Source organism: Aplidium turbinatum, chromosome 15 (genome assembly GCF_918807975.1).
Source record: "Aplidium turbinatum chromosome 15, kaAplTurb1.1, whole genome shotgun sequence".
Lineage (NCBI taxonomy): Eukaryota > Metazoa > Chordata > Ascidiacea > Aplousobranchia > Polyclinidae > Aplidium > Aplidium turbinatum.
Window position 1 is genome coordinate 11,886,990 of NC_137486.1, and position 288,358 is coordinate 12,175,347.

At 37.7% G+C, this 288,358-nt stretch overlaps 9 protein-coding genes, 1 long non-coding RNA gene and 1 pseudogene across 14 annotated transcripts; 8 read left to right on the forward strand and 3 right to left on the reverse strand.

The window, feature by feature from the left end:
- The first annotated feature begins 7,686 nt into the window (after nt 1–7,686).
- On the forward strand, nt 7,687–17,014 carry LOC145783974 (kelch repeat and BTB domain-containing protein 3-like). The gene is made up of 6 exons (XM_082595734.1): nt 7,687–7,765; nt 9,396–9,481; nt 10,102–10,225; nt 16,424–16,577; nt 16,865–16,952; nt 16,996–17,014. Exons 2-6 carry the CDS (start codon nt 9,423–9,425, stop codon nt 17,012–17,014), a joined length of 444 nt encoding a protein of 147 aa, XP_082451860.1. The 5' UTR covers nt 7,687–7,765; nt 9,396–9,422.
- Nucleotides 16,969–41,798, forward strand: LOC145784161 (uncharacterized). Its single transcript, XM_082595925.1, has 11 exons — nt 16,969–17,082; nt 17,287–17,622; nt 20,309–20,432; nt 20,505–20,635; nt 29,171–29,308; nt 29,805–29,942; nt 30,251–30,451; nt 33,813–34,046; nt 35,354–35,458; nt 36,313–36,447; nt 37,775–41,798. The coding sequence occupies exons 1-11, from the start codon at nt 17,050–17,052 to the stop codon at nt 37,811–37,813; spliced, it is 1,614 nt and encodes a 537-aa protein (XP_082452051.1). The 5' UTR covers nt 16,969–17,049; the 3' UTR covers nt 37,814–41,798.
- A 27-nt stretch (nt 41,799–41,825) lies between these two features.
- LOC145784160 (uncharacterized) lies at nt 41,826–70,545 on the forward strand. The gene is made up of 15 exons (XM_082595924.1): nt 41,826–41,954; nt 42,384–42,507; nt 45,854–46,007; nt 46,294–46,511; nt 46,648–46,983; nt 49,346–49,462; nt 49,699–49,831; nt 50,798–50,919; nt 57,178–57,300; nt 60,257–60,394; nt 62,524–62,724; nt 63,236–63,469; nt 66,439–66,543; nt 67,925–68,062; nt 68,727–70,545. Exons 1-15 carry the CDS (start codon nt 41,896–41,898, stop codon nt 68,763–68,765), a joined length of 2,241 nt encoding a protein of 746 aa, XP_082452050.1. The 5' UTR covers nt 41,826–41,895; the 3' UTR covers nt 68,766–70,545.
- Nucleotides 70,546–70,552: 7 nt separating this feature from the next.
- On the forward strand, nt 70,553–106,714 carry LOC145784158 (uncharacterized). Of its 3 annotated transcripts, none has more exons than XR_014290987.1 (18): nt 70,553–70,702; nt 71,132–71,255; nt 72,844–72,997; nt 73,299–73,516; nt 73,659–73,994; nt 92,106–92,229; nt 92,302–92,429; nt 93,624–93,740; nt 93,887–94,075; nt 95,118–95,240; nt 95,676–95,813; nt 96,624–96,743; nt 97,041–97,216; nt 97,543–97,753; nt 102,327–102,431; nt 103,021–103,255; nt 103,572–103,674; nt 104,896–105,036. XR_014290987.1 is itself a non-coding variant. In XM_082595922.1 (18 exons), the coding sequence occupies exons 1-18, from the start codon at nt 70,644–70,646 to the stop codon at nt 105,069–105,071; spliced, it is 2,886 nt and encodes a 961-aa protein (XP_082452048.1). In that variant the 5' UTR covers nt 70,553–70,643; the 3' UTR covers nt 105,072–106,714. The 3 variants fall into 3 exon arrangements, 2 of the variants coding, with proteins under 2 accessions (XP_082452048.1, XP_082452049.1); XM_082595922.1 differs by having other exon boundaries at nt 103,522–103,674; nt 104,896–106,714; XM_082595923.1 differs by having other exon boundaries at nt 103,534–103,674; nt 104,896–106,714.
- A 4,134-nt stretch (nt 106,715–110,848) lies between these two features.
- LOC145784484 (uncharacterized) lies at nt 110,849–126,952 on the reverse strand. The gene is made up of 13 exons (XM_082596310.1): nt 126,068–126,952; nt 125,132–125,229; nt 124,685–124,754; nt 124,375–124,479; nt 122,858–122,950; nt 122,492–122,623; nt 120,135–120,164; nt 119,398–119,553; nt 117,454–117,712; nt 116,385–116,567; nt 115,759–116,095; nt 113,303–115,264; nt 110,849–113,101 (listed from the first exon to the last, which is right to left on the reverse strand). The coding sequence occupies exons 1-13, from the start codon at nt 126,908–126,910 to the stop codon at nt 112,429–112,431; spliced, it is 4,941 nt and encodes a 1,646-aa protein (XP_082452436.1). The 5' UTR covers nt 126,911–126,952; the 3' UTR covers nt 110,849–112,428.
- A 26,239-nt stretch (nt 126,953–153,191) lies between these two features.
- On the reverse strand, nt 153,192–157,035 carry LOC145784518 (sphingosine-1-phosphate lyase 1 pseudogene; annotated as a pseudogene). Its single transcript, XR_014291016.1, has 2 exons — nt 156,922–157,035; nt 153,192–156,417 (listed from the first exon to the last, which is right to left on the reverse strand). The product of XR_014291016.1 is annotated as a sphingosine-1-phosphate lyase 1 pseudogene (transcript).
- An 8,372-nt stretch (nt 157,036–165,407) lies between these two features.
- On the forward strand, nt 165,408–170,242 carry LOC145784520 (coiled-coil domain-containing protein 42 homolog). The gene is made up of 7 exons (XM_082596355.1): nt 165,408–165,579; nt 165,848–165,953; nt 166,151–166,341; nt 167,843–168,014; nt 168,606–168,794; nt 169,272–169,406; nt 170,064–170,242. The coding sequence occupies exons 1-7, from the start codon at nt 165,524–165,526 to the stop codon at nt 170,142–170,144; spliced, it is 930 nt and encodes a 309-aa protein (XP_082452481.1). The 5' UTR covers nt 165,408–165,523; the 3' UTR covers nt 170,145–170,242.
- Nucleotides 170,243–200,206: 29,964 nt separating this feature from the next.
- LOC145784632 (uncharacterized) lies at nt 200,207–203,838 on the forward strand. The gene is made up of 3 exons (XR_014291025.1): nt 200,207–200,307; nt 202,563–202,645; nt 203,085–203,838. It is a non-coding gene; the product is annotated as an uncharacterized LOC145784632 (long non-coding RNA).
- A 7,637-nt stretch (nt 203,839–211,475) lies between these two features.
- On the forward strand, nt 211,476–250,008 carry LOC145783911 (poly [ADP-ribose] polymerase tankyrase-like). Of its 2 annotated transcripts, none has more exons than XM_082595671.1 (52): nt 211,476–211,923; nt 212,788–213,004; nt 213,569–213,659; nt 223,408–223,625; nt 223,797–223,990; nt 224,220–224,367; nt 224,597–224,685; nt 225,224–225,379; nt 225,547–225,606; nt 226,076–226,242; nt 226,433–226,541; nt 229,315–229,490; nt 229,696–229,774; nt 229,929–230,066; nt 230,443–230,661; nt 231,418–231,623; nt 231,736–231,931; nt 232,250–232,381; nt 232,525–232,627; nt 232,808–232,938; nt 233,046–233,270; nt 233,371–233,538; nt 233,673–233,822; nt 234,187–234,273; nt 234,454–234,507; nt 234,592–234,756; nt 234,995–235,209; nt 235,401–235,528; nt 235,877–236,093; nt 236,372–236,617; nt 236,952–237,123; nt 237,388–237,477; nt 239,692–239,844; nt 239,914–240,031; nt 240,446–240,566; nt 241,298–241,478; nt 241,917–242,009; nt 242,288–242,430; nt 242,678–242,816; nt 243,338–243,516; nt 244,588–244,693; nt 245,095–245,264; nt 245,375–245,516; nt 245,660–245,784; nt 245,994–246,072; nt 246,287–246,464; nt 246,825–246,932; nt 247,010–247,203; nt 247,277–247,363; nt 248,015–248,141; nt 248,345–248,439; nt 248,868–250,008. In XM_082595671.1, exons 1-52 carry the CDS (start codon nt 211,510–211,512, stop codon nt 248,934–248,936), a joined length of 7,767 nt encoding a protein of 2,588 aa, XP_082451797.1. In that variant the 5' UTR covers nt 211,476–211,509; the 3' UTR covers nt 248,937–250,008. The 2 variants fall into 2 exon arrangements, with proteins under 2 accessions (XP_082451797.1, XP_082451798.1); XM_082595672.1 differs by having other exon boundaries at nt 224,603–224,685.
- Nucleotides 250,009–265,330: 15,322 nt separating this feature from the next.
- LOC145784813 (uncharacterized) lies at nt 265,331–267,779 on the forward strand. Its single transcript, XM_082596656.1, has 3 exons — nt 265,331–266,278; nt 266,645–266,855; nt 267,028–267,779. The coding sequence occupies exons 1-3, from the start codon at nt 265,645–265,647 to the stop codon at nt 267,341–267,343; spliced, it is 1,161 nt and encodes a 386-aa protein (XP_082452782.1). The 5' UTR covers nt 265,331–265,644; the 3' UTR covers nt 267,344–267,779.
- A 1,910-nt stretch (nt 267,780–269,689) lies between these two features.
- LOC145784659 (uncharacterized) lies at nt 269,690–271,446 on the reverse strand. Its single transcript, XM_082596524.1, has 2 exons — nt 271,362–271,446; nt 269,690–270,934 (listed from the first exon to the last, which is right to left on the reverse strand). The coding sequence occupies exons 1-2, from the start codon at nt 271,368–271,370 to the stop codon at nt 270,035–270,037; spliced, it is 909 nt and encodes a 302-aa protein (XP_082452650.1). The 5' UTR covers nt 271,371–271,446; the 3' UTR covers nt 269,690–270,034.
- Between the last annotated feature and the right edge of the window lie 16,912 nt (nt 271,447–288,358).

Genomic DNA, 288,358 nt, shown 5'->3' on the forward strand with positions numbered 1-288,358 from the left:
TAGCCTAACTTCGTCAGTTGGGGCTCCGATACAATTATGAGGCCTCCATAGGCTCCATTTGCTTCTGTGCTTATTATAAAAACGTAGAAATGACATATGTAGGCTAAAGCTTGCAGGAGCTACAGACCACAAAACACCGGTATCTATTGCTGTCAATTCTTGCTACAATCAGCTGCTGACAAACATATATTGTTACTATAGGCTAAGCTTATACCTTGTTTTAGCCACTTTTGGCTCAATTGCCCAACGAGTCAACCCAGGGATATCTAGAGAAGGGGATATGAAGGCTCGCAGCGATTGCCTTATTCTCATGACACTACCAGGGCGGTAGTTGGCAGTGCTTTAAACATGTGGTTCTTTTTAAAATCGTAGTAAGTTTTGTAGTGCAGCTGGTACAATGAGCTACAGAAGACAGTTAGCAAATGTTACATAGAGCATATTTAAAGAATACTTGTTTACAATAGCAGTGGGCTATAAATGGGCAATTTTTAGTTTTGCTTTAGGGACAGTTTTTTTGTGTTCCATTTAACCTATCTCAACATGAAATGACAAAATTTTTCGTCTGAGTTCCAAGAAAAAAGTGTGCAGGGCGAAAATTCAAAATGGCCGCCATTTTCCCTGAAAATCACGAATTTAGCCATAATTTGGTCATTTTGGGGTATTTTTACCTGGTTGTGGTGTCTTACCCCATGTTTGTGGGGTCTGGCAATCTGTTTAAGCAATAATAAGTAGGGTTTAAGTTTCACTTGTAGAGTTATAATATAGTTTGACAAAATTACCCACTTTTTTAAATCTATATTGTGGTTTTTGTTTTGAGCATCAGCAGACTACAAACTATGAAATTGCCTTGCCTTCAGCTAAATCAATAAAAAACTTCAAACACAAAAAGGCACTCTGTCAGGAAGTAGCATCTGCAAATGCCCTTGTAAATAAGAAGCCCACAACAACAGTAACTCTGTACAGAGAAGTAGGATAATAGACGGTGATTGGCATCTATCCTACTTTGGTGATTCTCATCTTAAATTTTTTTAATGATGATTGCCCTGAATATACGATGATCTCTCTATGTCCTCTCTTCACTGCCTTTGAAGATAGAGACCAAATAGTTGCCTTTATTGTTGAGACGATGAAGAGACTACAGGTAGCTGCCAATGACCCTCGCTGGACTGCAGTACGTCTTTGGGAGCAGATTGATGCCCTCACGACAGCAGCCGCAAGCAAAAATCTCAAGATTGAGATATGTGTTGCAGAACAACTGGCATTAAAGCATGTGCCATATCATTTGCTTTGTAAGTCCCATACATGTGAACGGTTTGATACAGACAATCTCACAGCTATGGCTGCTCTTGAAAACAAAACTGGTCTTCGTAAACTCATTGTCAAGAGAGAGCCAGCATTGCAGGCCTAAATCTGGAAAAAAATCTGTGGTTGAAACTACTTTGGTAGCTCTTACAAAGCTCTTAGCCCATGAGGGAGATAGCAAAACAGCATATTTAGCAGAACAGTTTAGAGGAAGCTGGAGTATATAAGTCGTTTAGCCTCTACAAAGAGCGACGTTTTACCCGACTTGAATATCAGGCAGGTGCAGTCTATGATTGCATTCCGTACATGAAGCAGTTTCTTGTCAAGAAACTGCTTAATAATCTTGTTAGAGCTTGTAAAATTTACCTTGAGAATGATTTCATCATAGCAGGATTCAAAGCACTTGCAAATTTTACATACCAAGTGACAATGCCCTTCCTTGAATGTGTGGAACGAGCAAACCAGGATTTGTTAATTGACATCCTTCTTCAGCTCTGCGGTGACCTTGCTGAAAAAAAGATACACACCCTCCGGGACTACTATGTAGAATGGACACATCTGAAAATGGAAGACAATGCTCCACAAAGCGATCTTGATCATCTTCTTCTTGGAGAGACGTGCAATTGTGCATCCAGACTGGAAAAGTAGAACTGCAGTGCAAGCGTAAGTATTGGGATGTTTATCTTAATGCTGCTCGAGCTACTCCTCTCCATACACTGGTATCCGATCAACAAAAAAACCTGCTGACACACAACTTGAATGCAGAGAGGTACTTGGTCAAATTTGGTTATCTTGCTTCACAATCGGCTTAACACTCAAACATGATGTTCAAGGCAAAGAGGATCAAAGATGACCTTATGCTAGCCTGTAAGAAAGACAAATCAATGAAGTTAAGCGGTCAACCACTACTATTCTCAAACAACTAGATTTAATGGAAGTGACCTGGAGCAACAAGCAGAAAGAGAAGAAAAAGCAAAAGTTGAAAGAGAATTTACAAAAGAAAGTGAGAGCCAGTGATTGTATTTACCAACTCCTTGTGAAATGAAAAAAAAACATGAGGGGGGGGCCTTTTACATCTGTCCATGAAGTAAAAACTCTTGTTTCTAAAACGCCACCTTAGCTAAAGACATTCTTAAGGCAAGAAATCCAATATCAGAGAGAGTCACCCATCAACATGATGCAGAATGCAGATGTCTGCAGAGATCTTTACCAGGTCAACAAGGTATCCCAAAATGAGATGATAGAGAACCTCACTGTACTCCTTGGAAATGATTTCCAAGTTGAGGAAGCAGTAGTCTTCCCTTGTGAAGAGGTAAAGAGGCAGAGGGTCAGGATAAGGAAGGCCTGGTGTTCCAGCCAAACCAGTCACTTACCGTCATATGGGATGTGGGAGAAAACAAAAGATGGTACACTGGGTTTTACCTCAACGATAATGGGGATGGAACATTTCGAGTGGACCATCTGATGCGTGCTGGCACAGGAGATGAAACTTGGCAGCGACCACCCTGCACTGATGACATTCAGGACACTACGGAGCAACAGATTATCCCTATGACAATTTCAGAAACTTGGGTCTTTTCTCGGAGAAAACCATGTTACATTTTAAACAATTCCCTTGAAATTGAAACTGTGTTTAAAGAAATAACACAATATAAAGGTGAAAAAAAAAACGATGATTTGGTAGAAATTAGTATTAAGTCAACCTCCAATCGTCAGTGACTTTTCTGATATGCACTAACAGATTGCCTGACCTCACAAACACAGGGTTGAACACCAGAGCCAGTGAAAACAAGCCCAAAATAACAAAGTTATGGCTAAAAATGTGATTTTTATGGAAAATAGCGGCCATTTTGGATTTTTGCTCTGCACACTTTTTTCTTGGATACAAGATCAAAAATTTTGTCATTTTATGTTGAGATAGGTTAAATGGAATAGAAAAAAACTGTCCCGAGTGAAAAATAACAAAAAAAGTATTTTTGACCTATGTATAGCCCACTCCTATTTACAAAGACAGTTGAAAAGTTACCAGTAAGCTGTTTTTTTTAACAAAGCCTTTGCAGTAGGCTAGATGTAAAGCAAGTATATGGGTAGTTGAATTAACAAGCAACCATGAGCATGCTGTGAATATCCAGGCCTGATGCTAATAGCGCAATGCAAGTTATAACAAAATTTAGTAAACTACTATCGGTGCCAATTGTCATTTTACGATAAACACAAATTATTTACGATAAACAAAAGCCCTTCTATTGTCAGACGTAATAAAAGCCTTCGTGTCAACCTATTGATGAAGACGTAGCCTATGGCCAGAGGTGGGCAGTAGCGCGCTACTTTTGTAGCGCCGCTACTAGCGGCGCTACGTTTTTGATGAAAGTAGCGGTAGCGGCGCTACTTTTTAGTTGGAGTAGCGGCTGCCGTAGCGGCGCTATTTTTTTCCCAAGGTAGCGGGAGAGGCGCTACTTTTTTTCAGTCACACTCCCGCTACCCGCTACTTTTTAATGAAAAGTGAAAAAAATACCCGTTTTTTTCGCAACACTGGTGTGGTCAAGCAGCTATATTATATAGCTATTAGCCTATATGTATAATCGGTTTGGTTGCAAAGTTTCGGTCTTTTGGGGATCTCGTTTTCTGGTGTGAAGCTGCGATCCTGCGATCAAGGTATGAAATCGATAATGTTCATTTTAATTTTAATAATAGCCTAAGTAAAGTTGTATATGGTTTATATAGACTACATGCAGTGAGCATTGCCTCATCAGTCATCACTTATGCTAAGATGTCCAAAAATAAGGTTTTATCGTATTGGTTAAAGTAAAACTGTTGACAAATGGTTAGCTAAGACATTTGTTGCTGATAAAATTTTCCTACACGATGGTTTTTGTTAAAAGAAATCATTACCGGGCAATTTTGTGTGATTTGTTTTGCTTACAACTCAGAAGTTACAACATAGTTTATCCAATTTCTAAACAGCTGATTTATTTCTAGCTGACGTCAACTTCTTCGGCGAATATCTTCGTGCGATGAAGCCTATATCTGCCAGGCTTTATTAGACATTCTCCAGGGCGAGTCCAAGGCGTATTACGGAGTCTTGCTTCCAACCATTACAATTTGCGCGAAGAAGTTGACTGAGATCAGTGATCTTGTAACCTGTGAGGAGTTGAGAGTGAAAGTCCTTGAAGGGGTGAAGAAACGATTCAACAAGTGCTTCAACGACATGAAATGCGTTATGGCATCATGTCTTCATCCCTTCTTCAAGAGGTCATGACTACAATTTCTGCACTACGTTTCCAAGGATGATGCTGACGCACACGCAGTGCGAGAAAAAGTCAAGACAGATGTAATTTGACTGTTGCGGGAGACATCCAGCCAGGTTGATACCGAGAAGAGTGACACCAACACTAGTCACGACTCTGAGGATGCATTTTTAGTGTGTTGGCGCCATCCCGTGAAACGTCGGTGCAGAAGGAAACAGCAATTGCGGATGCTTTTTTTTCGCACAGGAGCAAGTCCTTGAGATTTTCGAACAACGAGTTAAAACAGCTGTTCATTAAATACAATACCCCCGTTCCTTCCAGTGCTGCAGCGGTGGAGAGACTTTTCTCTGTTGGAAAAGATGTGCTTAAGCCAAAGCGGGCAGGACTTTATAGTGACTCACATTTTGAAATGCTCGTGTTTTTGAAAGATACGTAGGCTACCGGTAACAATAAATTTCCCTTAGAATTTGTTTTCTATAACGACGTTAAAATGACAGTGTAAACGAATGATAAAATTCGTTTTCAAGGTCATTTTTGCGTCACTAGGGACTTGAAATGTGTTTCCTAGTGTCAGTTTAGACAAAAGTAGTGGAAGAAGTAGCGGGTAGCACGCTACTTTTGTAAATTGGTAGCGGGTAGCGGTAGCGTGCGCTATTTTGGTCCAAGTAGCGGGTAGCGCGCTACTTTAAATGTAGCGGGTGCCCACCTCTGCCTATGGCACACACTTCGCATTTGCCCAAACTCATCCAATAAAAACTGGATTTCCGCAGAAGTTTGATGATTACTTTAGATATGAAATCGAAGCTACGTTTTAATCTTTGTTTTCGGCCACAGAAGGATTTCAATTATTTGTTTGTTTAACCTACTCGGTTTCATATAAGCCACCCAGTAAAGTTGACATGAAGTCCAGTAATAGGCTAGCCTAATCAAGTTTTTTTGCTCCCATTGCAACAGCATATGGAGTACGTAGCCTTCATTTCGATCACAAATGCAACACAATAAGAAGCAACGAAGAGATATAGGCTATATAGCCTAGTTGTCGAGTCAGCTGCTATCCTTATTTTAGCATGACATTAAGTGTCTTTGCCGAGACCCAGCCGCAAACTCTGGAGCGGTGTCGAACAGACGACAGACGTCCTTTGCGAACGTCGCGCAAACGTTTTCACCACTCAACCATGCAGTTGCTACATTTGCCTACTATAAATTGTTTGTACGGTACTTAATTAGAGTTTTATAATGTTAAAAAGTTTACTAAAATTTTAGACAACAGTTAGTAGGCTAATAATTCAATAAAATTGTATTAACCTAACCAAAAAGTATGGTATTGGAGATTCCACTTGCGCTGTAGTCATGTAGTTTAAAATGAATGCGTGTGTGTTGCAAACTTGTGATGTGATTATTCCTATTTTGACAGAAAGTAATAATTGCCAAAAATACATATATAGGCCTATGCTGTCTGGGTCTGCTACTATTCGGCGAGTGCCCCATTCGGGGAGTTCCCTATTCGGCAATTTTTTTTTTAATTATCGGGTACCCTAACCTAATTTATTGCCGCGTTTACATCGTTTTAACGTCGCTAAACGTTCAAATAACCCCCTTACCCTTAACCCCCTAATCCTTAACCCCTAATCTTTAACCCCCTAGCCCTTAAACCCCTAACCCCTCCAACCCTAACCTCTAACCCCAACTCCTAACCGTAAAACGACAATGATAATTAGGCTGCGGTAGCCTACCCAATAATTTAAAAAAAAAATTTCAAAAATCGCCAAATTAGGAACTCGCCGAAAAGGGTTCTCGCCGAATCGGACTAGACGAAATGGACTCGCCGAAACGAGCCATTCTGATGCTGTCTCATTAGGTGTCAATATATTAATTCCAGAAGAATAAAAGAAGTCGAACCAAACACAAACATTAAATGGCTAGAAACTTAGAGTGACCAAAAGCATAGGGTAAGCTAGGACAAAAACATCAAGTAATAAACGGAAAAGCTGCACGAAAAAAATATAAGCTCAGATTCTAAATAAAATGATAACACGTTTAGGCTACCAACTTTAGTTGTTAACTCAAATATTTTTGAAATAAAATTAGAGTGACCAAAAGCATAGGGTAAGGGAACGTTCAAATATTACGTAACGCTTTTTTTCCGAATTTTTGACCCCCCCCTCCCCCATGTAACGCCAACGTAACGCTTTTTTCAATCCCCCCCTCCCCCATGTAACGCTTTTTCACTACAAATTCAGCACAAAAAACTACCATTCCGTACTCGAAAGCATTACGTAACGTTTTGCTTGAACCCCCTCCCCCCCGATGTGACGCTAACGTAACGCTTTGCATAAACCCCCCCCCTCCCCCTCGAAGGCGTTACGTAATATTTGAACGTTCCCTAAGCTAGGACAAAAACATCAAGTAATAAACGGAAAAGCTGCACGAAAAAAATATAAGTTCAGATTCTAAATAAAATGATAACACGTTTAGGCTACCAACTTTAGTTGTTAACTCAAATATTTTTGAAATAAAATTTATCAATGCGAGGTCCTTTCGTTCAGTGGTCTCGTGCAGTAGGCTATAGCGCTGTGCCGGCGGACGGCGGTAGTTAGACCCATGGGCTAAGGCCCTGTAGTAAATTCAAATTTGTTCTAAAAATAAATAACTTAATTGTAATACTCAGTCAAGAAAGTACTTTTAGTTAAAATGTGCGATTGTTCGACCAAAACGTTCAAAAACTGTGCTTCACTACTACGGTTCTTGAAGTGGTTTGTTTTTAACGTCACGCTTCATTGGTTGGCTGCTGAAAGGTCTATTGTGTTTCATGAGCAGTGTTTCCTTTATGCAAGTTTTTGTTGGCAAAATAGGTCGGTGTGCCAACTCAATTTATAATAAATTGGCAAAACATTATAAATTTAAAGACTTTTACTGGTTGTAATACGAAAATATTTAGCTTAGTACCGGTACTGCAAAATGTTGTTAATCAACAATTCTTGCCATGCTGATCAGCACCGCAAGTGACAGTTGTCTGATAATCAAAGAAAGACGGTTTTATAGATTCTCACAAAAAGGATGAAAAACCAATTCATTGCTTTTTTAGAGGGAACGGAACACTGTTCATGATTTACCATAGAAATGTTTTCTTGGTGATTTCCACAAGCGTTTGTTTCTTGGTGCCTGGTTTCTTTCTCCCTGTTATTGGAGCCTATTCTTCACTGATATGTTTGCAGGTCACTATTGTTGCCTATATTGCGATGTGTCAAACATTTACATGTTTACTGAAACTGTTAATTGCAAATATCTTTTGTGAAGCGAAGTGATGACACCACTCTTGCTTGGCGATGAATATTCTGATGAAACTGCTCGCCTCGCCATAAGTGCAAAAAACGAGTGGCCTCGTTTATTAGGCATTGTTAGAGAAGTCAAAAGTGTTGTTAAAGGAGCTTGGCCTGGCAGTAGCGTTGTTCGACTAATTTGGTTGCTGCGGTATTCTAAGATAAATATTAACAACATATAACGCTGGATACTGGGTACGAAATGCGATCTTTTCTAGCATAAGAGTCAGCCTACCTAAAATTTTATTAGTGCGGCCCGCCACAGCTCTCCTTAATGCTAAAGTGGCCCGCATGCAAAAAGGTTGGTGACCCCTGGCCTAGATATGAAAATGAAAAGATTGCAAGCAACTGTTCACGGTAGCAGAGAGGCTGTGTGGAGAACTATCTGCAATGAGTGAACGAAACATAGTAGGCTAATATATATAGGCCTAAAGATTATTAAAATAAATATCAACACAGCCGAAACAACAACGGTTTGACCCTCAAGAAGCGCATTAGGCCTAGAGAAAGCAATTGGAGATAATATTGCCAATTAAAATTTTTCTTTATTGCCTGCCACTATGCGCTTATCACAATCTTGGTGCTGCTGGTAGCCTGCCCTGTATAATGCAGTAGCTTGCTTTTGTTTGTACTGTCAGTCTTGTCAGATGTAGAGCTTTTTATATATTCTGTGCTCGATCAAACCCGATATGCCAAAAGCATGGCCGTTTAACAAATCTTGCACAATCTTAAAATTTCCCTAACCACAGAACTTACTGTCTCCATCTAGCGGTTGCTTTTTTGAACTTTTATTTGTCACATGGCGCTGGAGTATTACTTCCCAATTCCATTGATGTTTCACTGGTCTTTCTCATTCTAGGATCACCATGAAGAGAATTTACAGCAAAGTTAGTGCAGACGGTCAGAAAGTTTACAATTTGATTTGGGAAAGGTTTTTATGAATTATGATTGGTTTAACATATCAGGAAAATAAATTCTGAATGGATTAGAAATCAAACAAAATTGTGGGATATTGTGATAAGTATCAAAAAACTAAAATGGATTGTGGGCACTGAGCAGGCCATATAGCAAGACATCAGAACAGGGATCTCTGTAGTCCCTGCATTAGAACAGCAGATGGACTAAAAAATTAACAACTTGAACATGCGGGAAAGCAAATTATACAAACGAGGAAAAGCCGTAAATGAGATGGAGAGACGAGATTGGCAAAGAATGTGGAACAACAAACTGGTACGGTACCTAAAAACACACAATCGACTGGATTGGCAAGAAAAGGGAAAGGTGCTTGCTCAGCAGTGGGCTACCACAGGCTGAAAGATGAATAAGGCATAAACCAAATCCTGTTATTCGGTTTGATGGATTCGAATTAGTTTGGTACTTTACATTGCCTATCCTTGTGGCAAACTTGTATGGACTGGGATTTGATAAGGAAACTATTATTGGAGAAACATATCATGGCCCAATTTATATATATATATATGCGTTTAATCTTAAATGTCATTTGGATCTTTTTCTTTTCTTGCAGAACAATTTTACTGATTAAACCACAGACATGTCAACTAAAACGTTTTATGGAGAACATAACGTCTCTCTCTTACCTCTTTTGGATAAGTAAGTTCAGACCCATAACAACAATTCAAATATCAATTTGTTTAATCAAAACTATTTTTTACAAACAAGTTTTAATGTGCACAGTACACACTGGTGACAACCATGTTTGTGTTTGTTGGTTGTAACAACACATAGCTGCTTAACATAAGTATATATACATATTTTTAATGAATAGGCTAGCCTATACTATCTGTAATGGTTTGAGAAAAGTTGGAAAATCGCTGAGATTATGAAAGCAAATCAATAGTTTTCTATTCTACAGTCTAAACCTTAAATCTTTTGGTTAGGCTAACACTCACAACAGTATGTCAATAAAAGTATTATGTATATAATTTAATTTTTTACATTTTGTTATTGAAATCTTGTTGTGAGTATTAGTCTAGCCAAATGATTTAAGGTTTAGACTGTGGATAAGAAACTATTGATTTGTTTTGTTAGTGTTTGCTTTTGTATTAGGTTGGTCGCCCAAGCCCATTTGAGGAAGTGTCTTAGTACCAGACCGCCTTTTCCAGTTTTTTTTTCACTTTTGATCGCTTAGAGTATTTTTTTACTACAAACATCACTTCAAATTTCAAAATGCTTAAAATATTAAAAAAACAATGCTCTGTTATTGTTTACAGAGATAGAAATGAAAAAGACTCCTACTGTGATGCTGTGTTGCAAGTCAAAGGAGAAAAGCTCAATGTGCATCGTTGTCTTCTTGGAAGTCTTTCTTCTTATTTCAATAAAATGTTCAAGTGTGAGGTAACATTATTTGTTCATGTTTTAAGATTCATTCATTTTCAAACTGATAAAACCTTTTTATTGAGGTTAGGCTAGTCCTGACAGTTTTGTGTACATTATAAGTACACCCTTGTGCATAGGCGTCGATTTTTTCTTACAAGAGGGGAATTCTGGGTTGGCGAGAGTTTTCAAACAGATTTTAGTGAATGTGTATATATGTTCACAAATTCGCAATAGTTACTCTTTTTCACAAAGACTGCGTTTAGCGTCGCTGCAGCAATTAAGCTTTGATAAGTTTGATGTTTTCTTTCTTGTGCCTTTGACTTTGCTTCATGTTTAACTTTTCAATAGTGAAATAAGATCACGCGGTGCGCCGGTGCCCCAATTTATACCCAGCAATAAGTTTGTGAGGAAAGATTTGTAAAAAGCGATTGTTTCAGTACCGTACGTCTTTAGTTCGTATCGGTTATTTTATTGTCATGTTCATTATGGTGTCATATTCACATTCCCTTACGCCGACCCGGAACCGAGGTTTGATTGTGACGTAACAAAAGTGAGACCATTCGGAGAAAAGATCAAATGTGGCTTTCTCTCACCAGGAATTGCCAGCGTGTGACAGTTGCCGTAGCAACAACAATGCAGTGAGTACCGCCTTTTTTTCAACGCTGCGTTGTTGTGGAATTGCTTTATTCTGTCGGATACCTAGCGAGACACATAGCGTAAAACAAGAAGTTGCGCTGCAGTTGGTTGGATAATTCAGCGTTTAACAAAAACGGAAATAGCCTAATTGTAACGAACACTTCATAAGTGTAATGAAAACAGGGTGGGTGAAACGTATTTTGCCCACCCTTGTTTCACGGCAGGGTGGGCGCCGCCCACCCGGCCCACCCTATTTCGACGCCTTTGCCCTTGTGTATTAGGGTGGAGTGAACAATTTTTTTTCTCTTAAATCAAAAAAGAGGGGCTCTAAAAACTTGTCATTTGACCCAAAATCACCATTAAAATTGATTTTGGGGTGTGGCACTTTTAATTGGCCGTGCCACCCGACCCTAGGGGTCGCGACAAGGTCAAACTTCATGAAATCCGCATAACTTTACAACTGTACATGCTAGAAACTTGAAATTGGTCTTAAAAGATTCAGAAGCTACATGTTTCTATCTGCTCTAAGAGCAATTTTTACCCTAAGTGCAACAGAAAACGTTTTATCAAAAGAAAACTGATATTTGTATTAAACAAGCATCAAGCATTGTGAGTCGATGAAATGCATGCAAAAAAGAAGCACTTTTAGAAATATGAGAGTGGGAATTAAACAAATTTCTTGACCTAACGTTGTAAATGAATGTATAGCCCAGTCAAGAATATAGAACACAGCCATTTGACAGATGACACTTCAGGCATGTTGATGAACTCAAATTCATCTTTTCGCTTTTTGTTTTTTATAATGTTAAATGTAATGTTGTTGCTGAGTTAGGTCTATTTATGGTTTAAAAGAGTTACCTCTCTACCCAAATTGTATGAAACTCAAAGGTACAGCAACAATAAGTAACTCTGTATGGTCACTCCTCAGTATTCTATGCCTGTTCAATGTTCGTTCATGAAGCAATTGTTTCTCTGTGTCAAAGCGTTTCATCAGACGTCTTGATTTAATTTTCTATCTGATCAAACTGTCATTGCTACAGAGGATGATGCATCTGTCACCAACTTTATGTGCCGTTCAACTCTTTGATTGTGGCAAGGATGCTGAAGGCGCAATGGACTATCTCAAATCTTCTCAAGTGTAGATCGACTTAGAGCTTTGATGAGTGGAGGTTCACAAATCCCAGGGTCATTTAGATTGATAAGCTTGTAATACTCCTTCGCCTTGATGTTGATTTTAGGAACAAGAAACCAACGCACACTGGAACTAACATTTGTACCAGTCTTTTCATCTGATTGTTCCAGGTCACCTCCTTCAAAGTTGTCATTCGGTGAAATGTTGACTCCATGTTGCTGTAAACATGCTCTCATCGCCAGTATTTTGTTCACAGCAATTCTGCAAATTTCTTCACTGCCGTCCCACCAGAATATTCTCCGGATGTGCAAAGAATGCATTTCTTTGCACAACCTTTAACAAAATTCCCCTCACTTTTTTGGACGGGAACTGGACGATTCAACTCTAGACAAGATCAAACAGAGTCTTTGGCCCATCAGATATTTTATCTCTGTGCTTGATTTGACACCATGTGGAAGCATATATACCTCTAAGCAAAATTCAGCCAAAGTATGCCGGTTTGCGGACGGCTTTGATATTGAAGTATAATACCGCAGGATTCTGCATGCAAGTGTGAGCCACCTCGAGTGGAAAATTGGCCCTGTCTCCAACATTGCTAAATCATCATCCACATGACCATTGACCAAGGAGAGTTTCCCTACAAATCCTGTAAGCATAATGCTGGTCTATGCTGAGGTTAGCGACAACCTTATTGGGAAGTAATGGAAAGTTCTGGTTTGAAATTGGTTTCATCATAATCATCATACTCCATCGTCGGTTTGTTCCCCAGTCCCCACTCGTGGGGGTGGCTGATTGTTTCCGAGCAGCAATTGTTTTAATCCCTTTTCTCCATTTCACCCTGTCCCTTGCATCTTCCTCCTTCAGTCCGACTTTTTTAAATTCATCTTTCACTTGTTGTTTCCACGCTCTTCTTGGACGACCGCATTTCCTCTTCCCATCCACCTTTAGATCTAGTGCCTTTCTAAGAAAACTTCCTTCCTCCCACCTTATCACATGTCCATACCATCTTACTCCATTTGCCCTTGCCAGTTGGTCTATGGTCTCTCTCATCTCCAGCATATCCAACAATTCTTCAGTCCTTTTTTCCCTTCTCGTTTTCACCCCACACATTGCTCTCACCATTGACCTTTCCGTTCTTCTCAGGATTGCCAGGTTTGAATTTGCTGCAGTGCTATCAGTTCCTACAACTGCAAGTTTGTCGCCCAGTTCAGTGTAGGCTACTTTATGGCATCATTGACGGTATTTGCAGTTGTTCTTCCTTTCCCATCCTCAGGTGTGACATGGGTCAAATAATACTCGCCTGGTACTCCAACAATGACATAGTGCTCTTCCAGGATTGATTGTGATTGTGAATGGATTTTGAAATATAGTCTATTATGTTGTTCCTCTATGTAATAGATTCTAAAATGGACGATTCCACAATGCACACAGTACAATGAGTACATACTTATTATGGTTGAGAGCGAAATGATAAAATATCATTTTTTTTCATTTAAATCATTTTCTGTTGCATTTATGGTTAAAATTGCTTTTAGAGCAGATAGAAACATGTAGCTTCTGAATCTTTTAAGACCAATTTTAAGTTTCTAGCATGTACGGTTGTAAAGTTATGCGGATTTCATGAAATTTGACCTCGTTGCGACCCCTAGGGTCGGGTGGCACGGCCAATTAAAAGTGCCACACCCCAAAATCAATTTTAATGGTGATTTTGGGTCAAATGACATGTTTTTAGAACCCCTCTTTTTTGATTTAAGAGAAAAAAAAATTTCACTCCACCCTATTGTGTATATTACATTTTAAACAATAACATAACAATATCATTTTCATCAAAATAATTGTTTATTTGCATAAATTTTCATTATCTTTTTGCATTTTAATACGAAGTGTGACCACCTTTATTGTCTATCACCTGTAAAACTCGCTTGGGCATGGAGTCGATTAAATTTTCACAGTTTTCCTGCATTGTTCATTGTGGTACTACACCTGAATTATGCCCTGTATCAGCTTGGTTTCGGTTGTATAATCCTTTTTGCAGAGACGAGTCTATACAATTGGCTTTAAATTTTTAATAGGACTTAAATGTGATGAGTTTCCAGGTCAATTCAAAACTTTTATCTTGTTTAATTTGAAAAATTGGTCTCAATTTTCGAATTATGCCTATGGTAAGGAGCAAGATCGTGCTAAAACACCCCTGAACCATGTGGATTGTGGAAATGTTTTCTGCATGTCTTTAATAGCCTTTTTCTTTATCACGTCGATGTATCGGGCAGAACTCATCATTCCTTTGATCGGACAAAGTGATCCCACACCATGGAAACAAACGACCCCAGAACATTTTTTTTCAAGGTGTTTTACTGTTTAGTCGATGTAATATTCATGGGGTTTCTCATCAGAGCAATGGCGGACGTGTTGTGTTTAAACAAAAAAATGGCCTTTGTCTGAAAACATCACCTTCTGTCATTCTTCCTTTGTCCAGTGCTGATACTTCTTTGCCCATATCAATTATTTAGCCTTTATTTTCTGTGCCAGAAGTTGTTTTTTGACTGGTCTGTGGGCTAGTGTACGACCCACCTTCAGAAGCCTCCTTTAACCAGTCCTCGAACTCGCATTGACTCCAGCTCTGGCTAAATGTGTTTGCAAATCATCACTAGCCTTTCGTGGTGCAAGTTTGCTTTGACAAATCAACTACAAATCATCTCTTGGTGTTGTTTTAGGTTTTCTTCTACAATTTCCTTCTTGCTTTGGTGTCAAAGATCTAGTTGTAAATCCTTGTTTGATAATAATCAGTTAGACTGAGCACTGACTGACACCAACAATTGTACTGATCTCAATATGTGACCTTACAGTATGCTTGAATAGCGTATGAATCTTCGTTCGTTTCCTAGGAGTGATGTCCATTGCCTGACAGAGCTGTGTGATGAATGTTAAGTGAAATAATGAGGCTGACACAATACAGTGCACTGTATTGCATGGTCAGCTGACGCATTAATGTGTAATGTGATGTAATAATGTGTAATCTTTTTTAAATGTTTTTATAAAGCCAATGAACTAACATTATTAAACAACATGACTACCATAATAAGAAATCGGTTTAGGATTGAATAAATAAACAATATCTTGAAAAATCATGAATAAATTGTCCCAAGTCAATCAGCATGCGCCCAGGGTGTAGATGTTTTAACCTATTGAATCCAGTCTGGTTAGGATAATTAGCCTACCAGATTGTAATCAATTCTTTTTTTGCGCATATTTTCAGACACATCCTTAACCCATGTGCTTCAATCTTTCTCAAAGTCAGATAAACAATTTCTACATTTGGTCAATTCTATGGTTATTAATTCTTGCTACAATCGGTTGCCGAGAAACTTATGTTGTTGCATTGGTAGCATTGATTAAATGATTTGTAGTACCTAGACAGTATTGTTTTTGTTTATTTTCTGTTCATCATGTTTTTCAATTTATAACAATTTGGTTTTAATTGTTTGGTCATTTGCTGTTTCGATAATTACTATGTAGTAAGTTTATACCAGGGGTGACGAAACTTTTTGCGGTCGCGGGCCACTTTGTCAATTACACATGAGTTATCGGGCCACACAACTTTTTAATTGTAACCTACTATGAAATCTTTTAGAAGCGACTCAAGATATTATTCATGAAAAGTAACAAATGACAGATGAAAGTAATAAAACCCACACAGTTGAAATTATCTTACGCAAAATCGAAAGCTACAATCTACTACAACAGTAAAAAATAAAAACAAATCAACTTGAGCAAAAAAGAATAGAGCAACAGTACTTGCACTGATAATGAAGACAGTTTAATTTTCAAAGCGTTTGCTTTCATATGAGTATGATTTCTTCTTTTTTTGGCTATATCCTTTTTGCTCAAGTTGACTAAATGTTTCGACCATTATGCTCCGAAATAACAAATCAGTTAATGAAATTTCTTTTACAAACAACAAAAAAAGCCCATGCGGATCATACAGCTGAAGCTATCTATTGCAGCATTGAAGCATTGAATTGAGCAAAGGAAAGGTGTACCAGTGAAGGCATAAAACAGCTTTGATATGTCTTTTGTCTTTAATGCATGCGCAATTGTCAAATTGTTTTGTGGGCCGCACAAAATTCTGTGACGGGCCGCATGCGGCCTGCGAGCCGCAGGTTCGTCACCTCTGGTTTAGACAAACATAGCTGAGCAACACCACAGCATTACAACAAACAAAAATAAAATAGCAAACATTTTCGGCTTTGCATTTATATAGTCCTTTTCAAGCTTTTAAAAGAAATATTATATAATTTTACATTGCATAAGAAATATTAGAGAAACATACAATATAACAACAAATATATATATACATTTGTTTAATGCAAACGAAAATTTTGACAAGTTTACTATTTGATTGTCCAGTTTCATTTGTAGATTCATTATACCATGTTGCTCTTTCTCAGATGAAAGAAAAATATGACCGGACAGTTGATCTCACAAAGTTCAGTGCAGAGACAATCAAAACAATTCTTGATTTTTTCTACACTACAAAAGTTACTATAACAGAAGAGAATGCTCTTCCTTTGCTTGAAGCAGCTGATTATTTTTTTCTGCATGGTAAGTTTATCTGAAAGAAATCAATCATGTTTGTTTCTGAAAACTTTCTAATTAGCCTAATTAGTTACCACTTACCAGTCTAATTGTATTGTTATTTACTGATATCTTTTTCTCATATTCATTTTTCTCTTATTTTAGTTTGAAAACTTGGAGGGCTACTTAAACATTGTTTAAACTGCAAAAAATATGTGCACATAATAGCAAGGTTTCAAACAAAAGATTGAGTTCAACTGCTGTATAGATTTGCAAGTACGCATTGGTGCTTTAATTCATCATTTTATGTTTAGAGTTGAAAAAATTCTGTGCCAAATTTTTAATTTCAACTCTCACTATAATCAATTGTCTTGATCTGCGTTCGAGTGGCAAAGTCTTTCAGTGCGAATTATTGCGAACCAGTTGTGAGAGTGTTGTGTTAAAGAATTTTAAGAAAGTTTTGAAACAACCAAGTTTTAAAACTCTTTCCTGTGATGACATGGAAGCAATTATACAAGCATTGGACCAAAAGGTTGGTAAAACTAATTATAAATGTTGTTAACTGTTTCCCTGATTTGACTTGTCTAAAGCATAAACATTATTTGACCTGGTGATAGATATTGCCATTATATATTAGCCTATGCAATTGATTTCAGATCAACTTGTCGTATTGGCCACTAGTTATACTGATCTGTTTTTATAATACGTTTATGCTATGTAATGATCATTTTTTTAGACTGTGGGAAGTAAACCTGTTTACGAAGGAATAGTGATCTGGGTCCATCATGATTATTGTGAAAGAAAAAGTTTTTTTGATGATTTGTTTAAGTATGTGAAGCTTCATTTGTTATCAACCGAATACCTTCAAGAAATAGTTGCTCAGCAAGAACTAGTGAAAAGTTCTCATGTTTGCAAAGATCACTTGCTGAACGAGACCTTGTATGCCATGAAACATCAAAATCGCAAAGCACCCGTTTTTGAAAGTAGCAGTTCCAGTGAAAATGAAGACAATGATGAATCTGAAAATTGTTCCATAAAGAAGTTGGACCAGGAACTGGAGACATTTCAACTGGTAAAAGCATCAAGTTTTGTGTCAATTAAAACGGGTCCACGTCTTTTAGGTGCTGACAGTTACTTTCCTGCCAAATAGGTGCGCGCACAGTGACATCAGGATATTTAGGTGCTATTTGGTGTGTCAAATTACACTCATAATCATTTTACACTCATAATCATTTTGTCAAACTATATCAAATGCATCCTCCCCCAGCAGTGGCGTAGCTAGGGGGGCGGACCGCCATGGAAGTTTCACACTCTTTGCAAAATGTTGCCAATTCTATGTTGGAAACATACCTCATACCCAATCGGAATGGCCCGTTTCGGTGAGTCCGATTTGGTGAGTCCGATCCCTTAACGGGGGATTATTTCAATTTTTTTTTTAAATTATCGGGTACTGTAGCCTAATTATCATTGCCGTTTTAGGGTTAGGGCTTAGAGGTTAGGAACTCACCGAATCGGACTCACCGAATCGGACTCACCGAATAGTAGCAGACCCAACACATTACACTTCTGACACACGTCTAGTATATATAACTTTCCTTTTAATTTGCAAGGAACTGTTCTGCCACAAAGTGTGCCCCTGCCAATCTTTAAACTTTTTTCAACCTGCACTTATCCTTGCCGTCACTGTTCTACTGGTGCAATTATTTTATCGTATTATATACATTCTAATTTTACATACCGGTACGGTACTTTATGTACTTTTCATCAGCTACAATGCTCTTACGTCTTCTACATTCATAACGCATCCCACTCATCAATCTTCTGTAACTACCAAAACACCTCTTGTGTATCCAGTACTTGCATTTAATACACTTAACAGAATTACTCATTACTTTCTTGCCCATGTTATGCATAGATCCATAACATTGACTGCCAATATATTATACCTAATTTGGTGATTTTGTTCTAGTTCTAATTGCTTTCGTTTGATTTACTTTCTCTTTACACCTTTGTTTTGCAATGCATTTTCCAGCAAACATACTTTTCTTTTATCTCTTTCCAACTGTTTCCCATAAACACTGAATCATCGGGTACAAAAATTCTTTCATTGCTTTTTTTTCAATTTATTTATTAAAGCATCCTACCAAAAGACAACAGACTGAGTAGCTACTGAACCTTGATGAACACCCACTTTCACTTCAAACCAGTCTGACATTTTATTTTCCAATTACACTGCTGTCTTAGCTTTCCTGTATAATGTACATCTCCATTACCGTGATTATTTCCTTTCTTGGGAAAAGGGAACAGGACACCCTGTCGCGGCCGACCTGTAACAGGACAACTGACCATGGCTGACTCGTCGCAAGGACATCTCACCACAAGGTATATCTCACTACTAGACAACTTGACACGAATTTCTGATTAATCCGATTAATGCTTTCATTCAGCATGTCTGTAGCTTGTTTGACTCGAACCTTAGGTACCTGTTGATTTTAGAAAACAGCAACAGAGTAATCTTGAAAGTTCTAACTCCAATACTGGTTGATTGCTGATGTTTTAATATTGTACTACTGATGAAAAATATTTAATAGGCCTATTGATCAAAAATATATGCCACCTCCGAATCTATACCACACAATTGATGAGAAATACTAACGTTTGTTTTTTTCACAATAGTCTACTTTTTTACCGGAATAGCTTATTATAAAAGCCTAAGCTAAGCAGAGGTATGCCAAAAAATGTCAGTTTACATTGTGCGAGTAAAATTGTGAACATAGCTGTTGACGAAAACTTAAATCATGCAATTTTGTGTACCAAAGAGTTAGTGGGGAAAAATTTTGCCAATGAAACTAACCTCAGCAACTAACACCAATGTTAGTGTATGTTTGATTACATACCATATTTACTCGATTGTAAATCTAGATTTTTAAGCTTTTTATTTTTCATTCATGCGGTTTAGATTCAGAGGCGGCTTGTATTTTTGATCGGTAATACAATATCAATCAAAAGCATCAGCAATCCACCAGTCTTCTTCTTCGTCATGTGGGCCCCTGGAGCTGAGGGTCTATTGTTTTATCACCCCAGATTCACAGTGTTCCCGAACTACACTAAAAAGATGCTAGAGATCAGCCAGTCTTAGGTTTCATCGTCTGATTGTGTATATCAGAAGTGGCCAACCAGTCAGAGGCCAAGAGCCACATTTTTTACTTTGTACACGGCAAAGAGCCACATCGCATCATACACATGGGCACGCCACACATCAATACGTCCTTTAATTCAAGAGTTTTATCCCACTGCTCTTCTTTATTCCACAACTCTTCACAGTATTCTTTCCCTAACCTGAACTCATTTACCAAGTGCATCTTTAACTGTCCATCTTTGCTTCTCATGCAGGGGCTGTAAACAAAACTTCTTTTGCTTTGTTCTTCCTACGATGGATATTTTTCATTCTTTCTTGTACTTTGATCTTCTCAATGTTTTTTGCCACTACATTTATCTCTTTATGCATTGCATTTGAAATCCCACGTTTAGCCTTATTACTGTATTCTAAGTTTTTGTACCATGCACTTTGTTTATTTGTTACATCTAAATTTTTTCAGTGTGGTTTTACCACTATGTTTAGTAGTAGGAACAGATATGACTGTGAGCTCAAAATGGTTGAGAAGCAACTACCGGTACTGTATGTCTTTTGTAAACTGTGCTTTCTTCCCAATGTAAATAAGTATAAAATTTACTATTATCCTGTATATTTCTAACAGGATACACCCTCAAGTGAAGTCACCTCTGGTCAACCCAGTAAAGGAGGTATCGCATCAAGAACTGGTGAATCAAAGGAGCTTGCAATAGAAAAACAAGAATTATTGAAAAAAGTTTCTCAAGAAGGTTTAGTGATGGAAGCTATGTTTTAACAATTCTACTTTTGTTTCTGTTCACAACTAAATGTAAAATTTTTAGAAATGGACTCAACAAAACCTCACCAGAAGAAAATCTATGATCGCACTTTTCTCATGCAATTTGGTTTCAACAATAGTTCTCTTGAAAAGCATCTAGACCTTCCCATCATTGAAGACATTATCATGGATGAGGTACGTCCATCTGCTTTCAAAATCGTTAGACGCCCAATTTTAATGCTCCCTCACCTGACCCATTAGGGTGGAGTGAAAAAGTTGTTTTTTCAAATAAAACAATCAGATTAATCAAAAGTGGCGTGTGGACTTGAAACCAACTTCTGAAATGGTTTGGGGCTCGTGCCACCTACCCATTAACTATCGTGCTAAAACTGGGTCTTTAAAACCATACGTATTTAAAAATATGTGCTGAAAATGGTAACATCTTTGGCACAGTGGAAATTCCAGTCTAACAGAATCAGCAATGACATATATATAGGTGGCTTGAGGGTTTTGGGGGTGAAAGCTACCAGTGCAGATGTTGAGCATGTTTTTCTACTTTCAGCCTGATTGAATCTGAATTTTGAAATCGACTGGGGCTGGCAAAAGCTGGCAAGCTTGTAGTTATGTACAAATTTTTCTATGTAAAATAAACTGCTAATTTCGTTCATCTGAACTTTTATTGTTTTGATCTGTATTACATACGGTATATAATATGGAACTTTTGTTACAAAAGATCTGATTGTATATGTTAAGCAAAAAAAAAAAATGCAGTGTGTAGTGTGTACTTAAGGAAAAGTCTGAGTTGGGCTGTACGTCTGATGAGATGAGCTCTGACCTCAATGCCAATAAATGGCAAACGACACAATTAGTAAATAGCTTATTGTCAAAGTATTTAATGTTCAAAAATTAACTTATTAGGCTACTAAAATAATCTCCCCCATTAATAGACAATAAAAATCTTTTGAACATGCATAACGACATGTGCAGGTCTGGAGTTACTAATAAACAATACGCCTAGTAGTTATTGTTAAATGGTGGTCAAATCTGATTGCACTTAACATTGCACGTGTCCAAAATACAACAGGCAGGGTGTTACAACCAAACTCCCACAGCATCATAGCTTTATAGAGATTTAATCTGACAGGCACCTCAACATATCTGCAGGGTTCCCACGCAGTCGGGAAAGTAGGGAAAAAGTAGGGAATTTGAAAACCCGTTTTCCAGACCGGGAAAAGGTCGGGAATTTTGTGAAACCTCTTCGTGGTATTGAAAAAGTATGGAAAACCTTGATGACTAAATTGTAGATAAAAAATCATGCGATATGGACTGGATTAAACCGGATACAATACCGTCCTTGGCAGCTGGATCAGCTGTTAAAATAAATCACTACTGCACCAAGCGGTTTTTCTGCGTTTGTGTTTGGGTTCAAAGGTCAATCCATCCAGCATGATTTTACTGATTTGATTGATCACAATTACAGAAGTGCCTGCCGTTGTTCAGACGTGGAGTGCTGGTAAGCTAGGCCTGGGTTAATAACTGATGTTCAGTGACTATGTGGTCAGATTGTAGGAGAACTAACCCAACTACGCGTAGACTAGTTCAGGGCTTCCCAAAGTTTTTTCTCGGGACCCCTTCTAATCTCCTAAAATTTTCCACGACCCTTTACGGTTAAAAGGATGAACAATGCAAAATAAACGTTTTTGATAGGATTTATTGAAAGGCTTAATTTAAACGAAAACTAACAACAAGCTATCCGTAATCGAAGTCACTACTTGTAGCCTGCTGGAAACAAAACCAAACGTAAACACATTTATTCAGTGTGATGGGTGCGACTGCTCTCTGCTACAAAGCAAGCCCAGCCTTGGCTCGATGTTTGTCAATGCTGGTCTCAAGGCGGTTCCAATGTTACTTACGCTGTCGAGCAGTATTTTATCAACATTGAAAACACTGACACGCACATATACGTGTAGACAAACGGCAGCAGCGTGGTTACTGCTAAGCCATGTAATGGTGAATATTCCGCTCTAACGTTAGGCTAAGCCAAAATGTGTGAAACTTTTTTCCAGAAAATTCAAACCACAACTTAGAATCAAAAGATAGATCTGCAAATTTTTCTAGAGATTTAAAAGAGAGGTGTTCGGTAGTTTGTTTTTGCATTGCAAATGAGTTTTGGAACCAATCTAAATTGGTATATTGTCCAATTCTAAAAAAACACACTTTTTAAACTTCTTCAACAGTCTTGACAATAACCAGAGGAGTAGCCTAATAACGTTTGATTCCACGCCATTGCTTGCCAAAAACGTGATTCATTGTTCAGTAGCTTTTTACTTATTTCATTTTTGCCAGTAGTGTGATTTTTAATTGTATTGATTTGGCTTATGGCAGGTTGCCATGTCCTATGTAATGAAGCTTTGAATTGTAATTTCAGTATAAATGTGACAGTTTATCCGGACTGGTTTCAGTTTAGGTCTTTTGAAAAAAAGCAGTTTTTTGTTTTTGAAGGCTCACAGCAATTGCCTTATTCTTATGACACTACCAGGGCGGTAGTTTGTAGCGCATGAAACATGCCATTCTTTTCAAAATTGCAGAAAGTTTTGCAGTGCAGCTGGTACAGTCAACTACCAAAGACAGTTAGTAAACGTTAGATAGAGCATATTTAAAGAATACTTGTCGACAGTTGAAAAGTTACCAGTAAGCTGTTTTTCTTAACAAAGCCTTTGCAGTAGGCGCGATGTGAAGCAACTGCACGGTAGTTGAATTAACAAGTAACCATGAGCATGCAGTGAGCATCCAGGCTTGATGGTAATAGCGCAATGCAGGTTATCATAACAAGATTTATTAAACTGCTATCGGTGCCAATTGTCATGTTATGATAAACACAGATTATTTACCATAAACAAAAGCCCTTCTGTTGTCAGACGTATTAAAAGCCTTCGTATCCTCTTCTCTAGATATCCCTGTTTTGTTCAAACAGGAATCTTCTAACATTATTATTTTTTCATACTGATTCGGATATAATAGAGTCCGAATATACAATTTTAAATTTATGCATGATCGTGTTTAGAAATAATACAGCACAGAAATTTTCATTGATTTAGCACTGCTAATGCGCAATTTAGATCGAAATTAGGTAGGGAATTTTTAAAATTTAGATTTGAATTGGTATTGAAAAAGTAGGGAATTTGTTTATAAAAAATGTGTGGGAACCCTGTATCTGTCAATGCCGGCATTAAGTTACAATACAAGCATTACCTTTTACATTCTTCGGTTTTCTAACAGACCCAATACATTACAGAATATGGGCCATTAATCTCATTACAACAAGTTTAGGCCATTTCAACTGTAGTAGGTGTATAACTGTATATGACTAGTTCATTAGCTAGTAGGCTAAAACTCACCATTGACTCCTACATTATGATATAGTAGATTACTGTACACTGCACATGGACACCTATCAAAGTGTCATGACATGAGTGACTTAGTACTACCAATGAGCAAGGTAGTTTCGTAAAAATTGCATGGTGCAAAGGAAAGGGAAGATGATCAGTGGTCGTTACAATTAAAGTATTCTATTGGTAAAGGTTCCATTTCGAAATCAAACACGATAGATGCTACATTTTATTATGAAAATAAGGCAAAAACTTAATTTTGGCAATTTTTGGTTTATTTAGTTGAAATGAAAGCAAAAGAATCAAAATTAGTTTATTTGTCATATAACAACAACATAAGAATAACACTGGTCTACACAAAATTTCAGGTTTAGGTTTTGACAACTCATTTTAGCTAATTTTGGGGCGCTGAATCCGAAAATGAACTCAGATTTTCTCTATCACATCACGTTTTTGAGATATAAAATATCCCTAATTTTTGAAAAAAATCAATTTTTGCCCCCCTCTGTTGTCAAAACAAGGAATTCTGATGCAATGAACACTGTTTTACCTGCAATAATCTAGCTTTAATTAGCAAACAAGCATTCCATATTATATTCACACAAATTTGCGTTGTATTTATTGAAATTTCATACTTTTTAATAAAAAATAGGCATGCAAAAGAGCAACCATAATAACATCAAACGCTACATTATGCTGACGAACATGTCGATAGAACAGTGACAAGGTATTATCTGAATTATAGCCTACAGTTCACACAATATGCACATAATCTATAGACATTCCAATGGAGTGCAGAAATTCTGAAGACACACACAGAAATAGCAAAGTGCCAAAATAAAGATTGACTCAAAGGGACTTGGGCAGGGCGAGTTCAGAAACAGTCAAAAAATAGCTTTCATAAAATATGAACTCTTCACTTATAAGCTTAAAAATGCTCTTTTGAGGGACTTTCTTTTATGAGCAGCATCTGGAATTTCTCTTTTAAAACTCCAGCAATAGTCGGCCATCATATGACAATCCCACCGACCTTGATAACGTTCCTCCATAATTTTAATATCCTGGTGTAAACGTTCACCCTGTTCTTCACTAACTTTCCCAAGATTTCCTGGAAACTCATCCGCATGGCTCTTCAAATAGTGAACTTTGATGCTTATCCTGCATCCCAAATCTTCAAAACTAAGCAGTATATCCCTTAAGAGATCTTTATAATTTTCTGCTTTTCTGTTTCCCAAAAAATTGTTCACAACAGCACCGAAAGCATTCCAAGCTCTAGCCTCGAATGGCAACATTGATTTTACAAAATTTTCATCCTTTAACAATTGCCTGATTTGTGATCCATTGAAAATCCCAGCTCTTTTTTCCTCTTCACTGAGACCAGGAAAAGCATAACATATATACTTAAAACACTATCCTTCATGATCTAAAGCTTTTACATATTGTTTCATGAGACCAAGTTTGATGTGAAGAGGAGGCAAGAGGATCTTTTTGATATCAACTAACTGATCACGTATGATATTTTTGTCTCCAGGTGTCAAGGTGAGCCTTGGAGGCCACTCTTCTTTGTTCCAGTGCTGATCCTTGGCCCTGCTGTCCCAGCAGCATAGGAAACATGGGTATTTGGTGTAGCCACTTTGTTGCCCCAGCAAGCCAGCATGGAAAAACTCAACGCTACCAACCTCCACTATGTCCTATTACGATTATCATAACAGGAATTTTTTTTATTTTAGAGGAAATCTGAACCAATTTATGAATTTAGTGTAAAAATATCTCCATGTTTGAAAGTTTATAGCTGTCAGAAAATAATTATATTTGACATTTTACTGCACTAAAAAGGGTAAAAATTGGTCAATTTCACAAAAAAATGGCAACGATAGAAAGAAAACGTGATGTGATAGAGAAAATCTGAGTTCATTTTCGGATTCAGCGCCCCAAAATTAGCCAAAATCAGTTGTCAAAACCCAAACCTGAAAAAAAAAGTTGAAATTTGTAGACCAGTGTAATAAGAGATATCCCATAAACTGTTATGTGCCATATGACGAGGAGACAGCGAAAAGACCAATTGGTCATTGAGTCAGCTGCCATCTCATGATAAATGATGAAAATAACATTCGCATTAAATATGGTTTAGAAACACGCATTCTCAGAAGGATGTTGAGGATATCTTGGACTGAAAAGAAGAGTAATGACAAAGTTATGAAATTGGCAAAAACAGAAAGGAGATTAATAACAACAGTTAGAAGGCGCCAGATGCAATTTGTAGGTCATATTCATTGACATGGAGATTTTGAAAAATTAGCACTATTGGGGATGATACAGGGAAAAAGAAGCAGAGGTCGACAAAGATTAACTTATTTAAATAACTTGAACCAATGGGCCACAAACACAACAGTCAAAACGAACGATTTTATACGAATGGCAAATGACAGAGAAGTTTGGAAGACCATGATCGCCAACGTCTGTATCAGATCAGGCACATAGTCATCATCAGAAACACACAAAAAAAGAGAAAAAATCACGATATCATTTGACGATTAGAACACGTAAAAATAATGCATGTTAACGGGATGAAGCAAATAGTATAATGTCAGGCCTCGAAATTCACGGCGGACACCGCGGACATATCCGCCGTCACAGCATGTGATGTCCGCGGGAAGTACCATCTAGATCGGTCATGTTTGTCCGCCGAGAAATACCGTAACACAGGAACTAGCGATACAAATCGTCATTGCATAGCACGAACAATTGTTGCGACTTGCGAGAATATTATTTCCTGCTCATTCTAGTGCGCATCTGGAAAATGTAAATACTGTATCCCTTAGCTTCCATTCAAGCAGGTAAACTTTAGATTTTTACGTTGCTTCAACGATTGATGACATTTAATCATCATAACAAAGGTGAATTCTTTGCTAAGAATCGATGGGAACACCGTACTTCTACACTGATCACGAGCAACTTAGTTCAAGTCTTACGTCACAATGTTTGGCTTTGATCTCCGAGTAATATTGATAAGGCAAGGTTGGTTACAAAATTAAATTATACGAGTAGGCTATTACACCAAGATGCAGCAAAATTTGTTAACTTTTGGTATTACAGTAAGAAAGAAAGGGCCCAGGGAAAATTCACACGCAAAAATAAACCTAAAGAAAAAAGCCTAGTGAAACTTTGTAGGCCTACAGCAGAAAATAGTAGCGTAGTGTTTGTGTAACAGTTTTCCAACTCGTGCCCAGAGCATTATGATGCAAGAAGCCACACGACCTCGTTCGGTGGAAGTTAATCAGTTATGCGGAGTATTGAGCAGCTACACGGCGCTTTGACTCTTCAAGCGCAGGTCGTTGGTCTGATGAAAGCTCTTCAGAGTGACTTCGCTGAAATTTTAAAAAGCCTTCTAAACCGTAGCTATAGTTCTCAAATGACGAAGAATCATCAAGATAAAGTGATTAAGTATGACGATTGACGCAAAAACTGGTGTGTCCGCCGTGACATTTAATTTGTCCGCCGAGACAGCTGCTCAGACCGGACACGTTTGTCCGCCGTCAACAAAACCGAATTTCGAGGCCTGTAATGTAATTATATACACAAAACAGTTCATATTTATTCAGCTTGATTTAAATCCGTGACGCGACAATTTATCGAAAGACAATTTATCGAAAGACAATTTATCGAACGACAGTTCATCGAACGACAGTTTATCGAAAGACTGTTTATCGAAACGACAGTTTATCGAACGACGAAACACATATGCAATGGAATACTTAGGGGTTAGAGGCTAGGGGTTAATGGTTAGGGGTTAGGAGCTAGGGGTTAAGGGCTAGGGGTTAGAGGTTAGGATTATGGTTAGGGTTAGGAGTTAAGGGTTTAGGTTTGGAGTTATGGGTTTAGGTTTGGGGTTATGGGTTAGGGTTTTAGGTTAGGGGTTAGGTTTTCGATTAACTGTCGTCCGATAAATTGTCGTTTGATAAACTGTCGTTCGATAAACTGTCGTTTCGATAAACTGTCGTTCGATTATCTGTCGTTCGATAAACTGTCGTTTCGATAAACTGTCGTTCGATAAACTGTCGTAGTACCATTTAAATCAAGAATATACTTCGAAGTTTCCCACGCCTTGCTGTCTTGTTCGTTTGAGCCATGAATCAGAATATTAAATCTTTTGCTGTAAAGATCCTTCATGATCAGTTCCTCTTTTATTTAAATCATAACGGGTCACGGAATTGGTTAGATTTGTAATCTTTTCTTGTAAGAGTGCATTTGTTGCTTTGTCTTTATCCATAAAAAATACTAACGTTTCGATTTAAATTCCAGTACTAAATTTTTATCAGCTTTGTTTTTGATACTCGTCTTCAGGTGACTGTGTTTTCTTTTCAATCATTTCCTCAATTTTATTTAGTTTTTTGTTTAGGTATTGAAACTTTTCATTCATCTTCTTAAACTTAGATGCTAAATTGTTCAAGCTGTTTAGTATTGTATCAAGCTTTGCTCCAACTTCTGACATGCTGCTTTGCCTCGAGTTGGTTGCGTATTTAGCTACGAAAAACTAACTGACATGGGTTAATGGCACAGTCGCGTGAGCGCTACCGCTGTATACTAGAAACGTCCGCACACCAGCTTGCTTGTTCCAGAATGAAAATATTGACATGGAGCAGATATTAACATTGACCTTCTGAGCATTTTAAACCAAGAACAAACATTCTAGCTTAACCGGTTTCGAAGTTATGGCATTTTTATGAAATTTGATCTCCGGATGACCTTTGGAAATTATGGGCCACATGGGTGTAGTACACGGGTCGGCAACCTTTAGCATTGAAAGAGCAATTTGGTCTCGTCTCCATTAAACTTAAATTTGCTCGGAGCCGCACCATCTAACTGACCGCTCACAGCAAAAACCCTAACGCTTACAAGAAAGCCTTTTGTTCGAGTTATTCGGCCACACCCTGTAGAACTGATTTGTAGTTACCATTCCAACAGCTGTCAACTTTTAACATGACTGGGAAACACAACTAATCGGTTCATGGTCAGATATAAACATACATATATTCTTTTAATGATTTATTTCTCGCAGTTAATGTGATTTCTGTTCCTGAACTTCATTGCATAGCGCATCCGCGTTAGCCAGAGCGCAGAGATAAAAGAGCCGCATGCGGCTCCGGAGCCGCAGGTTGCCGACCGCTGGTGTAGTAGGACCGTAGGTGGTACAATCCACTTCTTTTCAAATAAACTTCTTTTTCAAACTGTCATATTTGTCAACATGCAGATTGCTTGACATCTATAAATAATGGTGCTCGTAAACTGCTTTAACTATTTGACTTTTAAAATTGAAGAGTCCTTTTTGTGTGTTGTTTAGAATCAGCAGAGTAGTTCTACATCTAAAAAAAGAAGAAAAAAGAAAACACAACCAAAGAAAGCTGAAACTCCGGGAACCTCTAGCCACCAAGACCCCACGCCGTCCACTGCTTCTACTAAAAACGAACAAAGCAACAAGGTTGGTGGCATTCGTTTTTCTTCAACGTTTATTCGCGTCGTTGACGTGTTCGTAACCTTCATTCATTACCTCATTCAGCACTTTGCGATGACTTGGTCCGGATACGGTATCACTATTGTCTCGAAAGAGGAGTGTCCAATCACTGTTGCTTTGGCTACCCTTTAGCTTCGGGTCACTTGCGGTCTACTTACATAGCCATGGTATTCAGGCTACCTAGGATTTGTTTGATGCATTCATCAAGTTCAATTTTAGTTTACTTTGATATTGGTCTGCTGCTAGCTAAAATACGCCAACGTTTTGCCTGAATGTTTTGTGTTTTTACCATTTCCAAAAATAATTCCTCATATTTAAACTTCTTTCTTGACAAACAAATGATTTAATATTAATATATTTATTACTTTTGTATATCGTTTAACGCACAATGTATATATATATATACACTATAGTATACAGGTAATACTCTTTTAGACCATTATATTTTAAACCAATTTCAAAGGTACTTCGCCAAAACGTGCAATCAATCCTGTACAAAATGACGCCATCGAATCTCTTAGATTCGATCGAAAGCTTGAAACTTATTTCGCTCAACACAGAAGCACGACTGTGTGTGGTCGTTAAGCTTGTTTTTAGAACAGTAAGTTTTATGTTAAAGTATTTTTTTTTTAATTTGCATGAAATGCTATCTTCGTCAACGTGTGTTTCATATTGACTTAAATGTAATGTTAATGAAATTTCACAGCCATGGTGAAAGTAGAGCTTAACTGACGGATATTGTTTGACGGATATTTTAGCTTAACTGACGGATATTTTAGAAGCTGTATAGTATTGAAAGTTACTGAATGCGTGTAAGCTTTCAATGCCTTAATATTACGTTTCATTTTATCTGAAGCAGGCGACAGCTACTGTACGTTTGTGCGCAAGCCTACAAATATATATTTGTAGGCGGTAAAAGAACCAGACAAGAGTGCTCTTTGCGCCAGCGTGTGCCAAACTATGTCGTCCATTTGTGTACCTTCTTGTCAACCCGGAAAAACTACAAGTTTCATAAAAACTATGGTTTCAATGTGTCAACGTGAACTTGAAAAGGATCGAGAAATATTGCTTTCAAAATATCCCATAGAAGTGGAAAAGGCGAAAACCTTGGTTCGTTTACAAGTTACTGTTTGCTGTAGTTTGCACATAATTCTTTGGCAACGTTTTTGCTCTTTTGTAGGCTACCGTATTCTAAATCTGGGCTTGTGCCTTGTAGTACAAATTGAAATTAATAAACGGGTGACAAAGAGTCGAAATATTTGTGAACCTTAAGCATGACATGACAGTGATATGTGTCTATCCGCTTGGCCATGCATCTAGAATCTAGATTCTCACTGTTTATCTAACATCTTGCTAAATTTGGAACATAGAAACATGGCCTTTGAGGCGCATTCTTGCGCGTCGTGTTAAGTCAAATTAGTGATCAATTGAAGGGGTCTGCTACTATTCGGCTAGTTCCTTATTCGGCTACAGTCTTTTTCTGCCATGATAAAGTAATATCAACTGAGAGTCTAACGAAGGAAGTAACCAAATGAATTCCAGGTCATGTAACGCCGAAACCCAGGTTTATTCTAAACTGCTACTTAGGTTTTAACTTCATCTTTTATGTGAAACGCTATTTGGCAACTGTCTTTTTTTCGTTGACACGTTTTCGCTGAGACTTTATCTCATTAACCTCTATCGTTAATCATGAAAAATGTTGTTTTGATGTAAAACACTTATTTTGAACCAACCCAGACAACAAAATTCGTCATTTTTACATTGATTCAACGTCTGCAGACGATGAATCAATGTAAAAATGACATATTTTGCCGTCTGGGAAGGCACTCAAAGGTAAACACTGGATAAAATGCAAGAATGCAAAAGAAACGATATTGTGGAATAAAATACAAAATTCTCTAAATAAACAGAAGAATCGGACATACATCTCTCTGTTATCATTTTTAATGTAAAAATTCCTTTTGTGGTCCCTTTGTCTAGAACAAATCCAAACTGTGCTGTTGAAATTTCCGATTTTAGTTTTGGTCTCAATCTCATCATCATGATTCGGAGTAAGATCTTTGTTGGATGATTCACAAGGCTAATTGTTCTGTGGAGTGTGCATTCTGTTGCTCCGGTTTTCTTTGGTAAAGTTATGAATATGGAACGTACCATATCACTAGGGATGTTTTCGGTGTCATAAATAAGATTTTAGATCTCAGTGGTTAGGTCTAAACCCCACTCATGATAATTTCAACTATACTGTAAAAGAAACGATTTTGTGGAATAAAATACAAAATTCTCTAAATAAACAGAAGGCGTCGTTGGATTTATAATTTTGTAATAGTTGAGGATTCTAATATATTCTAAGTTTGCATGCAGACGGCGACGCAGGATACATGTCAATTTTATCTGAGCAAACATTAATAGTTCAAAAATAAATTATTTAATTCGCTTTTTAGTTTTAAGATCTCAGTGGTTAGGTCTAAACCCCACTCATCTAAAGCTTCGATAATTTCAACTATAAAAGAAATAATATTGTGGAATAAAATACAACATTCTCTAAACAAACAGAAGGCGTCGTTGGATTTGGAATTTTGTAATACATTTTTTTTTATTTATTGGATTTTGAATTTTGTAGTTGAGGTTTGTCACGATTTCTTTCTATATCTTACCAGGAAAAAGACTTGGAAAGGTTCAATGACGTAGTTTAATGGGTCAAACCGAAAAGTAGTCAATTAAATGTCGAATAATTCTACTAGTGAAATGATAATCTTGACTTCTTGAAGAACTTTAACGAACGGCTTCTCAAATAACTCTAATATTCGAATACAATTTATATCAGCACCAATTCTCATCTACTTGTATTTAATTACTTCAAGTCTCAATCACCAATAATTTCTGCATCAACTACCAATCCACAACTCATAGCACAACTCCCATAATAATAATAATACACAAACTACACCACTATTTATAGTTGGATGTTCAGTCCAGTAACTTCGAGAAGGTTACGTAAGGTTACATCATAAAGAACCATTGTTCTATCAAGCAGCATTTAAATGTAAACAACAGAAGTCTCTAGAACAGTGGTTCTCAACCGGGGGTCCGCGGACCCCAAGGGGTCCGTGGAACGATTTCCGGGGGTCCGCGAAAGTTTCCGAGTTTTCAACATGACGGATAAATTAAGAAATTTAAAAATTGTTTGTGCTTTGTTTATGTATTAGCCTAAAGTGATTCTTAAACTGTAAGTCGCAACGCACTGGTGCGTCGTTTGAAATTGCAAAGGACATTGCACAAAGGTTTGGTTTCTTAACTAAAATATCATATAAGCTTAAATTACTTAAACCTTTTAATAAGGCTATGTTGGCTATGTTCAACTAAATTCTTTTAAGACAACAGATTATTGATCAATGATTAAGTTAGAAATACAAACGTCAGTCAGCAGTCTATCACCACTCACAGTTTTGCAATGACTGTGATTATAACGAATTAATATTGATTTCAAATGAAAAAAGGGAGAAATTCTTTGTAACAGACGCAAGTATTCTATTAACTTTTGATAAAAGTTATAGAAAAACATCAAATGAGCATATAGCTTACCGATGTTTGATCCTGTGTGCCAACATATAGCTCATAAGTCACAACATAATTTCGTCAATCTCATCAATCGTCAAGTGCGTTGCGAATTCAACAAATTCTTTTAAGTGTGTTGCTTTGAAACTTATGTAACATATGATTCCATAAGGAAACGCGATATACGAAAATTTCAAATTGTAATTTTTAGGGGTCCGCGACCGCTTCGAAGACACCAAAAGGGGTCCACCAAGACAAAAAGGTTGAGAACCACTGCTCTAGAAGGTCACGTAGGGAAAATGATTCCAGAAAACACGTTTTACATAATACAGATTTCGTAATCAGAGGTTACTTCAGGTCATAACCGATAATAATACATCGCACCAGAATTCTACAATCAAAACAACACGCTCGTTGAAGATACAAAGCAAGCCATCTCGAGGCATTGCACCTTGATTGTGACAAGGATTCTAATATATTCTAAGTTAGCATACAGACGGTGACGTAGGATACATGTCGATTTTATGTGAGCAAACATTTCAATTTAATAGTTCAAACATTTTGCGCTAAATTACATTTCAATTTATTTTTCTTTGTCGAAATGCAAAAGAAACGATATTGTGGAATAAAATACAATTCAAAACTGTAGCCAAATAGGGAACTAGCCGAATCGGACTCGCCGAAACGGGCCATTCCGCAATTGAAGTGTCTTGTTTCAAAACAAATTAAGCACCACCAAGTGTTTTAGTGCACAAACGTGCAACCTCTTGTCCTTCCTCATCCTTGCATTATTTTTGTGTTAAAAATTATAATGTTTTATCCGTGGTGTCATAATTATACATGTTAATTTATTGATATTTGGCATCAAGCTAAAATAGAAACCACTACTGCTTGTAATCCAAAAAACTTGCCACAGGAAGAAATGCAAAACGCCGAAGAGGGACTAGATAAAGCTGAAACCAAAGAGCGCGGAAGGATGCTTGGAAATATTCGATTCATGGGAGAATTGTTCAAGTTGGGGATACTATCACAATCCCTCATGCATAATTGCATTTTGACATTGCTTAAACTTGTCTTTGAGGAGTCACTTGAATTATTTTGTCACTTACTAACAGCAATTGCAAAAGATTTTAAATCCAAAAAACGCAAAGTGAGTAAACTTTAACAGAGACTCAGTTTTTCTGTCCAGTTGTTGATATATCCCTGAGTACTATCTGGGCCAAAGATGGATTGAATCCAGTACAATGGTGATGTGATCGATTTCTTATTCCGTTTACTATCATAATTATTGTTAATCACTGAAAATTTCAAAGCAATTGCTTACTTTCTTAGTCATTTCCATTTACGATTACTCCAAGTTTCACAACACTTGGTTATAAGTATATTTGGAATGAACAGCGAACTGCATGATTGACATATTAAGCTAAGTTGCAGCAATAGCTGAAACAACTTTTTATTTATATCGAATTGGGAGCAAATAAAGTCGCCACTCTTCTAAAAACCTTAACAGCTTGTTTTACCCTTGATAGAATCCTCAAAAAACTCTTATTCAAATAAAACAGATTCTATTTGAATAAGAACCCTTTGAGAATTGCACTAACGGTGAAACACGTTGTAAAGGCTCTTAAGAGAGTAGAGAATATTTTCGCTTTTCTTGGCATTGAGTACTCTTTTTCAGTGCTAATAAGCTAATGTTTATTGTGGATCAGTTTGGGATGCAGAGTAATTAACTGTCTTTTTGATATTTTATCGGCAAGCCTAATTTTTTTAAAGTGGTGAGTGCTTACGATTACTCTAGTAATGCATTCGATTACGATTTATGAATATATATGCTATTTTTGCATGAAATCAATTTCGATGACGTAAGTATGACCCTCATTTAGCTGCCATGCCTCAGCTCAATGATATTAGTGTAAGCATTAGTGACTTTTGTCTGACTACGCAACAATGAATAATACAGTATATATAATTGTTTTATTTGCGACTGTAAGTAAGACCCTAATTTTACTGGCATGCGTCGGATTTAATCATACTCTACAGTAGTACAGGCATTGTTTAGCTTCAGGATTAGCCTAATTTTTGCTATACAGCAATGAATAAATATTGTTCTTTTTGTGCCCTGTGGAGGTGGATAAACGCATGATCAATTGATCATATTATGAGCAAGTGATGCAACATCCGCTTTTACCAGATGGAATGCTAGGAAAAATTACGTAGTCTATTTTTTGATTACATTGATTTTTCTTTTGTTACTACACGACATGTATCTGTGGAGTTTGAATACCACGAGAAGCTATAAGATGGCTTGCATGACTGCGTCATGCGGTCCCTGAGGTTATCATGCGGAAAATTAGATTTACATGTTTGCTAACGATAAACCCATTCTGAGTGATTTTGTATCTTGATAGGCTGGACAAACATCTAGTTTTAATATCATTTTGTTATCACTGCGCACAGAACTATATGGATCAATATTTCACCCAAATCAATAAAATCATTCAAGAAGGAAAAATTTCAGATCGTGTCAAGTTCATGCTTATGAATCTTGTAGAGTTGAGACAGGTAACTTTTTCTTGCTGATACTATGTTTTCATAGTTTTTAAGTTGAACCATTGCCTAATTGCTGATCCTTTTGTCTTAAATTTAAGAACAATGCAAGCACATTTTTAGGTAAGTGACTCACAGTAACACGCCTTATAGCAACTCCTTACAGCAACTCTTGTGATGTCACCAAACATTTTCAAGCAAAAGAAGTATGGTCCGCACTGAGCAACTGAGCAGTCCTGGACATGTCGATTATTTGTCGTCAACACTTAAGAGTCACTAAAAGATCTCAACACTCACAGCTTTGCTAAGGCGACTAGCCGGCTCTGGCTGGGAAGGCCGGAGTTGACACCCTGTGCATCGATACCATTGCACTAGTTCATGCTCAAGCAGAATACTGTGCGCGTTTTGAATCGCAGTGTCCATTGCCTATTGACACTGCCATAGATGACGCCTTGCATATCATGACTCGATGCCTGCGACCTGCACCATCGGACAATCTCCCTGTCCTTACAGGCATCCAACCAGCTGAGATTCATTGTGCAGAAGCCATCCTGTCTCTTTCTCGAACCCCAACCACTTGCTCCACTCAAATCTTTATGACTTCATAAGCGAGCAACCCCGACAACTGAAATCGAGACACCCATTTGTACAGGCGTATAATTCTTGATGAAAACTGCTGATGACCAATCCATCAATGCAGCTACCTGAGCTGACCACCAATGGAGCTCGGAGTGGAAGAAAAACGTCTCAAGACTTCGAAGTTTTATCTCCGACACCGGCCCCCACCCAACCAGAATACTTTAATTTAACACAGTATGCAACAAAGTTGAAAATTTGTTGCAGAGTAATAATTCGCCATATTTGTTCAGAACAATTGGGTACAGAGAGCCGACAAAGTTCAAGATCCGACAACCATCGATCAGATCCATGCTGATACCATGGAAGAGAATAAACAACTCGCTTTTCAGGTGGCTGAAGCCGCAACACCTCCTTTGAAGCCGCAGGTGATCATGTCTTTACTATTCTAACCTTTTCTTCTTCTTTTTGTCGTATCCCGGCTTACGCCAGGTGGTTGAAAATTCTTCATGAAAATTCTCAAGGAAACCAACCTTCATGTCCACCTTTAAGTGCCCTGCCAAAGACAGTCACATGCTCATGAACGGTGTCGAACCAGCGCCATGTTGAATGTCTTTTTGTTGTAATGTGGTAAGTCGTAAAGTCAACCTCATCTGGAGAATATTCTCAATCTATTCGTCATATTGCGACTTTTTCACAATTTTGTGTGGTCTATTAATTCCTATCTAGATAACAAGCAGTAACGTACGCAAAGTTTTGCAAAAGATGTGTGCTTATTAATTCGTTTAAAAAATGTGTTCATAATATTTTGGCTTGAGGAGCTTGCAATTTCAATTAAACAATTTTAATCCAAAGTTTGTTACCCCATTAAAAAAGCTGTGATAGCTTTGTTATGGATTTTAAGATTTGTTGAAAGAAAACGTCAATTTTTCTGTGGACTTTTTAATTAGAAGCTTCTTAATGCTGAGTCAACAAACTGATTTAGCTAGATGTTTCCCGTTAATATTGGTTATTGTTTGTAGCACTAGTTGCAACGTTCATCTCATGAAATTGAAAGTAAAAGCAACAATAAACAGGATGGTTTATTGCTTCACTGACGATCATTGATCACTGACAATAATATTATGATCATTGACCAGATTTTAAAGATTGGCCGTTTTATTTTTTCTTGCCTTTAATTGCACAGTACCGGTAGTATATAACCTTGTGAAATTTTATTTTGTATGTTATTCGCTCTGCCTCCGAGGATGCGTATTGTCATGGTGCGCGAAACGTCAGTGAAGCAATAAACCATCCTGTTTATTGTTGCTTTTACTTTCAATTTCATCAGATGAACGTTGCAACTAGTGCTAGAAACGATAATTGTCCTGACGAACACCCAAACTTTTCAGTATTCAATATTGGTTGTGTTGATCATTTGAACCATTTTCTTTGAAATTATTGTCACCAAGTTTCTATTTGGGAAAGGTTGTTCTTCTTAATTTCTTGGCGCCTCTTTGAAGGTTTTCACCGTTTGAACAAAACTCGCTGTGCAAACAGTAGATAACTAAAATAGGCTGCGAATGATCCATATCCGTACCAGCAAAGGTAATCACTTCTTAGTTCTACCGGTATAAACTGAAAAAAAATTGTTTAAACCTATTTGTTCATTTGTTCAATGTTCATGCTACTTATTACACATTGCACAGCGATTAAAACGTAAATTAATAATCTCACCATTACTTCAGCAGTCAACTTGCTTTCTTCTCATTCCAGACTGCGATTCCTTTCGAACCGGATCCAACTGCGCATTGAAGATTCTTCCTCAGACAACGCTATCGCTCTTGCTTCAACAAAGGTCCTGTTTCAACACTTCAGTTACTAGTGGACAAAATTCTGTATGAATCGAACCTTTCGCATTTGACTGAGTTTTCTGCATTATAAAGATTAAATGTTTACTTAGCCTTCCAATTCCCAGCTTTGTGTGATTCCAATTCTCCATCATGACTTCAACGTATTTGCTGCGTTTTAAAGGTGGTATGACAGGGGTGTGCAAAGTCTGGCCCGCGATACGTTTTTGTATGGCCCTCGTTTGTTGTTGCACAATGCGGTGTTATTTTTGGCTGGCGGCCGCACAGAAATCATGCCAATTCAACTTTGCATTTTAAAAAAGATTAGTGAAGACGATATTTCTTACAGACAAAGGCCAGGCGAGAAAAGTTAGAATCATTGTTGCGTCATACAACTATCATTGCCTGGAGAGTAGTACAGTGCAGTAAAGAGTGATTACACAATCGAGCATTTATTGATTCATTTTCTTGCTGGCAATTTTAACGACCGCTTTTGAGATTTTGCCGCCATTGTAAAAGACTTATTGCTATTCACTTCTTCTTGAACCCTGATGAGGCTCCAGCTCACCTGCAGCTAAGTGAGCTTCTTTGCGACGCTGTTATCGACAGGAACATCTTTCTCTCGTACCTTTTTACCAGCAACGGGTTAAAAATAAATTTCCAGAAATGCCAAAGCTTGCAAAGAAAATGTTGAGCTCATTCGGTTCAACATATTTGTGTGAGCAGGCGTTCTCGGTTATAAACTTGAACAAGGACCGTCTGAGATCAAAGCTGAGCGACTACTTGGTATTTTACGCTTGCCTATCATTAACCTCAAACCAGACTTGACCTAGGTATAGAAATCCAGACGTCACTTTCATCCTTCACATTAACACAGCTGTGCTTTACAAAGTTTCTGGATGTGCTAATTTCTGATGGAAAAGAAGATAACTTATACAACGCATTTTTGTTCAAAGTATTGTGTTATGTGTGTGTATGTTGAAAGGAAATTACAACGAATATCATCTTGTAACAATAGGACACGTACCGGTAACAGCTTTGATTTCAATGACGCGTAAGATTTTGATTAGCTCCTATTCAGATACTTGTGGTTTATTGCCAATAATTTATTGGTGTGCCGTTTGTGTTCAAAGCTGTGTTTATTTTTTCATCGTGGAAACTTAGAATTTCTAAATTATGTTTCTGATTTACAACCAAGTGTTCGTTATAATTTATACTGTGACTAACTAACAAGTGTAACTTTCTTTGTTTCATTCAACAAAACTGCAAATTTAAATCAAACGTACTATGCTTCGATGTACCCACCAGCGGATTCAGGTGGTCACTTGGTCATGTATTGTTTCAATAACGGTTATTGGAATGATTCAACTGCAACATCACTAGCTGGTTGTGTTGAAATCAAAATTTTGATGTTTTATAGACTGATAGTGAGTAATCAATTTTACTATACGGTGATGGCTATCCCTCGTCTTCGAGGATGATGGCCTTCGCAATAAAATAAAAGCTAACGGTGAGTTCTTAAATGGCTAATGAGTCCAATCCTGGCTTTAAAAGTTCGGTTACATTTGATACATTTAAGATCCTTTGGGAGAGTTGGTTGTGGGTGTGATTGTCGTTCTTTTCGTTGCATTCTTTTTTCTTTTGACCTTTGAGATCTGCTTTTCTCAAACGTGACAACACTTTCATGAGTGGCATATCTCCAAAGCAGCCTATCCACTGCGGTTTCCTTCCAGTTTGTGTAATTGATGTTACACATTTTAAGATTACTCTTCAGTGAGTCTTTATACAGCTTCTTTTGTCCACCTACTGAACGCTTACCTTTAGCCAATTCTGAGTAAAATATTTGCTTAGAGAGATGCTGATCTGGCATTCGCACTACATGCCCGCACCATCTGAGTTGATTTTAAATAATGCGGGACTCAATGCTTGTTGTTTCAGCCTTTTCTAGCATGCTCAAATTTGTTCTTTTCTCTTCCCAGCTGATATTCAGAATTTTGCGCAGGCAGCGTTGTTGATATCTTTCAAGAGTTGCAATGTGGTTTCGGTAGGTGGTTCAGGTTTCGGAAGCATATAGTAGTGTTGTGATAAATACTGCATTGTAGACGGCGAGCTTTGTACTTTTTCTTATGTTATGGTTGTCAAATATTCGTGAGCGAAGTTTTCCAAAAGCGGTGCTAGCACAATTTAAACGATGTCGTATTTCATCCTGAAGGTCAACGCTGTCTGAAATTTCACTTCCGAGGTAGCAGAAGTGTTTCACTTTCTTTAGAGGTGTACTATCGAGAAGGATTTCTGGCAGAGCACTGGTACGATCTTTAAGAAGTGGTTGAAAGAGGACCTGAGTCTTGTTAATATTGAATCTAAGTCCAAACCTCTTGTATGCTTGATTGAAATCATTCAGAATCTGCTGTAGGTGGTTTTCACTCAGTGCTGCTACACAGTTATCATCGGCATATTGAAATTCCACGATACCGCGTGTTGTAGTCTTTGATTTACTTTTAAGGCGGGTGAGGTTAAAAAGCTTTTCATCCATGCGGTAAGATATGTCAATGCCAGATGGAAGGTCATGGTGGACTATTTCCAAGATAGATGCAATAAAAATTACAAAAAGAGTTGGTGCTATTACGCAGCCCTGTTTCACTCCAGAGTTAACCAGGAAAGATTCAGAGCTGTTGTTGCTGGTCTGGACTCTGGCAAACATACCATCATTTCGCTCTTAAGTATCGTTTCTCCATCCTTACTTCTCAGAGGGGATTGTCCATGCGTGGATGGTCCGTAGACTTCTCTCATTGCATTAAAAAAGCCATGTGTGTTATTGGCATCTGCCAGCTGTTGCATTTCGTGGGCTTTCTTTTCCCACCACTGATCCTTGAGAATACGAGTAGTTCTTTAAACTTCAGTTCAGCCTTACATTTTTTGTACAGGTCACGTTTTATATCAGATTGAGAGTCGTTCTGGAGCGTGATAAAGGCTTCTCGATAGTCTGTAATCAATTTTACTATACAGTAGTACCAAGTAGTGTATGAAAATTCAAAATTTAGATGGAGCTATCTCTACACAAGCAATCTACTGATAGCAATTACGCTACTTTAGTAAATACTGTTTATAGAGACTCAGTACCAGTATTCAATATACTGCTTGACATTGTAGTTTGTTACTGCTTGTATGAAAGAAAGATGGCGTTTGTGTCAGGAGTTTTCATTGTTGTTTATATATCACCCAATGGCAGTTCCTCGTAGAGATTTTTTAATTCTGATACTAAATTCCTCAGCGATATTAGCTTACTAGAATAACTAACTGCTGTACTGTTTTGAATTATCGTTTTCCAACCAACAACCATAAATGTACCCTGTACTGGATTTCCATGATGCAGCGTATGTTGCTCGTAGGCAATCTTTTTTTTTAAACCTTCAACGCTATAACTTTTGCACCATTCTTGATTTGAAATTATTGATTTGTCATTTCTACTGGGCTAGGATTCATCATCTTCAGCCTGTGGTGGCCCACTGCTTAGCGAAGGCCTTCCCCTTTTCTTGCCAATCCTGTCGACCGTGTGTTTTTGTATACCAGGCTAGGATTACCATATTTTAATGCCCAAAAGTAGAAATCATTTTGTGACAACCTCTTCGTTTGCTTCTACTACCAGTTAAATGTTCAGGCTGTTGTAATTTTTTAGTATCGGTACGTATCCTTATCCACATCGTATCGGCCTATCCCTAGCCCCTGTGATTAATCATAGTTGAATCTCGTGCACTGAAAACTATGCAAAACTTGATCTTCAGGAAAAATTACTTGGTGTAGTATTTTAAAGATTTGGTGAAATCATAATGCAATCTCGCACTGTAGTTTCGTATCGTCATGCTGTAGTTACGTAGCCTACGTAACGTAGTATGCACGAAACTGCAATATAGCACCGATTTGTCTTTTTGACTACTCATGCATGCTAACAGGTGACCGACTGACCGTGTATACTCTAGTTTTTTGTTTACTGTGTCAGCTAACTTTCCACATTCTGTTAGTGGTTGTTCTGATACTGTTCAAAAGAAGATGAAAGCGGAAACTTTTCAAGGAGAACATAACACAACCATATTGAAGCTTTTAGATAAGTATGTTCAAATAATGATTCTATGTTCAATTTGTATTACCGGAATGTTCTGCACAATTGGCTGAAGACTGTTAAAAACTCTATTAAACTAAGGACTGAGTTGTTGTTAAATTTTTGAGCCGAAGTTCTCTGTACATCAACTTAAATCCTTGTGTTGGTTTTAGTCCTGCATGATATGACTTTTTTTTTTTTTTTTTTGTGCAATCCGATAAAAATAAACATTGAATGGTTGAGGCAAAAAAATTAAGTTTTTTTTATGCGGTGATTTGGCTACATAGCCAAGTTGATACGACAACGTGTTTCTCCGGCAAAGTTTACTTATTTTTATCTTTAAACTTCATTATCTTCAAATAAATGAATTTTACCAGATATTATAGCATGAATGAAATAGTCAACAAGCCAATGTTCTTGTTTGTGTCAATGTTTACAGAGATAGAAATGAAGAAGACTCTTACTGTGATGCTGTGTTGCAAGTCAAAGGAGAGAAGTTCAATGTGCATCGTTGTCTTCTCGGAAGTCTTTCTTCCTATTTCAATAAAATTTTCAAGTGCGAGGTAGGTTGATCATTAGGGTGTTTCATTTTTTCACCATTTTTGAAATTCAAAATGCCTGGGGTCCCATCTGGTGGTATTTGGGGAAAAAAGTTTACACCCCAATTTTTTTTCAATTATGACGTCATATTGAGGTGGTCCACGCGGTTTGAAATTTTTGGGCCTCAAAATCTCGAAATTTTGCCGTATCTCCGGAACCACTCATCATAGATCGACAAAATTAGTATCAAAATGCGCAGAAGGGTCGGTTTCCTATATCTGATGTAAAGAATATTAAGGTCTATCTGCTTCAAAAAAAAAGTTATTTTAAAAAATCTGATTTTTGGTCTATTTTCTCATGATGAACAAAGATCAGGTGATCAAGATAATAAGTTTTTCTGTATTTTTCCATCTTGGAAGCTGCTATTGCGTAGTAATAGTCCTTGTTCGTTTTGCAAGAGATGAAATGGTAATTTGAAAGTATTACTACAGTATTATAATATTAATGTAACCGTTGAGGAAGAGGTATGCTGCTCACCTGCTTTAGATTAAGTGTCATTATGACATTAAGGTCAGGTATTAGTAAGTCGATGCAAAACTTCAAGGATTGAAGAGAAATGTACTTCCCCTTAATTCAGATATAGTCAGTCACTATTTTTACTTGAGGAAGAAAGTAGCCGAAACTAATCCTAAGTTTTTGAAGAATATACCCCATTTCAAAGATGAACTGCTGAAAGATGTTATTGGCATATGGAACAAAGCTGGTCTTCCAGTGCTTAGCAAACAGAGAAACCTAGCACTTCTGGCATACAATCTGCCAAAGCATCGGCACTACTATGTTTGAAACAGAGAAAAAGAAATGAAGTAGTTAGATGTCTACACAGTAGCGAAAACGACTCTGATGGTGATATGAATTGGGAAGATGATAAGGAATACGAGCCTCTGAAACCAGCTGTTTGGGGAAAAGTGTACAAGAAAGTACATTCTTTTTTCCATAAATGATAGAAGTTGTGTACTTGCTGATCGTAGGATGACTTCGGTACGCCAGCAGTCAGATCTTATGAGGTCGGTTCTTGGAAAAGATCAAGTAGCTGCAATGCTGCATCACCTTCGACAGTATACCGCAAACGACAAAAAATCTCTGAGAGAAAAATCTCTGATGGAAAGTGAGAACCCTCTCAACTCAGCTTCTGCCATGCAGTTATGTTATGATGGGCGCATTGTCGATGAAATAGATCGATACGTTTTCTTGGGTCAACTTGTTGATGATGATAATGGCATAAAGCACGAAAGTGTGCTTGCTGTTAAATCTTTTCCCAAAAGTGTGTTGGTCACTGCAGAACTGATTTTTGGCACCATCATCCAGGAGGCTTGCAGAGTTCACCTTTCCCAAGTATATTCAGTCATGGCTGATACGACTGCTCTCAACACAGGAAAAAAGTCCGGAGTCAATACTCGACTGGTCAATTATTTTAATGATGAAGTTGGTCATGATATTCATACCCTCAAATGCATGTTCCACATAAACGAAATATATCTTTTCCATGTCATTTCTTTTGTGGACGGCGCCAAGAAGGGTCCCGGAGCAATGCAAGATGGGGCTTTGCTTAACCAGATAGCAATACTAGACAGGCCCAGTACTGAAACCTTAACACCAACTATTATTATGCAATAACAGCTTCCAAGATGGAAAAATACAGAAAAACTTTTATCTTAATCACCTGATCTTTGTTCTTCAGGAGAAAATAGACCGAAAATCAGATTTTTTGAAATAACTTTTTTTCTGAAGCAAATAGACCTTAATATTCTCTACATCAGGTATAGGAAACCGACCCTTCTGCGCATTTTGATACTAATTTTGTCGATCTATGATGAGCGGTTCCGGAGATACGGCCAAATTTCGAGATTTTGAGGCCCAAAAATTTCAAACCGCGTGGACCACCTCAATATGACGTCATAATTGAAAAAAAATTGGGGTGTAAACTTTTTACCCCAAATACCACCAGATGGGACCCCAGGCATTTTGAATTTCAAAAATGGTGAAAAAATGAAACACCCTATTGATCATACTTGTTCGCAATTGTCAAAAGGTTCATTCCTGAATACAGCAAACGTTTATAAATTCTGGCATTCTCATTTTGGTGAACGTCATAAATTGTGACAGAGGCCTGAGCATGAACTGATAGATCGAAGTGTTCATATGTAGTAAAATTACAAGTTTTGTTGCTCATACACAACTTACGGACTGTTAATAAAAAACTATTTTTGATGCTCAACTGCTGAAAATCGATTAGGTTGCATGATGTCATCATTAATTATATTTTTTAAATAGTAGCATATACCTTGAATTTGTAATCAAGTTAAATTCCACGTTTTCCCTTTAAATTGAAATCTACTTATATTAAATAATTAACACCTGTGCAGCGTCTGTATTAAAGCAGCATAATAGTAAGCACTGACTGGGGTTAATTAGGTTAGTACTATTTCTGGTTTGATGCAATGAGCGTGTAAAAAAAACTTGATAACTTCTTTATTTTAACATTTAGTTTAATAAGCTTCAGTAATAACATCAATATCCACTTCTGTTTATGTAGGTCAGCTGCAATTTTCAAGTGAACCCTAGAACTGTTTTCTCAGCAGCGTGTTTTATTTGAAATTAAAGTCTGCATGGAACCCATTTAGCGTCTTTGTCTAGAAAAAACATAGCAATCAGCAATGCTTGGAGTTAATTTGTTGCTTGTTATGAATTGGTCAGTGCCATCTGCAGACAGTGTGAGGCTGACACATGTTAAATGGCATAAATGCCCATTAATTACCTAACTTATATTCGAGCTCCGCGCCGATAGCTCAGTTAGTTAAGCGTCTGACCTTGTGCACAAAAAATGCAAGATCAAACGACGCTGGTTCAGTTCTCGGGGTGTGCGCTGAACATAGGAATCTCCTTCATAAATGATCTCCACAGTTTCTCTAAATAAACAGAAGCATCACTGAAACGGTATTTTCGAATTGGCCTCAACCAATTGCCATAGATCGTTAGTAAGCCCACAAAAAATTACTGAAGTTTATTTTTGAATGTGTTATCTCCAACAATACTGCACTCAGCTACGCCTAACTATAGCAGCATTGAAACTGTTCGTTTTACAAAAACGGGAGCAACGCATATTTGCAATAAAAACAGTACTTCTTGTATAAGTGTATATGAAAACGCACTTTATTATATTTGTACTGTAGTTAGCTATCATGACTCGCAGCATCAATAAGTAGCAGTATTCATATTCAAAAGTGATTTTAAGCTACCAATACTAACCTTATAGAAATTTTTATTTGGAACCAATCACATGTGTGTAATGGCAATCTTATTCTTTCTCAGATGAAAGAGAAATATGAACGGACGGTTGATCTTACAAAGTTCAGTGCAGAGACAATCAAAACAATTCTTGACTTTTTTTATACTTCAAAAGTTACTGTTACAGAAGAGAATGCATTTCCCTTGCTTGAGGCAGCTGATTATTTACTTGTATATGGTAAGTTTATCTGAAATTTATGGAAGCTGTATCGGTTGTGCTTCATGATTATCAAAATGTGTTGTAGACCAGGGGGCGCGCAAGCCGCTACTGTTTTCTTCTGAAGATTAAATATGCTGTACTAGATTAGACCACGTTGAGGACAGGAGTTAATTCGACAAGCATACAACATTCTGGCATAATGCTTTTTTAAGCAACAGCCTATGTGTGGAAGTAAAATTGAAATGCACATTATCATAACGTCAAACATGGATATCTTCATTATTTTGTTATACTGTATGTTTAGAATTAAAGGGGATTTGTTCGAAATTTTTAATCTCAACACTCACTGTAATCAATTGTCTTCATCTGTGCTCTATTGGAAAAGTCTTCAACTGCGAATTATTGCAATCTAGTTCTGAAGAAGTTGTTGTGAAAAAATTCAGAAAAGTTGTAAAACAACCAAAATTTAAAGAGCTTTCAACCAATGACGTGGAAGCAATTGTACAGGCATTGGATCAAAAGGTTTGTACAAAATAGAGTTAATTGTTTACGCTATCGAATTCAACACTGTAGGCTATTACATTTTTTTTGCACTAACTTAAAAATCTTATACATGAAAGTACGTGATAGCTACTGTAGTATCACTTTTTTGTTGCAGACGATTGGAAGCAAACCTGTCTATGAAGGAATATTGATTTGGGTCCATCATAATTATGGTGAAAGAAAAAAGTTTTTTGCTGATTTGTTTGCGCATGTGAAGCTTCATTTGTTACCAACCGAGTATCTTCAAGGAGTAGTTGCTCAACAAGAACTAGTAACAAGTTCTCATGCGTGCAAAGATCACTTGTTGAACGAGACTTTGTACGCAATGAAACATCAAAATCGCAACGAACCGATTTTTGAAAGCAGCAGTTCCAGTGAAAATGAAGACAATGGTGAATCTGAAAAATTTTCTATTGATACGTTGGACCAAACATCCAAGACAGCTCGACAAGTAAGGACTAAGGACTAAGGATATGAAGATTTTCTATTGTATAATTGTAAAATTTATAATCTTATTTTTAATTCTGAAATATATTTGTAACTACTGGATGAAGCCATACTTTTGTATTCTTCACTGGAACTACGGTACGGTATTAGTTTTAGCCTTTGGTTTTCTCTACCGCTGAATACTGCTCACCTGCCTAGTGCCGTGATGCTCATATCGCCTCATTACTGGTTAATTAACGACGCCTTGCATATTGTGACTGGATGCCTGCGTTCAAGTTCAACAGACTATACTTAGTACTTACCAATCCTTGCAGACATCCACCTTTTGGGCTTTGCCGAAAGAGACCATTACACACTGGCTTGTTGGGCAAAAGACGAACTCCACATGCTACATCAAGAATCTTCCCAGCGACAAAGTCAAGGCACTTAATCACTTATTCATGCCAGCTGCCTTTGAACTGATACAATCATTCAGTTGCCCCAATACCCACGCAATACATTAATGAAAGATACTTGAAATGCAGCATAACTTATCACCACCAGACTTCATGGTTTTATCCTTTACCCGGTGGCTTGTTCTCCTGGAATGCACATGCCTCTGCGTACTTGGGTCAAAGTAAATAGAACTTAACAGGAGTTTACCACTTCCATTCCAATATGCACAAGTGGGGTTATCTTTATTGGCCTGCAAATGTGGCACGGAAGAACAAACTGTTGACCATGTCACTCTTCAATGTCCATCTACGAAGCACCAAATGCCTTACATAGTGTAGCAGCACTGACTATACCAATCAGGCTTTCCACAACCTGCCCTAAAATTTGAACAATCTGTCTTATACGAAAGAAGACCGTTTGCTTGTCACTTCACTTTTAATGTAAATTTTATCTATGATTTTCAAACACAACTCTGGTAAACAGGTTGTTTTGTTGAAAATAAGAAAACCAAACAGAAACAAGTAGTTATCGGATAACAAAACGAAAAAATATGCAAACGTTTTTGGCTATACATTTAGCCCTTGTCAAGCATCTGAAAACATATGAACTATGATTTTGAGCAGGTAGTACGTCCAAGTGATCCTCTTGCAGTTCCATCCGGTGGAGATTGTTTCTCATCAAGAAGTATAATAAATAATAAAACAAACAAATGTGAAACAGAGAAGAAAAAATTGTTGCAGGCTAAAACTGCTGCAACATTTTCTGCAACGGTTGATGGCCTTCATGAAAAGGTTACTTTCTTATTCTTTTATCGATAATTAATTAATCAATTTTCTACGTGTATTGAAAGAGACATGATCAGCCAAGAATATTTGCGTTGTATTTGGTACCACTAACGTTAGTGACAATATTACAGCAAGTAGTTTTTGGAAAGAGCTATATACCAAAAATACGCTTTATTGACATTACCTTTTGTGTAGGTTGTCATGTTTGTGCAATTCTCTTTAACAGAAGGTTTGTTTTAAAATTGCACAATACTTCCCTCGTTGGTGACCAGCAACGAGGACCTTGCGGCAACGTCATGCCAAAAATAATCAAGAAGACCGTTTTAATCCAGCGGGAATCAGAGTAGCATGTTCAGAGTAATCATTGTAGCATGCGCAACGCAAGTGTTAAAATGCTATTGTTGTCCATGGTTCAGACCTAGTTATCAACTATATTTAGGTGTTTTTCCCGAACATGAATATTAAAGCATAATTTTATTATGACAGAGTTTTGCTTGTTTTCTGTGACGAACGGTGAAACTGGAGCTGATCTCCATCTTTGAGCCTAGTTAAGCCACAGCCACTAGGGGCTAAGTTTAGTTAGCGATCAAGCCCTTTGCTTACTTAGCACTTGTGGTTTCGAGATCTCCAACTTGCTTAAAAGAAAGCTAGGTTTGATATCAGTCTTTAGCGTAGTTAAATAACAGCATACCGTACTATTCTTATAATAAGCTTTTTTTCTGAATTCTATAAATTTCTCACATGTCAACAGCAAAATACTGGAATTAGTGCCACTGTTTAGTTGCAATTCTTGTAGCCTATATATGTTATCTTGTATGCTTTCTTTGTATGTTTTCCAACATGCCCATTGCCCAGCAATGGGGTAGTTTTCTTTCTGATATTGCATTACTACAACTCGCCATTGGATAGCTGTCATGCATCTGGAAAGTTACAATATATACTATGTCGAATTTAGTATTTCTAATTATTGAATGAATTGAAAGTAAACTTACTTTAATTTGTTCCACAACGTAAAATTTAATAATTGTGAGCAAGCAGTATATAACTTAAAAATTAACTTAAAAAATGGTGAAGTCGACACTGCCAGAGTCGCAGTGTTAAGTGTATGGTGTATTTTCTACAATTCTTCTTTAAAAATTTGTTTAGGAAAAATATGTACAACAACTCACCCAAACTAAATATCCAGGGACGATCCATTCGGATGTGAATGAAGAGAAAGAACAACTTGTTTTTCAAGTTGCAGCATTTGCGATGAAACCACAGGTACTTTTCGCCCACCTCTTAATTTGTAATGTGTTTCACCACTGCGTGTTATAGGAATTGAACAGTTATTATAAAATATTGTCAATTGTATGCTTGAAGCGCAAGCCTCTTCAACTATTTGAGCGGTGCAACTTTTTATTGCATTTTTCTTCTGTTTTTAAAACTTTTTAATTTGAATTGTCGTTTTTTTTTTTTTGAAATTTTACATTTAAAAATTTCAATTTTTTTTTTATTAGAACTCTTCAACTACTTTTCCCACTGATCACTCTAGTGACGATGATTCTGCATCAAATCCATCGACTGAGAACACGTCAGAAAAGACCGAAGAGGATGAAAAATCATTTGAGAAACATGTCTATGACAAAACAGGTTAATTTTTCACAAGTTGTCTTTGTAGAATTACACGTACCGGTAGTGAATTTTTAATCTACTTTGTTTGTCATATTGCCTGCTTTTCAAAAATTCAATCATATTCACTGACGAAGTATGTATAATACAGACATAACTCAGCAACAACACTTCATTTAACATTATAAAAACAAAAAAAGAATAAGCAAACGTTTTCGGCTAGTCAATAGTCATACAGCTCTTTTCAAGCCTATAAGAAAAATATTTTTTTAAAAGAAATACTAAAGAATCAAACAGTATCACAGCAAAAATATGATCAAATCTAAATATTTGAGAAACTGCTTAACTAGCTCACGCAAAATGATAACTGAAAAATTACGCAGCACAACGGTACAAGCAAAGCAAAAATACGAGAAGCACAAGACGTGACAATTCAATCAAAAACTGTTAAAAGATAGGAGGCTCCGTCAGCAAATAATTGCCCGTTGAGCCCTATTTTTGCTTTGTTTGTGCCTCTATCTCGTGTTGTGCTTCTGTCTATCTTGCGAAATCTGCTTGAGTCCTTTTCTAAACAATTGATTAATTTTACCTCTCATATACTATGACCCGTTGTGCTGCGTAATTTTTCAGTTATCATTTTGTATGAGCTAGTTAAGCAGTTTCTCAAATATTTAGATTTACTATATTTTTGCTGTGATTTTGTATGATTCTTTAGTATTTTTTTTTAATATATAGATTTTTTATAGGCTTTAACAGGGCTGTATGACTAGCCGAAAACGTCGCTTATTGTTTTGTTTTTTTATAATGCTAAATGTAGTGTTTTTGATGAGTTATGTCTGTTTATGGTTTAAAAAAGTTACGTCTCTACCCAAATTGTATATATATATTGGTAATAAAAGTGGCTTGGCTTTCAATATTTTATGGTAGGTCACAGTCATTAAATACATCTTTCGATTTGTAGTAGACATGTTTTTTTCATTAATTTAGGAAAAGTTGTCGGCAGGAAAATGTATGATCGATCTTTTCTCGTGCACTTTCGCTATTTCGACATTTGTCTTGAAAAGCCAAGCTACCTTTCAGATTTTGAAGATTTTGCAGGCAACTTCTTGGTATGTTTTTTTAGTAATTCATAACTGACAAATCACTTTATGTTTTGTTTTTCATAATGAAATTGTTTTGATTGACTTGCATGCTTAGTAGCTTGCCTTAACTCGTTTTATGTTGGAAAAGCTATAAATTTCAATACACCATTAAGTCAGGTGTTGCGCAAAGTTACTTTCACACGACACTAGTGTGAGGCCAAGCACACAGCACTAGGCACACACAATTTTTGACCCCTTGGTAGGTTTATCTCCGTTTTCTCCAAGAATATTGTTTAAGTACTTCTTAATCCTTTGCATGCCTGACGTACATATATTTTATTTTTGACTTGCAGCTAATTTAACGGAAACTTGCGGTTAGTCGGAAGGATTTTGACGTGTTCGGAGTTATTAAAAAAAGGCTGACTCCTACTCCGGCTTGATACAAAACGATTAACAATATTTTTTTGTATATATGCAATCTATTTTCAAAATACTGTTTCTTGTTCTCTGTATTGCGTTCTAAAACTTCAGCAGAAAATAGAAGTGTTTGTTCTTGTCAGTTTTTGTGAAAGTCGCTTTTTCACTGTCGATTGCAACTTGAGTGAAATTGTATTTTTAAAAAAAATGATAAAAGAAAAAAACTTGAAAAATCTGGAAACTTTCAACATCTGGCAACACTGAAGTCGGAGTCGGCCAGTTATAAATCGAGGAGTCGGAGTCGTATGTTTTCGCTCGACTCCACAGCCCTGGTTTTTATACTTTGTTTAATTTTTGTCTAAAGTTAGATTGGATGATATTTCAATAAGCAGTTTTTGCATTATAGTGTAGTCATCTAAGCTCAAAAAAAGGGCCAACCCGGAAAAAATTCGTAACTTAACAAATTTGATATCAAACGAAGCAAAATTTTATGTAGATCATCATATCCAAAATCCTCTTCAATCGGCTTTGAGCAAATGGAATGGGGGGCAGTTGAAATTTGCGTCTAGCGCCCCCTAACGGAAATGAACTATAATCATCTTTTCTAATACTTCCATACTGATTTCTGATTTGTTTTTCAAATATCGCAATCTGTAGCTTTGTGAGAACATTTTGGTAAAAAATTCTGGATGTGACGTCATGATGACGTCACAAGAATAATTGGAATATCGTAATTACTCTTCAATGCTAGGGGATGAATGGAATGCAAGAATACTCCCAGTACAGCTACTTTTTTTTTTCGTTTTTTACTTTGTTGAATACAATAAGTTTAATGGGGAGTGATGGGCTACTTAAAACACATGTTGCGCCATCTAGTGCAGAAAATGTAAATGTTGACAATCGTGAATTTCCAGTGAATGCAATCGTTGGTTTGTGCATATTGTTTTGTGTTCACTTACTTGAGTAAACCTTTTAGAGCATTTAGAAAATCAATGAAAAATGTTAATACTTGCAGTAGCAATGGCGTCATAATGCACTGGTTAAAAGGAATGTTTTATGGACGATCACGAATATCACTGTTATGAGGTAAACAGTAAAATTCAATATCAATCTTTGCAAATACTTATGAACAATAATCTACATGTCAAATCAAACATATATTAGTAGAAGGCGTTTGAAATTAATTAAAGTTGTTTCAAAAGTTTTGTTTTCATGATTTTTTTTCCTGACTTGTAAATCGCTTTTTTTTTGCAACCAACACTTCAAAAAAGCTAGATTTTGAATAATTTTGACCAAATTTGAATCTGATATTTATTTTTCAACATCAAATATGTTTCTATCCGCTTCCTCGTCACTTCCAACGCTGTCTTCGTCTGATGAAACTTCGTCTTTGTCATAATTTTCACAATCCACTCCATTGCAATTACCACACGCAGAAACACATGGTAGCCCGTGCCGCCTGCAGCTGCAAACGTTGGTACTGCAAGGACTTTTCTTAGTGACGTTACAGTTACATCGTACAAAGCGAAGAATGTTATCAGGAGCCGCACTCAAATCTGTCAGAATAGGATCGTAACTCCCATTGGATAATTTCCAGCCCCAATCGAGCGGATTTAGTTCAACGCTCATCAGTGTTTTCTATTCAATCACCTGCAGAAGAATTCGAAGAAAATGATACTTTGCAGCATTTTTGGTTGGTGCGAGAGACTGTGGCTTGATTGTGGTTTTAGATGCTGCTGCTGCCTTCATAAACTGATGGTAGCGCAAATCTTCCATCGCCCAGTTTTCTTTCCCACCATAGCTAAAAAGATAAAAATTGTATATTAAAACTGAACACACTTCTTAAACTTTTATTGATGATTTGGTGGTAGGAACTTGACATTATCGTTATAATACTAATGTAACTTTTTAAGTTACCTAAACATTAACAATTTGTCCTTTTTGTTCTACTTCCTCTGCAGTGGCTGTTTCGTCTTCGAATACTTTAGCAGTTTCTTGGAACACCTCCCTGGTCTCAAACTTCTTCAGGGTACTAGTTTTTCCTGTTTTTACTAGTTTTTTTCATGGTCCCTACGTAAAAGATCATGAACACAAACGAAGAACAAGGAAAATGAGTGCCTTTGTAAGTTTGGATAACTTAGAAATGATCTCAACATTCAACCAAGAAGTATTTTTGAAGAACGAGCAGAATAAATCACAGTTCATATCTTTCCTATCAGACGAGCTGGGAAAGAGAAGGTCATGATGTTCGAAACAGTTTGGGAGATGGAGTATGCAGAAGATAACAACAAAGATGTGGTTGTAGTAGCGGCTGACACTGATATTCTAGCGTTGTTGATGTTTCACTGGAAAAATGGTATGCATCTCTACAATCTACATGCTTTCTGATGCTAGCAACAAAGGTGACAAAGAAATCTGGAAAATTGAAGATTTGGTCAAATCTACTAGAGAAGTCATTACAAGTCATATTTTATTCATCCATGCTTGGTCGGGTTGCGAAATATTGTATTTAGATGAGCCTTGTCGTATTCTTTTTAATATAATTGTACACGATGAACATATTCGGAATTGCCTTCGTTCTTTACTAATTTTTCGGTTAAGCTATGCACAGGCTACTTATATCTATAATGTTTTAAGTCAGAAAAAACTAGTACCCTGAAGAAGTTTGGGACCAGGGAGGTGTTCCAAGAAACTGCTAAAGTATTCGAATACGAAACAGCCATTGCAGAGGAAGTAGAACAAAAAGGACAAATTGTTAATGTTTAGGTAACTTAAAAAGTGACATTAGTATTATAACGATAATGTCAATGTCAAGTTCCTACCACCAAATCATCAATAAAGTTTAAGAAGTGTGTTCAGTTTTAATATACAATTTTTATCTTTTTAGCTATGGTGGTACTGCTAATTTGCATTCATCAAATGCTGGCATTTGCACAACAATCTAACCTCTTAGTGTAATTTATTAAGTTAAGAATCGATTTCGCTATAGTAATAGCATCTTCAGCTAGCACATGTAAAAAAAGAAGAAAATTTGAAAAATACGTAAAACGAACAAATAAAGCAAACTCCGATGTTATCAACACGCATAAAAATTATATTTTAAATAAATAGATTTTAAAAGATATTTTAAATAGATAGTTGTATTTTAAATAGATGGATGGGAAAGAAAACTGGGCGATGGAAGATTTGCGCTACCATCAGTTTATGAAGGCAGCAGCAACATCTAAAACGACAATCAAGCCACAGTCTCTCGCTCCAACCAAAAATGCTGCAAAGTATCATTTTCTTCGAATCCATCTGCAGGTGATTGAATAGCAAACACTGATGAGCGTTGAACTAAATCCGCTCGATCGGGGCTGGAAATTATCCAATGAGAGTTACGATCTTATTCTGACAGATTTGGGTGCGGCTCCTGATAACATTCTTCGCTTTGTACGATGTAACTGTAACGTCACTAAGAAAAGTCCTTGCAGTATCAACGTTTGCAGCTGCAGGCGGCACGGGCTATCATGTGTTTCTGCGTGTGGTAGTTGCAATGGAGTGGATTGTGAAAATTATGACAAAGACGAAGTTTCATCAGACGAAGACAGCGTTGGAAGTGACGAGGAAGCGAATAGAAAGATATTTGATGTTGAAAAATAAATATCAGATTCAAATTTGGTCAAAATCATTCAAAATCTAGCTTTTTTGAAGTGTTGGTTGCAAAAAAAAGAAGCGATTTACAAGTCAGGAAAAAAAATCATGAAAACAAAACTTTTGAAACAATTTTAATTAATTTCAAACGCCTTCTACTAATATATGTTTGGTTTGACATGTAGATTATTGTTCATAAGTATTTGCAAAGATTGATATTGAATTTTACTGTTTACCTTATAACAGTGATATTCGTGATCGTCCATAAAACATTCCTTTTAACCAGTGCATTATGACGCCATTGCTACTGCAAGTATTAACAGTTTTCATTGATTTTCTAAATGCTCTAAAAGGTTTACTCAAGTAAGTGAACACAAAACAATATGCACAAACCAACGATTGCATTCACTGGAAATTCACGATTGTCAACATTTACATTTTCTGCACTAGATGGCGCAACATGTGTTTTAAGTAGCCCATCACTCCCCATTAAACTTATTGTATTCAACAAAGTAAAAAACGAAAAAAAAAAGTAGCTGTACTGGGAGTATTCTTGCATTCCATTCATCCCCTAGCATTGAAGAGTAATTACGATATTCCAATTATTCTTGTGACGTCATCATGACGTCACATCCAGAATTTTTTACCAAAATGTTCTCACAAAGCTACAGATTGCGATATTTGAAAAAACAAATCAGAAATCAGGATGGAAGTATTAGAAAAGATGATTATAGTTCATTTCCGTTAGGGGCGCTAGACGCAAATTTCAAATGTCCCCCATTCCATTTGCTCAAAACCGATTGAAGAGGATTTTGGATATGATGATCTACATAAAATTTCGCTTCTTTTGATACCAAATTTGTTAAGTTACGAATTTTTTCCGGGTCAAACCCTAATATGACTACACTATTACTCTAATTACCACGATTTTGTTGTATACACTTGGAAGCTGGTTTGAGTTAATTTTGGTGAGCTGAATACATGCGGTAGCCTAGTCGAGAAATTAGTGCCAAGGGGAGAAAGATAGCTGAAGTATGCTAGTGAATCACAGCTTTGATGCCAATTTTTGACTCAAATTGTTAACAAAGAATAATTAGCAAGCTAAATTTAGATTAACTGAACGCCCTCTTTGCCAATGTTTTGCATAGACCATTAAACTCCAAGCAAAACTGTGACCAGTCTTATTTCAGCTATTTTTGCCTCTAAAAAAAATTTGCTTTAGTATGGTTGTAAATACATCATCATAAATCAATTTTGTAACTTTTGGTTAAAATAACATTTCTATTGTATCTAAATACCTAATATGATATTGATAAAAGAAATTCTAGCTCAAATTTAGATTCAGCACCCTAAAATTATCTAAATCAGTTCTTCAATCTAAACAGCGTGATAAAAGAGAGCACAATAAGTACCATCATAAAGTTTTAATAAGCTTTAGTACATAATAAAGTTACCGGTACTTTAAATTTAAAATACAATCAAGCTACATTGCGATATGAAAGAAATACTAAAGTTTTTTCATCTTTCTCAAACCTTCACAACTAAATAGTGAGATTTCTCACAGAGCATATTGCAAGAATTTATTTAAGCCTGCATTTATTTGATATATTGGCGTAATAATATACCATGTACTTCTAGACTAGGTAGTCTAGAAGTACATGTAATATACCCAGGCCAATATACAGCACATTAGCTATGGTGAAGATTAATTCAAAACTGTTTTAAAAGTAGCAAGTAGTCCAAAAATAATACATATTAATAAATTTCATTTCAATACAAACTTCCCTAAGTGTGATTTCGTTACAAAATCCAAACAATTTCGTTCAATCACAATGCATTGTAATTGTCGTGATATCATCATATTCCAGTTTTAAGTGAGCTTTTTTGTTTGTTTGTTGGTTGTATTTTCCTATTTTAAATATATATATATAACGGATGATTTTCTGTGCCATAACAAGTGTCCAGTAAAAAATATTGTGATGAGAATTCAACATTAGTAAACTAAACTATGTACACAAGGCAAGATATGCATGAAATAGAAATCGTACTAAGTAGTTTTGCTGTGAGATGTTCCTGCGACAGGTCGGCCATGGTAAATTGTCTTGCGCCGAGTCAGTCGCGCCAGAATGTCTGATCCCGTCTTTGCAAGATGCACGGCTGCTGTAATTGTGTATTGTACTTCTAATTATTTTATTTCAGCAATTGCAGAAACCTATTTGTGGTTTTCGTCTTTAGAATGGTCCGGTAATAAAAATAAGAAAAAATCCGCGACCAAATGAGGTTGAAGATTCGAGCACCTCCAGTCACTATTATTCCACGCCATCCACTTCTGCAACAGAAAACGAACAAACTAACGGGGTTTGTTGCATTTTTTGTTTGTTTGTGCATGGCCATGGTTTGTGTTTATCTGTATACTTTATATGGCAGGGTCTACAGCTTTCGCTTATTGGCTCATTCTGTGCATGTGAGTCGTGACACAGTGTCAAACCTACACCTTGGTGGAGAGGTGTCTGACCATGGTTGCATTGACAACGTTTGGGTCACTTGCCATGCACTTTCAGACTTGCGAAACTTTGGCTTGTTTTTAACCGAAATGCACGGAAAGTTTTAGTTCATTTTTTTAAACTTTTTTCTACCAACATCTTTGTTCTTCGTACGTCAATGTTTGCAATATTTTACCACTCTGCTACTATTTGGAGAATCCAAATCGGAGAACTCGATTCGGAGAAATCCCAGTTCGGAGACAGTTTTTTTCGAAGATTTCTACTGTAAAATCTCCCAGCTGCATCAGTATATTCAAAGAAATTAGCTTATAACAGAGATTAATCAAATAAAGTCTCAGCGAAAAAAAAAAACAGTTGTCAAACAACGTTTGATGATCATAACCAACTAAGTTAAAATACGTAATATTTTACTTGAAGTGTAATAAATTAGCTTTATTAACCTATAGGCCAACTACTTTCCGTTGTCAGATGTATGAAATCGCCCCTCCCCTCAACGTTACTAGCATGATCTACCACTGTGACATCAACAGTTATAACTTTGGTTAATTGCCTAACCTATAAAATAATTAAATAACATGATATGCGTTCTTTTGGTGCAAACTAAGCTGAACTATCACAAGATGTATGAGGTGTAATCTGCTTTAATTCCGACGTTTTGTCAACCAGACACGACTGACTTCTTCAGGGGGCTAAGTCAGGTAGTGACTACTTGTCTAGCATGGCAAAAACACAGGACTATGTTGCTGCAAACCAACCAAACATGCAAAATTAAATTCAACTTCCAAACAAAAATTATCGCGTGCTGATTTTGAAACTAGAAAAATGAGTGTAAATGTCATCAATCAGCAAGAAACTTAAATAACGACAGAGCGGAGAGAGAGTGAACCGTATGAGTCATGAAGAATCAAATTGTGTAAACGCACCACTGCACAGTTTTCAATCAGCGTGAAACCAATTTAAATATATCAGACAAGCACAATAGTTTTTTTATAAATAGTAGGAAAAGAGATGCCATCATTATGATTCATTACATGGGGCTTTTGATTGATAAACCAACTTTTAGAAAAGATTCGTTTTTGACAATCACTTAACTTTTAGAATTTTAGAATTGTTTTATGTTACTTTATGATCTGAAGATAATAACTTATAAACATAATAATATCATGTTATTTAAGTAAATGTCTGGTGAACAGCCTCATTTAATTTTTAGCTATAAAATAATAGTTGCTAGATATTACTATAGCCTATACCCGCAAGATATCAGCTAATTTACATCTACCTCACTGAAACTATAACTGACTCGTTTGCATGGGTATGGGAAGGTAAACACAAAAAACGCCTACTTAAATGACCTCTACAAATTTTGTTAATAAATACTAGCCGTGGCTGGATTTTCAAGAAATCACCTAATCGGTTTTCTTCGAAAAAGGTTCTCTCCGAATTGGGATTTCTCCGAATCGACTTCTCAGAATCGGATTCTCCAAATCGAATTTTCCGAAACTGGCCATTCCGGTATTTTACTACATAAGCTAAAAAAGTATAAATGAATTGTCAAAACTATTTTATACTTGCCTTGTCTTATCTTTTTCTGTAATATTTTGAATATACTAATCAAGTGCTTTTACTGATTGCTTTCAGCACTACGAAAAAGAAATTATATTTAAATTTGTAACTTAACAAGTAAATATATTTGATCTCATACTACCATATTTAATACTGTTGTATACCATATATTGCAAAATGTACAGTTCTATGTCCAACCCATGGGCCACATGCGACCAGGTTGAACGATTTTGCGACTATTTCTTGTGTTAGGTTTCATGTTAAACTAAAAGCAAGTTAAATTTCAATTATAGCTAGTAAATTCTTTCCAAACCAAATTCGACAAACTTTTGTGGTACAGTTTTGGTGATGTAGTCTGCTGCATGTTTCTCAGCATTACGTCCCAAAAGAGTAACACGCCACTTCCCATTGGTGCACGCCTGCACGGTTGAGAAAAAAGGCAGACAATGATGCAATGATGGTTAAAATGGACCCAAGTCTATCTCAGTGGAGACAAGCCAGTGGTGCAGATGTCAGTGAATGGAATGAAAGAATTTAAACTGATGGGATTCAGTCATTGTTCTGATTTCTATTTATGGTCCCCCAACTCATTGCTGAGATGTTTTGTTTATGATCTTCACTGAGACGTTGAGTGACAGCTACGAATGGGTGTCTTAATTTCAGTCGTTTGTTTGATGACCCCTTGAGTGGAAAAATGATTTGACTCCTCTGCTCGTCGATCGAAGGGCAGAGTGACTTCTTCGCGACAAAGCAGTTAAAATAATTGACCTACAAGCAATTTACGTTGTGCAACATCAGACCTGCTTATTGGCATAAAAAAATTGTTACATTTAAATTCAAAAGCCATTGAGTTGGATTTATTAAAGTTTAGAGCAGATATTGAAAAGCCATTTTTGCTACCAAGCGTCATATTTAGTGTTTTACAACGTCATGACTCAAGGATGACATCACGAAGAATCACATTGCGATTGTTTTAGAAATTGAATGAGGCTGTTTACCAGGTATTTATTTAAATAAGAGGATTCGTTCTACTGGTGCTTCATCAAACATTGTTTGATGAAGAAAATCAACGCCAGTTAATTTATTTGCAAAATGCGGTCTTTCAATTTTTCACACTGTATTTTTTTTAAATATGATATGTTATGATTGGGGCTTTTTCAAAAATACCAAAACAAGTTTAGGCACAGGGACCTATTTTGGTTGCACATGAATGTGACAGACCATTTTATTTTAAACCTATTTTAAAGGAACTTCGCCGAAACGTGAAATCGATACTGCACAAAATGACGCCATCGAATCTCTCAGCTTCCATCGAAAGCTTGAAACTTATTCCGGTCAACACAGAAGCACGTCGGCGTACTTTCGCAAGGGTTGTTTTTGAAACGGTAAAACCGATTCCAAAATTTATTTGTTATTTTAACTGAATTTTGCCTTCATTAATGTGTGTTTTATTGTTCAAGGTTTTACGTTGGTTTTATATCAAATACACCTGAAAGCAAGATACAGGATAACCCAGGCCTGCACAATACATGGCCTGCGGGACAGATATGGCTCGCAATGCGTTTCTTGCAGCCCACGAAAACATTTTCATATGTGTTTCGTGCAGTTCTCAAAAGTGTTTCAAACTCAATCAGCAAGTGAAGTTTGTTTGCTCTTAGTACAAAACCGACTTTAACGCACCCATACACCTCGTAATTACTTTCCAGCACAGAATCCAATTCGTCTTTGACGTTGTAAATACTGTGCATGCTATACGAACAATTTATTTAAAAATGAAAAGAAGAGAAATTACCTAGCTTCGGCCGTGCCTATTCCACGACCTGTGGGTGATAAAAGGGATGTCAATTAAACCTTATTTGCCAATTAAATTATCATTTCACTAGAGCGTGACTAGAGTAACTAGATACCGGCTGCATAGCCGAGTAGTGAGAGCCCTGGAACGGCAATCGAAAGGGCACCGGTTTGACACCGCTCAAGAGCATGCGGGTGTGTCTTTGGCAGTACACTTAAGGGCAGATGCCTGAAGGTGGACACGAAGATTGGCTTCCTTGCCTTCCCGTCCACTTAATCTAAATCAGTGTTTCTCAACCTTTTTCGGATCAACGCCCCCTTCATGAACTGGCAAAATTTTACCGCCCCCCAACAATAACGATTAATTACGAAAAGCGAATATAAAACAATAGATACTAAGAATATAAAACAATTAATGCTACAAAAAGTGCTCATTGCCAAGCTAAAAGCCAAGCAGAGCGAATTACATCAAATATAAGCTATAACCATGCTCTAAAACCCTTGCAGCCTGTTTTACTCTACTTTAAAAGGTGGATCATCAGAAGGTCCTTATTCCAATAGAATTCTATTTCTATTAGGCTATTCTATTAGAATATAAGGACCTTCTGATGATTCCCCTGCTAAGGTGAAACAGCCAAACAGTTTGTAAGGGTTGTAGAGACTAGTAACTATATTTGATGAAAAGCAAATATATATTTGCGAGCATGAAAACAGTAGCCTATAGGCCTACTGGTAGTCGGTGTGAACCTTGGGCTTGGTGAGAAAGTGCCAGTTTCTTCACATCCGGTGTAAAGCCATTGAGAAACATTCAAAGATCACCTCTTATGACAAGTGGGTTTTGCTGTTTGGTATGTAACAGAACAACACAGCTGAATCCCTTCCCCCCCAGGTATGAGGTAGGAAATGCTACTACGAAGATACGAGCTCTTTGACGAAATCATTACGCTGGGCGGTAGATGGTTTAAACCAGAATGCCCCCTAATGATCAAAACGCCCCCCTTAAGCCGAGGTAATCATACCGCCCCCCTGAAAAAACGCCCCCGTTGAGAACCACTGATCTAAATCTTCAACCACCTGGTGTAAGCCTGGATACGACAAACAAAAACTAGATTATTCTACTAATTATTTTTCTGGAATAATAATTTAATTGGCAAATAAGTTTTAATTGACATCCCTTTTATCACACACAGCTCGTAGAATATAGAGGCACAGCAGAAGCTGGGCAATTTTTCTTCGCGGTTTTGCGCTCGACTTTTGTTAACAAGTTTCATTCATCGAGTAGCATATTTCTCTCAGCACTGCGTTCACATGTAATCATCATTCGGGGTACACTGAACCCTAAAACCAAATTCTAGTAACTCAATAGTTACTTTTATTGAAAATTTTGTTATACTTTCAGTGTTAGCTTTTAATTTAGTTGTCAACATTGGTAAAACATACCGTTGAATTCAAATTTTTCCTATTTCGACAATAGTAGGGGGGAGTTATTCGGATTTTTTTAAATTCAACTATAGTCCCAATTTTAGGATACAACTGTATATTTTAAGACCCTTGGTAAAAAAAGTTTGAAAGCTTTGTCCCAACTTTTTTTTTGTCTAAAATTTTAATTTTAAGCAGTTTTATTTAAAGCAGGCGGTGGAACCACTGTACGTATAGGAGATCGCAATCCATCTTTCTGTATGTTTAAAGGCATGATAATAATAACATGTGATGACATTGGTAGGCGGTGGGAATGCCAAGCAAGAGTGCTTCTTGTGCCAGCGTGTGCCAAGCTATGTCATCATACCATTGTGTGACTTCTCAGCTGGGGAAAACTATAAGTTTCATAAGAAGTATAGCGTCAATATGTGGAGGTGAACTTCATAAAGATTGGGAAAAATCGCTTTCAAAATATCACATGAAAGTGGAAAAGTCACAGACCTTGGTTCGTTTACAAGTTATTGTTTGGTTTGTAAATAATTCTTTGACGACGTTTTTGCTCTTTTTTTAGGCTATTCAAAGTCTGGGCTTGTGCTTTGTGGTAGAGATCGAAATTGTAAAAGGGGTTGTAATGAGTTGCAAATGCAAATATTTGTGGACTTTCACCGTAGCAAGTCAGCGACAGGTGTCTTTATCCCTTGGCCATGCATCTAACTGTTTATCAACATCTTGCTGATCTGAGGGGGTCAAAACATCGTCTTTGAAGCTACTAGTAGCGCAAAGTGTCTTGCTTCAAAACAAATTAAGCACCACCAAGTGAGGTGTCAAACACCAAGTGTTTAAGTGCACCAACTTGTAGCCCCCTTTTCCCTTCTTTTCCTTGCAGTATTTTAGTATGTATTACAAATTAGAATGCTTTATATGTGGTGTTATAATTAAACATGTTAATTTATTGACTTCGACATCAGACTATAATGAAAACCACTACCGTTTGTAATCCAAAGAACTTCCCACAGGAACACATGCAAAAAGCCAAAGAGGAACTAGACGCCGCTGAAGCCAAGGAGCGCAGGAGGATGCTTGGAAATATTCGATTCATGGGAGAATTGTTCAAGTTGGGGATGCTATCACAACGCCTCATGCATAATTGCATTTTGACATTGATTAAACGTCCCTTTGAAGAGTCGCTTGAATTATTGTGTCACTTACTAACAGCAATTGGAAAGGACGTTAAATCTAAAAAAGCCAAGGTGAGTAAACTATTCAAGAAAAATGTACGACCAATCCAATTGATGTCGAGTTATCTTGTTGTGTATAGCGATTTCGAATATTAAATTCTCTTCAGCACAACTTTATAACAGGCATAGTAAAATCTTCAATAGGTCAGTTCAAGAATGCAGCAGTTAAGTTTAGAAAGAAACCAACAATAGTGATTTTAGGTTGCTAAGAAACAAATAAATTTAGTCTGCAAGCAGTATAGTGACAATACTATTACTATGTAAATTATGAAGGGAATCAAGTCATACATTAGTAAAACGGAGTGACAACGCCAGGGAGGGCGTTTGCTTTGTGTTTTTGCGTTTGCGTTTTCATTATTTTTGCATTTTAATTGATAGTGACTGTATCATTTTGATCCGTTATAGGGCAATTTTGTGTCACTTTTGTGCGAGGATGGCTTGCCTCCCCAGAATCCCTCCCTGGCGTTGTCACCCCGTTTTACTAATGTATGACTTGATTCCCTTCATAATTTACATAATATTGGAACTATTGCTCACAGACTAAATTTATTTGTTTCTTAGCAACCTAAAATCACTATTGGTTTCTTTCTAAACTTAACTGCTGCACCGTGAATTGACCTACTGAAGATTTTACAATGCCTGTTATAAAATTGTGCTGAAGAGAATTTAATATTCGAAATCGCGATACACAACAAGATAACTCGACATTAATTGGATTGGTCGTCAGGCAGTGCATCCTATGGATCCGTAATTGGGCCTCTCTCTTGCACCAGCTTGCTGGGCGTGCAGTTGTTATATTGCCTTTTTCATTATTTTTGACTAAACTATTGTCTGAAAAAGATTTTTAATTTTCTGAACGAAAGTTCTTACAGACTCCGTTATTCAGTCCAGTTGTTATATCTCTGAGTACTACCTGGGCCAAGGATGGATTGAATGCAATGGCAATTCACCAGATTTTTTATTTGTCCCTTTTACTACCATAATGATCATCACTTAAAATTTCAAAGCAATCGATTAGCTTACCCAATTACATTTGCCATTATTCCAAGTTTCACAACACTTGATCATAAATATAGTTGGAATGAATAGACAACTGCATGATTGACATATTAACTTATTAAGGTAAGTCGCGCATGCCTCTCATAAAAACCTTAACAGCTTGTTTTACCCTTGATAGAATCCTCAAAAAATTCTTATTCAAATGAAATAGATTCTGTTTGAAAAAAAAAACCTTTTGAGAATCGCACCTTGGGTAAAACTGCTGTTAAGGCTTTAAAGGACGGGGAAACCCAAATTAACTTTTTGCGAGTTTTTTTTTCAGCGTGATGTCATTGTGTACAACATGCGTTTTAGCAAAAAAAAAATCCAAATTTTGTTGCCCTCGTCTCGCTAAGGCCGCTTTTGTTTCATACCCGTTTGCGAGGTCTCGCCCGCATCAAGCTGTGATTCTGTTCGCTGTGACGTCACAAGGTACATATAGTTGTGGCCAAAAGTTTAAGACCAGGCTTGATTTATGACGATTTTTGCATTACTTCAAAATACTGCATCATATATTGTTTCAGTTGCATCATCTTTATGCATCATCTTATATCTGATGCAGTATTTTGAAGTAATGCAAAAATCGTCATAAATCAAGTCTGGTCTTAAACTTTTGGCCACAACTATATGTACCTTGTGACGTCACAGCGAACAGAATCACAGCTTGATGCGCAACGAGACCTCGCAAACGTGTATCAAACAAAAGCGGCCTTAGCGAGACGAGGGCAACAAAATTTGGATTTTTTTATTGCTAAAACGCATGTTGTACACAATGACATCACGCTGAAACAAAAAAACTCGCAAAAAGTTAATTTGGGTTTCCCCACCCTTTTAAGAAAATTGCGACTGCTTTAGCTTCAGTTTGCTTTGCTTGGCATTGAGCACTTTTTTGTAGTGCTGATAATGTTTATTGCGTATTAGTTTGAGATGCCGACTAATTTTGCCTTTTTGATATCTTTTCGGTAAACGTAATTGTGGTCAGTGCTCACGATTACTCTTGTAACGCATTCAATTACGAACATGTGTGCGTTTCTTTGCGTGAAATCAATTACGATGATATGGGTATGACATAACTATAACCCTCATTTGACTGTCATGCCTCGGCTCAATAATATCAGTATGAGACTGAGTGTTGGTTACTTCTGTTTGGCGATGCAATAATGAATAATAATTGTTCTGTTAGCGGCTGTGCGCAAGATCCCAATTTTACTGGCATGCATCAGATTCAATCATACTCTAGTAGTCTAGTACGGGCATTGGTTACTTGCATTTTCCGATGCAACAATGGGTCAATCTTGCTTTCTTTGTCCCTTGTGACAGTAGATGACGACATGGTCAAATGAGCAACGTTGTGACATCTAATTTTTAACAAGTAGAACACGTGTTATGCTGCGTAGAACCAGAACACGCAAACAAGGAAAAAACTACACGACAGTCTGGCGCGGCCAACTTGGCTCGAGACAATTGACCGCGCGCGACCCGTTGTAGAGACCCTGCAGTGAAATTTCCTGCGACAGGTCATCCGCGCTCAATTGTCTCGTACTTATGCCCTGAACCCTGATCCCATGAAAATCTCGCTTTTGAAATACCGTATTCATTTGAATATAAGTCGGACTTCTAGCTCAAGCTTGGTAAAATGATACAAAGTTTCTAAGTTGTACCTTGAAATTATTCGTGTATTAATCGCACCCCAAGTTTGTGAGTAAACATTTGGTTCAAAAATTTGCGTATTATACTTGAATAAATACGATACATTGATCTCTTTTGAACAAAATGGCTCATACGGTTTACATTTGTGCATACGGTAGCCTCATTCTGAGTGTTATGTAAGTAAATAGGTTGGGCAAACATCAATTGTTTTTTAGAAAACTCTGCTTAAAGTGTCTTGGTTCATTTTGTTTTGGAATAGTTTTTAAATATCATTTTGTTGTCACTGCGCACAGAACCATATGGATCAATACTTTACCCAAATCAATGAAATCATTCAAGAAGGAAAAACTTCAGATCGTGTTAAGTTCATGTTCATGGGTCTTGTAGACTTGAGACAGGTAACTTTTTCTTATTACTAGCCTATGTTTTCATAGTTGACCCATTGCCTAATTACCGATCGTTTTGAACTTATGTCTCATCTTGGCTTTAGAAACAATGCAAACATATTGTTAGGTAAGCGACTGAGATATTGCTTTGATGCTTTACCCAGACAGCAAAGCAATCGTTTTTTACATTGATTTAACGTCTGTTGAAGTTGAATCACTAAAAATACGGTTTCTTTGTTGTCCGGGTAGCAACTTTTGAAAAGGTACCATAAAAAAATTCCCTCTGAGCAACAAAGGAAAACGTATATTCTAGCTCAGTTTAGTCATTCGTTCCCCATCGGCTGGCTTGGCGCATTGGGTTAGGGCGGTGGTAGTAATTATCATCTACATTGACGTGGGTTTGATTCCCACCACAGCTGTTGCTCTTTTTTCTTCTGTAAATACCAAACCAAGTTGAAAGGGGATTTTATAATGGTACCTTTTCAAAAGTTGCGTCCGGGTAACATGCTTCATAGCAACGCTTTTTATGTGACATCTGGTCCCAAACTGAGCAACATAAGCGCTTCAAGCTTGAAAGCCACACTCTCTGTTCACTTGCAGTTGTTGTTCATTATACCTGTCAGTTGGCCGGTTAATGATTTATCCACTTGATTTTAAAATATTTTAACTCAAGGGCATGCAAACAAACCGATGTTTGCCACTGTGCCATATATATTAGATATATTTGAAGGTGTGATTTGAAAATACAACTCAAAACAAAATCAAAGCAGCGATGAAGCGTTTCTGGATATTTCTGGTGCGCTGAACAGTGAACACGAATATAAACTCCAAATTTTCCTATCACGCTCCATTTGTTTGTCATTGTGGTGTTTGACGCAATTTAAAGCAAAAATCTGGTATTTGTCTTATTGCAAGCTTTCCGCTTCGAAGTTGAACAATTATTTTCATATTGTTTTTCTTTTTCATTTTCTGTTCTGTATCTAAGTGATGGCTGCAATTGATTCAATATTTATTACGTTGGTTTAACCACAAAAGCATAAAGCATTTTCCAGTGTAATTACCACTATGCATTTTCCTTCCCTGGCTCCGGAAGACTTAACTAGGATAACGATTAACCAGTTGTTACTTTTGCTACTTTTACTTCGTATTGTAGTGATAAATGCATGTATGACATGTTTATCTTATAGCACTTTCAAGCATGATAAATTGATAATAGAATATTTTAATTTGCTTTTTTCTACAAAATCCTGAAATGAGAAAAAAAAATTAAGCGCAGATTCGGAACCAACTCCCCAGATTACCGAAGTACGCACCCACCAGTTCTTGAATTTTTTCAAAGTTAAAAACTTGTTCATGAATTGTTGCACAATAATAATTAGCCATATTTGTCTAGAATAATTGGGTACAAGAAGCCAGAGAAGCTCAAGAGCCGAAGACGATCGATCAGGTCCATGCTGAGGCGAATGAAGATAAAGAACAACTCGCTCTTCAGGTGGCTGCTGCAGCAACAGCTCCTCCCATGAATCCGCAGGTGATACTGTCTTCTAGTGTCTTTGTTGTGCCACAGCAGAAAAATTTAGCTTCATACAAAGAGTATTTTTTCAATTAACAACTTATTTTTCTCCCTTTCCTTGAAATAGTAGTGAGCTCCCATTAATTTTAAAACACATAAAAATATACATATAAGAAAACCTATGCTCGACGTGTGCTCACTTATTAGCATTTAAAAAAGTATGTTCATAATATTTTGGCTTGTTGAAGAACTTGTTTTTTTCAGTTTAGTATCCTATTTTCATGATTTGTCACTGCATTGCGAAAGCTGTAACAGCTTTGTATAGATTTTAGGATTTTTTTTGTTTCTTATATGTTATTTTTATGTTTTTTTGCTCATACTGCGTTTGATCAACGCTCGAAATATCGTCATTTGGTGTATGCTGAAAATGTAATTCGTCATTTTATTCCCCGACGCCTCTTTTAAGGTTTCCACCGTTTGACCAATGCCCACTGCTAACTAAAATAGGTCGCGAATGATCCCTCTGCGTACCAGCAAAGTTAATAACTTGTCAGTGCTACCGATATAAAGTGAAAATAAATTACCTAAACCTATTTGACTACATGTGCACATTGCACAGCGATTTAAACGCAAATAAATATCTCGCCATTACTTGTCACAGTCAATTTGCTTTTCATTCCAGACTGGGATTCTTGACGAACTCGGTCCAACCGCTCATTGAAGAGTCTTCCTTGAACAAGGCTATCACTCTTCTTCAACACTTCAGTTACTAGTGGAAAAGCGTTTTGTCAATTTCTTCCGAGATTTCTGTTTTTATTGCTTGAAACTTCTTTGTCACTAACTCGCCTTAGATATCAATGACTCGATAAAATTTTTATTTTATTCAGTAATTAATGCAGTTTCTGCATGAATCGAACCTATCGCATTTGACTTAGTCGTCTGCATTGTAAAGATTCATTTTTTCCTGAGCTTTCTTAGCCTTGTGTGATTACCATTATGACTTCAACGTATTTGCTGCATTTTAAAGGTGTTATGACAACACACATCCCTGTGTAACGAGATTACTTACTGATAAATAGTTTTTATCCTGATTCGCACAACGCATTTCCGAGCAAAGTATTGTGTTATGTGTGTGTAGTTACGTTGAACGGAGATTACAACGAATGTCAACTTATAACTTGGTACGTAGCCGTTTTGATTTAATTGACGCATAAGATTTGATTGGTCTCTATTCAGATACTTGTGGTTTACTTGTATGTCGCTTCTGCTCAAAGCTGTCTTTATGTTTTTTGTCATGGAAACGTAGGATTTCCTAATTATGTTTCTGGTTGATATGCAAGTGTTCGTTATAATAATATGACTAACTAACAGGGTTTTCTTTGTTTGATTCAATAAAAGCCTAAAAAATTACATTAAACATGTTCGCTTTTTATAGATAGAATAACGGATCCAGGGTGGCACTTGGTCACGTGTTGTTTTAATAACGGTCATTTTAATGATTCAACCCTGTCACTACTAGCTAGTTGTATCAAAATAAAAAATTTGACGTGGGCTATTAGTAGGAAGCCAGTTTTAGGAAAAACGTTCAAACTTCATGAGATGTAGTTATCTCTACAAACAACCTACTGAATAGTGACTGCTCTACTGTGGTGAACATTGTATGGAGAAACTCATGCTTATCGTTATATTTTGTTAAACTGCAGTATTATGGAAAGATGACGTTTGTGTGCTAGTTCTCAGAGTTATCCGTGTATCACATCAAAGCGGTACTTTGTAGGGATTTTCGAATGTTTATAGTCAATTTTCAGCGGTATTAGCTTGCTACAAATGACTAGTTGATTTGCTGAAAGTCAAACGCAAAAGTGTTGTAAAAAGTTCCTTGTGGGATTGATCTGTTTGATTTTGTGAAAACACTCACCTGATCCTAAGGGTAAAATTTAGCCCCCTAGTAGATTTCAATCATGCAGCCCATGTTTCTGATAGGTTTCATTTGATACCAACACAACAATAACAACTTTTTTACATGAATTCAATGCCAAAACTTTTATAGTACTTTTGTTATGATTTATTTTTGAAATATTTAATTTGTCATTTTCGCTGGGCAAAGATTGCCATATAGTAATGCCCAAAAAGAGGAAGCCTTTTGTGACAACTCCATTTATTTTGCATTTATTACATGTGCAATGCTACCAATTGTTGGTAATTTTCCTGTATCGATACATTACCTTACTTACTTTGTAGCGGCATATCTCTTCCCCTCGCATGTATTAAGTAATCACATTTGAGTCTCGTGCATTAAAAACTATGCAAAAGTTGATCTTCAGGAAAAATTACTTCGTGTAGTAGTTTAAAGATTTGGTGAAATGAAATGCAGTTTCGCACCACAGTTACGTGCTGTAGTTACGACCACGTAACGTAATATGCACGTTTTCACGACACTGCAGCGCGTATAGTATCGATTTGCCCTTTGAACTATGTGTAATGTATATTGTATACGTACAGGTGACCATGTAAACTATGCAGTGTATAGTTTCTGTTTACTGTGTCAGCTAACTTTCCACATTCTGTTAGTGGTTATTCTAATACTGTTCAAAAGAAGATGAAATCGGAAACTTTTCAAGGAGAACATAGCACAACCATATTAAAGCTTTTAGATAAGTATGTTCAAATAATGATTCGATGTTCAATTTGTATTGCCGTCCAGTGTTTTGCACAATTGGCTGAAGACTGATGAAAAACTCTGATAAACTAAGTACTGAGTTGTTGTTAATTTTTTTAGCCAAAGTTGTATGTACACCAACTTAAATCCTTGTGTTGGTTTTGTTCCTGCATGATATGACGTATTTTCTTTTTTTTGTGCAATCCGATAAAACAAAATTGAATAGTTGAAGCAATAAAAAAGAAGTTTTTTTTATGCGGTGATTTGGCTACATAGCCAAGTTGATATGACAACGTGTTTCTCCGGCAAAGTTTACTTATTTTTATCTTTAAACTTCATTATCTTCAAATAAATGAATTTTACCAGATATTATAGCATGACTGAAATGGTCAACAAGCTAATGTTCTTGTTTGTGTCAATGTTTACAGAGATAGAAATGAAGAAGACTCCTACTGTGATGCTGTGTTGCAAGTCAAAGGAGAGAAGTTCAATGTGCATCGTTGTCTTCTTGGAAGTCTTTCTTCCTATTTCAATAAAATTTTCAAGTGCGAGGTAGGTTGATTATAGTTGTTCGCAATTGTCATAAGGTACATTCCTGAATACAGGAAACGTTTTGTAGACTCTGGCATTCTCATTTTGGTGAACGTCATAAATTGTGACAGAGGCCTGAGCATGAACTGATAGATCGAAGTGTTCATATGTAGTAAAATTGCAAGTTTTGTTGCTCATACACAACTTACGGGCTGTTAATAAAAAACTATTTTTGATGCTCAACTGCTGAAAATCGATTAGGTTGCCTGATCTCATCACTTTTTCCTTTGGGAACTGAACGCGTTTTAATTGAGTTATTGTACATACAAATTGGGTGGGGACTGGGGAGGTTACTTTTTTCAAGGATACACAGAAAAACTCATTAACAACAACATGTCTATTGTCTATGTTTTCTTTTTTAACCGGTACAGAAAAAATAGAACTTGAGGATGATGAGATCTGAGATAACTTGTCGCTTATCGAGGATTGTCATATCTTCTGTGAGAAGAGTCCAGCATTTCCTACAAAGTTTTTGTCCAGGAATAGCTTTTAGGTTTTTATTTTTCAGAAATAAAGCGTGGGCAAGATTGATTTCATGAGACCCTTTTGGCTTTTTATGAGACCGAAGTCTTGAATGTGTGTTAAATATGTCACAAAATTTTGAAAAACGAACCGCATAGTTGTGCAATAAAATTTTTTCATGGTGAAAGCATATTATGTTCCCATGTTGCAAGACAATGTCGTCATCCAGTTCAGCACGCATTTGTGAGATTTGCAGTTGTTCTTTACCAATTTCTTCAAATGAGAGAAAGCCTTTCTGGTGAATTTGAGTTTGTTTATGACATTCATCATTTTCATTCAAGTGCACACCAATTGAACAAGGGATATTATCCATTACTAAATTATACACAGAGTATAGGCTACTGATAGATAGAATAATTGCTTAATTTCACCTGTAATGTAGAACATATGACACTTCGTTTTTGAATTACTGATAACTTTTTACTCAACCATATGCAAAACTTAAATTCACTAAATTCAAATAATATCATCTTTCAACTACCAAAAATGACTTTTCATTTTTTCATAAAGTATCATAGCGGCTCGGAATATGTGCACAAAGTGAGACACCTCAAACAGCAAAAGTCTCCATGAAGGCAACTATTTAGAATGTTCTAACCCAGTTTTTTGGATTCAGCACCCTCAAAAATGGGAAAATAGCATTTTACTCCATCGATTTACTGTAAGGGGAAAGCTGTAGAAGCTCAAATTCACTGAAGCGTGACGCAATTTGGACCTAGTGGCGAAAATTTCAAAATGCGATATCTCCAAAACTGCTCGAGCTAGGATGCTCAAATTTGGAGAAAATGATTTTTTTAGCTATTGGTATCAGTGTACCAAGTTTCGTAAAATTCGGAGAAAGTGGGTTGACAACCTTCGTTGATTAAGGATGGACTGACCCACTGTAGTTAGCTATCATGACTCACAGCATCAGTAAGTAGCAGTATTCGTATTTAAAAGTGATTTTAGGCCACCAACACTCAATTTTATAGCAATTTTTGGTTGGAACCAATCACATGTGTGTCATGGCAATCTTATTTTTTCTCAGATGAAAGAAAAATATGAACGGACAGTTGATCTTACAAAGTTCAGTGCAGAGACAATCAAAACAATTCTTGACTTTTTTTATACTTCAAAAGTTACTGTTACAGAAGAGAATACAATTCCCTTGCTTGAAGCAGCTGATTATTTACTTGTATATGGTGAGTTTATCTGAAATTTATGGCAGCTGTTTCGGTTGTGCTGCATGATTATCAATGTGTGTTGTAGACCAGAGGCTGTTTTCTTCTGAGGATTAAATATACTGTACTAGATTAGACCACGTTGACAGAAGAGTTCATTCGACAAGCATACAATATTTTGGCATAATGCTTTTTTAAGCAACAACCTATGTATGGAAGTAAAATTGATATGCACAATATCATTAACATCAAACATGGATATCTTCCTTCAAAGTGTAGATTGTAACGAATGGATATCTTCATTATTTTGTTATATGTTTAGAATTAAAGGGGATTTGTTCGAAATTTTTAATCTCAACTCTCACTGTAACCAATTGTCTTCATCTGTACTTTATTGGAAAAGTCTTCAATTGCAAATTATTGCAATCTAGTTCTGAAGAGGTTGTTGTGAAAAAATTCAGAAAAGTTGTAAAACTACCAAAATTCAAAGAGCTTTCAATCAATGACGTGGAAGCAATTGTACAGGCATTGGATCAAAAGGTTGGTACAAAATAGAGTTAATTGTTTCTGCTATCGAATTCAACACTGCAGGTTATTACATTATTTGTTGCACGAAGTTAAAAATCTTATACAGGTACATTAAATACCATAGGTGATATCTAGTATCACTTTTTTGTTGCAGATGATTGGAAGCAAACCTGTCTATGAAGGAATATTGATTTGGGTCCATCATAATTATGGTGAAAGAAAAAGTTTTTTTGCTGATTTGTTTGCGCATGTGAAGCTTCATTTGTTACCAACCGAGTATCTTCAAAGAGTAGTTGCTCAACAAGAACTAGTGAAAACTTCTCATATGTGCAAAGATCACTTGCTGAACGAAACCTTGTATGCCATGAAACATCAAAATCGCAACGAACCGATTTTTGAAAGCAGCAGTTCCAGTGAAAATGAAGACAATGGTGAATCTGAAATTTTTTCTGCTGATACATTGGACCAAACATCCAAGACAGCTCGACAAGTAAGGACTAAGGATATGAAGATTTTCTGTTGTATAATTGTAGAAATTTTTAATCTTATTTTTAATTCTAAACTATATATGTAACTACTGGATGAAGCCATACTTTTGTATTCTCCACTGGAACTACGGTATTAGTTTTATCCCTTGGTTCTTTCTACCTCTGAATACTGCTCACCTGCCTAAAATGATTGCTGAGATAACTGTTCTTAACAGCAAAAGATAGGAGCATAATCTCAACAGGTATAACTCAGCTTGGTGCAATGTGCAAGCACTGGGACAATTACAGGATGCGGACAACGGAATGGCCCGTTTCGGTGAGTCCGATTCGGTGAGTCTGATCCCTTAACTGGGGATTTTTCAAGTTTTTTTTATAAATTATCGGGTACCGTAACCTAATTATCATTGCCGTTTTAGGGTTAGGGGTTTGGGGTTAGGGTTAGGGGTTAGAGGTTAGGAACTCACCAAATCGGACTCACCGAATAGTAGCAGACCCGCGGACAAAGTCCCTTGGACTGCTTTAAAGTGTAATATTTCTGTAAATAGTGAAAAAATCGCAAAATATTTTAACGGTATATTGCCAAGACAATAACTCACAATCGTACAAAGTTTTATTCAATATGTCCCTCTCTGGCCTGAATAACACGCTCAAATCTACTTCTGAAACTCCCTACCGCTTTACGTAGGGTTTCTTGGGGTATTTTGCCCCATGCTTTTTTGAGAGCGCACTTCAACGCCTCAACTGAGTCATGGGATGAAGCACAGGCATCTGCCTCTAAAACGGACCTAACACAAAAGTCCATTGGATTCAGGTCTGGCGATGAGGGTGGCCAAACTTCCTTGCTCTAGAAATGAGGAAAATGGTTCTGGCACCATTCCTGGGTTTTCTTAGACGTGTTGGATGGCGCACCGTCTTGTTGGAATATGAATGACTTCCTTTTGAAGTGTTTTTTAGCCTCTGCAGGGGCAGGAGTCAAAATCGTCTCAATGTGCGAATTGGTGTTAACTTTAGCGCCTTGTGGAACAAAAATGAGGGGAGACTTCCAGGTTTTGGAGACAGCAGCCTACACCATGACAGAAGACGGCTTCTGGTGCCTGAAAATTTTTTTCATGGAGTCAGGGATGTCTGCGGAAGACTTAACAAGAATACGATCATTTTGTCGGTGCACACTGCTTCGACATTGAACATTTTTTCATCTGAGAAAATGATCTCTCCCGTGTCCGTACCTGACTTCATTTTGTTCAAAAGAAATTTAGCTGGATTGAGTCTCTTTTCTTTTTGGAGGTCTGTGGGGTGTTGGCAAGTTTGCATTTTGATGGGGGACAGCTTCAGATCGGTTTTAACGATCTTCTTGATCGTCTCTTCATTCATATCCATTTCGCGAGCCATTTTCCTCATGGATTTCTTTGGGTTGTGGCGGATTCTGGCTCAAACCGCATTAATGACCTTTGGGGTACGAGAAGTTTGTGGTCTCCCACTTCGAGGGCGATCTTCGGGACTGTTCAGTTCTTTAAAACTGCTAACAGTGTGATAAACCATTGATTTCGGTGCTTCAAGAAGCTTTATTATCTCTAAATTGGTCTTGCCTGCTCGATGAAGCTTAACGTTTATCACTCATACTTGAAAATAAAGCTAAATCATGATATACTGACGACACATTCTGAAAGATAAGGTTTGATACAATAAATATGCACTATCAAACATTTACTAAATCTATTTAAGGATGTCACAATCAAGGTGCAAGGTCTGGCGACGGGCTGCTTTGTATCTTGACCGAACGTGCTGTTTTGATTGTGGAATTCTTATGCGATATGTTATTTTCGTTCATTGTCCTGTAGTAACCTTTGATTGCGAAATCTGTATTATATGACGTAATTCCAGATCATTATATAGTGCAACGTGACAGAATAATGAGTTATTATGATGTAACATTGCGTAACCTTCTCGAAGTTGCTGGACCAAACAACCTGCTATAAATAAGTGGTGTAATTTGCATTATTATTATTATGAGAGTTGTGTTATGAGTTATAGATTGTTGTTGTGGCAGTGGGTAATAGAAGCAGAGATTATTGTTGATTGAGAGTCGAAGTAATTGAATACAAGTAGATGAGAATTGGTGCTGATATAAATTGTGATCGAAATTAGAGTTATTTGAGAAGCCGTTCGTTAAAGTCCTTCAAGAATTTTCATTATCATTTCACCAGTAAAACTATTCGACATTTAATTGACTGCCTTTAGGTAATATCCATGGCGATCTATACTACTGGCCTTCCCAACGTGGCAACAACCAAATAATGTGGGGGCCTATTAAGTTTTGGCAACTAACAGGTATTACGCGTAAAAAAAGTGTCTTTGCATGAATTATTACTAACAAACAAATACTTCTGGATTAGAAAACAAATTTTTTAACATACTGAGTGTTTTGAAAGTTGGGTCACTCTTGATATCGTGTACCTTGATTCTGTTGATATCTTGATTCTCATGGTATTCTTAACATGTAGATATTGTCCTGCTTTCTTGCCACTTATTTAATAATATTACATCTTAATTACGTTTTGGCACTGTATTTACAATTTTTAGGCTAAAAAACATTACTTGACCAATGAAAATTGCTGATTATATGTTGTAACACTTATCTCAGTTGGTAAACTGAATATTCGTATAGGCCCCCACATTATTTGGCTGTCGCCACGTTGGGAAGGCCAGTAGTATAGATCGCCATGGTAATATCCTATTAAACTACGTCATTGAACCTTTCCAAGTCTCTTTTCTGGTAAAAGATAGAAAGAAACTGTGACAAAGGACATAGTAAATTAAAATGTAATTTTAGTCCAAGGACTTTGTTCGCACCTTGTAGAAGATAATCTATCAAAATGTGCGATAAAATGCTTTACGTTGGCAATGTTTAATTACACAAGAACAGCAAAGGAAGCGAATTTGTTTGTCCAAAACCATGTAGAGTCCGCTTTTGCTCAACGATTATACAAAGATTGCCAACTCCTGGAAAAAAAATTGAATGCTGTTCACCAGGTATTTAGTTCAATCTCATGATACTGGTGTAAACTAAGCTAAATTATCACAAAGTGTTTCATGTGATAATCTGTTTTTATTCCGACGTTTTTTCAACCAGACACGACCGACTTCTTCACCCCTGAAGACCACGTCTTCAGCACGGAAGAAGGTGTTCACAATAAAAGATCCTACTACGTTACAAAATGTCACGAAAGACATTTTGCAGTCTGGCAAGACTCAAACAGACCTCCCTGCTCACTCTGGACATTCGGCTTCTACGTCTTCTCCTGGATTGGTACATTCATAAAACTAGTACTTTGCCCTTGATTAATGGCTCTGCTTGTTAGCTGCGTGTATTTGTTAACGACTTCTAATTCTTTATGTTATTTAATATCGATCCTTGTAGTTCAAAATCGTGCAGTGGCGCGGGAACTATTTTTCTCTAGGGGCGGCTGAAGCTGTCGTAATGCTGTCAGCTTCAGAATGAGCTTTAACTGTCAGCTGGAAATGAGCTTTAACAAGCTTCCGAAGATTGATTTTCGCTCAAGTGTTATCTCTATGAACTGTGTCATGAGTTCTTTGACATCGACAGTGTATTGGTGGACATGCATCAACGCAAGATGAGTAAGTCTGTTTTGTGCCATTGAGCTTCTCAACCACGTTTTCAGGCGTCTAGAGCAGAAAAAGAACGTTCTGATGATGCAGCTCAAAACGGGAGGCAAAGGCAGAGCTCCACGAATTTTCGCGTTTCTTTGAAAAGGTCTCGTGTTTGAGGGTGTAGTTGCGATATTATCTCAGCAACCTTTTGAACGGAGTTTGCGGATTTTCTACATAACATCGCTGAGCAAGGTAAGTTCCGTTTGTAGGCTATCTTTTCTGATGGCATCGGGTAAGCTGATCTCAGTATCAGATCTTTCCTCGCCGTTTGCACAGCTCAGAAGGGCCTTCTCTGCGTTGGCTACTGTGAGCAGATCCGCCTGGTCGATCTTCGATCAAGCTCAATTTGAACCAAATCAAGGGATTCGATGTAGGCCTTATTGCCGTTTCCACGCTCCTTTTCCCGCAGACGACAAAGCATCCATTTCCTTTGTGTTTCGAAATCGAGTTTTGCTCACTCGGGGTCTCGACATCTTTTGGCGTCTTTAGGTTATTGACAGACGCAAAAACGTTCGCTACTTCCATAAGCTTAGAAACGAATTCATCTTTTCTGAGATTTTTGACTCGTTCGCAGAGAATGGTGATTGATTCTAAAGCTGAAGAAGCAGAGATCTTCTTGTTTCGGAGCTGTCTTGCGACGGCTTCTGCAGGCTGAAAAACTTCGCCGCTGCAGGTAATCGCAAAATAAAGCCGCATTGTGCGTGCTTGTTTTACCAAGCCGAATATGTTTGCACGTGCGTCTCCTCTTATTACATTATCTTCTGTCATGTCGGTCAGATATGTCAAAGCAATATCATGTATTACTGTAATGTTCAGAAGTAAAGCATGAAATGTAGATATTGCAGAATGATGTCCAATAAACGATGGACCGTCGTGTTAGTAGTAGGGATGGTGGCTAGTACTGCTACTGCGAGGTATAGCTCCTTTTGAGTGACGACTCATTATTGCGAATGATGAGCGTGACCACACGTAAAAGGAACTCGATTCATCGTAGCAATTATTGTTCAAAATTTTTCTGAAAATATGTTATGTACCTTAAATTGTAAGAATTTTGTAGGGGGGGCTAAAGAAATTATTGAAAATTCAAGGGGGGCTGAATTTTCTCTAGGGGGGGCTGCAGCCCCTTGAGCACCCTTACTTTCCGCGCCCCTGAAATCGTGATTTGTTTTTCTCTTGTAACATGTACCAAATACGACAAATTAGACAGCCAAACCCTACGCGGGGGACTTAAGTTAGGCAGAACCCTACACTCTGATGGTTTAACTTTAACTGTTCTGTGTCTTTCACGCATACGTTCCAGAATGTTGCTGTCACTGATTCGCAGGAGCATGTCATAGCTGCCCAATTTGCTGCAAAAGTAGCCGCGGTGGCAACACAAAGCCCGACCCGACCTGTTGCTCAGCAAAACGTATGTTGTAACACTTTTTTTGCATTCATCATCATCAACCAAGCTTGATTATACAGGCCATGAATTAATCCTCACGTCGAGGGTGTGGCTTGTCTGTCTGTCGAGAACAAAGTCTTCCCCTCCACACCTCGCGAATTATTGGGTTCGAAGAGTTCATGTTCAGGGCTACAAGGTCACGTTTTACAAGTTCTTCCCAAGAAAGTTTTGGTCTACCTTCTCATGCGATGTTGACACATCTGACCTGTGAGATCCAGCTTCAGCTGCGCTCAACGTGACCGAGCCATCTCAGTCTGCCTAATTGGAGGACTTCACTGATGTCTTTTATTTTGAGCTTTATAGAAGAGTCTCAAACTGGATGTTGTCTTCAGGCTTGACTAGGCATGTCCATCTTACCATCGCTCTGCCATTACGTTGTAGGCGCTTGATGGTGCTTGCTAAAGTAGCCCACGTTTCAGAGCCATAGAGCATGACACTCCTCACACAACTGGTGTAAACTTGACCTCTGGTGCAGCAGAAAGTTGCTTGCTTGTGAAGATAGGGAGGAGTTCCCTAAACTTTTTCCAGGCTGACTTGCACCGCGTTATAGCCGCATGCTCAGTTTGCTCACACCCCCCTACACTTGCATTGTATGTTACAAATAACAAGTGCTTGTGAAAATACGAAAGAAAGCTTTCATGAATTTGTTTATTTATAAACTTAGCCTCCGCAATTAGGGAACGATTAGTGTAAAGTTCCGTGATGTTTATAGAACAACTTTTGAAATTTCTTGTCAGAATATGCGAGCAAAAGTAACGACTTTCTATATCAAACTAGTTCTTTTAATCAACTGTACAGTTTGAACGACAAAGTTGCAGAGGAACAGACAGCAGATCACATCCTCTACCACTGCCCGACGTTTACTTATCCAAAGGCAGTTGCCCTGTCAACGCTAGAGGACTCTACAATCAAGTGGCTGCTCGAAGAATGCCCGGACATTTGACCCCAATGAAATGTAGTCCAAAAAACAACCTCATACGAAAGAAGAAGACAAAGTTACTAAAACTTTGTATTGGTGGTAAATTAAACAAATCACAACACAAGTTTTTCTGCGTCAAAACGTCGCAGACATCAAACTACCTCACTGCTAGATAGTTGTTTATTGGCTGCTGCGAAAAAGATGTACAATAAATCAAAACACAATGTACAGTAAGACTGTTGAAAAAATTACAATCAGAAGAGAAAATAAAATAATGATAGCATCACAGCAGCGGGAGTCTGCAAAGTGACCATTCAAGGTCTTCAAGTCAAGCAGCCACCCCTTAACTCATCAATGATAATTGTAATTAGCTAATTGAGACAAAGAAATAATAATAAATAAATAACAGTGAAGCTGTCCAAGATGATAAATTAAATAAAAAATTCAGTTAGGCCAACGTAGCCTATGTTACAATTGCAAGTCTGATTAGTAATTTAACATAATGCCTAATATGTGTCAATAATTTTTTTTTGTACGTTCTTTTAAAAGTTGTGAAGGAGGATTTGCGAGTTTCAACTGGTATATTATTCCAAATTTTTGCGCCAGAGTATTTTATAGAGTGTTATAGTTTAGTGGTTGTGTATCGATAATAATAGTAATCTAAGTTGTTCGAGTTTCGAGTAGCGGTAGTAAAGTTGTAAATTTCGTTGCATTTTTTAAAATAGTTTTGAAAAGTGCCGGGTAATGAATTAAAACTAAACTGGTACATAAATTTAGCAATTTCAAATTTGTACAGATCCTTTAACTTTAGGATATTGAGTTGTTTATAAGAGGGTGTGACATGGTCAGCCCATTTCCCTTTCGCAACAGCATTGACTGCCTTATTTTGCAAAACACCAAGCTTTCCAATATGCGTTTTATATGACGACCCCAAATTGTCAGTCCATATATTAGGTAAGAAAGCACGAGAGAATAGTACAGCTGAAGCATAGCTTTGGTTGATAAACAATGTTTCAATTTAAAGAGTATGCCAACAGATTTGGAGAGTTTTGAAGATAGAGCATCAATATAAGGGAGAAAAGAGAGATTCCTGTCAATGAAGATACCAAGGTATTTAGCAGTGTCAACGTTTTTCAATTGGGTATTGCCGTAAAATACTTCAACATTAGTTGATGTTTGGTTGGTCTTGGGTGCAATTATTAAAAAGTTAGACTTAGAAGCATTTATCGTGAGTAACTTGGCAGTGATCCAACGTTTGATTCCTTTCAGTTCAAGATTAATTAAACTTTGAAGACTTAATAAATTATCGGCTTTCATAACAGACAAGCGTCATCAGCAAATAATCTAGGAACACAAGAAACACAGTAAGATATATCATTTATGTATAGTAAAAAGAGAAGTGGTCCGAATGTGGACCCTTAAGGGACATCAAATTTTATTTCTTTTAATGTAGAATTTTCTTGTCCTATAGACACAAATTGTTTACGGTTTTTCAAGTAGGAAGTAAGTAAGACATTGGCAACTCCTCAAATGCCATAATGATCGAGTTTATGCAAGACTTTTTCATGAGCAACTGTGTCAAAGGCTTTTTAAGATCTATTAAAACAAGTCTAGTCAATTTATTGTTTTGCATTTGTTCATATTAGGAGGTAATAATGTCTAGAGCAGCATGACTCGTTGAATGGTTGGCACGAAAGCTATATTGAGTAGGCGTTAAAATTGAATGCTTGTTTATAAACAATGTCAATCGTTTAAACATTAACTTTTCTAGAATCTTTGAAAAGCATGAGAGTAGAAAAATTGGTCTATAATTATTTGTTTCGAGTTTGCTTCCAGATTTATAAATTGGAATGACTTTAGCAATTTTGAGAACATCTGGAAATATGCCATTCGAAAATGCCTGGTCGAAAAGGATGGATAGAGGCAAGGCTATGATACTCGAAGAGATTCGAAGGAAGTAAGGCGAGATACCATCACTCCCTGTTGATTTATTTAATTTTAGATGGTGTATTTCTTCTATTATTTCGTACACTTCTGGTGGTTTAAGGAAAATAGAAGAGGAAATAAGATTGCTTAAAAAGTCTTGTTCTGTTATAATAACCAGACATTTCACTATCATAAGTTTTAATTAACTTAAAAGTAGTACATCTAAATACAGAACATAAATACATACGTAAACAGAAAAGAACATCATTACGCTGTAGTAGGGTGGTCCTTATTTGTCAACTTTTGAATTTTTAAGCGGGCGCCCTCTCAAGCTGTTCCAATTTGGTTAAAATGGAAAATCTCAAATAAAAGTTAAAAAATCATCGACGTCTAAGGTGTGCTCATTAGGGTGGGCCAAAAAAAAACGACTTTGGAATTTCATTCCAATAAATTGGAAAAAGTTGCCATTTTCTATATGATTAGCGATGGTAAAAACATTTTTTTGATTAAAAAATATTTAAGGGTCCCGCAAACGCCCTAAAGTGCGCCAGTTTTGTCAAATTTCGCAAAAAAACGACATAAAACGCCAATAAGACCTTCTAAATTACCACCAATCTTCCTCATATTTGATACGCGTATGAAGCAACTGGATGCCCAGCATATTAAAAACAATTGATGAACATGTGGAAAAGATGTTTGAATATTGAAAGTTTCAACCACATGGTGGCACTGTAGTTTTATATTTACTTTAGTAACTGGCGACACACTGAAGCTAGCGACACATTCAAGGTATCAATGGAAAGATAATTAACAGGGCTAAGCGATCATGTACTAAACTTGGCCAAACTAATATTTGATGACGTCACTATTACGTCATACTATTTAAAATTGCCTTTCTGCAATTAATCAAATAAAATGTATTCAAAAAAACTATGGCTAATTGACGAATCACCTTTGCTAAATCTCAACGCTGGTGTCCATAGACTTGGATTTATTGGAAAGTACCCTCCATGTGGGAAAGAAGTCTTGCTTCAGTTCCATGGTTATCACACAATTAAGCAAGAAGAATCTAAAGGAATTTCCCCGAAACGAGAAGCAATAATTCTAGTTGTCGAAGATATTAAACAATGGTGGAAGAAAACAGGAATCGGTCTTAAAACGACAGATGCCGCAACTTACATGGTCAAGAAGTTGACAGACCGGTATGAAAATTTGAAAAAATGCAAGCACAGAGAAGGAAAAGAAAGAGAAACAGAAAGAAATTTTTTGATGATCTGCAAGATAGGCTATGGGTTGTTAAGAAAAACGTAGAAGACGATTTGAGAACGTCTACCAACCCTAAGAAAATGGAGGACTGGAATTATTTTGAAGCAATCCAGGGTAAAAATCGAAAAGCCACTTTGGGTTGTTTAGATATTCAAGAGCAAATAAAAAGGAAAAGAAAGAAAACGAGACAAGATCAAGGTATAAAATGTAAACTTAAAGATGCTTTAGATACACCACTTCCGCAAGATTTGTTGCAATCCAGTACTTCTTCAGAAGAAAGTGGAGAAGATCTGGATCACACCTATTTGGGGGATTTGTCGGCAAAAACAAGCAAGACAACGGAAACCAAGAAAAAGCAAGTTCTTACACCCCAAGTTTGCAGCCTGGCAGCCAAATATTCTTTGTCGAACAGGCAAGTGTTTGAAATGGTAGGTGCCGCGACGGCAGAAAATAGTCTTAATAACAAAATTCTCTCTGTAAATACTGTACGCCGAAAGCGGATGAAATTTTCTACTGAAGCAGAAAGAAATCTCTTAGCTAATGAACTTGCTGCAGCTACTGATTTTTTCACACTTTACTGGGTCGGGAAAATATTCAAAGCTCTCACTCACTGTGCTGACAAGGAGGAGCGAGTGGCCGTGCTACCAACCACTTCTGAGGGAGACGAGATATTACTCGGAATAATAGCCTACCTGTGAAAAATGGATCTGCAGCTGAAGAGCACTCCAAAACTCTTAATCTGCTAATAGAAAAGGGCATAGAACTAAACGTAATAATCGTATGCGTATTTGACACTACCGCAGTTAATACTGGTGTAACATTTGGCATTGTGAAACGCTTGGAAACTTCCTTATCCCATGCACTGTTGGAATTAACCTGCCGGCATCATGTTTACGAATTGCTTTGTGGTGCAGCAAGTGAATCCGTCCTCGGAAAATTGTCTACAACTGGAGATAAGAAGACCACAGCACCTTATGAACCACTCTTTAAGAAGCTGTGTTCTGCTTGGAATGATATTAATGCAGATATACAAAATCTCGAACTCTTGGATAAGAAGAAACTTTCACGCACTTTATTCCGCCACATTGAAGAAGCTATACAATTTTTGAAAAATTGGTTGGAAAATGACACAGTGTTAAGGCATGATTATTTAGAAATGGCCCAACTTTGCTGCGTGTATCTTGGTGGTATTCTTCCACGAAAATATATGCCATTTAAGCTGCGGGCACCGTCTGCCTACCATCATGCAAGATGGATGTCTAAAGTTCTCTACGTTATGAAGTTAACAATGCTTAAGCCATATTTTGCCCATGACATAGACTCCGGAATTTGACAACATTCTACAGCGTTTACTATGCCAAAGCGTGGCTAACATGCATGTTTGCTTCCAAAGCTCCCTCAAATGACTTGGCTTTCATCAAAGCACTAGAGGAAATCTGCAGTGCTAAAGGAATATTGCTCTATGAGTTTTTAAAGATTGTCCAACCTGCTCTAGATAAGATTCAAGATCACACTTGGTACTTGAGTGAACGGCTGGTAGGTCTTGCTCTTTTCGATACATCAGTGGATAATTCAACCAAAGAAGCAATGCGCTCAGCTTTCTTGAAATACAAAGGAAAACCTCTTCAAAAAAGTCAGGAAATGCCACAATGCTCTTCATTCTCCAATAAGCAATTGAAAGATTTTGTTGGGGCCGACACATATAGACTTTTTGATCTTCTACATTTCCTTGAAGAGTTGTTAAAACTGTCAGCGTTTAAATGGCCTGAATTACCAGACTATCAATATACCGTAGCCTATCTGTTGTCAAGAATCTGTCAGTGGTAAATGATTGTGCCGAAAGAGCACTTGGCATGGCAACATCTCTTCATGGTCCTACAAAGCCAAAAAATGAAAAGCAGCTACAAGCAACATATAAAGTGATTGATGCAGTTAGTAAATTCCAACGATCTGCAGCTACTGCATCTGAACGAGTAACCAAAAGAACTTTGGCTGATTTCTTGACTTATAGTGTAGTGCATTAGTATCAATTACTGTCTGTATAAGTGTATAATTACACACCACGTACTTCCGGTTACCTGCATCCAAAAGAAAATGTTACTTTAAACTGGGAAGAAAATATCACTAATTAAAAGTTGTACTTTAAGAATTCGATATACTGTAAAAGGCAAATGAATCGTTCATATGAACTCAATTTCCAAAATATTACGTCATAATGACGTCACCAAACATTATCATGACCAAGTTCAATACACAATCGCTTAGCCGTGCTAATTACCTTTCCATTGATACCTTGTATGTGTCGGTGGCTTCAGTGTGTCATCAGTTATTAAAGAAAATATAAAATTATAGCGCCACCATGTGGTTAATTTTTTCAAAACTTTAAACATGAATATCTCACTAAGTATTTGAGCCATGTTAATCAATTTTTTTTTACATGTTGTGTATCAAGTTGCTCCATATATATGTCAAGTATAAGAACGATTGGCGATAATTTAGATGGTATAATTAAAGTTTTAATTCGTTTTTTTGCAAAATTTAACAAAATTGAGGCACTTTGGGGCGTTTGCGGGACCCTAAAAACTTTTTTATTCAGAACAATTTTTTTGCCATCGTTAACCATATAGAAAATGGCAACTTTTACCAATTTATTGAAGCGATTGAAAGATAAATTTGAAAAACGCCCAATTTTGGCCCACCCTAGTGCTCATAGAGCTTAAACTTTCTACGCATAAGTCGGTAATAGTATTGAGGCATGGGTGCACATGTGTTACTGCACTTTCATTCTACTGAGGGCTCGCATATATCGTTTTGGTATAGCCAGCAATCAATTATTGTGAGGTGGGGTTGTGCTTTTTCTGACTCATTTACTGTATCTAACGAAGTGAGACAAGGAGGTGTACTCAGTCCATACCTCTTCACTGTGTATATGGATGAACTGAGCAGTATTCTAAACAAATTCGAAATAGGTTGCTATGTTGGCAGTTCATGTCTCAATCATTTAATGTTTGCTGATGACCTGTGCTGCTTTGCACCTAGTTTGAATGGGTTGCAAACATTGGTTAATGAGTGTTATTCATATGCAGGTTCAAATGATATTTTATTTAATTCTGATAAAACTGTTGGCATGATGTTTGATACTACTTACCTAAAGCTAAACCTGCAGCCCAAAGTCAAATTGGGAACCTCTTACATCAAATTTGTTGACACTGTCAAGTATCTAGGCATTGTTATAAACAAGTTTTTGTCTGATGACGATGGCATTAAGCGCCAAGTTAGAGCTTTATACTGTACAGCGAACATGCTACGTTCACGCTTTTCTAACTGCTCTTCCGCTGTAATGAATGTACTATTTCGCACGTATTGTTTACCTATGTACTCCAGTCAACTGTGGGCCAGATACTTATCCTCAAGTATGAATAAATTGCGTGTGGCTTACAATAATGCATTTCGAACATTGCATAAATTACCGAGGCGTGTTAGCTTTAGTAGTATTCAGACGTACCATCATATTCCTACGTTTCATGCCCTATTCCGAAATCGTATATTTAATTTTGTCAACCGCTGTCAGGTCTCATCTAACAAGTGGTTAGTTGCAGTTTTTACCTCAGAGTGTTATGCTTCTTCTGACTATGCGTCTCACTATAACGCGACTATGTACGCATAAGTTTTGCTTAATGTAACCTTGTGTGTTTTGTGACTTGTGTTGTGTTTATGAATATGGGCCTGTCTCTTTAGTGCCTGATGCAAATAAATAATAATAAAATAATAATATCAAATGAGAAGTTAATAACGATAGTTATTATAGGGGGATCCTTATTTCAAATCTTTCAAATTATAAAAAATTTTGGCATTTCTTTTCCACGCCGTGATCACGAGATAGACACGCCGAACACACGTGCAGCCAACACACCTGGCAGGAGAGGGTATATGGCAGGATTGGACAAGAAGCTGAAGAAAAGAGAGAATGAAAAGGCAACAAGAGTGAAACAAATGAAGAAACGGAAAATTGCTAGTGACGAAGCCAGGAAGGAACTGTTTGATAAAGTTGTTCTATAGAGCAACTCTTCTTCAAGTGAAGAGGATTCACAAGGAGACGAAGATTTCATACGACCTTCATCATCTGACTTCAGACCTTCACCTCTTCAAAAAACGCGGCAGAAAGAAAATTTTTAAACCAGATGTCCTTGCTTCTCTTGACAGAGGTAGGATCAGCGATAGGCATGCAGTTCACACTGTAGCATCTGTGCTATCTGCAACAGGTTTGAATCTTTCAGAATTTGCTATTAACCGCTCTTCTCTTCGATGATATTGCAGAAAGTATTGTGAAGATAGGTCAAGGGACCTGAAAGCAGCGTTTCAGAGTTATGGAAAACCACTAACGATTCACTGGGATGGAAAGCTGATGCTTGATTTGACAGAAGATGAGAAAGTTGATAGACTGCCCATTATAGTTTCTTCTGATGGCGGTGATCAGCTTCTAGCAGTACCTAAACTTCCATTTGGAATAGGACAGGCCATATGTGATGCCATAATCCAGACTGTTGATGAGTGGAATATCAGGGAAGACATTAAGGCCTTCAGGTTTGACACCACAGCAGCCAACACTGGGCGACTTAATGGAGCTTGTGCACTTCTTGAAGCAAAGCTTGAACATTATGCTCTGTATCTGGCATACCGCCCTCATATTCATGAGATTATACTTGAGGAGGTGTTTTCGTCTTGCTTTGGCCCTTCATCTGCCTCAGAAATACAGCTATTCAACAGGTTTAAGCAGTTCTGGCCTAAGGTTAAGCATCATGACTACACTCCTGGAATTCGGGATGAAGTTGTACTGACTGAATTGGATACTGAAACTCAGCAGAGGGTGCTGTCCTATGCCAAGGAGCAGCTAGACAGCAAACATCCCAGAGATGATTACAGAGAACTTCTCGAAATCACGATTATCTTCTTAGGGGGATTTCCACCTGAAGGGATAAGATTCATGAAGCCTGGAGCCTTGCACCGAGCAAGATTTATGTCTCGTCTCATTTACACCATGAAGATATTCATCTTCCGAAACAGTGGATTTTGCCTGACTAAGCGTGAGCTAAAGGGTCTCAAAGACCTATGTATCTTTGCAGTGAAGTTCTATATTAAAAGCTGGTTATCTTCTCCTCTTGGAATTTCAGCTCCAAAGAATAACCTCCAACTAGCTAAAGAATTGTTGGCATCTTGTGACCAAGTATCACTCGCTGCCGTAAAGAAACTGAAACGACATTTTTGGTACCTGTCTGAAGAAACTATTGGATTTTCATTCTTTGATGCCTCCATTTCCTTAGAAGACAAGAGAAAGATGGTTCAGGCATTGGTTGAACAAGGAGCAGAACATCCAGCCAAGCAAGTCAGTTTGTCAGACCAAGACATACGAACGAAGGAGATCCCTGACTTCGTCACAAAAAACAAGAAGAATTTCTTTGAGACTTTGAGTATTTCAACTTCATTTCTAGAAGAAGATCCTAATTTATGGTCCAGTTTGCCAGCATTCATTGAGGCCCAGAAAACTGTTGGAACACTTCGTGTTACGAACGACACAGCAGAGAGAGGTGTAGCCCTCATTCAGGAACATAATGGGTTGCGGACAAAATCGGAGGAACAAACACAATTTATCCTCCAAGTAGTGGCTGAGCACCGAAAGAAACTGCCCCACATCACTAAAGCTGCTCTTGTTGAGAATCAGAAAGACAGATTATTGTAGAAGAGTAAAGAGACATTCGTCATGTTGTTTTTTTGTAGAACATTTGATAACCGCTAACATTTTGTGTTATCATATTAATTGGATTCAGCCACGTGAAATTTCGTTTGCGTTGAGCATACCTTAATTTTCGTTTAGAATATAAAATATTTTACATTAAGTGTTTTTTCATCAAGTGGAATCAATGTAAGGGGTGCCCAATGCCCATACAATTTCCTCCAACTTAAATTTTTGACTACATATAAGGACCACCCTACTCTGTAGGTTACTCAACATAAGGACCTAACACCAGCTAACAAACTCAAGACTGCAACAAGTTGAAAACATAAAACGCCGCGTGTACCAACAAAGAAAGAATGCCTGCGTCCGAAACAAATCAATCATGACGTCACACACACGAATCAGAAGAATGCAATTTCATTACAATCTCCTCCACCAAAATAGTGAGAATATTAATAACGAATACATAGCAAATATAATAACACGGTAGTTTAAAGAGAACACAATTAGTAAGACAGCCTATCGGGAGGTTTACGTTCTCTTGATGATCGCCAACCAACTTCAGTTTGTGCTTTCACAACCTTTTTGGGCGAGTTGTCAACATCGGCGAGTGGTAAATCGGTAGGCCTGTTATCTGCTGGGCTAACTTCCATGCTATCAGGTTCAAGTACGCCCTCTTGTAACTGAAGTGAAGACGGACGTCCTGTGGGGGCAAGATCTCTGGCAGATACAGTGGCTTCATGACCATTTTCGAAACGTACACGAGCATAATTCGTATTACTTCCGAGAATTTCGGCACTGTCAACAAGAGGTTCATATTTACTGTTACGCACATGCCGTCTAACATACACAGGACCATCTTCCAGCCAAGTCGGGACAGAAGTGCCAAACGATTATCGTCGTGAATACTTAAACAAGCGATCGTGAGGGGTTTCGTTTGTGGCTTTATTAAGCAATGATCGGATCAAATGCAAAGCCTTGGGTAACACAGCTTCCCAATGGGCAGTGCGCAAATTTTTCGATCTTAAACACAGTTTTATGGCAGTCCACACAATACCATTGTAACGTTCACATTGAGCGTTGCCTTGGGGGTTATACACAGAAGTGAAACTAGTCGCAACAGACAAATTTCTCAAGTACTCCTTCAACCTCTTAGAAAATTTAAACGCTTTGTCATTGTCAGAATGTATATTGCTAGGCGTACCGTACACTGAAAACAAATTGTGCAAACATGAAATCACAGTATCGCCAGTGGTATCAGCACAAGGAAATACAAACGAGAAGCGAGAATACTCATCCACAATAGTAAGAAAATACCGATTTTTAGAAACTGATGGTATTGGGCCTTTAAAATCTATGTTCAGTCTCTCAAACGGTTGGGTAGACTTTATTAAAGTAGCATTAGGCGGCTTATAAAATCGTGGCTTTACTTCACAGCATACTTCACAATTAGCAGTCAAACGTCGAACGTCTTCTGCTGAATACGCTAAATTTTTCATACGAATAAAATGAAACATTCTTGTCACACCTGGGTGGCATAATTTGTCGTGAATTTCATACAGTGTAGTGTCTGCTGTGCTGGCACAATATGCTCTTGAAATGGCATCTGGTGCTACATTCAAAGTCCCAGGCCTATATGTAATGTCGTAAGAAAATTGTGAAAGTTCAACTCTCCATCGGAGAATTTTGTCGTTTTTAATTTTGCCATGATTTTTGTTGTCAAACATAAAATTTACCGAATTTCGATCGGTGACGAGGCTAAAACGGCGGCCGTGGAGGAAATGTGGCCATTTTCTAACAGCTTCCACTATTGCTGTAGCCTCTTTCTCAACACTTGCAAGATGCTTCTCATTGCGATTCAAAGTGCGAGAGAAAAATGCAACCGGTTTACCGTTTTGTTGAAGTATTGCTGACAGTGCTACGTCCGACGCATCGGTTTCAACACAAAAAGGCAAATTTTCATCAATAGCTTGCAACGTCGCGTCCGCCAACACTTGTTTTAAGTTTTTAAACGCGTTTTCAGCATCTTGAGTCAATGGAAATGATGCTGTTTCCGTTAGAGGCTTTATTTTGTCCGAATACTTCGGTATCCAACGTGCATAGTACGCAAATAACCCGACAATTCGGCGTAGAGACTTTGCACTCTGGGGCACAGGCATTTGAAGGAGGGGCCTTACTCTTTCTGGCTCTGGGATTATAGTTCCATTTTGAACTCTATACCCTAGAAGATCAATCGTTTCACATGAGTACTTGCATTTCTTTTCATTAAAAGTAAGGTTGCAGTCTTTAGCAACATCCAGGAAATGACGCAGATATTCATCGTGCTCCTGTTTTGTTTTGCCACACACTGTTACATGATTGTCTAAGTAAGCAAAAGTACTTTTCCAAGAATGTCGATCAATAATGTCATCTATAATTCTTTAAAACCATGGAACCGCGTTAGTAAAGCCGAATGGAATGACATTATGCTCGTACAGTTCACCATTTGCTTCAAAAGCAGTGTACAAGCGATCAGCTTTGGGAATTTCAATTTGATGATAAGCACTTTTGAGATCGAGTGTGCTGAAGAACGTGTATTGCGCAATTTTATTTACTTGATCTTGCATATTGGGTAATGGGTAAGCGTCTGAATCAGTAAATTTGTTAATTGTGCGGCTATAATCCACACACATTCTTTTCCGGTGAATTCCTTCATTTTCCCCCGGCACAACAAGAACTTGGGCTCTCCGTGGGGAAGTAATTGGACGAATTATTCTATTAGCTAGTTGTGTTCGAACGGCATTCCCAATAAACTTTTCATTGGTAATTGATTGTTTTCTTGATTTTGTAGCAATAGGTTTGCAATCTGCAGTCAAATGTTCAAAAAGTTGTGGCTTGAGAGGTGTCTTAATTTTTCCTAGAGCGCCAAGCTGAAGTAATGGTTCCTTTCCACCAAAATCAATTTTTACTGACTCATGTTGTTTTAAGAAGGCTTGGCCCAAAATTACGTCAGTCCGTAAGTGTTTCAAAATCACCAGATTGACATCAACATATTTGCGTAGCCCGATCAGCACATCAGATCATGTTTATGCATAAAACCACTGTACGTCTTTTGTTAATTATGCAGTCTTTCGAATCTAAATAGTGTGAAATTTTCTATTATATGCTCCTAACAGGATACACCCTCAAGTGAAGTCACCTCTGATCAACCCAGTGAAGGAGGTGGCGCATCAAGAACTGATGAATCAAAGGAGCTTGCAATAGAAAAACAAGAATCATTGAGAGAAAATTTTCAAGAAGGTGTAGTCATAGAAGCTATGTTTTAAAATTTCTGTTCTTGTTTCTGTTCACAACTAAGTGTAAAAATTTTAGAAATGGATGCAGCGAATCATGAGAAGAAAATCTATGATCGTGCTTTCCTCATGCAATTTCGTTTCGACGATAGTTCACTCGAAAAGCCGCTGGGCCTCCCTACCATTGAAGACATTATCATGGATGTGGTATGTCACACTGCTATTGCTCCACCTACTATAAAAATCGATAGACGACCAATTTTAACGCTCTCTCATCCAACCCATGTCATTTACAATGGCTTTGGTTAATAACTCTGGGACTCGGCACTTAGTGCAAATTTTGTTGCAGGCAAAGAATTTTCTAAGGTCTTGGAATACACAGCAACATTTCGCAGAGTTTTGCAGTGTTTTGAGATTCAGTGATCACATTTTGGATTCTCAAAACTATAATTTTAAAGAGATATAAAGTAAATAAAGCTAAGACTTCAAAATTGAAATTACATCGGCCTTCAGTCAGGCCTCCAGTTCGCGCGTTGTCAAGGCCTGTGTATATATAGTTCGCTATGGTTTGAATATAGTTAGACTACATTTTAGTCTTTTACAAACTAAACAGTTCTAGTTATAAAGGGTGCACAGTGCACACTCTACAGCAGTGGTTTTCAACCTTTTTGGTAGAACGGAACCCAATGAAACATTCCAAAAGCTCGAGGAACCTCTGTTCAATAATTTAATTGCCTTATGCAAAAAACATCATTTGATTAATAAAATTAAATTAAAATACTCCTTAAAGCGAAGAAAACATGTCGACTAGTGGCAAACCTAATAAATATTTGATTATATTTAAACAATATGCATATAATAATAAAATAGACTCTCGGATTTGAATGTAAACTTTCGGAACCCCTAGATTTACTGGCGGAACCTTAGCGTTCCGCGAAACCCTGGTTGAAAACCACTGCTCTACAGTATTACACCTGGTAACACTTTTTTTTACATTGTATGTTGCAAATAACAAGTGCTTGTGAAAATGTGAAAAAAAGCTTCCATGAATTTGTTTGTGTGCAAACTTAGCCTGTGACGCAATTAGAGAACGTTGGCGTAAAGTTTCGTGATATACGGTACTGTATATTAGAACGATTTTTGAAATTTATTTTCAGAATATGCGAGTAAAAGTAACGATTTTCTGCAGTATATCAAACCAGTTGTTTTAATCAACTGTGCGGTTTGAAAGACAAAGTTACTAAAACCTTGTAGTTGTGGTAAATTAAGCAAATCACAAGCTCTTCTGCGTCGAAACGTCGCAGACGTCAAACTACCTCACTGCGATTTGTCCGCGTCAAAAATTTCTGTTCCTGATTTTTTGTATCTAACAATTATTTAATATATTTGTTGAAATTCCAGCCTATACCCAAGTCAAGCATATCAAACGCGTTGCCATCAGTAGGCGTCTTCAGAGGAGGTTCGGACTTCATTCCTAACTGGATGGGCGGTGGCGGTGGAGGCCACAGACCAGGACGGGTATCGCATTAATTTTGTTTTTTATTTAATAAATCCACCATATTTATGCGGTTCTTATTCTCTGCGTTGCTGCGTAAGGTTTTGTCGTGGGATAGAGGCCACAATGGGTATGAAATTCTTTTAATAGATTTGTTTCAAAATTGTAGAACACTTCTCGCGGGGCTCGCAGCGGTGGCCAGCAACGAGGACAAGGCGGCAACTTCATGCCAAAAATAATCAAGAAGGTTTCAATTCAGCGGGAGCCAGAACTGAGCAAGGCTGAAAACGCGTGGAAACCGAGCAAGCTCGACCAAAAGTCAACATCCACTGGCTTTGCCACAGAAAAACAGACAGAGGTTGGTCGAGTGTGATCGATTGCACGGGGTTATGCTTTAGGTGTTAACCTGCAACTAAAAGTGTTTTCATGGGATTGTTTGGTGGGCATGTTTGATATTTACATTTGAGTGGATCTGGTTCAAATTACGCTCCACCAGTGAATCTATACTTTAGTACAGGATATGATTTAATGGATGGTTTATGCCAGCGCTTTTCAACTAGTTGTATCTGAAATTTTAAACTTTTTTTTAAAATTTTCTGTATTTACTTAACATCGTATAGTTAAATCTCGTTATACCCTCCATTACTATTCGTTTTGTCATAATTTTCTTCCTTGAGTTCGTCTTATCTAAAACTATAAATTATGAGTTTCCGTCTTTGCAACGGCAACTTTAATCGTGTCAAGAACTCAGTCGTGTCTGATTAACTGTTACGCTTGTAGGCACTGTAGAAAAGCTACAGAAACCCACAAACGTAAAGAAATTGAAAAGAGGTCGTAACACGAGTAGAGCTTTGTGTACAAGTGACAAATCGCTTTGTTGTAGGTACCAAATCCTGCTGCAATAATTACAAACTATACTCACAGCCACAGGGTGGCACGACGTAATCAAGCGCACGTGACTCGGTGCAATGCACTTACACTAAGGCAATAACTATAACTCAAAACTAACGTTATTGAACTGTATTATTTAAACATCAGAATAAATTTTTAGGATTTTATTGAATAAAGACTTCCATTTATACAATCCCTGCATTGATATTCCACAAATAGATAAAACAAATAGCTTTGAACTAACTATTTTTGGTTTGTGCGGATGAAAATTTTGCGAAATGAAAAAGAGCGTACGGTTGTTTTAAAGGTTGAAAATCACTGCTCTACTGTACAACATAAAATCTAAAAAATGTTGTGCAAATTATTTGAAAGCTGCTTTTGTGCTCTCAATAGCCCACCGCACCCAGTTTGAGCTATTTGATGTAAGTTGATAAACACTTTAATTAACTGCAGCGCTAAGCATGCGCCATTCGTAACTTTTCGTTTATTTTTCACATGCTTTTATGAAGTCTCGAGGTGGCCGCATGGGCAGCCGAGGAAGCGGTGGCCACAATGTGGATGATGGTTGGACGAAGGTTGGATTGCAACAGAAGCCAATAAGATATGATCCACAGAAAATGAAGTTGTCCAAGGTTTGTGTCTTGTTAGTTGATAGTGATCCATGAATGCAGGTGAGGATGTAGTTTTCTAAACTCAACATCTATCATTTTTATAAACGTAAATCCAACATCAAAAAATAAAGAGCCCAAAATGTAGATACTGTTTAACCAAGCTCATGTTCAACAAACAAACGTTTCGAAAACTATACTGTCTTCATCTTCAGTGTTATAAAAATAATTTTTTATAATAAATATTTTTTATAATTATTAAAAAATTATTTTAAAAATAAGTATTTTTTATAATATTAATTTTTTATAACACTGAAGATGAAGACAGTATAGTTTTCGAAACGTTTGTTTGCTGAACATGAGTTTGGTATCTACATTTTGGGCTCTTTATTTTTTGATTAGATTAACCAGGCGTTCCAACCATTTTGCTCCTAAATCCAACATTATTCTTGTCTTCAGCAACAATTCGATGAGTCTAACGTCACACTCGGGCCGAGTCGAGGAAGCGGTGGCCACAATGTGGATGATGGTTGGACGAAAGTTGGATTGCAACAGAAGCCAATAAAATATGATCCACAGAAAATGAAGTTGTCAAAGGTTTATGTCTTTAACTTGTTGTTTGCTGACAGTCAATCCACGGGTGTAGATTTGGAAATATTCTCGTAACTTCAGTAACAATTAATCAATTTGTAAGCCTTTTGGAAGAATTTGATTTTTTTCAAAAATAAGGAAAAACCCGCACAACCGCATTGCCAATTTATTAATATCAAAAGTGTTTAAACAAACCTTTATCTGCAGCACTTGAAGGCAGGCGCGGATTTATGGGTGGGGCCCAGGGGGCCCGGCCCCCCCCCCAAAAAAATTTTTGAGGAATTTTTAAAATTGTATGTTTCCGCATCAAATGGTTTGATATGCTTCTAAACAGCTATCCAACCAGAAGCTTATCCATCGATCAGACTCCGTTATTTTCTTTCATACAACTTCGAATACATTTTAGTACCGGTAGCAACATTTGTTGGAGCTGACTCAGCTGAAACCAACGCTGAACCAAATGACGTCAGTTGAAACAATCTGAGACCTTGAATGGCTGTTTTATAGTTTTTAGTCTTCATTATAATTTCAATCAATTACCGTATATGCCTGCAAACATACAAATATTCAATTGGTCATGGAAACTGCATACATGGTTTTAAACCAGATTTCAAGTTTACTTTGCATTAGCATTTTTTATTCAAGCAAAATTTATTTTTTAAATATTCACAATTGATGAAGATGGCTGTTTTAACGTCTATTTTGTAGCATATTGTTGTATATTATGTCGTAGTATCATTGTTTATATCTGTTTTAACTTTTTCTTTCTTGATTTTCAAAATTTCCGCCTCCCCCCCCTCCGAAAAAAACTCCTAGATCCGCGCCTGCTTGAAGGAATATCACGTTTCCAATGCTGCCCCAGCTCTCGATGAGGCTACATTGATGAAGAAAATCAAGAGCACCATTGCCGAATTTCTTCATCTGGGAGACGTCAAGGTATGTCAGCACGCTGTAAATATGCTGTCAATATACGTTGAACCTGATGCTTTTTCTTTAATGTTTCAGTGAGAGTTGTAGCGAAAAGAAAAATTGTTGAACAGATTTAATTTAAAGGTTGCTGGTATTTCATTCTACATTATAAAACTAAAGTAACCTAACTGGAATATTTCAATAAAACTTCTGACCGCGTGATTGTAACTTTATTTTGAGGTAGAATTGCACAATGAGGATACTGACTGCAAAAACTTCATCACATTATTTGTTGTAAAAATTAATATGAAACTGATCGAACAGGAAGCGACGGAATGCTTTGATGACCTCAAAATGACGTCATCACAAGGTCACCTCATAGTTCAGACTTGTCTGGAAGCTTCGTTGGAGAAGTCATCTGCACACCGCGCCAACATTGCTCTGTTGTTGTGCCATCTTGTCAGCCATAGCAAAATCTTACCAGAACAATACGTTAAAGGGTAAGGTAGCATTGTTGTCATTTCGTGTTGCCAGAAGTTGTATTTTCTAAATCGTATTTTTTATTTTTAATCTTAACCTTGGAAACGTGACAGGAAGAGCACAGAAATTTCTTTTGCGTATAGTATTACTGTTGATTGCTCCCGCCGTATGTTACACTCTAATGTGCTGCATGTAAAAAGAAGGAGATCTTTGTTAATTAGTTCTTTTATTATTAAAAAACTTGAAACTTCAATAACTTTTCTGTGCCTTGCTAGTTTCTTCATGTGTTGTGACTCTCCTGAACACGACATTTCAATATCTTATGATGTGTTTTTCGAATTTTCAGTGTCATCAACAACATGGAACTTGCAATTGATCTCGAACTTGACTTGCCCAAGGTCTGGTCCTGTCTTGCCGAGCTTGTGGCTCCGATTTTCTCTTCTTCCGGCGGGAAAGTGAAACTTGCCTGCCTCACAGATTTAGCTGAACCTCTCTTGGAAGAAGAAAAGGCTGATATTTTCGTTGTTGAAATTTTGAAAAAGTTAACTCAGAAAATGGTAGGTTAAAAGCACGGCGAGCTATAATAGAGGCCAGCGCATCGTGCACGCACGAGATCTGACTGACGGCCTATATGCTTTGTGTAAAAAAACACGATTTTGTCACTTTCCTGGAACGTTATTAGTAGTTAGGTGATGTTTCGTCAAAATTTATTAATTATTGTAATTAATATACAAACAATATCACATGGATATAAGTTGATCGTCATATGTTTTACTGTCTTACAAATAGCATTTAGTAATAACAGCAGTTTTAGTAGTTTAGGTAAGCAAATGACAGTGGAATGGCTGCATAATGTTGATAGACCACAATTTCTACAAATCAGTTTTCTGCATTCTCCTATTGACTTTAAACAGTACGTACTGTAATTCAAAAAATTCAAGTACTGGATGCATAAAATATAAAACCATTAACAGTATAAACGCACAGAAAAATTTAAACATGGTAGAAATAAAGTACTGAGCATCATACATATCTGCAACTAATTTCCATGCAACATTAATAGCAATTTAAACAAAATCGTGCTGATCAATAGTTTTCAATTGAATCATGCCTTCACAGTATAATGCAGGTGAGCCGGACGTTGCACAAACTATACCGTTCGTTAGATCGCGCTGCAAAAGATCTTATGTGTTGGCCTTCTAGACAGATATTACATCCAACTCTCCTATACAATCAGAAAATACAGTGAGATTAGAGCAGTAGAAACTAGTAAACAAAAATATGCCTGCTGGTAATTTTATCCAAGAATAGTTTTGAGTTTAGACAATAGACATATACACAAAACAATAAGCATGTAAGCAGTTCTGGTCACATCAAAATGAGTCAGTGTTCACCCTCTGAATCGGATACATGGTTATCTCTGAGTCATCAGTTGATGGAGGGAGAGGCACCTGGTGTTGGTTGATCAGGATCGGCGTTGGTCTCTGTAGTTCATACCACTGATAGTGCGATATTCTTCTGCCATATACTCAGTACTCACTTATAAATGGTGAAATTCTGTTTTCATATTCATCTGACAGACAGAGCTATACTTCAAAACTTTAAGCTCAACTCTTCAAATATCAACAGTCAATAAATTAATCAATGAAGCCAGTCTGCCTAGCCCTAGAGTGACTGCCTAAAATGTAAAAACATTAAGGTTAAACAGAATATAAAGCTGTAATTTTACAAAATGAACGAGTAGAAGAGAAAGTCAAATGAGTCACAATTATATTGTGATTTACTACAATAGAACTATAGAAGTGGTTAATTGTAGATGGTGAATGATTACTACTGATAAATGCAGCCATATAACGAAGTAGAAAATACTTACTAAATAAACACAGTAGAAATGTTGTTTAAAAACATTAAAAGTTGCATGGAAAGTAAAAGCTTACCTGGAAAAATATACAAATAAACTACAAGGCATTTTTATAACATCAGATCAGCTGATTAAAGATTCAAAGAAACATTATGCCTTTAGCTATCAGCATGTATAGACTATATTCTATGAAAGTTTTAGCACTTTCAATGCACTTTCTTTTGAGCATCTGGGAGACTGCAACAGGGCATAGTTCTTTAAAAATACATTAGCCAATGTGCGACAATGAGACAATGTCATGAAAAAGCAATGTCGTTCAGATATGGATAGAAAGTTACAGGAAATAAATTTTCGACACATTTCGCCAACAACACTGGTAAAAAAGATGTAACAAAATACACACCACTGTACAACACTATCCTTCGGACGTGTCAGACCACCTCGATTTAATTTATCAACATATGAACCAAATCTTTCATAATAGAAGTATGTGTCTTCTGCAATAGCACATCCATTCTTCAACTCAACATACCCAGCAATATAAACCATTGCAATTAAAACCTCTTCTGAAACTTTCCCTTCCAAAGCACATAAGCTATCCAAAACTTCAAGCTCACGATTACAAGCGGCACAAGCATGACCTTCGGCAACATCAAACTTTGAATCTAATTGCAGTGAGAGCTTCGCGTGTTAAATTCTTACCTTTTCCAAAACTGACTGAGCAGTAATGAAATAGGTACCTCCAGACCCTTGTCGAAGTTTACTGAAGCACTTTTCTAATGGGTCTGTTGTAAACCAGCCAAAGATTACAAAATCCTTTCCACATGAAAGTAAATACTTTGCTAGATCTACAAAACCATGGCATATATGATACAGGAAGTTGGCAGTATCTGCCGTTAACTGACGAATTCTTTACAGGTAAACCATTTAAAACATTTTTTAAGAAAGCCAAATCAGTTATGTTATCCACTTTCGAAGTAATACGTTTCAGTGTACTAACACTCGGGAGCTTGTAATCTTCACGAAATCGGTTGTATAATGATCTTGACAATGCGAAATATTCAAATGCTCTAGTGACTGAATCTGGTGAATAAATAGCTTTCCCAACTTTCTCTTTTCCCATGGCACTCAGTTGCTCAAAAATGATTTGGGTTTTGTGGTTTTGCTCTTTATGTTTTAAAAATCGAATAATTTCATGAAGAGTAGACCAACGATTGCAAGAAGTGACTCTGTTTGCTGAAAGTGTGTTAACTGTACATGAGGATCCACAGTGAAACGATTCATAGGTTAAATCACTTTTTATTTTGATTATGAAATGTGGTACACCTTGCGTCATTTTTTTTGACTGAATAATTTTACTTTCATCATCACTGTATACAAATAATTCTGAATCATGTAACTTCTCAACCTCATTCAGTGTAAGCATATCAGCCTTTTCAAACTCTGCGATCTCATCTGGCAAAACACTTCGAACACTGACAGAAGATTGTATTGTTTTTCTGCATTTGGGAGGAGGTGAGGACCAACAGCTTCTTGGAATATTGGAAAAGACACTTGGGGGTTCACTGGGGCGCAGTTTTCCACGACAAGCAACCATCTTGCAATCATCTGGCCAATGTTTGCGACAAATCGCTGTGTGTTTCGTTACTACTAAATTTGAACGCGGTATCATTACTATCCATTTCTTTCTGTCTTCCTCATCCTGTGGTAACTTATATATGGACACAACAATCCCAGTAGACTTATAATTTGAATTGCAGTTTGGTACGCAACACTTTAAAGGCATTTTTTAAAACAGAGGAATTATCTTTCATGCAAATTAATCAGATTAGTAAATCTAAATAATATCAAACCATGCATGTTAACTACTTTCTACTGACATGCAGATCATGAATTCTCAAGATGTATGTGTTGCAAAAATCAAAACATCTCGAGAAATAAATGAAAGCATAACAAATAAAGATCCCCCATCATGCATGTATTAAATGAAGATGCTACAAAACTAAACAGTTGTTAAAACTGGGCAGTCAATCTATTAAAAATTGTTGTACTACCAGTACCAGTATAGCCTATTGAAAGTTACTATTTAAGTTAGTTAAGATTTGTTAGTTATCTTTAGGCCTACAGTAAGTAATCCACACAAATTAATAACATTACATTCTACAAAGATTAGCTTTGGTACTGGTATTTAAGAAAATAAATGTAATATCAGTGAAGTAATTTTTGTAAATATTGATATATTATCTATAAGAAAATGGTGAGTGGACAGAAGACATGTTGCTGGCAAGCAAAAAAATACGGTACATGAAGATTTGTAATATAAAGTACAGGTAAACATTTAGTATCACCATTCAAAATTGACTAAAGCTGTTAAACTAACTTACCAGTAGTGAGCAACATTGCGTACAACTGAACATATAAATGGAGATTTATTAAATAGGCCTACTCTATTTGCTAACTTTAATAAACCTGGAATACAATTTTCTGCCTACTTTACCAACAACATGCTTCAAGGAAACTGGGCAGAAACTTATTAAAGAAAACATAGATTGGTAATGGCAGTTTGTTGTGAATTTTCTGTGTAACCAATGACTTCATGAACAGATAAAAGCTCCTTGAAACGAAAACATTGTAGCTTATACCTAATTTTGTTAAACTAAGCTGCATAACTGTAACTGCTTCAGCTTTTCATAAAGTTTGTAACTAAACTTCTACTTTCTGGCAAAGATGCATAGTTAGTGAACAAGTTAAGGAAAATATAAAAAATAAGTTCAGTAAAACTAGAACCTTAGCATAAAGAATAGACTATAGATGAAACATCTTCCTCCCAACTGATTAAGTTAAGAATAGGCCGTCAGTCACGTTTGAAGTACGCGCGATGACCTGGCCTCTACTAGAGGGCGCCATGGTTAAAAGCTATAGGCGAACTGAAACTTTTTAATGAAATGATTTTCAACCAATCCTCCGCGGAACAGCAGTGTTGCGTGGAAGATCATCAGGTATTCTGCAAAAGGTTTTGACTGAAGTGTTACTCAACTGTTATCGCACTGAAGCTCTATTGCTCAACAATACAAAAGTAGACTTTTCTGACTTTCATTTGGCGTGACGTAATGTGTTTTTTTATAACAGAAAAGCGTTTAGTTGTCAAAACAAGTTGAAAAACACTGTTTTTTTATGAGTTTGTGCGGACTTGAATCTTTAATATACCACCAGAGTTCACAGGAAATGACTAAACTCAATCGCCTTTTTACACCCATCTTACTTTGCAGACTGTAGATACCGCTGTGCAATACTGGAATGATTCGAACCTGAAGATGGAACGTTTCTTTAAAAGAGCTTCTCAATCTAACATCGTTGAATTTCTACAAAGACATGTATGTTTGCTATCTTAATGTTTTGTATTAAGTATACCGGAAATGATTGTAGATGACGTTGTATCAATCGTTGTAGACTGTTAGCGGTTCCATTCATGACTCATACTTTTTTGTTTTATTGAAACAGTTTATCTATTTTTTGGAGGAAGTTATCAATTTTTTTATCATGTATATTTTTGTAAGCTTTGTGAAAGAAGTGAAAACAAAAAGATCAGCAACCTCTCAAGCCCATGTAGCTCCACACAAAGTGAAAATACATGACTATAAAAGTCTATTTTTTATGATTTGAATAAAATGCCTAATAAGGCATTACGAAATACTGACTGCTGATAGAGGCCAACTGTTTCGATCTTAGAGATTTCTTCAGAGCAGTGACGAAAAGTTGATTTTTGATTTCGATTGCTTTAGTTTTTTTTATTTTTCAGATAGATTTGGCTTTAATTTTTTATTTATCTGATTGGATATTTCTTTGGTGACATTTGTTTTCATGACAGAGTTTGGATTTTTTTCTAAAAAAAAAAAGCCCGCATAAACACATTGCCAATTCTTTTTAAATGTCAAAAGCGTTAAAATAAACCTCTATCCGCAGAACTTGGAGGAATTTTATGTTTCCAATGTCCAAACCGACACCACTGCAGCCTTGTCCAAGACCGAAGTAACTTTCAACTCTTACGTGACCAATATCACCAAGCAGTTGGACTCAAATAAATCCCAGAATGAAATCTTTGAATGGATTGAAGCAAATGTCAATAAAGAAGATAGATCACAGCCTATATTCATCCGCGCGCTTACATCTGCCATTTGCCACCATAGCATCAAACAAGGTGAGAATAAACATAATATTGTGATAAATACCTTCAATGGCGAATGTTCTTTGTCTTTGCATTAACTGTACCTTATGTTCGACAGTCGAGTGTATGATTTACTATCACCGATTGTTAGGCTGTCAAGTATATAACCTACCACTGCCAGATTGCGAAAATTCACCAAAGTTAAGGTTAATGGTGGATATGTAAGATTGTTTACATTCTGCTTTGAAATACAGGATTTAATCAACTTTTCTGTTTTCAATGCTTTTCTTGCATTTAAGTTCAAACTGCAGGTAATAGACGTTTAGAAGTCGACAAACATTTTATCCAGCGCCACTCCATACTACTGAAGAAGTACATTGATGACGACAACAAAGAACTGCAAGCTGTCTATGCACTTCAAAAATTGTTTGTTGACCTTGAGCAACCTCCAAGTAGGTGATTTGCTATCGTACTGATTATGCTTTGGCGATAGTTGTGGGGTGATATTTTCTATAATGCTCGCGCTGTTGGTATTTTGTGCAATCCTCCACATACAGTGCTCAGCCAGCAAATCAGTAGCTTTCCTTTTTACATTGAATTGATTCAACGTCGATTTTTTGTCATGTTTAAAAATGATTGACTATATCATCGGAACTCGTTGTCAAAACTGTATTTTTTTTCAATTCATGCATTTGTCATCAACTTCTTGGTGACCTTTGACCTGTTTTTTTATCATAGGAACCATTATCATGTAGTCCTCACGTTTTGGTGTGCTAGTATTTGTAAGATATGTCTTGCTAAAGGTATGCAGACGATATGTCCAACTATATAGCCTCCAGGGCAGGATTTTTTCAACTTTAACACCGCGACCCGCTCGATCCCCCCACCCCATACAAATACTTAATTAATAGCATATTTAATGTAAAACTTCACCAAATTTGATTCATGCCAACATCCAGTCAATGTCTCGTTTAGCTATTCTAATGCAAACTTTTGAAATCAAAAACGTCTTTTCGCGATGTTGTTATTGCTTTTATTACATTGCTTCCGATTATTTTCATTTCTTATCAAGCTTGGCTAGATAAAGAAGAAAAAATATAATAAAAGATAAATTTTCGGCTTTTCACCTGTTAAATTTATAGCAATCTTTTATGGATTTATCGAAATCTGTTTCTGTGAGATGGTTGGTGCTAAATCTTTTCAACAATCTTGTCAATGCGTTGAACTCCGAAACTTCATTGAAACTGTTGCTGTAAAAACTTTCAATCTAAATAGCCTAGGCCTACACACTTAAATTTGCCAATGCCCTTGGAAACGGTATTGATAAATCCATACTTGACACAGGATTCCAAATAACCTTGTTTTTTGTCATAGCTTAGTCACTGACTTTAGTCTGCACAAAGCAACGTACAAGAACTTGGTGAAAAAGGTCGAACGCTTTCTTACTGTTAAACCTTTGCAACATCTGAAAGCTTGCTCAGGTCGAGGATAGGTCAGTTGCAAAAAACAGTTGTGAATCTTATCTGGCAAAGAAAATAAACACAATACACTGGGTTTGCAGGCGTCTTGCGACCTCCCTAAAAATGGCTCGTGACTCCCAAGTTGAAAACCACTGCTCTAGAGTAAGCAAAGCCATTGTGCATTGAATTATTTAATTTGAAAACTTGTTTCAGATATCTTAAAGCTGCTTTTCGACTATTTGTATGACGAAGATGTTATTTCTGAACAAACTTTCTTCAAATGGAAAAGAGATGCAACAGAATGCGAAGGCAAAGGAGTTGCTCTTCTTTCTGTCAAACCCTTTTTTACGTGGCTGCGGGAAGCAGATGTTGAAAGTGAAAGTGATTAATATTGAATACACGTGAAGTAATGAAGACTTGAATACATTTTTGTCGCTTTCAGAATAGCGTTCGACTGCTGACAGTGAAACACTGTGACATTGTTATTGTGGCTAAAACTTATCAGTGATCATGATCAATTGTCTTGGTTTATTTTGGCCCATTGCCACAACATCAAGTACTCTGCGATTACAATGTAATTCAACAGGAAGCAGCGAAAGGACATATAGTCATCGAGTCAGCTGCTTCCATTATTTCGGCATGCCATTAAGTATCTTGTCGACACACAGCCTCGTGCTCTGGAGCGGTGTCGAACCGACGTCCTTTCCAACGTCGCGCTGACGTTCTCACCACGGCTGCTACGCAGCCGATGACGTATTTATGCATCGTCCCTTTCAATTATGTGTCAATAGAGTCTATGGGAGCTTTCTGTTTTTTAAACGCATCTCAATTCACTCCAACTTACGTCATTATTATAGCATCGTTATCCCACCAGATTTTGAATCGTTGTGGAAATGCTGTCTCAATGAAAGTTAAGTAACGTTGCATCTTCGGTGCTGCGATGCTTTTATAACGTCATCACGTAGGTTACATATTGTTATTGGTAACGTCGAAGAGCGCAATCTTGAACGGTTGTCGTTGCAACACTTCCGGTTTTGCAGTTCAAACTATGTATAATATTGTAGCAAAAAAGCGCTTCAAGATATAACGTGAAACTTTTAGTGTGATTGTAAGATTGCGACTATTAGTGTGTGAGAATTTAATTATTAAATTTATAAATATTACTTAATAATTAATTATTATACCGTTTTTAATTATTGATTTGTAGCGTTAATAATACAGTATCAATATACTTGTTGTGAAATTTTTGCACAAAACAAATTCAAAGCTTAGCACTTAGCAGTAATTGTTTTTTTAAGTTTGATGAAGTTGCGCTGCGACTTCAGGTTGACAAATGACAGACATGCTGAATCTCGTAGATGAACTAAAAAGGTTGTAAGTTTAAAGCTCATCGCCAAATGTTATCCTGTCATCAAAAACGTCTTTTGGGTGCATTGCTTTCTAAAACGTGTATGACAACTTACATTCCTTTCACTATAAGTTGAATGATGCGAAAAAAATTTCCAGTAAGCCTGTAGTGTATAGGCTATTTTTTTAATGAATGAGCTACATAGTAGGTTACCATGTTTGTATTTTTCTTGATGTTGTGTTAAAGCCAGGGCCGTCGCTACCGTCGGGGGCCTGCATTGCTAAATATTATTGTAAAATAATTAAGTTGAAAACTAAATTAAAGTTGTTATTATTTTGTTATGAATCTACACGTAGTCTATAATCTTTTCCGTGCAGAATGTTCGTGTATTATATAAGGTTTTTGTCGTAGCTTCCTTTGGCCCCCACTCTGTCAACTTAATATTTGTGTTTGGTTCGGCTCATTTTGCTATCATAGAACTTATATGTTGATACCGGATCAAACATCATTTTCATTTTTTGCAATTATTAGTCTACTTTGCTACGTAATAGTCTGAATTCTTGCAACACCCGCGCTTTTATTTCGTGTTTGATTGACTGCGTAGCAAGAACCACTCAGCGACAGTAAATATAATTAACTTTTTTGAACTGTTGTCTTAACTTTTATTAAACTTTTTAGCTTTGAGTAACAACATGGACCAGTAAAAAAGTGTCGAGTTAGACAAAACGTCGAGTTAGACAGATTCTACTGAATGATGTCTTTAAACATTCCGATAGTGTTTGTATTTAAACAAACTATTCTGATACAAAAAGTGTTGGTCAACAGTTTTATTAAATAATGATGATATTTACGCATAGCTTACGCTAAAATGTAGTAGGCCTATATTATTGCTGCAGAAAATCATTTAATTGATAAACTGTCATTGCATTATGCTTGGATGACGTTATGATGGGAGTCGAGACATGCTTTTGATGAAATGTTGTATTCCAGGTTGTTGGATATGTGGTGTGTTTTATGATTGGGATAAGCTGGAAACACCATGAATCCATGATAAATTAAACGCAACATGGGCAACTGCTTACGACAAACAACATAACGAATCACACTTTGGAAATCATGCTTCTAATAAAAAAGAACCGAATGTTTCAAAAATAGTAACAGGCATCCTTTCTTACTCGTTGTACGGTTCAAATTCTCGTTATACTGACGGGGCACTTGCAAACGCAAAATTGTACAAAGAAATATATCCTGGGTGGACAATGCGTGTATATTATGATGATAGTGTACTTAGAAGATGCAAGTGTGGAACTCATCAGCATAACAGGTTCCAAAGTAAACAAAATGTCGTGGCGCTTCCAAGCTGCCGCAAGTGCAGAGCGTCCCTGCTCTAGAGACGTTGATTTACGCTTATCGTTGCGAGAAAAAGCTGCCGTCGATGAATGGATAAAGTCAGGGGAAACAATTTCACGTTGTTATGCGTGACCATCCTGCACATGCACGTTTCGCCATGTCTGGTGAGTGGTGGCATGTGGTGTTCGAAAACTATTCCAAATATGATTGAGTTACTGAGAAATGTATCGAACCAAAAGTATTTAGAGGACATGAACTTTTTAAATAGAGTCATATGGCCAATGGCGAAGAAAAGTTTGCAACACGACTCTTTTTCATGTGATAAGTGGGCGGAGGGTTGCCATTTCCAAAAAAACGAGTGGGATGGGAGCACGTAGGAAGTGTGTTCATCAATGAACAAATGCGAGAGCCTGATGTCAAAGTTTTAAAGGCAAGAGAAGTTGTAAAATTATGTTTGAAAGATAAGTCATTATAATGTAGGCTACCATTGTCAGTGAAATGAACAACATAAACAACAAAAGACTCTGACTCTGAAAATAACGTTTCAGGTTATGTTTTTTTTTTTTTTCTGTGACAAAATGTTCTCGCGTGGACATGTCATTTTTTGAAGAAAGCCTAGTGAGAACTAACTTATTTAGCAGCAGAAACGGTTGAGAATCATATTTACAACGCATCTCCAACCAACGTGTTGACAAATTTTGCAATAAGTCCAAAGTATTGTTGAAATGGTTGGTCTATCTCAACAAAAGCATAACCCAGTGCCGGATTAAGGGGGGGGGCGGACTGGGCTGAAGCCCAGGGCCCCCACTTTTGGGGGCCCCCACCTCAAAGAAAAAATCTACTATTTTTTTTAGTTGCACAGCTGGAGATTACTGCTTTAATTCGTATCTCAAACAAGCAAGGGCGGCTCTCCCATATATGCTGCGGTGCTGCAGCACCCCTGCCCAGCCCCAGTTATTCAAATTTTCTTCTTTTTTTAACAAAAAACATATTTGATACTTTCATATCCAAAAATGGTACGGATTACGGGTCAAAGTTATGATGATGCTGTCAATATGAGTGGCAAGTTTAACGGTCTTCAAGCTCTTCTGCGCGAGAAATGTAGTGCAGCTCATTCTGTCCCTTGCACAGCACATTCACTTAATTTAATCGGTAAATGTCCTGTAGAAACATGCCGTTCTGCCGCTGAGCTTTTTGAACTGGTGCAAAGCCTTTATTCATGGCTCGTCTCGTCTACTCATCGTTGGCAAATCCATGGAAAATTCCTAGATGGTTATTGGTTTGCCTGTTTTGAAGACATTATCTGATACAAGATGGTCACTTAGATATGATGCAGTTCTTCTTCTATCGAGTCTTCTAAAGTTCGTTGATACACCACAGATTGACACATTCTTCCGCAACGGAGTGTACACTGACAGGTCCCACCTACTGCACCGGGTGGCAAGCCGAGGGAAAACAAGAAGGTGATCCGCTGCATAGGCGTAGCCAGGGGGGGCGAAAGGGACCGTGCCCCTCAAATTTTCCAAGTTTGGATTCCGAAGTTGAGCCCTTCGTTGAAAATATAATAAAGTTTGTAGAAATTTATATCGTTTTCTAAGACATCTGGTTATTAATACCCCCAAGGACTTGTTTTAGACACACAGAAAGACACCAATAAATTTTGCAAATCGTAAATCGCCCAAAATTTACGTTTCTTTGAACTAATTTGTGGAAGCAATTTCAGAATGGGTTACTCTGTTGGGTTTTTGTGTACCGTAGTTATTGAGTTTTTGTGTAGCTGAGTTTTTAGTGTTCTCTAATTTTAGCCGCAGATTTTGCCCGTTCGTGTGTAAGAGCCATCTTTAAGAAGTTAATAGCTGTTTATCTGCTAATAAATTTCATACAAATATTACCCTAAAAGTGTTTTCAGAAAGCGCTATAATCCATTATTTGAGTGTAATTTTTCAACAATTTTCCGGGGGAGCATGCCCCCGGACCCCCCTAGAATACGCGTGCTTTCGGCACGCTCTAACCCCCCTACCACTTTTATTGCTTCAACCCACCAGGATACGCCACTGCACATCAAGTGGCGATAGCTTTAAATCAAAAAATCAAACACTTTGTTGTTCTCTTCAATTCATCAAATATTTGGCTCCCCCAAAATTGTTTTCTGGTCCGCTGTTTGGGGCTCGGTGCCACAGATACATGCAACTGGGCCTGTGTCGTAGCCCCACTCCACCATTAATTTTTAGCGAAAAATTTCACTTGATAAGGGCCCCCACTTTCAGTTCAGCCCAGGGCCCCATAAACCCTTAATCCGGCCCTGGCATAACCAAATGTCTCTGGAAGCTAAAAAGTAATCCATAGCATCATGTAAAAATTTACTGAAATTAAAATCACACTTTTTAATGACTCAACAAAAGCTCGACGCAAAAGACATGACAAAACGCAAATACTGCGGCCATGGCCTCTTGTAGATGCGGCTTGATTTGTTAAATTTTTCAAAGTTTTTAAGGGTGTTGCTATTAGTCTGGTGAAATACACTGCTGAGTGCGCACATTGTATCAATGAGTTTGAAAATGGAAGTTGAAAAAAATATGGTCAGACGTAAAGTAGGCTACAGTAAATTGTGGTTTTGTCTCTTTTTTTTCTACTGAAGTTATCCTTGCCACACCATTGTTACTGCATAGTTTGTGTCATATCATAAATAGTGAGGGCCTATCATAAATAGTGAGGTAAAGTATAACCTTTGTTGGAAACTTTTTTACTTGCAACATTATTTTTTTAATATAAATCAAGAATATTTTGAACAAGCAGGTTAGACATATGAGCAAAACATTAAAAATCGACTTTGTAATCTTGAAAATGTCCAATGCGTGCCATAAATGCTGCATCTAATTTTTCAACCACTGTTTTCATATTGGATGTGCTTTATTCAAATTTTCCTTTTAAGTATTTATGTCTTAGACTAGAGTTTCGTTCGTTTCCCAAACAAGATGCGTATGGCAGAGAGTAGCTGTATCACTTTTGTCTTTAGTGCTGGTAGATCTGAGGTCGATTCCATGTCGGGTCATACCGAAGACTTTAGAAATGGTACCGGTTGTGTTCTTTCTTGCATTACGCAGCGAGGATAAATCAGGTAATAATGTGATGACCTTCGAAGTATGATACAAATTTTAAAATGAGCCCTGTCGCTAAAAGACTTTAGCAGTTATACAGCGCCAATAAATCCACCATAACATTATTATTAAGAGCAAATTAGCTTTGCCTTAACAAAGCACTTAATGACATACGGTACCGTACTTCAAAGTGGACTAAAATTAGCTTGCTTGCTTTCCCGTTCTCTTACTCTCAAATCTTCACCCAAGATGCCTTAGCTTCCACAAAACACTGTTTTAAAAAAAGCCCGCTTCAACTACATGAAAAGCAGTGAGAAGTCTACAGGCCTATCAACCTGCAAAGCTTTGAGACGATTGCCAACAATTGGTTTTAAGAGAAAGTATATTTATACATTCATGCTGAGCTTTAAAATTGACGCATGCCTGTGAGAAAACAGGTCAATTGCAAAACTGAACCTTGTTTCTGACGAATTACTCTGAAGAATGGCATCTCAACTTTCTACAAAGCGGGTCCTGCTTTACGAAAGTTGTTTCTTCTGTAAACGAATCTGTTTTTAAGTTGCCGCTGCCAAAATTAAAGTAGACTTTATCTCAAATCATTCTTTGAAAAAACTTGCAGAAAGGTTGTGGTTTGTAATTGCAGAAAATACTACAAATACAAATTTGTAGTAATTAATAGCAGCCGACTAGCCTATAATTCTATCGTAATGATTCATTTTGGCATTTTTTTCAACATTTCACGTAGGCTACGCAGTATTGAAGGAAAATTTATGGTAAAGCATTTCACACACTGCCATGAGAAGGGAGCTAAGCGTAAGGGTGGTAAACAAATGCAACGCGAGGCTCAAAATCAGCCTTATCCGAAACTGCTTGCTGAGTTATTATGAGTTTAGAATCCAATTCTTGCAAACTAATAAAATGTTCCCAATGAAAACAAGGCGATGTCGACTTGTTCGGACTTCATCAGCGAGCAAACTAAAAAATAAACGACTTTGCACTACAAAAGGATTGCACTGTAAGTAACTTAGCCTATAACAGCAAAATAAAATAATTATTTTTCAGCAGGCTAATTCAGCAGGCTGATTTTAAGCAGCAAAGACATAACAATTTGCACGTTGTCTTCATACCAGGAGACCATCAATGGCAAACACACCACAAGTAATGAAATTCGACTGGTGGTGTCATTCACCGTCATAACAATTTGTGTGTTAGAAAAGACGCAAAAATGTGCCTGATGATTTAGTGACGTCAGTTCGAAGTTGATGCTGCTATCAAATACTAGCCTGGTGGGCAAAATTCACCAAAGCGATTTCGCTAAATGTTGTAACACTAAATCGTACACTTGTTTTCGAAAATACAAATACTACAGTGGTACATTTTCGTCAACTAATGATGTAGGCTACTGGAGACCATGGCGTTGATGGATTGTTTCTCAACCTGGAGTGGCATTTCCATAATGTTTGCATCATGCCTTGAAGCGCAAGCAACACAGCAGATGAGTAAAACAAGTTGTCACACGAATCAGTAAGATTAGCGACAGTTCGTTTTCGCTCACAGCGACGTAAGCAGGGGACCTTAATTCTATTGTAAGTTGGTAGGAGGGTTTTGTCAAGTATGGATCACGGGGACCCAAGTAACACATGTCAATTAAAACAAATTTTCGCATAAAGCGCATCGCTGTTGTTTAACAAAAAAGAAATGTAAGCGACACTAAGACAAGGACAGGAAAGTATATTTTATTAAAAGCTGCTTGAGTAACGCACCTTTGATATGTAGCTATGTTACATAAGTTAGTAATGAAAATAGAACGGTGTCTTTCAAAGACGCCTGGTCATAAATGATTGATTAAATATAAATGAAAGACCGACAAAATACAAGAAAAAAATGGAAAATTTGCGTGCATGTTGATAACACAGCAACAGTGAAAGTACTATAAACGAAACTATAGGCCTACTTTGCAAAAAGCGCTACAAAATCTGAAGGCGGAACACGATTCGTAATCGAGGTTTCAGGAGTTGAACATCCGGATGACTCCTCATTTTCAGGTGACTGCGGCCTCTGCACACTGTTATCAACTGGATCACTTTCAGGCTTAGTTTTCGCACAGAAAGCACTAACCAACGACAGCGATGATGCAAAGTCGTTATCATGAACTTTATGGTGTTTAACTTCAGGAGAGTTTTTTTGATTTGTGGTTTTATTTTGAAATCTTGCATCTTCGGGTTTTTCTTCCTGTGAATTAGCCAGCTCAAGTTTATGATTTTCAAATTTATTCAACTTGGCATTGTCTTGCCACGAGTTATTTGTTTTGGAAAAAGACTCTTTCTGGTGTTTTTTTAGCTGAAAGTTTTGATCTTTTGATATACGCTTAATGCTAGAAACTCTTTTTGGTCCTGCACTTGAAGTTGAGTCTGGATCCAGTGTCACTCTTTCGCTGGTTCGGCGATGTAAGCGGTTTTTATTGGAAGCGGTGTGTACTGCTTTACGAGGTGGAGATTGACTCCTTTCCTTGCGCAATCTATCCGATGCTGAATTATGTCGCTGGAAAGAACCTTTCGTACGTGTCGTCATCTCGTTGTCATTGTCTTTATTCTTAGCTGTACATTCATTCCGAGCAGAAAATCTGCATTAAAATATTGAAGTTGTAAAAATTGGAAAAATTAAACAAACTGCGTATTCCTAATACCTTTCTCAATGAACTATGCCATCATCATTATCTCTTAATTGCGATTTGAAATACTTTACGTTGCATAAATTTAGTACATCTTAAAATGTATCCCATGCACTAAACCTCAACAACAGTTTTTAAAAAATATTTATTAACCTGAAGTCGCTTAATTGCTTCCTTGCACCAACAGATTTGCTTCTTCCGTAAGGTCTGCTATTGACTGGAGATGCAGTAATCGAAGCACTGTCAAACCTCTGTGCAAGCTTCATAACACTGCTAGCCTTTAAGTCATCAGTCTTCTTATGTACATCCTCCTTCTCTTTTTTAAGTTCTGTCGTTTGGGAAGAAGATTTGCTGATATCGAATTTTTGATCAAAATCTTTTTCAAAAGATGATGCTAATCGTAATTGACGTATCTTTGTCTTTGTGGGAACTGTTGGGCTGGTTGGGTTACTACGTAGCGATATGGATGCACTTGCTTTCTTGTTAGAAAGAACTTTAGCGTCAGGTGGTTTACAGGAGAGATTGGGAGAGGCTTCTCTTCTTTGTCTGTTATATAACAATGAGTCACTGGAAGAGCTAGAGTGAACAATTTTGCTCTCTTTCGTTTTCACGTCTTTCCAGGTACTGTCACTTTGTCGAGTCATTTTATCAGTTTTTATGTTTTGACAATGAGTTCCGCGTTGTTTCAGCAGGTGCTCATTTTTGGGTGCAGAGCAGTCGGACAAGCGAGTATTGTTATTTTGCTTGTCAATAAGATTTCGCACAGTGCATGGAGTCGGACATCCTCCGAGTTGTAGGCTTTTGCCTTTTTTGTTGTGAGATCCAATTTCTTCAGAATATTCGCTCCACAGAAGCATTTTGGGTTGAAGAAAGTTTTTAAATTTCAGCTTTGCTGGATTTCGGGCATCGTGTTGCTTTGGGCAGTCAATGTCACCGCCATTGCAACTGGTAGAATTTAATGACACAACAGCAGCAGTGATTTGTTGACTGTCACTCGTTTTTGATGCAAGATTGCGGTGACTTGTTTTTCTCGGCTGCGATGTAGGAGATCCAAACGTACTATCACTTTCTTTAGTCAATGTTTTTTTATTCTCACGCGGTTTCACAGTCGTGAGAGTTTCGTTGACTTTGTCGTATTCGCGTGGGTGAAACAGTGGTGGACTTCGTTTCTGTGACAATTCCTTTTGATGAGTTGAAATATGAGCAAGCGACTGTTCAAGTGGGTTATACTTTTGCAAGGAAGGACTAACTCCACCATGATTCTTCACTTGGGACGTCATATTTTCACGGTGGTGCTCGATCATCTCTTTCACAAGACCAGTTTGTATAGTTTTAGCATCAGGACCAAGATTGAGCTGAGAGTGACGACGATCGCGGATTTCTTTTAATCTTTCAAAGTATTTTTGTCGTTCATTTAGGGAAGACAATGCTGACAAAGATTGTTTGATTTTAGGAGCAACTGGTTGTGTGCTGCTTGGCTTGGGGGAATCAACAAAGGCGCTATCATCGGTTTGCTGCTGATTTTTAGTTGAGGAAGAGATTGTATTATCGATTCCTGTATGACTACCGTCAACAGACGTGGTATGTAGAAAGGCTTGGTCGTCATTGCTTTTAGTGAGGTCTCCAGAAACACTGTTTTCTGTAGTCAATCCATCTTCAGTATTCTGTGGTTGAATTCTTTCCATCGACTTATCTACTACATTGCCAACGTTAGGTGGAGAGCCAGGTTGCTTCTGAAATTTGCTTGTTGATGTTGATAACTCATGGTGTTGCAAAGGAAGAACGTCATCGTCAGAGCTATCCGAAAACGAGGCGTAACGTTTGCGATTGGGCATAGGTATAAGCAAAGAAGGGTCAATGCTGGCAGTACGAGGTTCAGCGGCTTCTGCTTGGTCCCGCTTAAATCTTTCGAATACAGCTTCAACAATTTGTATGTCCCAGCTGACGCTTTCTCTTGAGTTATCGATATTAAAGCTCAAAAAATCTTCTGCAGTCTCAAAATCCTCCAAAGACATGTCCAGTCTACTTTTTTCAATTTTCTTTTCTATTGAAGATTGACCATTCTTATGCATTTCTTCATCCGTGATCGGTTCGCTTATTCTTCGTTGATGTCTTCTGCAAATGCACGATTAAATACCAATTAACATTTAATTTGGCAACGTCGCAGTATCAACATTTTTCTCAGTAAAAACATGCTTACACAAATGCAAAACGCTCAGCTCTGAAGCGGACTAATGTTGTCAATGTTGGTAAGTGTATATCCGCAATACCAGGCATGAGCAACTCAGCTTATTCTGTAAGCAACGTCACGTCATTACGTCGTGTTGAATAAGACTAACTATAGTTAGGAATTTCCCTTTTATACGATGAGCTTTTGAAGCTCTGGATGAGCTTTTGGAACTAGAATTAAAAAAAGTCGTCGCATACGTTTCTTCTCTGAAATGTATAAAGTAAGTTTTGTTGAAAAGAAGATGGTAATTTCATAAAAATAAAGTGATTTCATTGCATATATTTTACGCCTGAACTATCAAGCAACTCATTAGGTTGTATTTACACCACTTGAGTTGCAACAACAGCCCGTTTCAAACCAAAAGATTAGAATAACTAACCTGTAAATGACAGATTTCTTGTATTTGTCGCTCTTTTTCGCCTTTGTTTTTTTGTTTTTCTTTGAATTATTTTTTTCTTCTGCATGGAAAGCCTCATGGATGTCATCACCTTCCACCACTTCGCCTTCTTCCGTCACGTCACGGTCATCAATCGCGACCTGGTCTTCTTCACATTCCTTTTGCTTTTCCATCTCTTGATAAAGCTTAGACGACACTGGGTGGCTAATCCTCGGAAAGGAAAAACGTCCTTTTCCGGAGTTGACGGCGTTTGGTGTGTTTGGTACAGAATCAGAACTCACTTCGTCGCTCAGTTCGGTATCATGTTTTTTTCTAAACGCTGAAATATAATATCGTCGCAATGTTAAGACGGTAATAAGAATGCGATGATGACAACTCAAGATAACCTTAAGTGAGGATATGTTTTATATGGTTTAGAGATATTGTTACAGTCTCTTAACTAAAATTTAAGAAGGCTTGTAGCGTGCACTCAGTAACTTATCTGGAATGTATGTCATTGGTACGGTAGGCATTTCCGCTGTCATTGACTTCACAATATTTTTTTTACTTATTTAGAGATGACATCAAATTTGAAGAAAAAATTTTCTTTGCATGACAAAATTTCTTACATCGCATTTGTAAGCTTTTTCTGGAACCGGAATCGGAACGTCTTCGTATCGGTCCCTTTCCGCTTAAACCAAGGGATGAGGCCGACACTGTGGTGCCAAATCGTTTTAGGGAAGGACGTTTGAAATCATCTATCGCGGTGTTGCTGTAGCGAGGCTTTCTTTGGTGGTGCTCAACCCCATCGTCTATGAGGAAAGATGTTCTTTATTTTAAATTCAAGATACAGTATTTCTAATAACCATTACGTCACTACCAACTGTTGGCATGCTTATCTTTGTAAATACGTTGCAGGCCATACTACGATCACACCTATTAGGACAATGGCGGTGGTTTTAGAAGTCAAGTTACAGTTCGAAAGAGTTTAAGTCAGTTTTTAATTTTATCCCGTGAAACTGGTTTTAAAATCTGCAAATTTCTTTATGGGATCTAAGCATTTAAGTCTATAATATCATTACCACTAGGTAGCACCTAGCGTGTACAAGTGGAAATGGAAGAGGTTGTTTAGTTATTTCATGGCAAATATATCAGATTTAACCCGACCACTTTGAAGCATAGTCTATTTATTAAATCAGAAATGTAGTAAAATCATGTTACGCTAAATACACCAATAAATGAGTCATCAGATTTTTTATAGGGTACTGAAAATAAATGAATCATCAGAGTTCTTGTACTGAAAACATGCGCTTTTTTTGACTGAAAAATACGATGCACGCACAAGGCCGTTGAGAGGATAATTTGGGCCCGGTTCCAATGAGTTCCTGGGCCCCAAATTAAGACACTTCTCAGAAAAATGCACTATAGCCTACCTAACGAATACGAAGTGGTTTCTTCAAGCTACCAGGTGGTTATGGGCCTCTAAAACCATATCGGGCCCGGGTCTAAAGGTCCCTCCTGGACCCCCTGTCAGCGCTACTGTGCATGCATTAAAACTGTGACCAGTGTGCCCATTAGGCTATGTACCTCTCTCCCTGGAACAAGCTTATCATTTGGGCCAACGCCACTGGTATTTTACTCAACTATTATTTAATTCTAAAAGTCCAAAGGAACTAAAATACAAGCTGCGGTACGTACCCAATCCTACCGTAGACATGTTCATTATCGACTGCTGGGCGTGCAGGGGAATCGCTGCATGATGGTTTTTGATGATTAACCTTTTGATATTTTGTGTCCAAAGCTTTTTTTCTTCGAGAAACTTCGCGGTCAAGGTGTATTGTTTGGTAGCTCTTGAGCTGTGGTTATGGTGATTATGGAACGAGGGGCTGTCAAAGGGTGAGATCAAGAAACTCAACTGGTTTTCTTTGATGCTATCTATCAGGATCAAGTCCGAACACTAAAAATGAAACAAATGATAAACAATGGAGGAAAACTAATTACCCAACAGCGTAGCGTGCAGAAAAGGGACGTTCTTCAAAAACAGAATATTTGTTTTAAACTTGTATTTTTCAGTTCAGGTAAAATGAAATACTTTGCAAACACTAACTTTTCGTTTAATGTGTGGTTTGCTTAAAGACAGGTGTTGTTAAATTCACGGTGAAGGTTTCTTACTGCTTTTGGTTCTAAAATCAAAATTAACCATAGGCCTACATAACAGAAACTTAAAACATTCTGTTGCATGATTGGTACTGGAGGCCCTTGAATTGTATTATGCTGACAGCCTATGAGCCAGCCTACTCGAAATATTGAAAGTTTACATGTGCTTCATTCTGTCTGAAATAGGGAGAAGCCTGTGATGACAATTTAGAGATAGCAATATTTATGGACATGTTTTTATAAATACTTTTGTAAAAAATCTTGCACTTGTGGAAAGGTGAATGGAACTACTACCTACGTTGTATACTTGCAATAGACAAATCGAACTGGCATATAAAAACAACAAGAAGCCGTTTCGTTCTTACACAAAGAACAGCTATAGACATTTAACAAATCCGACGACATAGTACATAATATTATAACGTTCATAAGCATAAATTTTCTCATATTTTAGACAAAAAAATTTATTGAATATAGGCTAAATATGTCTATAATCTGTCATAAAAAAGAAATGCATCAACGGTATATTTGAATACAGGATTCATTGAAATTTGATAAACATTGAGATTTTTGGATTTGAATATCGTTTAACAATTTTAAAATAGCGTAGCATGAAAATATTGTGGAGGCCATTTCGGCATTGACAAGCAGTTGAAATGTTGCTGGCGGGCAGCGTATCACTAAGCGCGCCCTGTGTGACACATGCACACTTGCACAGGTTATTTTCGAAGAAATTCCGAACAAAAGCCAATTTCAGTTATTTCGTGCAATTCATTTGCAAATTAAGCAAAATTTCAATTTGTTTACTGAAAGCAAAGGAGTTTCGTCTTTCGATGGAGGTTGTGGCATGACTGAAACTATTTTTCCAAGTCACGGTAGCTTGAACTCTGGGTTTGTCAAATTTAAAATCATTCAAATGCCAAACTGCTGTTTCAGCAAGACCAGTGAACAACTCCAACTGGCATTGATTTAACGTCTTCCCACGCAAAAGTGATCAAATAAAGCGATTAATTTGTAAACCAAACAAAACTATCACTTGACAGCAGCACAGGTGGTTGACCAAGAGGAACTAACCTTGAGTTCATTTTGCGACTTAGACAGGACAAAAGAGTTTTACTACCCTCCAGTCTGCGAAAGTTGCCTTTTAGGATGATTTTAACATAGCTAGACGTTAAACGATGCAATAATGATCACTTTTGTGGCTGGTATAGCGATGTTATCAGTTTAAGTGTAGGACGCAGGTTCGGACGATATTAAACGATGGATTGAAAGGAATTTATGACACAGACCTGCCTCATTATCAAACGATGGTGATTCAGCCGTTTTTACGCTGAGACAATTTTCAATAATCTGAGAAAATATGTAAAATACTATTTAATGATAGACTGCAATAACCATGAGCCTTTGGATTTCGTACAAGCTTTTAATGATTACAGTAGCCATGTATGTCTGCAATGTTCGATTTTTGCAATACCTTGCACTTACCATGATTGTGATTTTGCAAACCAGAAAGCCATCTTCTCTGCGCTTGGTGACTAAGATCATTTTATCGAAGAGAAAAACCAATCTCTCGTTCTTAGCTCCTTGTAATTTGAGATCACCTTCCATGACTATATCCCCATAGGTTGTTAAGTCATCGCCCTGTCAAGCAAGCAAATAAACATTCTTTTCACTTGAACAAAGACGTAATCTCAGATTTGCCTGACACCAATGGTGGAAGATGTTAACTACAGAAGTCATAGAATCGCTTTAAAAATTGTATCCCCATGCTTAAATTGTTTTTAGAAATTTATAATAAGGATAGTACAGTAGGCTACATTAGGTCATCGACATGTCTGCTCAGTGGTGCTAACCCCATAATCTGCCTTGGAAAAATTTTGGTCTCAGATAAACCTCATCGATCAAGAATCTAAAGTTTTAGAGTGAATACACGAAACTTGGTGCCCACTTGTTTCTTTCATTAGAATATTCAACCAACATTATTTTGCACTGCAAGTCAACGATTTATTTATTTGACAGGCCCCAAGTAAAAAATTAATAATGACAGTTCTATAACATCAACATAATCAAATTGTCTTTTCTAGAAATAAATTTTGAAAACGTTTGTTTATAAAATAATGTCACTTTACGTTCAGTAAATTAAAGTAAAAAAAATAATCAAGCTGTGTCAATCGAAAACACTATTTTGATAGTCCAGTTAATATGTATGAAGATTCACACACCTGCCAGTTTGTCAGTAAGCTTTGAATTTCCTGAAATGAAACAAGACAACTGTGAGAATGAATCAGAAACTAACCCCAAACTAACTAAGCCCTTAACATGCGTTATTCTACTAGCAAATTAATGCCTTTTTACGTTAATTCAAACATTTTAAGCGTTGAATCAATGTAAAAAGAATTAATTTGCTGAGCAAAAGATTTATCTAGCTGATTTAGTCATAGCATATAAACAACAATAGCGTGCAAAAATAAGGGGCAATAATTCAATGGAACATCTGCCTACGCAGACATAAAAAGCCCATTCTCCTAGTTTGTTATTGATATTTTAGGCCAGGTAGCAAACTCTGTATTTTTTATATTTCTTCACTTTCGCAGATGTTGAACGAACGTACCTAGGATGTACCAAAGTGTGTTCAAAGTCTAGACAACGTTGAGATATTTTCTAATTTTTAATCGAAAGACTTTGGTTGTTAACTTGTTTGCAAACAGTTGCAATGGTTGCAAAGTGGTTTGTCAACAAACGAATCTGTTATTAATTAATTAGGTAACCGTGCATAAATCAATACAAAAATTACGTATGGTTTATGTTATACCAGTGGTTCTTAACCAGGAGTGCACGCTCCCCTAGAAAGGCGTCATCCATTTTCAATGGGGAGGGGGCGAGCTTTAGAATGATATTTAATCTTTTTACATGATTTCAATGTCCTGTACTATTTTGGCCATGTATAGGCTACTGTATATTTTTGGAAATAGAAATCGCTGCCAGGGATATGTGTTGCATACAGACGGAGCTTTTGATGTGCTTGCTCTGCAATCTGACTTTGTTACAATTTACAAATAAAATCAATTAAATGCTAATAGGCCTACTCATTGCATCTTATCACGAAGCCTTAGAATCCAAAACTTGTCTTCCAGTGAAGCAAAAGACTGAAAAGAGTGCCCAGTGAACTTAATTATCAGCCAACTTTACAAAAGCTTGGGCTTTATAAAAGCCGGAGATATTTGCAGTCGTCTTTTCAATCTTTTGTGTAAGGATGTGCAATTTAATCGTAGAACCTGGCTTTTCTATACGAATGTTTGACGGTTGTCAAAAGAAATACGGTATGCTTAAAACAACATGATGATTGAAACTTCTATATTCAAACTTTACTTATGGAAGAGACGAGTTGAACAAGGAGATCCATTGAGCTTCAACAACTTGGATACTGCACTTGCAGATGGTAACTTTGAATTTGAATGGGCGAATCAAGCAACAGCTGATATAAATACCTCGGAAGCAACAATCATGAAGTAATTTTCAGATGTGGATAAAAACCTGAAAATCTATCAAAAATATTTATTTGGAAGCACACGAATATATTTGCCTTGTAGTTCCTCACAGTCAAGTAAGTTTCAAACTAGAACTCAAAATTATCTTTCTATTTATCCACTTGTCTCAAATCAAGACATTCAGATACTAATAGTGCTCAGATCCATACATCTTTGTGAAGCTACATTTCTTGCTGCAGTTGCTGTCAAGTCAAGACCAAGAACAGCCTGAGAGTTAAAGATTTAGGCCTAAGCTACGTTACGCAATTTCTAGTGTTAACCCTCGCATTGAAAATTTAGTTGCTTGAAACCAACTTCAAGTATCTCACTACTATGCTACATAGCCTACCATGATGAACAAAAAGAAAATTAGTTTTGGCTATACACTTGTTTAAAATTGAGGGGGGGGGGGGGGGCAAAAAGCATGTGATCATTGCTAAAGGGAGGCGTGTCAGAAAAAAGGTTGAGAACCACTGTATTACACTTACCAGTGCAATGTTGGTAACAGTTTTGCGATTGTAGATTAAAAATCATAAAACGTTTTCGAAGTTATAAACTTAATAGAAAAACTGTTTACCATTTAGTGTATGTACTAAATGGCAATAAACTTGAATAGTTGAACGTACATTAACTAGAAAGCATATTGAGGTTAAAACACAAAAATGTATTTGCTTATTGAACCCTGAATGCAAACATACCGTTAAACTGCTTTGAAGACAAAAATTTTGGATATTTTGGGAGTAAAATCAATAAAACCGCCAGCCCATGTACTTTCACAAGTAATGGGTTTCTTGTATTGAAAAATGGTGATTGAAAATGCAAATGCTCTTTTACACTGCTGTGACAAAATTCCGCTTTAATAAGTAAATATTTAGTAACCACCAAAAGTATTTACGAAATGGCCGGAGAGGAAAGGAAAACTCCTTCTAGAAATTTAAGTCCAAACTTGGGCTTTTTGCTTATAGTTGCGTTAAAATTCCAGCCTGTGGATTTGAATAGGCACAAATCTATAGGCTAGTTACCATACAGCTAAAAATTACTTTGTGTATTACCTGCACATGCACAGCGTCTTCGTGCCTACGCTTCATTTCATTGATGTGTTGAGCAATGTGTGTCATGGTGTGAAGTGCTTGCTCTATTATCCAATAATTTTCGATGTCTTCATCGCAGTTTTTGACCAGTTCCTGTTTTGCAAATGAGGTTTAAGTTTATCATGTAACCTAGACAGTTAAATAATCCATTTAAATTGTCGCAGTACTTTGCAATGTACATAACCTTTTATTGAGATTTCTGCCAAACATAAAGTAGTAAAAACTGTCACAGCGGAGTTACACAAATACATTTTTTATGGGAAACTTTGTTTGATACGTCGTTAAAATAAAGCAGTCACGCCATGTCAATTTGAACATTGATCTAACCTGCATAATCAAATGGTATTTCAAGATCCTTTGAACAGGCTTCAAGAGGTACGATCCTAGCGGCAAGTTATGTCTCAACACTTCTTGCTGACTCTGCATGTCGATACAAAATAATTGTGATAATTGCTTGTTTTTACGGTAGATTAATCTGACTCAAACATTGCACGTTGCAAACTAGAATTGTCAATCAAGGCCATTTCAACTTCCACGAAAGAAATGTGGCCTAAACAATTTATATAAATCGATCTGTTGTGATAGGATAATGTAAAGTCATGGTAAAAGTAATAACACAGCAACTGTTAGCGACAAAATGTAAAATTAGCGTGTCAAGCGTGGGCTATACTTTCACATTATAGACCTACTTAATTGCACGAATGTGCGTAGCTTCCACATTGCAAAAGTATTTTTGCCAAATAGTGTGGCTGTGTAGTGTGTAGTATGCAAATTTTGTTGTCAAAACCAACATTTGCAACAAGTCAAAATAAGAGCTGTCAAAAGTGATCAATCTTGAGTGTAGTGTTTCAAAATCAAGGCGGCATTACACATAATCTTACAAAATGTCATTTTAGAGTTGTTTAAAATTTTTTTTTTTTTTGAACGAAATAAAACGTTGTGCTTGCATTTAAAAAAATGGCTTGAAACGAAACGAAATTCTTAACTCAGAACTTTATTCAAAACGAAACAAAACGCAAAAGAATTTTGGGCCGAAACAAAACTCATGAATGTTCGTCAGTCTAGAACAGGGGTCACCAAACTTTTTTCTCTGAGGGCCGGATTGCTGCGAGATTAACAGCTGCGGGCCGGATGCAAATTGCCAAAAGATATACAACTATTTAGAATCCATTGACTTGAATTGAGCACAATAAATAACAAAGTCAGCGGTGGAATAGCTAAGTTGTGATGAAAATCGAAAAGTTGCTGGAAAAGTTATCCCCTGCTCACCTGCTGTGATACACTACAGGGCATCGTGCTCTTGAAAAAACATTACATCTTTCCAAATTTGGCCTAGGCTGTTCCCATTTGTGGTGGCCTAATGATAAACAGCAACGTCAGTCCAATACAAAAAGTTTGGTAACTTTTTTCCTTAACAGTTGTAGTGCAGCTGTTATTTCCGCAGCACGTGGCGGCCGGATGAAATCAGTTCGCGGGCCGGTTTCGGCCGCGGGCCGTAGTTTGGTGACCCCTGGTCTAGAATCTAGATATTTGGCAGATTTTTAAAGAACCTGGTTTATCACTGCGCATCGTTATTGCTAATAGATGTTTTTATTCAAAAATTATCGTATGTTTGGTTTTTGTTTCGAATGCATAACAAACCAAAATTGCAAACTGAGCGAATTTTTCTTCACTGAGAAACTTATTTCTTCATTGAGCAGCAACTTTTAACGAAACGATGCAAACGAATTATACGTCGAAACGAAACAAAATATTTAGGAAATTTAGTTTCAAATATTTTTGTTGCAAACAGATCTAAAACCTATCGTTAAAAGGGCTTTGTATCTTCTTTGTCGAGCTCTTACCTTAAAAAAATCGGCCAGAATCGGATTTTTCATCCAGCGAGTCAAGATACCAATGGCAATGGGATAATTAGTGCAGTATTCCGTGTACACGTTGAAGGAGACATCCTGTAGGAGTGGATGAGATATTTACCAAAACAACTTACAACATGGTAATTGCGACACGCAAAATTTCGTTTAAACTTTTTATATGCAAATCTAAAGTTTTGTACGTTGATTCTATAGTAAGATGCATAAAAATTGTGAGATTGCTTTAGTGGCTCATCACGATCAAATAGTTCGCACTATTTACAGAGAACAGCAAATAGCTTACTTTGGAAACAAAATGCTCTGCAATCAACACAGGATCGCTTTCGCAGTTCTCCAGGAAACTTAAAAACTTTCTGCAAACAAATGTAGCATTTCAATAATGTAGCAGTCTAAAAAAACGTAAAAACTCTTTAAAATACGACAAAACTTAAGCATTAGAGACTATATCTGTTATGTTACGATTTGTGTATAGCCTAGATGTGTTTTACTTTAAAAGATAAGCGTACTCTACGCCACGTTTTATAAGAAGTATTCAATTACACACTTCGTTATGAAAATTGCATTTTAACCATTGATAGATCTTTTTGATATTGTACTTTGACGTTTGTCACGTGGAAACTGTAAAAAATTATTCTCCCAAAACGATCTTTTGATTTTTCGATGTCGTAAATTGTAAATAATGTTTATGGGTACTTTTTAAAGTATATATGTTAAAAAAAAAACATTTTACCTGTTGAAGGCGTAGATGTCTTTTATGTTGAGGAACAACTTCTCGACGTCTGATAAAGTGACGGGCAAAGATGCGTTCCTCATTGGAATAATATAACCCTAAAGATATGAATCAGATGATTAAATTAAACTGGATGAATAGCTCAAAGAAAAAACAAGTTTTCCAAATCCCATGATACAGCAAATACATCAATATTTTTTTACATTGATTTAACATATAGACGCTAAATCAATGTAAAGCAAAAGTTGATTAGCTGACTGGAGTTCTTAAAAATCAATCCGCTCCTCTCGTAATTGAAAAGATGTGATTTCACAATAATCTTAAAAAGAAACTGATGTTGAAGAAGAAAAAACGTAGCAATGGTTATGGTTGCAACCACTAGAGTAACTTTAAAATCAATGTCACCAAGATCTTGTCATATTTACAAAGAAACTTTTCACTGCAAGTAACCTTTGCTCAACCATCAGGTGTTTCAACTTTCGATTTAAAATACCTGCAGTAGATTAAGTACAACATCTGATTAATGAAGTATTTTATCGTTTAATTATTTTACGTCATCACCAATTTAACGAACAAGTATGTGTACCTAGGCTAATCCTAATAACTTTCTGTAGTTAATCTATAATTATAATAACCTCATACACGAACGCCAGACTTTGCCTTGGAATTTGAATAAACTTTAGCAAAGTGGCCCTTTGTTTAGTGGAAACAACGAACTCAGCTGTGAGGTTAAAAACAAGGTGAGGCAAACTTAAGTAATGAGGACAGTAATTGGTAGTTTTTACAGGTTTCACAGATATGTGCTTTTTCATTGTGTCCAACCAGATCATACTAACGTTCTTGAAATCACAATTATTAACGTTTTCAAACGTTGTAAAAATAGACCAACACACAGAAAACCGCTTATCGCTAAACAGGTTCAAGCTTACCACTCACCGCAAGAATGTCTTCTAAAGCTCTAACATACATTCGTTCAGTTTCTAAAAGCTCAAGAATGATTCTATCCACGTATGTTAGTTGCGGATTAGCCACCATGGCCATGGTAGCAATAGGAGATAAGTGATCGACTTCACTTAATTTTTTGTTGATATCCTTCACAGATACTCCGATACGTTGTTTCGATAGTTTCGGTGGATTTATATTTTTTTCTTCAATGTTTGAACTGTTGTTGAAATGCTTTTCGCTTGCGGAAGTAAAGTTTTCACTGTCAACAAATCCCTCCTCCTCTTCTTCTTCTTCTCTCACTGATTCGACAACTTTGTTGAGCACAGTACGATCAGCGACTTCACTGTCGCTCAATTCAGAGATCAACTCGAACTCTGTCCCTGACCTATAGGACTTCATCTCATGATGGGTATCCGCCGAACTCGAACTGCTGAAGTAATCACTTCCTCGAGAAGTCCGCGATGACGCAATAGAGCTCATGCTCGTTGGTCTACCGCTGGTGGGAAGAGAACCCGGTGATCCTGGACTCATATTTTCAAAGGAAGTGATTTCACACGAAGTGTGGTTTTCTTTAATAGGAAGACCGTCCTTAGCTGCTTTTGGAGGAGAAGCGGAGTCTGGGGAGCCAGCCACTTTATTGGGATGCACAGAATTCAAGTGAACAGGAACACTGCTTTGTGAGCCTTGGTTTACGGCAGAATCGTCAGCCAAAAGAAGGTGCATGTCATAGCTTTTTGGTCCTTTGTGCAAATTAACAGAGCGGCTTTGCGTTGCTAGTGGTGGCTTGAACTGTTTATGCTTCAGTTCTGAGTCACTTCGAATTCTTCGTCGCATATTTTATTTGTTAGGCCCAACAGGCTTTGCATACTTCAACGATTTCTACTACCCTAATCTCAAAGATCTGAAAAACATTGCTGAAGTCAGCGCGCTTTCAGGTAAACGTTTTCACTGACATCACAAAATCACTCTAAAACTACATTCAGTCAGTTAAACCAAAAGTATGAAGTCATTAAACTAAGGTAAACATTGACATAATGATGTGGAAATAATTGCTCAGTGAACGATTCTTAAAGTGAGCTAACACATATCATAAAATAAAAACTGCAGCAGAATTGTGTACAGTAGCCTACACCACACTCTTAACAGTAATCCTACAATTGTACGCATTGCCCAATACAAATCATTGAATGCTGTGATGAATCAAACATATATTTTTCAAAACAATTAAATTGTTGTAAAAATTTTGTAAGCAAATCCTTTTAATGAAAACAAAAATCATTTCAACAATATTGGTTAAAATCTTCACCACCCTAAAAGTTTATATTACTCCAACTGGCAACTGATGAATTCTTTTTAGAATCCAATATAGAGAAACAATACAAACGACATAAAATTCCTCTATCACAGTCATTGTAGTTATACCATCATCATCTGTCTTTTAACAAAGTCAGCCAGCAGCCTATTTACTTTGAAAAGGATCGCGCACCCTATACACGAAAACCTTTACGAATAACAACTGTATAAAACTTTCTCGCATTAGCAATAACCTAACATTGTTTTATTGTCTATTTAAAAGCAGATTATATTATTTTAACTTGTGTGATGTAAGCTGATCTGCACTCTAAATTTGCTGTCAATCGTGAACAACATACACTTTCACTGAATTTCTTGCGGAAAATACACATTTGTTCGATCGTCATCTTAATTAGAAAACTATGAGCACACGAAACCAACCCCAGAGAATCAACATGACTTCGAGCAAATAAAAATTGAAAGGAGAAAAACTGTTATCTGAAAGCCGCACAGCGGTTGCTCATTGCTGAGGCTAATTTCATTTAAACACAGGCTGCAGTTTTCACTCACAACCCGACCAGCAAAAGTTGCTTGCTTTCACATCTTTTTAACGTCGAGAGAGGTTGTAGCGATGCAGATAACTTTTGTTATAAAATCAAAATGTTGTATGAAAAAGCAACGTTCACTGGCTTGGAAGTGCATGAAAATGTGCTCTGACTCTATCTCTTGCTGGTATTTCGCAAACAACGACATACATTTCTACTGTAACGAGTAACTCACACTATTTCTATTCTGAGTTTCTGACCTATTCTGTGCCCTTTGACCAAGAGTTCTTTGTAACGCTAAATGACGCTCTACTGTAATTGCTAATGCAACCAGCCTTGCACATGTCATGAGTGTCACGACGTAGAGAAAAATAAAATTATTGAAACATAACGACTGCAAGGAGGCAGTTAAACAATGCTTCATAGTGTGTGTAAATCAAGGTCTTGTATTCGAAAAAGTATATCTACGTTCATCAACAACTCGTTCCCTTTTAACTGAACTGTATAGTCTTTGGCTTTGAGTTGTTTACACTTCAATTTCAACAACTTATTATTTGAATATACATTTGCCTGATGTGCTGCTTCATTTGATGTGTAATTTTCACTTGAGATTTTGCTTTGTGAATATCAATTTTAAATTACGTCATCGTGCTCAGCACAGCGTCATACGTTCTCTAGTTTCAGCAAAGATTGAAGATTTAAATGCTAGCCTCAGGGATTTCAAGCCAATTAGAAGCTTCAGCTTTTTTTTCTTCTGTTCAGAAATCCAACCATGCATCACGGTTAGGAACAACCTGCTGTGGTGGATCTGACAAGTGCCACACACCAAACCTCGTTGCGATTCAAGCATAAAAAACAACAGCTGCAAGAGTTGTAAGGGCAAATGCCATTGTTGTTTCAAGTGTTTGCAAAACAGAACAACTTGCATACACGTAGATCCACCTATCAGCAAAAAATACAGCTGCTGACGATATAAGGAAAGATATCACTATTTCATCAGTGTAATGATTAGCAAGTGGTGCCATTGAGAATAAATTGGCAACTGCAAGGTCCCCCGCTCAATCAACACGACACCACGAGTGGGGTGGATTACAATACGCCAGAGAACGCTTAAGCGATACGCAGCATTACATAATCTTTAACGTGACAAATGTAGTAAAACCGACGTTTGTGAAAACACTATACTGTAACTGATGAATCAATTATACTTGTCTCTCATAAACTGTACTTCAGAGCAGAAGTTCATTTCTACGAGGTTTGGGTTATAGGGTCAACACCAGGTGCTGATTCATCAAAACAGACATCTTGATTTGTAATTATCCCTTGAAATAGCCAAGCAGCAACATTACATTCTTGCTGGAGGCATTTCAAATGGCTCAATTAATAAAGGTTTGTAATTTCAAACAATATATTTACTTGTTTTGATCCATGGACTTGTAGTGACATACAAGTCACCTAAAAACAGGTAAGATGAATTATGTAGTCTACGGATTTAAAAACTATTTGATTCTCAGCAATAACATTGCTTCTACGTTTTTCCCTGACCTCGTTGGCCACTAACTCTCGCACCATGATGAACAAGAGACTCTGCATTCTCGAATATTTATTGTCAAGGGTATGCAGTACATAACAGACAATTCTTGATGTTTTAAAAAAATTGTATCTGTACGAAAGGGTTAAATTAGCAACGTTATATAGCTTTGAGACCGAATTCCTTATGCTTCGAACGAAATGAAGTTCGATCAAGACAATGGGAGCGCGCACAAGAATTCAGCGAAGTAACCTACTGTACTTAAAAAGCATGTTGCAGCTTAAAATGTTGTTTTGTTACTTCGAGATCCCTCTCAACTGAGATAATGAACCAAACTCCACACTATAATTATTAAAAGGTTTGAAAAATACAACAAGCACTGCAAAAAGTTAAGTGATTTAATACATGGATGTTTTAATCACATCAAGTGTCATCAAATTCAAAGTGCAACATGCTTGAACAGCTTTGCTACGTTGATTGCTTCTTTGTTTGTTTTATTATGATGGTTGAGGTTGAGAGAACGCGTTCTGAAAAGTCACAGAACTGCCATTGCCATATCTTTGCACGTTTTGAAATGAGTCATGGCTTTGAAATGGATAATTTTTTTAGCAAAAAGATATCGTGTCTAAGATTACACGAAACCAGCTCCATTAGTAATTTAGACGTTAAATAATCACAAGTCGATGTAAAACAAAAAACATTCTTGACCATTCGAGACCTTACGAACAGAACATGTCGTTCCGTTCCAAGAACTTTGCGGTATGGTCGCACACAAATTTGTCTAGTCTAGCTAACTAAAAGGTAAAACCTACATAAAAAGATTGCTTTGTCTATTTATCGCAACTCCAATCGCACAGTCAGAGATGTTGCCCACTTACTATTTCACGCAGGAAAATCAAGCAATTCTTCAACAATTACTTCAACTAACTTTATTGAAGCAATAAATTCACGTAACTTTATATCAAAGTACACTGTTATAGAATTTATTTCCTCATCTGTGGCTCAGTTTCCAAAAATCAATGATGTCAACTTTTTGCAGTTTTGCGCAATGCAGCAGCTCATTTTCCCAATATGGTGAAATTTCTGCATATTGCCAAATAAAGAAATGCAGTATGTAGGCTATGCCTCGCCTTACAACAACCTACAATCTACATGGTATATTTGTAACTTAGAATTACTTAAATTAGCAAGTTTACTTTTTAACAAGATTTTAAGTTTCACGAATAACATCTTAAAAAAGCCCAAAATTAAACAATAATTGTCAGAGGCTTCCATTTGCACCTGAAAGCGAAACAAAACAAATTTTCACAGACAAAGAAATATCAAGTCTGGTAGCATTTCATGAAAAGCAGAATCTAAAGGTTAGAAAAGTACTAAAATAATTTTAATCCGAATAAACTTAATTACTGAGCCGCGTACAGAGGAGCACAATGATCATCAAGACCAAGCAAAAGAATTTCTTTTTTTCAACCATAGCATGTCAGAATGGAAACACGAAAAGCGTTGTGCAATGCATGTAGAACGCAAAGTATTTCGCAAAATAAACAAAGCTGCTGATTGTAGGCACACCTTGATATAACAACACACGAACTTGGCAAGCTTCATACTCTTTGGCTGTTGCCTTCAAATGTTGTAGGGACAAACTACTTTTGTTTTCAAGTAGATATTTTCTGCTTTGTCACTGCAGAAAATTTTCTGCTGTGGCAAACATCGCAACGCACTCGCAAACTTGTTTATTGGCGAGCTAGGAATCTGCTGTTATTTACATGTAATCCTGAGCACTTGAAATTATGTTTTTGTCAAAACTTGGCTGCATTTGCCTGAACGTGTCAAAAACACTTTTCTGAGCACTGTTGATTTCAGTTGCAAAACGTTTTAAGAATCGTTCACAGAAATGCCTTACCTTTCAGAGTTTCGTGCACGTAATTTGTGTCGCTGCGTATTTCAATATTAGCATATTATCCCTGACATCACTATAAGCTGATCACAGTCATATGTAGATCTATCTCATCATTCTCTCAAGGGCTCGTACGACCATTGCCATTTCATGTTTACATTGTGCAGCAACAAATTAGCACTGCACGGTTTCAACAATGTCTACACACTCTTTCACTGTAAGTGTAAGCTACTGGCGATAGAATAAAATGTGAATACTTTGCAGACAATAAATTTTCAGTTTTTTTGTCCAAGTTCATTTGTTATGCTGCTGTTCTGCTTATTTAAGCAATCGTTCGTTCTTGCATTCATTTATTATATCGACAAGACTTTATAAAACTACCTTGACTTTCGTAATTACAGCATAAAGTGAAACACCACCAATTTTCTTTATTGAGAAGTGTTTCATTTTATAGGGTACTGCTTTCTAAGTCTATTCAACTGCTGAAAACAACCCAGACAGCAAATCAACCGGTTTTTTACATTGATTCTGCATTGATTCTACATTGAGTTTGCAGACGTTGATTTGCTGTCTGGGGACTCACAATAAGCATCAACATTCGTTTTCAGACGCTTTCTCAAAAACTTATTCTAGCTCGATTTAACCACCGCTTTGTCGCGTCATTGCTGTACGTTTGCTGCCTTCCAACTTATCTTTAACATTTCAAATGAAACTTAATAAACAATAGTTCAACTTTAGCAGTTACTGACGTATTTTTTCGTTTCAATGACTTCACATGCTTTTCGTCTCATGGTTCTTCTTTCTCAACATGTTTTTCTAATTTCACGAAACAAGACGTCATCAAAAATGATCAGTTTTCAATTGGGCTCTTTTGTCAAAGTCAAAGCCTTTGTGGTATGGACAGTAGATAATCCACAAAGTTCCACAAAATCACGTTTATCTTTTTCCCGACGAAAAACACACTTGATCAACTCACGGTATACGCATTTGCTGTCACTCAAAAGGAGCTGCTAAAAAAAATCCGATCAACCTCGACATTAAGTAATTGTCCAATGTCCATCACTTATCCATGGCTTAACTTTTGACTGTTTACACGTTGCTGCCTGCTACTTATCTTAATTCTTGGTGAATTTCATACAGACATACAAGGTATTCACAAAAGCGACATTTTTACCGTGAATTTCCGGACTGGCTGTCTGGAGCAGTTCGGGGTTAGGTCATTGTCGGCAGTTCGCGCTCGCAAACTGGCAATAACTCTGCTCTTGGTCAAACTTACGTAAAATTATCGGTTATGTCAGATTTGAAATCACAATCGGTTCTGAAGAACCGTACCAAGACAAAAGTAAAAGTTATATCAACAGATTTTTATCTCACATTGCTGTTGGCAAAACCTTCAACATTCTCATTAGTTTGCATGAGAGGTCTAAGAGGTCGATATTAGTATAAACAATTAAAGAAAATTTTCTGTCTCGATAAAAATTGCTGATTCCTGTTTTGAAGTCTAAAAACACCTGGTCACTTCCAGCTCAAGTATAATTTCTCCCTTAAAACTGCAGATAGTTAATGTAGCCTAGTTTTCATTCAAGCGATCAGCAAAGAGCTTGCAAAGAATTTTGAAAACATATTTTTTAATATTTTCAATAAACATATGCATTAAACACTACTGAAACACATTACTTTACTTTTAAAATCATGGTTAAACACACGATTTTCTTTTGGTTTGCAGAGAAGAAAATTGAACAGGCGCAAAATCTCAGCAGTTTAAATCATAAACTAAAGTAAAGCTGATCGTCACTTCAACATATCGGGCATAAACTTACAGTGTTCATAAATCAAGTTCAATTTACAGTTTTATGAAGTCGCTATTTAATACTAACTCCACATCCATTAACATAAAATCAATAAAAAGATGCCGATTTTGTTTTATGAGCTCACATCCTATTCGTTCGATGTTTCAAGTATCGCAAAAGTACTTGAAAAGCTGCAAACAGCTCGTGTAGCACGTTACCCAGTGACTAGTGAATTGACTTTTTTTTGACCTATAATAGTAGGCTACAGTAGATATCGAAACTACGCATAAAAAGCGATAATTTTTGGTAGATAATAAATAATGACATTATTGCTAGTTTTACACAGAGTTAACTTTGTCACCACATGCCCACTAAGATTGCTGAAAAGCTGAAGATAAAACGAAAAGAAAACGATGAAGGTTTGTGGTTTGGCCAGTGGCCACTATCCAAAAGTCAAATAGCTTATATTTGCGTTTCAATATAATCTTTTGGACAAAAAACATGAAAGGCAGTAAAAATGAACTCATCATTGTTTCAACGGTTGCATGCCCTGGGCTACAACAGCTTTTACTTTGACGTGAGCGGGGAATGCTGATCGTAACCATTGAGCTTATTTCGACCCTAATGAGGTTTTGAGTCTCAAGTAGCCTACTTGTCTGTATCAACAGGTTGATTTGGTGAATCTGTCATTTTTTACATTAGTTAAGTCTTCACACTACTTTGAAGAGCTGTTTTACTCCTTTTCACTGCTAAATATAAAGCTCTCACTGTAAAGTGTTTAACTCTAAAGTACATTGGCTATGCTTTTGCTTAGTGTATAGTGTTTGTTTATCTCTGCTCCAGCTAATCGACTTTCTGTTGGCCACGGACCTTAAGGGCAGCTTTCACATTTTTTTCCTGTCATATAAAGGAGCAGTCAACATTTTTGGTAAGTTTTTCCCCTTTCAGTGGTCCAGCCATGGGCAGTCCAGGGTGTAGTCTTATTGGAGGTGATTTCAACAAAACACAATGATGTGATGGCGATCGCCGCCAATCGCCCCTCCTGGATCCACCACTGGGTCCAGTGGCAAGGTTGGGGACTTTCCAGTTGCAGTCAATATCACAAGGGCTGATACTCATTCATTTTAAAACAATAAGTCCAATGACAATCTAATAAGAATTAACAAATTGTAGCAACACGAAAGTACCAAAAGGTTTGACAAAGAATCTCAAACATTTTGCGTCAAAACACTCAGGTGAATGATTGAAATTCCTTGCGGGGTCGCCACAGCTCGCTTACAAGAAGAAAGATGTCACTTTTTTGTTTTTTTGCCAAAAATGTTCTATTTCACTTTTTAGTAGAAATCGTGTGAGACGGTATGACCATTTTGTTAAACAATTAATCCGTTTGTTTTTGTGGTTTCAGTGGTTTCAACTTGAACGAGTTTATCTACATTTCTTTTGTTATTTGATACCAGGTGGCCTCACATTTCAAGGCCAAAAAACAAGCACACAAAACAATGTTTGGATGAAAAAGACCCAAACGTCTGCCCCATCACAAATTGTTCGCTTTCTGTTAAGAAATCAAAACCAACTTCAACGTGACGTTAAAGATGGATGGAACTATTTGAAAAAAAGGCGATTGGGGTCAGCGGATTTGTTATGCCTTACCTATTTTTCGGTTTCCTATTTCAAGTGCTTGTGGATCAGTTTTAAAGAGAGTAAAATAGAAGGCAATAACTTTTCTGAAATGCTGCTAATCATCACGCAAGTTGGCTGACAACCGTTTAAAAAGTCAAATATTGTGTTTTTGCGGGAAAACGCAAGGCTGAATGTCTGTTATGCAAAGCATCTAGTCACGATCAGTGTCATTTGCCTTATTCAATGCAGCGAACTTAGCCGTCTTGACATTGCTTCACGTCTTTAGACGTTGAAAGAATGCAAATTTGATAACTTTTACTGGCTGTGACATCTGACATGTCCACATGCAATGAGAAATCCACCAATACGACCGTTTGAACCGACGATTGAACAACACGTTTTTCTGTGTCATTTATTATTTTCAGAATTTGTAACCTGTACGATTTGGTGGCTACTTGAATCTCCACTTTAAAGGTCCACCATGGCCTACTCAAAATTCTCGTATGCCACGCTCCAACTAACTGTATTAACGTGTAAACTTTTCAATATAAAACAACCTGATTAGTAACCTACAGCCTGTCATATCTGTTCCAAGCTCTCCTCAGCCCACAAAGAGCTTTTTTATATTATATTGATTCAACATTTCTAGACTCAGACGTTTTTTTTTTGAGGAATGTACAGCTTGATGTAAATTCAGTGCAGACGTTGAACCAATGTAAAAATGGGTGATTTTTTCGAGTTGTCTAACTCCACTTTTTTATTCTTTGAAAAACCTTGCTGGTCGAGGGGCTGATGTCCTTTTTCAGGTGAATGTGCTTTTTATACCGCTAGTCATTAGTCAATTCACAATAAACGTAACAATATTCTGACAGTTTGTGTGTAGGCTACTGTAGATAGACTAATGTTTGAAATTTCAACAAATGTAGTTTTTGAGCGACACCATTAAATCTATGTGGCTTAAACAAAAATGTAAACACCAAACATAGCTAGGTAACATAAAACTACTTAAGCCAAACAAAAGCCAGATCTATGTAACAAAAACCATCAGATCTAAAGGTAGGCCAGGAGTTTTCAAATTGGAGTAATCCTACGCGTTAGAAATTTCGGCGGTAAGCGAGCAAGTTTCTTCTACTGACCGTCTGGCACTGTTACAATTTTTCGCAGCAGTGATCAGTAGCCCGCAGAACGTATTTTTCTGAGTTGGACGACCTTGATTATCGCCTGATTCGGCATTCCTTTGAGGTTGTTTACAAATGGCTTACAAGTTGCAAGAAGAATTTGTGGAACATTTGAGTATCTCAACAGCCAAAGATATGTTTGAAATCTCTTCCCTGAAAACGTTTTGATCTTCCACAGTAGAATCGTTTCCAGCAGTGTCAAAAAATGGGTGGAAAGTCTTTTGCTCTTTCCGTCCACTTACATAGTTGCGAGCAAGGTTTTTCAAGCATGTGCATGAAGAACAAATTTCGTGTCAGACTTTCAGTTGAACCTCATTTAGTCTACGCGTGTATTTTTGATCTGTCTAAAACCCTTCCCAGAATAAATTTACTCGTGGAGAAACGTCAACCGCATCCATCACATTAAATATGTGAAATGTGATAAGGATTCCAAGTGTAAACAGATAGTTTGTCGTATTTTGTCTTCAATTGGTTGATTGATTGGATCTTTATCCTCGGACTGGGAAAGCTTCTTTGAGAGCCTAATTCTGGCAGTTTCTCATACTTGTAGCCTAGTAGAGGCTTTGAACCACTGACGCAGGCCAGAGTAAATTTTTCGATTGTTGAAGTGTTGTTTTCGATTGTTGAAGTGTGTTAGAAGGAACTATTCCATCCATTAGATGCTGCTAAATGGAGTCTTTAACGTGACTTGCTCAAGCGCACACACCGTGAGTCGAACCAGCGTCGCTTAATCTTAAAGCTTCTCGTTCACGAAGTCACATGCTAACCAACTGAACTATCGTGGCGAATTGCGTGCATTTTATACATAAATATTTTTAGGGTCACACCATACATGCAGATAAGTCGAAAGAGTAGGCAAAGGTAAAGGGGGTCCCATACTTGATTTAAGTGTCGGGTATAAGAAGATAAGGTTCTCATTGTACTAAGCCTTCGGCACTAGGGAGATATATGGTGGCCACTGGCCAGTTCCTTTCTCTCGGCGGCCTGTACTTCAGCAACTACGCCCACCTAATTTATTACACCCTGGGTAGGCTAGAGGTGAGCGTTGTTTTCAACAACCAGCTCAAGCCAGTAGTCGAGCCAGGTTTGCATAATATGAAGCTAACGCCTTATCCGTTGCGCCATCCCACCGATCGAGAGGGTGCGCAGCTGAAAAAAGTTTGAAAACCGTCTGTCTGTTGTGGAATCTAATTTGTCGTGGTGCTATTTGATTCGTATTGTTTATAATTGTACCGTACTATCATGCAATCCTGGTTCGACTGCCGGCTTATGCTCATCATCATTTTGTTCCTTCCTCGCATGGAGGGTTGGATACAATGCGCCATTGTTCTCGACCATGAGCTGTGCGTACTGCACATTCATAAGTTATTTTTGTCCATTTTGTGATGTTTGTTGTCCAAACCATTCTTGGTCTGCCTTTACTTCTTTTACCGTTTATCTTCCCTTCTATTAATGATCTTTGTAATGAATTTTGCCTTATTGTGTGTCCGAAATACTTCAATTTTCTTCTTTTGACTGTTTGTAAGAGCATTTTGCTTGAATTGAATTTGGAGAGTACTTCATCGTTAGTGATCTTTTGTTTCCATGAAATTTTTAACATTTGCCTGTATGTCCAGAGCTCGAAGGCATCGATCCGTTTCTCCATTTTTTGTGACATTGTCCAAGTTTCGGAATTGTATAATAGGGTCGACCAGATATAGCATTTTAATATCCTGAGACGAGTTGATAAATTTAAACGTTGATTGGTTAAAATATTTTTCATTTTTCCAAATGTAGTTCTTGCAATTTCTATCCGTCTAAGAATTTCATGGTCACACCTCCCATCTTCAGTTATTAAATGACCAAGATATGAAAAAGATTTTACTGTTTGTGTAATTTCGTTGTCAATTATAATTTGGAGTACTGAAGTGTCTGGTGATTTTGAGATTATCATTGATTTGGTCTTTTTAGCAGGTTTATGTTGGTTGTTGAATTGCCGTTGCTGGTAATATATCAGCTTATGCTGGTTGTTGATAAACACCGCTCACCTCTACCCAGGGTGTAATAAATTAGGTGGGCGTAATTGCTCAAGTAAAGGCGGCCGAGAGAAAGAAACTGGCCACCCTACTCTCGTTAGTGCCGATGGCTTAGTATAATGATAACCCTGTCTTCTCATCCCCCGATGCTTGGATTCAAGTAGGCCTATGGGACTCACCTTTACCTTTTGCCTACTATTCTCGCAACAGACGAAATGTTTTGTTTCTTTCTCTCGCTGGTCTAAACTATGTTTGGACACGTTGCGCTACCAAGCGAAACTTTAATGTTCAGCGCGCAAGACTTTTCACTGTAAAGTTTAAGAAGCTTTTTTGCATTTAGAAATTCTTCTCGGTTTTGCCGTTATTTCGTGTTGGCCATAAAATGAAATAGTTTCTATTGAGCAAGAAACGAAACTAAGACAAGCGATTTTACATTGAAACAAAACGTTTTTGTATCGAGCAGCTCCTGAGTAGTAGCCTACCTTTGTGAAAGTAGGCTACTCTGTGAAGGTACGCTACTCTGTAGATTTACATTGACGAAGAAGACTTCAATTTAACTTTATATGTCACTGTAGGTTACAATTGCATATGGTACTGTAGCGCCTGCGGTTTTTTTCGTGTTTGCTTTAGTCTAATTGCCGTTGTGAAATTTGTGCTTGATAGGAATTTGAAACGCTGGCTGAAAATTAGGGCGTTTCCTCGGAATTTGCACCACTTATCAGGGTTTGATTTACATACGTAGCTTTACGTTGTTGCAGCGTTGCGTATTTGACACATGCTGCATTGCTTGAAGCAATAAGCCTCAATCGTTCAGCGTGAAACACAGTCAGCTTGTCAGTTTTCAGTATGGCTTCTGTCGGCCAGTTGTGTGGTACCTTATTTTTTCAGTCAGTTTGCCACGGATTCCTTTCTTGGAAGTCACGGTGTTAGTTTAATTATGGCTGTAGTGTAGTTTTTTATGTTCTGAATTAGTTTAACTCGTTCTATTTGAATTCAAGGCATTATTTGGCTACAACGTTCCGACGTGGAAGTTTATTCATTTCTTTGCAATAAACTGATACTCTCAAAAAAGGAGCAAGGTATTGTCCTCAAGATCATCCCCACTACACGCTAGTACCCGGGAATCGAGATGTTGCTGTAGTAGCTACAGCATGGGCGGATGTTCAGACCACTCGACGTCCGCTACATAAAATGGTGTCCCCGAAGTGATTTGCTAACTTTGAATTATACCGATGTGATTTGCTAACTGTGAATTATAACGACGTGATTTGACTAACTGTGAACTGATCATTGGTTGCACTGGATTACTGTACATCACGGATTACAACAGCCTGTCTTTCATCGGACGCTTCCTCAACGACGACGCCGTTGGATTCAAGTTAAGTGACATTAATTCATGATGTTTGATTAGTTTGAATATTATTTTTACGTTGTCGTAGCGGCCATAAGCCTCTCAATCTCCCTCACCGTCCTGATCAAGACGTGAAACATGCATCCATTCAACCAGCCTTTCTTTAGTTAGTTTACCATCTTTCCTCTTCCGTCTTCATTGTTTTCGTGAGTTTGCTGAATCAAGTTTCATCGGATTTCAACTATACTGCTTCCCTTGGACTTAAATTAAGTGTTATAGTTATCTGTAGGTTACCATGTCTAATTGCACTCTTACCTGTGGCCTTTGTGCCCGATCATTGCGGTCACTGTAGAAATTGTTCTACCATACGTTCACGGTTCACTGACTTTGGGCTTTACCGACGTTGGTCTGATGTGTCCCTAGTCTGATGTAAGTCGACATGCAGTCTCCCCTATTGGCGCTTCGTTGCGTAATCGCCCTTTCATCCCTGCTCTGCTAATTGGTTTCCCATAATAAGTGACATGTGCCTTAAATCCCCTCACTTTTGTTATACTTGGTCTAGACTCTAGTCGATTGTACAGCCTTCAATTACAATTATCATAGTGTCCGATTTAATATCACACTTAGTAGGCTACATTCTTAGATCGTAGTCCTTGTTCATCCTGGCCCGAACATAGACTTGGTGTTAAGTAATGCAGCTTAGCCTACTTCTCCCCGTTTTGTAGAGAGAGTGCGATCTGTGCCCCCTGACATGCTTTGTCACTTTTTTTTTATGTAGACATCAAATTTCAGACATTGTATGTAGACGACAGACTGCTTTCGCAGTTTTTCACCATTGACGTACTGTTTAGGATTGTTATCGCCCTCATTAACCGCATCATTTTTTGTTGCACAGAATAGCTTTCTCGCTGGCCGGATGTCCGCCGCACGAGACCTCTGCTTCAACCAATCGAGAGCCGACCAGCCGCTCCTTGGGAACAGAGGAACTGTTAGTCTCGCGACGTGCAGAGGGGATCCGACCCCGTCTTGTTGTTCACCGTAAGTCATTTCTGTGTGATGCTGTACTACGCATTGTGTGCCTCTCCTGCTTCATGTCCTTGCTGCAGACAGCTTCATCAGAAGCCAAACGGCCACCTCGTTTGCCTTCCTGCGGGGGTGTCTTGTAGCGCCTGCCTTTTTTTTTGTGTTTGCTTTAGTCTAATTGCCGTTGTGAAATTTGCAGTGGCATCGCCCCCCCCTGCCCTCAAATTTTTTTTGGATGGGGGGCAATGGTGCCCTTTTAAGGGCATGTGAGCTACTGTACATTTTTCAATATAACAATTTCTGCTATTCGCTTTTAGCCTAATTACAATCTTTCATTTTTGCCTCAAAATAATATTCACAAACAAAATTCTGTAGGTTATCACAGAAGGTTACATGATGCCCTTCCGTGCCATTGTTCTTTGTATACTGATATGTAGGCCTAGTTGTTAGCAAAGATGGGCGTGATCTTGATCTTGATCTTCAAGATCACTTTTTTTTGGTGATCTTGATCTTGATCTAAGATCACTTTTTTTTGTGTGATCTTGATCTTGAAGAACAATAAGATCAAGTTCACTTTAAAATTGAAGTTTACTTACTAGATAGAGGCATTTTTTTAGAACTCGTACTGTACAAAATAGTTAGCAACTACTAACATTAAGCCACTGCTAATATGATATGTGTCCAACAAAAGACGATTTAACTTAGCCTCCATCTAATCTGGTCAGTGTTGCCATTTCAAAATTAAAAAAGTTTTCTGTGTTGGTCATAATAATGAAGTCAACTTCCGTGTACTTTATGTTGACACATAATGAAAAATGATTTAACTTTGTTCACAAATTCCATGGGTGAGTTTTAAAGAAATGTTTGCTTTCTTTGACCCAATTCTAGATGTTTCAAAAGTCTATAATGGCGGTGTTAAAAAATCTTGACTCTAGCCGACTTTGGTCATGTAAAGTGGTTTGATAAAACTTTGGTAGAGAGTTTGCTTTGTTGAACCATAGAGAATTGAACCAGTTTGTGCTTTGAGTCCAGAGTGTCGTTACAGTTACAGTTACAGTGCATAGTCAAATTTATCTTACGATTTTTCATTTTATGTATTGCAGATTTAATTCCTGATGAGGACACACGTACGTGTCGAAAACGTTTGAGTTTATTTTAATTATATTATATTTTGTGTGAAATAAAGTATGTTAAACCCGCTAAAGTTACTATGTTTTATTTCTCTAAAGTGGTTTATTGCAGCAAATCAACCAGACCAAGGCTTGTTTAGGGTCTGAGTATGAAGCGGTTTGTCTGACCGCAAACCTCTGAACTTTTTTGATGGCAGACTACAGTATCAATGTTGCCAGATGGGTAAATGGTGCAATAAACATTGACATAATGCAGTGAAAGTTAAAACTACTTAGTAACACGAATAAAAAGTCCCACACGGACCAGACAAAAATTTGGCAAAAAATGATGCAGCTCAAAGTTTATTTTTATTTATTCATTATAAATAATAAATGTAAAACTAATTGCAAATTTTGTTACTTTTCTGCACTGTAATTAGTTACCCTCGGCTTTGGGTGTGACGTTGCGATTCTCCACAAACTACGACAACGATTGATAGGCCTAATAGCAACAGTCACTAACTTATTACAATTCTTAGGCCAGCGATCGAGTAGTTAAAACTAAAAGTTAGCAATACCAACTATATACCTTTACCCAGGTTGCTTAGGCTATAGTAATTATTTTTTTCAACATTGATCAAAAACTTCATTTTTTTTTTCAAGTAGGCTACCGGTACACAGAGTGATCTTGAAAGTGATCTTGATCTTCAAGATCACGATCTTGATCTTGATTTTTGAGATCACATAGTTTGGTGATCTTGATCTTGATCTTCAAGATCACCTATTCTTGGTGATCTTGATCTTGATCTTCAAGATCACCAATGCTGGTGATCTTGCCCATAGGTGTAGCCAGGGGGGGGGGGGGGCGAAAGGGGCCATGGCCCCCCTAAATTTTCAAAGTTTGAATTCCGAAGTTGAGCCCTTTGTTAAAAATATAACGAAATTTGTAGAAATTTATAACGTTTTCCAAGACATCTGGCTATTAACACCCCAAGGACTTGTTTTAGACACACAGAAAGGCACCAATGCATTTTGCAAATCGTAAATCGCGCAAAATTTACTCGATTTACGTTTCTTTTAACTAATTTGTGGAAGCAATTTCAGAATCGCTTACTCTGTTGGGTTTTTGTGTAGCTGAGTTTTTGGTGTTCTCTAATTTTAGCCGCAGATTTTGCCCGTTCGTGTGTAAGAACTACCTTTAATAAGTTAATAGCTGTTTATCAGCTAATAAATTTCATACAAATATTACCCTAAAAGTGTTTCCAGAAAGCGCTATAATCCATTATTTAAGTGTAATTTTGCAAAAATTTTCCGGGGGAGCATACCCCCGGACCCCCCTAGAATACGCGTGCCTTCGGCACGCTCTAACCCCCACCAGTTTCATTGCTTCCCCTTGCTCAAGCCACCAGGATACGCCACTGCACATCAGGTAGTGATATCTTAAATCAAACACTTTGTCGTTCTCTTCAATTCATCAAATATTTGGCCCCCCCCCCAATTTTTTTCCTGGCTACGCCACTGATCTTGCCCATCTCTGGTTGTTAGTTGTCATTACTCGATAATGAGCTATTGTGTAGCTCACAAACATAATTTATTAAAGTTCTACCACTCCTAGGCTTCGAAGACAGTTTTGTCACTACTATGTTTGATGTTACCCAGTGACGATCGGTGAGGGAAAGCAAGGAAAGCAGTGCTTACCTGAGCGAAAACTATGCAAAATATAATGACTGAATTCTAGGTTTAACTTATTATTTTTATCACGTCTATTTTAACTTGAAAATTACTGTGTTTGTGACTAGAATTACTCGTAACGTTTGTGAGTAGTCTAAGTTCTCATCAAACCGCATGTCTTGCCTATAAATGCCAATTAACGCAAACGCTCCTTTCAGAAACAACCACTGAGGCTCCAGGGAAGCAACTTGCAAAGTTGCTTTCTACACGTTCAAAAACGTCAAAAAACGCCTTCGTTTTATCCAATCCTCACTCGTTTTGCAAAACGTCACCAGCTGCTTAGCCAATCAGATGTGTGATGGTTAGAGTTGCTTTCCCAGTGACGTCAATGTGTACAATCGCTAGACTATCTCGTCATACGCACAGAATGGTCTCTCGTCACGGTACACAGCATCATAAAGGCGAAAAGATTGTTGCTTTTTTTGATGTCTCCTCGCCATGTACTTTAGCCCACTAGCTTTCATAGTCATGCCTTTGCCCTTTTTACAGCGTTGATATAACGTTACTTCGCCAATGAACGTTCAGGTGCGGCTGCAATATTTAGTTCGTTAAGCTTCTATACGCAGGAGGCAAACTTATCCAGCTTTTTGTACAAATTGCTTGCGGTTGTAATGTTTAGGCCTAAGTAAAGTGTTAGTTTTTGTAGTGTAGGCCTAACTGAATATCTGAGAATGAACATTCATGACCAATTAAATATTTAGACAACTATTATTCCATGTCTAACACTGGATTTTGGTCCTGCAACGTTAAAATTAAGATTGTTCATGACTTCTAAACATTAAATGGATGTATGATCACGACATAGGCGAAGCACAATTTGACAGATTTTTATTTGTTTTGGAAATGCTCTCAGAGCGCACCAAATTGGAAATGTTTTTCAAAAATTTCTGGGGGAGGCCCCCCAGACCCACCGCTGGAAGTGTTGTCTTCGGGCTTCGCCCGACGGTTACGCCCTTCGTGCCTACTACCTTGCTGCAGCATATTTCCAAGTTGCTTTCCCAACGGTTTAAGCCACCAAACGTCACTGCTTTACACTGTTGTACGCTATCCGGTGCATGAGGAAAGAAATGACAACTCGGCTGCGTGAAAGGGAATCCGGTCTTTTGCAAAAAAAGTTAGGGGGAATAACCTAGTGCTAATAACCTCAAGAGTTTTCTGTTTTAGCCTTCAAAACATGTTTAAGTTTTTTGTCTGTATCCTACTAATGCAGCTAGGCTACTTATAAAAGTAGCTGCCTATTTAGTCGAAACTGTCCGGTGATTAACGTAACGATGGTAAGCCTACTAAAAGAACATTGACTATGGTTTCATTGTAATATTACATCAAATACGTGGTGGTCAAATAGTGCAGCCTACATCAATTAGTAGTTTTCAATTTAATTTATTTTTCATTACTGGCACAAACATGCACAAAACGATAAAGTAAACAGACGAATTTGGCACCAACTGAACCCATGGCTCTTCGTGACGGCATCTGGTTCACAGAAAGTTTTATCTTATTTAAAGCTGAAAATAAGCTCAGAATGCACCAAGTTAAATACATTTTTTCAAAATTTTCTGGGGAAGGTCTCACAGAACCGCCGCTGTTTTTCTCATCTTCAGCAAACACATGTCACCACTTTTACTACTCATCTCCTGCCACATGTCAGTTGTATTTTAAGTGTTGAAGCATTATATGGCTCTCACGGAAATACATTTCCAAAAGTATAGCTTTCATGGCTCTCTAACCTATAGGCCTATAGGCTACATAGGTGGGCAAAGTTACTTTCAAAAGTAACTGAGTTACAGTTACAGTTACTTGGCCAAAATACCGCAATGTTTGATATATAGTGTTAGAGCCATCCATGCTAACATAACAGCACAAGTACAAAACCAACAAGGTTTTATTTAAAAAAAAAATCAGTGGCTTTTAATATATGTTTATTTCCTTTAAGAAATACGAGCATTTCAAAGTGCTCGTCACTCAGGCCTGCCCTTTTGGGCTTTAAAATGTCCTTGCCCAATCGTCGTCGTCGTGTGAGCCTCTGGGCCGAGAGTCTATCCTTTTACCGCCCCAGATTCACGATGTTTCCGGACTACACTGGAAGGCTACTAGAGAGCAGCCAGTCTTTGGTTTCATCATTCATGACACGCAGACCTTCCACTCCGTTAGGTGGCTTGAAGATGTTACAGTCATTGATGATGTCCGCCCCGATAGTTCAATTGGTTAGCGCGTCACTTCTGGAACGAAGAAGCTTCAAGATCAAGCGGCACTAGTTCGACTCTCAGGTTAGTTACTTGGCTGTTGGCCTACTGTTGGCCAACTGTTGTACCAACTGTTTGGCCTCCTGTTGTCCACTGAGTTTCCAGTCCAGATGCTACTATTTAGAAGTCCATGCTTTAGTCTACAAGTATGCGAAACTGCCAGAATTAAGTTCTGCAAGAAGCTTTTCCAGTCCGAGGATAAAGATTTAATCAATCAATGATGTGGTCTGCGGTCTGTTCCTCGGCACCACATTCACAGGAGGAGGAAGAGGCCATTTCCCATTGGTGCATGGTTGAGCGGAAAAGCCCGACGCCCGTACGGAGACGGTTGAGGCGCACCCATGCCTGTCTTGGTAGTGTCAGGTCGATGGAGTGTGTGTCGGCGTCGGGGATGAACGAATAGTCTGGTGATGAACAAGTGCTGCAATGAAAACAATATTTCTACTGCATCACTTGACGGAATGGGAGTGTTATGTTTTTAAAACAGTTTTTTTATCGGTCCAATTGTGAATCTGGATCCGCTTAACTTGTCCTCAGGGTCCGCTTCCAAATACTCTTGTAACAGATTCAACGCGCATTGCTTTCTTTTCTTGGTTTTTGCGTGAAGTGGTGCAAAAAGTCTTCCGTGGCTCTACCTACCACCATCCACTTCAGTGTCGCTGCTACTCCCCTCTTCAGCAGAGCAGTTTGCTTTAATTGCTTGAAGCATGTTCTGTTTTATTTTGGTCTTCAATTCAGCAGTGTCGCTTAATGATCAGGCATTAAACACAGATAAGTCTAAATTGTGGGTGGAATGTAGTCGCAAGCTGAAAGTCGCTGTCCTCGAACCAATGACCAAATCTGGTTTGTATTGCTTCCACAAGAACGTCTTCCAACGGCAAGCAAACAGCAATGTTGTTGCTGGTTTTAATGTCAGACAATCTTTTTAGAGGCATTGCAAGCGTTACACTAAATGCAATAAATTTCAACTTCTTAAAGGTAACTAACTAACTGACTATAAGCATCAACAAATTGCTTTTAATCGCTGCGTGTTTCTTGATGCTTATAGTCAGTTAGTTAGTTACCTTCAAGAAGTTGAAATTTACTGCATTTTCATAAATATTTTCAGGTTCCTGATGAGGGCTTAAGTTAAACCGAAAACGTTTGACTGTTAAACTCATTTGTGAATATGTAAAATATATTATTATAATGCTCAACCCTGTTGTATTGTTGTGTCTTGCCTGTCTTTGGTACATATTGATTAATCGCCAAAAACAATTAGCCTAATTTAGCCAAATCAGTTATCAAAAATCGCAAAAAAAAGCCAAATCATAAATATGAAGCTAAACGTCTTAAAAAATTGCCAGATTTCTGGACTTTGGCGATAAATTCGCCAATATGGCAACCCTTCTTCACCAGACAACAAAACAAAAGTAGAACCGCGCATGCGCAGTGTTGCGCCGATATATATGCAAGAAAAATGCATTATTGCGCAAAACGCAGCAAACACGCACTAAGCAAGACACAAACACGTGCAGAGAAATGAACGGCAATTAAAAACTGAAATTTCAATACAAAAGTAACTTGTAACTGTTGAAAAAGTGCTAAAATAGGAACTAGTTACCGCGTTTCGTTACTTTCGGAAAATAGTAACGAAGTTACCGTTACAGTTACTCAAAAAGTAACTAGTTACAGTAACTAGTTACTTTTGTAACTAGTTACTGCCCACCTCTGCCTATACACCGCCTCAGGGATTGTGAGTAATGTTTGAACTTCACTTCATTTTATTAGAAAGCGAAGCACTGTACATAGTTTTTTGTATAATAAGCTCACCGTACGTTTATTCTTAAATGCTCGTGTTTTTCATTTTTTGTATTGGTTCAGACGGTTCAGACGTCCCCGCATGGCTTCACCAACTGTCAGACTGTCACAATCAATGTGCAAAGCCTCGCGTCGGGCTGCTTTGCGTCTTGACAGAATGTGCTGTTTTCATTATGGAATTCTTGAGCGGTATGTTATTATCGGTCAATGACCAGTAGTAACCTCTAATTGTGAAGTCGTTGTTCTGCAACGTAATTCTAAATCATTCTGTATCTGGAACGTTCTGTTGTTTTCACAATTGCCAATATCGTTTGTCATGATGTCACAAGGTTGTTTACGAATGGACCTCTGATTACGAAATCTGTATTATGTAACAGTCCTCTACCCCTACGTGACATTCTTTAGATTTCTTTAAACTTGCTTGTTTATGCCGCTCAATGCTACGTGACCGACGATGAGTTCGTGTGATGCAATACTACGTCACCTTCTCGAAGTTACTGGACTGAACAACCAACTATATAAATAGTGGTGTAGTTTGTGTAAATTATTATTATTATGATGAGTTGATGATTATTATGATGATTATTATTGAGTTGGTTATGAGAGTTGTGCTATGAGTTGTGGATTGGTAGTTGATGCAGAAATTAGAGTTATTTGAGGAGCCGTTCGTTAAAGTTTTTCAAGAAGTCAGATTATCATTTCACTAGTAGAATTATTCGACATTTAATTGACTGCTTTTCGGTTTGACCCATTAAACTACGTCATTGAACCTTTCCAAGTCTTTTTCCTGGTAAGAGATAGAAAGAAATCGTGACATTCTGGGGGCTCGTCCGGGAATAAACCGAAAAGAATTAACCGAAAAACCGAAGAATACCGAAGATTTATTGAAAGAATAATAAATTAATGTCAAGATGGCGGATACTGTCAAACATGAGATGATTGAAGACTTAGGGAGCATGGCTGAACGAATGGGGCTGACTGGTAATGAGAAGTCTCAGTTTGTGATGGAAGAGTATCACAAGATAATGGACCAGAAAGCTCAGCGAGAAGCTGACGAAAGAGAAGATAGAAGAGCTGCTCGTGAAATAAGGAAAGCAGAACTTGAAGCTGAAGAAAAGCGAGCACAACTTGAAGCCGAAGAGAAGCGGGCACAGCGCGAAGCAGAAGCCGAAGAGAATCGGGCGCAACGCGAAGCAGAAGCTGAAGAAAGAAGAGCGCAATATGAATTGGAAAAGTTAAAACTTGAATTAGAAAGACAAAAGCTGGACATTGGTGAGCGATCTAATTCTACTAATGATAATGCTCGAGATGTTATTGTGGCGCAAGTTAGACGTCCAGATTTGCCATCATTTGTTGAAGAAAAAGATGAGTTGGATAGTTATTTGTTAAGATTTGAAAGATATGCTACAATAGCCAAATTGGATAAGTCGACGTGGGCTACCCAGCTAAGCATGTTATTATCGGGACAAGCTCTTGATGTATATTCAAGACTTTCGCAAGAAGAGGCCATGAACTACGACAGATTGAAGTTAGCTCTGTTAAAACGATACAATTTTACCGAGCATGGATACCGTCAAAGATTCCGTGAGGCAAAGCCTGAACGGCACGAAAGCCCAGGTCAATTTATTGAACGTTTAAGAAACCTTTTGTTAAAATGGTTTGAACTTTCGGCGGCCGAACAATCATTGGACGGATTGGCAAACCTTATAGTTAAGGAACAATTCACAGATTCATGTTCAAAAGATCTGTCTGTTTATCTAATGGAGAGAAGTCCGAAAACTCTAGAAGAAATAGCCAGTGTGGCAGAACAGTACTTAGTTGCTCATGACGAGAAGTTGTCGACTGAAGAAACGTTGTCATGCGATAATGACGAAGAGCAAACAAATAATTTTAAAGGAGGTGCGGTTCCAAGAGAAGTACGTTGTTTTAATTGTAATGGCTTAGGTCATAAGTTTGTTAACTGCCGGAGGAAGACTAACAGAAATCATCAGGAATCGAGGAAGTGGTGCAATCGTTGCAATAGGCAAGGACATGAAGCGAAGGAATGCAAGGACAAGTCGTTTTCCCGATCCAATCAGTCTGGAAAAGATAAAGACACGGACGTTTATCGATGCGGTTGTGCGTTAATGATTCCTGAACCCACGCTTGGGGAGGAGAAACCGGATGAAGATGTTTGCGGAAAAATAATACCTGAAGATTACCTGCCAGTAGTAGATGGAAAAGTTGGAAACAAAAAGGTAAAAGTTTTACGTGATTCTGGTTCTACGGGTATAATGGTGAGGAGAGATTTGGTTAAAGACAGTCAATTAACGGGAAAAACTGGAATTGTGATGTCAATAAATAACACTTCAATCCAAGGACCGTTAGCGAAGATATATATCGAAACTCCATATTGTAGTGGGACTGTGAAAGCGTTATGTTTACAAAAATCTTTAGTTGATCTTATAATCGGAAATGTGATTGAGAGAGATTCTGAAGTTACTTGTTATTCTTGTGGCAAGAATGGTCACTTTGCTCGAGATTGTTCTGCAGATAATCAGCGACGATCTCACGGTCATGGATACAATGAGCGCGAAGAACCGAGGAGAAGAGGCAGGCGACGACCATTTGGAGTTTGCTATAGATGCGGTAGACGCGGACACTTCGCCAGGGAGTGCGTTGCTGACGGCGGACATTCGGAAAATAGACGTTGCCGTGACAACCATTGCTACCGATGTGGGGAGATTGGACACATAGCCAGGAGCTGCCCTTTTGATGAAAAGGCCTGCTACAACTGTCACAGAGAAGGTCATCTCGCCAAGGACTGTCCGGAGAGGAGGTGTTTCCGATGTAAGAAGATGGGTCATCTTGCTCGCCGGTGCACTGAAGTCATTGAGGACGATGGAAACTTTCGCAGAAAACGTGACTATTGTTTTGAGAAAAGCTATCGTTGGTAGATCATGCAACGATGGACTTATGAGTAATTAATTGTTTTTGTAATATGTTTTGTATTGATTGTGTTGTTATATTGTTTGCAACAATATTCTAAGGGGGGGCGTATGTCACAATCAATGTGCAAAGCCTCGCGTCGGGCTGCTTTGCGTCTTGACAGAATGTGCTGTTTTCATTATGGAATTCTTGAGCGGTATGTTATTATCGGTCAATGACCAGTAGTAACCTCTAATTGTGAAGTCGTTGTTCTGCAACGTAATTCTAAATCATTCTGTATCTGGAACGTTCTGTTGTTTTCACAATTGCCAATATCGTTTGTCATGATGTCACAAGGTTGTTTACGAATGGACCTCTGATTACGAAATCTGTATTATGTAACAGTCCTCTACCCCTACGTGACATTCTTTAGATTTCTTTAAACTTGCTTGTTTATGCCGCTCAATGCTACGTGACCGACGATGAGTTCGTGTGATGCAATACTACGTCACCTTCTCGAAGTTACTGGACTGAACAACCAACTATATAAATAGTGGTGTAGTTTGTGTAAATTATTATTATTATGATGAGTTGATGATTATTATGATGATTATTATTGAGTTGGTTATGAGAGTTGTGCTATGAGTTGTGGATTGGTAGTTGATGCAGAAATTAGAGTTATTTGAGGAGCCGTTCGTTAAAGTTTTTCAAGAAGTCAGATTATCATTTCACTAGTAGAATTATTCGACATTTAATTGACTGCTTTTCGGTTTGACCCATTAAACTACGTCATTGAACCTTTCCAAGTCTTTTTCCTGGTAAGAGATAGAAAGAAATCGTGACACAGACCTCCAGTTGCTTTAGGTATGTGGATGCAACTGATTCTTTCAACTAATTCATCTATTTTAAACTGTTAGGTTTGGTGGCCGTGCTTAAATTTACTTTCATTGACGTATCCTTTAAATTTACATCGCATGCACGTTTTAAACTTCTTTGGTTTTGCTGCATAGCATCTTTTCACAAATTGGGACTAGGTGGGCAAATTTTCAAAAAAGGTCACTTTTAGCGCGAGAGTTATGTTAAAAAGGGCACTTTTCGCGCGTAAATGATAGAAAAAAGGGCATTTTTTCCCCAGCGTAAAATATATAAGCTCAAAAATATAGATTTCTCAGGCAAATTGTGGGTAAAAAGGCATAATACCTAGACTAAACATTTGAGACACATAATTGATTCCTATATTCATCCCTGCCACAATATTTTATAAATAATAATGTAGGCCTAATAAAATTTAATCTAGCAACATTTAGTTGCAGAGGTCTCTTGTACTAAAGTAAAAAGAAACAACTATGATAATAGCTTAGCCCAGGGGTCACCAACCTTTTTTGCACGCGGGCCAGTTTGGCACTAAAAAGAGCTTTGGCGGGCCGCACTAATAAAATTTTAAGTAGGTTGATTCTTAATGCTAGAAAAGGACGCATTTCGTACCCAGTATCCAGCGTTAGGCTACATGTTGTTAATATTTATCTTAGAATACCGCAGCAACAAAATTAGTCAAACAACGCTACATACCAGGCCAAGCTCCTTTAACAACACTTTTGACTTCTTTAACAATGCCTGATAAACGAGGCCACTTGTTTTCATCGCCAAGCAAGAGTATGTTGTTGTTACTTCGCTTCACAAAAGATAGACATCTTGATTCTAAAGAGCTGGTATTTTATTTTGAAAACTTTGGTAATTCAGACATTTGGAATCTCACACAAAATTTGAGGTAGGCCTACTCACAACACAAATTGATAATTAATCTGCTTAAATGAAACATTAAGGATATTATAAGTAGGCTAAGGTCAAAGGTAGGCTCATAAGTTCTAAATGTATGCTGAAGCTTTCCTTTTAGCTGTTCATTCTTTAACTTGGATCTAACTTAAACAAAAATTAAGTCTTAAAAATTGCCCACCTAGTTTCAAACTAGGGGGGCAAAGAAAGGGCTAAGGGGGCAAGCAAAGGGACTAGGTGGGCAATTGCCCACCTAGCTTATATGTGAAAAGATGCTATGTTTTGCTGCCGTTTCCTTTTGTTGGTTTTATTCCCGTAAGCTGTTGGTACCTTTATCATAGCTGTTGTTTTCCAACAAAGAAAATAAATTGAATTGAATGTTGCGTTTTTGAAAGTATATTTGCAAAGACACAATCTGGGAAAATTTTGTTGGCCCCCCAAAATGTTTTACTTTCCTACGGCTATGGGTTCTCCGACCCGCGAGCCTTTTTTTACAGTCACTCGACCCTTTCTCAAAAAAGTTTGGTGACCTTTGAAGGTTAACTCGCAAGCCATTTCAATGCGTAGACTTTGTGCTGGCATATGTTTTCTTTCCGTGACGTGAACAAGGGAAAGAGCGGAAGTTAACTTACTCGGTCCTCACTATGCTTTAAGTCGTCGATTTAAAAATAAATTATGAGGTTTTCAAGCACATTATCGTTTGTTTGTATACGCAGACTACCGTCACGTTATCGCGTGTTTCTTAACCATCCACAGAAATATTTACAAACAATTACAAAATGACTGACATACTGTATAATTGATTGATTTGATATTTGTTCTAGGACGAGGAAAGCTTCTTTGATAGCTTAATCCTGGCATTTTCGCAATGGCTTACTTGTAGAGGCTTTGAATCATTGACGCAGGCCCGGTCACCGAGATTGACAGTGTTGTTGCCAGAGAATTATTCCATCCACTAGGTGCCGCTGAATAGAGAGCAATCCTTGAAATGCGTTGCTCAAGCGCACACTCCAAGAGTCGAACTAGCGCCATTTGATTTTGAGAAGGGCGCTTAACCACTGAGCTAACGGGGCAGACAAAGTGCTGCTATAATGTGCTTATGATAGGGACGGTGGATCGTCTACCATTCCTAACTTACTAAATATCTTAGATTAAAAATAAACAAATGATCCAAAACTACAGTTTTCAAAGGTTAAGTAGAAGATATTGAGACTCGTAGGTACTGGAAATCGCACTGGACTCCACTGTGCCACTAAAGATTCTTGCATTAATGACTCAACGAACTAACAACCAGTATATCCATCATAAGGTGATATTCTTCTGAATAAGGTGCAAAACTAAAGGAACAGATGCACAACTGACACAAACCAGGCAAATGAGTTATCGATAAAAAGGTCTGCATAAAACTATAAGGTAAAAAACAGAAGGCAAGAGATAAACACTCACTGAAAGGCTTGACAAGTTCATGTTTAATCGATTAAGGCGTTTTTAGATATTTTTTTTCTTATACTCGATCAAACAAAGATCAGCAAAGTCATTTTTTTTCTGACGTGTTTAAACTTCACAAACAATTTGCAAACTTAATCTCAAGGTGTTACGACATGTTATCAACTCGTAAAGTTTCTTTATAATGCCAATCATCTTTGAATTTGTTTTCAATAATTGCCGCAATAAAAATTAGTCTGCCGGGTGACTTGTAAAAGACACGGCGAGCGACTTTTTCAACCTTTTAAGTGTTACGACTCTCGTGCCGTGCCTATCAAGCGTTTTACTTATTATGAATGAAGCGTTCTTGCTTAACAAACCACCCGTAGCCTACCACAAAATCAAACCATTACACAGGCAGCGTAAAGCGATCAAATACCCTCGTGCAGTTTTAAACAGGCTCAGGAAATGAAGGATCTCGTGGCGATTGAAGTGGTGAGCGGTTCTTGCACGATTGACACTACCGGTACGCTAAATGTGCATATACAATGCAGCGTGTGAAACAATGCTACGGTAGTTAGTGTGTATGTTTTGTTGCGCCCATTTTGTGTTTAGGCTACACCACACTTTTTGAAAATGAGTGTTTCAGCGAAAAAACTTGGAAAAAAGTCATCCCAGCCAGCAAAAACTTTTTTGGCACAGTTTCAACTACGATGGAAAATAATGTAAAAATGGCAAACTTTTCTGATTGAGAGAGTTACACCTCATCAGTGCGTTGCAGTTCAAACTATTTCAAAGGTGAATCGATGTATGCAAATGCGCTGTTTTCTATTAGCGCAGCAGGTAATCTACTTCTCTTTAAACAACATATAGACAATATGTAGAAACAGACAATAGAGGTAAATGTGAGAATCGTGGAGGTCACACTCACACAGTACACTATTGCACATGCATGACACAAACAACGATTCAAATGAGGTACTGTACGAGTGCACTACATAAGAGAAAAATATTGCACTGCTTGCCCAAAGTTGCATAAGAAACATACAATGAACAATGCTGTGAAGAACACTAGAAATTCAATAATGCCGAGTTGAAAATTGGGCCGAGATATAAGGGTCGGGTTTGGATTATTGCAAAATAATCATATCAGATTTTGGTTTGAATTTTGTGATCTTTACATAGATCGGGTTGGCTTCGCCACTTGATTTGTGAAAAAAATTTGAGCCTACCTCGGGGTGAAGATGTTAGAATTGCCTACAACTCTGCAGCATAGTTTAAACTTAAAGTGCAAATCTCAATAAAACTATGTAAAACTTGTATGCTTGCAAAACAAAATCTAACGAATTCATTCAATAGATAAAATTGTGCAATAAAACCAATCTATACATAATATGGGTGTACTACTGCACTAATGAACTTCATTATCGTCTAATTGCTCACACTGGTATCGTAACAGGCATCTAAGATTGCACACACTACTTCAGAAACAATGGAACGATCAGGTAATGTTTGTGCCATTCCATACATGGCACAGGCACCAGTTAATTTAGCGGACGGTTCTTGCAAAATGATAGAAACACATTGTTGGACGTCATGAATGAATTTATCAGCAACACCAGTTTGGGTGTGAAGCATAGTGCAGCATAAGTGAATGCTTGGAGGAAACTGAAGATTATTGAGGTTCCAACCCCGTTTCATCAGGGCAGTTGAAAGGAGCAGTATATCAAAGTCATGACTTCCAAAGGCTACAACACTTACCTCCGGCTTCCCAAAGATAAAAATATTTTCAATACCACGAAGCCTTTCTTCAATGTACCTTGCTATATTGATTATACTCTTCGTTTTGCTGATGTATCCTTCCCGGCCAATAAAAACCATGGTGGCCCAACAGGCAGCGATCACAGCACCACTTCTGCTTCCAGCAAACATTGGGGTACCATAAATACCCCCCTGCCAATCGGGAGTTACAAAGTATTGATAATGTATCCATTTCTTTGAAGAATATAGAATGATAGACGTTCCTTTCGGAGCATAGCCATATTTATGTGTGTCAGCAGATATGCTGGTTACCCCTGGTACTGAAAAATCGAATGGAGATATGGGATATCCAGCTTCTTTCATAAACGGTAATAGAAATCCCCCAAGACATGCATCTACATGAACAGGTATACCATAATATGAACCGAGCTCAGCAATTTCTTGTATGGGATCAATAACCCCATGGGGATACTGAGGTGCAGAACCAACGAGCATACAAGTTTTTCTAGAGATTGCACTCTTCATTGCATGAAGATCAACCTTTCGTGTGATTGGATCAACACAGATGTGAATCATTTTTATATTGAAATAATGACAAGCCTTTTCAAAAGCAGCATGAGCACTGATAGGACAAATCATTTCTGGCTTTTTTACGCCATTGGCATACGCCCAATCTCTGTATACTTTGCATGCTAAAAGAATGCTTTCTGTTCCACCTGCAGTGACACAGCCACAAGACGTAATGGGATCTCCTCGAAACAGATTGCAAGACATTCTAACAACTTCAGCTTCCATTTTTCTTGCTGAAGGAAATACATCAAAATGAAGAGGATAAGACCAAGCAAACTTATGATAAACGCCAGATACAACATCTGTCAATTCTGAGTCACCACAGTATACTGTTCCAGAAACGTTTCCTTGACTCCAGTCAACAGTGTCTAACGATAAGTACTCGTTGACTTCACTCAATATTTCTGATTTCTTTTTTCCTTGATGAGGTAAATGGTGCAGATATGACATCCCAGGTTTAAGAAGAAATAATTTCTTTGCTGATACATCCTGTAGAATTGCTTTCATTTTCTTTTGCACAATTCCATGAATTACAGGCAACTTTTTCACGTAGTAAAAGAATGTAGCTTTCACTTTTTTTGAAAAATTTTGACTTGTATCATTCCACAAACTAGAATAAACCCACTGTGAAACAAAAATTGCAGAAGCTGTAGTGAAAATAATGATCCATGGTTCCACTTCATACAATGTTTGGTTGATGGCTTCTTCAATTTGACTTAAAGCTTGTAAAATTTCTTGATAAACAAATGTGATGATAGTTTCAATACCCATTGTGCTGACTAGAAATAAAACAAAAACTAGGTAAGAACATAAAATCTATAATTTAATGAATAAAATAAAACATGCTTTAATTTTCATAACTTTTGTTAGGACAAGCTGTAAAAAACTATGCTATTTCCTACTGTACTTACTGTAGGCTACAATTATCATACAGATTTCTACAAACTCAAACTAAAAAAGTATTATCAAACTAAAGATTACATTCTTTCTTTTTAAATTTCTATTCCAAAGATTTTATTCTTTCTTTATAATCAATCAATCAATTTTATTTTGACATAGCTCTGCATTCATTTGAATGTACACATAGCAGAAAATATAACATATATATTTCTTTTATTCATATGGAAGGCACCGAAAAAAACATGCAGTTGTTTAAGTTAAAGGTTAAGGTGCCCCACATGGAATATTTTACTGTGTAAAATAAATAGTAGTGCAATACTATAAGTAGGAAATCAACAGACATTCTAAACAATATTAGTGTAAGATAGAATATTTTAACATACCTTGACAAAACAAACTTCAGTGTCTAAACATCATCATAAACATTTGGCTGACAGCAGTGCACAACAAATTCATAAAACATAATAAAAGAAAACTTAATACTTGATCAAAACACCAACAAACATTTTAACATCAATATTAAACAGAAACATGATAGCAAAGGTCTTGCCAAATCTAAAAAGAATAAACATGTGATAATCAACTTGTGTACAAGTGGTTGTGGAAACATTCCAATACCTAGATAAGCCTACAAGTCTACCCATGGTATAAGCCTGCTTTGATTCCTCAGTCCGCCCCGTTAGCTCAGTGGTTAAGCACCTGACTCAAGGTCATGTGATGCTGGCTCGACTCTGGGAGTGTGCGCTTGAACAATGCATTTTAGGATTGCTCCCGATTCATCGGCACCTAGTAGATAGAATAATTTCCAGGTAACAACATTTCAACAATCGGAAACTTCACTCTGCTGATCGCGGTAACCAACCTTGTGTCAAAAGCCATTATAAGTGTACAAAACTACAATGAATAACCTATGAAAGGCTTTGTCAGTCTGAGGATAAAGATTAAAAATCAACCAAACAAACCAGTCGGTTTAGCACCTGACTGAATGAACAAAGAAACTTCAAGTATAATATTAACAATATTTATATAGTGCCACATGCACAGTGTAAACTACGCTTCTGGGCACTGTACAATGTACATGATGATGGTGATAAAAAAATACTGTCAGTCATTACAGAGAAAAACTGTTCACCAGGCAATACTATCAGTCAGAATGTTCAGTAAAACAGAATATTTTCAAGCAAGTTTTAAATTTATTTAAATTTTTGGGCTTCATTTACACAAATAAGTAAATAATTCCAGCAGCTGCGACTGGGAGCTGTAATTGCCTTATTGTGTCTTATTGGAATGCAATTGATGCTGGAATGCTATTGTTCTGGCGGGTTTATGATATGCAATTAAAGTGTCAAGATAACTCAGCGCCAGAACCTTAGAAAACATAATATAATCTACCGTATATATATAATCTATAATAATAATATAATATATATACTATAATATAATCTATAATATAATCTAAAACAATGAAAACTATTAATACTACAAAAAGTGCTCAATGCTAAGCAAAAAAGCAAAGCAGAGCAAATTAAATCAAATCTAGTTATTACTATCTGAAGCCTTTACAAATTGTTTCACCTAACGGATCATCAGAAGGTCTTATTCAAATAGAATCAAATAAAATTAATATAATCTATGTGCATATTTGCAACTATTTTTGTCAAGGAAAGCTGGTGCAATTCTCTATTACCATGCAGTGAACTCGCCGCATCAGGATAAAACAGGTTAGTGATATCTACATTGTGAAGTAAGCAACGATCCTGCTGCTAAAAGTGAAACTTAATTTATTGCATTAGACATAATAATGCAAATGTCGCATAAAATTGATCAAAAAAGTAGCCTACAACTTAATTTAAAAACTTTCCTACAGTTTTGCTATAGCTTACAAGTCTATGGCATATAGCCTACAAAAATATTCTGGGGGGGGGGGGGAGTTGGGGGTTGGTTTGGCTTTGAATCTTTATCCACAGACTGACAAAGTCTTGATAGGTTATTCCTGGTAGTTTTGCATACTTGTAAAGGCTTTTGATGCAAGGACCGTTACCGAGATTGACAAAGTGAAGTTTTCTAATTGTTAAAGTGTTGTTGGCGGGAAATTATTCCATCCACTAGTTGCCACTGAATGGAGGAGAGCAGTCCTAAAACGTGTTGCTCAAGCGCATACCCTGAGAGGCAAACCAGCGCCGCTTGATCTTGAGTCAGCACATAACCACTGAGCTAATGGGGCAGACAATTGGCTGCCCTCTAACTATGCTGATTTGTTCAAACTCGAAACTTCAAAATTAATGCACAAATATGAAAACAATTCACTACCATGTACTTTTTCTAATTATTTTAAAAAAGCAAAAAATGTTCATTCTTGCAATACCAGAAATGCAATTGACAAGGATAATTTTTATGTTCCTCAATACTCATCTTCAAAACTTCAACGTAGTTTCAAGTATACAGGAGTGGAAATTTGGAATTCAATCCCATTGGAAATAAGAAAAAACTCACCTAACTCATTTAAAAATCTTTATAAAAATTTACTATTATCATAAAGAATGATGATGGCTTCAGGCCTATGTAAAACTTTTATTAGATGATGTATTTTGTGTTCATTCAAGCAACTATACTGTAAATTTATGTTTTAGATTCCTTTTCCTCGCTTCTTTGATGTTTAATTTGTAACTTTTTCTTTTGTTGAGGGTGGCTGCTCGACTAGAAGACCTTCCAGGTCACTTCGCAGCCACCCGTTGCAGTATCCACACATTCTACGTTACCGTTTGTTTTATCTGACTTTGCTGAATATGTGTGTTTATACTCGCAACAAAATAAAATGTCAATCAATATGCCCCAGGGAATGGTTGGGAAAATAGGCAATGTGGAAGGCCCGATCTGGACATTCTGATTATTCTAAGCTTAAAACTTCAAGAATAAAACTAGGTAAAACTAAAACTTCAAGAATAAAACAAGGTAAAACTAAAACTAGGTAATTTACTGAGTTCTAAAACCACATTATTTCCTTTCATTTAAAATATTGCAACAGCAACAGCGAAGACTACCGTAACTCCGTTTCTCTACGACTTACCGGTACTGTACCGTACTGTGCAACGGCTGAATTGCGTCTGCAATTTGCGAAGCATAAAATTGTACACCGCGTTGCTATACCTACACCTAGTGGAAAAATGTTTTGTACGCATGCAACCGTTCATGCAATGATGCAACACTAGTTGGTAAACTTTGCATTTAATAATAATGCTTGTAGCCTATATAGCGCTGTCACCGCTGTGTGCATCGCAGAATATGTTGCTTCTCAGCGCTTTACAAAGCAGACAATGCCATTTATAGGTAGGCTACATTGTATGTTTAATTTATTATCATGCTCATATGAGAACAACTGCACTTTAATGCCTAAATCTTAGAATTATGTGATTATACAGTATTGTAGGGTCTCAGGTTTTACGATTTTATTTGAAGTAGGTCCGAGTTAATTGACAGATGACCCTGGTAACAGCAGGCCGCTGTTGATGTGACGGAATCTGTATCTTTATGGGTATATCTGATCAGAATGATGATTCGAATGATTAAAAATCTAAATGCTGAATTACAACAGTAAAAAATGATAATTATGCTCCTTTGTCTGAAGTATTTATAGTAGCCTATCTCTAGACTAAAAAAAGGCCATGCAGCTGGAGCAAAAATTTCCAAACATGGAAATTACAACGGAGTTCAACAAGTAGTAAAGACAATTTGTTCAAAACAAACCAAAAAAGGTGAAACATAATTACAATAAGGTCATGCAGCTATTAGTTCTCTTCCGCATTGACACAACGCGCTCAGACGGTGAATCTATGTAGCCTAAAGAGATAGCGATCCGTTCGTTGAAGCCATTTTTTTTTACCAATAGCACACTAGTCCTCTTCCACATCGATTCAACGTGGGGGTTGGTTTGGCTTTGAATCTTTATCCACAGACTGACAAAGCCTTGATAAGTTATTCCTGGTAGTTTCGCATACTTGTAGAGGCTCTTGACGCAGGCCCGGTTACCGAGATTGACAGAGTGAAGCTTTCCGATTGCTGAAGTGTTGTTACTGGGGAATTATTCCATTCAGTGGCGTAGCCAAAGGGGAGGTTTTTGGGGTTACAACCCCCCCCTTTGGCACGCGTGTGACGTCACGATATTGAGAATGATGCTTTCAGTCTAAAAAAAAATTGCCCAATTTTAACCAAAACTGCATTAAAAGAGTGAGTTTTGCCAATACAAAACATTCAAACATCTCAGCCAGGAATTAGCAACAAGAAAACATAGAGACTTAGCTTTATTTCCGAAAAATGCCGAAGAAAACATGATCTTATCCTTTTGCTATGCCACCGGACAGCACCATTTTACAGGAATATTCATACCCACATTTTTGTTGAAAATGCTCTCAGAATGCACTAAATTCAAAGTAATTTTTCAAAATTTTCTGGTGGAGGCCCCCCAGACCCCCCGCCGCTGGGTCGTCAAAACCCCCCTTTTCAAAATTCCTGGTTACGCTACTGATTCCATTCACTATGTGCCGCTGAATGGAGAGCAGTCCTGAAATGCGTTGCTCAAGCGCACACCCCGAAAGTCGAACCAGCGCCGCTTGATTGTGAGCCGGACGCGTAACGACTGAGCTAACGGGGCGGACTGTCCAAGAAGATCTGGAGGTAGGCTATCCACGCAGGGCCGCAGATAGGATAATTTAGGCCCAGTACCAATGAGATTTTTGCCTCACAAATTAAGGTACATCTTAGAAAATAATTTTTCATCCAAAGAATACGAGGTAATTTTTCAAGTTTCTGGGCCCCTAAATTCATCACGGGTCTAACAGTATTTCCTGGACCCTCTGTCAATGCTACTGTATCCACGCATATACCTAATGTTTACAAACTTCAAACTAATTAGCGATTACGATTTATCAGCCAATTTTTGCTTTTAAACGTGTGGGCTTCAATAACATTGACTTTCAATAACTTTCAATAATATTACGTAGAAAATGTGTAGAAAACAATGAAGAATAGTAGGGAGAGGTCTCTGCAACATCACTCTTAAAATTGTCTTCGCTGTAATTAAACTTCAGAATGCTCTGTCTGTAACGTCCTGTGGTTATTTAAAGTTGTTAGAAATATCATGTTTTATATGAACAATAAAGAGCCGAAGATGTAGATTGATTGATTGATTTTTTATCCTCGGACTGGGAAAGCTTCTTGCAAAGCTTAATCCTGGCAGTTTCGCATACTTGTAGAGGCTTTGAATCACTGACGCAGGCCCGGTCACCGAGATTGACAGAGTGAAGTTTCCGATTGTTGAAGTCTTGTTGCCGGGAAACTATTCCATACGTTAGATGCCGCTGAATGGAGAGCAGTCCTTAACGTGCGTTGCTCAAGCGCACACCCCGAGAGTCGAACCAGCGCCGCTTGATCTTGAAGCTTCTTCGTTCCAGAAGTGACGCGCTAACCAATTGAGCTATCGGGGCGGAACTCATGTTCATGCAAACGCTTTGAAACACCAAAACTGAAAACTACACTGTTTTCATCTTCAGTGCTTTTGTATGAAAGCAATCTCTGGTGTCATTTGGCTTTAAATTATTGTAAATTTTGGCTGACATCACAAGGTTTTATCAGTAATTAATATTGTCATACAATTTCACTGACAACATTTATCAACAAAATTTGTTTTCAATTTTCAATCTACAAATTTTATTTACTTTTACTCAGGACATTTTTGTCATATTTGGGTATTACTCAGAATTTCAATTCAATTTATTTTTTATTTGCTGGCGCGAACATATAGAAAACTTCAAAGTTAACACACGAATTCAACACCAACAAAAAATAAAAGATGGCAAAACCAAAAGGTTTAAGATATGCATAAAACAGCGCTTGAAAATCACTATCTTTAATTTGTACAGCCACCAAACCTAGAAAAGAAATATAAATTTTTTTGTGAAAACAAGCCTACAATTACAATTAACACTTGCAAGTACAACAAGGAAGATATAAACTTAACTACACACAAAAGAAATTCAAAAAGTGACAAGTTTCCTGAACTTTTCACTTTGCGAATCTTTAAAGACAAACTTAAGTTTGTTTTTAAAGTTTGCATATTGCGCTTACTAATTTTCTAGTTTTTATTTTTTTCCCATAATCTATTTTTTACTTCATTATCACTATTGTATTCCGACAAAGAAAAATAAATTGAATTGAAAGTCTTACTAATTTTCACACCCTTTTTATTTACTTAAATCTGGTTCAAGTTTTAGGTTACCACACAACTCGTTGTTAGGAGATACACAATAGGCCACTCCGTCACAGCAGGTCACAGTCAGTAAACTGAAGGCAATGTCCAAACATAATTTCCACTGAAATTCAGTATGTTTAAATCACATAATTTAATTGAAGTCAACTTTTTACCATTTTGATAATTTATTAGTTCAGCTTCACTTCAATTCTTACCTTAACAGTTAGGTAAAGAGACAGTAGGCAGACTATAGGCTACGGTATATGGTACAGTAGCCTATAATTTTGAAATTAGGCAACGCAAAAAAATTTTACTTAAAAACTTGGTTTCAAGTGAGAAAAAAAAATGCAATACCAAAAAGGTCTTAATTACAAATAATGCCTGGTGGAAATTGTTTTTGTTTTACAATTTATGACGTGACGCACCGAGTATTGAACGCGGGCCGGTAGAGTGAGGCACCACTCCACTGACCGCTATGCCACTCAATACGCCAAATGCAGCAGTAGCAGAGCGGCGCTACTTTCTTTTCAGTCACTTTTTTGCTACCCGCCACTTTTCAATTTAAGGTAAAAATAAATAAAAAGAACTTTTAAAACACTCTTTTTTGGAATTTTTTTTTTAGGCTTTTGCTATATTCACACTACCGGTATATAGTGTAATAATAGCCTCAATAATGTTGCCAGATAAAGAATTCTGCTCTAATTTGAGAAAATTTTAAGGCTGTTGAAAACAAAAACTTTTGGAAATTTTTTTAGTCCTGGGCAAAGATCAAAACCCTAATCTTATTCCTAACTCTAACCCTTACCTTAACCCTTCCTAACTTTAGTCCTAACTCTGGCAACACCTGATTGTAACCATGGCACTAAGTGTGGAAAATCAACCACTTCCATTTTTTTATGGAAACCATGTGAAAAAAATCAAGCCAGAAAATCATTCCATCATTACCGAAAACATCAAGCCATGTTGATACTGACAAGAGTGACAGAAACACTAGTCATGACTCCCAGAATGAATTTTTTGGTATGTTGGTGCCATCTTATGAAATGTCGGTACGGAAAGAAAAGTTTCCTATGGAGGTCTTTTTTCAGGCAGAAGCAAGTCTTTGAGGTTTCCCAATACCAATTTAAAATGTCTGTTCATCAAATATATTATTATATTCTATTCTGGTCCAGTACACATGGTAGCCTACTACAGTGAAAAAACATTAACATACTCGCAAATAACAATTGATAAGAAAACAAAAATAAAGGTTGTTGAAAACTTTTAAATTTATTTTATTACTTTTTTTATTATCGTTATTCCTTCCAGTGTTATAGTGGAGAGACTTTTTATGGTGGAAAGTTATGTTGAAATTAAAGCGAGCTGGACTTAGTGACTCGCATAAATTTTGATATGCTTGTATTTTTGAAAGATGTGTAATAAATTTCATCTAGAACGTGTTCTCTATAACGACGTTGACATGGCAGTGTAAACGAATGATGTCATTCATTTTCAAGGTCATTTTGACTTTGCAAGGTACTTGAATAATACTCTCTAGTGTCAGTTAAGCAAAAGTAGCGGGAGAAGGAGCGGTAGCTCCAGTACTTAGGTCTGAGTATTGGTATCGCTCTGCTTATATCGACTTGTGGCAGTAGCACATGCTACAGCATGCTACGTTTAAACTATCAGAGGCCCATCTCTGGTGGTATGTCAAAATCCACTGCTTACTGGTGGTTCTATTCAATTTTCACTGTGATGTTGCTGGGTTTAAGAACTTGTGAAAATAAAAGCTTCTGAGGTTGCTATCTAGTTTTTAATGCAAGGAGAGCTTCATCATGTTAACTAGAAACCAGTTATGTTTGTGATATCAAAGCAGAATATAGATTACTTTTGCTGTTTTACACCACATAACCTAAAACCCTACCAGTGCTAAAGGCTGACTTTGCATAAAACCTAGCAGAAATAAATGATGTTATCAGCATCTGGGTTTATAAGTAAGATAATAAGTATAAGGTTAACTTGTCCTCACACCCATTTGTTCACGGTTGACATGTGAAAGTAGGAGGACGTTTTGAATGGTCCAAAATTAGAATTTAATTTATAAACGACTGAAGAAACTAATGTCTAGAGCAGATAGGTGGTTGTAATTTCAAGTTTCATCAAGAAAACTGTTGTAAATGATAACAAATCAGAAGGCATGGGTTTAAAACCCTGTTGAGTCATACCAAAGATTTTTAAAAGTTGCACTGAATCTGATTTTGCTTGGCATCAACAAAGCATTTAGTATAATGATGTACTCAGTTTTACCTCTTTTCTGCTACCCTAACACTGTCTACTTTTGAAATTGGTGAGAGCAATGCATATTTAAAAACACACATTATTAAGGTTTGGACCAGCTGGGTTTGGTGGCTGTGCAAATTAAAGATAGTGATATCCAAACACTGTTTTTGCATACCGTACCGGTAATTATTTTAAACCTGTTGATTTTGCCATTTTTCCTTTTTGTTGGTTCCAAATTCATGTGTTTCTTGTGCTGGGCTGGTCCTTACATGTTTGCGCCAGCAACAAAAAGTGAAATTGAATTGAATAATATGAAACTAAAAAAGTGGAACACTCTAAAGAATTTTTTTTTATTGTTTCAGATTTCAATATGCCTTGGTTAATTGAGTATTATTAATTGATCTTTCCTAAAATAATACCAGTAAAAAATTTTTGACCAAATCAGATTTTTTTATTTTTGTGGACTGCATCAATCTGCAATCATGACTGTCAATTTAGAAGACTACTTTCGAAGCACATTTGAAGACAAGCTCTTGGTGTAAGTAGCTTAAATTTGGTTTAATGACGTTAACATTACAAGCTATTAGATGGATTTTAAAATGAAGGTGTAGTATTTTGAAGCTTCTACGTTCTTTCAACAGTGACTTACAATACATCATTTTGTTGTTCTAAAACCATCTCAATGCTGACTTTATGTTTGGTTTGGCTGTTAATGTATTCAAGCTACTGTACTTGATATGGTGGGGATTTTTTTTTTTGGTGTCTTGATGCTCGTAAAATTCAAGTGGTGAACTTACTTTGTACAGGAAAATGCCAGAGCGTGAAGATGATCATTTAACTCCAGCCACAAGATTGCTGGAAAAGAGGCGAGAAATGGCTGAAGTAGAACAAGCATTGAATGCTCAAAAAGAAGTAAACTGTCTTTTGTGCATCTATTTTGTAGTGCTGATCTTCTGCTATGCTTTAAAACTAAGTTCAACATTTCTTGACAGAGCGGCTTTGGTATGTTTGCCTGTTTAAACATTTTAATGTATCAAAACTGTTACTGCAGGTTTATATGTTTGTCTTCCTTTTCTGGTCTAGTAGCTTAATGTATAGAATTATTGCAGGAATTCCAAATGAAAATGGAGAGCCTGCAACAACGCAGAGAAGAATTAGAAAGGAAAGAACATCAGCTAAAAGAATCTTTGTTGAAGTTTGATAAATTTTTGAAAGAAAATGATTCAAAGCGTGCTCGTGCAGTAAAGAAGTCACATGATGAAAGAGAGCTGAGGCGAGGAAAAGAAAGAGACATTGAAAAGTGAGTTTGGCCAGTTTCCATGATTGCTATAATAACACTATAATGCAGCAAACCAGCGTGGTAAAAAACCCGGATTTTTTAAATAAAACCCAGCCTGCCTGGGTTTTATGGGCAAAAACGGGCATTTTGGTAAAGAAAAAATGGGTTTATGGGCAAAAATGAGTTTTATCACATAAAAATAACAAAATAAAAAATTTTGTTGTGAAATTTCTATTGTTTATACGATGTGTGTTCATGTGAAAATCATGCTCCTAAGCAGTGAGTTGCTGGTTGCTAAGCCTGCTAATGCTAAATGTAACAAGAATTTGATTCACACCTACATTACTTTGTTTCTTTTATAGCAATAGTTGCAACAAAACTAATGTGAGAAAAAATAACAATCTCGATGAACAGCCAAACTTTGCATTATTTATTTGATTAGTTGTTGAAAATAAATATTTTGAGAAAAAGCTTCGTTCCGTCACAGTTGTTGCTACAAGTTTTTTCTTGAACAATTTTGAAGTTTTTTCAAATTGGAGCAGAATACCTCATCTGGCAACACTATTTTTGTAGATCAAGCCATGTCCCTTTTAAAAAACACAGCCAACCCGGGCAGCTACCCATTACAACCCTGCAGCAAATACAATAGGCTACCATATAGTAGTAATACAGCAAAAAATGCTCCATGCAAGCATAGTAAGTTCAAAGGAGTTGAAATCACCTAAATGTAACTTATTAAGAAGCCTTGTCAGCCTGTTTCATTCAAATAAAATTTTTGTAAGGCTTAAGTTGTTTCACTTAAACAAGAACCTCTTGAAGATCTCATTTTAGGATAAAGGAGATTGTGGAGTAGGCCTAGCCTACTTTCCATAAACACTAGTTTTGTTTACATGGTTGTAACATATACCAGGATATATTTTTTAATAATCTAATGCAGAGGTGGACTACCTTTTTAACATAAGGGCCAGTTGGGAAAATGTCTTAGTGAGGTGCTGCTCGGCAAATAAATTTTGATTCTATGCTTATGCTATTCTATGCTATGCTAAAATTATGCTTTTACCAGAAATTTACTGCGAGTTCATGGCTTCATGCAGAGATGAAATTACGTTGAGAACGCATACACTTGTGCAATTGTGCATGTTCAAATAGACGTTAATGAGAAGTGCGTAGAATGTTGGTGCGTTTGAACAGAAAATTGGAAAGAGCAAAGTTTCCTACATAATAAACAATCACATAACCTTATTGACGAAAAATGGCTGAAAGAAGAAAAAGGGCCATATGCGGCCCAAAGGTTTCACGTTGCCCACCCTTGATTCAATGCTTTTTATTTTCAGTAAAGACGGTTGTTTGAGGGAATCACTATTCAAAAAGCTTGATTTTTGTATTTCATTAACGCAGCCCGTAAAGTAACCACAAACTTGGGTATAACATAAAACATCGATATGTAGGTAATCCTTGCAAATAAAGTATCGGAGAATGTTAATTCTTTTTCAACTTTTTTTGCAATCCTCACCCACGAAAGATTGAAAGAAGACATTGATGAGCTGAGCAAAGAAAGACTTCGTTACCAGACCAAATTGGAAAAGAATTCAATCTTTCAAAAGTACATGGAGCGTGTTCAAGAATCAACTGACGAATTTGGTGAAATAAGAGAAATCATTGGAAGATACGACACACTTGTTGCCACACACTTGGTAAGCAACCGCAAAATTGCAGTTTATTGTTTTATGGTTGTGGTATTTTCAAACAATTAAAAATTTGGGAAACAATAAATCGTGTATAATTGAGCCTACACATTACACAATCATCAGACTTTGACTTTTTATTTATGCACACAGGCTAGTCAGACGACTGTGGTAAGAACAAACACTAACTTTTTCGTCTCATAAATATAATAATAATCATGTTTCATTTTGGAAAGATTGACACAACACATACAGTACATTGCGATCACAAATGCAACACAACAGGCAATTGGATGCCGCGAAGGAACATTGAGTCAGTTGCTCCCATTTTTCTGGTGTAGAGTCTTATCTCTACCACTCTTACGCTAATTGCACCTTTGTTATTCCCCATCACTTTTGCTATTTCATGCCTTTTTGCTTTGCAGACATTATTCAATGTTCACTGTTATCATTTTGAATTTTTGTATCGACAGGTCTATTTTCTATTATTATGTTTGGTATAATAGACGTATAGTTTAGAGAAGAAAATAACCTTTGGCTTTCATACAAATACCTAAAAAGCTGATGTTGCTGATTGCTTGTAAGTTCTTTGTCTTTCAGGATCTACTTGATCGAGATCAAAAAAACCAAGATGCAATAGAAAATGAGAAGGCAAAACTTGTAAAGTTTACCGAAGACAAAAACAATGAGATTCTATATTACAACAACCAATTGGCTCAGCTTCAAACACGATTGGATCAAGCTCAGAGCAAGGCAGTCAAGTGGGAGAGCAAGTGGACGCATATTCAGGTCTGTTAAGATAAAAGTTTTCATAAGTTATTCAAGTCATTTTCTAGGCTACTGCATTCTAAGATCAGGGTTTCTAAAACCAAGCTTATAGCCTACGTTATTCGAGGTGTAATGAAACTAATTTTACCAATTTAACCATTTTAGTTGCATTAAAGAATGCTTCGATGTGGCTATTTAGGTTTTTAGTTTGACAATTGAAAAAAGGTCAAAACATAATAGAAAGGTTCTTGCTTGCAAGTGACCTTTTTCAAAGGGAAACTTGTCTAGTTAATCACAAATAGAATCTCTTTACTGCCCACCTCCGTTTGGGAAACATGTCTTAAAGTTGAACGGTGGTTCAAGAGAGCGAGAGCTATAGACTTTCTTAACTAGCAAAATTTACCATTTTTACATTGTTTCAACGTCGCCAGTGCTATTATTTTTACTTGCAAGAAGACTCTAACTTAACCCTCTGTGTCACTTATTTTGTATTTTTAGAATACCGCTGCCAAGAAAACGCTTATGCTTGGAAGAATTAAAATCGCTACACACAACTTATTTCAACTTGTTAACAAGCACTTGAAGCAGCCCGGCACAGTGGCGATCGAAAACACTCCGTTGCAATTAGACAAGGTAACATACTGTACTTTACGAGCAGAAATAACATAACGGTATAGTATTTCATAAAGCATTTCAAATTGTGTCTTTCTCACGCAATAAACTGGGATAATTCGACTACATCCAAATTGTTTGAATCGTGCATCAAGGTACCAGTAGTGGATAAAAAAATAATTGTTGGGGTGTCACAAATTCGACCGCAGTCTCTTAATTTGTGGAACCGCTGTCCTGTCTAAACTCTACAGTATATTCATATCAGTAGCCTATAAATTAACCTAAAAATTTATCAGTAGCCTATAAAAAAACGTCACATATTCAGGCAAATATGTACAAATATTTGGGTAAAATATGTTACAAAAAAGCCATAAACTGTTTCCTTGGACCTCTCAGGAAACTGTTCAAATCGATATTAATTTGGGCACCAACAAAATATGAAATTAAGCTATCTGAATCTGATTAGTCTTTTTATGAGACTGTCCAAAACATCATGTTAATTTGGACACCAACAAAATATGAAATTACCTGAATCTGATTAATCCATCTATGAAACTACTGAAATTATTAATTTGGGCACCAACAAAGTGTGATTTTTCAAGAGTTGTCTGTTAAATTACGAAGCAAGGAAGATAAGTTGCCTTATTGCACTAAAACCCATGTTATCGATTTTTTTAGATTCAAATGTTCATCCAAGACTTAAGCCAAATCACATCCGAGATCAAGCGAGTTGAAGCGGCTCAAGCAGCTCCTCAGTAAATTCTTTCGTTGCCTATCTCCTCTACAACTCAATTTATATCGCTTCTTCGTTTTTAAAATTTTTGTACAATACATTAAATGCGCCTTTTTCAAGTCAATATCGTATTCTAGACTATAATATTATTACACGTAGCCTATAGTCAGATGGAGATCTGTTTCAAATCATTTGAATTTTGCACCTTGGAAACTAGAAATTCACAACCACATAAGCAGTGGCGTACGCAGGATTTCTTCAAGGGGGTGGCCATTGACAGTAGCGTAGCCAGGAATTTTGAAAAGGGGGGGGGGGGTTTGACGACCGGCGGGGCGAAGCCCGATGGTGTTCTCGCCCAGCGGCGGGGAGTCTGGGGAGCCTCCCCCAGAAAATTTTGAAAAATTATTTTGAATTTGGTGCATTTTGAGAGCATTTTCAACAAAAATGTGGGTATGAATATTCCTGTAAAATGGTGCTGTCAGGTGGCATAGCAACAGGATAAGATCATGTTTTCTTCGGCATTTTTCGGAAATAAAGCTAAGTCTCTATGTTTTCTTGTTGCTAATTCCTGGCTGAGATGTTTGAATGTTTTGTATTGGCAAAACTCGATCTTTTAATGCAGTTTTGTTTAAAATTAGGCAAGTTTTTTTTTAGACTGAAAGCATCATTCCCAAGCATAAAGAAACTGAAAGCATCATTCTCAATATCGTGACGTCACACGCGTTCCAAAGGGGGGTTGTAACCCCCAAACCCCCCCTGGCTACGCCAATGGCCTTTGATATCCCAGTATGGTTTTAATTTAAACTTTATCCACTTCTTTCTCATTATAATAGGCTTACAGAACACTATGCTACATTGGCATACCTGGGGTGGGGTAGGTGGATTGGGCCATCATCATCATCATAATCCATCGTCGGTTTGTTCCGCACTAGTGGGGGTGGCCGATTGTTTCCGCGCAGCAATTGTTTTAATCCCTTTTCTCCATTTCACCCTGCCCCTTGCATCTTCCTCCTTCAGTCCGACTTTTTTAAACTTATCCTTCACTTGTTGTTTCCACGTTCTTCTTGGACGACCGCGTTTCCTCTTCCCATCCACCTTTAGATCTAGTGCCTTTCTAAGAAAACTTCCTTCCTCCCTCCTTATCACATGTCCATACCATCTTACTCCATTTGCCCTTCCCAGTTGGTCTATGGTCTCTCTCATCTCTAGCATATCCAACAATTCTTCAGTCCTTTTTTCCCTTCTCGTTTTCACCCCACACATTGCTCTCACCATTGACCTTTCCGTTCTTCTCAGGATTGCCAGTTCACTCTCTCTCAATACCCATGTCTCGCTACCATATAGCATTGCAGGCCGCACACAGCTCCGATATACTTTTCCTTTCATCCTTAGTGAAAATTTTCTGCCATACAACATTTCCCCACATTCCCTGAACTTTGCCCAGCCCAATCTTGCCCTTGTTGTCACCGCTGCTTCACATCCACCACTTCCATTTATCCGATCACCCAGATAACAGAAGTCTGTCACTGTTTCGATGCCATGGCAGAACTCATCATCATGGCCTTCCACTTCATTCCTTCCTTTACTGCATTTCCCACAAACAAAACACTTCGCCAATCTTGTTGCGGCTCTCTTGACATTAGCACATTTTGCATGTACCCACTTTCCACATTCCTTGCATTGCATTGAATTTCTCATCACTCTCTTGCCACATATTCCACAGGGATCTACTTTGCTCTCAACAACTGTTCCTTCTGCTCCACTCACCATCACTTTTGTTTTTTCAAGATTCACCTTCATACCCTTGGTTTCAAATGCTTCTTTCCATTTCTCAAACTTTCTTTCCATTCCCTCCATACTATTACTTGTCAAGACCAGGTCGTCTGCATACAAAATTTCACTCAATAAGCCCTCCCTTACTCCTTCAGTTACAACGTCAACCACAATAGCAAATATCAGAGGTGACAAAACTGATCCCTGGTGTACACCAACCTTCACAGAAAACTCGTTTGTATTTCGTATTGGCTTAGTCTATAGAATAACATTGTTAATTGCTTTGACAGTGCAATCCAAAACATATTAAATGCCTTAATCTACGTTGATAACTATTAAAACATTTTTAAGAGGGGGGGGGGGCATGGCCCAATGCCCCCCCCCCCCTGCGTACGCTAGTACACATAAGTGCTTAGGCGTTGAATGCACCAATGGTGGATTATATAAGTTACTCAAAGTAAATGTGTTGACTAATGACTACTGTAAGCAACATATTTCACCGACTAATGTTTTTTATGCAGCAACCGTAGGCTAATTTGCTAATTAAAATCGCCGATTTCTGATTTGCAGATAATTAGCTTTGCGAATATAAATACTTAATTAATTGATCAGATAGTTTTGGTCTGCCGCATAGAAGATCTTTTGTTGGTAGATCCAACCCTTAACCTTTTTATTGAGTTTCTGTTTACTTTTTTTAGCTTAACACTTGCAAGTATTTTTGTAACTTAGTTTCAGTCTAAAAAACTTTCAAATGTCAAAAAAGGTTCCATGGTGAAAAAAATCACATTCTGGCTCATTCCAATTATGTCAACTCATTCCATTGTAGGCAATAATGTCCACAAAACTGTCAAATATGTCAATAATGTCCACAAAAATTTTTAAGCTAAAGGCCGAGGGCTACAGGACCTATAGTGGTGGACTGGTGGGACTCAATCTAAGTTAGTTAGCAACCGGTTCGTTTTGATTAAAATTAGCCACATCTGGCAACTTTTCACATGGTGATTGGATAGGTCCACTTGAAAACGTTGGCCAGGAACTGGTTCTGCAAGCTTTTAATTTTAAAAAGCGGTTCGCGCGAACCCGACGAATGTCACCACAGGGCCTATACCTTTGTAACTGCAGGCTTATGGGTAAGGACACAAGAAAGTGTGCTTTGTAGTCTGGGAAATCAACAATGTAGCCTACCATAACGGAAAGCGTAACTTACACCATCTTGGTTCTGGTAGTGGGGTGCGTTACGCGGTGGCCGGTCGATTGGTCGAAATACATTTGGTCGACAGTCATTTGGTCGACAGACATTTGGTCGACAGGACGTTTGGTCGACAGACAATTGGTCGACAGACATTTGGTCGACAGGACATTTGGTCGACAAGACATTTGGTCGACAAGACATTTGGTCGACAAGACATTTGGTCGACAGACATTTGGTCGACAGACATTTGGTCGACAAGACATTTGGTCGACAGGACATTTGGGTTACAGTTAGGGTTAGGGTAGGGTTAGGGTTAGGGTTAGGTTAGGTTAGGTTAGGTTAGGTTAGAGTTAGGGCTAGGGTTAGGGTTAGGTTAGGATTAGGGTTAGGGTTAGGGTTAGGTTAGGGTTAGTTAACCCTAACCCTAAAATGAATCGTTCTGTCGACCAAATGTCCTGTCGACGAAATATCTTGTCGACCAAATGTCTGTCGACCAATTGTCTGTCGACCAAACGTCCTGTCGACCAAATGTCTGTCGACCAAATGTCCTGTCGACCAAATGTCCTGTCGACCAAATGTCTTGTCGACCAAATGTCTGTCGACCAAACGTCCTGTCGACCAAATGTCTGTCGACCAAATGACTGTCGACCAATTGTCTTTCGACCAATTGACCGGGTACCCGTTATGCAATAGTGTTGCCAGATATTTTGTGCTTTTTTAGATAAACAGTTATTTCAATCGCGTAGCTCAAGTTTCAGCCAGTGATTTTTAGTTAAGATTCGACCAAAACAGGCAAAAACTGTACAAATTAATCTGAAGCAGTGGTCCCCAACCCTTTTAAGAAACTACCTCAATTTTGAAAAATGAACTCAGTGTTTGCATGCGACCCCATTTTGTTTTCCGGTATGAAGAAAAACATTTTAAGTAGGCTTGCGTAACCACTGAGTTAACGGTGTTGGTTCGGCTGTTGAAGTGTGCGCTTGACCAACGCATTTCAGGACTGCTATCCACTCAGTGGCACCTTGTAGATGGAGTAAATCCCCGGCAACAACATTTCAACAACTACCGAAAACTTCACTTTGTCAATCTCGGTAACGGCCCTGCATCAGTAGGATAGTTCAAAAGCCTTTGCAACTAATGTACAAAATTGCCAGGAATAGCTGATTAAAGGCAGAGATAAAGACTGAAAACCAATGCAAAAGGAAGAACAACCAGTGGCCGAGTGGTTAGCGCGTTGGGCTCGCAGTCGAGAGCCTGCATGTTCGACTCCAGGCCCAGCCACTTGCAATTGCTGTTGTTTCTCTGGGCAAGAAACTTTACGATAATTGCCTCTACCCAGTGATCGATTTCGAGTAATGGGTAGTATCAAATTGAAGTCACAAGTAGAGTAGACAACCGGAATCAGACATTGCCGTCGCTGCAGGCTGCAGCGTGGGTCAGGTGTATGTCGGAAGGCGTACACCGATGCATAGCGCTCAAGTCCGCTTTCCCGCAATGCAGGATAAAGATAAACAAACAAATAAACATTTCTTGATAGTTTTTAGCAAAGGAAGACATAAAAGTAATATCCAAATTAGCAGAAGTCCTTTAATCCGATTATCGAAATAGCTTAAAGGGATACTAAAGGAAAAACCTGGCTTGGCGATTTTCCACGTTCTTTGTGTTTAACATGCTACCATAAAACGATTTTCAATAAAATTTTGCCCCATTGCGGTCTGACCACCATTGCGCGCGTGCTTTTGTCAGAGCTTTCAAAACGAAATTGGCCTGAGCAGCGAAGCGTGCGACCGTACAGTTACGTCACTAAAGACTATAGTAATCAGCTAATCACGCAATAATTGTTACTGCGGGCGATTTGACTGTAGGCTATGTATGTATGTACATCAAAACAACACATTTCAACATCAAACCATCAGACAGTTTGCTCAAAACATCAGATGTGGTAACATGGCTTTTGTTATTGCTGTCTTTAGTGACGTATTCTCGAGCAGTGTTTGCACTTTTTGGTCATTTTGAAAAAAATGAAAATAAATGAAACATTGGACTTTGGGCCTTACCAGCGCTATTGAAAACAAATTTTTTTCGGTAATTTTTTTTGAAATGTATTCTTGAATTTTCAGTTTTCTGATTTTAATGCTTAATTCCGGTTTGAAATTTTCATTTAGTACGCCTTTATCAAATCCGGCCGAATTTAAAGCCAATCCACGTTCATCTCTGGAATTCAGTCAAATTTAACTGAAATTAGAATTAACGATCGATCACATGAAATCACAAAATAACTCTTGGCTACGTAGTAATTTTAATGGAAATCACGAGAAATATTTGCGTTGTCATTTAATTTAAAAATAAAACAAGCATAAGCTAGCCTACTCTTCCTTGTGTCATCTGATGGAATGAAGACTTGTTTGACACAGCCTACAGTACCACGGTGCTGCAAGAGTCACGGTAGGTTTTGTCCACAATACTGAAATTAAGTTAGGTGGCGATAACTCATTTGTGAATTCCTAGACAGACTATATGAGGACTGTAAAGGGATTTGATTGAATGTAAGAATTTTTACTTAAACACTTAAAATCTGTAGCGATTCTAATCGACTTTTAAAGTTTTAATACATTCGGCGGCTTTGCTGATTTAGTTGGTGGCCTATTGGTATGCAGTAGCCTAGGCTATTGCTACGGATTGGTGCAATGGGTGGCCTAGGAAACGGATTTGTGAACGAAAAATATTCTCCAGCCAGTGACGATCGGTGAGGGAAAGCAAGGAAAGCAGTGCTTACCTTAGCAAAAACTATGCAAAATATAATGACTGAATTCTAGGTTTAACTTATTATTTTTATCACGTCTATTTTAACTTGAAAATTACTGTATTCGTGACTAGAATTACTCGTAACGCTTGTGAGTAGTCTAAGTCCTCACCAAACCGCATGTCTTGCCTATAAATGCCAATTGACGCAAACGCTTCTGTCAGAAACAATCACTGAGGCTCTAGGTAACAACTATCAAACTTGCTTTCCCAGATTCAAAAATGTCAAAAAACGCCTTCGTTTTAACCAATCCTCACCCGTTTTGCAAAACGTCACCAGCTGCTTAGCCAATCAGATGTGATATGGTTATGGTAGGTTAGTTGTGCTTTCCCAGTGACGTCAATGCGTACATTCGCTAGAGCGACTAGACTAACTCGTCAGAATGGTATCTCGTCACGGTACACGCACAGCATCATAATGCCAATAAGCTTGTTGCTGTTTTTTGATGTCTCCTCGCGATGTACTTTAGCCTACTGTACTAGCTTTCATAGTCATGCCTTTGCCCTTTTTACAGCGTTGATATAACGTTACTTCGCCAATGAACGTTCAGGTGCGGGTGCAATATTTAGTTTGTTAAGCTTCTTTACGCAGGAGGCAAACTTATCCAGCTTTTTGTACAAATTGCTTGCGGTTGTAATGTTTAGGCCTAAGTGTTAGTTTTTGTAGTGTAGGCTTAACTGAATATCTGAGAATGAACATTCATGACGAATTAAACATTTAGACAACTATTATTCCATGTCTAACACTGGATTTTGGTCCTGCAACGTTAAAATTAAGATTGTTCATGACTTCTAAACATTAAATGGATGTATGATCACGACATAGGCGAAGCACAATTTGACAGATTTTTATTTTTGATTTGTTTTGGAAATGCTCTCAGAGCGCACCAAATTGGAAGTGTTTTTCAAAAATTTCTGGGGGAAGCCCCCCAGACCCCCCGCTGGAAGTGTTGCCTTAGGCAACACGCCTTCGGGCTTCGCCCGACGGTTACGCCCTTCGTGCCTACTACCTTGCTGCAGCATATTTCCAAGTTGCTTTCCCAACGGTTTAAGCCACCGAACGTCACTGCACTTAACTATCTGCAAAGAGACACTTTACAGCCTGGTTTAGATAAAATACCAATGGTTTTGCAGGGTATCGGGATTTTTCGCTGATCTTTCATTTGGTGTGATGAGAACTATTTGAAGAGAGATTGAATTGATAGATGACTCTGATAACAGCAGGATCGCTGCTCGGCTGCTGTGGTGACACCACTCCACTGACTGCTACGCCACTCATTCTATTTGAATAAGTTTCAGGGAATGCTGGAGTAGCAAACATTGTATAGGTTCCTGTATTTTTACTGATAATATCATATTAAATAATTTAAAAAAAAGATGAAGAAAATATTGAACTGCAACATGACTACTGAGGACAAGGCAAAGATGGATGAGATACTGAAAGGAATGGCAGAGATTATAAAAAGTCAAAAAAGGTATGAACAAAAGTATGATAATGTCCAGACCACTGCTGCACCCCGTGCTGTTGCTGTGTCTTCATCTTTTACGGATGGACTTCACCAGGCTCAACACTCGGAGCTGACGGAGCTATCTAAACAAGTTTATGCTCTGCAAGAACAAGTTTGGGAACTCCAGCACTCTGTATACAGGACAGAGCGCAAGCTGGATGACTTGGAGCAGTATGGGCGAAGCAATTGCCTCATACTTCATGGATGTACTGACAGCCCAAACAAGGGAAGTAATGTTGATTACTCGAAATATGTGGTAAAAAAAATTAATCAAGTAGTTAAACCAACTAACTGCCTTACTATGAGTGACATAGATGCATGCCACCCCTTGCCATCTAAAAAACTAAACAAACTAATAATAATTATTAAATTTGTTAGAAGGATGACAAGGGATGAAATTTTTTATTCAGAAAGCAAGTTAAAAACTGATGATGGTCCTAAACTATCGATCACAGAGTCCTTGACCAAACGACGTAACCTGTCATTACTTCGTCAAGCGAGAGATGCTTTTGGTTTCAAGGACGTCTGGACATGCAAAGGAACAGTGTGGTGCTTCTGGAATAACAAAAGGCAAGTGATAGATGATTTTTCAGATATTCCAAAAATTTTCAACCATGAGGCATCTTAACCTATTTTGTTAGGCTGTAACATTAGCCTATGCAGTTTTCAATTATCATTTTGAAGCTAAACAAACCATATCACATGATATATTATTACCAATGACAGTAAAACCAAACTCAGGAACCCTTTTACTTTATCCATTCTCTTACACCTTAGCTTAGCTTTTAACCAACCCTATTTTATACATACCTTTTTGTTTTTCAATTCTACGTTTATATAATACATGTCATTAAAACCAAAATGTAACTATTGCATGAAAACAATCAGAAAAAATCAAAAATTTATTAAATGTGTAACTTGTCCCATTGAAGTTCATGTCAAATGTTGTAAAAAAAGTGCAAACTATCATGACATACAAAATTGGACATGTACCATGTGCAGTGACTGGATTTCTCCTTTTGTCCATCTATCCGACACTGAATTAATTACACTGGTTGGAAGCCACAGTGTATCAAATCTTACCTTCAAGCCTGACTATCTGAATGATATGTTTGCTAGCACATCTTACACAAACAACAATAACATAGATGACCATTTTATGCTTAATTTATCTGCAGTGTTGTACGTTGACGCCGTCAATTTGACGGCGTCATTTGACGGCGTCAACTTTTTGTTGACGCTGAGGCTAGCGCCGTCAATTTATTTTTCAGTTGACGGAAGTGATAGCGCCGTCAACTATTTTGCCGATTTTAAGCGTCAAGCGCTATGCGTCATTTTTTGTTTTCATGGAGAATCTCGTTTCACAATAAGAGTTTCACAATGTATTCTGGCCAGCGCGACTCATACGAATTACCGGCTTTTGCGTTGGTTGGAATGGCTCCCTGGAATACATGCGGAAGAACTTCGCCAAATGGTGATCACCCATGTATTGAGAACGAGGGATCAGAGACAGAAAGCGAAAAATCCATGAATGGCATCGCGGACGTTGAATATAACCTACTTTATTTCAAGAGCTCTATGCCCCTGAAAAGAGCGATGTTGGTGCAGTGGACCTCGTTAAAAGATTTATACATGCTAAACTATCACAGCACGCTTGGAACAGTGATACCTTTCCAACTAAACGTTTTCAACTTGTTTTTGAAATACAACACACCAATACCAACCAGCGCTGCTGTGGAACGCATGTTTTCACTTGGAAAGGACAATATGCGCAGGGGCGCCGGAAGCGGGGGGGAGCAGGGGGAGCGAATGCCCCCCTGCCCTCAAATTTCTGTGGATGGGGAGGGAAGAGGGGGCAATGGTGCCCTTTTAAGGTCATGTAAGCTACTGCACACTTTGCATTATAACAATTTATGCTATTCGCTATTAGCCTAATTATAATGTTCTATTTTTGCCTCAAATGTTCTATTTTTGCCTCGGCATTCTGATTCAGTCGTTCTAGCAAGCGGACGTATTTTTCTTCTCTGATCAAGCGACCGCATGGTTTGCTAGCTTCTCTAACAGCACGACAGGGAAAACAACTAGAAAGCTACAAGCATTGTGCCATGTCGCAGAAAAGCAGGAAAACTAACACAGAGCAAGGCTCATTTGAAAGTATTGTTAAAATGCTGGAGAATTTTGAGAACAAGTTCACCAAAAAACTTGAAGAAATCGAAAGTAGACTTTCGGAACAGGTTAGGATTCAAATGGAGTCTATAGAGAAACTGAACAGAACTACTACTGCCCTAGAAGTTAGAATTTCCGGCCAAGATTCACAAATTAAAGCGTTAGAAAACTCAAATCAAGCTCTAGAACTCGAACTCAATCAATTTAAAGAAAAAAGTCGAAAAGAAACTTTAGCTAAGGAGCATTACGAAAAACGGCTGAACATCTTAATCCACGGAATCGAAGGAGATAAAGACGAAAAGAAACACCAAACAACAGAAATCGTCAAACAACTTTTAGAAAACACCCTTGATTGTAATAATATTGAACTGCTGGACTGCCACAGACTGGGCTCTAAACAAACTTCAAGTAAGTCTAACCAACGACCAATCATATTCAAAATTTCTAGTGTGTTGGTAAAAGATAAAATCTTTAAGTCACTGAAAGTTCTCAAGAGTTATAATCAACGACATAACTGTAAAATATTCTTCACTGACCATCTTCCGAAACAAATATACATAAAAAAAAAAAAATTGCTCCCACGATTAAAGGAAGCTAAAGAAAATAATGAAAGCTTCAAGTGGGTTACCTCCCCCGGTGATATAAATCTTTATATCAACGGTAAGCTTGTTGATGTTTAGTGTACCTAAGATATGTGTTTAGTGTATATGCAACATTCACTCAATTGCATCCCATAGCAAAATCAGTTTGTGAAACTAAGCAGGTGTGTTTCGCTTTGGTTTTAGAACCCTTCCGGCGCTTGCAAGCACTGATTGTTTCCTTCGGTGCCGTAGGCATTGTTGGATTCCTTCGGTGCTCCGGGCACTAGTTTTCGTTCGGTGTTTGTGGGCACTGGTTGATTCTGTTTTGCTTTAAGTGTAGAAGCAATGAAAATCATTGACATTATGTTTTTAAAATAGTTTCCCTTGAATACTCCGGACATTCATTCAACGGCCTAGTTTTGTAGACACGAATGTGTACTATACTTCTTTATGTTCCATTACCCTGGCATGAATAGCCTATGCATACTTGCCTGCGAACTGTGATTAACTTCTGCTCTCTCTGTGTTGATTTTTGTTAATAGTAACATTTAATTTTTTACAAAACCTTATCATTTGTTTGCTTGTTATTTGTCTAATGTCTTTCACTCATGCATCTGCGTGGATTATTAGTGATGATTCAATGTTTTTTTAGTGCTGAATTGATGTCTGGCTACATCACATTTGGCCTTCCGCGATGCCACGTGATGCTATTCTTTTGCGTGCTCTACATATCTTGAATAAACCCTGCGTGCTGATTACCGCGTCAAACTGTGCTGATCCACATATCTCGTAATTAACTGTACCAATAATGACATTTCAGAGACCCATGTGTCCTCGAGTCAGGCTGCTGCTCTTGATTCAGACGCAGAAAATGCGTTCTACCTATGCGATTCTCTTAATCGGTCACTAACTCGCAACTTCAATAACTGCGAATACCACAACATCAACTCTCCTACTTTTGAGACAATTCGTAGTGCATCATTATTTGTTATTCATGTAAATATCAGGTCATTACAAAAAAATTTTGACTCTTTGTACGATTTTCTTGCTAACTTCGACAAACTTCCTGATGTTATTTGCATAACTGAAACTCGTATTAAAGTCACTCCTCTGTCAAATATTACTCTACCTGGGTACGAGTATAAATACGTTAACTCCATTACTTCTGCAGGTGGAGTTTTGATTTACGCATTAGAAAAATATAATATCACACCCCTGAAACCTTTTGAAGTGCCTTGTGTTGACTGTGAAAGCTTATTTGTTAATATAAGTAACACCACAACAAGCGCTAACATGAAAATTGGCGTAGTATACCGTCACCCAAACACCAATATCCAACGTTTTGTTGATGCTCTGGACAGTGTGCTAAGTAACTTAAACAAAATGAATCAAACCTACTATATATTAGGTGATTTCAATATCAATATTTTAAATGACATTCTCCCTTCGCCGGTCACAAATTATCTAAATATGCTAAACAGCAATGGTACTTGCCCTATAATTACTCAGCCAACAAGAGTTACTGATAAATCGTCAACACTAATTGATCACATTTTATCGAACGATGTCTCTCATTCCGTATTACCGGGAATAATTAAGTCTGACATCTCTGATCATTACCCTACCTTTTGTATAATTTCCCACGTTGACAACCCGCATCAACACAAACCTCGTTTCTACAGAGACAAGCGTAACCTTGATTCGGGTTCTTTCATTGAGGACTTGAACTCCCAACTAGGCACGTTTCTATTGGGTATTAAATCATTACAACCTCAGGAACTGAATTATAAATATAGCGAACTATTACAGATTTTAAAAAACGCAATTGACAAATACGCTCCACTGAAAAAAATGTCAAGGAAAATGTGCAAGTTAAAAAGGAAGCCGTGGATTACCAGTGGGTTGTTTACTTCAATTAAAAATAAGCAAAAAATGTACCAATCGCACTACCTGAAAGGGAATCAAACAGACAGGCTAGAGTACAAAAAATACGCAAATAAGCTCACCAAATTGAAATACATTTCCAAGCAAAATTATATACATTCGGAAATTGAACTGAACAAATCTTCTCCACGTAAAGTTTGGGAAGTCATTAACTCACTGCTGCCAAATAAACAAAAATCAAAGCAAACAATCAATTCCATTAATATTGATGGAGTGTCATCAAACAAACCCATCGAAATGGCGAACCAATTCAATAAATTCTTCTGCAACGTTGGAAAAGAGATCTCTGACAGCGTTCCGCTTGCCAAAGATAACAACTTCACATCCTACCTTACAAACCACGTTCCTTCTTCTATTTTTCTTGAACCAACGACTGGCGATGAGGTACTCAAAGAAATCCGAGCCCTAAAACCCAACAAAGCAACTGGCTACGATGACATTTCAGCATATTTCATACAGATCGCCTCCGTGATTATTGCCCTGCCCTTCTCAAATCTTATTAACTATTCCTTTCAGTTCGGTATTTTCCCAGATACATTTAAACTTGCCAAAGTTGTACCCGTCTTCAAATCTGGAGACAAACTTGAGGTAAATAATTATAGACCTATCTCCCTTTTATCGTCTTTCGAAAAAATCTTGGAAAAGCTCTTATATAAAAGGGTCTCTTCCTTTCTAGACAAACATTCTGTCCTTGCTCCTACGCAATTTGGATTTCGGTCTGGCTCCTCTACTTCATATGCCGCTATTGATATTATTAGTGCCACCTATGAACACGTAAAAAGCAACCTGTACACAGGTTTGGTTCTCTTGGATCTTAAAAAAGCCTTTGACACGGTATACCATCCCATTCTACTATACAAACTCAACCACTATGGAATCCGAGGTACAGCAAACGAATTATTCTCCTCCTACCTAAAAGACAGAATGCAGTATGTCGCGATTAATGAACAGGAATCTGAACAGAGATGCATAACACACGGTGTACCTCAGGGTTCAACGCTGGGTCCATTGCTGTTTTTATTGTACGTAAACGACTTACCAAACTGCACGTCTTCTGTTCCAAGACTTTTCGCAGACGATACCTGCCTGGTAATTAATGCTCCGAATCCAACCTACTTAGAAAAAGAAATATCGTCTGAATTACTTAACATCAAGAACTGGATTAATGCCAATAAATTAGTTATCAATCCTTCCAAATCAAATGTCATTGTGATCCCTCCTAAAAAATGCAGCTACCCAGAAGATATCAATGTACTTTATAATTGTGCTCAGATCGAACAAGTTAAGTTTGCCAAATACCTTGGCATTATTTTTGACAATGGTCTAAATTTTGAACCTCACATTAATATGCTCCACAAGAAACTTTCTATATCTGTAGGGATATTGTCGAAACTCAAATACATTCTTCCAAACAAAACATTATTACAATTATACTACGCACTGGTACATTCTCATATCGTATATGGGATAACGATTTGGGGTTCATGCTGCAAGACACAAATGAACAAGCTTAGCACCTTACAAAATAAGGCTGTCAGAATAGTAGCAGGTGGCAGGTGGTCTGATCATGTCACACCTTTCTATAAGAAACTTAACATACTCAAGCTTAAAGATTTGTACGAACACGAAATTGCTAAATTCATGTTTAAATTTGATACGGATGTATTGCCTCTGCCTTTCGCACACTACTTTGAAAAAACCAAACTCATGTATAATGCACGTCTTACTAGACACTCTTCCAACGATTGTTACTTTGTCCCACGTTACGCCTCATCCCGACTCCAGCGCAGCATTAAATATGCCGGAGTGAAAGTCTGGAACTCCTTACCAACGAGCTTGCGTAAACTGTCATTTTATTCTTTTAAAAAACAACACAAAAATTCACTCATCGCCAAATACTAGCACGTTTAATTTTGTATTACCTTTATGCTACCGATAGACTACTAAATATACTTCTCTGTGACCATCTTCTAACCCTTGTTCCAATTTTCGTTTTTGAATTATTCTTATCGCAATTTTAGAACTTCTTTTGAATCTGGGGTATCTGCTTGACTCGAAGACCCATGGTCTCTTCGCAGATTCCCGTTGCTGGAAAATTCCTTTTTATTGCTGTATTTATTGTATTATATTTACCTACAACGAAATAAAATCAATCAATCAATCAATCAAAATAATATTCACGACACAAAATTCTCCATCACAGTAAGTTATATTACATCATTATAAAATAGCATTATGCCCTTCCGTGCCATTGTTCTTTGTATAGCGGACACTTGTATCATTACTCGACAATGAGCTGATAGATGAGCATTATCGCTATATCTTATCTTAAAACTTACAAAAAAGATTGGCCTTTCAGCAACAAAAGTGCCCTTTTTTCATACTCCTGCCCATCCAGTCAAAAATCGCTCCAGCGCCCCTGAATATGCGTTCCAAACGCAGCAGATTGTCAGACAAACGTTTTAAAATGCTTGTTTTTCTGCAAGGAAATAACTAATAGGCTGAGCAGCTAATTACAATACAGTCTCAAAACATAATACCTGCTCTTTATTTATAGCTATTGTTAGGCTGAATTTGGTTGAAATATTTCCGTTTTATGAGACGCTGGCAAAAAATAGCGCTAGAAATTAGCGCTGACACTGACGCCGTCAATTTCTTTAAGAGCTTACGCAGTCCTTTACGCCGTAAAGTTTTTAGGCAATTCGCGCTGACGCTGACGCCGTCAAATTATTTCAATGACGCGTACAACACTGTATATCTGAAACATATGTAGACTCAACAACTGTCAATAAACTAAAAATGGACTGCTCACTAGGGCCAGTCTTCTCTTCATTATGTATCAATGCTCGGTCTATTGTTAATGTAAAAAATTTCACCAAACTTGAGGCCCTGCTGATGTCTATAAATATCAGTCCTGATTTAATTTCTGTAGTCGAAACATGGATTCAGCCTAATTCAAAAGGTCTTTACTTAAACCTACCGGGCTATACATTCATATCAAATGCTCGAATAAACAGTCGCAGTGGAGGAGTAGGAATATACTTAAAAAGTGATATTATGTATACCAAGCGTGATGACCTAACCATTATGAAGAACAAGTATTTGAGTCTATTTTTATTGATATTTTTGTTGGTGGTAAACAAGTGACCTGTGGTAGCATTTATCGAGCACCTGCATTGGATGCTAAGCATGATGCTAAGTCAAACTTGGAATTTCTTGATCTGCTTAGTGAGTGCATTAATAACATAGGTACATCAACACAATGCTACATAATGGGAGATTTTAATTATAATTTATTGGATTATGAAAACATCAATGTAGGCAATTTTACAGACTTGATGTTCTCAAATTCTTTTTACCCACTAATTAATAAACCTACGGTACTAGAATATCTGACACCAGTGCAACAGTCTTAGAACAAATATGGTCCAATGTGCAAACAGGTAATGAAAGTCGGTGTGGAATTCTAATTAATGCAATCTCAGACCACTTCCCAGTTATGCATTGTACAAATATTGGAAAACCCTCAGTTACATGTCATCAATATACCAGATCATTTAATCTCTCAAACATACAAAATTTCTCAAATGCTCTGGAAAATATGGACATCACGTGTTGCCTAAATCAAACTGATGCTGATGAAGCTTATGAGTCATTCATAGGAGAATATACTAGTCAATTTAATAAGCATTTTCCTTTACAAAAAACACCTTTAAAAAAGAATAATTCTTGGTTTGATAGAGAACTACTACATCTATTACGAAGAAAAGAGCGTTTGTTTAAAAAGTACATAGCAAATAAAACTATTCACTCCAAAAAGAACTACACCTCTGCAAGAAACTTATACTTCCATAGAGTTCAACAAAAAAATAAGGAATTTTATAAATCTAAATTTGAAAAGCAAAAGTTTAATATGAAAGCTACTTGGCAAACAATAAACAATCTATTAGGTAAATCCCAGTCTAAGACTAACCATGGCATGAAAATAAATGATAGTACAGTCATTGACAGATTAACTATTGCAAATCACTTCAATGATCACTTTTCCTGTGCTGCCCATTCCCTTACAAAAAAAAATTCCCAAATCAAATACAATATTTTCAACATATCTTGATTCTCCATGTTCTGAGACAATTTATACTTATCAAACTACTTTGAATGAAATTAACAATATTATTCATGCTATGCCAGCAAAAACTAGCAGTGGCATCGATGAAGTACCATCCATTGTTGTAAAGTCAACCCCAAACAATATACTGCATGCTTTAACTCATATATTTAACTTATCTTTAACGAGTGGAAAATTCATAAATTCATTTAAGTTGGGGAAGGTGATACCTATCTTCAAAAAGGGTAGTTGCAAAGATTCAAACAACTACAGACCAGTCAGCCTACTACCGTACCTGTTTTTTCAAAGATATTAGAAAGAATCATGTACAACAGATAAAACTCGTTTTTAATTAGACATAAGTTTTTCTATAACAATCAATTTGGTTTCAGAAAAAATCATTCCACAAGCCATGCTGCTTCAATGCTAATAGAAAGTATCACCAGTATACTCAATGACAACCATCTTGCATTAGGAATCTTTCTTGATTTATCTAAAGCATTTGACACCATTGGTCACAGCGGTAAACCATAATCTCTTCTTGGGAAAATTTTAACATAAAGTTCCCTAATCCGTTCGTCTGTATATAATGACCGAAGAAACACACACTTGAACTTCTTTTCAAACAGTGTATTCCTGTAAAATTAGCCCGAGGCTACCGAAAACGAGGGGGTGCAACGCCTACACCACTTAAACTGTCACTACACAACAGATTACTTGGATAAAAGACGGAACCTTTGTCCAGCTAGCAAGCACTAAGCCAACAGTTAAATGTGCGGCCAACTTTCAAACAATCATTTTACGAATGACCAGAATAGATAGCAATATCTCAAATTCACGTATGCAGTACTGTGACGCAATAATGAAAGACAATTATGAAGTCATTTCAACAGGTGTTTAAAGCTAATGTAATATTTCCTGTTTAAACAGGCCCAAACAAGTCCTAACAAGTTTGACACAAGTCTATGAACGATGGTGCAATTTTGGCACATTTTCTAGCAACTTCCATGACGTAATATTCAGTAGACTTGAACGGTTTTATATGACGTTTGATTTGTACAGAGATTGGCCGTAACATAGCGGCCCCTAGTTATGACAGTCTAACATGGCATAACTAAAAAAGAATTGAAGGACAATCGTGAGCCAATGAATAAAACACACGATACACAAATTTTTTGAATCACTCACGTTTAAGTTAATACGCAAATACAAAGGGCATGCAAAGAATGAACAGCAATAAGAATAAACACGACGATACATGAAATTGGTACCATAGGTATTAGGTACACGCAAAATGACGCTATATACAATAGTTACGATAATAACCGACTGTTCCGGGCTCAGACAAGTATCGGCCACCGCAGACAAAACCAGGCTCAAACCCTAACACTTAGGTGTTCTTTACGGGGGCGAGGCACGAAATATCCCTCAACACGTAGTCTACTTTCACTTTCCCCGTACTCTCATCATAGTTGCAGACGGCAACTTTGGCTCTACGAACCACAGGCTTCCCTTTCCTAATTTGTGGAACTACCTCATGCACCCTCCCAAGTTGATACTTCCCACGTTTACCAATGTCTTGGAGAGAACCTACCACTACAAGTTGACCAGGCTTCAAATTCTCGGCCATTTTTAGCCATTTTTTCCGGCCCTGAAGACCTGGCAAGTAAAAATCGATCCATTTATTCCAAAACTGCTGAGAAAGTGACAAATTGAACCGATAATCCCTTCTTAATTGGTCACGATCATGTGGTTGCCCAACAGCACAGTATGGGTCTAAGTATGGGGTCAAAAGTGAGGCAGGGGTGATGACAGTAAAATCCCTAGGGTCGTCACTCAAAGGTACCAAAGGGCGTTCGTTCACGATCCGAACGGCACTGCCTGTGTACGTAAGCAGTTCAATAAAATTGGGCTTACGAATTGAAGAGTCCAAAATGTGAAAAAATGCGATTTTAAATTGTTTAACCATTGCCTCCCAGGCGCCACCTTGCGCCGGAGCATACGGAGGTATAAATTCCCAGTTTATCGCTCTCTGTCTCAGGGCGTTGTGAAATTCAGCTGATTCTATCAACTCGGGTAACTTCTTAGATGCTGCCTGAAAGGTGCTTCCATTGTCGGAATAGATAGCATTAACCTGCCCACGTAAATCTGTAAACCTTGTAAAGGCAAGTAAAAAATCACTCAGCGACAATGACGTAACCAGCTCAACATGAATAGCGCGAGATGCCATACATGTGAATAAGAGTCCCCAAGCTTTTTTGTGACTCCTACCTTCAACAAAGGTCAATGGTCCAAGATAGTCCAAGCCGCAATCAAAAAAGGGTTTCCTATGGGCAGTTGTGCGAGACAAAGGTAAATCAGACATGAGCTGCCTTATAGGCCGAGCTTTCTCAATCGCACACACACCACAATCATTGAGATACCTCTTCACGGAAGCATTACCATTAGCGATCCAAAACTTCTGTCGCGTAGACAACAAAGTGTGCTGTACTCCACAGTGCGCATTTCGATTATGATGCGACAGTACAACAAGCCTAGTGAAGGGGTGCTTCGAAGGCAAAACAATCGGATGCTTTGCTTCTAGAGAAATCTCGGGAGAATTACTTAAGCGCCCTTCAATGCGGATTACACCAGCATCATCTACACAAGGTCTGTACTTTTTAAGTGAACGCAATCCTTTCAAGCGTTCCTTCTCACGTTGCGAAGCGCCAACACTACCCCGCTTTATCACTTCCTCAAGTGCATCCGGCGATCGTTTGGTCATTAAATGTAACACATCGCCATACACGCTTTTCTGAACAAACTTCACAGTTAAGTCTAAGGCTCTATTAAGATAAGAGGCGTCCAGTTTTGGCTTCATAAAGCTACGCTTTTTCGTTTTACAGCACAAAAATTCAACAAAAGCAACCAAATAAGCAATTCTCTTTTTCATAACATACAAAGAAGGTGCGGCCTCGATCAATCTGTGAAGGCCACCCTGTCCAACGTCAAGCGACCCCTCTTCGTCACGAAGATATAGGCTATGGACAGGTACTGGAGTGGGGTTTTCTACAGATGGAATTTCTTCACACTGATAGAGAAGACTAGAACCATTTAACCACAACTCTCGAAACTCTTTCTTTGTAATAAGATTTGGCCTTGTGCCAACATCAGCTGGGTTCATATCGGTAGGGCAAAAACGCCAATCCTGGGCTCCAGATAACAATAAAATATGCTCAACTCGACGCGTAATAAACTTATTCAAACGTAAATCAGGGTTTTTAACCCACTGCAACACAGTCCGAGAATCACACCAAAAATACTTACTGCAGTCGGGCATCTTCAATGCCTCGTAGGCCTGCTTCACGAGTCTTGCTGTATTCAAAGCGGCAACAAGCTCTTTCCTAGCTATCGGCCAAGAAAACTGATTTTTTACAACAATGGTAGATTTACCCAGAACGAAAGACACACTCGGAACTCCGTTAACCAGTCTACGTAAGTAAACAACAGAAGAGAAAGCTTGATTCGAAGCATCACTAAACCCATGCAATTGATATGAAACAATATCATCCGGACTGCACACACCAGAGTTTGCAAAATACCATCTAGGTAACGAAAAATCCTTAAGCAGGTCCAAAGAGCGAAGCCACGACTCCCACTCTTTAACAAAGCTATCAGGGACCTCGGTGTCCCAATCAAACTTGTCTATCGCCAATTGCTGAAGTATAAGGCGTGCTTTTAGAAAAAATGGCGCTCCAAAGCCTAGCGGATCAAAATTTTGTCCAAGCTGACTGAGCATACTTCGGCGCGTGTGTTTAGCTAAGGGCTTTAAGGAACATGCGATACGCATCTCGTCAGACTCGGTTTGCCACACACAACCCAATGTCTTCGCTGATGGCAAAGTCATATTTTCAGTCTGAAAGTCAATGTCACGAATCAAAGGTGAAAGCATCTCATTATCCAAATTTGACAAGACAATCATAGCCTCCTTGTTAGCACTCCACTTAACAAGTTTAAACCCACGGCTATCAAACAAAGCAATTGATTCATGAGTGATTTGCTGAGCTTCCTCTAAGCTATCAGCCGAAAATATAAAATCATCCATGTACATATTATTTGCAATATTGCAGAGAGTCAATTCACCAGCACTGCTGGGATTCTGCTCGATCATTTTCTTTATAGCCAAGCAAGCGATATACGGGCTACTCTTTATTCCCCAAGGGTGTACACAAAAACGAAATGGTACCATCCTACCATTTTCAAGGTCATCATCTTCAAACCACAATATACGAAACAAATCCCTTTGCGACTCAGGTAACTTTATTTGAAAGAAGCATTTAGTCACATCAGCCATGAGACCAAATCTACCAAGCCGAAATCTAGCCAAGACATCTAACAGAGGGTTTAACAAGTCAGGACCCGAAAACATTACATCATTAACACAAGTTCCTCGAAATTCAGACTTGCCATCGTAAACAATACGCTTTTTTAATTGTGACGTCACAAAGTATGGTAAATACCATTTAAATCCCTTGACATTTCCTGCTTCACCCGCACGCTCAATATAGCCATTAGATTTAAGATCTTTCATGGTGTCAGTAAGGAAATCACGAAGTTCAGGTTGTTTTAAAGCTTTCTTTCTTAAAGCAGCAGCTCTATCTGACGCCAACACAAAATTGTTAGGTAGATCAATATCTTCCTTCAACGGAACAGGTATCTCAAATCGACTATCTTTCAACTCAATATTCGGTTCGACAAGTTCTCTAGCCAAAATATCATTGCGAGACAATTCACAGGTTTCATTTTGCAAAGTCAAATCCTGAATGACTTTATTCAGGTCTGCTATTTCCATATCACGAGACTCAATTTTACGCTGAAAGCCAGAGATGACATCCGACTCTGAAGACGTCTGCACTCTGCACACTTTAGCAACGCTTTCAACTAAGGGTGACTTACCACCACAAGCCAACCAACCGAGAGGAGTGAGTAAAGCATGCGGTTCACTGCGATTTTCACCAACACGTTCTTCTTTTGCCCACATCAAATAAGCGTTGTCGTTTCCAATCAGTACATCTACAGTACTACAATCATTCAAATGAAACATATTCACGTCATGAAAATGACGGAAACTACTTAAATCCTGCTTATGTGGTAAAGTCTTAACATCGTCAGCCCAAGCTGGGTTAACCACCGAAGTTATATCACAAAACAGTTCATTCGTCTCTAACGACTGAATGTTGAGTTTAACAAGTTCAGCACAAGTAGGTTTCTGACCAGCCAGAGTATCCATTTTAAACGACGCTTTATCATACGGTTTAAGACCAAGTTCGCACACCAAGTCACTCGAAACAAAGGTCAACTGCGAACCAGGATCATGCTGACAATACACCAACTTCGATTTGCCAGTCATTGGATTCAAAACACGAGCAGCAGTAACGCGGTTAAAGGCTGCTTTAACATTTCCAATCTTAACATTACGCACAGGAACTCTGGCACCAGCATCATCTTTACCGACCGAATCCAGAGAATCACGTGACGTCACATAAAAATCATGCAGAAGAAAATAGTGTTTCCTATCGTTGTTAGGCCCACACTGACGACAGTTGTTTGCATGATTACAGTCCTTAACCATATGCTGGCGCAAACAGTTCAAGCATTTTCCAGCTTTCACAATGACATCTCTCCGACCTTTAGGTGTCAAGCGCAAAAATTCTTTACAATTAGACAAAAAATGATATTCAACTTGACCACGTGATGAACAACAAAAACATGCCGGTATGTCACTACGTCTGGCCACACCGCCGCGCGGTGCGCCAACAGCAGTCGAGTACTGCGAACTCCCTGAAATCACATTATCATGGGGTTTTACCGACGTCTGCCTAACCGGACATGAAGGCAATTTTCCTTTGCCAAACTTTTTAAATTGCTGCGACTCACCAGAATCGCCCATTAGCATAATGCTAAAATCAGTCGACTTGCGCGTTTCCTCTCGTACTACAAATTCAAACAAACTCTGAAAGGTAGGTTCCTCAGTGCTACCATACTGATCACCTAAAAAGTCAAGATAACGCTGCTTAGCGTCAAACGGGAGTCGCTTAGCCAAATCCAAAACAAAACGTCCTTCTAATTTATCACGCTGACCATAAGCTTTCGCGTAAAGCAAACACTGCGACAATTCATCTTTAAACTCTTTCAAATCACTGGAAGAGATAGAAGTCAATTTGCTACCATAGCGATACTTTCTAATTTCTGGTTCTGCGAAAAGACCTCCACGAACTCCAAAACGTTGAGACAAGCGAGCTAATGACATTTCTATCCTGTCTTCCTCTGACAAGCCAGGAGTGTCGGAAACCAAATTAGCAATCGTTTGTGCAGCTGTTCTAACACAAGCTGCTTGCAACAAAGTCAAACGAGTTCCCTTAAAGGGCGAAGCTGCCATCAAGGCCATAACACGATTTTTAAAGAAGACAAATGGCATATTATTACCATCGTAACCAATCAAGGCCGCCTTATCGAAGAACGTCCTACTATTTTGGTATTCAAAAAAGCAATCCTGTTGTTGAGAACTCGATTTAGCGGGAGAAGACAAGCTATATCCCTTAAGGGGCTGAGTGGGCTCAGTCACATGCACAGCCCGATCACGATCCTCAAACACGTTAAAATCAGGAGACACGATACGCCTCTCACAACCACCCAAATTACGTGTAGCTGGGCGATCAGCAACTAGCGGCGCAGAAAACTTTGAAGGGGGCAAAGCATTACTGCTAATGGCGGCCCCGTGACCTGTACGCTCTGGGGGAGGAGATCGGTTATAATTCACAGACCTTGGCTCTACAGCCTTCGGAAGACCCTTAGCCGCGGCCCCGAGACCTCCTGAAACATCTTGAAAAGATGTGGATTGTACAGGTCCACTTACGGATTGAACAGGCGTGTGGAAAAGGTTAGGTAAATTAAACTGTGATTGATGTTCACTTCTGGAATGCCTAGAAGAGCCCTTCCTAGAGCTACGCCGGGAGCCCAACTCAGAACGATATTCAGCTAAAACTACCTCTTTACGTTGTTCGGCCCTCAACTGAGCGTCTTTGAGTGCGAACTTAGCAGCTCTCGCTTCGGCCTCAGCTCGTATGGCCTCAGCTCTCGCGGCGGCCTCAGCAGCTCTTGCTTCGGCCTCAGCTTGGATCTGGAGCTCCTCTCGTCTTAGCTGCAGGTTAATTTGTGCCACTATCCGAGACGAAGTCCTAGACATCCTAGTGCTTACATTTGAGGCGCTATCCTCAGGATGTATGTCAGCATCCAACATATCTGAGAACTCACTTTCTTTTTGTTCAAAGTTATTTTTTAACGAGTTAAATTCGGGATCTACCCTATCACGAAGTTCTGCCAAGATTGCAGAGTTAAAGATTTTAGTCAAAAGAGCATGGAAATGCCGTAATTCCTCTTCTAAAGTAGATAACTTAGATCGAAAAATTAACAGTTCCTGCTTATCACTCAAAGAACCTAGGGCCACAGAAAGTTTCCCAATTTGAGTCAAAATATCCCGTCTAAGATGCCGGGCCTCTCGAACTGACTTAGCCTCATCGTTATTGGGTCCCTCCCCAGAATGGCCTGCCCGACCGCAAAGAACATCATCAGGCTTAAACTCAGTCGAGTCGACGGCGGTCGAGTCCCTGTCACCACCGAGTGTAGACATATTAAATGTTAGGGCTAAATTTAACAATTAAAAAATTAAGTTACACAAACACACAAAATTACAGTAGTTATAAAAAACTTAACTGCAAAGACCGTAAAAATACAAAAAAGAATTTAAATGCACGATACCGTAGCTGTACGAGTATGTGAAGTCCAAACGTCCACAAAACTTGCTTGGATTCTTCCACTTGAATCTTCAAGCACAGATGGATTGCCTTTAATCTTCTTTCTTGCCAATAAATGTCAAGTTATTTTTCTTCTGTACCAAACTGAGAAGAAATGTCTTTACTTTTTAGCTTAAAGTTCTTCAGTTGCCTACCGAGAAGAAATGTCTTTAATTTTCTTTGCTTCTTTAGACTACCAACCAATAAGATCTTCTTTTATTATTTCTTTGCTTCTAAGTGCTTCTTAGCCTACCAACTACAAACTTCGTCTTTTATTTTTTATGTGCTTCTAGTGCTTCTTGGCCTACCAGCTAACAAGAACTCGTCTTTTATTTTTTATGGTCACAGCGGTAAACCATAATCTCTTCTTGGGAAAATTTTAACATAAAGTTCCCTAATCCGTTCGTCTGTATATAATGACCGAAGAAACACACACTTGAACTTCTTTTCAAACAGTGTATTCCTGTAAAATTAGCCCGAGGCTACCGAAAACGAGGGGGTGCAACGCCTACACCACTTAAACTGTCACTACACAACAGATTACTTGGATAAAAGACGGAACCTTTGTCCAGCTAGCAAGCACTAAGCCAACAGTTAAATGTGCGGCCAACTTTCAAACAATCATTTTACGAATGACCAGAATAGATAGCAATATCTCAAATTCACGTATGCAGTACTGTGACGCAATAATGAAAGACAATTATGAAGTCATTTCAACAGGTGTTTAAAGCTAATGTAATATTTCCTGTTTAAACAGGCCCAAACAAGTCCTAACAAGTTTGACACAAGTCTATGAACGATGGTGCAATTTTGGCACATTTTCTAGCAACTTCCATGACGTAATATTCAGTAGACTTGAACGGTTTTATATGACGTTTGATTTGTACAGAGATTGGCCGTAACAACCATTGACTATAGAGTATTGCTAGCTAAATTATATCATTTCGGAATAAGAGGCCGGAGGCGTGGCCTATGACTGGTTCATGAGTTACCTGAGTAATAGAAAACAAAGAGTGGTTTTCAATGGCACACTATCTTCTAATGTTAACAACATATCTTTGGGTGTCCCACAAGGGTCTATCTTAGGCCCTCTTCTATTCCTGATTTATGTAAATGACTTTCCTAACTGCCTTCAACACGGAACTGCAATTATGTTTGCAGATGACACCACCATTATATATAAAAATAAAACCGTTTCTACTGTATATGATATAGCAAATCAAGAGCTTGTATGCATAGATCAATGGCTATCAACAAATCGATTGTCTCTAAATGTCACCAAAACCAAACATATATTATTTTCAAGTCAAGGAAGCAAGACACTATCATGCAACCCACCCTTAAATATTCAAAAAAACAACATAGAACAAGTTGCCTCAATAAAGTTTCTGGGAATAATTGTAAACGAGCATTTGTCATGGAAATCTCATATGGAAATCTTGCTTCAAAATATAAGATCAACACTCTGCGTGACAAAAAAAATTAAGCCTTTCCTCAGGGATATCTATAACTACGGGATTGGAAACTCTGTGGAACTGAAAACCATTCTATACACCAGTAGGGTCACTTTTCTTTGTGTGCTGCTGTGATAAATAGTCACGTAAATTGACCTCAAAGGGCAGCAAGTAGTAGGCTAAACGAACAATCAAAATTGTAACAATCAATTCCCCTGCTGTAAATTGTAAGGTCTACGTTTGCCTGGTTTGTTGATTTGTTTGTATTCCATTAGTGCAGTCATGTTGTATTTTGTTTGCTGCTTAAAAAATTTCCAGAATGAGTATTGGTTTTAGTTCTGATGACATCGTAAACGTATTGGTTTTGTACTGGATTGGTCTGTGAACAAGTTGATGATACAACAGCATATTTCACTGATTGCTGAACACTCCTCATTTACTTCTGATCCGATTTGCAGTACGCAAAATGCTAAAGAACAACAGTAGGCGGTTTTTAGACTCGTTGCATTCATTCATTTTTTGGATTCATCGTTTTTTTTTTTCTAGCAGCGTAAATGTACTTTTATACATCAATTACGTTTTAATGTGAGTGTAAATTTGTATTATTATTGTAAAATCGAACTTTGTATATCTTTTAGTGGGTATTTTATTTTGTTAATCTTTCTGTAATCGTAATAATGTGATGACCCTACTGATGTATAGCACTGGATAGAGTTTCCAATCCCGTAGTTATAGATATCCCTGCCTTTCCTAAACAAACAAGCACTTCTCTCCATTTACCATTCTCTAGTTGAGAGTCAGATATTATATTGTATCTCAACATGGTGTCATGAAAACAAAACTTCATTGCAAAAGCTGCAACGTACATGCAATAACTTTCTTCGTATTGTATTTGACATTGACCGCAGAGAAAGCATAAAAGGTGTAATGGAACTCAATAATTTAAAATCAATCAACCACATGAAAAATACAGAGATTGCAACTTTCATGTTTAAATAATTATTCAAAAAACCTACTTCCCACAACATTTAATGATATAATTATGTGTAAACAATCAAATAGCCTAACAACAAGAAGTAATTCTCCTTATATTTCGATATATTGCAGAATTAACACTTGCAAACTGGTCACAGCAGTAAACCATAATCTCTTCGTGGGAAAATTGTAACATAAGATTCCCGAATCCGTTCGTCTGTATGTATCGACCGAAAAAGAAACACTCCTTGAAACGTCTATTCAATAAGTGTATTCCTGTAAAATTAGCCCGCGGCTATCGAAATCGAGATGCAACGCCGTACACCTCTAAAACTGTCACTACGATACAGATTACTTGGATAAAAGACGGAGAATTTGTCCAGCTAGCAAGCACTAAATAAACCAGTTAAATGTGCGACCGACTTCCAACAAACAACTTCAAGAATGAATCAGAAAAATTTGTGATAACTCAAAGGCACGTCAGCAGTTAGTGTGACGCAATATTTCATGTTTAAACAGGTTTCAAACTGAAACAGGTTTAAACAGGTTTAACACAAGTCTTACGAACGATGGTGCAATTTTGGCTCATGTTTTAGGAATTTCCATGACGTAATATTCAATAGACCTGAACGGTTTTTATATGACGTTTGATTAGGTGAACAATTGTCTGGAACACAAACAATCAATACGGTACATGGGGCCAACAGTTTGGAACAAGCTTCCCCCTACTATAAGAAATGAATGCAAAACTGTAAAAAGCGTTTAATCAAAAATGAACAAGCTAAATCTTCCTTGACCAAACTTACTAATATATATATTTTTTTTGCCCAGAAATGATAGGCCAATGTGTGTAGATTTATTAGCAAAATAGTAAGGTTGTAAGTAGGCTACTCCTACTGGCCTTCTGGTTCTTGTGTTTTTTTGTCCACAGAAGTTCTACAGAGTCTGCAGAAGTTTTTCCATCCTCTTCTACCAATCACCATCTTTCGATGAAGCGGTGGCCATGTGCTCCAACCAGTTGTTTTATATCAATATCTTGGACTGGATCGTCATGCTATTGTCTGATTGTTTATCTATTTTTCTAACATGCCGAATTGGATTTTTTTTTCACTTTTGTTATGGTTTAACGTGTGAAACATACGGTAGCCTAACCCAAATTTATCATATTACTGTGACATGCCACTACTACATCTCAGCTGGCGATGCCTGTCGTTTTTGCATTGATTCAACGTTTGCTAACGTTGGATCAGTGTGGAGGTGACGAGTTTAGCTGACTGGGGTCTAACATTATCGCTTTATCAACGCAACTTTTATCAAAGCACGCTTGATATCTTCAAGATATAACTTCCCTGGGTATAATTGAATTTCCGCAAGATGATGATGTTGTTTTTGCTAGTTTGTTTTTGTCATTGCTTTCCTGTCGTCAAGTTATAGCCTATCTATTTTGTGAGTCGTGCAACGCCTATGGTGCGTTGCGCTTGAAATGGCTTTGCCCGTGGTAGGATTTCTTTGTGGGGTTTTCTTTGCCTGCCTTGCTCTTCTTTGCTATGAGCTAAACGCATCAAGACGTGTTCCCCTTACGACCATCAGCACTCTTGATAACGCACCATGGCCGATCTTCATAGCAACTGTCCATACAAATCTTAAATATATTAGCTAAAGCTATGTGGGCTAATAAAGCTATAGTCTAAATATATGTTGTTTATTTGTTTTTTTTTTGTTTTTTTTGTAACATTTTCTTTTTTTATTTTCCCTTTATATCTTAAATTTTTCTGAAGGTGTTGCGACCGTGCCAAATTTCTTTCAAATCAATAACTTACTTCGGTCTCAAGCACGTTTTAACGTTCGCGTTTTGTCGCTTCTACCCTTTTCTCGACCTTTGCTATGTTGACGTGTATTGTTTTGATATGATGGTCAGAAATAAAAACAACTGAACTGAACTGAACATTTGAATGACGAGAGGTAGTCTAGCTTATGAGTTATGAATCTCTATTCTTTTATTTTTGTGAGTTCGGATTGTTGATAGACGATGAAAGAACAAAACGAGATTGCGTTTGACAAAAAATCCTAATGCAAATTGAGTAATTACATTAAAAAGTTTCTGAACTACTCAAACTGTAATTGAGACAATAATGAATATTTTTCTCAAACCATAAGAAATTTGAGTAATGACTTAATAGTGAATAATTGATTCAATAATATAATTTCGTAATGCCGTAGGCTAATAATTGAAAGTAATAAAAATCTGGAATGCCTAACACTAGTTTGTCTGGAGTAGGCCTAGGCTACTTATAGTGTCTCGATATTAGAAAAAGGCCACCCAACTGTAGCAAAAGTGTCCAAATAATATGGAAATTGCAAAGGTTTTCAACATGAGGTCATGGCAACTTGTCCGAAAGGAGATTAAAAAGTGAATCCAAGTTCATAGGGACATACGCAGAAAAGTAATCCCCTTCCACGTTAGTTCAACGCGCGCAGACGTTGCATCAACCTAAAAAAGAACAATCCATTCATGAGATGATTTTTAGCTGAATCCGAAGTCCAAATTAGCAAAAAGCAGAAGTTAAAAATAATTGTTCCACCCGTCTGTGAAAGTAGGTTATGCCCTTAGAAAAATAATTAAAAATGTTTTGAATCCAGATGTTCAATATGGTCGTAGGTACCTAGATCATACCGCAGACTATTCCTCTTCCACATTGATCCTGATTGATCCAAAGTAAGCCGACGTTGAATCATCGTAAAAAGTGGCAGTAACTGACCAGCGATATGATGCAATTAGTGCGAGCAAAGCCCTTGTCAAAAATCGAAGACAGATTTATAAATTAGGTTATCAGAGCACATTATCAAAAGGACTGTTCAAGAGAGGTATCCACTATCCAGTCCACCTCCACGCATCACGCATTACCATTCAATAACATCAGTATTACCTAAAAATGTGTAAAGACAATGGAGATTAGCACCGGATCTAAAAATTTTTTAACCCGCTAATAAGTTTTAAGATGACGGAAAGTAGAGCATGAGAGATTCTTGAAAAGAAATGCTTTTAGAAAATAGGTTTGGTGGCCGTGCTTAACTATGTTTATCGATGCATATCACCGCAATACTAGATCCTTTCATGCATGGTTTTGCCACCTTTTCCTTTTGTTGGTTTTGTTACTGTTTTTCTTTTTCACAATATCATTTCTTTTGCATTCTGGCAAAGAAAAATAAATTGAATTAAATATGGAAAACTAGTGTTGTTTTTTGTTTTTCCCATTCACTGCTGAGTTGTACCGAGATTATTGAAAAAGATTTTGGAAAAAGCCATGCGCTCTTTTTTTGCTTTCCCACACAGAAAAGTTGCCAGCTGGACTATTTTACAATCAAATTTCACAATTTGGCTCTTTCTAATACAAGTTAATCATCAAACTTTGGTTTAGCTTTAAAATGCTTTGAAATGTGGCAATATACCATCTATTTTTGGTCTTTCAATAAAATTTTGAAATAATTTTCATTTTGTACAAATAATTCGATAACTTTTAGCTTTTTCACATATATTTCATTGATTTTGTGCCACAAAGAACAATTTTTATCAATGAGGTGCATGATTTATTACTTCGCTCAAAAATTTCAAAGCACTGTGTTATGTTTTAATAAAAAAAAATTTTTGTTTCAACCGTCGACTGAGGGAAGTTAACTCACGTCTAGTTCACATTTTTTTAACAATGAATTGAGAAAAATCTGGCAACTCTAGCTTAGCTTTTTTCTTTTCAAGACGAGGTCTTGCTTAAAAAATTTTAAAACTTAATTTCCTTTTGGTTTTGAGCGTGGAACTGCAAGGACCGTGGAATTGTAAAAAAAAAAGATAAGAAAAAGTAAGGACCACCTGAGCCAGGCGCGAATCTAAGAGTTTTTTTCGGGGGGGGCCAGAAAATTTAAAAATCAATTAAAAAGAAAGAAAAGGCTAAACAGATATGAACAATGATACTACGACATACACGATATGCTATAAAATAGACATTAAAAGAACTATTTTCATCAATTGTGATGCCGAGGGACTAATATCAGCTGTTTAGAAGCTTATCAAACCATTTGATGCGGAAACATACAATTTCTACAATTTTTCACAAAATTTCGGGGGGGGCCCGGGCCCCCTGGGCCCCCCCCATAAATCCGCGCCTGACCTGAGCTGCAACTTATTACGAGAAACACTACAAATGTGAAGCTGGAGTTGTCGAAGAAGTTTTTGTTGTATTTTATGGTATGTTCAGCTTTTGTTATAAATTTAGTTGGAGCAAGAAAGCAGTTATATGGTACTTTGATACTCAACATGAAAATTTAGAAAATGTAAAATGAGTACTCAAATCATAATTATACCGGTACCTGATGCACAACTGTGGTAGCATCATGTTGCAATTAGTGTTCCCATTTATAGCAGTTCAGGGCAGTGGCTATTTGACCGGCGCCGGTCTTTGAATCTGAAACACTATTTGACCGGTCATGACGTCACTATATAGGGCACTTCTTTCTTTTTCTCTTTCAAAGCAAAAGACAAGAAGAGTGCCTATATAAGTTCTAAATTCGACTATTATGTTCAACTGATTGAGTAGCGCATGGGATAAATGGGATAAACGCATGGGATAAATTCAACTGTTTTTGCCAAGTGAATCAGAGGCGCGTGCGATGTTTGTCTGGCTTGTACTCGCAAGGATATGAGTTCGATTCCTCCAAAAGGTTTTTTTTTTTTGATCGTTAGGCTATGTATTTTTGTGGCTGTTGAGCTTAGTTTGTTTTTAGTTCTGACCATCACAACGAAAAAACAGTAGCCTATATAACAAACATAACAGAGGTATAGAAAAAGGTAGAAGCGACAAAACTCGGACGTTATAGCGTGTATGATAGCAAAGCAGGACAATCAGTTTAAAAATTTTTTTATAAGTTTAGAATTTTTTTTTTACTCATTTTAATTGTTAAAGAAAAAAACTCACTACCTATTTTTTCTTTTTGTTTTAAATTAAAAAAAAAAATTGTTAAGGTGTTACGACAACGCCACGGTTACGACCGTGCCATATTTCAAACTGATTGTCCTGCTTTGGTATCATGCACGCTATATTCTCCGCGTTTTGTTGCTTCTACCTTCTAAAAAAGCATGGAATATAAACTTTTTAGTTGTTACCACCGTGCCATATTTTAAACTGATTGTCCTGCTTTGCTATCATACACGCTATAATGTCCACGTTTTGTCGCTTCTACCTTTTTCTATACCTCTGTTATGTTTGTCATATACTGTTTTTTCGTTGTGATGGTCAGAACTAAAAACAAACTAAACTGAACGGCCACAAAAATGCGTAGCCAAACGATTGAGTCACTTCGGGTTAAAATTGAGTTCAAAAAAGAAAATTACCTTTCGGTGGAATCGAACTCATATCCTTGTGAGTACAAGCCAGACAAACATCGCACGCGCCTCTGATTCACTTGGCAAAAACAGTTGAATTTAGAAGTTATATACGCACTTTTTTTCCAGCAACAGCGCACATGCGCAGTAAGAGCAATGTAAAGATTAAAAAAAAGGCATGGAACAGCTGTATTTACGGTGCCGTAAATGCAGCCACTTCCATAATATATAGCACTGAAAATAGACAGTTTAGTTTTTAAAATGTCTGCTTGACTTTAGTATCTACATTTTAAGTTATTTATTTTTTAAATAGATTTACTCAGTGCTTCAACCATTTTCTAAAATTTGAATCTAATTTGCAAAAAGAAGGAGTTTCTGAACTGCATCGAAGTAAAGTGCTAACCCATTAGACTGTGCACGCAGACACTGATTATGCTATGGAACTGGGTGCAGAAAGCGGCAATAAACAAGCTTTATCCTAAAGTGACAAGCAGACAAAAGCTGCTCCGTTACAGTTATGCAATGAAGATACTTATGTATTATTATGCTACTTAACCTCTACATCAGAAGCTAGAAATAGCTGAACCCATTGATGTGGTTATAGCTTATGAAATTACATGGTCTTCGTGACAGTCTGAGCTATTTGTAAAGGATCTGACAAATTATCTATAAGTTGGGGTTTAAACTGCAAATCAACCTTTCTTAATTATAGAAATGCTTAATTTGTGTTTTTAGGCTAAAAGCCATTCTCAAATCATTACATCAAAAGGGCCGGTGTCATATTGATGTCCTGTAGTCCTAGTATGGCCAACATCAAGGTATGTAATTATATACTTAGGCGGCTGCCTGATAGTGTTTTGTTGCCATTCTTTTGCGAATGGTTTTTGTTTCGTATAGTTTTGTTTTTTCGCTTACAAATATAGACTGAACTTAGCTGTGCAACAACATGTAACTAAAAGTAATTTCTTTTAAACATTTTCATAACCTATTACCGTATTTCTAGTCCATCTATTGACAATTGGCCTATTCATTGGCAAATATGATGTCAATTGATCATATTGATTTCATTCTGCAAAAAATGATAAAATAAACCAAGTGATAACCAAGCCATCTCTTGTGTTATATAGGAGATGGAAGATCACTGTGAAACATGATTCTAGCCATAAATTTTGAAAAACAATGTCCTATGATCTAGCACAGTATTTTATGAAATATACTACGTTGAGCATTACCACATTTGATTTTCTAATTTTCTAGAATCAACACTTCCTGGATTGCAAAGATTTAGTTCTGCTGTGATCAACTTCAAACCATTTCCATCCTGACCAGTGTTTAGCTCTTGGTGACTAGCCTCGAGCAGTATCTTTGATTTGCAAAGGAGTTGCGGCATTATTCTTTGTGATACTTCTCGAATGCAGAGAGCAAATGTATTTCATGTTGGCAACAACTCTGGCATACTGTATGGACATTGTTTATTCTATATAAACTCCATTTGAGCAGCCAGTGGTGTATGCAGAGGAAGGGGGCATTTATCGCTGGATTTAGTTAACAGTGTTCCAAAACAACTGAATGTCGTACTCCATTAAATTACTGTAACTTTTCTTCTAAGCAGAAGTAAAGCCCAGGGCCCCCCCACTGCATGCAGACTGCACTGTAAGCAGCTTGTGTAAGCTTACATGCAGCCTGTACATCATAAGTTGTTAACTTTGGTCATTCTTTTTATTTCGAAACTTAGTAAACAACTAAACATGTTGGGCCCACACATGGCTAGTAACATTGAGGAAGTAAATTTGCCTAGTTGTAATTATTTGATTAATGAAATGCCCATGTACACTTATTCAAGTATTTTATAGGCCAGACATGAACAAGTGCATGCTTGCGAAAGTTCAGTTGGATTTTAATTACCAGTACGTTTAGGCTAACTTAGATGTGCGGCAACATCGGCACATGTTTCTATTGCTAGCCTAAAGGTGTCGGGCTATTTCGTTATTACAAACTATGTTATAGTCGGTGGTCTTGTCCAGAATTTTTAAACGCCAGAACAGTAATTCGGACTCACAAGGCAGCTTAGACATCGAACTCCGCTGAATACCGTCGCCGTGGAAAATGTTCTGTCATAGTTTGTGAGCGTATGCTAGGCTGTTACAAAAGAGGTAGGCTACTGGTACTGGCAAAAATCGAATAAAAGAATTACACGTTGGGGTGGGTTTGCAGCGTTACATCATAAAAAAAATACATTAGGCTGGTGTTGCCAAAGGTTGAGGATGTCCTTCGATTCAAGTGTTTTTACTGCTTTGGATGGCTAAGTCATTGTTGAGATGTGCCAGTCCCTAGCAAAAACAAGACTGAACATCCCTGGAGGCGGTGACCAACAATAAAAAAAATGTTAGTTCGATTTTCGGGGTGTGCGCTTGGGCAACGCATTCAGGACTGCTCTCCGTTCAGCGGCACCTGGTGAATGAAATAATTCCTTGGCAACAAGACTTCAACAATCGGAAAACTTCAATCTTGGTAACCGGCCCTGCGTCAAGAGCCTCTTTAAGTACCGGTATGCGAAACTACCAGGAATAACCTATCAAGGCTTTGTTAGTCCAAGGATAAAGATTCAAAACCAACCATGATGTGATGGGTGTGCCTTGCCAATCCGCCGGTAAGCAGGTAAGATGTTTTGACGAGTAGGTAGACACTATTGCAAAAAAAATTTTCCTTATAAACCAGCCGACTGCAGTCATTGTGACCCTTTTAGCACTCAACCCGGGGATATAGTGAGCTTCACTATATGATACTCTCTCACTATGTCCCCGACTCAACCAGAGAGTTGATTCTTGCTTAAAACAGTAGCGAAATGTTCGCTTAACTTGCTTCATAACCTGCATGAGTCACACGCTTGCAATCGGCTGATCTTGTCTTCTAATTGGCTAATAAACCTCCTCTAGGCAGCTATCTGCATGTTATAAATACGCACCCTGACATTCGGGAAATGAGACATAAAATAGAAAGAAGATAATTGATAATCTCTGCCAAAAGACTTGGTCAAGCAAGTTATTGGGCTCAAACATGGCCTTCAGATGGCTATGGGCTCTAAACAATGCTTTCAGAATTAATTATACCCAGTAGCCTAATACCATTGTCTGTAAACAAGCTCTCGTCTACATAAAATATTGCCCCTGTGAGATTTCGTATAAAGTGATTTTACGCTCGATCATTGGTAGGTTAGCCTACATGGTGTCACTTTCCATTTGCATTTCACATTCATTGTTTAGGCCTACTTTAGGTGAAATGAAATTAAACACATTCTTTGGTGATTTTCGGTGCATCTTAGGTATTAACTAGTTTTACGATTTTCGAAAAGTCTAGGCTAGGGTCTGATCTGATGAGAATTTCAAGGATTACCTTTTTCTCCAGGATTTCTTTGTTTGAACATGGTTTGAAGAAGAGTCCACAGCCGCCCTGATGTAGCTGAAAATCTGCATTGCTACGCAGATTTGGTTTTTATAACACTTCAAAGCGATATCTCAGTTGGTTAGCGGCACCTAATGGTGGGAATGAATCCTCGGCAACAAGACTTCAACAATCGAAAACTTCACTCTGTCAACCTTGGTGATCGGCCCTGCGTCAAAAGCCTTTGCATTGTCTGCAAGTATGCAAAACTATCAGGAATGATCTACGGTCCCAAGGATTTATCAGTACGAGGATAAAGATTCAAAAACCAAACCAAGAAATTTTTCAACTAAAAATATTTTTAGACCAGTTTTGCACAAATATGTCTGAGAATGCAGGTAGGCTTACTAAACGACAAAAAAAAAAACACATTAACAAAAAAGTTTTTTTTTTTTTTTTTTTAATTCTCAATGAGTTTTTTTCACATTTTGCTTCAATTTTTCATGAAGTTGCGACCGTGCCAGAACCCTTAAAGCAGTGGTTCTCAACCGGGGGTCCGCGGACCCCAAGGGGTCCGTGAAGCGATTTCTGGGGGTCCGCGAAAGTTTCCGAGTTTTCAACATGACGGATAAATTAAGAAATTTAAAAATTGTTTGTGCTTTGTTTATGTATTAGCCTACAGTGGTTCCTAAACTGTAAGTCGCAACGCACTGGTGCATCGTTTGAAATCGCTAAGGACATTGCACAAAGGTTTGGTTTCTTAACTAAAATATCATATAAATTACTTAAACCTTTTAATAAGGCTATGTTGGCTATGTTCAACTAAATTCTTTTAAGACAACAGATTGTTGATCAATGATTAATTTAGAAATACAAACGTTAGTCAGCACTCAGGAGTCTATCACCACTCACAGTTTTGCAATGACTGTGATTATAACGAATTAATATTGATTTCAAATAAAAAAAGGGAGAAATTCTTTGTAACAGTCGCAAGTATTCTATTAACTTTTGATAAGAGTTATAGAAAAACATCAAATGAGCATACAGCTTACCGATGTTTGATCCTGTGTGCCAACATATAGCTCATAAGTCATAACATAATTTCATCAATCTCATCATTCGTCAAGTGCGTTGCGAATTCAGCAAATTCTTTTAAGTGTGTTGCTTTGAAACTTATGTAACATATGATTCCATAAGGAAACGCGATATACCAACATTTCAAATTGAAATTTTTAGGGGTCCGCGACCGCTTCGAAGACACCAAAAGGGGTCCACCCAGACAAAAAGGTTGAGAACCACTGCCTTAAAGGTTTTAGTCAATTATTTCTTTCCCTAGCACGCCTAACCTTCCAGTTTTATTACATCCACCTTTTTTCAGACCCCTGCTTTTGTAGCGATCCATTATTTCATCATGTAAGTTTTCCTGCCTTTTACTATAGTGAACTAGTTTAACTTAAATTTATTTCCTAATGTTTCTGTAACTTTCCATGTAATCTGCTCCCGAAGTCAATAAGAAAAAGGGAACACCAATAAAATGGTTTGTTCGTCCTTTGACGAGAGCTCACATCAAACCAGCCCAGTTAGACCAGTTCAGCTCTCAGAAAACTGGTCTAACTGGGCTGGTTTGATGTGAGCTCTCGTCAAAGGACGAACAAACCATTTTATTGGTGTTCCCTTTTTCTTATTGACTTCGGGAGCAGGTTACATGGAAAATTACAGAAACATTAGGAAATAAATTTAAGTTAAACTAGTTCACTATAGTAAAAGGCAGGAAAACTTACATGATGAAATAATGGATCGCTACACTTTGTTATGGCAAGTGATAGCCTATTGTTTTTTGTTGCTTTGATGGTTGGAAATAAAACATGAAACTGAAATAACAAAAATTGTGAAATATTGCTTATGTGCACGCCCCGAGAGTCGAACCAGCCGCTGGTGTGCACTTAAGTAACGCACTTTAAGGACTGCTTTCCATTCAGCGGCATCTAATAGATGAAATAATTCCCGACAACAAGATTTCAACAATTGGAAACTTTACTCTGTCAATCTCGATGATCGGGCCTGCGTCAGTGATTCAAAGCCTCTACACTCAAATATGCGAAAATTTCAGAATTAAACTCTGCAAGAAGCTTTCCTAGTCCAAGGATAAAGATTCAATCAATCAAATATTCGTTGTTGAAAGCAACAGAAAAATAAGCGTCCCAACGTTTGTAGGCAATTTTGTTGTTGCCCATATAGGTATTGTCGTAATGCGTGAAAGGAGAGTGAAACATGTAAAGAGCATTGCTGAAGACTTGATATTCATTGCAAAGAACTTCGAAAAAGCTTCTCAATAAAAAGAGTCCTTTTTTAGAACTCAACTTTGGCAACGAGGGCGCCATGTAGCAGTTGCAACACGTGGAGGAAGCATAGTTTAAGCGCCACAGTAGGTGGCGATAAAGCTTTAATGTTTTTAATGCCATTACAGACCAAAAAACAGAGCAATGGCGTTGCGTGTAAGTTGACTGAAAGTAGCTTATGTACTGCACCACAAACTTGAAGAAACCCTGCGATGCCCCATGATACTTATTGTTACACCTCAAGAGTGTTTTGACTATTTATCCGTGTGGCAGTATTGAACCAGCTAGTCTGGGTACTGATTTAAGTAGGCTAGGCAGATTACCATACTCATGCTGTTTTAGATACAAGTAACCAGCTCAGTGGCCGAGTGGTTTCGCCCTCGGCTCTGGTGCTGGTAGATCTGAGATCGATTCCAGGTCGGGTCAAGCCGAAGACTTTAAAAACGGTACCGATTGTGTTTTATCCTGCATAGCGCAGTGAGAATGAGTCGGGTAATAATGTGATAACATCGTAAACCTGATATAAATTAAAAATGAGCCCTGTCGCTAAAAGACCTTAGCTGTTGTAGAGCGACAATAAATAAAACCATAACATTGCGACGTAAAGATTAGAAAAAAGGCATGGAACGGCTGTATTTACGGCGCCGTAAATGCAGCCACTTCCTTGAATTTATTGGGATACCCCATTGCATAGCCCTCCCTAGTTTCAAATATGAATGTAATTTGAATTAAATCACTGTCCTTATTTTAATTAATGTGATTTTAATTATCGCTCAATGTTATTAAGCCGTATTTTGAAAGAAATAGTGTAGGCTACAAAAACAGCAGTTACGTACGGCACCACTTTGACTTTGAGCATCGGATTTTCTTGTGTTCAAACTTTATGTATATTTTCATTCTATCTTCATTGAATAGTATTTTTTATTTCCACCTATTTCTTGCTAATCTTTTGTTGTCACAGATTATGGTAGCCTACTGTATATTCATTAATCAGAAATAATCTTGAGAAAGAAAACTATGCTAGGCCTATTTGTAAAAATTTTGGGAGCTGGTATACAAGTCCCCCCTTGGTACTTGTCTTGTCCCCAAGTCTTGGTAACTCATGACAAAAACAGGACTCGACCAAACATATAGGGTGAAACTACTTTACCTTTGCTTTACTGTTCACACACTTCAATCCACATGTTTTGGTCAATTTCTCTTTGTCATGAGTTACCAAGAGGGGGGGGGGACTTGTGTACCAGCTCCAAATTTTGTTAAGAGATCAACCCCGTTGACCGCTTGTATGACTAGCCATGGCTAAAATTAATGCTTAGCTTGTTCTTCCTTTGTTTGGAATGGCCTAGTGCAGGGGTTCTGAATCTTTTTTGTATGTTTTACCCTTTTAACAAAGATGAATATCAGATTTACCCCCAATAGATAAAATGGTGCTCATTTAATAAAAAACGAAAGTAACAAATTCCATCAGTTATATTCAATGCGACGGCTGCCCTTGCTTTTTGGCAACGACTTGTTCATGTTCAATGTCTGCTAGTGAAGTAGGAGATAATGCACAACGAATATCAGATTCAACATGAAGTCAGTTTCGTGCTTTAGATTTGATAATAAGCAATGCAGAGAAGCCGCATTCGCATAGGTAGGCTAAATTGAAGAAAACGTGACCAGAACATTCAGAGCTTGAATACCTATCCTTGGATAGCAATGTTATATTTTAACCCAAAGCTTTTCTACTGTATAGGGTGCAAGAGTGAAACTTATCTTTTGAAAAAGAAGTGTTTGTTAATTCTATAAATTCGTCTTGGATTGCTTCAGGAACATCTTTTAATTTACATACAAAAGGATTTCTTGCAACTTTCATCAAAATGCTGCCAGTATTTATCTCGGAAAAATATCGTTCAAACTCCTCTTGCAAGTTTTGAAGATAGCTGATGATGTCATCCTTCAAGTTTTGATTGAGATCATCTCCAGTTATCTCCGTCAAGTGGTGAAATGATATCTACAATACCAATACCTACAGCCGGCACAATTTTTCTGTCCCGTCAACTGATGTGGATATTTTGATTGATAGCTTAGTCTCATTTAGCCTACCCCCAAAAACGAGGAAATTTACCCCTAAGGGTAAATTTACCCCAGTTTAAGAAATGCTGGCCTAGTGTCATTATGTGATTTTTGTACTACTGTATAAGTGTATATCCTATGAAATGCAGAGCTGGTAGGCTTAATAAAAATAATTAGCAGTATGTATCCAAAACTTATGTGTAGGCAGTAGCATATTTAGGAGGGAGGATAAAGGGCGATGGCCTCCCCCTAATGATCAGGTAAAAAAAATAACAAAAATACAAATTTTGCAAAAAAAAAAGTTGTAGCGCAATAACTGTTCAGATGATTCATCCTAGCGCAGGGGGCGGGGGTAGGCTATACTTTTTGCAATGTAATTTTTCAACAGTCTTTCTTCCTTTTCTTAAAAATTGCATGGCACAAATTCACGAGAGATTCGATGAGCACTGCTCGCTAGCTTTTAAAGTCAGCACATTTCTGCCTTCATTGATTCATGACGATGAGGACTGCGCAATCGATGAGATTTTCGACTTCTACCATGAAATGCTGGATGTTGAACCAAGCAATTGCTTTGCAGCTACTATTGAATTGCGAAGATGAAGAGCGAATTGGCTTGCAGTTTCTGTGAATAAACGACCTGCGACTCTTGTAGATGCGTGTCAAGCGGCTGAACAACTCGGCACTTATCCGATTATCCATAAATTAGGCTACTTTGAATCTTTGCTACGCTTCCAGTTACAACTGCCTCCAATGAGCAATGCTTCAGTTCACTAAAGTACCTGAAAAATTATTACCCCATGACCAAGCCACGTTTGTATGGTCTAGCTCGGATGTATATTAAACAAGGATATTGTACTCTAGTATGATGCAGACATTAAACTGTAAGTTTGTCATTGCAAATTGCCGAGAATGGTCTAAATCTAAAGGTATTCGAGGTCGGAAGGACTAACTTATTGTTCTTTGACTAAACTTATTGTTCTTGTTTATGTTCTGAAGTGTTTGATATCTTTTGTTGGTTCATTGATTGGAACAGTAACATACAGTACTTCTGCGGATTTGCTCTTGATTTTGGACCCCCTTTATCTGAAGGTTTGAGCTAACCCCCTCCCCCCGTTCTGACACATCATATGACATTTTGGTATACCCTATTTAAAGGATCAAACCAGTCTAATTTTAACCCAAGTAGAAAAACATTGAACCAATTAACAGCCATTTTCATCAAATTTGAGCTTTCTGTGTAGCTTACTACCAGTGACTACCCCGTGTGTACTACCCCCAGACCCCCATTGGCCTCCAGCCGCCGAGTCAGCCGCTACACGGCTGACTGACACAATGTCTTGGCCTCCCCCTAATAAACTTTCTAAATACGCCACTGTGTGTAGGTTATGTTGGTCAAAAGTTGTTTTTGTATAGTAGCAGGTACCGGTAGCTGTTTAAACAGACAAAATTATCAGATACTAAAGATATCACCACCTCACATTGATACAATGAATAGCCTATATTGATGTTTCTTATTTTTGCTGTTTTGTTTAAGTGCTTCAATGGCAGCTGACTTTGATCTTTTGATCTTTTTCTGCCATCCTTGTGCGAATTATTTGTGTATATTCAAATTGTGTTTTGTAGATTTTGGTTTATTTACCAACAGAACAAAATAAACTTTACTTACCTAACACATAATGCTGTTGCAGCAAAGTGTGTAATTTACTGTATTTGATCGTTATAGAGTATAAACAGGCAATGCTCCAGTTCAGTTCAGATGCACATTGTATTAGTTTGGTTAAGATTGAAATAAAGAAGAAAAATGAGTTAATATTCTATAGGTACAGTACATAAAAAAAAATAATATAATCCTCTCTGTTTCCAGATTAGATTTCATTGGTTACCATGACATGTAAAAATCCACAATGAGTAGTGAAACTAATCAACCCACTCAAGAATTTGATCCAAATGGATCTGTGATGAAAGAAAGTGACCTTTCTTCTGTCACAGAAGATGAGGATGTTAAAATGGAAACCACGGAAGAAAGTTGTGAAGACAATAAGCCAGAATCTGAAACAAATAACACAATTAGTCAAGAAGCTGAAACACCTGATGAAAACCAGCAATCACATGCAGAAAAAGAACCAGAAAAAGAAGCACCACAAGTTGAAGCAGTAACAACAGAAAACAGCAAGATTGTTGAAATTGAGCCAGAAAATACTGATGCTAAATCTGATGTGATTGATGCTGAGGAAAAAAACGAACAGGAAGTGGAAAAGCAAAACGTTGAAGAGAGTTCAAAAACTGAAGACAGTGAAAAAATGAATCATGAAATCAAGGTTGGTATGTAAATGTATGTGCACATAAAATGGTACCTGTATTCTAAAATGTGTGTTTACATCAATGTACATTGCAAATTATTTTAAGATGGATATAGCATTGGTACTGGAACAGACAAAAACAGATAATTGCATAGTCAATTTGCCAAGCTTTTAATCAAAGTAGGTGATTGTCCGAGTTTTGATTGTATCTGATTATCTTATGGTTTGTGATTGAGGAATTAAAAAACAATTTATGCAATTAACCGGCAGGTGATTAACCAAGCTTGTCTGTAGTCATTGTATGTTTCAGGACATAGCCTAGTTTATTTACATCAGGCCATTAAGCTCCTTGATTTTTCCGGCGGTATGGCCTATCAGAGCTTCTTCCCAGCTGTCAAATTCTCTTACCCGGCAGCCTAAATAAAAAAGTCAGTTAAATTTTGTGTTTTTGAAAATCCTTTAATTGATGTCATGTTTTCACTCTGGTAAGAATAACAAAAACAAAGCCCTAAAACATATTTGCACTTGTATTTAAACGCACTGCTTCCCAAGTAGGTGTACAACTAGTCTTCAACTTTTTATAGGTCACCCACTCACCGCTAAGGCTTTCTGCAAAATTTTATCAGCAATAATTCTCATCAGTGTGAGAGACTTTGCCTTGTTTGTGAAAAAAGCTTGTGAATGGGAGTGAACCGAAAAAACGTTTCACCTACAAACGCTGTTGGATAAAAAGATTGAAATATAAACAGATTGGAGAAATGACAGAGTCGAGAACTAATTTCACCAAACACATCCTAAAAGTAGCCAGACGCTTTAGCTGACCAATTTCTTGTGTCATTGTTACTTTGCTGCACTTACTCTATTTCCACATTTGTCTTGTAGAATTCTGAACATCTTTCCACTATTGACGCCAGTGCTCTTGAATTGATGGATGTAGATGATAGTTGTCAGAAAGATGCGGAAGAAAGTGGTCAGAAAGATCCTGAAGATGCTGAGGAAAATGCAGAGAAAGATGTGAAAGACACTGACAACCTTGACGAAAGCAAACAGAAAGAAAAAGAAGATATGGAAGAATCAGAAAAAAAGTTAGAATTAAAACGTAAGAAAATTTGAAACATTATAAATTCATGTATGAATTGTATATATATTTTATGACTTAGTATTCAAAATTTAGGCCTATTATTATTGAATTGGTAGTTGGTAGATAGGATGGTACAGCAGAAGGTGCTCTTTTTTCAATCATGCAACGCTGGTTCGACATCCAACTCATCAACAGACTTTCAAAAAATACAGCTCTCTACTCAGAATATAATAAGTTTGGTGAATGGTGACTGGTGAGCATAATTGCTGAAGGAAAGTCAAAGAAAAGAATAAGGTCACCATATTCTTGTTTGTATCCAGGGATTAGTATATCGAAATTTTTGTTTGCTGCTCTGCTTGGTGTCAAGTATGGAGCCACGTTTTACTATCGTGAATTAATAATATTTAATATCTTTTCAGGGATTATACCGATTTACTGCTTTTGCATATTTTTCAGGACCTTCTGGTGATCTACCTTTTAAGGCAAAACAGTCTGTAGAGGTTTTAGAAAGTACAGTAGTAACTTTATCTGATGTAAGTACTAAGTAGTACCGTATATTAATTGCAGCCTTACATTATACAGGAAAGCGTGGAAGATTGCCACAAAGTGAAAAACGAACAGCCCAATCACCATCTTTTGTCGGAACTAGACAAAAATCGAAACGGCCACGCAGGTATCTATAATAATCGGAAGGGCCCGTTTCGACGAGTCCGATTCGGCGAGAGTCTTTTTCGGCCAGTGCCCTATTCGGCGAGTTTTTGAAAGGAACTTATCGGGTACCGTAGCCTAATTATAATTGCCGTTTTTACATCGTTTTAACGTCGCCTAACGTTGAAATCGTGCAGAAAGGAATAGAAATAAAATGTTTGAACTTTTAAATAAAAATTCGTCATGTCAGTTCAGTTGTATTTATTTCTGACCATCATATCAAAAACAATACACGTCAACATAGCAAAGGTAGAAGCGACAAAACGCGAACGTTAAAACCTGCTTGAATTCGTCATGTCAGTTCAGTTGTTTTTATTTCTGATCATGATATCAAAAACACTACACGTCAACATAGCAAAGGTGTAGAAAAAGGTAGAAGCGACCAAACGCGAACGTTAAAACGTGCTTGTGACCGAAGTAAGTTAGAGCCATTCCATTATAATACAACACAACGCAACCACTAGGTTTCAGAATAAGATGGTTCAAACCACCGAGTCCCGGGCGGGCCACGCCCGCCGGACATTTCAGGAATTAAAAAAAAATCAATGCAATTTTAAGTCCCAAAATTTCTGTAACCATCTGCCACCTTCTGATACTAGCCTACTTACCTTATTCGCAGGGTTCTGTCGCCATATTATAGGCCCTACTAGACCTACTAATTAAGCGATTAATTTTCGTCAATCATTGCCATTGCTACATTCATGCAACGTTAAACAACGTTGATTCGCCGTTAAACGAGCAAAAGTGTCCAGCCGCGTTGTTTGTCTGCGCAAACCTGTGAGGAACTTCATTCGCGGCAAAAGTCTGACAGCAATTTCAAGCCAAGCAGCCGGCGGCCATCGCCGCTAAGTAGTGCTTGAATGACCGCCTGTGCTACCTTCTCCGTCGGCCAAGTTTGGCCGCCGGTTTCTTCTAGCCAATTATTTAATTTCGCAATAGAATGATCGTGGATTAAATGTCGAAAATATGTAGTATCAAAGAGTGACGCAGAATCACGTCAGCGCATCATAGTCACTACTGTTGTATTGAATATATCCAGCTGCGATCACCAGCGCTGTAAGTCTTGTTTGCAATTCCCGTTGTTTATTTTAACGAAGTGTTAATCCGAAGTGGTAATTTACATCAGCTGGCAATATTGTCGTTTTTATATCGATTCAATGTTGTCGGACATTGAATCGTTGTTAAAAAGGAGAACTAGGTTAGTTGACATCCCCGGGTAAAACACGTGTCTTCATAGTTGAGAACGCTGTGGGTTAGTGACTTCACACCCTCAATGGTGACATCATAACGGAATAAATGGTCAGGTTTTATGAAAGGTGGTATGCAGTTGAAACAATTTACTGAGCTGCGAGCAGTTAAAACAATTTAGGGTCGTTAGATGGTCCCGCAATACCGGATTACAATCCCGATAAAGCATTTAATGCGTGGTACAACGATTCTATTGCAGGACGTCGCCCAGACTTCAACAACGCTAAGTGATCATTTTAACATTGTTGCAACTTTAATGCTATTTACTTGTGCTATCGTTATTGTATTTTGGCCTCCAAGCGCGCAGATTTGGCCGTCGAGAAGGAGCTCTCGGTAGGCCACGATGGCTGCCGGAAAAAAACACGAGTTTTAAGGCCTGAATTTCCACTGCTTTTACATCGTTTTAACATCGCCAGATGTTAAATCGGTGTAAAAACTGTAGCATTGTTCTTCAAAGGAGTAATTTTCTCTCAAACGACGTTATCAATCGATTTGTGTTCGTATTTAAGCAAAGAAGAAAAGCAGCTAGTTTATCCGAACATCACTAAACTTGCCAAGCTGTATTTGACCTTGCCGTGTACTTCATGCGAGGCGGAGCGATCTTTTAGCACACTGCGAAGAGTGAAAACCTACTTGCGAACGACCATGACGCAGAAACGTCTTAACCAACCATGCCTGCATCATGACCGCTCACAAAGAAGAAGTTGATGTACTTGACAAAGACAAAATAATTGCGCAGTTTATCTCCGAAAGCACTGTTCGGAAAAACACATTTTTTGTTTAACTATGCTATGGAGCGCCGTTTGTAAAAAAGTGTTTTATACCTTTCGTTCTTTTCCCCACTATGGGCTTCTCGGGAGCTGAATTGCCGTAAAATCGCTTCTGCGTTGCATTACAGCATCTTGTTTCTTATCTGTGCGCCCGCTAGGAGCGACTTATCGTATGAACCCACCGATGTATTGTGTGTGTGTTATCGTGTTGTATCAACAATAGTAATGTAATTATGGAACTAGTACAGTATTGCAGTTTTCGTCCCGCAACCCGCACATACCAATCACAAAAAATATGCGGAACTGAATTACCAGGACCAGACGTTGTTGCGTACCAATTATATTTATTACTTGTTTCCAAATCGTGTTAGAGGAGACATAGACTTAAATGTAAAACTAGGCTAGCCCAACAACCTAGCAAAATCACCCTTTTGAAAAACGCACAAAATAACCTTTATGACGTGACAGTATGTGTTCGCCCGCCCAGCTATTTTGAAAACTCGGCGCTTATGATTCAAACATAATTATGTTGTAGCTCTCAAAAATTGAAGTCCATCAATAAAAAATTTTCAAAATCGGACAAGCGGTTACCGAGTTAGATACTTTTGAATTTTTGGACCGTCACTAGGTGGCACACTCTTCTGTGTAACCAATTTTTGATTTTAGAGGCTATGCTCAAGCTAGAACAATGGTTGAACTGTCTATTCCACCATTTTTGAGGATGCAGAATCCACAAAAGGCATTGTTTTTGGTCTAAATCAATTATTTTAGGAGTTATTGGACTTTTTCAAGTTTTTGGGCAAACCCCGAAAACCCCATGTGGGAAACGAGATACAAGAAAAAAAAAACTTTTGTATGGTTGTTCATGAACCATATTAACTATTGATAATGTAATAAAGATGACAGTTCTATCCTTTTCATTTTATTGCATTGCAAAGTTGCTCTCAAAAAAAGTTGCTCCATAGGTTTCCTTTATCTCCAACCGAAAGGTATTGCTTGGCTACCAATTTTCTCAATATATATTAGTTCAAAATTCAAATATTTCAGAGTTATTGACTATCATAAGAGAACCACTTTCACTCATCATCTGTCAAATATCTCACTGATGTGTTAAGCTTTTTACACTTCTCAGCATACTTGAACACTTACAATAAGTTCTGAAAAATATCAAAACATAACAAATTTAGCCTATGCGCAAGGCCTTTCTAACCTAACCTTAAGTTGAAACTATATGAGAACAGCAAATGGCTGGCAACACAACAAACTAATACACCTTTGCAACAACACTGAATGTAACATGTTTATATTATGACATTAAAGTACCAAATGTTGCTAAATTGCTCATATCTCACAATCAATTAAGATGCTTTGTAATTTGCGTTTGGTTAAGCATCTTTGACTCCAGGTAGTAAGTAGACCAGTAAATAACAATTAGGCACACTGGCACTTATTTAAAAAAATTTTTATGCATGGATATGATACTATTAGGCTATTTTGCAATTTACTTTCATTACAAATGTCTCCAATAAATATAAAAAGTGAGCCAATTTTACTGTTACCGGTATGATCTATGATCCAAGACTCTGGAGTGCAAAATGATTATCGCTACCATACCAGAAGAAATCAATTTACCAGTTCACACAAATTATGACAATATCAGCTATTAGGTGAAGTGCTTTTGCCCTTTTGGAGGAAAGGATCATGAGCTGCCGGTATGAGATTTCAACATTTACTATCATTGGGTAGAACTGTAATCAGTGATTGCAATCAACATGAAACGATAAATTATTTTAGTACCGGTACGGTACTGGTATATCATCGATATGATTAGAAACCTCACAGACTATTTCACCCCATATAGATTCAATTTGAATTGGCTTACTCAATACTCAGGTTCATTTAATTATTTGTTACTATTGAAACATTGGTATTGGTAACTGGAGATGCCATAAAAACCATACTGTTTCATGAGCTACCGGCATTACTCCCAAAATATTTGTATGAGAGGCATCTGTTGGGCTTTTAACCATATCTGTGAGGTGCTTAAATAAACTACATTACCGCACTTTAATTTACATTTTATCGAGCACGTTTTAAGAACATTGAAAAGCATAGCTTTCTAAAATCATAATAAACAGACACAAATGGCACAATTTCAAAGAAAATATTTTCAGAATAAATGATGCCAGTTGTTAGCCGAAATAATAAATTCTTCACCTATATAATATTTGTTAATTATAGTTTTATGATGACCATGACTATGCTGTGTTCAGAAACTACGGTATTCAACCGTTGCTGAAAGAAAAAGAATCATTTATCTTGATTTCGAAAGGCTATACCAAACCGTTCTCACAATGATTATAATTATAGTCTTATTACAATGATATCCAAAACAGACCTCACAAAAGAAAAGAGACTCGATCGAGCTAAAATTCAGATGAACAAAATGAGGTCAGGAATGAAGTCACGGGGACACAGGAGAAATCATTTTCTCAGATGAAAAATTGTTCAATGTCGAAGCAGTGTGTAACCGACAAAATGATCGTATCTTTGTTAAGTCTTCTGCAGACATTCCTGACTCCATGAAAAAAGTTTTCATGCGCCAGAAACTGTCTTCTGTCATGGTGTGGGCCGCTGTCTCCAAAACCTGGAGGTCTCCCCTCATTATTGTTCCACAAGGCACTAAAGTTAACATCAATTCGTACATTGAAACAAGTTTGACTCCTGCCCTTGCAGAGGCTAAGAAACACTTCAAAAGGAAGCCATACACATTCCAACAAAACGGTGCGCCATCCCACACGTCCAAGAAAACCCAGGAAAAGTGCCAGAACCATTTTCCTCATTTCTGGAGCAAGGAAGTTCGGCTGCCCTCATCACCAGACCTGAATCCAATGGACTTTTGTGTTTGGTCCATTTTGGAGGCAGATGCCTGTGCTTCATCCCATGACTCAGTTGAGGCGTTGAAGTGCTCTCTCAACAAAGCATGGGGCAAAATACCCGAAGAAACCCTACATAAAGCGGTAGGGAGTTTCAGAAGTAGACTTGAGCGTGTTATTCAGGCCAGAGGGAGACAGATTGAATATGTATGATATATATATAATATATAAAACTTTGTACGATTGTTAGTTACTGTCTTGGCAATACACCGTTAAAATATTTTGCGATTTTATTCACTATTTACAGAAACATTACACTTTAAAGCACTCCAAGGACTTTGTCCGCACCCTGCAAATGCCACAACTCATCACTCTGTAGTCTGTAAGCATACCGTACTGCACTGAACAAGTTTTTATGATGCTGTAGGCTATAGAGTTGACTTGAACAAAAATTTAAAATGTTGTTTTTTTGCTGCATTATAGTTCTCAATATTTAGGATATTTATAACAATGCCATCTGTGATGAAACAAAGTTTTTATTGAAATAGCAGTATACATAAAGAACAGAATTTGATTTGAATTTTACTAATCAAAGTTCAACATCTGCAGCTTGTATTGCAAAAAGGGTAGAACTGTCATCTTATATTACTTTCTCTATAGTTAATATGGTTCAGGAACAACCATACAAAAGTTTTTTTTTTCTTGTATCTCGTTTCCCACATGGGGTTTTTGGGGGTTTGCCCAAAAACTTGAAAAAGTTCAATAACTTTTAACATAATTGGTTAATAAGACTAAAAACAATGCCATTTATGGATTCTGCATCCTCGAAAATGGTGGAATAGACACTTCAACCATCGTTCTAGCTTGAGTATACCCTCCAAAATCAAATATTGGTTACACAGAAGAGTGCGCCACCTAGTGACGGTCCAAAAATTCAAAAGTATCTAACTCGGTAACCGCTTGTCCAATTTTGAAAATTTTTTTTTGTTGGATTGCAAATTTAAAAGACAGTAATATACCAAAAATGCAGCAAAAAGTGGGATACCATAGTTGCATATTTTTTGAAAATTTGTTGTATTATAATGGAATGACTCGTTATTGTGTTGAAAGAAATTTGGCACGGTCGCAACACCTTAAGAGAAATTTAAGATATGAAGGGAAAATAAAAAAAAGAAAATGTTACAAAAAAAAAATCATGTTTATGTCTATAAGTTAATACTTTTGAATAGTTAAAATGATTAGTTTGGATCAACAAATGTGTGGCCTACAGCTTGGATTGAAAGGAAATTATCGGGTACCGTAGCCTAGTTATCCCGACCAGCAAAAATTTGTTCCAAGAACCCAGTTAGCCTAACAGTTCATTTTTACATTGTAGTAACAGAATGAAAAGGCTAACCAAATGTGTGGCCTATCGTTTTAACGTCGCTAAACGTTGAAATCGTGTAGAAAAGGGAGCTTTTGCTGACTAGGATACGTTGAAACTGAGAAATATTCACAGAAGCCTTTCGATTTGTTCCAAGAACCCAGTTAGCCTAACAGTTCATTTTTACATTGTAGTAACAGAATGAAAAGGCTAACTAAATGTGTGAACTGTGGCCTATCGTTTTAACGTCGCTAAACGTTGAAATCGTGTAGAAAAGGAAACTTTTGCTAACTAGGATACGTTGAAACTGTTAGGCTAACTGGGTTCTTGTAACAAATTTTTGCTGGTCGGGATAACCAGGCTAGCCACACATTTGTTGATCCAAACTAATCATTTTAACTACAGTATTCAAACGTATTAACTTATAGACATAAACATGATTTTTTTTTTGTAACATTTTCTTTTTTTTATTTTCCCTTCATATCTTAAATTTTTCTGAAGGTGTTGCTACCGTGCCAAATTTCTTTCAACTCAATAACTTACTTCGGTCACAAGCACGTTGTAAAGTTTGCGTTTTGTCGCTTCTATCTTTTTCTACAACTTTGCTATGTTGACGTGTATTGTTTTTGATATCATGATCAGAAATAAAAACAACTGAACTGACATGACGAATTCAAGCAGGTTTTAACGTTCGCGTTTTGTCGCTTCTACCTTTGCTATGTTGACGTGTATTGTTTTTGATATGATGGTCAGAAATAAATACAACTGAACTGACATGACGAATTTTTATTTAAAAGTTCAAACATTTTATTTTTATTCCTTTCTGCACGATTTCAACGTCAGGCGACGTTAATGTCTGCGCGACGTTCGAACGCACGTGGGCTCGACACAGCTCCAGAGCACGCGGCTGTGTCTCGGCGAAAGACACTTAACGGCAAGCCAAAATAAGGGGAGCAGCTGACTCGAAACTATATGTCACTTCGCTGCTTCCTGTCGTTTGTTGTATCGCATCTGTGATCGCAGTGTACTGTATGTTATCGCAATGGGCGCAAATAAAAGCATGATTATTATTATTATTATGTTAAAACGATGTAAAAACGGCAATTACAATTAGGCTACAGCACCCGATAATTTCCTTTCAAAAATTTCAAAAACTCGCCGAATAGGGCACTCGCCGAATAGGACTAGCCGAATCGGACTCGCCGAATAGCAGCAGACCCTATAATACTGTAATTTACACACTAGTCACAAATTAACCTTTTTATGGTCGCATCTCACAAAGCGTCGCGTCAAAACTGGATTCATACATTTTTGTGTTACTTGGTTGTTGCATAAAGTAGAAATGCTTGCAGAAAACTTTTCCGTCAACTACTGAGCATCTATTGTTCACAATTTCTTCTTCATGTGCCAATGATCGGACGTGCGTAGCGATGAAATCAGATAAGGCATTAATTGTTGTATTGGTGATGTTTTGGCTTTATCACTTAAAGCAAATATGCAAAGGCCAGATTGACACTTTCTGGCGTCGGCGGTTTATGTGTTGGTCCACTTCGCCCTGTGACTATCTTGGCCTTGTGTCGTAACAATTTCGGGTGGAGGTTGCTTTATTGATTAGACGATTGGCTAATGGTTAGTTTCGGTGTATTTTGTTAACGCAACATCATTAAACCTTTGTGCAAAAACCTATCATCATCATTCATCAACCTATCCGAAAGTGTCTATCAAATGTATTGAAAGTTGGTGAAATATGTTTATTTCAACATACGTTGCCAATTATTGGCGTCGATTTTTTACTGAAGTAAGCCAATTCCAGGGGGGGTGAGAATTTCCAGCTAATTTTGAAAGCAATTTCTAAAAGTTGCCGATTTTCAGCCTAAACGATTATAATGCACTATTTGTGATGTCTGTCTTTCGCGATTGTCGTGCAAAATTCTGCGCATAATTTAATTTGGCTGTAATTGCGTAATTTTGACCTAACACCTTAGAAGACACACAGCCTTCTAGTTTGGCGCTGACAATTGCCGAGGTAATAGGTAAATGCTGAAGTAGCCTAATCGTACAAAATATGAATTGCGTCGACAAAAAAAGTGCTAACGGAAATTTCGAACGCGGAGTTAATTACGGAAACCCAGTTGGCAAATCAACTCTTTTTACAGTGATTCAACATCTGTAAATGTTAAATCAATGTAAAAAAGGGCTAATGTCCTCCAACAATTGTTTAACTGAGGCGAAAAAACGTGTCCAGTAGCGGAAAGGAAAATTGTAACTCGCTATATGTGCGTCGATATCGTTAAAAACAAGTGTAGCCTTGAAAGATCAAAACAATTGAGTTCAAACTAAACTTGGTCAGCGAAGTGCGATGAAGACTCCCCATGACGTTCTTGAAGCAGAGATACTCGTAATGAGTAAGAATTCAATCGAAAAGTTATTTGAACTTTCATTCTTCTTAAAAATCATTCCAATAATCGAAAAAGTTAGACTACATATTTGCCAAAAGTCGTAACAGACTTTCCAGACAAGCTCGTTACTCAACGATAAACGAGCTAAAATTACCATAGCACGATCAGACTCGCAACCTTTGTTACAAGCCAATTGACGAAGCCGGCTGTTTGGAATTTGAACAAAGGTAGCTTGTGCATTCGCGTAACCAGCGCAAAACCGGCAGTTTTCTTACCAAGTTGTTAATGTTAATATTAACAAAAAACCGAGAGACCCAGACATATCTCGCTTCCCTATGTCTTAGACCCGAAGGGGCGCTGCCCCACGTAATCGACGCCTATGTTGCCAATAGCTAGACACAGATAACAAACCAAGACATTTGACATCCTATTGACAACGTCACCTTGACTTGACGTACATTGATATGTTGACATTTAGACGAGTTGTGTTTACCTGTATTTGCTTCACTAGCTTTCATGCACCATTCGTTATATGCTTATTATTTATTAATAAATATTTGGTGCTGTTGCAATCATCCATTCTCCTAATAAATAATTTTTATTCAAAATCATTAAGGGGACACCGCAACGGTGTGCTACTATTCGGTGAGTCCGATTCGGTGAGTTCCTAACCTCTAACCCCTAACCCTAAAACGGCAATGATAATTAGGCTACGGTACCCGATAATTTAAAAAAAAAATTGAAAAAATCACCGAATATGGATCGGACTCACCGAAACGGGCCATTCCGACACCGCAAAGTGTGCTAACTGCTAACACCGATATTTCGTGCTCCGATGTCACTGGTATGTACAATTGAACATCCAATATACCGGTATATATATGAAACCAACATTAAGATGGTGGATGCACAAAATGCAACCTGTCTAAATAAGCATTTTCATCATAGAAATTCACTTGTAATTGAATCACATTCTTCATGTTGGCACTATTAATATCAGAACATCATGGAAAAGCTATTTTGTGGAAGAGGTTGTGAACTGATTGTGTATTGACAGGTATGACAACTCAGCCTCGCCCGTAGCCACCCTAACTCCAGCTGGAGCCAAGCAAAAGAAATCGACTTTGTCTCCTGTAGCGGGAAAATTGAAAAAAGATTTTCCTCTTCCTGGATTCTCTGGGAAGCCACGGAAACCCGAAGGTGGCGAACAAGATGTTGTTCATGGGACTCCTTACTATGCTAAAGGAGATGTGCTGGCTGTCAGGAATGAAGATGGTGAGTTTGCTCATTGAAAGTCGATTTTAAAATTAAGTCTCGAATGTAAAAATGGACTGAAGTAATGTGAGCGTGTAAAGTATGTGTTACCACAAGACATGTAGCACAGTTGCTATTTTGTTGGTTGTTGTCTTCGGTCATGGTAGAAAATTGTCCCATTTTGTTTTGTAGGAGGATTCTATTTGTGCATATGTCCAAACAACATTTTTAACACGAGCAAGCCATTTAAAGTCCAATGGTTGGACAAGTGTGACGAGCCAAATTTTTTTAAAAGATCCTACTTTGATTATCTGCACGTGAAAAGTGTTCTGTATGCCGGGGTCGTTCTTAAGAAGCTGGATAATAATCGATTAGAATTATCGGAGGTATGTGTATGATTTCCAACTTAATGTATTTCTTAGTTTGAGCCTTTGGGGTCGCAGGTCTATCTTTTTACTGTCCTAGATTGGCAATGTTTCCTGAAGTACACCAAAAGGCGACTACGGAGCAGCCAACCTTTGAAAAATTACTGTATAATATTGATCTTTGTTGTCTGTGAATGGGGATGAATTAAATCCATCGTCAAATCATGATTTCCTTATGATAACTCTATAGGTTCAAGAGAAGAAAATTAACCACCGTCTAGAAAAGTGTCTTCGAGGAGAGGAGGAGATCTCGTCAGATTCTGATGTGGATGAAGATGGAAAGAAAATGACCAATCTCAAACGGGCTGCTAAGCAAAAGGAACAGAAAAAGACAACTGGTTTGTTTTAGCAAAATAAATTTGACTTTGTTATTTGTGTTCTAAGTTTTTATGACTCTATTAGACTTTCCTGTTTGGCCAAACCTTCACGTATAGTTCTATTACGAAGACAGTACAAAAACTGTGAATCGTTTCCATGTGGTTCATGTTCGCAAACCATCAAGTTCCCAATCGAGATGTTTTGTAATTTCAAATCTGTGCGTTATGCATCAATACTTTTTACCTCCAGTTGCAGAGAACGATGACGATTATTCTGAGGAGGAAGACATGCCTCTTTCCACCATGACGCCCAAAACATCTGCTCTCAAAGCTGCTAAGGTAAATTTTTAAGTACTTTTTAATCTTCGAGACTACACAAATGTACCAGTATTTTCCTTACTTATTTTTGTACGATTTGATAATGCTCGCATAATGGTAGTACTAACAAGCGCATTCAAGAAACACCAAAACATTAAGCAGCATACTTCGAATCGCTTTCGTCTACCTTTAAACTGTAAGCCTCAACTGCGATAACCACAAGCGCACTTGAAAACAAACATGATGATATATAATTATTTGAAGACCGTTGAACCAGTGAATGGCTAATTCGGCATGTTGGGTTTGAATCTTGGTAGGATACAGTTTCTTCTTTTTGCATTGTTAGTGGTAGCCTTTGTCAGTTCAAGGCACCAGTGTAGATAAAGTGTTGCTTTTTCGCTGTAAATGATGGTATGAGCATCCTCATTCGTACAACAGCGTACCACTGCACTACATCAGTAATGCGCAAATATTCCACCACGCATATCGAATAATGTTCAATACATTTTGAGCTAATATTTTTAAGTTGTTTGTTAAAAAATGTTTTTGATGTAATCAGCGAAAGTCTTCAAAAGATGTCGACAGCACCCGCAAATTGGGAAAGATTCAAATTGGAAACATGCCAACGACAGGGGTGAAGCGGAAGTCCCATAAATACGAAGTCGGTGTATCTGGTCCGAGCATCCGACTCACCTCTCCGAAACCTTCGCCCTCCGTAAGTTGTTTAGATGTGTTTTTTTAATCGCCACTTTTTTTTGATTCAATTGCGCACTGAAAATATAGCCATGCACGGAGAAATCCCATTGCTAATATTTTTATTTAATAAAAACCGAATTTTTCTGCGATCAACATGACCTCCATTCATTTTTTAAACTGAAACAGGTCAAAACTGGTGCATCTGGATCAACAACAAGACCCCGTGGCCGACCAAGAACTAAGCCGGTATGTAGTTTTGTTTTCTGTGCATCACAATACAGGCTCAGGACTAAGTTATTACGTGAGGTGTTGTTATTATGTCGCATTTTGATCACCGTTTTTCTGTGTTGTCACCTCACAAAAATTTTTTGTCGCTCACTTTTAGTCAGGACTTTCCATTATGTTTCTGCTCTGTAACTTGTACCACTTGCATACGTTCTAGTGATGATTTAGTAGCGGTCTATGCTTGTAGAATGTTACAGGATACACCACAGTTGATTCCCTTGAAAACCGCTAAATTTTAACCAAGTTGAATTATGATTATTTTTTTGCATTTGTCGTATTAAAACGTTCAAGGTTATTTTCTACAAAAAAAAAGTTTTTTTTTTTTTGAACGAGAAACTTAAGAAATAACATATTTTTTCAACCGAATCACAATTGCTCTTGATTTAAGTCTGTGACTAGTTGTCTGTGAAGTCATTTGTATTATTTGAAGGACATGTCTGGAAAAATAATTGGCTCGGACGCCGATGGTGCAGTCAGATACATGATAAACCCTGAAGCGTTGGAACAAATTCAACCAAAGACTCACAAAAGCAATGCCAGCCTTGTGCCAAACCAAGCCATTGACGTCGTTGCAAAAGATCCTGCGTTTGATTTAAGGTAGATTTCGTACCCAATTGTTGTTATGGCCACCAAACGTTAAAACATCGTAAAGATACGCCCAGAGAATGTGTTGTTTTTTCACTGATTACTAGTATTCAGTCTAGATCCGTCGGGGTAGCGTTTGGGCACTATATGCCTGAACAATCGAGTGTGTTGTCTTATGTTCTCATACAGACTGTAATTCCAGACAATCCGAGTGCCACTTGCCAAAAGACAAACTTGCGATCCGGGCCGCTATACTACAAGACGTTGATAAATTGGAGAGTTTGGTATCTGATGTTGCGAAGTTACCGCAGGTTCGTACTGTTCGCAATCTCTTTTCAAAGACTAGCCTGTCTTGAAGTTAAAATTTGAATGAAACGCTTCAAGTACAATCGACTGCATGCTTCTTTGTATTGCTTGCTAGTGGGTTCGATACCCCACCTGGTTGCAATTACATTATGATATTAAATTTATGAAAGGTTTCAGAATTTTTTTTCAGCTTTGCAATCGACTAATTTGTGATTTAATTGTAGCAGCTTTACCCTATGACTTCCTAGTTCTCTCACAATGTTACTCCAACCACTAAGATAAAACTACTGAAATAACTGCTCGGCATAACCAGATGCAACATTTAATTTTACGGTTTGAATTTAATGGTAATTCATCATCACCATCATCCAAGTTCGGTTTTGGTCCTACTAGCATGGGTGGCTAATTCCTTTCATGCAGCGATCGTCTTCACCACTTTTTTCATCTCATTCTGTCCAATACAGCTTGCTTTCAGCAATTGAAACTCCCTAAAATATGGCGTAAAGCTTCAGTGATGGCTATTCTCAAACCAAAAAAGCCTGCCGATGACACCAAGAACTATAGACCAATATCTCTCCTTTGTGTCCCATTTAAACTCCTAGAACGACTGCTTCTTTTACGTCTTGAACCTATCATTCAACCTCAACTACCGAAGGAACAAGCTGGTTTCCGTCATGGACGATCTACAGTTGATCAAGTTGTGAAACTCACTGACGACATTGAAGATGCATTCGAACATCGAGAGAAAGCTGGCCTGGTACTGGTTGACCTAACTGCAGCCTATGATACGGTATGGCATCGTGGACTGACTCTCAAGCTTCTTCGTTTTATCCCTAGCCGTCACACAGTTCGATTCATTTTGGAGATGATCTCTAATAGACGCTTCACACTTTACACCAGTGATGGACAGAGTAGTCGACCTCGCTCTTTGAAAAACGGCGTGCCTCAAGGATCAACCTTGTCACCACTGCTATTCAATATTTACATCAGCGACCTCCCCTGCACCAAGTCAAAGCAATATGGTTATGCCGACGATTTAGCCCTACAAGCCACTAATAGAATCTGGTCCAATGTAGAGCACTCACTGGAGTCAGATATGAAAAGAATTTCGGAATACTTAAATACGTGGAGACTGCAACTCAGTGCTACAAAGACTACCGTCAGTACTTTTCATCTCAATAATCACCAAATCGACAGGAAATTGAAGGTCGAAGTCAATGGTTGTCAGTTACCGTTCAAGAATCAACTAACTTATCTCGGGGTGAAACTGGATAGGCAACTGACGTACAAGCAGCACATCCAAGGCCTGCGTGCAAAAGTAACTGCACGCAATGGACTTTTGAGGTGCTTGACCGGCACAACATGGGGGGCAAAACCATCTACCCTCCGCATAGGTGGCCTGGCGCTTGCCTACAGTGCCGCGGAATACGCAGCTCCGGCATGGTGTCGCAGCAAGCACACCAAAAAATTAGACGCCTGCCTGAACGAGACAATGCGCATTATTACTGGATGTTTAAAACCAACACCACAGCAATACCTTCCAGTGCTGTCAGGTATCCTACCCGCTAATGTACGCAGAGAAGCGCTGGTGTCTTCGTTGGTAAATAAAGCCTGTGCTGATCCAAACCACATATTACACGATTGCGTATCCACTCCCTATGTCCCAATCATACAACGCCTACCATCACGGCGCCCTTTTGTCAGGCATGCTGCAAAACTCCAGCTCGCTGATTTCAGCACGTCAGATGCCTGGTCCGAGGAATTGAGCACTGTGCCAAAAATAAAGTCTCGCCTCGTTCTATTCGATGTCTCTCCTGCCTCTTCACTCCCACTTGGTTCTGAACTTCAGAGAAGGGAGTGGGTGACACTGAACCGAATAAGAACGGGAGTTGACCGCTTCAATACTTGCTTGACACGCTGGGGCATAAGGGACTCTGCTGCTTGTCAGTGCGGTGCGACGGAGCAAACAGCTAACCACATCATCTTTGGGTGTCCCATCTATTCCCCTCCCAATGGAATAACAGGCCTCCGCACACTAGACGATCTGACGAAAAGTTGGCTCCAAGTCCTTCCATTCGGCTGACCACAAACTTTCTGCTTCATACGAACGACGACGACGAGCTTCCTACTGCAATCCAACCTTGTCTGCCATACCATTCTCCAGACAGACAAGGTTGGACTGCACGCTAGTTTTTCTTGTAAATTGTACTTCTACTTGTTTCTTCTTTTTGAGACTCGTTGCAATTCTTGCATTGGTAAGTCATAAGTTGTTGTACGACTACGACTGGAGCCTTTGAATTGGTTTGAAAAATGTTTGTAATTGCTCGGTCACGCAATTAAGAAATGAAAGTTTAACTTCTTTCACATGGCTACCGTTGCTGTTTTAGCTTCGAGGAAGTACCACAGCCGTAATTCTTGGCGGTCTGTGAATTAGAGATTTCCTGACATTGACCCACTGTTTCCTTATTAGCTTTTAAATGACAAAATGCCATGCAGCAGCAAAATATGTTCCGTGTTGCTTGAAATTCTTACATCATTGCGCTGCATGTTTGGGTGCTTTTGCCATTATTGCGCTCTGTTTAACTCCAGTTCTAGGATTGATTTCCTAAACCCTTGGCCTGCTTGTAGCAGAAACCACAAACAATTACACATTTTCCACGTCGAATGTTACCCATTCCTGATATAAAATAAAAAGCCTAAAACGAAATTTCCTTGCTAAGGCGAAGCCATCAGCTTATATCAACCATGTGGTCATATTTTTCGTCTGTTTCTCTGCAGTTGCTGTGCAAGAGCCGTTCCGTAGACGTTTCCCTGACTGCGCTGCATTACGCTCTGAGAGGGAGCAACGCTGGGGTGCTGCGGTCGTTGTGTAACGAGCTGTCACGGTTGAATGACTTCACTGTCAACCAAGGCGTGGATCCTCCAGCGATGCTTCGAGACTCTTCTGATGCTCAGTGAGTTGCTGTTGCGCTTGGTTGGTTTTTGATATGTCAGGTTGTTACTTTGTAGATTTTTTGTTCCTGTTTAACCAATTTACTTGGAAATAATTGGACTTGTTTTCTTAATCATTGTCGACTTTGGTTTTAGATTATAGCTTTTCTTGTATTCAAACAACAACACGAAAGAATCAATTTTTATTTTCGACTTTTCTTCATTTAGAAACGGTTTCAAAGGGGAAGAATTGTCAGCAGTAGATATAAGTAAAGGTCTCAAAGAAGGAAATCACGCTTTCTTGAAGGTTGGTCAACCGTTACATACAAAACATCTTCCATATCTTGAATTCGCTGTAGTGTATACCCAAACTGCACTTGATGAAATTTTTCCGTCTTATGTGTGTTCAAATTATCCTTTACCTTCAAGATCTTTTTTGAAATTACGCTTCAAATTTTCAGGATATCAAATTCACTTTCGATAGCTCCTTGGCATTGGCCAGTGATATCGCTCACTTTTCTTGTTCAATCGGACTCAGCCCAGATTTGCTTCAATTGTTGATTGACGTCTACCCCAAAACAAAAGATGTCGATATGAAGGTTAGTAGCTTAAGCATTCAATTCCAGTCTAGGTTATTAATTATATTTTTCTAGCTGGTTTAGCATTGAAAACCTACCTCTCTTTTTCTGGGTCTGCTACTATTCGGTGAGTCCGATTCGGTGAGTCTGATTCGGTGAGTTCCTAACCTCTAACCCCTAACCCTAAAACGGCAATGATAATTAGGCCACGGTACCCAATAATTAAAAAAAAAAATTGAAAAAATCCCCCGTTAAGGGATCGGACTCACCGAATCGGACTCACCGAAACGGGCCATTCCGCTTTTTCTAGTTCAAAATAGTTGGTTAAGACTCAATTTTAACTTGCTTCTGCGAGCAAATGTCTTCAATGGTTTCCTTTTACGTATTTTTTTACCAGGAACTCCTCATCAACAACATGTATCGTGCTCTTGAGCTTGGCCATGTAGACACAGCGCAGTTCCTCATGAAAGCATCCCGTCAGGAGTCCTCATCCATGTCTGGACCGGGAGCATCCACATCCTCATCGCCAAGCAGCTACAATTCGAACACTCATGGCCTCACTGAGCTTCACGAGCTGGTCCTGCACAGCGATGAACCACTACCGTCTGCATTCACTGTGAGTGCAAGGTTTTCAGTATTGCTTCCATGCAGAAGAGCAGGGATCCCGAAATTGCAGAAAGTTAAATGTATTGTTTTTTTAGCTTCTAATATGAGTTTTATTGTCGTGGTTAATTCTATCCATCGAAGATCGACACTGTTTTTAGTTTATGATTTTAAAAGGTTATAAATTTATTCTGCTGAAGTTTTTCTGCTACCCATCGCCCAAACATTACTTTTGATTAAACTTTAAATAAACATCAAGATTTTATTCTGCTGTGCTGTGCGGTTTGTTCAATTTATATTTTAGTTAATGGCTTGGCTATACATCATCTTGGCTGTAGAGGGATTAGTTAAATGGTCATCATTGGACGTGGGAATACCCTAAAGTTTCATTTTTATAGTTTTTTCAACTAGGAGTAGACTATAGACCCCTTCCCATGTAAGTCCGGTATCAATGCAGGTTTCAGATTACACTTTACTTTTGTTTTTGACCAATACATACGTATAAAACAGAATTTTTAAAGCTTAACTTAGTGAAAAGCTGGGTCAGGTAGCTTCTATTGCATTCCATTTGTTTGTACATGTAGAAGGGCACTCAACAGCAACACAGTCGGCGATTTGTTCCTCCGCGTTACGTTCGTTATTGAACTGACTTCTGAAAGTAGTGCTTCTTATATTGGTGACAAGGCTTTCTTGTTGCGTTCATGTTTGAGATTCTGTAGACCCATACGTTCTACTTTTACTAGATCTTACCCCTTTCTTTTGATCGCAGGTAAAAGATGCCAAGAAGAAAAGCGGAGACAGTCATCGTTTGCAGCCAGTCCATTGTGCGGCGTGCAACCCTAACGTGTCTTGCCTCAAGCAGCTGATAACCGCCGCGAAGGAATGCCTCAGTACGATGGATGGCCGCAGTCGCCGCCCCATCCACTACGCAGCTGCCTGCTCTTCTACACAGCCTCTGGAGTTCCTCATTCACAAGTACGATCGTGCGATCAATACTTGCAGTTGTAACCGTACTAGCTTGTGACAACACATAGCGATTGCTTTTTAACCATCTTCGCGCTGTAATCACTTTCATGTGTTGGCCCAGAGTGAGCATCGAGGAACAGGACGCCTTTGGAATGACTCCGGTGATGATTGCTGCCGAGGCCGGGCGCGAGAAGAATGTCGATATGATTTTGAAGACAGCCACCAGCAGTCGGGTGCTCCACGTTGTCAATGTTGTTGAACGACCTGACCGTAGCAACCGATCCGCCATCCACTATGCTGCCATCAATGGCCACGCGGTGAGCCGCAGTTTTTGCACTGAAAGCGCACTTTTGACGTCAGTTCAATGCTTAAGTAAACACGTTTATATTGATAAAAAAGCAAACTAGGTAGCTCTGATTATTTTCAGTGTAAACAACATAAAAACACGAAATACTCGCCGTCCATGACAAATGAACAATTGCGAAAAATTTACACTGCACCAGTCATCGTTGCCATGAAACAGAGTCCTAGCTACTACTGTACTTCAAGCCTACGTTTTTGACACTGACATTTGTAATTCGTTTGCTTTGATTCTTCATCATACGTTTTCGTTACCATCATCAACTTAACTTCAGGGCGTGATCGAGGTTCTTGCAAAGTACAAGGCAGACTTGAACAAGCCGCTGAGTGTGTCAAAAGCCCGAGCCACGCCTCTGATGCTTGCCGCTGCGAACGGTCATCTGCAAACCTGCACTGCTTTGGTTGCGGTAAGCTTGTTATTTGGGAGATGACCCGTCTATGTTGAAAGGCAAAATACTGGTTCTGTGTGGTTGGATATCTCACTTTTGTGATTTGAAAGGTTTCATCAGCCGCGTGTACATTGCGACTGACACTTTTATGCTTTTTTCAGAGTGGGGCTAGCATTGAACTTCGAGATAAGTTGCAAAGAACAGCCTTAATCCACGCTGCTATGAACGGGCATTACCCCGTTGTGACATTCCTTTTGCATAAAGGTAGGTTGGAATGAAATTAGCTCTGTCTTCAACTGCTAGTCTTTATTCAACAAGTGTCATTGAAGTATTTTTCACCCATCAAAGGTAGTAATTTTTGCATCGTTTCAACATCTGACTACGATGTAAACTTGACTTTTCATCACTGGTTTGGGAGGTTGTTAACTTATAAGATGTGATCAGGTGCCGACCCCAACGTGGCTGATTCGTCAAACAACTGTGCCATTCACTACGCGGCTGGATACGGCTGGTACCACTGCGTGTCTGTTCTGCTGTCTGTCTCTGCCAATCCGGATGTCTACAACGACCGCAAGGTATCGGTTTTGTTTCTTCAAAGAAAGCTTCATAGCAAAACTTTACAAATAAGTAGTGAATTCTATCCTCCAATCTTATCTTTGGAATTACTCCAATCTTCCTTCAGATGCCTCCTATCGGCGTGGCTCTCCTCAAGGATCACCGGGAAACGGCGCAACTTCTCGCAGATCATCACGCGGATGCAAATTTCCGCGATGAGCGAGGTCGGACCCTGGTGGCGCGGCTGCTTGCCGAAGAGCCATTAACATGGACACTGGTGGACCGCGTCACGTACTTGATCGAATCTTACAAGCCTGAAGTGAACGCACAGGACGTACAGGGCATGGGACCAGTAAGTGAATTTGCATTTTTTTTTGCGATAAACTGACGTAAGTTTAGGTAATAATTTTGAAATCTGATTAAATTTCGTAAAAACGCTGTTATTACTTCAGCTTCACAACTTGGCTGCTAATTCCGTCCGGGTTGGCAAAACTAAGGAAGTCGATTTGGAACGGCAATCTGTCAGCCTCTATCTATCTGAGATGCTCCTGGATCGAGGTGCAGAGTTGAACATGGCAGACTACAGAGGAAGGTTACCCCTCTATTTTGCTGTGGATGACGTGAGTCAATTTCAAGCTTTTACTTTTCTTGTAAATTTTAGTGCAGCTTGTTGCAGTCGTAATATCATCAGTTTTGTGTTTTATTAAAAGTAAATTAGGAAAATCAATTCTTTAAAAAATCAATTCCTGTTCAGATGAACGTGACTTTGGTCGAGCTGTTTGTACGACGTGGCACGCACTGTCCCAGAAGCACCAACTCTGCAGCAGACAACGTCCTGCATATGCTCGCTAAGAACTGGAGCCAAGGGAACATGGCCGACATAGTCTTGGGGCTAGTTAACATGGTAAGCACTGTTCAAGGTCATGTTTTCAATATAATTTGTAATTTAATGTTGCCATTTTTGCATTATTAATAAGAAATTTGTAACTTTGTCTACTGGTCATTAATTCTCAGTGAAAGTTTGGTGTTGTTGTTTTGGAAAATTTGTTTTTTTTACGTTTTTAGTTTTATTCTCCTTGTAAACTAAATAACTTTTATGATTCAACCTGTATTGTAATTTCGTTTTATGTATTTTTGATGTAGCAAAGTATGCTCTTTTTCAAAGCTTTTTTTATTTTGAGCACTCTCTCGCTTTGTAGTTTGTTGGTGCAAGATGTCAACCTTCAACAAGAGATCAAAATTTAAAAACATGTTCAATATTCTTTCAGACTTCTCAAACCGTTCAAGAGCTGGCAGCTCGTCGCAATAAATATGGTTTCACTCCTCTCCTGCTATTTGCCAAGTCGATTGCTGAGGTCAGGTTCAATCATTGATAGCCTGGTTTAAAATGAAAAGCTGTATATTACGATAATTGTCCGCGTGCAGTATTGTATTGTTGTCTGGGTTAGATTGATTTATGAGTAATTTACAACCTTAGAGTTGGTATCACTTAGTTTGCTATTGAGAGTATTTTAATGCTGTTTTACACCTTTCAGCATAGTAAACCAACTGATGAAGACATGACAGAGACAAGTGAAGGGAAGAAAATTGTAAGTGATATATTGCATAGTTCTAACGTTACTTAAAAGCAGCTAAACACTGAAGTGCTGTTGTGACTACGTCAAACTTTTCAGTTGAAAAAGCTAGAAGATCTCGCCTGCCCTCTGCTGGAGGCTTTGGTGATGGCAGCCAAATCTGACGTCAGCGCAGTTGTCGGTAAAACGCGAAGGAATTATCGAAATGTGAATGATGATGGGAAATCTTCCGCTCATTACTTGAGCAAGTCTGCAATTGACAAGGTTGGTTGAAAAGTTAGTTGCGTGCTTGAAAAAGTGTGATATGAAGATATTGACACTTTAACAAAGTTTTATGTGGGTTTACTTGATCTGTAGATGACTATGCATGAATTTGAGCAAACTTGTTGAAACTAACGTTAAAACTAATGCTTCAGCATCATTCTAGCTAGGTTATCAAGAGTTTAACATAAATTAGTCATCTAGCAAAATACGTAGAAATCATCACGTGATCATCTCTCAGGATTGCAAGGTACTCGCTTGTCTTCTGCGTCACAAGCCAAGGCTGGATGTGCTCGATCAACTCGGGGCTTCCCCTTTGATCACTGCCCTACTGAACAGAAACTGTCGAGCTGTGCAGATGCTGCTGGACGTCGGCGCTCAACCGAACTTCTGTTCGAACAACCGAAAGCACAAGTACCCCACCGCGCCTCTTATTTTGGCTGTGGCAAGACACGGGTGAGTTGGTTGCTTAATAAGTTTTAGTAGTTGAACAATGAACCTGCGTGGATGAGAAAGTTCAAAATCCTTCGTTGCTTCAGTTACGTAAGTTTGGACGAGAATTTGTCCAAATGTAATTTTGCTTTGGGAAAATTCATCTTCACTGTATTCCACATTAATTTGGTCATTCGTGCAACTCTTCTTCACAGGCCAGGAGAGCAGAGCCTCCTTCCGGCAATCCGCACTCTTCTCCGGACGATCTCCGACATCAAATTAGTTCCTCCTGATCCACGAAATGGGCGGACTGCTCTTATGTTTGCCGTTGAGAAAGAAGAAGGTAACTCGCAGACTTACTTCTTGTTTTATACTGAGCGACAACTTAATTCAAGTGCTTCCTTGCGCAATTGCGGTGATTATGTGGTGTTGAAAAACTTTAGAAATTTTGATTCCATTTGGAAGGAAGTATTTAAATTTTAAAATTAATTTTAAGTTGTATATCTGCCATCTGGGCAAATATATTTGTTTCTGCCTGTTTATACACATTATTACTGATAGTGCATGAGCAATGTGCAACGAAGAGAATTTTTATTATATCGCTTCTGATAATGTTGATTTTAGCATTTTTATCATATATTGCAACTAAATTGTTCATGTAAGAAATTTCATTTGTAGTCTTAAATTTCAGAATTAGATTTGGTGAATGCTTTGTTGGAGAAACAGGCATCCTTGAGTGAGGTCGATCTGCAGGGGCGAACCCCTCTTCATCTTGCCGTCAACGCTAGCGGCCCATCATCTGCCTTGTTCGATATCCCTGATCTCTTGATAGAAAAAGGAGCCAGTCTCAACGTTGCCGACAAGTTTGGAAGAATTCCGTTGCACTACGCGTACACAAAAATAGGAAAGTAAGTGAATTGTTGTTTTGCGTTTTGTGATGTTCATTTGTTGAGTTGTTTGCAGCAACCTGGCTCCGTGGTTGGTCATACGCTAAACATTAAATGACTACCTGATCTAGTTCCTTAAAGAAGTCAGTCATGTATGCTTGACGAAACGTTAAGATAAATGCAGATGATCGCGTGCAAGATCTTGTGATGGTGTTGCTCACACTCTCTGTTTGAAATCAGATGCCTGGTGAACAGTTGCGTAGAAAACTCCATGTTCGATCCATTCCATCCTTTTTCAGGGAATCAGCTCCTGTTTCCGACCAAGGTTGCGATCCGATAGAGCTCACGACTCTTCTCACTTCCGGGATGACAGGCGAGCAGGTGGACACAGCGGATGCTTCTGGGCGGACTTCTCTTCATGAAGCGGCACAAAGAGGAGCGATGATATGTTGCATGCATCTGGTGGAGCGAGGAGCCAACATCAATAGACAAGACTCAGACTGCAATTCTCCTCTCAGTCTCGCAGTGAAAGCTGGACACAACAGGTAGGATCAGTTCTGATGAGAAAGGTGCTACGACTTGCATTATACCAGCCAGCAAGATTTGTTATTACATTTTTTCAACGTTTGGCGAAAGAAAAACAATGTGAAAATGATAACTTTTCCTGGCCGGGATACTGACGCTATTGTACAAGCTTTAACACACTGGAACTGTTACAAAACAATTAATAGTTGTTTTTCAATGCTTTATATTCATCCGATCGAACGTGGCAGTGAGCCCTGATGTAGAAGGCTCACAATCGGTCGGGATTTCAAGTCTTGTCATTGCACAAGTTGTTCTAAGAATCTCTTTATCGACAAGTTTCATTCCTGCACATAGTTGCGCCGTGATGCTGATCCAAAAGGGGGCAAACGTCAACACCAACGTGATCACCATCCCGCGAGCATCTCCCGGAGGAGTGGAGTCTCCAGAAGATACAGCTTCCCGGAAATGGAGACTCAGATCTTCAATTAGCCCTCCCGCCAAGCCAACCTGCGAGGCTGTTTTTAAAGTAAGTGAAAATGATTGGGCTCACTCAAACACATCTTTTAACTCAGCACCATTTCAAGAACTGTGATACCTAAGCATTGTAAGCAAGTAATAAATGGAATGCGTTCGCCGTTTGGTAAACTTCTCTTTCAGTTTTGTCGACCTATTCAAGCGAACGCTTGGTCAAACTCAGTTATCAGATGAAAAGAGCGTGAACTCAAACTTGTTCAATGTTCGTGTCCTTCATTGTTTCTTTCAAGCGTAATTTCTTGTGTTCGGCGTTTAGGTCGTGGTTGAGAAAGGCTGGCAAGGGGTGACGTACGTTATGCTAGACAGACTCGAGGCTTGTGGAGTCAAATACGCTGCCGCTGTTGAGGTAAGAATTTAAAAAGACAAAACCTAACATTTTTTAATTCTCTACTTAGTACTTAATAGGGTGTTTCATTTTTTCACCATTTTTGAAATTCAAAATGCCTGGGGTCTTATCTGGTGGTATTTGGGGAAAAAAGTTTACACCCCAAATTTTTTCAATTATGACGTCATATTGAGGTGGTCCACGAAATTTGAAATTTTTGTGCCTCAAAATCTCGAAATTTGGCCGTATCTCCGGAACCGCTCATCATAGATCGACAAAATTAGTATCAAAATGCGCAGAAGGGCCGGTTTCTTATACCTGATGTAGAGAATATTAAGGTCTATCTGCTTCAGAAAAAACTTTATTTCAAAAAATCTGATTTTCGGTCTATTTTCTCCTGATGAACAGAGATCAGGTGATCAAGATAAAAGTTTTTCTGTATTTTTCCACTCTTGGAAGCTGTTATTGCGTAATAATAGTTGGTGTTAAGGTTTCAGTACTGGGCTTGTCTAGTCTTCCTATCTGGATAAGCAAAGCCCCATCTTGCATTGCTCTGGGACTCTTCTTGGCGCCGTCCACAAAAGAAATGACACGGGAAAGATATATTTCGTTTATGTGGAACATGCATTAAAGGGTATGAATATCATGACCAACTTCATCATTAAAATAATTGACCATTCGAATAGTGACTCCGGAATTTTTTTCTGTGTTGAGAGCAGTCGTATCAGCCATGACTGAATATACTTGAGATAGGTGAACTCTGCAAGCCTTCTGGATGATGGTGCCAAAAATCAGTTCTGCAGTGACCGACACACTTTTGGGAAAAGATTTAACAGCAAGCACACTTTCGTGCTTCATGCCATTATCATCAACAAGTTGGCCCAAGAAAACGTATCGATCTATTTTATCGACAACGCGCCCATCATAACATAACTGCATGGCAGAATCTTCTCACTTTCCATCAGAGATTTTTCTCTCGTTTTTTGCCGTTGGCGGTATACTGTCGAAGGTGATGCAGCTATTTGATCTTTTCCAAGAACCGACCTCATAAGATTTGACTGCTGGCGTACCGAAGTCATCCTACGATCAGCAAGTACACTTCTATCATTTATGGAAAAAGAATGTACTTTTTTGTACACTTTTCCCCAAACAGCTGGTTTCAGAGGCTCGTCTTCCTTATCTTCCCAATTCATATCACCATCAGAGTCGGTTTCGTTACTGTGTAGACATCTAACTACTTCATTTCTTTTTCTCTGTTTCAAACATAGTACTGCCGATGCTTTGGCAGGTTGTATGCCAGAAGTGCTAGGTTTCTCTGTTCGCTAAGCACTGGAAGACCAGCTTTGTTCCTTATGCCAACTACATCTATCAGCAGTTCATTTTTCAAATGGGGTATTTTCTTCAAAAACTTAGGATTAGTTTCGGCTACTTTCTTCCTCAAGTTAAAATAGTGACTGACTATATCTGAATTAAGGGGAAGCACATTTCTCTCCAATTCCTTGAAGTGTTGCATCGACTTACTAATACCTGACCTTAATGCCATAATGACACTTAATCTAAAGCAGGTGAGCAGCATACCTCTTCCTCAACGGTTACATTAATATTATAATAGTAATACCTTCAAATTACCATTTCATCTCTTGCAAAACGAGCAAGGACTATTATTACGCAATAGCAGCTTCCAAGATGGAAAAATACAGAAAAACGTCTTATCTTGATCACCTGATCTCTGTTCATCAGGAGAAAATAGACCGAAAATCGGATTTTTTGAAATAACTTTTTTTCTGAAGCAGATAGACCTTAATATTCTCTACATCAGGTATAGAAAACCGACCCTTCTGCGCATTTTGATACTAATTTTGTCGATCTATGATGAGTGGTTCCGGAGATACGGCTAAATTTCGAGATTCTGAGGCCTGAAAATTTCAAATGTCGTGGACCACCTCAATATGACGTAACAATTGAAAAAAATTTGGAGTGTAAACTTTTTTCCCCAAATACCACCAGATGGGACCCCAGGCATTTTGAATTTCAAAAATGGTGAAAAAATGAAACACCCTAGTACTTAACCTATCTCAGGCCCTCAGTCAACGACGTATGCCAGTGACAAAGACAGAAATTATTTTTATTCACAAAGGGTCTCATAGGCATTTAGATGCATGACAACTCATTGCGATGAAGAGCAAGTTTGTTGTTTAAAGTTTTTTGTCGTTCAAACGTTATTTTAACTTCCAGTCGGCGATGCGTGCCCGCAAGTACCAAGTGGTTCTCTCCTTGCTCCGCAAACAACGCGACTCCAGCAAACTGTGCGAGAAAAACGACTTGAAGCAAAATCTGCTTCATGTTCTTGCCATCAATCGGCCTGCGAACACTGATGTGCAGTTGAAGGTAAGCGCCTTCGTTTCAGAGTTTTTGTGGTCAGTTTGACGCAAATCAACGTTGTTTTTACATTACAAGGTGGCCAAAGTTTTGATAGAGAGGGGAGTCCCGAGCTATACAACCGATGAAAAGGGATGCACTCCATTACACTACGCTGCTTTTACAAAGAACCTCACGCTGATCAAATTCTTCATTGGTAAAATAGTTTTGGAAACGAGGCTTTCTTTTTCATACATGTTAACGAATTATTTTGGTCATAGTTTGTTTGTTTTGTTTTTCATGTCGTTATCCTGCATTGCGGGAAAGCGGACTTGAGCGCTATGCATCGGTGTACGCCTTCCGACGTACACCTGACCCACGTTGCAACCGACGGCAATGTCTGTTTCCGGTTGTCTACTCTACTTATGACTTAAATTTGGTAGTTGTTTCTCCCATCATACTTTTTTTTGCTTGTTTAAAACCTAAGTGTCATTGTTTTTTTTTTATACTTAGCTGTATTTTTCACAATTTGCTGCTAATCTTTGAAAAAATGTACTTATTGCAAGTCTTCATGTTACGAATCATCGGTTCAACGTTAAATTACGTTACATAAGCATCGTGTTGTCAACAGAACGCAACCCGTCATCATTCCGCGGAATGATCTCACTGACCGACTACACGGGAAGGAACGTGTTTGCTGCTCTCCTGTGGAACTCGACAATAAGCGATGACACCACTGTCAATATTCTCAAGTAAACTGACTCATCACTTGTTTGCAAATCTCTTGTCAGTTGCATAATAAGAAACTTATTGCTTGATATCAAATTTCAATGAGATGACGAAGATCATGCGACGTTGGTTCAATACTCTCTGTGGGCAATTGACCTTCATATTTTGAGTCCAGTCTTCCATTCAAGAGTAATTGCTGCATGAAAACGGTTTCAGGAAACAAAATTTCATGTTTAGAAGGAAGTTTTAGTCTGTCAGTCTCGATAACCCAGTATGCCGACGTTAGCTGAAAGCCTTTACGTTCATAAGGGACGGCCTTGATTATACTTCAGGAGATTGTTTTAAATATTTTCCTTATAAAATAGTCAATTGAAGGAATATTATGTTGTACCATATTCAATTGCTGATCAATTTTAACTTAGAAAGCCATTGTGATTTAGTAGTTTTGTTCATTAACCAATTCTATTTGAATGAGCTTGGTTGATTTAGTAACCCTTACTCGAATTAACTCGTGTGTTTTCAATGTAAAATACTGCACCGTTCTATGACATTAAAAGCAGACGATTTATTGTATATTCATCCGCGTCAGAACATCGTGCTTTTTGTCCAAAAAACACGCATTTAAATATTGATAAAGCAAAAGTTTTACTTCCCATTGTAGCAAAGTTAGCGTTTCTACAACCACTCACCACTTTTGCTGTTTAAGCATTGAATCTTGTTCAATTTGTTGCAAATCAAAACCTTTTCTCGGCAGGTTATTCCTGGAATATGACCGAGGCAGTGGAGCCATCAACCGCACTTGCAAGTTCCCGTACTCTGCTCTGGAGAGCATGTCGACCGACCCAGCCCTCGCAGTCAGTGATTACTTCAACGGGGAGATCGAATGCATCATTATTAACCCGCTATGTCGGGCCATACAACTAAAAGCCCACAGGGTAATGCCACATGTTAATGTTTTAAACTCACCTGCCGCCGTATGTCAAGATTTTCATAACAAGACAAAAAAGATAAGCCTTTGTGATAGCACGCTATTGTAATTGAATATGCATATCCGTGCGTGTAGAATTGTACATGCAAACATCTTTTACTGAGTAAATGGGCCGGGTGGATGCTTAAAGAAATTTTCAAACAACAACTCCCATAGTTTTTCTACCGTGCAACTCATGCTAAGAATTGAAAGACGCGATCTGAACATCTCCGGCGCTTTATCAACTCGTTTTTTGACTTACTGGCAATGTTGGACAAAAGGCTCTAGCTCTATGAGATGAAAGTTGTCCGTCAGACACGTCTTTGTCGCAAAAGACGCACAGCCCACACTTACAAAAATGGAGCTAGTTTCATTTGTGGTTTAGAAAGCTTTCCTTTCCACGCAGGTCATTGATTTGCTGTTGGAATATAACGTGGATATCAACTTGCAAGTTGAAGGGTTGAAGAATCAGACCCCACTCATGCTGGCTGTGCAGCAGGTAGGTTCCCGGTACTGAACAGTTGTCAATGCGTTTGAATTGTTTATTTTCAAGTAATTGACTTCTAAAGTTGCTTTTGTTCAATTTGAACGTTTTTTTTTTATTACACTCAAACGTTTATTCAACGCATTGTTACGTCAGTTTTGTGAAATCAGTGAACCATCGTCTCTCAAACCTTCCGCACATGAACCATTGAACCATCATTGATTTAGTTTCAAATCCACGTCACTTGTGCGCGGTATTGCAACCATTGCGTCACTCGACCACTTGTCTTTCAGAACGATGAGGATGTGGTGCGGAAGCTGCTTTCCCACAAGACACCGGCGCTGCTCTCTGCGTTGGACAGCGACAGCAGAACTGTTCTGCATCACGCCGCTAAGCCTCTGCCCTACGGCTACTGGGAGAACATGACCATTCTCAGGTAGCCCCATAGTAACTGTGTGCTGTTAATCACATCCTGACGTGAGAACCTTAACCTTTACAAATGGTAAAAAACGTGATAAGTGTTTTAAATTAACTCGAAGTACCTATCCTGAAAAGTTCGTCAGTTAAAAAATCTTTAGTTTGCCTTAATAGGTAGTTACTGATCAGTCAATGCAAAATTTTGTCTTATACACACTGGTTTTCTACATGTGCATGAAAATGACGCTTTTTAAACACAATACCAGGTTGTTGCTGGACCAAGGCGTACCTGTCAATCAAGTGGATCGGTTCGGCGGCACGGCATTGTCGTACGCGCTCGAAGGCGGCTCCGGAAGAATGTCCGACGAGCTGCAATCAGTCATCGGGATACAGGCCGATAACTGGGTGAGTGTAGGTTGATTCGTTATTTAGAGCTGATACAGTGTGTGGGCGTTTAGGCATTTTTGTCAATTTGAATTATCTTGATAGCTCGTATTCTACGTTTGTTTTCTAATTGTTGATGCACTGTACACTACAGTGTACACAAGAAATTTGAATCTGGAAAAGCGAAACGTTGTTGCAGAAAAAAAAATGCAACTGCTGACGCGTAAATCAAAAGCTTGTGTGAACGTGATTAACACCAGCGGGATGTTTTTTCAACGCGTCCGTATTCAGCTAATAATGATAAAGAAATGAGATTAACCTTTGGAGGCCTCCTACTGTTAGATTCACTGTGAAACGGCTTGTAGCTCAAATGTTTTCTGCTTTTGCACTTTCTGGATTCCAGGTAATGATGTACTCGGCTGCATCTCAATACGGTTGCGATGACAGTGTCTGCTCTTTAAAGCGCTGAGAGCAGCATATACTGTATGCTATGGATACAGTTTTTTAGTAAAAACACATTATTGTTGCTCTTACTGCTCCAGACAAAGCCGAGCTGCATCACTGCTGAAGTGTCCGACAACATCATATGGAGCACCAGCGCTCCTGAGTTTGATGTGGACGCAGTCACCATCTTGGAGCGCATCCGCGAGGATGAGATGGAGAATGAAGGAGAGCAGCCGACTCCGAATCCCGATCTTCTATCAGGACTACGAGAAGCAGGGTCAGTGGCCGCTGCGAGTGATGACGATGTTGTGAATGATTTTTTAAATTGTCGTTTAATGAAAAAGACCTGTTACTTAGAAATTACGGAGTGTGTGACTTCATCTTTGTTTGATTACATTACCAGAAACAATGTGAATGTACACAGGGTTGGAAGTAACGACTAGTTGTCACTATTCGATAGCGTTATTCGTTGCTTTCTGAATATCGAATGCTTAATTGCTTATACCCATTCCTTTTAAAAATAAATATCGAATGCGCGTTATTCACTGCTTTTTTATGCAAGCAACGAAATCATTAATTCGTTTTTCGCTAATCGATATTTAGGAGAACTGCTGAATCATTTTTTGTTGTTCACTTACTTCCTCGTCAAAACGAATTTACGAGATTTAGTTTTCGGATTACTATCCGACCTAGTCCCCTTCCGATTTTCGAACTTTAAAGGATTAAGGAAAATTTGCGGCAACACAGTTCAGAAAAACCATGCCAGTGAGAGTCGTTAGCAGTGTTGCCAATTTTGTTATCCCGCAAGTCTGGGCTTGTTTTTTCGAGTTTGCGTACCTTTTTTTCAGTTTGCGGGTTGCTTGTTTTTTGGCCATTCAAACTTTTTTTAACTTGTTTTTGACACTGAAATTGCGAGGTTGTTATTGTAGTTAACATTGTATCCCTTCTTTTCAAGATAATTATTTCTTGGAATGGCGTAAACAAATGTCATTCTTGAAATAAACATGATGTATGAACTGCAAAGGTTGTATTGAAAATTTTGAACTGCTAAACTGCGTGCTTTATGCTAATTGGTATTGGTTGTAAATTATTGGAATTGATTTGCCTATTTTGGGCTTGTTTTTTAGATTCAATTACTTGTTTTCAAAAAACAACCTGGCATCACTGGTCTTTAAATACGCAAATGCAATATTTTTAGTAATTGCTAATCATTGCTTTTTTTAAGTATCGATAGCGGAAAGTCATTGCTTTTTGGACACTATCGAATAGTGAAATAGTCATTGCTTTTTGACTAAAACGACTTCCAACCCTGAATGTACGTCAGTTTTAATGTCTTTTTTTCCTTCAGAGAAATTGTGTTCGACCCCACTGTGCAGAGACACTGCGATGTCTTCCTCATAGCGGTGGATGTCCAACAGAGCGGAAATGTTCACTACAACTTCTTCAGAATGCAGGTGCGGCATGTCATGCCAATGATGCTGTTTGCTCCGTGTGCCATCAATATTGAACCCAGGGGGCACTTAGTCACGTGTCCCTCCCAAAAAGAATCCGAGAATACGATTTTTCTTGATTCTTGCTAAATTGTCACGCCGGCTTTGTTCGCTCAATCACATTTTGTTAACCTAACCGGTGGCATAGGCCACGAGTGTTTTCAGTAGTAAATATAAGCGGTAAAAACCTTTGATGTGCCTCGCAAAAATATCGTCTTCGTGTTTTCCATTGCATTCGTTCGATTCGTTCCCGATTTTTAATTGTAGATGTCTGTCGCAATGGTTCGTAGCGTCACCAACCAACACATCTACAAAGAATTGTGAGTAACGTTTCAAAATATTAAAAAGTTTGTTGTCCTGTTCAGGTGATCCATCAGAAGGGTAAGAACTTGTACATGTTCTTCACCCGGTGGGGTTTCATAGGAGAGCGGGGTAACTGGCAGACCTCCCCATTCAGCACCCCTGCAAATGCCATTCGAGAATTTGCAAAATATTTCAAGCTCAAAACAGCGAACGAATGGAGGAACATAAACAGGTCTGTCGAGCATTACTGTTCAACACATTTTATTACGCTTCTATTAATTGTGTAACGCCGTATCCTTACAGAATCAACTTTTACGAATTTTTAAATCTATTTCTCTGCAGTTTCAAACCCCAAACAAGGAAGTTTCACTTGGTGGCAGCAGACATCCAGCGTCAGCGAGGCGTGGCGGATCTCGAATTCGATCTTCACACCGACATTGAGTCGCAATTGGACAAACAAATCCAGAATGCCATTTCAGACATGGTATGTAGTGTGGTTACTTGAGGGAATGTATCACTTTTACATTAAATTATGTTGTTTTTTACATCTCGAGAAAAACAATTCATACCCTGAACCAGTAACATGATATTTCATACCAACCTAAACTTTTGGTTGATTTACGTTAGATTAACGTTGAAAGTATGAAAGAAGCGATGAAAGATAGCACCAATGTTGATCCGGACGTGATGCCTTTTGGAAGGTTGGAGAGAGAGAGACTGACGCTTGGCATCGGCATCTTAGATGAGATCAGGTACCGTCTCAATGCGACAAATCCCAGTCAGTAAGAGTTGCGTTTTTTAACGACCTTGAAACGAAGTAAAAGTAAATGACTGTTTTTGCTGGCTGGATTCATCTGTTGCCGATTTTGTCTGAATTCATCCTACATTTCCATTTTTCTTTCCAACCCAATCCACAACTCTCTGACCTTGAGGTGACCAAACCAGTTTAAACTTTTTGTAGAGAGCTGATCAACTCCACCACTGATTTGAAGCCAACCGACCCTCAAGACCAAATAAGATTGCAAAGAACACTGGAAAAGGTTTGCAGAAAATGTGTTGTGTTAGAAAATATGTTTATAAAAAAAATAATAAACATTTCGAGTGTTCAAGATCATGAAGTTTAAGCATCTCGGTAGACTAATAAATGTTTTTGTATTTTATGAAATAGTTTGCTGGATTTAGATCTTGTATGTGTAAAAGTAACTTTTCAGGCTGACCGTAATCACTGCCTGTAATTGCCTTTCTTAAATTTAGATCCAGCAACGCAGCACAGAATACTACCGTGTGCTGCCACCACGCGGTGGTATATTTGACCGCATTCGACCAATCAGCGACCTGGACAGCCTGTCAAAGCTAATGCTGCAGACCAAGCGCCTGTCTGAACTCGAATTCGCTAACAAAGTTCTTCTGGGAGCCCAGTACCGCATCAACGGTTAGTGAATGATATGGCTGCTTTAAAATAAAGCATCTGTCCTCACTTGTATGCCCGGAGCGCTGAGTATCGCTACACGCATACAGTACAATGGCCAAGCAAGCAAAGGCTTTGACTTCTATGGCCAATAATGTGATCAACAGTTTCCCGATAGCTCAACTTCCGGAAAATTACTTTATTCCTGTTGGATCGTATGCATTGACTACAGACTTGAGGCATCTTCTACTGCTAATGTTTGAAAAAATATTTATTGCATGGCGTATGTTTCGAGTTCATCTTGAACGGCTGCACTGTGGTACAAAAAGCAGAAACGACCCAAAATTAGAAGATTTAACCTTGCATTTATGTTATTTTGCTTAGAAATGAACCCACTGGATTACGTCTACCGTTCTGTCGGTTGCAATATTAATGTCATGGATCCCGAAAGCGACGAATCTCAATATTTATTGCAATGTCTGCACAACACTGGTAAGAACCGGCTGCGTCGCGACCAAATAGATTCACAACTTTCACACAGTAGCAAACGTCAAACTGTACTTTCACAGGTTCTGGTGTCAAGGTGGATTGCATGTACTGGGTTAGTCGAGCCGGTGAAGCCGCCAACATTGTATCCACAGGCTTGGGGAACTATCGCATGTTGTGGCACGGGACGAACATACTCAATTTGATGTCCATATTGCAGAACGGCTTGCAACCATCCGAGGCTCCCAGCACTGGAAATCTGCCACAGTTCGGAAAGGTTTGTTGCTCTGATGATACGTCACATCGACGTGGAATCAACGTAAGTTAATGCAACTTGCTGTCTCTCACAGGGCATCTACATGTCGGATACTGTCGCAAGGGCCACGCAGGACTGCAAAACATGGGGCGGTGAAAAGAAGTATATGCTACTTTGCCAGGTGCTTTATGTTCTTCAGTGATCCACGATTTGCTAAAAGAATTACTTTCACTAGCTCGTATCACCAGCTAACGACGTCATGAGCTGACCTCTGACATTAGTTTCATGAAATAAAAGCTTTGATTTCATCATGGTCTGAAGTTCAAGTGCTCACACTGGTGGCGTTACGCGAACGACCAATCATTCCTTCTCATAATACGAAAGTTTTTTTCCTGGCAAAAGGAGCGTGAGCAACGAATTAGATTAAAAGTCTCTGCTGTCGAAGATTACGAAGTTGGGCATTTTGGAAAATTTTCCCGATTTAACTTGTTTTAAATCAATCAATCATTTTATTTTTCGTCATTAACGCGTCCGGGACGAAAAAGATACTAACTACAAAAATCGATATAAACCTACCAGCACGTTAACGAACGGGAAAAGGTGGCAAAACCTTGAAAGGTTTAAAACGTGCCTGAATGAAAAATTATGTAGTAGGCTATATATCAGTAGTTAGCACGGCCACAAAACCCAAAAAAAACAAATAGCAAAAAAATAAAACAAAAACAGAGAGAAGCACACATGTAGTAATGAATTGATCATCAAAGTCAACACTTAACCTTTCCACCGTATTCTAACATCGATTGGATCTCAATGACTCCTTTCGTGCGTTCAGGTTGCATTGGGTCACGTGAAGGAAATAAGAGAGGGCACAAAAGGACCCGACAGTGAAGTGGCCAACTCGGTGATGGCGGTCGGCAAGTACATTCCAAAACCTGGCAAAGAACTCATTCTCCCCGAAGGTCGGTCTCGTTACATTGCTGCAACGTCGCTTTTTCATCCCATAACCTTCCAATCGCAAAAATTGTTTCAAAAATTGCATAATTAAAATATTACTTTCATACATTGATCGCCATTTTCAATACACGATGCTCCGTTGTGTGTATTTCTTTTTAAACTGAGATTAATTTTCTTATTCTTGCCATGGTCTATTCTGTGTCAACAGGCGGCTGCATCTCGCTTGGTGAGAAGACGAAGAACCCTGACATGACTGGGGTCACCAACACTTACAACGAGTATGTCGTGTACAGTCCAGATCAGGTAGATATCGGTTGCTTAAGCTTTACAGATTTGTTAAATTCAATTCATACAAGGATAAATATTAAATAACCTCAAAAATGAGTATTTTCTATCGTAACAAATGCTACAATGTACTGTGAGTTTACCAATTAGCTACATGTTCAACCGCGAAGAAATCCTTGAATGAGGTTTGATTATTTTGCTTTTCCCAAATCTATGTTTGTCCGGTTTGATATCTGTATCTGCTGATTTGTTTCTTAGGCTACGTGTAATCGACAGTGATTTTTCTATGTTGTAATTTTCGCATTGTTTTATGCTTTGCACGTAGTACGTGTCAAATAGACAACATTGCTTGGTGCAAATAAGCATTAAAAACATTTAAAGTTATGAGAAAACATCCTGGTTTTAAATTGATAAAGATTTTGCTTTATCTGGAATTTGCATTTCAGGTCTGCCTTCGTTATCTAGTTCGGTTTGACTTGGAAGAATCATCAGCTTCAGCAAGCTCAGAATCTTGAACGACTATTCACGAATTTCGAAAGGGGCTCTTAGCACGTTTCACATCTAAACATTTTCTTGACTTTTGTTGAAATTGTTTCAATACAATTGATTTTATCTTTTGAATTGCATATCTGCAACATATCGGTAAAATCGAAGCCACCAACAGCTGCCACAAACAATGATGGAAAGAAACTTTTTCCAAAGGTCTTTGACATTATTGAAGACAGAAGAAACGTGAAATAAAACGGTGTAGATTTTTATTCTGAGATTTGGAAACTTTTCGTGCTGTTTGATTCCAACGAACTGTTTTATTCAGTCATTGCAATCTTCCAAACTTAACCGGTCGATTGCTTGTGATTTGGACCTGCGAAGAACAACTACAAATCCACAGTGGTCAATGCTTATCAACTGCCTGCTACAATTTTCGCTGCCAACTTTTCGTCTTGATCGGTCAATCATGTCTAATTGCAACGCACAAGTATCCCAAAGCCCAAAATGCAGTCTTTTTCTGCTGCCCTACTCAACAGAAAATCAAACTTTTGTTACATTGATTCAACGTCTGCAGACGTTGAATTAATATAAAAAAAAACTGTTGATTTCTGTTGGGGTATATTGTACATATCGTGCTTTCTCAGCCTGCAGATTGTCTTTTTGTACATTGGTTTAATGTCTGCCGACGTTGAATCAAGGTATGAAAGGACTGATTTGCTTGCTGTGTTTTGTTTGACTTTTGATACATGTTGCCATGCCAAGCACTGGTGCGTGACGATGATTATCTGTTGGTTATGGCTTGTTTTGCGGCTTAATTGTGTCCGTACGTGTTTGTAACATATATCAAGCTCATTACAAGTTACACTAAAACTCGAAGTCTTTAAAAGGTTTAACTTTAATTTAACCAACAAAACTTTTTCAGAATGTCCGCCCCGTTAGCTCAGTGGTTACGCGCCCGGCTCAAGATTACGCGGCGCAAGTTCGACTCTCGGGTGTGCGCTTGAGCAACGCATTTCAGGACTGCTCTCCATTCAGCGGCACCTAGTGAATGGAATAATTTCCCTGCAACAACATTTCAACAATCGGAAAACTTCACTCTGCCAATCTCGGTAACCGGCCGCCCTGCGTCAAAAGCCTCTACAACTACAAGTATGCGAAACTACCAGGAATAACCAATCAAGGCCTTGTCAGTCCGATGATAAAGATTCAAAACCAACCAACCATTCTGAGCAACAGAAATAAATGTTGGTATATGTGGCGCCCGAGAGCTAATTTTCTCTGACGCAACGCGCGTCACTTCTATGATGTCAAGCCGTATTCTAGAACATTGTCTGGGCGCTAGAGAGCCATTTTCTCTGACGAAGCGCGCGTCATTTCCATGACGTCATGTCGAATTCTAGAGCTTTTCTTTCCAATTAACAAATACCGCGTGCTCTGGGAAGGCAGTCTTGTAATCAATTTTTGCATTGTGCCTGAATCGCAGTCCCACTGTAATTCATCGACACGTAGATCCACCGTTATATTACGTTAGATGGTCGCTTGTAGAATTGGCAATGCCTGTGGATGCGCCTCTCCAATTAAAGCTAGAGTTCTTTTTAAGAAACTGCAACCATTCACTATGGGAACGTTCAAATATTACGTAACGCTTTTTTTCCGAATTTTTGACTCCCCCCTCCCCCATGTAACGCCAACATAACGCTTTTTTCAATCCCCCTCCCCCATGTAACGCTTTTTCACTACGAATTCAGCACAAAAAACTACCATTCCGTACTCGAAAGCGTTACGTAACGTTTTGCTTGAACCCCCTCACCCCCGATGTGACGCTAACGTAACGCTTGGCATAAACCCCCCCTCCCCCTCGAAGGCGTTACGTAATATTTGAACGTTCCCTATTCAGACTATTCAACCACCTCAGTGGCCGAGTGGTTTCGGCTCTGGTACTGGTAGATCTGAGATCGATTCCAGGTCGGGTCAAACCGAAGACCTTTAAAACGGTACCGATTGTGTTCTATCCTGCATAGCGCAGTGAGAATGAGTCGGGTAATAATGTGATAACATCGTAAACCTGATATAAATTAAAAATGAGCTCTGTCGCTAAAAGACCTTAGCTGTTGTAGAGCGACAATAAATAAAACCTTAACGGGAGATCTTATTGGGCTGCTTTTTAATCTATCAGACTCAATTAGAAAAGTCAAGCAAATCATTGAAGAGAAGGAAGGTTAGACATGATGCAAATTTAGCTATGATTAACTGCTGGTACTTTCCGAAGTTTAAAATCTCGTTAATATTTTAAATACTCAGAAATATCTTCAGAGCGACAAAGTCTTTTTTATGATGATGTTGAACTTCAAAATAATAAAACCTGGAATGACTACAACATCGATGACAATTGTGAAGTTTACTTGGTATTGAATGTTCACGGTCCAATGAATGATTTCTCGGAGCAAGGCATCGATTCAAGTATTCCGTCATCGATGATGCAGAGCTTGGCGGGCTTAGAGGCAATCAGCAACAGACCTGCTAACAATTCCTCATGCAGTAGATTGTAGAATTTTGTAGTTATCTTTGGTGTGGGTTGTTTGTGCATGAATATTAATTAAAGATTCATAGAAGTGTGAGAATCGAGATGTTCAACTACCAGACAAGCAAAGGATGTGTTAAACTAGGGCTTCCCAAAGTGGGGGTCTCGACCCCTTGAGGGGTCGCATAACGAACTTCGGGGGTCGCAGAAAGTATACAAATTTTACACAAAGCACTGCATATTAACATATGTGCACGATACTGTGAAAGCTATTAACTTTATTAAGAGTGGTGCACTCAATAGGCTACCCGCATATTGTAAATTTATGTAGTGAAATAGGAGTTTAAAACCCTCTTTGCTGCATTGTAAACGTGGATTTCGAAACTAAAGCCAATGCTTTAAAAAGTTATTAGTGTTAAAAAATTAAGTCGTGATTTTTTCAACGGAAAAAATGTTTTTTGTTTTTGTAAAGACGTTTTAAAGACTGTGTTTTTGTAAAGACGTTTTTGGAAAGGCTTTTCAAATTATGCTATTTGTCAGGTTTGCTTGAAAAACGGGTACGGTTTGGTTTTTGAATCTTTATCCTCGGACTGGCAAACCTTGATTGGTTATTCCTGGTAGTTTCGCATACTTGTAGAGGCTCTTGACGCAGGGCCGGTTACCGAGATTGGCAGAGTGAAGTTTTCCGATTGTTGAAGTGTTGTTGCCGTGGAATTATTCCATTCACTAGGTGCAGCTGAATGGAGAGCAGTCCTGAAATGCGTTGCTCAAGCGGACACTCCGAGAGTCGAACCAGCGCCGCGTGATCTTGACCCTGGCGCGTAACCACTGAGCTAACGGGGCGGACGAATTTAATTTGTTTATCCAAGAAAAAATCTATGTTTTTACATTGAAATTTAAAGTTGGAGTGTTCATCAAAAAATTAAACATCTAGAAACAAAAGATTGAAAATGATTCATTTGAAATATTGTCATTTACTGAAAAGTTTTTGGCTAACAATGGCGTGGAATCAAGCGTTATTAAGCCTCTGGTTATCGACACTTGTCAAAACTGAAAGAGTTTAAAAAGTAGTTTCTTCTAGAATTGGACAATACCAAATTAAATTGGATTCAAAATCCATTTGCAATGCAAAAACAAAGTACCGAGCACCTTTCTTTCACATGTCAGGAAAAAATTGCAGATCTATCTTTTGACTCTAAGTTGTGGCTTGAATTTTCTGGAAAAAAGTTTCACACTTTTTGGCTTAGTCCAGTGCTTCTCAACTCCTGGGTCGCCGTTTCATTTGGCTGGGTCGCTGTAAGATGTGGTGATAAAAAATAAAGTCCCTTGAGCAAAGTTTAAACTGCCTACCACTACTTTAGTTTTCGTAATTTCCACTATTCAAACTACGCCGCAAGTTTCACCCGACGATTTTACCACACACATTTTGCGGTGGAGTGTACACACTAGACTAAGAAATAGCAACAATTAATTGCTTCAAAAACCACACCAAAACTCGATCTTCGCAAAAGAAGATTATAAGATCTTCGCAAAAGAAGATTATAAAATCTTCGCAAAAATTATGCGAAGATTTTAATGCAGAATACAGACATCTGTTGTACTTTTCTAATGTGAGATGGTTATCTCGTGGCAAAGTACTGGAGAGATTTGTAACTCTGCAGAAGGAGGTGAAGGAATTTTTGACAAACAAGAAGCATAGCTTGGCAGAAAAGTTTGCTGATTAAAAGTGGCTTTTGTTTGTGGCGTATCTTTTTGATATATTTTTGCAACTGAACATCTTGAATAAATCTTTGCAAGGACCAAACATACGTATCTGAAAAACTGATTACTTTTACGGAAAAGCTGAAGTTGTGGAAGAGGAAGATCGCGTCCCAGAAACAGCATCATTTACTGTTTTGAAGTTACTGGAAGATACGGAGTTAGGCTTTGACGATGTCCAGCTTGTGGGTATTTCGGTTCATTGATACGAGAATTTGACTTGATTATCCCTAAAGATGCAATGGGTGCGTAATCCCTAAAATGGGTGAGCAATCCATTGCTATTGATGTTGATACCTTGCCTAAAAACTACCTTAGCATTTTTGGGTTTCAAGAGGAGTTTATTGACATTTAGTGCGACAGTGTATTGATGAACTGCTTTAAGAAAGAAACCCTTGGTTAATTTTGGACAAAATTCAAGAATGAAAAGACTGTTGTTGGCACGCACGCATTAAAAGCTCTCCTGCCATATTTTACTACCTGCCTGTGTGAGAGCGGGTTTTCTGCGCTTGCTCACATCAAAACAAAGGAGAGAAATTGTCTTCAACCTGAAGATGACATGAGATTGGTACGGTACTGAGCAAGATAACCCCAAATTTTGACAAAGTTTTTGAAAAAATACAAAGTCAAGGCTCGTATTAATTAAATTCGACAATTTGTCGTTATGTTTAATCGTGTTATATGTGAGTGTGGCTCATTTTTCATGCTTACAAAGCGTTGTGCAAAATGTAGTTTTGGAAATAGGGTCGCCAAATCTTCGCTATTAATTTAACCTTAATATTTGGGTCGCCACAAATAAAGGTTGAGAAGCACTGGCTTAGTCGAACGTTAGAGCGGAATATTCACCATTATATGGCTTAGCAGTAACCGCACTCCTGCCGTTAATCTCCATGTATATGTGCGTGTCAGTGTTTTCAACGTCGATAAAATACCGTTCCAGCGTAAGTAACATTGAAACCGCCTATTGACAAACATCGAGCGACGGCTAGACCTGATCCTTTGTGGCAGAGAGCAGTCGCACCCATCAAACTGAATTAATAGGATATGTTTACTTTTTGGTTTTGTTTCCAGCAAGCTACAAGTACAATAGTAAAGTAGTAGACTTCAAGTACAGATAGCTTGTTTTTAGTTTTCGTTTAAATTAATTAAACCTTTCAATAAATATCACAAACGTTGGTCACAGCGGTAAACTATAATCTCTTCGTGTCAAAATTGTAACATAAAGTTCCCGGATCCGTTTGTTTGTATGTAATGATCGAAAAGAAACACTCTTCTGAAAACGTCTATTCGAGAATTGTATTTCTGTAAAAAAATAGCCCACTGGCTGTCGAAATTGGGGTACAACGCGATACACCACTAAACTTGTCACTACAATGCAAATTACTGAGATAAAGACGGAAATTTCGTCCAGCTGGCAAGCACTAAGCAAAACAGTTAAATATGCGACCAACTTTCAAGCAATAATTTTAAGAATGACGAGAATAGATTGCAATATTTCAAACGCACGTAAGCAGTTTCTGTGACGTAATAATGATAACCATTATGAAGCTATTCCAGCACCTGTTAGATTTGGCTTACACCATATCTCGTAATTCAAGATTTAACGATGATGTAATGTTATGCTGCAGCTGCAATGTTTTACAGATCTTGCAAACGATGGTGCAATCTGCTCATTTTGTAGAAATATTCCATTACGTAATACGCTAAGATTCAGTAGACCAGAACGGTTTTATATGACGTTTGATTTGGTGAACAATTGTCTGGAACAAACGTATATTTTACATTGTTTATTCTATTAACCGTAAAGGGTCGCGGAAAATTTTAGGAGATTAAAAGGGGTCGCGAGCAAAAAAGTTTGGGAAGCCCTGTTTAAACAATAATGTTGCCAACTGTTTTTCAAACGTTTCGAGTAATTATTTTACACTGGTGGTAACCCAAAACTTGCCCATAAAAATATTCCTGGGGTAATTTAAGCAATTTAAAATATCCATTTATCAAACCATCATAATGCATTCACATTTAATCTCTCCTACGCATATAACTTATTAGGCCTACGGTACCGGAATAGAAATTACCAGCTTTAACACTTAAAACATGATGCTTTATAGTTCTGAGGTGTATTTTCAGTTTTTTCGTATTAAATGCTTAATAAGATATTTTCTCATCATGTAAGTTCTTTTCAATTTAGGTTGTATAAGCAAAATCACAATTTAATTGCAAGATGACATAACCTAGTTAATAATTATAAATTGCTTTAAATAATGTTTGTGCAACTTCAACATTCAGTCTAGCCAATCATGGATCACGGAATTAGACTAATTCAGTGATCCATGCTTAAATGGACAAGCTTTGGGCGACCACTACTTTAAAAATTTCAAAAATATATTTTTGCTAAAAAAGTTTTAAATATCTGGATGTATTTTTATTTAACACACCTTTCGCTTGTCAGGCACCGTAACTTAGTTGGTCATTTCATAGCCTACTTCTATAAATTCCTGTTGAAAAGTAAAAGTTATGCGCTTCATTGTGTGTTTCGGCTATGTTGTCATTCTTTTGTAGTTTTATATCAGGAGTGAAAAAATATTTAATCATGAATTTATTCTTTGATGTTAACGCGCACATGTAGATTCCAACGGTTAGGCCTAAAGTTAAACCAACACCACAATATGAAGCCTTGAAGCCATAACCGTACGAGCCAGGGGGCAGCCGCCCCCTCTGTTGTTTCAAAACGTCGCGAATTCGGGCAAAATCTTGAAATTATTCGAGTAAAAATTGCTATATGAAGAGCTGCAAAATTGCATGAATTAAGAAAAACTATAAATGAATATTTTTTACCTGTCCAACTAAGTACAGCCTCTTATTTGCACAAGAAATGTGCCGCAAAATTTTCATTTGGCACACCCGTATTCAGGGCCGTTGACAGGATTTCTCGGGCCCGGTACCCATTTATTTTCGGGCCCCCTTCATCGACAATGTTATGAATATAAAGGTTGTGTACAAAATTTTATTGATCTGCTGTTAAAATGAGGATGACACATGCCGTTCAATGTAGAAAATTAAGAGGAATATCATTTATATATTCTCAAAGATTTGTTGTATCCACGAATTTCCCCAACTGTGCAATTACGCATTAGGGATTTCTCCATAAACCGCAAAATCCTTGCTCTCAATCACGATCTTCGTCGATATGTTTAAAATTGTTGGAGTTTTCGACTGAAAATATTGCTTTGTAAAGTAGAGTAGCCGTAGGAGAGTAAAACATTTTTGGGGGGCGAAAATAATTTTCCCAAATTTTGTCTTTGCATATATATTTTCAAAAATACTAAATTATTCACAACCTCTGAGAGTCATCAACTTGGCCGTGTACGAAATACAAGCAAAAAAAAAAACACGTACAACAGCAAAACAAGGCTGAACTTACTTTAATCTGCGTTCATAGACCTGCCTGTGTCCCAATTAAATGAACCATCAAATTAAAACATTCTTATGTATCACAAAAAATATACAGTATATTAAGCCTAACTGGATTCAAAAAAATTTGAATTGAGACTTCACCAATAACTGGATAACAATAATTGCTGAATATTCATGTCGCCAGATTATATGAAAATCTCCAGCCCAACTTCAATAAAAGGCCTGACCAAAAGTAGCTCAATCTTTTCAATTCAAAGATAGTCCAAAGACTCAATATTTGTAAATTTGCATTGAAAAATACTAAAATGACAATCCGCTTAGGCCTACTTATCAAACCAGTAACATTACTTAATCCATGCTGCTTCAAATCCTACAGCCTGAAAAGAATTGGACAGTTTATCATGCTATGTGCATCACACTTCCACCTTTGAACAAAACTAGTTTTGATACCAAAAATATTGATATTATATTACAATATAATCATAGTCAATGTTTTTTTAGAAGATCATTACAAAGATAATCTTACTTCACAATGAAGCTGCTAGGCCTACTCAAATCACAAGCACTGAAGAAAAATGACTCCCAGATAATAGCTTCAAACTCAATCGTTGCCACAAAATACAGACCACATTACCAAAACATGACACAAACATAGCACTGTTTACATTGCCTGATATATTAACGTCATGAATTGGATGACAAAACAACATAACATGTGTCTTTATATTTGATTGTTGTTGCTCTAATACTGTGTCATAGATAGTAAATAGCTGAGCATATCAACCCTAGGACTGGCAAAGACAAACAGCAGTTTATACAAAAAAATTCAATACAGAAAACAGTTAAAATATAGCTCACAAAAACATGAAATTAAATCCAGGAAAATTCACAAGTTGTTTTCATTTAATATACTTTTTAACTTTGTACATAACTACAGTTAGTGGCCGGGATCAATGCTCACAAAAGTGGTGTATACAGTATGTGGCCTCACAACTGTTGTTTATTAAAGTTTATAACAAATGCTTATTTTGTTTGACCATATCTAAAAATGATAAGCTATCTTTGTAGTATTTAAGTCAAGTTTTGCGAGCATAGCATAACTCATGGTAAAATTGACTTATCCAATAAGGGAACGTTCAAATATTACGTAACGCTTTTTTTCCGAATTTTTGACCCCCCTCCCCCATGTAACGCTTTTTCACTACGAATTCAGCATAAAAAACTACCATTCCGTACTCGAAAGCGTTACGTAACGTTTTGCTTGAACCCCCTCTCCCCCCGATGTGACGCTAACGTAACGCTTTGCATAAACCCCCCCCCCTCCCCCTCGAAGGCGTTACGTAATATTTGAACGTTCCCTAATTGGATATTTTTGCCCAAATATTTTTACAAACAACTACATTAGTGGGATATAGAGAAAAAACAAAAACTTCATAAGTTCACCAGAACCCAGCAAGGTTTCAAAATTCTACCAATGAAGGAATGTAGGCTAGTGTGATATTCTAATGAATATCTGTAATAAGCTTATCTCAGCTTGCCGAAGCATTATTTTGCATTTTTTTCGGCAAAACTGAATCGAAACTTATTCTGTCCAAATTTTAATACCAAATATAAAAGTCTTGAAATTGTTGATACTCTGTTTTACATTCAAAGCAAAATGTTTTTTATACCAAATGCAACACTATAAAGTTACTAAACTGGTAGAATGTTGAAAACTTATGGTAAAAATTAATTTGTCCAAATAACTAGACATTTTTGCCCAAATGATTTTTATAATCAACTACATTAGTAGGATATTGAGAAAAAACAAAAAACCTCGTAAAGTTACCAGTACACAGTAGCCTAGGCTTTTAAATCTTACCCATTAAGAAATGCAGCCTACAGCCCTACATGTTAGTGAATATCAGTAATAATCTTACCTCTGTTTCCCAACTGCATTTTTACAGAGTGTTCTATTTTGCAGTTGTTGAATCGAAACTTATCATTCTGCCCAGATTGCAATACCACATGCAACAGTTTTCAAAGTCGGTGATAATACATTTACATTCATTGGATAATATTAATGTATCTCATAAATTTCAACAATTATGTAAAGTTTTTTAACTGGTGAGGCATCGAAACATTGTGATAAAATTGATTTGCCCAAATAACTTGACATTTTTGCCCAAATTTGCAGCATATTTTTTCACCGGGGGAGCAACCGCCCCCACCCCTACCCCCCTGCCCGCCCACCTCCTATGGCTATGATCTGCAAGTAGCTATAGAAGTGATTAGGCTACCACCAAAAAATATATATATTCAGAATTAAAGAGTGGGTGAAGAAAAATATTTCGTGTTTTTGAAAAAAAAATCGTGGTTAGGGAAATCACTATACCCGGAAGGGGGCCCGGTAATTTACCATCTGACGGCTGAAATGGCTGTTTTAACCTCTGATAGCAATTCCTTTAGATCTGATTATATTAAGATCTTGATAATGTTTGAAGTCGCGGGGAATCTTTTAAATCCGGGCCCCCTAAATATTCTGGGCCCGGGTCCAAAAGTACCACCTAGACCCCCCTGTCAACGCCCCTGCCCGTATTGATGTATTGTATATATTGCATGGTGATCAAACTGTAGTACGAAATGCATTTAACCAACTGCATCATGCCAATTTGGGCAGCCACCAAAATATGTCTCTAATACTTTTGTGAAACTGCCCAAATCAAAACGCAAAATTGGCTATATAGCTAATTTTATTAATTTTCACAAATGCATCATGTTGATTTGGGCAGCTGAAAACATGAAATTATCTGATGAAACTGATTAGTATGTTTATGCTACTGCCCAAATTAGCGTGAGGCAGTTTCCCCAAAATGAACAAATTCATTAATTTTTCCCATTTACATAACTGTATCGTTTAGATTTGGGCAACAAAACTATGAAATTATCTGATCATAGTCTATTTATAAAACTGCCCAAATTGGCATGATGCAGTTGCCTCGGCATCTAAAGTTACAAAGTCTTTAATTTTTTTCATAATATCCATAAATGCATCATCTTGATTTGGGCAACTACAAAATATGAATTTATATAAATCTGGTGAATACTTTTATACAACAATTCGGGTGGAGAGGTTACAGTACTTTTTCAACCATAAACGGACATAGCTAAGCAACACCACAACATTTAAATGTTGCCGGGTGCTGGGTGTAATATTACAAAATTAGGTAGGTACATTTTCTTGCCTGTAATTCTCATTAAAGGATTCTTGTATGTATTCCTGCAGTAAATACAAACAACAATACAGTACATTTTGGTAAGTAGGCCTACTAATATATTTCCTGTTGCAGATTTTCCTGATATGATTTGTGCAATCATATAACTGCAGACAGGCTCCATTGTTTCAACTTCAAGATCTATCAATCAGTGTACTTGGTCTAGATAGGTCTAATTTTAACCAGTAGCCTTCCTTATACTTTTTATACAGAATGTTTAAGTGGGGTTGTTTTTTATTTGTGGTATGTAAAACAATATTTGTTACTCCTACCCACCATGCAAAAGTGCAGAGGCATCGAGTAATGCACAAGCAAGGTATCTTCAAAGACAAATTCAGTTGTTCTATCTTGATTACTTTGGTAAAAAATTCTAGCTAGCTGGTGATCTTGTTATGTTAGTTTTTCACTGTTATCATGCACCGCATGGCCTACATTATATTTGGGCAATTTCTATAAAAGCGTGCAGATTTGGGCAAATTTACGTTCTGCCCTCCCAAAATGGTTTGGTTTCGTACGGCTATGCTTGAAGCAGTCTTGTAAAATACAGGAAAGCAAACCTAAAAACAACGGGATTAAGCGGCATTGGTTCGACTGCTGGAGTGTGCGCTTGAGCAACGAGTTTTAAAAATAGCTCCACATTCAGCGGCGCTTGGTGCAAAGCTTCCCAAACTGGGTACCGTGGCACACTATAGTGTGCCACAAAAGTTTGGTGATTTGAATCTTTATGTGTCTCGGCAAAGAAATGCCAAAATAAGGGCAGCAACTGAATCGAAGACTGTACAGTATATATATATTCCTTTGCTGCTTCCTGTACTTTAAAGAGTGTTGCATCTGTGATCGCAGAGTAGCCTACTGCAATGGCGCAAAATAAGTCGTGATTATTATTATTACTTTAATGTAGGCTACTATAGGCTATAGGCCTATCATAAACGGATGACTGACAATAACTTAATAGGATTGAATACCAATATTCAAAACAAATACAATCCACTAACAACATAATAACTTCAAACGTTTTTGGCAAGAACTCTTTGCCCTCATCTGGAAATACCTCCTAATACATCTAAGAAAATACCTGTAAAATTTTGTTAGATGTCAACATTTGTTATGATAACATTTTCTTGTATGTTTGAAAATATAATAGCCTACACTTCTTCACCACAGCAACACTTTTGTCGCAGGTCAAGCAGGCACACTTTTCTTTGACTTTGTAAAGGATATTCAACTTTCCACTTTTTTCTTAATCATAGGCTACCTATACTGTCCACTTTTCGTTTCTTTTTTTGGTCAGCCATTTGTCAAATCACCGGCCGGCGGCAGTCTAATGTAATCACTGATTTTGCTCAACTTAAAACAATGGCTGTAAAATCGTTCTCTAATAACTTACTAGCTATAACGGGACAAATAACTGGAGAATATTAACACCAAAGGTGTTAACACAGTACAATTTGGGTAGAGAGGTAACTCTTTTAAACCATAAATATTGAACTAAGGTTAGTGATACATTAGGTTAGTGATAAGGTTAGTGATATGGTTAACACAGTGGTTCCCAACCTTTTTTTATCCGGTGGACCCTTTTAGTTGATATTCAAATCCAATTCCTGTTAAAAACTTGTTTACATTAATATTTTAATCTAAGTCTTGGAAGATAAACTAAACTTTAACTACTAATAAGCTTTTTAGCCTGTAGTATTTCTTTTCGTATTAAAATAATTTAATTAATAAAGAACGTTGCTGAAAAGTATTTTATTTAAAGAATACATTCAAAATATAAGAGTCAATGCATTTAACAGTCTGTGTGAAGTTTGTGATTTTTTTGTTTCGACAACTCATGAAAGTGGTGGAAGAGTAATTGGAAAGAGCACAACGAATGTCATTCTCCACGTCTAATCTGTTTCTCTGTTTTGTTTTCATTTGCAAGACTTGAAAAACCTAATTCGCATAGATAAGTGGAAGCAAACGGAAGGATACTTTGAATAGCTTTCTCTGCCACTTTGGGATAGGAATTACACAATAATGGCCAAAATTCAGTGATTGATTTTTCTCTGAATAGCTAAGTCTCTTGCGCAAAAATCCGTTTTGAGTTTTAAAAATTCATCCTGCAATTTATTGGAAACTTTTTCCATCACCAATGTGAATAAATTTCGTATTAAATCAAGCTCATCGTCACAAATTTCAGGAAAATATCGAACGAATTCCAGTTCTAATGCTGTGAGATATTGCAAAATCATTTCTTTTTCCAACCCTGGAAGAACGTGTTCTTTGTAGTCAACAACTAGCACCGATGATAATTCTTTAAACATGTTCAATTATTCCTTCCAACTTTTTTCTTTCAGAATACTGAAAAGTTTGGGTGTTCATCAGGACAATTATCGTTTCTAGCACTAGTTGCTACGTTCATCTGATGAAATTGAAAGTAAAATTAACAGCAAACAAGATGGTTTATTGCTTCACTGACGTTTCGCGCACCATGACAATGCGCATCCTCAGAGCGAATAACATACAAAATAAAATTTCACCAGGTTATATACTGCAGTGCGATTGAAGGCAAGAAAAAATAAAACACGCAATAAAAAATAAAACACGCACCACCGCAGAAAGTTGCTTCATCAACATCACATCCAAACATTGCAATGTACTCAACCGGAACGACGGAAACCTCTTACCAAAACCTTATACAGTAGAATTCACCTATAACGGCACCTCTTGGGGATTACAAAAACTGACGTTATAGCCGAATTGACGTTATAGACGAACTACCGCAAACTATTTCAAAACTGTCTTTTGATTAAAGAAAGAGGTGTATATCTGTATAATTCAGTCAGGTTTACTGTGTACCACCAAACTGACAAAAGTCACGCAGAAAATACAGTAAACAAAGAAATTGTTAAAAAAAAACAACCTACAGCGAAAGTTACGGGAAATTTGCGCAATACAGCTCATTACATACAGTAGTAGAGAAGTTCAGTGGCGTAGCCAGGAAAAAAATTTGGGGGGGGGGGCAAATATTTGATGAGTGGAAAAGACTTACGTTTTATTATCAATTTGTACTGGAATCAAAAAGCATTTCTTCGCATGGAAAAAGATTTGTCTAAAGGAATTGATATCAAGCGTGGAGTACGCCAAGGATGTGTACTTTCTCCATGTCTTTTTAATTTATATACAGAAATGATTTTTCGATCCATTGATGATATGAGAGGAGTAAAAGTTGGTGGCTTGAATATAACAAATTTACGCTATGCTGATGATACTGTTCTGTTGGCTGAATCACAAGAAGATCTTCAAGAAATATTGGACAATGTTAACTCAATTGGTAAAGAATTTAATATGAAAATTAACGCTAAAAAGACCAAATCAATGATAATCTCAAAATCACCAGACACTTCAGTACTCCAAATTATAATTGACAACGAAATTATACAAAAAGTAAAATCTTTTTCATATCTTGGTCATTTAATAACTGAAGATGGGAGGTGTGACCATGAAATTCTTAGACGGATAGAAATTGCAAGAACTACATTTGCAAAAATGAAAAATATTTTAACCAATCAACGTTTAAATTTATCAACTCGTCTCAGGATATTAAAATGCTATATCTGGTCGACCCTATAATACAATTCCGAAACTTGGACAATGTCACAAAAAATGGAGAAACGGATCGATGCCTTCGAGCTCTGGACATACAGGCAAATGTTAAAAATTTTATGGAAACAAAAGATCACTAACGATGAAGTACTCTCCAAATTCAATTCAAGCAAAATGCTCTTACAAACAGTCAAAAGAAGAAAATTGAAGTATTTCGGACACACAAAAAGGCAAAATTCATTACAAAGATCATTAATAGAAGGGAAGATAAACGGTAAAAGAAGTAAAGGCAGACCAAGAATGATTTGGACAACAAACATCACAAATGGACAAAATTGACTTATGAATGTGCAGTACGCACAGCTCATGGTCGAGAACAATGGCGCATTGTATCCAACCCTCCATACGAGGAAGGAACAAAATGATGATGATGACACCAGACTAGGAGGTTGATTCAATCTTACTATTGCTTGCCAGCTGGCAGAATTGAATCTTTTATAGAAATATCACCCTATTTGCATTGATTCAACACCAGTAGACGTCAAATTTTTGTAAGCATTTACTCCTTATCGCGCTTCGCCTTCCGTTATCTCGTCCAGCTGTATCAGAAACGATCGCGCCGCTTTCACAACGAACCACGCAACATCAACAGACGTCGAATACATGTAAGTAATAGGTTAACGTGCTTTAGAGTGAGCTTTGTTAATTGCGGTTTGTGATAGATGTCTGGTTGCGTAACAACTACAGGTGCAATTTTATGCGCTGACAATGCTCATGTGAACTATAAAAAAAGTTTGCAACCTTATACAGTGTTTTGTACGTTGTTTGATGTAGCCTGCTTGATGTTGTGTTAGTCTGATATTTTGTGTGATGACTGTTAAAAATTTAAATTCTATGGACTTTGAGTCTGATTGCAAATAAATAAATAAATACTGGCTTAATTGTTACGCAAAAGTTATTCTTTCATCGAATGCTTGTTCTTTACCAGTGTCATTGCCAATATATATCATGGTAAAGGAAGATACAGTTAAAAAGTGGAATTTACCTGCTATAGGTTATGAAGCAGAGGGGACAGAAGGAAAAGTTAGTGTAGTATTTTGTAAAATTTGTTAAGAATTTTATGAAGGAAACAAATCGGAATTAGAAAAGCTACGGGGCCCAGTTAAAAAAGTAGCACAAAATTGGATAAATGGTACTTCGGCAGTAAAGAAAAGTAATGCTTCCGATCATATGACATCGCGCGTTCATGAACGGGCAGTTTTGCGTCTTCAAGAAACTAGCACCAGCAGCGAAAGTTTGACTCCAGGGGAGACTGCAGCGTGTGCTGTTTCAAGTAGGCTACCCAAAGTAGCATTCTTCACCATATTCAGGCGCTAAATTTGCAGCAACGGGACCAACTCATGAAAAAGTTCCAAATGGCCCATTTCTTGGCTTTGAACAATAAATCTTTCAAATTTTACGAAGAACTATATAAATTTGACGTTTTTAATGCTGACTTGAGAATTGGATACTCTACTGATAAGGCTTGTAGAGAAATGATTCATTTTTTATCCAACGCATTAATACAAGACGAGGTTACTGTGCCTTTAAACAGTAAAAGCAAGCAATATTTCAGTATTTTGTACGATGGGTCGTCAAGTGCCAAAACTATGGACGAAAAAGAAGTTTTCGTCATTAAGACGTGTTCTTTGGGAAAACCTACCTTTCACGTGCTATCTGTCGAGGAACCAGAGGACTGTAATGCGAAAGGTTTGAAGGATGCAGTCGACGAGGCGTATTCGAAGGGGAACTTCGAATTTCCGAAAAACAGCCGACTGATAGGCATTGGGTACGATGGAGCCAGCGTGAACAAGGCCGCGTTCAACTTGCAAAAGGCAGAAGTAGGCGATCATTTGCTTTTAATGTTATGCTCGTCACATAAGATTGAGTTAGCCGTTAAAGATAGCTTTAAGCATTCCGAAATTAATAAAAAAGCTGAAACATTGCTGGAAACTGTATATTATCTGTTCAAACGGGCTAACCTGAAATGGCGATTGTTTAGGCGACACGCCACTGCAGCAAACAAAACAGTATATCGATACAAACGTTCCCTCGGCACGCGGTGGTTAGAGCACCAACACACGCTATTGACGTCTACTTAAAAAATTTGGAAACGTTGATCGGTTTTTTAAACCATCAAATTGCCCAACCTTTCAATACCACCATGAAGAAGGATGCAAGCAAATTAGAAGGAATTCGGCGGGAAATTTGTAATCTTCAAACTATCATCTTCCAATGCGTCAAGTTTGACGTAGTTGCTTGTATAAAACCACTTTCTTTAATTTTGCAAAAAAATGAGTTATTGCTTCCTGAAGCTATCACAGCTATCGATACCTGTTTGGGAAGTATTCAATCCATGCTATCGCAGATTGAAAGTGGGGTCGACGCGATGTATTCGAAAGAGTTGTTTCCTACTCTTAACACTGTGCTTATTCCCTGTATCGCCACTAGTTTGAATCCCGCCCCAGCCGAACAAGCTGCGCGCTCACGCCAATCTACCACTCAGAGCCAGGGTTCTGTAACTTTCTGTTCATACGCGATGCGCAATGGTAATCTTGAGGAAGGGGTAGCTCGGGTTCGCATTGAAATGATGGACGTGCTGGATGCATTGCAAGTTTCGTTGCAAGAACGGATGAAGCAAATCACGGAAGACTCGTTTTTTACTGCAGCGGCTACCCTCCTGGACACCAAGTCTTACGTCAGTCAAGAGATTGAAAATATCCGAAATGCTGCAAACCGAATCATGGAACAATTTTCATCTGTGCTTGAGCAAAACAACTTTAACCCAAGCCGCATAGGTGAGTGCTATTTTCATCTGTATTGGTTTACTAGAGATAAAAAGATGAACAACATTCGGTTGACGTTTTATTTGTTCTTTTAACAAATTGATAATTTTTTTTTTAAGTAGCTGGTTACTTTTATGACATTTTTACGTTGATTCAACGTAGTGAGACGTTGAATCAACGTAAAAATAACCGATTTTTGCCTGTGTGGGGATTTTGCCTGTGGGTCGTCTCTGGCAAGATTGTAGCGAAATAAAATTGTTGTGCCTGATCGAAATACCACACTTTTGTAGATTCCACGTCTGACAATGTTGAATCGACAAAAAATATTGGCAGATAAGTTCACTACAAAAGGCATTTATCAAGTTGTATTTTCTTTAGGAATTGAAGTCAATCTGGCTGTCTCGCACGTGCGACGTTTCTTCCCTTCTTCCGAGCCAATGAAAGTATGGAAGCAACTGTTTATGCTACGAGACAAGCTGCGACTCCACAACGTTCTGCAATTAATTGAGATATGCGTCGTTTTGCCTCTTTCCAATGCGGAAGTTGAGCGTGTGATTTCTTCATTTGCAAGAATGCTCAGCAAAGACAGGTATATGGATAATGAAATTACGTATGATAAATTGATAATCTATATGTATAAAGATTTACCAATGAAATGTAATTTATTGCGCACTTTTTGGTTTACACTGTACTAAATCAAGGATAAATGTATAAAAAATAGTTAGGCTGTGTTGTTGAAACCGTGTTATTCTTTTCTCTAGAATGCGTCTCAACAATGATAGCCAAACAGCACTAATGCGAGTGCGATGTGCAGGAAAAGACATTCCTCCCAGTCGATATGCTACAGCCATAGATTTGTTCCTTAGTCAACACCCCAATGGAGTTTTGCGAAAGAGAAAGAGGCGTGTTGATGGGTATCAAAGCACGAAAGCCGCAAAACGTGGACGCTTCATTGCGAACGACGAAGACAGTGTAAATTTACAGCCAAGCGTTGAGCCTCTTGATGTGTCTGATTCCAGTGATGACGAGACAACCTCATCCTCCGATGCAGCATCTGATGATTCCGATTCTGACTAGTTCTTTATCAAACAGTATTTCTGTTGCTCGCAGTATTCCCATTGTGCCGAAATTATGTTAGTGTAAACGTAAATCGAGGCAATCTTCTCGCAGGGACCTATTAATTTGTTACCGGTACCTGGTTGAGCAATTAACGCTATTTTATGATAATTCAACGTCGCTAGATGTTGAATTAATGTAAAACAGATGTAAATTTCTTATTGGGCATTGTTGTTACGCAATACAACCGGTCGGAAAAATTAAATCGATTTGTGCTGACTCGAACGTTGAATCAACCCAAAATTAACATACTTCCCCCTCCCCATGAGTTATTTAACATGAATTATCGTAACAGCGTGCGTATCGCGTTGCTCGCTTTATCGCTACTTTTGGTATTATTACATCACAACAAATCAAACAATGCGGTCTTGATAGACTACTCTATTATATTTTTAGCTTCTCGTTTTACATGTTGTGGTAGCCTGCAATTTTTTCGTAATAAACGTTCACAGCAATTGCCGAGGCAATTTCAACTTTTGCCGTTTGGCCTCGGCAACGTTTTTGCCGAAGTAAAAATATGCTAATTTCGAAGACTGCGACAGTGACGTAAATCCATCACTCTTTTCTAACCTGCCTTGAGCAGCATGAAAGCAGTAGCGTACAGCTTGTAAATTCACATGGTATCAATATGTCAATGGCTCATGGATACAGATAAACCATGTTGATGCGCAATCTGCTTTAAACGGAGATGGCGATTGAATATATAGGCCTACCGTATATTGGTGTTTTTCCGTTACGTTTTCAGATTTAGTTTATTTAATGGACCAAACATATCAACCAAATAAGCAAGGAATCTAATCCATTTGTTATCATTCAGCAATGGAACAAATTCCAATTTTATTTAAAGGTCAAAAAATAATTTAAGCTCGTCTCTGAGTTCAAACACTCGCTTGGTTACGTTTCCTCTTGAAAGCCATCGAGTATTTGCATGAAAAAGAAGTAGGCCTACGTGATGGTCTGCATCCATGTCATTGCACAGTTGCTTAAATAATCGGGAGTTAATCTAATAATAATCTCCTCTTTTACGCTCTAGTCTAGGTCAACTTACTACGCTTCAAAAGGCTTACAATCCTAAAACCAAATTCCCCCGGAAAATTGCAAAATTCTCCCCTAGTGGGGAATTCCCCCCCGGTTGGGAACCACTGTGTTAACATTTTGTCAACGTATACTAATGTAAACGCAAGACAAGATTGCGAGATAGCCAGCGGCAACAAATGATAATCCGAGGAAGCAATTATGACATGAAGCAAACGCAGTCTAATATAAATAAATGTTATGGTTTCATTTATTGTCGCTCTACAACTGCTAAAGTCTATTAGGGACAAGACTCATGTTTAATTTTATATCAGGTTTACGACGTCATCACATTATTACGTGGCTTGCTCCCACTGTGTTATGCAAACAAGAGACACAATCGGTACCATTTTTAAAGTCTTCGGTTTGACGCGATCGACAATCGATCTCACATCTACCAGCAATAAAACCGGCGAAACCACTCGGCTACTGAGCTGGTTGTAAATTCAGTTGGAAAAATGCCCTTCCAGCGAATAACTGCTTGTTGAGCTGAAGGGTTGCGTTGTTTTATTTGAAGTGCTTCGTGAATTTTGGTTTCAAATTTGGATTGACAGTTTCAAATTATTTTATATGAATCTGAAGCATTATAAATTGCCGACAATTAACTGCGTCGGTCAACGCAGCCCTTATCAAACTGCAGTATCAAAGCTGACTTTGGCATCGTTTACTGTACTAGCCTATAGTCTGCAACTGATTCATTGAAGTGTATTTTTGATTATTATTGCTTTACTTTTCTTATTAACTAGTTTTTCCCCTTTTTTATATTTTTGTGTTTACCACTCATTCAATTAGTTATTGTACACGTTAAAATATCCCATGTAGGGCAACTTGACTTAGATAACCGCATGATTCTTTCGATACCTTTATGATGTAGCTGCATAGCCGAGCGGTGAGAACCATGGTTCGACGTTCGAAAGGCCGTCAGTTCGACACCGCTCAAGAGCATGTGGCTGTGTCCTTGGCAAGACACTTAAAGGCATGCCGTCGATTGCGTAGCAGCGCTCTGACTATAGCCCTTGATTTCTCTCATGATTATGGGCAGCAAGCTGCTCTAACTAGAGAAATGCCTACGGCCCTTCTGAGGGCTATGGCTTGCTGAACTGAATAGTGTAGCTTCCAAATAAACAAAAGTAATGTGTTATATTATCTGCTATTATAGCCGACATTGAAATGAATGTGAGGCTATACTGAAAATCAACTTGATAAATTGAACAACAGAAGTGCCTTCAAAAAGTTGAAACCAATCGACAGCATAGCGACAATTATTATTGGCAACGCTAATTCACTTGGACAGGAGTTTACATTCTACCATCACTGCTCCCAGCATTGTAGCAGGCCTAAATGTAAACATTTTGCTGGCATACATTGATTAAAATCCTGTACAGGTACAGCTTAGTAACTTGTATCATCAGTTTATTTAATATAACAGCTACGATCAAAACGTTGGCAAAAGGTAATATTGCTACAAAAACAGTGACGTAAGAAAATGTGCAGTGGTAGATTCCCAAGTTCTGTCGACTGTCGTGTGCCATATTTCAAAAAAATTTGAAAACCGTTGATCTAAAAGACCACTGTCGTCTATTTCAGAGTTACTGTCTTGTTGTTTGTGATGCTCGTTCCGCTGATATTGCTGGATAATGGCGAATAATTATCTTTCACACATTTATTTACAACTCCCCTTCTCTTTAAACTTGCAACGTCAGTCTCTCGCATTTGTCCATTGATGAACACACTTCCTACGTGCTCCCATCCCACTCGTTTTGTTGGAAATGGCAACCCTCCGCCCCACTTATCACATGAAAAAGAGTCGTGTTGCAGCAAACTTTTCTTCGCCATTGGCCATATGACTCCATTTAAAAAGTTCATGTCCTCTAAATACTTTTGGTTTGATACATTTCTCAGTAACTCAATCATATTTGGAATAGTCTTCGAACACCACATGCCACCAGACATGGCGAAACGTGCATGCGCAGGATGGTCACGCATAACGTGAAATTGTTTCCCTGACTTTATCCATTCATCGACGGCAGCTTTTTCTCGCAACGATAAGCGTGAATCAATGTCTCTGGAGCACGAACGCTCTGCACTTGCAGCAGCTTGGAAGCGCCACGACATTTTGTTTACTTTGGAACCTGTCATGCTGATGAACTCCACACTTGCATCTTCTAATTGAGACAAGATATTTCTGGGGACACTATCATCATAATATACACGCATTGTCCAGCCAGGATATATTTCTTTGTACAATTTTGCGTTCGCAAGTGCCCCGTCAGTATAACGAGGATTTGAACCGTATAACGAGTAAGAAATGGTGCCTGTTACTATTTTTGAAACATTTGGTTTCTTTCTATTAGAAGCATGATTCCCAAAATGTGAATCATTATGTTGTTTGTCGTAAGCAGTTGTCCATGTTGCGTTTAATTCATCATGGTATCTCCAATTTATCCAAATGATAAAACACACCACAGATCCAACAACCTGAAATACAATATTATAACAAAAGCATGTCTCGACGGGAGTAGGACCAATTACATAGTTCTCGGTTGAATTACATTACAATTACATTGTGCTGAAATTTTCAAATTACCGTTATAACTATAATTACTTCCAAATGCAATTAAATACATGTTTCAATTACAAATATTAAATGTTTCAATGTTTATATTTATCGATGATATTTGAGAATTTGATGATAAAGATTGTTGCAATGTAGATTTAGTAATTACATTAAATAAGTATTATTATTTATTATCTAAGCTTATGTTTATTGAACAAATGAATAGATTATTACCAAAAATAACCAGTGTATCTGAGTAAGTTTTACTTTTAAGTGTTTCTTCAGCATTGTAGTGTGTTCTCACAAACATACAAAACATTAAACATAAATGCTCAAAAACAAACATACCTCCAACATAATTACAAACGAAGACTTTTTTCTCAATATCTTCAACTTAAGTAGAAAATGGTTGGTACTTACAAAAGTTAGGCAACAGCGCTTGAGTTTCAATGCTTTGAAAGATCTTTTTTTGTTGTTCAATGTTCATTTTGAGAAAAGTAAATGCAGTATGTTGAGAAAGAAAAGAAACGTCCTGCAATAGATATGGGCTAGTATTGATAAAATTTAATCTGTAAAAAGCATTTACAATATGGATGAGGCTGTACAGTGCACAGAGTTTATGCAATAGTGTACATGTAGGCGTAACAATCAACTGTTGATCATTTATGTAAAATCCATGTTAAATTTCAATGTTTTAAAACTTTCAACAACTTTTATAATTTTGCACATTGAGTGATCTCAACTTCACCAGGCCCTTGAAATTGATCCCATATGACTTCTTATCAACTTATCAAATGTCATAATTGTGTTTGAAAATACAGGTTACTGTAGGCCAGTGGTTCCCAACGCATGGGTCGCGACCCAAAGTTGGGTCACCTGATTATTTGTTTGGGTCGCTTGTTTTTTAGGCATATTGTATTTTGGGCAAAAAAATAACAATAAAAAAATTTAAAACATGAAGAGATTGTTCACAAAACTGGAAAATATAAACACAAGTCATGAAGCGTTTCATGTTGAGACATCGCAAAGCTTTGTAGCACGATCGTAGTGCAAAAACTTTCAACAGTTTTCGTTTTTGCTATTGTTATAATTACTAAATGTAAACCCAACAAAAATTTCAGTCTCAAACATAAATTAACTTGCCAAAATTACGGGATATAGCCTACATTGCAATGTGCACTATGTGTCACAAACACACATAGTCTGGCGTGGTAAAACGCATCAAAGACAAAGCCCCAAGTGCTGCATGGGCTCATTGCTTTCTCCACAGAGAGGCCCTTGCCAGGGAATAGGATGAGATGGAATGGAAGATGGAATAGAATGGAAGATGGAATAGAAAATGGAATGGAAGATGGAATGGAAGATGGAATGGAAGATGGAATGGAAGATGGAATGGAAGATGGAATGGAAGATGGAATGGAAGATGGAATGGAAGATGGAATGGAAGATGGAATGGAAGATGGAATGGAAGATGGAATGGAAGATGGAATGGAAGATGGAATGGAAGATGGAATGGAAGATGGAATGGAAGATGGAATGGAAGATGGAATGGAAGATGGAATGGAAGATGGAATGGAAGATGGAATGGAAGATGGAATGGAAGATGGAATGGAAGATGGAATGGAAGATGGAATGGAAGATGGAATGGAAGATGGAATGGAAGATGGAATGGACGATGGAATGGAAGATGGAATAAAAGATGGAATGGAAGATGGAATGGAAGATGGAAGATGGAATGGAAGATGGAATGGAAGATGGAATGGAAGATGGAATGGAAGATGGAATGGAAGATGGAATGAAAGATGGAATGGAAGATGGAATGAAAGATGGAATGAAAGATGGAATGAAAGATGGAATGAAAGATGGAATGGAAGATGGAATGGAAGAAGACAGATTTTGGGATGGAAGATGGAAAATGTCAAGGACGGAAAAAAATGGACGATCTTGATGATGGGATGGAAGACAATCTTCCATTATTCCATCTCAATTCCATCATTAATTTTCTAACGCTTTATCAAGACATGCAAAATATTATGTTGCTTGCTGAAATAATTCGAACGGTACGTTAATTTAAACAATAATTCAAACGGTACGTAATCCTTAGGAAAATGCTGCTGTTAAATTTTTAGCTTAAATTTAGCCTATGGTTTTTAGGTTTATTTGTGGCATAGCCTAGCCTATTCAACGCGGTGATCACAAAATGTGAAGATGGAATGGAAGAGATTTATGAGATGGAATGGAAGATTTCTAAGATGGAATGGAAGAAAATATCAGAATGGAAGATGGAAAAAACGTCTTCCATTCCATCCCAAACCCTGGCCCTTGCTGCAAAAAACTGTCGCAAGAGCTGCACGAAGTGTTAAATGATGTTGTGAAGTGTGTAAACTTGATCAAAGCAAGGCCAATCGGCGTTTGTTTTCGTCTTTGTGCACTGACATGGATTCTGATTATCAAGCATTGCTGGTGCACACGGAAGTGGGATGGTTGTCACGAGGTTGAGTCCTGAAGCGAGTTTGATTTATTCCTGTAGTGTAGGCTACCAAGAAACCACACGCCATCATCAAAATTTGAGATAAAGGAAGGTTCGCAATAGTTTTGTTCATCATACCATAACGTAGCTTACTTCTTACAGGTACATTTGCATCTTATGAAGATAAAAATCGGAACTGTTGTAGGCCTGGGATTGTGTTTAACAGGGGTGTCCAAACTTTTTTTTCCTAGAGGGTCACATTCACAAAAATACATGTCCGGGCCAGTCGTAAAAAAGAAAGGCGCATATAGGCTAAGGCTCCTCTTTTATGTAGCATATCAATGTTTGTCGACTGTGCGTCATGACTGAACATAAAGAAAACGCAACACTTAGGCCTAACACATTTTCCTTCCTTCGCTTATTTGTCTTTTGCTCAGCTGGACTGTCTTGGTACAGAGAGCTACCTATTGGACGATATACAATGCATTTTAACAGCTTCATATCCATTTTCTTGCATTTTGGCGCACACCATGACGCCAGTCGCCATTCTCCTCACCGCCTGCCATAGTTTGAGCTCTATCTGTTGTAAACGTGGGTGACACCATATACTGCTTGGCATTGGACACAACTGTTAAAGTGTCTTTCTTGTAGTTGTGCCCTTTAGAGTCCTGACATCAAGCAACTCTTTCGTAATGCCAAAGTTGTCGTCACTTTCCCGTCAAAAATCAACAACTGTGCAGAGTCGGTAGTATATCCGTGCTTTGATCACATGAAATCGAGTAAAAATTTAAAGCGGAAACTTTATGTGACATGCGACACGATAGCTGACAAGTCTTCTATACGACGCACAACTGTATGTTTGGACATGCAGCAAGGTTATTGAAGACAAGCAATTTTCTGGGCACATTATTTTTGCGACTTCGTAGTAGTGATACACTGCAATTAAAGTCACTCCCTGCGAAAGGTTCTTCCCTGTTGAGCAACCATTGTCTGTAGCGTTGTTACAAGAACGATAAGATGGCTAATGGCTTCAGAGGCTGTGACCTACCTCACTGATATATTCTTGAGGCTCATCTGATTGAACTTGTCTCTCCGAGGTTGATTCACTGCAGTGATTGAATTCATGGACAAATTACCGTTAGGCTACTTATCATGAAGATAGATCTATGGAAAGTGGAGGCCAAGATGGAAATCTGAGCATGTTATTGACTATAAAATCTGAATAATTGAAATCTGAACAATCTTGATGAGACACTTGATAAAAACAAAACCACCGGAAATCCAAATAGCCTACGATGCAGCTTGTGTAAACACACCTAGCTTCTCTGCAATATTAATTGCGGTCTTACTTCACCAAATTGAATGAACTAGAAGCAAAATAGATTAAAAACCAGTGTGATAAACTTTGAAAGTATGAATACTATCTGAAAGATGTTGTACACTCAAAAAGAATTTTCGAAATTAATGAATAATCCTGTTGCAAAAATGCATTTAAAAAGATCACCCTGACTTAAGTTTTAACTTTATCTGATATTGTTCTAATCTTAACTCTTTGCTGATGTGTCACAATACCCACTTACCAGAGAGAGCAAGAATTTTCAACGCTTTTGAACATGAAAACTAAATGTAAAGTACCGTACAGCTTTTGTGATTCATGACTAACACACGTGCCTGTCTTTTTCAAACTACTGGAATTGGGAAACTTATTTGCAACAAATGGACAAAGCTTCACACTAAAGTTTAATATTTCAGCTGAAATAATTACCGGTACTGCTATAAAGCGCTGGTAATATTCGTCATTCTGCGATGTAAAGCCATTAAAGTGTTATATGTTGAATAAGTCAATATTGACTCTTACCGCTTCATTTGATGTCAGCTTTTTTGGGAGTTCGGGTTGATTGTTTTAAAACTCCGAGATAGGCTGCTTAATGGAAAAAATGGGAACCCCTGCTCTAGAAATGATATTAGCCTACTTATTCAACAATAAATACTACAAAAAGTGCTCAATGCCAAGCAGAGCAAATTAAATCAAATATAGTTATTAATCAATCAATCAGTCATTTTATTTTTCGTCATTAACGCGTCCGGGACGAGAAAGATACTAACTACAAAAATTGATATAAACCTACCAGCACGTTAACGAACGGGAAAAGGTGGCAAAACCTTGAAAGGTTTAAAACGTGCCTGAATGAAAAAGTCTCTAAACCCTTGACAGCCTGTTTCACCCAAAAAGGAGAATCATCAGAAGGTCCTCATTCAAATAGAATAAGACACAGGCCTTATGTATTACTTATTATATGCTTGGTAGCATATAGCCTACTATCTATACTTGTGATCGTGTACTTAGAAATGTGTTAAAAAATTGTAGGCTGTGTAGTAGCCTACTGTAGTCCTTTCTCTGACAGCAAATTACACGTCAACAGCGTCAAAGAAGCATACAAGATAGCGTAGGCTACTAACCAAACAAAAGAAAAGTAACATACAGTGAAACAAGAATATTTGCCGCAAACAAGTAGCCTGCCCTGCTTGATCAACATGAAGTGAGGAAAAAAGCTAAATAGGAGGAAATTTGCTTACACAAATTAAACGTCATAAATACTCAGCAATAGCTTAAAAACTTGTGAAGTTTTAATATTAGTTTATCTTATTCGAAAAACACACCTTCTCTGTCTGTCTAATCTTTTCTACAGAATCCGCACCTTTAACCTCAAAATTGATGGTTTCCCAAACCCTTTGTAATTCCTAACTCTCATTTTCCACCAGTTCTGAAATGTTCACCTGTGCAGCTCCTCTGACGGTTATTATCGATTTCACTTTAGCGCCGTGCAGTTCTGTTGGTTTATCGTATGTCGTCGTTTGGTTTGCTTTTAATAAATTGGTATGAAAAAATGTTTAGAGATCTGGTAAAAGTTTATCTCTTACAACGAGATCAAGACGTGAGCGGTTTGACGCTTGCTCGCTTCTAAATTTTGATTTAAATAATAGAGTGCGCTTCAGAAGTTTTGGGTTTAGAATTTAAGCACTGCCACAAGTAGATTTACTCTTAATTGCTTTGTTACAATAAGGTTTGGGATTTCGGCACATGGTTGACGAATCCTGGGATTGTTCCGATGAGAAAAATTCAACTTTCATGGAGAAAAATTCAACTTTCATCGCTGGTAAAAAGATATTGGTAATTGTCATTGGTCAATTGTGCTTGTTTGATTATATCAACGGTTCGTTTTTTTTTCCGGATTACACTGCAAGGTAATAAGTTATAATTAAGTTTAGTTGCAATAGATTGTTTTAAAATGAGCTTCTGTCTACTGGAAAGGTGACTGTAAGTTTCTTATTTTTAATGTTAATATATTGCCGGATTTAATCGGATTAGGATTTTACAATGCTTATAATCTGCATTTGGATTTTAGGTTGAAATCCGGAAGTGGATTTGGATTTTAAATTCTAAAATTCGTAGATCTCTGCTGTGTATTTATGCACATGGCTTACGTCTACGCTACAGAATTATTTAAGCTGGCTACAGGCTGCGAATCAGGCATTTTTAATTGAAACAAGCATGTTCATCAACATGATGAAATGAAACCCTTCAAAAAAATCTGCGCACGCCATTGGTTGCGCTTATAACCTGTCCTATGTTATAATGCTAGCACCAAATTAGATGATAAGTTATATGAACTATTCAATAACAACGGATCGAAATGAGTTCTCCTCTGTTTGGTTGTTTATTTCAAGTCTGAACCACATTTCCATTTGAAATTATTGTCTTCGACAATACAGGATTATACCTTTTGTAACTAAAAAATGTTATCACTTTTACAAATATTCAACGTTGCGACAACGTAAATATGACCTAGTAAAACTGATGCTTGACCTTTGCGCAGTCGTATAGCCTGCTATTAACTGATTCATTGAAGTGTATGTTTGATTATTATTGCTTTACTTTTGTTATTAACTAGTTTTCCCCTTTCTTATTTTTTTGTTTTTACCACTCATTCAATTAGTTATTGTACACATCAAAATATCCCATGTAGGGCACCTTGACTTTTTCGATACCTTCAGGGCCGTTGACAGGATTTCTCGGGCCCGGTACCCATTTATTTTCGGGCCCCCTTCATCGACAATGTTATGAATATAAAGGTTGTGTACAAAATTTTATTGATCTGCTGTTAAAATGAGGATGACACATGCCGTTCAATGTAGAAAATTAAGAGGAATATCATTTATATATTCTCAAAGATTTGTTGTATCCACGAATTTCCCCAACTGTGCAATTACGCATTAGGGATTTCTCCATAAACCGCAAAATCCTTGCTCTCAATCACGATCTTCGTCGATATGTTTAAAATTGTTGGAGTTTTCGACTGAAAATATTGCTTTGTAAAGTAGAGTAGCCGTAGGAGAGTAAAACATTTTTGGGGGGCAAAAATAATTTTCCCAAATTTTGTCTTTGCATATATATTTTCAAAAATACTAAATTATTCACAACCTCTGAGAGTCATCAACTTGGCCGTGTACGAAATACAAGCAAAAAAAAAAACACGTACAACAGCAAAACAAGGCTGAACTTACTTTAATCTGCGTTCATAGACCTGCCTGTGTCCCAATTAAATGAACCATCAAATTAAAACATTCTTATGTATCACAAAAAATATACAGTATATTAAGCCTAACTGGATTCAAAAAAATTTGAATTGAGACTTCACCAATAACTGGATAACAATAATTGCTGAATATTCATGTCGCCAGATTATATGAAAATCTCCAGCCCAACTTCAATAAAAGGCCTGACCAAAAGTAGCTCAATCTTTTCAATTCAAAGATAGTCCAAAGACTCAATATTTGTAAATTTGCATTGAAAAATACTAAAATGACAATCCGCTTAGGCCTACTTATCAAACCAGTAACATTACTTAATCCATGCTGCTTCAAATCCTACAGCCTGAAAAGAATTGGACAGTTTATCATGCTATGTGCATCACACTTCCACCTTTGAACAAAACTAGTTTTGATACCAAAAATATTGATATTATATTACAATATAATCATAGTCAATGTTTTTTTAGAAGATCATTACAAAGATAATCTTACTTCACAATGAAGCTGCTAGGCCTACTCAAATCACAAGCACTGAAGAAAAATGACTCCCAGATAATAGCTTCAAACTCAATCGTTGCCACAAAATACAGACCACATTACCAAAACATGACACAAACATAGCACTGTTTACATTGCCTGATATATTAACGTCATGAATTGGATGACAAAACAACATAACATGTGTCTTTATATTTGATTGTTGTTGCTCTAATACTGTGTCATAGATAGTAAATAGCTGAGCATATCAACCCTAGGACTGGCAAAGACAAACAGCAGTTTATACAAAAAAATTCAATACAGAAAACAGTTAAAATATAGCTCACAAAAACATGAAATTAAATCCAGGAAAATTCACAAGTTGTTTTCATTTAATATACTTTTTAACTTTGTACATAACTACAGTTAGTGGCCGGGATCAATGCTCACAAAAGTGGTGTATACAGTATGTGGCCTCACAACTGTTGTTTATTAAAGTTTATAACAAATGCTTATTTTGTTTGACCATATCTAAAAATGATAAGCTATCTTTGTAGTATTTAAGTCAAGTTTTGCGAGCATAGCATAACTCATGGTAAAATTGACTTATCCAATAAGGGAACGTTCAAATATTACGTAACGCTTTTTTTCCGAATTTTTGACCCCCCTCCCCCATGTAACGCTTTTTCACTACGAATTCAGCATAAAAAACTACCATTCCGTACTCGAAAGCGTTACGTAACGTTTTGCTTGAACCCCCTCTCCCCCCGATGTGACGCTAACGTAACGCTTTGCATAAACCCCCCCCCTCCCCCTCGAAGGCGTTACGTAATATTTGAACGTTCCCTAATTGGATATTTTTGCCCAAATATTTTTACAAACAACTACATTAGTGGGATATAGAGAAAAAACAAAAACTTCATAAGTTCACCAGAACCCAGCAAGGTTTCAAAATTCTACCAATGAAGGAATGTAGGCTAGTGTGATATTCTAATGAATATCTGTAATAAGCTTATCTCAGCTTGCCGAAGCATTATTTTGCATTTTTTTCGGCAAAACTGAATCGAAACTTATTCTGTCCAAATTTTAATACCAAATATAAAAGTCTTGAAATTGTTGATACTCTGTTTTACATTCAAAGCAAAATGTTTTTTATACCAAATGCAACACTATAAAGTTACTAAACTGGTAGAATGTTGAAAACTTATGGTAAAAATTAATTTGTCCAAATAACTAGACATTTTTGCCCAAATGATTTTTATAATCAACTACATTAGTAGGATATTGAGAAAAAACAAAAAACCTCGTAAAGTTACCAGTACACAGTAGCCTAGGCTTTTAAATCTTACCCATTAAGAAATGCAGCCTACAGCCCTACATGTTAGTGAATATCAGTAATAATCTTACCTCTGTTTCCCAACTGCATTTTTACAGAGTGTTCTATTTTGCAGTTGTTGAATCGAAACTTATCATTCTGCCCAGATTGCAATACCACATGCAACAGTTTTCAAAGTCGGTGATAATACATTTACATTCATTGGATAATATTAATGTATCTCATAAATTTCAACAATTATGTAAAGTTTTTTAACTGGTGAGGCATCGAAACATTGTGATAAGATTGATTTGCCCAAATAACTTGACATTTTTGCCCAAATTTGCAGCATATTTTTTCACCGGGGGAGCAACCGCCCCCACCCCTACCCCCCTGCCCGCCCACCTCCTATGGCTATGATCTGCAAGTAGCTATAGAAGTGATTAGGCTACCACCAAAAAATATATATATTCAGAATTAAAGAGTGGGTGAAGAAAAATATTTCGTGTTTTTGAAAAAAAAATCGTGGTTAGGGAAATCACTATACCCGGAAGGGGGCCCGGTAATTTACCATCTGACGGCTGAAATGGCTGTTTTAACCTCTGATAGCAATTCCTTTAGATCTGATTATATTAAGATCTTGATAATGTTTGAAGTCGCGGGGAATCTTTTAAATCCGGGCCCCCTAAATATTCTGGGCCCGGGTCCAAAAGTACCACCTAGACCCCCCTGTCAACGCCCCTGGATACCTTTATAATGTAGCTGCATAGCCGACTGGTGAGAACCATGGTTCGACGTTCAAAAGGCCGCCGGTTAGATACCGCTCAAGAGCATGTGGCTGTGTCTTTGGCAAGACACTTAAAGACATGCCTTCGAATGCAGAGTAGCGCTCCGACTATAGCCCTTGATTTCTCTCGTGATTATGGGCAGCAAGCTGCTCTAACTAGAGAAATGCCTACGGCCCTTCTGAGGGCTATGGCTTGCTGAACTGAATAGTGTAGCTTCCAAATAAACAAAAGTAATGTGTTATATTATCTGCTATTATAGCCTACATTGAAATGAATGTGGGGCTATACTAAAATAAACTTGATAGATTGCTCAACAGAAATTACTTCAAAAAAATTTAAACCAATCAACATCATAGCGACAATTATTATTAGCATCGCGAATTCACTTGGGCAGGCAGGGCCTCCAAGAGCCCTGCCGGGCCCCGGTGCAGATGTTGCTGCCGGGCCCCCCAGCGCGACATGTTGCGTGATATTTTACAAATCACAAGTAAAATTTGTGGTGCGCGTTAATCTACAAGGCCAATGCATACATGGTGTTCCAGACAGTGTTTTTATTTTAAAACCAGATCTGTTTAAAAAATAATACAAAGAATACAGTACCGGTAGGTTAAAGTCTTAATACTCCATTATTTCGCAAAGAATGCAGTATTGTAGTGGTGTAAATATGACTTTAAATTCACAGATACACACTAGTTAATGTAGTTATACACAAAGATAAAGTGCTGTGGCCATATATATACACTATGTAGTGTAAATATAGCCTCAATAGCGTTGCCAGATAAGGAATGCTGCCCTAATTTGAGGAAAAGTTTATAGCTGTTGAAAACAAAAACTTGTATTTTGGAAATTTTTTTTAGTCCTGGGCGAAGATCAAAACCTTAACCTTATTTCTAACTCTGATCCTTTTACCTTAACTCTTCCTAACTTTAATGCTATCTCTGGCAACACCTGATTGTAACCATGGCAACAAGTGGGTAAAAACAGCCATTTCAAAGATAAAAATGGCAATAAGATCCGGCACGAGTGACATAGCATTGCATATGTGTGCATACAGCTTTACATTAACATACAATACCATTTCTGACATTGCAACCTGCAGAGACTAGGGAAGCAAACTTAGGATGAATGCATTGCTATTGTTCATAACATTAGGAAATACCAACTTCATTTCAGGATCAATAGGCTGCGTCTTATTTTTACTCCTTTAGTTTTATTTGCTTGTTTAAATGTATTTAATATTTTATGCAATATTTTATAAAAAATTGACCTTAAAACGCAAATTTAAACATTTTATCGGGCTCCCTGAACACAAAAATTGAAAATTTTGTAGTTCTAAAAAAGGGCATAGCCTACCCAGCGCATGAGGGGGCCCAATCGAAATACAAAACTAATAAAAAAAAATATATTTTATGCAAAATTGACCTTAACACGCAAATTTAAACATTTTATTGGGCCTCCTGAACGCAAAAAATTGAAAATTCTGTAGTTCTAAAAAAGGGCATACCCATCATGAGGGGGCCCAATCGAAATACAAAACTAATATAAAAAAAACAATATTTTATGCAAAATCGACCTGAGCACTCAAATCTAAACATTTTATTGGGCCCCCTGAACTAAAAAAATTGAAAATTCTGTAGTTATAAAAATAGGGCATACCCATGAGGGGGCCCAATCGACATACGAAACTAGTATAACAACTATATTTTATGCAAAATTGTTGAAATCAATCTTTTTAGCGCGTGAATTTAGACATTTTGTCGGGTCCCCTTAAACTCACGGGGCCCCGGTGCAATGCACCGGTTGTCCCCCCCTCTTGTGGGCCCTGTGGGCAGGAGTTTACATTCTACCATCACTGCTCCCATTGTAGTAGGCCTAAATGTAAACATTTTGCTGGCATTCCTTGATTAAAATCCTGTACAGCATAGTAACTTCTGTCGTCAGTTTATTTAATGTAACACATTCGATCAAAACGTTGGAAAAAGGTAATATTCAGACAAACCCAAGGAAATTACCAGTAATATTTGATTCAGACTTGGAATTTCTCAATGTTGAGAGAAAAAAGTTTTCTCCGCTTACAGAACAGTAAACGGTAGTTTTCTTATATCAAATAAATCGTAATATCTCGACAAAAACAATGACGTGAGAAAATGTGCAGTGGTAGATTCCCAAGTTCTGTGGTGTGCCATAAATCAAAAAAATTGAAAACCACTGATCTAAAAGACCACTGCCGTCTATTTCAGAGCTAATGTCTTGTTGTTTGTGATGCTCGTTCCGCTGATATTGCTGGATAATGACGAATTTTTTTATCTTTCACACATTTATTTACAACTCCCCTTCTCTTTAAACTTGCAACGTCAGTCTCTCGCATTTGTCCATTGATGAACACACTTCCTACGTGCTCCCATCCCACTCGTTTTGTTGGAAATGGCAACCTTCCGCCCCACTTATCACATGAAAAAGATTTTTTGTGTGTCTGAAATGACAAAATTATCGTTTCTGTAAGGTGGCAATTGACTATAGTAGATCGTATGGTCGTTTCGTTGTCTCCCTGTCAGTATGGGAACTTGTGCCACTTTTTGCAATGTATATAAAACTTGTATATTTCAAACATGTACTGTTTCTGACAAATAATTCATTGATTGACTGTCAGGTCTAGCAATGATGCAAATAAACAGAACAGTTGTTTTGGTTTATTTTACCAAATCATCTCAATTTAGTAATTCTTATTTTTCTTGGGCGCCCAGAGTGATGCTAACTGTTGGCAAACAGGTGTTGCCATAGATTTTGCTACGGCAACCTTCAACCTTGAGAAACTTTCCAGCAAACGTAAAGCAATAAGAACCTATTTTAATCCAAAGCAGTTTGGCTGATCATGATGTTTTTCGCCTTTTGTCTGAAAATTAAATTTCCATCACCCACCTATTTAATTATTATTGTTTTACAATCCATATCCCTTCACGTCGCCATTTTTTTAAACATCTGTGTTCAAATGCTGCCGAAATGAAAAGCAGGCTGTAAACTTTGTGTTGCTTGGGTGTGTAGTAAGACAACAGCTAACAACTCAACTCAATTCACTTTAAAGCAGTCAAGAAAGTTTTGTTGAGAAATTGCTCCATTTTTATTGGGATATGTTTATAGGCCATTTCTCAGCTATTAAAATCCGTTGACGTTGAATCAACGTAAAGAAGGAAGGATTTTTGCTGGTGGCAACTTACACAACAATTCTATTGTGATTTATTTGGCTGTAAATATCTTTTTGGTTCTTTCTGGTCTGTTCTATTCTTAATATAATTATTATTGTGACACGTGATACAACTTACAATTTGTAAATAATAAACATTGAAAACATGAGATAGTTAGAATTCTTGTAGTCAGGGGTAAAGAGAATTAGAAGAAAGCGATTTTACCTTCGAAGAATTAAATTTTAATTGAAGTCAATTTTGTACATCTCTATCTAGCTCCCCCGCTATATTTTCTAACGGCGTGTTTAGGAAAAAATGTTTTAACGCACTGGTATTAATTTGTTAAAAATACTTTCAATCAACAGTTACGCAATCCTATATTGACTGACGACATAAACATAATTTTAGAGAAAACATAAGTAGCAGGTTTCATTTGAGTGAAGTTTGTAAAGTCAAATTAATTTTGTCACAGACACACAAAAATTTATATTGACTTATATTTTTTCTTAAAAGATACAGCAAAAGATTTTGACGACTGATTAATCCAACTCTCAGTTTTCTAATTTTACATCTGAAAGAACTTCAAACTGCTATTTGCTTTGGTGTCTTTCTAAAGTCTAAATGAAGGCATACAAACTTTTTACGTCAAAATTAAAATTTTACGTACTTTTAAATTGAAAAATAAGTAATAAAATACAGGTAATGATTCTAAGCAAAGTTAAATTGAATAAAAATATCGACAATGTTAACAAAGTCATTTTATGTCTTTGAATGTCAATCTGGCAACACTTCGACACGCTTTCATATCACTTGTGTTTGTTTGTTTGTTTGTTTGTTTATCTTTATCCTGCATTGCGAGAAAGCGGACTTGAGCGCTATGCATCCAGAGTCACTATATACATAGTCTGGAAAGTCAATGGCAAATCTGCCTGAGGTTGTTGTTTACAGCGCCACCTAGGAGAGCTATGGTTAAATCACAGAATCTGCTTGGAAGGTATGCAAATACAGGCATATTGTCTACTATCAACGGTGAAACTGTGCATGATATTGTGGTTGCAGACTTGTTTTAACTATTGCAGAATGTTTAGGATGTTAGTTACAGTTATTATCTAGAAAAATTCGTTTGGTCTACTTTTCTGAGGCTTAGGTTAGCATGACTACAAGTAGTTAAAAGATGATGTGACTTTTCAAATTACTAAGGAATTGATTAGTTTATAGTTTGAAGTAGTGGTCTTTAAAGTTAATAAGTTTCAATGTACAAAGTATATACATCAGCTTACTAATTGAAGGGATTAATTACTAAATATTTGTGGAAGCTTTAAGCTAAAGTAGGCTTGAAATTAGTACCGTAATTGGCAGATGCTACTTAGCCAGCATCATTTCCAAAAATATTGATTGATCGATTAATTCAGTTGACAGTTATTTTAAAAAGGTCTATAAAGTTGTTTTATTTAGTGATACAACAAAACGGTGATAGGTTTCAATCTGTGATACTCAAAATAGCCACTCCCAAAAATAATTTATAAACAAAGAGCATTAGCAAGACAAATTTGAGTACCGGTAAGTATGTAGGTTCAGTAATTTAATGCAACAATGTCACAAATATTAAAAGTCCTGAGATTTAACTTAAAACTAGTTAGGCTGAAGGAAGATACAGCAGAATCAGATACTTACCGTAACTTGTTCCATATTTGGGGAACCTGGTTTGCGACATATATAGCATCTTAAATTAATTGGTTATGTACAGACTGGAAATTTGATTGAATGGACCAGTTAAGGCAGTTATGCTGACAAAGGTTATGTTTTGTTTATTTCCTTTGTGTTGTAATTTCCTATTTTTTATTAGCATGCCGTTTTTTTGTAGGTCATCAGTCTACTTTGAGACTACTAGCAAACACTGGTTTAATGCAGTAACCGGTTAACCACTACTTTGCTTTGTATCATCTTCTTTTCGCCCTTTTTCACATCACAGAAAACATAGCTTATGACTGCTTGAGGTTTCAGTGGCATGGCTGAAGTTTTTCTTGTTGAAGTGGCTACCATTACTAATTGCTTGTGATCTGCTTGACATATGTTACAAAATACCTATAGGCTATCATAACGTGTCAAAATCAACAACTTGGCATGAGGTTGCATCCCAATTTCTTAACTAATTCACATATTTAAAATGAACTGCCAAGTTGTTGATTTTGACAATTTGAATATTTCGGATATGTTACATTTTAGCATGTTACTTGTGGGCCTGTCATTCCTGATTTTGAAAACAATTTATGCTTATGAAAACAATTATATGCTTAATACAAATAGAGAATGTTCATAAATACAGTATATAATATATATATTATATATTTCTTACAATGCAGCAATAAGTGTACAAAAAGGTTTACAATTATACAATTCTTAAAAGTCATTAAAATGTTGTCACAATGCTTGGAAGCTCTTCAAGACATGAGTGAAGAACATCTTATATTTTTCGATGAGGTATGTTGAGCTTGACTTGTTTACATGCAAAATACTATTCAATCAAATATAGTTATTACTATCTAAACCTAAAGCTTACTGGTTAACAATTCTCCGCAACAGCATTGTCTGTTAACCGGGCTATTATATTGTGATTATTCTTGTATTTTTTTTTTGTCTTTTTGCATGTATGGTAATTAATATGGACTTATTGGTGTGGTGCAAATAATTTGTAATAATAACATTATCAATATGAAATTTGGAAATCTAACCAATGAAATACTTAACTGCTTCAGGGCCTTCAGGTCGAAAAAGTTAGCTTTCAAAAGCATAATATGCAATATACACGATTATACTGGTGCTACTTTAGAAGTGCATTAATTCAATAATTCCGAGCTATATTTACATTTTGAGGTACCAGTAATGAACGTTCTTCTTTGGTGCCATTTTTTTGCATACTATATATAGCAATTGAACGTGACTTACTTTACATTACTGGTATGCTAAAGAACAATGGCATCACATGGTCACCTTAGTTCGGAGAGATTAATGGCACTTGATGAAGATGGTGCATTACTGAATTTATTTGTATTTTACAGTTGAATGAAGATTTGGATGGTGGAAATTCGCCTATGAAAGGGGAATTTTCTTCGAAAAGTGGCGTATTACACTGACATATTGCTCAATGAAATCAACAACCTTAATCTGCCTAATGCATATCATGAGTATTGTAAAGAAAGCTTATTGCCGGACTTGGACTGTGGAAGGTATACAGCAATCCATTAACTGGAACCTCTACGATGGCGCTTTTGAAGAACTTTTCTAGACCCTTGCTATGTTGACATGTATTGTTTTCACTGTGATGGTCAGAAATAAAAAAAAAACTAAACTTATAAAAAAAAGTGCTGTATGCGTATGAGGAGTCATATTTTTACTTACCACTACAAGACTTCTTACATGGTAGAAACAAAACAGCTAAACAATCGCATAAGCCGAACAGTGCACTTCGTAGGCCTAGCACTCCGAAAAGTATAAACAATTCTAAAAGCAAACATTGAAGGGGGATTCCTGTTGTATTTTGTTATCCGTTTTTGATTTGTACAATAAACATCGTAGCATGCTTTTCAAGCTGATTTCACAGCACATTCCTTTAATAAAGAATAAAATAGGCTTTCTATTAATACCGTAACTTAAATACTGTAAAAAGTACACAGAAGGGTGCCAATGCGGCAATGATGTAGTTGCAGTGAAAGTACAGTAAACCACTTTTATAATCCCCATTCATTCGAATGAACTAAAAAGTATAAGAAACCATGCGGATTAAAATTCTCGTTTATATACCCATACTGTATGTTATAACTTATGTGAGGTTTACTGTACCGGAATATACAGCATGCATTGTAGATACGGAGTTCCTTCAATGTAGGTACAGATTCTCAAAGTGCCAATTTCAATCACTGTTTTATGCAGTCTCGAGTAAAGCGCAGTATGCCGGGGTGGTTAGTCTAATGTTCACTCTAGACATTAGATCCCTTCACTGCAGAGTGCTTTACAATATCTAAAGTTTTGGCGGTACTGCTAAACATTCGAACTGCAGGCGCGGTATCACATGCAACTCTTTGATGCTGTCGACCGAAGTAGTGTTCAAGAGGATCCTGCTTTATTCTTGCAAGTATGGTACCGTACATAATCTGCGCCAGTAGCAGACGTTTCTCGAATTATTGCTGGTAAGGACGATACAAGAAGAGCATCTGAAGCTTTACTTAGTAGCATATTCTCTCTATTGACATCCCCAACTAAATCTGAAAATCAATGACCTATCATAAATAACATTTAGCAATGTATGTTACAATTAGCACACGTGTTCATCACTAATCAACTATACACACTACACAGGGATGCTAGATTAGTGAATCTTCTCAATATACGAGTAAAGTAGCAGTGAGCACCATATGCTTATTGCTTAAATTTAAAAAAAAACATAATATATATATATGTGATTCACTAGGCATAAGCTCTTAATTTTTACTAATGTCAACCATCATGACATACAGCATAAA

Bases quoted from the DNA above. Each gene is read 5' to 3' on its own strand.
- LOC145784813 (XM_082596656.1), top strand. From the start codon at position 265,645: ATGAAGAAGGATGCAAGCAAATTAGAAGGAATTCGGCGGGAAATTTGT. The intron at 266,279-266,644 runs GTGAGTGCTATT...TATTTTCTTTAG, and splicing joins CTTTAACCCAAGCCGCATAG to GAATTGAAGTCAATCTGGCT. The intron at 266,856-267,027 runs GTATATGGATAA...TCTTTTCTCTAG, and splicing joins AGAATGCTCAGCAAAGACAG to AATGCGTCTCAACAATGATA.
- LOC145784520 (XM_082596355.1), top strand. From the start codon at position 165,524: ATGACTGTCAATTTAGAAGACTACTTTCGAAGCACATTTGAAGACAAG. The intron at 166,342-167,842 runs GTGAGTTTGGCC...CACCCACGAAAG, and splicing joins AAAGAAAGAGACATTGAAAA to ATTGAAAGAAGACATTGATG. The intron at 168,795-169,271 runs GTCTGTTAAGAT...TTGTATTTTTAG, and splicing joins GCAAGTGGACGCATATTCAG to AATACCGCTGCCAAGAAAAC.
- LOC145784158 (XM_082595922.1), top strand. From the start codon at position 70,644: ATGAAATCGGAAACTTTTCAAGGAGAACATAGCACAACCATATTAAAG. The intron at 72,998-73,298 runs GTGAGTTTATCT...TTATATGTTTAG, and splicing joins TGATTATTTACTTGTATATG to AATTAAAGGGGATTTGTTCG. The intron at 73,995-92,105 runs GTAAGGACTAAG...TGCTCCTAACAG, and splicing joins CATCCAAGACAGCTCGACAA to GATACACCCTCAAGTGAAGT.
- LOC145784484 (XM_082596310.1), bottom strand. From the start codon at position 126,910: ATGCGACGAAGAATTCGAAGTGACTCAGAACTGAAGCATAAACAGTTC. The intron at 122,624-122,857 runs GTTAGATCAATG...TTTGCAAAACAG, and splicing joins AATACCATTTGATTATGCAG to GAACTGGTCAAAAACTGCGA. The intron at 119,554-120,134 runs GTGTGTGAATCT...CTTGCTTGACAG, and splicing joins GCTTACTGACAAACTGGCAG to GGCGATGACTTAACAACCTA.
- LOC145784160 (XM_082595924.1), top strand. From the start codon at position 41,896: ATGAAAGCGGAAACTTTTCAAGGAGAACATAACACAACCATATTGAAG. The intron at 49,832-50,797 runs GTTAATTTTTCA...TCATTAATTTAG, and splicing joins ACATGTCTATGACAAAACAG to GAAAAGTTGTCGGCAGGAAA. The intron at 57,301-60,256 runs GTTTGTTGCATT...CCTATTTTAAAG, and splicing joins AAAACGAACAAACTAACGGG to GAACTTCGCCGAAACGTGAA.
- LOC145783974 (XM_082595734.1), top strand. From the start codon at position 9,423: ATGTCAACTAAAACGTTTTATGGAGAACATAACGTCTCTCTCTTACCT. The intron at 9,482-10,101 runs GTAAGTTCAGAC...TATTGTTTACAG, and splicing joins CTCTTACCTCTTTTGGATAA to AGATAGAAATGAAAAAGACT. The intron at 16,578-16,864 runs GTAAGTTTATCT...TTTTATGTTTAG, and splicing joins TGATTATTTTTTTCTGCATG to AGTTGAAAAAATTCTGTGCC.
- LOC145783911 (XM_082595671.1), top strand. From the start codon at position 211,510: ATGAGTAGTGAAACTAATCAACCCACTCAAGAATTTGATCCAAATGGA. The intron at 235,210-235,400 runs GTGAGTTGGTTG...TCTTCTTCACAG, and splicing joins TTGGCTGTGGCAAGACACGG to GCCAGGAGAGCAGAGCCTCC. The intron at 245,785-245,993 runs GTACCGTCTCAA...AACTTTTTGTAG, and splicing joins GGCATCTTAGATGAGATCAG to AGAGCTGATCAACTCCACCA.
- LOC145784161 (XM_082595925.1), top strand. From the start codon at position 17,050: ATGGAAGCAATTATACAAGCATTGGACCAAAAG. The intron at 17,623-20,308 runs GTAAAAGCATCA...TATTTCTAACAG, and splicing joins AACTGGAGACATTTCAACTG to GATACACCCTCAAGTGAAGT. The intron at 35,459-36,312 runs GTAACTTTTTCT...ATATTTGTTCAG, and splicing joins ATCTTGTAGAGTTGAGACAG to AACAATTGGGTACAGAGAGC.